General features: G+C 46.9%; 8 protein-coding genes and 1 long non-coding RNA gene across 10 annotated transcripts; 6 read left to right on the top strand and 3 right to left on the bottom strand.

Annotated features, from left to right (window-relative positions):
* Window positions 1-13558: 13558 nt before the first annotated feature.
* Window positions 13559-39739, bottom strand: LOC144134340 (uncharacterized). Its single transcript, XM_077667276.1, has 12 exons — window positions 39663-39739; window positions 36271-36407; window positions 31273-31376; window positions 30137-30393; window positions 28327-28534; window positions 25737-25956; window positions 23700-23859; window positions 22013-22134; window positions 20718-20835; window positions 19342-19515; window positions 17056-17166; window positions 13559-13774 (listed from the first exon to the last, which is right to left on the bottom strand). The coding sequence occupies exons 3-12, from the start codon at window positions 31316-31318 to the stop codon at window positions 13559-13561; spliced, it is 1632 nt and encodes a 543-aa protein (XP_077523402.1). The 5' UTR covers window positions 31319-31376; window positions 36271-36407; window positions 39663-39739.
* A 33086-nt stretch (window positions 39740-72825) lies between these two features.
* LOC144135292 (uncharacterized) lies at window positions 72826-80748 on the bottom strand. The gene is made up of 3 exons (XR_013315437.1): window positions 80612-80748; window positions 74110-74244; window positions 72826-73954 (listed from the first exon to the last, which is right to left on the bottom strand). It is a non-coding gene; the product is annotated as an uncharacterized LOC144135292 (long non-coding RNA).
* An 8517-nt stretch (window positions 80749-89265) lies between these two features.
* On the bottom strand, window positions 89266-169619 carry Dhc64C (dynein heavy chain, cytoplasmic). 2 transcript variants are annotated; one of them, XM_077665808.1, is made up of 77 exons: window positions 169216-169619; window positions 166080-166179; window positions 164767-164940; window positions 162623-162878; window positions 161777-162184; window positions 160749-160969; window positions 160248-160413; window positions 158828-158919; window positions 158253-158556; window positions 157818-158099; window positions 157468-157602; window positions 156489-156560; window positions 155155-155238; window positions 154179-154358; window positions 153668-153991; window positions 152784-153019; window positions 151445-151517; window positions 150541-150651; window positions 150069-150188; window positions 149337-149700; window positions 148554-148699; window positions 147990-148100; window positions 147337-147546; window positions 145559-145705; window positions 144542-144708; window positions 142551-142724; window positions 142110-142275; window positions 140924-141109; window positions 140204-140407; window positions 139291-139573; window positions 138132-138383; window positions 137106-137343; window positions 136201-136387; window positions 135583-135795; window positions 134448-134600; window positions 133683-133768; window positions 132333-132915; window positions 130289-130456; window positions 129351-129587; window positions 128705-128879; window positions 127626-127779; window positions 125693-125858; window positions 124781-124944; window positions 123976-124162; window positions 123564-123659; window positions 122913-123385; window positions 121659-121752; window positions 121079-121273; window positions 120526-120705; window positions 119523-119588; window positions 117170-117257; window positions 116768-116963; window positions 112863-112980; window positions 112158-112373; window positions 110587-110826; window positions 110221-110405; window positions 109982-110051; window positions 109416-109562; window positions 108910-108999; window positions 108706-108766; window positions 108331-108584; window positions 107342-107476; window positions 106830-106924; window positions 106151-106325; window positions 104259-104498; window positions 103537-103709; window positions 102760-102997; window positions 101442-101612; window positions 97826-97927; window positions 97448-97572; window positions 96937-97040; window positions 96553-96815; window positions 94367-94463; window positions 94043-94185; window positions 92666-92776; window positions 91520-91714; window positions 89266-89840 (listed from the first exon to the last, which is right to left on the bottom strand). In XM_077665808.1, the coding sequence occupies exons 1-77, from the start codon at window positions 169457-169459 to the stop codon at window positions 89703-89705; spliced, it is 13977 nt and encodes a 4658-aa protein (XP_077521934.1). In that variant the 5' UTR covers window positions 169460-169619; the 3' UTR covers window positions 89266-89702. The 2 variants fall into 2 exon arrangements, with proteins under 2 accessions (XP_077521934.1, XP_077521935.1); XM_077665809.1 differs by lacking the exon at window positions 116768-116963 and adding an exon at window positions 115243-115438 and having other exon boundaries at window positions 169216-169616.
* A 4479-nt stretch (window positions 169620-174098) lies between these two features.
* LOC144134338 (uncharacterized) lies at window positions 174099-191476 on the top strand. Its single transcript, XM_077667275.1, has 5 exons — window positions 174099-174225; window positions 182894-183174; window positions 186611-186880; window positions 188460-188763; window positions 191211-191476. Exons 1-5 carry the CDS (start codon window positions 174099-174101, stop codon window positions 191474-191476), a joined length of 1248 nt encoding a protein of 415 aa, XP_077523401.1.
* A 953-nt stretch (window positions 191477-192429) lies between these two features.
* LOC144134337 (uncharacterized) lies at window positions 192430-194590 on the top strand. Its single transcript, XM_077667274.1, has 2 exons — window positions 192430-192612; window positions 194337-194590. Exons 1-2 carry the CDS (start codon window positions 192447-192449, stop codon window positions 194588-194590), a joined length of 420 nt encoding a protein of 139 aa, XP_077523400.1. The 5' UTR covers window positions 192430-192446.
* A 372-nt stretch (window positions 194591-194962) lies between these two features.
* On the top strand, window positions 194963-209561 carry LOC144134336 (phospholipid-transporting ATPase ABCA3-like). The gene is made up of 8 exons (XM_077667273.1): window positions 194963-195082; window positions 196325-196442; window positions 197945-198099; window positions 199408-199563; window positions 200507-200679; window positions 203243-203453; window positions 207301-207523; window positions 209278-209561. The coding sequence occupies exons 1-8, from the start codon at window positions 194978-194980 to the stop codon at window positions 209559-209561; spliced, it is 1425 nt and encodes a 474-aa protein (XP_077523399.1). The 5' UTR covers window positions 194963-194977.
* On the top strand, window positions 209473-229663 carry LOC144135291 (phospholipid-transporting ATPase ABCA3-like). Its single transcript, XM_077668005.1, has 13 exons — window positions 209473-209537; window positions 211940-212139; window positions 212656-212983; window positions 215985-216132; window positions 217623-217748; window positions 219762-220019; window positions 221357-221613; window positions 222656-222808; window positions 223686-223844; window positions 224678-224859; window positions 226265-226438; window positions 227992-228214; window positions 229353-229663. Exons 2-13 carry the CDS (start codon window positions 211994-211996, stop codon window positions 229590-229592), a joined length of 2394 nt encoding a protein of 797 aa, XP_077524131.1. The 5' UTR covers window positions 209473-209537; window positions 211940-211993; the 3' UTR covers window positions 229593-229663.
* A 7729-nt stretch (window positions 229664-237392) lies between these two features.
* LOC144135290 (uncharacterized) lies at window positions 237393-242527 on the top strand. The gene is made up of 4 exons (XM_077668004.1): window positions 237393-237518; window positions 237839-237972; window positions 239666-239783; window positions 242179-242527. The coding sequence occupies exons 3-4, from the start codon at window positions 239689-239691 to the stop codon at window positions 242399-242401; spliced, it is 318 nt and encodes a 105-aa protein (XP_077524130.1). The 5' UTR covers window positions 237393-237518; window positions 237839-237972; window positions 239666-239688; the 3' UTR covers window positions 242402-242527.
* A 15903-nt stretch (window positions 242528-258430) lies between these two features.
* Window positions 258431-270772, top strand: LOC144133020 (uncharacterized). Its single transcript, XM_077665807.1, has 5 exons — window positions 258431-258589; window positions 264702-264831; window positions 265950-266083; window positions 267579-267690; window positions 270424-270772. Exons 1-5 carry the CDS (start codon window positions 258523-258525, stop codon window positions 270662-270664), a joined length of 684 nt encoding a protein of 227 aa, XP_077521933.1. The 5' UTR covers window positions 258431-258522; the 3' UTR covers window positions 270665-270772.
* Window positions 270773-288358: the final 17586 nt, after the last annotated feature.

Here is a 288358-nt window from a genome sequence, read left to right as displayed (position 1 = left end):
CTTTGTCCCGTACCCTTCATTGTGTCTGTGTGTGTTCGCGCGTAGTACCTAAGATGTCTTCAGAGTCAACCCACCCTCCACGCTGGCTCGGTGGTTAAGGCGCTCGTCTACTCAGCTGGGGTACCCGGGTTCGAGCCCGGCCGCTGCAGCCGCGTTTCGATGGAGGCGAAACGCAAAAGACGCCCCTGTCCAGTGCGTTATCAGCCTACGTCAAATATCCCCGGGTGGTCTAAATTATTCCGGAGACCTCCAGTACGGCTCCTCTTTCTTCATTTCTTATTTCACTATCTCCCTCCTTTCTCCTTTCACTTAGGGCGCGGTTCGGGTGTGCAACGAGTAATGTCACACAGCTACTGCGTCATTCCCTTTCCTTAAAAAGCAGTTTGGTCTCAAGATTCATTTTGTAGCACAAAACTCAATTTGCCTAGGCATTTCGAGCTTGAGCATGGTCGAAGAATCTTTACCGATGTTTGAATAGAAATAGTGCTGCGTAACCGGAGGAAGGAAATTAAATTCTGCCCAGTACACTGCTGCTTCGCGCTGGAAAAACGATTAAATTGAATTAGTTTGGATACTTCCGCGGTGCAACTTCGAGTGTTTCTGAAAGCAACGATGTGGACAAAGTGATGTCTGTCTGGTTTCTACAGCGTTTCCATTGTTCAGTTCGCAAGTTCACGAACTGAGTATAAAATGTTTTTCAGACTGATGATGTTCCCACTATATAATACTGAATATTTGTTTTTGAGGAAAAGTAACGGCGGAGTAACTCATCTCTCTTCTTTGTGGGGCTGTGTTCGTCACCCCCACCAAAGTCTCTCAATATCATTTCAAAGCAGCAGTGGGAGGCTGCCCTACGCAGCCCAGCGAATGGATTCGCGCGACGCGCTCCTCAGGTACCTTGATAAAACCATGCACTACCGGCTCTCTCGGCTCACTTTCCTCTTCCGCACACATGCTTTTAAAAACACCACACATACTTGCGGCGCCACCTCCCCGCCCACACCTTTCTTACTCCAGCACGTCTTGTACTCCACGCCGGAACGTACTCTCCGGCCTGCCGCTTATGTGACAACGCAAGAGCCGACTACGTTCTTATCTTATTATCCTGCCCAGCACACTTGCCCTCCGCCTCTTGGCACCTAACCGGTCCGCAACAGTGGGAGGCTGTTTTGTACAGCACCGAGCCGGATCTCCACCTTAGGCAGTTGACCTGGGCACAGGACATCGCGACTAGGCATCTCCTGGACGCCACAAAGTGCAGCCTGAAGGACGCCCGCAATGCTGCTGAGTAATTTTCGTCATTAGTCCTTCACTTCAATAAACTTTTTTCACCACCACCACAAGCATTTCGCAACAGATACCCCCGGTGACAGGGAGCCCTCGCCACATGTGCGAGAGCCCCTAGGTCCCAGCCCCGTGAGGCCAGGAAGCCACCGGCTCCCCGCCAAGGAGGCCTCTCGAAACGAACTGAGTGACGTTGCTGCTTGAATTGGCCTTTGTGCATCACCGTTGTGATTCTGATTTTTGAGGAAATTACTTTGATGAAAAACGCAGCCGCCACGCCCGGGTTCGAACCCGACCGCGGCGGCTGCGTTTTCATGGAGGCAAAACGCTAAGGCGCCCGTGTGATGTGCGATGTCAGTGCACGTTAAAGATCCCCACGTGGTCGAAATTATTTTGGAGCCCTCCACAACGGCACTTCTTTCATCTTTGCTGTTTTCACTCCCTTCTTTACCCCTCTCTTTACGGCGCGGCTTAGGTGTCCAACGATATTTGAGACAGATACTGCGCCATTCCCTTTCCCCAAAAACCAATTATTATTATTATTATTATTATTATTATTATTATTATTATTATTATTATTATTATTATTATTATTATTATTATTATTATTATTATTATTATTATTATTATTATGAAATGAAAAGTGCAGTAACAGTCTCACATATCGGTGTCCACCTCAACCACGCCGCGAAGAAATAGAGGTAGCTTGAAGTGAAAGAGAAAACAAAGAGATGCCGTTGTGGAGGTCTGTGTATCCGATGGCATCGCATTCATTGACCACGGCACACAGACGCGTACATCACAAGCACTCGGGCGGCACGGGTTCCATAGCATCGCATTGGCTGATACGAACACAAAACGATGCACACCTGTCCGTTCATCGCTGACTGCCCGTCTGAAAAAAATGTAAAATTGAAAATTGGTTTTTGGGGAAAGGAAATGGCGCAGCATCTGTCTCACATCTCGGCTAACACCTGAATTACGCCGTGATGGAAGAGATGACGGAGAGACTGATAGAAGAAAGGAAGAAAGAGGTGTCGTAGCGGAGGGCTCCGGAATAATTTCGACCACCTTGGGATCTTAAACGTGCACTGACATCGCACAGCACACGGGTGCCTTTGAGTGTCGCCTGCATCGAAACGCGGCCGCCGTGGTCGGGTTCGAACCATGGTACTCGAAGAGGTTATCCAGAGTCGTCCACTCCGTGACTTCTTCCTTTTTTCTTTCACTCCCTCTTATATCCCTTCTCTTACTGCGCGGTTCGGATGTACACCGAGATAAGTGAGACAGTTACTGCATGATTTGCTTTCCTAAAAACCAATTTTCTTTTTTTCGCGAAGGTTTGCATATATGCTGCCACTTGCGGGGGCTAAACCGTCGTGTTATCACCTCGGTCCGCGTTAGGACGAATTGAAGATTTGGAAGGTTTCGTCTGTCGATCTTGAGAATTCAAATCCACAACCCCTGTGCGAAGTCAGTGCACGTTATGGAATCCCAGGTCGCCGAAATTACTCAAGCCCTTCACTATGGCGTCCCTTATAGCCTTAGTCGCTTTAGTGCGCAGAACTCCATAAATCGAAACTTAACTGAACACGGTCATAACAGCACGTATCGTACCTCAGCACAAGATATTACCCTTAACTTTCATCACTACAATACAGTTGGCGCGGCATTGCCACAGAATGGCAGTCAATTGAAATGCTTTGTAGTCTACAGCGCGACTGTTATCGGGTCGATTCAAAATTCCCACACTTACTCATGTACGCATCATTCCAGAAAAATCTTCATGAATTCGTTGCCGCGGGGGCTAATTTGTATGCGTTCGGCTGCTGATCCCAAATGAAGCCGATTTGGTCCCGGCCGCGGCGGTCGAAATTCAATGCAGACGAAGCTCTAGAGGCCCATACTGTGCGATGTCAGTGCGCATTAAAAAACCCAAGGTGGTCGGAAATTCCGCAGCCTTTCACTACGGCGTTCCCATCAACCTTTGTCGCTTTGGTGCACTAAAACCCCCATTAACCACAAGCCATACCACTTCGCGAACTCAAAGACCACAATGCTTTCCCTGGGTCCACTTTTATTCAGTTAGAACCAAAGAGCTTTCGTAGCATGTTCTGCGCGTGCTCGCCTCGCAGTCTGCATACACCGGGGCCCGACTCCCCTTATCTCCAGAAGATTTTTCTTGTTTGCAGGTTCTCGTGTTACAACTCCAAACCTTTACGCCAAGCCCAACAACGTCCACACCGACTTTTTTAAGACACGAGCTCTTAAACGCTATGCCTTTGAAAGAGGTGCCCTATGGAGGGCTCCGGATAAGTTCCACCACCTGGGGATCTTTAACGTGCACCAACATCGCACAGCACACGGGCGCCTTAGCGTTTCGCCTCCATGGAAGCGCGGACGCCACAACGACTTGGCACATTGGCAGAGTAACGGTCTAATCGCAGGTGGTGCAATGCGGCATGCGGGCTTCGTTCCCGAAGCCGAGCTACTGGGCGTGAACACCAACGATTTCCACTCTGCTGCTTCCCGTCAATGCAATGAAGGCCCCTAGTCATCGCCTCTGGGACACGCAGTGACCTGCGTCTTCCGGACCGTGGTCGCAGTTGCGAGGGCTCCAGTAAGCCAGCTCCGAGTTACTGCCGATGTGGAGTATAGAGCTGCCGCCGTCATATGTTTTGGACATGTGAAAGAATGAGCGACCGTAAGTGACTCATGCCTACCTTACCCCAAAGACACACCATTTTTCGCATGGTTAACGTCTGGTCACTCGTCATCGACCACGCACTCCAGCTGCCCACGAAATTCGCTTGATACAACGAAGAGGAATTTCTAAATGACTTAATTTTTTTGGCTTAAAAGAAATTTGCTGTGCCTACACTAATGTTGGCTGGGTGCTGTCACAGTGTGCGGTCGAATCCCCTGCTCGTGCCATTTTGTTTACATCGCCTTTTGTGTCTGCAGGTGCGCTGGCTCGCTTTCCCGTACTACATCCGCCAAGTGGGCATGCTGTTTTGTGCACCGGGCGTGGCGTCTTCTGACCTCTGATCTCGCCATGCAGTGACAGCCGCGAGTCGTGCAAGATTTTTCTGTTCCTCACGAGCACTGTGACAGGCCAGAAGCATCGCGTTGTCCTCGTCCATCTGGAATGCGCACCGTTTCTGCCATGAGCATGCTTTTGCCATGAACGGCATACATAACCTTCGATGTGGCGTCAAGCTTGTTTTTAGAGCAACGTGCTTCATTGCCTTCATCTCCCATCATAATACCGAACCCTGAAAAACAAAATCTCTGCATCCTAACGCAAACTCTTTCATAAAAATTGCTGATAAAATACTTTGCACAGCTTCTTGTCGCCAATTGAGTGCTCGCTGGAACCAGACGGCTTGAGCGCGCTGTGATTGATGCGACTATCACACTTCTAAGTACTTCTTAGAGCTGCAGCCAAACCGCGAATACGCTCCACAATCTCGAGGTCCAAGAGATATAGACCCTCGCAGTTAGGAATCCGTGGGCGACGCCGCATTGTTCGCTGGACTCTTGCGTGCAATTGGCGCTGGAAGTGGCAGCGGAACCAATTTTCAACAACCCAAAGTGGAGGCGTTTCGACATCCTCCTCGCCTCTACATGTCCAGAAATAGTCCTTCAAAAATGGATTCAGCTGTTTTCAGTTCCTACCGCCGTGGTGGCGCAGTCGTTAGGGCGCTCGGCTACTGACCCGAAGTTCCCGGGTTTGAACCCGACCGCGGCGGCTGCGTTTTTATGAAGACAAAACGATAAGGCGCCCGTATGCTGTGCAATGTCAGTGCACGTTACATCACCAGGTGGTGGAAATTATTACGGCGCCCTCCACTACGGCACCTCTTTCTTCCTTTCTTCTTTCCCACTCTCCTTTATCCCTTCCCTTATGGTGGGGTTCAGGTGTTCAACGATATATGAGACAGATACTGCGCCATTTCCTTTCCCCCAAAACCAATTAATGTTATTATTAATATTATTATAACTTAACTTCCGCAGTGTTTCGTCCTAAAGCTAAGTATTAAAAACCAAAATGTGGGCACTTTTCACATGCTGAGCATTCCGTAAAAATAATAATTGATTTTTGAGGAAAAAAATGGCCAGGCTTAGCTTGGTTAAGCCAAGAATGCGTTGCATATCTCTATGGAGTTCCGTGCTGCTCCGTTGACTCGATAGGCTATTGACTCGATCGCCATTGAAACTGCCCGTGTAGCAGCGCTCGATCGCCTTTGAGTCGAAAGACTATCGGTTCAAGGGCCCTCGAAATGCCCGTGTGACAGGGGTATAAGGCTGTCCCGGCGAAGGAGCGCAGCTCTTTTATACATATGCCGTGACGTCAATCATAGCGCAGCGGCCCTAGCGGGAGGAGAGGGAGTCAGGTGGTGGCTGCGGCCGCGCGCGACCGCGCCATTTGGGGCCCAGCTTTCCTCCGTGACGTCACGCGCCGGCGCAGCGCCTCTAGCGGGAGGAGCGGGAGTCAGGTGGGGGCTGCGGCCGCGCGCGACCGCGCGAGTTGGGTCCCAGCTTTTCCTCCGGCGGTCGTGACGTCACGTCACGTGGTTGCGCTAAAGGTCAATGGTGGCTGCCCGGCCGCGCCCAATAGCTGAACTGAGTGATTGCAATATGCAGCGCATAAAAAACACAGCAGATATCTGTCTCATGCTTCGGCGGACACCTGAACCGCGCCGTAACCGAAGAGAGAACGGAGGCAGTGAAAGAAGTAAGGAAGAAAGGGGTGCCGTAGCGGAGGGCTCCTGAATAATTTCGACCACCTGGGGATCTTTAACGTGCACTGACATCGCACAGCACACGGGCGCCTTAGCGTTTTGCCTCAAAAAAAACGCAGCCACCGCGGTCGGGTTCGAACCCGGGAACTTCAGATCAGTAGCCTAGCGCTCTCACCACTGAGCCACCGCGGTGGGTACGAGCATTCGGTCAATAACTATCTGAAGTTGAAATCTTTTTGTGAACCTTTACAATTCTGCCCGTAGGTGAGTGCCAGAAAGATACCGCTGTTATGTACTTTTCTTATGTGGGTGGTGGTGGTAGTGGTTTTATTAAAAATAATAGTAAAAAGGAAGGAAAAGATTTTTGCTAGCCCTGGCATCTGCCATCGATACTGAAGCACCTGAGCTGGGGCAGCGGAAATAAAGGATAGCAGGCAGAATGGAGAAATGAAATGAAAGAGGTGACCTTCTTATGTGGGATATCGGTAAACTGAAAAATAGTTTTTGAGGAAAGGAAATGGCGCAGTAGCTGCCTCACATGTCAGAGGACACCTGAACCACACGGTAAGAGAAGGGATAAAGGAGGGACTAAGAAGAAAGGAAGAAGGAGATACCCTAGTAGAAGGATTTGGAATAATTTCGACCACCAGGGGATCTAAAACGTGTACTGATATCGCACAGCAGACGGGCGCCTTTTTGCGTTTCGCCCCTATCGAAACACGGCCGCCGCGGCCGGGTTCGAACGGGGGTGCATTTTGTGTTAAGGAAGTATGCACAAGGCTCCGGCAGAGTGCATGGGTATTGGCGCTTCTCATCTTTCATCTCGTGGATTCCCGAGTGCCTCGGTGGTGCTGGTGAAAAACCCCTATAAACCATTAACTGGTTGCAGAGAGCTGATTGGGTTTGCACCCTATTGGCCCCTTTCCCTCACAATACTAGCTGGTGCCTCAACTGTAGGGCCCCATTGGCAAGCAACGCCGCCCGCGTCCGTTGAACCAATGCCCTTTGGGTCTTGAGGTTTTGAGAGGTGAGCAGGACCACCTCCCAATCCTTTCTGGTGAGGTTGTGGTTGGGGGTGACGGATGGGTTTGTTTAACACCCCCAAACCATGTGGAAGGTGTCAGCCAAACCCATAGAACTGGCACGCGCCATCCAAGGATGGTTTCCTCCTCGTAGCAATCAGTGATGTGTTTCAATGTAAAGGCCAGATTGTTTAATTGGGAGTGGGCTTCCAAGAACAGAGAGATAGCCCGTTGAGAGAGTGCGCGGGCAGCCTGATCGGCCTGTTCGTTTTCCTAGAGTCCCTGGTTGCCAGTGGCCCAAATCAGGTGGCTCGCTGTGCAAGGGTGTGCTCCATATTGTCACGTAGTGGTGACGGCAGTCGAAGCAGCGATGAAGACGGACGAAAGGGGTCTTCTAAAAGAACTGTTTATTGGGCTGACTTGCACCCAAAATGGACTGAATCACTCGGCGGCGGCGAAGCGACAAGCGTGCTCGGTGGTCGTCGAACAGAATGCCCGCCGCCGTCGGCCGTGCTCAATTTAAAGCTGATAGCGAACATTCGAGATAAAGGGCGCAAAGTTACTAGAACATTCCGGAACAACGTAGAATCAGCTTTGCCTGGCTGCGATCAATCGAGATAAATCTAGTCGCGTCTTGCGTCGCAAACAAAGCGATAAGGTGGTGTCGCGGCAGATTTGAAAAACGAACGAACACTGCAAATATTGGCGGCATTACTCCCCTCTCAAAGAAGCATCGACCCGATGAATTAAAACAAATAATGCGACTAGTAAGGGAAAAAAACAGATCTTGCGAAAATAGAGCATGGAAATGCAGCGGCCTTTAGCGCGCATAATACGGCTTCAGACGGACTACATGGACAACTTCTGGTCGTACGCGGCGTCGCTGGGATGCAGTCATTGCGTCAGGGATGACTTCATAATCCAGTTCACCCAGCCGACGAAGAACCTTGTACGGGCCGAAATAGCGGCGCAAAAGCTTTTCACTCAATCCACGGCGGCGAATGGGCGTCCACACCCAGACTTGGTCTCCTGGCTTGTATTCAGCGTTGCGTCTTCGTAGGTTGTAGCGTCTGGCGTCGGACCGCTGCTGATCTTTGATCCGTAATCGGGCAAGCCTTCGAGCTTCCTCTGCGCGTTGAAGGTAGGCGGCAACGTCGACGTTCTCTTCTTCTGTAACGTTGGGCAGCATGGCGTCTAGCGTGGTCGTGGCCTCCCTGCCATGGACGAGCCTAAAAGGCGTCATCTGGGTGGTCTCCTGCACTGCGGTGTTGTAGGCGAAGACGACGTAAGGCAGGATGACATCCCAGGTTTTATGTTCGGCATCGACATACATAGCGAGCATATCGGCGATGGTTTTGTTCAGGCGCTCGGTCAGTCCGTTGGTTTGCGGATGGTATGCAGTTGTCCTCCGGTGGCTGGTTTGGCTGTAGCGCAGGATGGCTTGCGTGAGTTCCGCCGTAAATGCTGTTCCTCTGTCCGTGATGAGCACATCGGGGGCGCCGTGTCGAAGAAGAATGCACTCCACGAAAAATTTGGCCACTTCTGCTGCTGTTCCGTTCGGTATGGCTTTCGCCTCGGCGTAGCGGGTCAGGTAGTCGGTCGCTATGATGATCCACTTATTTCCAGATGTTGACGTTGGAAAAGGGCCAAGCAAGTCCATGCCAATCTGCTGAAAGGGTCTTGAGGGAGGTTCAATGGGGTTCAGAAATCCTGCTGGTCGTGTGGGAGGAGTCTTTCGTCGCTGACAATCTCGGCATGTTTTCACATAGTGTGCGACATCGGCAGACAGTCGGGGCCAGTAATACTTGTCTTGAATGCGGCGGAGGGTGCGAGTAAACCCGAGATGTCCAGCTGTCGGCTCGTCGTGTGAAGCCTGTAGAACTTCTTCGCGGAGACAAGTAGGTACAACAAGGAGGTAGGCTGTTTTGTTCGCTGTAAAGTTCTTCTTCACAAGGACCTCATTCTGCACACAGAAAGAAGACAGTCCTCGCTTGAATGAAGCGGGGGGTGAAGAAACCTTGCCTTCCAGGTACTCGATGAGGCCTTTTAGGTTGGGGTCCGAGCGTTGCTGCTGAGCAAAAGAGCTTGCGCTGATGGGTCCAAGGAAGGCGTCCTCATCGTCGTCCAGCGGCGGTGCATCTACAGGGGCTCGTGAGAGGCAATCGGCGTCAGTGTGCTTGCGTCCGGACTTGTAAACGACGGTGACGTCAAACTCCTGGAGACGCAGACTCCATCGAGCGAGTCGGCCAGAGGGATCCTTCAAATTGGCAAGCCAGCAGAGCGCGTGGTGGTCGCTGACCACCTTGAACGGCCGTCCGTAGAGGTAGGGGCGGAATTTCGACGTAGCCCAGATGATGGCAAGGCACTCCTTCTCAGTGGTCGAATAGTTAGCCTCGGCCTTGGAAAGGGAACGGCTAGCGTATGCGATGACCTTCTCCAGCCCGTCACTTTTTTGAACGAGAACGGCGCCTAGTCCCACGCTGCTTGCGTCGGTATGAACTTCAGGCCGGCATCACCGCAATGGAAGCACAACGGCCGGTTGTCGGAAGTCCTCCAGGCGTCGCATTTCCTGGGGCTTGAGCGTCGGTCATAGGCTGGGCGGGCGGGGGCTGGGAGGCGGCGTTGTGGAACGATTGGCTCATCTCGGGGAAGACGTGGGGGTGGTCGTTGGGGCTGGGCAGTCCTTACTGCAGCGGCGTAGGTCATGGCCTGGGGTTCTGTGGCCGTCGGGGTGCCAAGTGCCTGTTGCACTTCTTCCCGTACCACATCCATCAGAGTCGCTGCTTGTGGCTGTGGTGAGGATGGCAGTAATCGGCGTAGCTCCTCTCGGACGATTTCGCGGATAACTTCCCGCAAGCTGTCGCTGGCGGTGGCCGGCGTGTCCGAACGGATTGCACAGGCAGAGGAAGGGCGATTGTACTGCCGAGCTCGAACGTCGAGGGTCTTCTCAATCGTGCAGGCTTCTTGCATAAACTCCTCGACTGTTTTTGGCGGCTGGCGGACGAGGCTTGCAAAGAGTTGTTCTTTTACGCCACGCATTAAAAACTGAACTTTCTTTTCCTCGGTCATCCCGGGATCGGCGCGGCGAAATAGGCGCTTCATCTCCTCGACGTAACTGCGGACGGGATCATTCGGAAGCTGGATCCTGGACTCGAGGAGTCGTTCGGCTCTTTCTTTCCTCACGACACTGGTGAATACCTTCAATAGTTCTCTCTTGAATAGCTCCCATGTCGTAAGGGACGACTCGTAGTTTTCGTACCACGTGCGTGCGGAGCCATCCAATGAGAAAAAAACGTGTCCAATCTTTGCCGCATCATCCCACTTGTTGAATGCCGCCACGCGCTCAAATTGGTCTAACCATTCTTCAGGGTCTTCGCCTAGGGATCCATTGAAAGTTGGCGGCACCCGCGGCTGCTGCAGTATGATCGGTGTCGACATCTTTGGCGAGGTTGCAGTGCTGGTAGCAGCGTCTTTTCGCTGTCTGGTGCGGTCCGGCAGTTTCCCGAACTCAGGCTCCTCTCCCTGGAGACGTCGGCTGGCTCGCTGAGCTGCTGGTTCGTCCTCGGGTGTGAAGCGCTCAGGGCTGGGTTCACGACTTGAAGGGGGCGTCCGGAACATGGAAGTTACCCCGCACCTCCACCAGATGTCACGTAGTGGTGACGGCAGTCGAAGCAGCGATGAAGACGGACGAAAGGGGTCTTCTAAAAGAACTGTTTATTGGGCTGACTTGCACCCAAAATGGACTGAATCACTCGGCGGCGGCGAAGCGACAAGCGTGCTCGGTGGTCGTCGAACAGAATGCCCGCCGCTGTCGGCCGTGCTCAATTTAAAGCTGATAGCGAACATTCGAGATAAAGGGCGCAAAGTTACTAGAACATTCCGGAACAACGTAGAATCAGCTTTGCCTGGCTGCGATCAATCGAGATAAATCTAGTCGCGTCTTGCGTCGCAAACAAAGCGATAAGGTGGTGTCGCGGCAGATTTGAAAAACGAACGAACACTGCAAATATTGGCGGCAATATATTTGGGAGTGGTGTGAAAAAGAGCGTGAAAGATTACTAAGTTGGGTTTTGTTCCTTATAAAGCTGCGCCTGCAATATGATAATAATAATAATAATTGGTTTTGGGGGGAAAGGAAATGGCGCAGTATCTGTCTCATATATCGTTGGACACCTGAACCGCGCCGTAAGGGAAGAGATAAAGGAGGGAGTGAAAGAGTAAAGGAAGAAGAGGTGCCGTAGTGGAGGGCTCCGGTATAATTTCGGCCACCTGGGGATCTTTAACGTGCACTGACAACGCGCAGCACACGGGTGCCATAGCGTTTCGCCTCCATCGAAACGCGGCCGCCGCGGTCTGGTTCGAACCCGGGTACTCCGGATCAGTAGCCGAGCGCCCTAACCACTGAGCCACCACGGCGGGTATAGGTAAACTGCCATTCATGATCTGAGGGAACCGGCCAAATGTGCTCCAACCCACTTTTATAAAGGCGCAAGCCTTTAATTGCTCATGCTCCGTCCGTGCGTCCGTCCGTTACGCTCTTATGCCCATGGCCTCCGAGATAACCCACCGTGCTAGCACGAGCGGGAAATCTCGGAGGCCATGTGGCGCCAGTCGTAGTTCATTGCGCATGCGCGAGGTCACGCCACCGGCGCGTGCGCTGCGCCCGCGCAAGACGCCTTACAGCTGTCGACCGAGCCGGGTGCCCCGCAACCTCACTCCTAGTCCTTGCTTCAATGGAGTCTCAGAAAGCGCGCGCCGCGCCCGCGCCAAATGCATCCCATCTGCCGACCGAGTCGGGTGCCGCGCAACCTCCCTCCTAGCGCTTGCTTCAGTGGAGTCTCAAAATGCGGGCAAACACAAGTACTTAACATTTTAACCACACACCAGTGACACAAGCAGCAACACCGCGATAAAGGCTTTCGCCTCACCGCACCTTGGGTCAACAAAGTGCCCCCTTGAACTTTTTCTTCCAGCTATTTCCCTCTGTGTGATCCGGGTCTGTGGTTACCGCCGGCCCTAAGTAAACCTAATCCATTACCTCTTCCAGCGAATCGCTAGCAATTATAAACGGCTCTTACCATGGGAGGCTGTTGAACCTTACTTTGGTTTTCTGCATATTATGTTTAGAACCACCATTCTGCTCGGCTTGCATACGTTATCATTGATCAAGCTTTGCAATTCATCCCTCAAGAGAAAAGTACACAACAGTTGTATCGTACCGATATTCAACTGCGGGTAGAAACTTGAATGCTAAAGAAAAGGTTTCAGCTTAAATTAAGGACAATTCTGCCAACTATAGAAAATGATAGGAGGAACGCTACGAGACCGGAGGAGGGCTGAATGTGCAAGGGAACAAACGCGGGTTAATGACATCCTAGCCGAAATCAAGAGGAAGAAATGGGCTTGGGCAGGGCATGTAATGCGAAGGCAAGATAACCGCAGGTCCTTAAGGGTAACGGAGTGGGTTCCAAGAGAAGGCAAGCGTAGCAGGGGGCGGCAAAAAATTAGGTGGGCGGGTGAGATTAAGAAGTTTGCAGGCATACGGTGGGCACAGCTGGCAAAGGACAGGTTTATCAGAAGACATGGCATAGGCCTGCGGTGGGCGCAGTCATGCTGGTGATGTCGATGAGCTTTCTTCCAAGCTTCCGGTACGCTTGCTGTCATAAGGTATTGAGTATACAGGACGACCATTTTTTCTATCGCGATCTCCCCACCATCCTTCAAGAGATCTGTTGTTACCTGATGATCATCAGCTGCTTTCCGCCTTTTGCATTGCTCCTAAGGCTTTCTTCATCTTTCGTTACTGGCAGCTACTGCGTCCCATTACAGAATCAATACAGTCTGCGTATGGCAGGTTTAATTCATACTTTGTCTTTGGTAATGCAACATGCATACTTGGCCACTATGCGGTGTGAGTGCACATTGAAGAAACTCAAGGGCCGTATCCTATAAGCTTTCTTTTTTCCGCTGTCCATTTCGCGTCTATTCGGTCCTTTGTTAGTGGTCACTCAGATATACCCACGGCGTTCAAGAGTCTGGGGAAAGCCACCCGGCCATTGAGTGGCTAGCGACCAGACGTTACCATTCGCTGAAATTCGTTGCAATACGTAGCCAATGGTTATGCGCATCGCAGCGCTCTGCCAGCAGCAGGCGAACGTACAAGACCACTGGGTGGCCGGCCACCCAATGTCCGGGTCGCTTGCCACAGACGCTGGAAAGCCTCGGGTATATCTGAGTGACCACTGACAAAGGGCAGAATGGACGCGAAATGTAAATCGGAAAATGGACACCTTATAGCGTACGGCCTCAAATGGTCAAAATTATCCGACATCTCGCACTATAGCATATCCATAGCCTGAATCACTTTGGGACATTAAAAACCCCATACGCCATTAAACCATACATAGAAGCGGTCGATGGGGAAGGCGCATGTCATGCGTGGTAGTGGAACAACAATCCATGGCGAAATTGGTTCCCTTTAATATTGGAGCGCGGCTTAGCGCGGCTTCATTCCCCCCACTCCAACCCCCGTGGTGGGGGCGGGGGGGGGGGGGGGGGGTCGCTGGCCACCGGGCGTCGAAATCCGAAGGTGAGGAGGTGCTTTCGGAGCTGCTTCTCTCGCTCTCGGATCCCCGTGCACTCCCACGTGGAGTCCGACAGGTGCGTGTCGAACAGGAGCCAGGCAATCCTCTTCCGCACCGGGAGCTTCATCACGCCGTCCACCTGCACCAAAAGGGCATACCGAATTTCAGAGATGCGGTATGGTGTGGTATGTACGAAACGGTATGGAATGGTACTGCATGGTATAGTATGGCACGGTATGGTGTGGTATGGCATAATATGCAGAGTACGGTATGGTACGGTGCAGTATGCTATGTACGGCATGGTGTGGTACGGTATGCCATGTACGGGACGGTATGAGCGGACAGTATGGCCATGCAATACTGTATAGTATGTTGTGTTACAGTATGGTGAGAAACGTTGAACTCAGCACGCCAATCTACTTGACAATGTTGTCTTAGGAAAGGTAGGGTATGGTATGATATATTCTAGTATGGTGAGGAACGTTGAACTGAGCACGCCGCTCTACTCGACTTGATGTTGTCTTAGGAATGAAGAAATCTTTGTTGAAGAATTATTTTGTCTCCTGTGCCACGCGGACATGGGCATTCATGATTTCGACCCTTAAAGGGACACTGAGGAGAAATTGAAGTTGGCTTGTATCGTTAGAATACCAGCTCCTGATCACAAAAGCGCCGCTCTTACTGAAAGCAAAGCTCTTGTAACGTAGAAAATAGCAAGAACCAAAATACAGGTATCGCCGCCACAGGCCAATATCGCAAGTACAAGCGTGGTGGCGTCATAGGACAAGAGACGCCACCTTGGAGGAATTTTCCTTACTCCATGGAAACCCCGATTCTCTGAGGCTGACAAAGGAAGGTTGCGCAGTTCAGTATTGAAGTTTTGTTTTGATACCGATAGCGCACTTTTATCACATAAGGAAGACAGACAAAAGAGAACCTGAATGTTGGAAGCAAAGAAAATCGATGCTTGGTGGCGCCACAGGCGGCCAGGAGAGTTTCGGTTTTTTATGGCGCTTCGCGTCTATGAGCTTTGCATGCTCCGTGTATATGCGCCTCGATTTACAAGCGCCGAACAGCAGAGGAACTCCAAGTGCCGCTTTAAGTGCTAGTTAACCTTTGAAGGAACCTGTTAAGGCTGGTCGCCACGGTCGATTAAAGACTATGATGGCACGATGGTAGGTGATCGTACAAGGCAGTTAGCAGTATAAAGAGCACTTGTGTCCTCGTATGCTCGCCCGGCGAAACGTTCCCGGCTATGCCAGTCAACTTCGAACTACTTAACGGAAATCGTTTATTACGGACGGGAGACAAGATCCAAGGCAGTTAAAAAACGAGATTTGAAACCTGCAGAGACCGTGACTCCGCTCTCCTTCAACTCGTTTGTTTACGGCTCCATTCAATAGCTTCGACAGTTGGGCGGAGCTGTTCTCTTCGAGCACAGTACACATCTGAAGGTACATGCAAGTACCTTCATGTTTTTTTTTTGCAAAAGAGTCCTATCCAGTGGACCCCGTACCTCCGGAAACCCGCGGAACCCGCTGAAGCTTCGTGCGTCGGTTTTACTTTCAAGCCGCAAACTTTAAACGCGAGCGCCCTTGAGCACCCATCCGTTTTTTCTTTTGTGGCAAAAAAAACCTGGCCAAGCAACCGTGGGAAACCTCCTCGACGCCGCCTGCTGCACCTTGCTACAGCGCCGTTCAAGGAATTACAATCCATTGGCCCCAAAGCCTCGGCCAGCCTCCGATGGGTGCGACGCGCCGACCTTGTCCTAGCCCCTCGCGACTCCCCGCACTGGGGTTCTCAGATTTAATTTGCAACGGCTGCTAACTGAGGAATTGGGAAACGACCCCCCGGCGCCTAGCGTTACCGTGCTCCATCAAAAGCATGGCGCTTTCTGCGGGGCTGAGGTCGCTGAAATGGAGGCCGTTTTTTTTTTGCGAGAACTTGGTGTGCGGGTTCGGGAACGGGTTCCATCGTAACGCTGGCAAGGCGCCGGTGCAAACGTAAACGAAGCGCTGATATCGACCCCCGATAGATGCTTTCAACGTGCGGCGGCGGTAGCTTTCATTTCGGCTGCTGCTAGACCGCACCGCTACCCACAGAAATCACGGAGTCTGCGTTTACGTCACGTTTCGCGTCACTCCGTCCTGTGACGTCATAACAGTGCGCCGAGTTTGAATCAGAGGGCGGGAAAAAGTTTTTCAACTTCGAATCCAAATTTCTTTGAAATAAATGCATTTTTCGTTCCTGCACCGGCGGCAACAAAGCCATGAAATGCCAAACTATCATATTTTGCGAACAAAAAATTTATAGAGTTCTCATCACTGCCCTTTTAAATTTCCTAGGCAAGGTGCCTCCGGCCAACGCCCCCATTCAAAGACGATGTCGATAAACTGTTCAGTCAGGCACATTAGTATTCCTGAAAACAGGAACCAGTTTCGATGTAGTCGCCACGGTGCCGGCACTCAGCAGCAGTGTAACACTCTCACCCAAGAATACGGAAGTGAAGGCCCACGTCACTGGAGAAGCGCAACGGGTCATCACTGTGCAGTGACGTGTGTCACTGTGAAATAGTCCTCCTGGCACAAAACGCTTTTAGAAGCGCGGAGCATTGACCGTCTCACCTTATATATTTAAGCCAATTATGTAGGCAAAAGCATGCACTGAATAGCTCCCTGCGGCCCTGGCTTAACGTCATGAAGTACGTTGTGGCAGCAGTAATCTCAAAGACTGCGGACACGAGGCTGTCAGGCGAGGAAGGCTTTTAGGAGCTGACACGTTCGTGAAAGTGACAAACAGGGTGAGTTGGCAACAAAGGCCCTTATCACCATTATCAGCCTGACTACGCCCACTGCAGGGCAAAAGACTCCCCCATGTCTCTCCAATTAATCCTGTCGTCTGCCAGCTGCGCCCGCCGTATGCCCGCAAACTTCTTAATTAATCTCGTCCACCAACTTAACTTTCAGCCGCCCCCTGCTGGGCTTGCCTCCTCTCGGAATCCACTCCGTTACCCTTAAGGACCAGCGGTTATCCTGCCTTCGCATTACATGTCCTGCCCAAGCCCATTTGCTAGCGTAAAATAAACACGACAAACGATATAATTACTAAGAAATGTCGTGGGATCAAATTCTACCCGCAGCTGCGTTATTGTCATGAGTGCGAATTGGAAATATATCGGGCTGTGCACAGTCTCTGAACACCGTGATCAACCGCAGTTGGTAGCGATTAATCGGGAGCCGTTCCTGACGCTCTTTCTGACCTCACCTATCAGGGTTCTGGCATGTCAGACAATGAGAGGCTACAGGTTGCGTTTGCAGCTGCCACTTGTGACCAAATACCAGGCAGGGCTGTCTACTTTGGCATTGTCTGTAGACAAACACGAGAGCAACTTGTCTGCCATGTCCATGCTTTGAAGCGTACCTTCCTCTTCATAGTGTCCCAGCTGTCGTAGAAGAACACGGAGGACGAGGTGTTACCAAACTCCGCCGGCAGGCTGTCCATCCTGGACAGGGTAACATGCGGGTCGCACACCTGTTGCGCAGAGGAAACGCCACATGTGGTGAGATTGGAAAGTAGACTGGCATGATGAGAAAGTGCAGTAGAGGCACAGTCGTGAGCGTCGGCTTCCTACCCCAAGGGTACTGAGGTTATCTATAGGATAGCCTCGTGACGGACGATATCAAATGTCTTCGCCACACCAAGGACTACCCCTATTCTCGTGTCTATACATTTTTATTCTCGATTGTCTGATGTTTCAACTGTAGCACGACATCTGTTACAGATAGCCCAGGTCGAAACACTATCGTCGTCTCAGGATACAGCTCGTTCTCTTCTAGGAATCTGTTAAGCCTAGTTTGCACCACATGTTCTATGAACTTGCCCACACGTGATGCAAGCGAGATGGGGCGTAAATTTTCTAACCCCAACTTCCTCTCAGGCTTGGGTATAAAGACTACGTTAGCTAACATATCCATTCCTGTGGGACTGTGCCTTTTTTTTCTCAACACTCCTGCATGGAGTCATGGATATCATGGATGCCTCCATGGAGTCATGGGATGCTTTGCTGCACAGCCAGGACCTAGAAGAGCAGACGATCATCATTAGAAAAGCCTTCGAAGCCGCCAGGTTCCAAGGGATCTCGGCCGTCTTACAAGGATGGGAGGGCACGTCCGCCCTCCTGACACTTGATCTGAACTCAATAAAGTTTTTTATATGCTATGCTATGCTATGTGTGCGTCGGAATCCAACTGCATTTTTTCGCATAGAGAATGTTGACCTCAGATACCCGACCACATTAAGTGTGGTAACCCAGAATGGAAGTGCTTAAAGGCAATATTCTTAGATTAGTATATGAAGGTTCCCAAAGGCGAAACGAAGGGACAGGGATGAGCGCTGAACTGACAACTGAATTTCCTGTATGTATATATATCGCCTCCTTATATATTGTGCGCTCAATAAAAATCAGATGTCAGTTCAGCGCTCTTTCCTGTCCCTTCTTCGTGTCGCCTTCGGGAACCTTTTATCGCGCTACTTTACTTATGTCAGAATGTACCAACTAGCCCGGCAGAAAGTTTTACTTCAAAGCACTTTTCTTAAGTGCGTTTGATCATCTTAATCAGCAAAGGCAGACGTTCTCAATATATTCTCCTCTCTCTGTTACCTGCGGCTTGTGAAATAAAGCATAGCGTAAGCCCCCGCACATCATTTTTTCAAGTCTTATCTTATTTCTGCTCGGCAGTACAACAGCTTTGCTTCCGTGTTCTTCCCAGAACACTCGTTATTTTTTTCTTTTTGGATGATGATAAATACAATTCCATTGGAGAAGTAAAGATATCTGACTTTCTGCGGTCAACGGTCATTAGTAATGAATAGAGTAGAACGGATATTTGGGGGAGGTCCTTACGGTTCATTTTCTACAAAAAAAAGCAGCAGAACAAGCAACGATAGACCCACGGACCAGAGAAAAGCGATCGTCCTGTCTTTACCTTACGCTCAAAAGGAGTTTCTTTCCTGCGGTTTGTCGCCTAAAATGTTCATTGGCGAAATGAAAAGGAGTGGCTATTTCGGCTGTACCGTAATCCAACTGGAGCCGCTAGAGAGACCGCGATGAAAACGTCCGTAATAAAGGCCATCCAAAGTATTTCAGAAAGCTAACGCTGCCATGACATAATGTAGCCACTTTGCTAATGCTATCGTGTTTCAGGTGCCCTTTTAGTGCGCTAGCACTTACGGTGGCCATTACCCGCATTTAGCCATTGTGTGTCTGTCTGTCTGTCTGAAGCTGGTTTTGCGGCAGGCTGCTCGCCTGACCACCGAGTGGTGGGCACGGGAGCATGACCAGCCTGCCCACCGTGTGAGGCGGCAGCTCAATTAATCGCCGAGAGGCTGCTCTGGAAGAGGAACCTGGATCAAGCTGGATCAAGCAAGCTGCGCTAGGGGTACTAGGAAGACTACCAGGGATACAAGAATGAAGAGAATGACCAGTTCCGCATGCATGGGTATTAACCTATTATCGCTATCCGAACAACTGCCATCCGTGAACAATGGATCTGAGCACCGGAACCACAGTGAAAACTGAACTGCCAGCGCACCAAATTCGCATCTGGCCTAACTACGCAGTTTTTCGACCATCATTTTTTTCCTTCACAAATACATGCTATCTTAGCAACAACCGCGTGCCGAGCGCGAAAAGCTCCTTCCACGCACCTGTTCGTAGCCGACGAGTGTGAATTGGGTGCACGGCGCGTACGGAATGAGCTCCCGGGCTGTCCAGCGGTTCTGCAGCTGGTACACTGTGACGCCCATCTCGAAAGAGAGGCCCACGTACAGCTCTTGTCGGGTGTATTGCTCTGAGGCGAGCAGCAGCGTCGCGTGTTTCGCCTGCGGAAACGATCGATGGTCCGAGAGTTTTCTCTCGAAGGAACCACGCAGCACATTCTGGACGCGCTGCTCGCTGGTTGCAGTTCGTGGGAAAGGATTTTAACTGGTAGTGTTGTTAACGCTGGTTGTGATGCCTACATGGAGGTATTTATTCATTTATTTTTTCAGAAAAGTCACCTTGAGACAGTGACCATGTCACCACGCAGCGGCGGTTTTCAGGAGCGAATGTGACGTACATGGTAACGTTTTTTGCAGGCGCGCGATGATCAGTAATTAATGAATGTATAATGGTTTTGCTATTTTCGAGCATCTTAAATTTAGCTGAATATGACATAACTTGAACGAAGGCGTAGAGCAAAACAATGTGCTACCGCATTTTGCGTTTCGTCTCGACCTGTATGCAGAAGGCCGAATTTGGTCGACCAACTGGCCAAGTGCTCAGTTGATAATCAGAATGCAACATATATTAAATTCCTGGATACAAGTCCTTAGCGGAGCAGCTCATAACAGTCGTAATAATACCACAGGTAGACGTCGTCGTTGCACCTAATTCTGAGCCTTCACTAGTTTATCAAATCATTCACTTAGTCAAGCGCATTTTAGGATAGCAGTAGCTCTCACCGGCGACCACGGGGCCCTAACGACCTGTCGCACCAACAGAAACTGTTGTTCCAAGCATAGCGTTGTTATAATGACAGCAAAATGAACGCGGTGGTCATCATCTTATGCACAATCTCATGACAAGGCATGCCTCTCGAGCGAATGCCGCTTTAATGGGGAGCAAATTCGTGGTGTGCTACTCTTGAAAAAGTCGATCCTCTCAGATCGTAATTATAACTAGTACCGCGATGGCTGCTATCACTATAGCGCTGAAACACAGGAGATTACTATCAGCAGAGTTCTGTCAAGCGCAATAGTATTCTCCGTAAATAAATTTTAGCGCTTGTTCAAGTCGAGAAACTTTAACGCTGTGTTCACGTTTTGCCGCCATGATATTGGGAAACAAAGTGTGCAAGGCCTAAAACCAAAGGGCTGGTACGGCAATACCAAGCTGGCGCCGCTGGGGTTAGCAAAACCTTCTCTCTGTGTTTCTACACCTTTCTTTCAAAACACTTCAAACGCGCCGTGTACAGACAAGTACGTTCAGGACGTCAGCAGGATGTCCAAGGGAGCTCCAGTGCCCATTGGGAAGTTCCACTCACGAAACCAGCGAAGGCGGCGCTTGTCGCGTTCCAGACGGTCGGTGGAGCGGCGAAGCAGATTTTGTCGGTTTCCATGGTGCCGACGCTGCTAATACTGATCAGGATGTCCACGTCAAGCCTGCTCGAGCGACAGCGGAGATAACAAGGAAATGAAGAGCATGGAAATAGTTTCTGCATTTATATCACTGAACCAGGCTAATCGATAAAACAGCCTTACGCGCCGAAGCATACCACAAGGTTTAATGATGATGATGATGTATTTTTGTGGCGCAAGCATATCTGCGGCCAAAGATTATCATTTCAGAATATGTTTTTCGTCTACACAAGGTTGGTTCAAAGTACAGTTTCCCAAGCATTTCAGCCCAAAGAAGCCGAGCACCAGGCCAGGTTAAAGTTTGTACTGAGTGTGTCCCAGCTGGATGGCCGGCGGCACAGAGTATGATGATGATGATGACGTGGTTTTATCAATATAATAATAAAAAAGGACGGAAAAAGTTATTTGCTAGCCCCGGCATCTGCCATCGGTACTGAAGCGCCTCAGATGGGGTAGCGGAAATAAAGGATAGCAGGGAGAATGGAAAAATGACATGAAAGAGGTGAGGACACATGAAGAAAGGATAGGGGGAGAGGTAATATACACAAAAACTATTGACACAATAATAAATATGTACAGGTTGCCAGGGGATCGAACTCCGCACCTCCCGCCTGCACAGCGGATACTCAAGCTACTAGGCCACCACTGCATTTCAAGTGGGTTGGAGGCATGCCGCAGTCAACACCTAATCATTTTTGACAAGACAGAATGCTTAAATGGGCTAACTGGTAAACTAATTATTCATTAACATGTTTAGTTATTGCAGACATTGTTCGTCCATGCAAACGAGCATTTCACAGAAAAAAAAACGTACCCACACGCCCCACTATCAAACTGTGTAGTTATTTATTTCGTTATTTTTCAGTATTTCAGTTCAGTAGAGCGCGATGCCTAGCATACCATCAAAGATACCGCGAAATTTCAGTGCTTTGCCTGCCCCTCAGCCTCATCATTACCATGACGTTACTGATGAATCTGGCGTTTAGGAGGCAGCACTGGCAGAATTTTGGGTATTAAAGCGGGCCAACCACCACCACCAGGGTCAGCCTACTCCTGCTCTGTACCTCTACAAACTCCGAACGTCGTGAAACCAGAAAAAACCAGCGTTACATCTAACAATGCGATATTTGCGCCCGTGCAGCGGCTTGACGTAAGGAGACACTCAAGCAGTCTTCTGATCATGGATATGTGCGGCGCGTACCCGGCGAGGACCCTGAACTGGGCCTGGTATGTGGCCCAGGCATAAGCCTCGTTGTAGTTCCACAGACCGGCAGCCAGCACGATATGCCTGGACCGGTCGCCGCCCTGAACCTGGCGCATCTTCTGCAAGGTGAGGACGTGAGGCCCCGTGTGGGGGAGCTTATAGGTTCTCTACTGTGCGAGTGATCAGTCGGACGCTACTGCTTGAGAGCTCTTGCTCACACGCCCCTACCGTATACGAACTAGACAACAGGGGTCCTTGAGGAAGACTGCGGTGGCCAGAGCGAACAAGGCTAGGCCAGGGAGCAGCCAGAGATTCTTTTTAGATACGCAGTCACCATATCTAGCATTTTATTTTGTGCTCGTTGGAAGATTGCTGGTTCTTGTTCGTGTATAGTTATTAACGCGGATATGCCCGCCGCGGTGGCTCAGTGGTTAGGGCGCTCGGCTACTGATCCGGAGTTCCCGGGTTCGCGGCGGCTGCGTTTTCATGGTGGAAAAACGCTAAGGCGCCCGTGTGCTGTGCGATGTCAGTGCACGTCAAAGATCCCCAGGTGGTCGAAATTATTCCGGAGCCCTCCACTACGGCACCTCTCTCTTCCTTTCTTCTTTCACTCCCTCCTTTATCCCTTCCCTTACTGCGCGGTTCAGGTGTCCAACGATATATGAGACAAATACTGCGCCATTTCCTTTCCCCAAAAACCAATGTAAAAAATGCGGATATGTATTCTTCAGCTGACACGCTAGACGTTCGCGGAATCACTTTCGTGTCCTCACTGCCGAACTGATCAAGATAAGAGCCCAGGCAGATTAAAGGTAAACCGGACAACGCTAAGAACAGCGTAGCAGAAGCGAAAAAAAAGTTTCAGATTAAGCAGTTTGTTGGGATACGATGGCCGCAGCTGGCAAAGAACAGGGTTAATTGAAGCGACATAGAGGCCTTTGCACTGCGGTGGGCGTAGTCAGGCTGTTGCTGTAACAGTTGATGATGATGATGAAAAAAATGGTCGATATCATCTAGGTCTGCTTAGAAAAGAGCAGTACACGACCAAAATATGAGTCAGGGCATAAACATGGCAGTCTATGAAAGCTCTCTTGAAAGTAGTTAGAAGAGCAGACAGAGGAAAAACGAAGTTTATCCGCCTACAGTCGTAAGCGCTGGGGGAAATGCATTTCTGCAGTGGTACCAGTATTTGCTTCGTCAGTGTGTCTGTAAATTATTTTCTTTTCATTTCCGTATGACTGACAGGCACCTGTCATGTCAACCCTAGCTTGTCTACCTCGGGTACACATATATTCTTATGCCGCTTCCTGCTGTGTTGCCGGTGGGAATCACATCAAGTCGACCACAGCGTTGTGTCGCGCCTGCTGTCAAACATGCACCATTGTAAATCAAACACTCCCGACCGAGGAAACGCGCTAGAGACGGAGGCTTTGGATGTAAAGGCTGTGGCTGAGGATGTACAGAAAAACAACATAGTTTCAAGCACGGGTTACGTGGAGATTTAACAAGACTAAACCATATTTTTAAGCACCAGCTAGATACCGTGGAAAATTTTAGAGTATGGTGTAGGATATATCGCAACACTACAGAGGGACGCATCTCTTTTATGTTTTTTTATTTCTATGCACCTGGAATAAAGGTGTTTAAACACGAGTTCACACTTCACGGCTTTCTTCCTCCTCACCATAACTATGGGCGCAACCTGGGCGACGAGGTACACCATGTAGGCTGCGCGCGTGACGAAGTTGAGGATTCCGTAGTGCTTGATATTGTTGGCGGCCAGGTCCTCCAACTCTCGCCTCACCGCCGGTGCGTCCAGGGAGGTCAGTAAGTTGGCGTAGTACCTGTGCCAGAGAAAACCAATACGTTAATTTTTGCACTCCTGACGAAATAAGAGCGGAAGCTACACCTCACTATCTGCGATTGCGCCCGCTCGCATCCTTACTGCAGACTCGTACATGACATTTCCCCGCCGTACATGCCTTTGTACAGGGCGACCCCACCCGGCCGTTCCACTTCAGTGCATCTGGACCTGACGGCTTGCGTCCTCCAGGCCTTTAAATGACCAAGGTACACGTGGCTCATACGAACTTTGCTTCAGTTCGCCCTTATCTCTTGGGTAATAGTAATTCCTGGTCAAAGGTGCAGCGGGAGCTCAGGTCATAATGCATTTATGACTTGTGTCCACGTGGTTCTCATAGTTTTTGTTCACACGGCCCTCACTGATTGGGCCCGCTTGGTTCTCGTGACTTGGGCCCGAGTGGTCTCTGAGGCTAGAACTCCGTGAACAAACAGTTCACAGCTAACCAGGGTAATGCGAAATCTTGCAGCGAGGACATTCTACGGAAACGCCAACCCCACTTATCCCAAGGAAAAATGCCCGTGTAACTGTCATGGCACTGTAAAAAGCTGGAACGACGCCGACAAATGAAGTGTTTCGCTGACGTGGCGCTCAAAACGATATTTAGGAAAAATGAACCGCTTCGAAATTTGTGCGCTGAGATAACAGTGATAACTAAGCCTTAAGAGGGATGAAGTCAAGAAATGATAAAAAATAAAGTATTTTCGTTAATTAATAATAGGAACCTTTAGAAGTCCAGCATTCCGAGCATAAAGAATTGAAGTTTAGCATACATATATTTCGGCGGTTCCTTTACCTTCGATAATAAAGAAGCCAAAGTGTGGTTGCACTTCGGAGAATTAAGCGTCGGGAAACTTCGTTGCCAGCTTTTTTTTTAGCATTCAGAACAGAAGCCATGAGCCGGAAATGAAAACCTAAACCACGCATGACTGCTGCACGGTTCATTTAACGCATTCGCCTGCTGGACACGCACGGGGGGAGGGCGGTGCAAGTGAGCAAGAGAGCACTTAAAACTCAGAGTTCTGCCGTATTGTCCCATAGCCACACGCGACGCGAGGCTTGTTCAGTGAACTGTAGCAGTGTGTTACATTTGAACGAAAATTGATGATTTGAGGACACAATGGCGTAGATGGGTTCGGATTGAATGAATGAATGAATGAATGAATGAATGAATGAATGAATGAATGAATGAATGAATGAATGAATGAAGTGTTTTCTCATATATGCCGAACAGAGTTTCGAGAGATGAGACAAAGGCGTCCTGGCAGGCTTCACAGGAGTTTGGGAGGACGCAGTAGGCCTCACACGTCACATAACAAACTTATCTTTCAAGGCGACGCCTGGGTAGAGGTAGATAATGAAGGCTTGGTTAGAGGGTGGCCATTACTTCTCTCGAGCAAATTGAACGCGGGGCAGTGTGAGGTGCAAGGACAGAACGTGCGATGATTTTTTGACACAAGCACCAGTCCAGTGCATGTGCACTTAATAAGGATAATCACCACAGGCAAGAGAATCGCGAATACGATGTCTGGCGGTGTGCTGTTAGGACGCATCGTAGTAATAGGCACTTCTGCTCCCCGAATGTGGGTTCCTTCTCTGCATGCTAAGTTAACGTTAAGAGGTTCGGCAGACTCTTATCTTTGCCCCTGGCGAACGCTTGTGGCAAGGCCCTGGCTAACGCCATGGCGGGACTAAGAGAATACTAAAAAATAAGTGTCCCGGACCCTGCACTAAAGTATAACGGGCTTAATCAAATGGAAAGTTGCAAAGTAGCAAATAAAAATAATTTCGAACAGCAGAAGTTAAGAAATAATAATAAGAACGAGAAAGAAAGTAAAAGGAAAACGTATTCCATCTGACCGTGCGTCGAAGGAGATGCCTGCCGGGTAGTCAGCGAAGTCCTCCCCGCGCATCGCGCGCACGAAGTCCCGCCAGGCGTCGCCGTCGTCGGAGGCGTGAAGGGTGCCGTCCGACACCAGGACATGGGTGAAGAACACATGGCTGCACACGCCCGGCGGTGGGTACAAGCTGAAGGCGGTGCCCTTGCTGCCTACGGTGCACACCAGGGGCATGCGGGTCGCTGCATCGAGTGAGTGAGTGAGTGAAAACATTTATTGATTTCCAAAGGGATTCGCGGATCGAAGGCTCCGTCGTCTTCGTGCTTGCGCCGGCGACTAGAGTCTTCTTTCAGCAAGGGTGGGCCCCTATTCCAAGGCTCCACTGAATCGTGCTGCACCGGTCGCGTGCTCTATAAAGGCCCTCTGGGCCGTGAGCTCGCTGCTGGTGAGACGGCTCTCCCATTGCTCCGCACTCGGGTGTTTGTGAAATGCCTCGTTACGTTCGCATTCCCATGTGATGTGGTAGAGTGTGGGTATGGCTCCGCACCACGGACAGGTGTCCCTGTATTGCGATGGGTACATTTTGCTTAGTATATATAAATTGGGGAAGGAGTTCGTTTGCAATCTGCGCCAAGCAGTGGCCTCCTCCTTTGTCAGAGCTTTGTGTGGTGGCGGGTATCTAATCCTGACGCCTTTGCATAGGTTGAAAAGTTCTGTGCATCCCCCCTCCCAGGCTTGAAGGTGAAGACCCGGGGCGTGTGACTGCCCGGCTGCATCGAACAAACAGTGAGAACACAAGAGGACAACTGTGAAGCAATTACATCATGCCTCAAGTTTCGAGCCCTACGGTATACAGTTACCTGAGCATCTCCCAGTTGGGTTATGGGACCACGGCAGACGAAAAGAATGTCAGAAATAACAATTGTAACCGGGCCAACACTTGCACCATATCATTTTGACTCGAACACCATTTCCATACCTCGCCGTCTACAAGCTCCGTGCAAGCGACCGTCGCGCCTCTGGTGGCACGGTGGCTATGTACGCTCAGGAGGGGAGCCAGCTCTTCGCCATAGGTTTCTGCACACTTGTCTCAAAGTGAATTTCTTTTCCTGGGCGTGTGTACCACGCTGTAAGGATATTTTTCTGCACGCGCGCTGTGCCACAAAGTTCAAGGCTTGTCCAACAAGGATTTCATGATCGATAATCAAACACTTAAAAAAAAACAGTTTTACCAGCAATGCGACGTAACAATACACCAAAATGGTCACCTATCGCTTCACAACGTTGCTTTTACTGTCATATATAGTATATGGGATAAAACAAAGTGCAGAAGCAATCGTCGCTACATCGTAGGTCGTAAGACTCGCTGCCGCTTCCCGCGAAGGCAGATAAGTGAACAAGCTGATTGCAAAGCACCGATGTTAAGCTTTCACATGCCTACTTCAGCGCGAAATAACCTCGTAGCCAGTTTCAATATTTTCATGGGTCTTTTACTTGACTGCAAAGTAAGCATCAGCCTAAGTCTTGGGGTAGAGTGATCAACGAGCCGCAAGCGCACGGTAGATAAATGGCACTTCGCTGTACCGCTTGAATGCGTTTATCACTGGGCCGTCTACCAAAACATTCGGGCTGCATCAAGCATACTATAACCTACCCAAGACCAGGCACTCGCATTATCGCGTTTCAGCCTTAGACTAATGTATAGCCTTCCTGATTTTTAATGATACAGCTCGAGTGTCAACCATAGTGCTGGTCAGCGCCTTATAAGGGTGATAAGCGTGTAACACGGTAGGAGTTCGCGCATGTGCACGAAGGGAGAGCGTCGTCTGCTACGCTGTTCCGATCACGAGGATACACTCCCTGCCACAATATATCTGTTCACGAAAAACTGGCAGGCTGTAGAGCACGTGTGCATGACTAAGGTGTGGCACTAAGACGTGCTTTCCCTCTTTTTTTTCCTATTACGGGAGCCCGTGTTGGCGAAGCAGACTTAAGATAAGAAAAATAAACGGAAAGAAATACAGCAGCACGTGAAAACTATTCCCTGGAATGCGAACATTCTGATATGAGCAACCCTCTGCGAGGTGGGAACACGGTAAAAGGGTCCCCAACTCTTTAATCAGTCTTTCTGTGTCTAGACAGCGCAAAAAAAAAAGCATCGCAGCTTTCAAACGTCTCAGTGTCACATCTCAGTCGTGCACATGTGCCCGGCTGCCTGTCGGTTTTTTGCGTACAGATACTGTGGCAGGGCGTGTGACCTCGTGATTGGAACAGCGTAGCAGACGACGTTTTCCCTTCGTGCGCATGCGCGAACTCTTACCGTGTTCCATGCTTATCACCATTTTAAGGCACTGACCAGCAGTTTGGTCGACGCTCGCGGTATATTAAAAATCAGAAGGCTGTACAACACGTGGTACAAAATGGCTTCTATACTAGTGCAGTGTCATGGTATACAGAAGCCTGTGACGCCGCGGCGATTTCTAGAGAGAACTACTCGTTCCAGCTCTAGCCATTTCTGCGTATGAAGCGCTAATATATGGGAGCGGTCTATGAGGGTTGCTGTGTCGTACGGGTGGCACATTATTTTTGCATGAGGCAGCGTTTCTGCTTACCCTTGGTGGGACTCCTGGTCCCCTTGGTTTTTCCTTTGCCGTCGGTTGAGCTTGCGCCCGGTTGGGTCACCCTCGTCCTGGGCTCGATGGGGCTCGGCCGGGTAGGCTTTCCAGGCGTGGCCAACGTCGAAGAGGTGGTCGTAGTTGTCACCTCCGTAGTTGTCATTGTCGTCGTCACTCGGGATGTCGTGGTCGTAGTGCTCGCAACCTTGGCAATCCATGAATTACAGAAGGGCACCAGAAAGGGTTAAGACGGCGGAAAAAGCTGTTGCGCCGTACAGTCACTACCAAAAAAACCTGAGATAAGGTCGGCGTAAGGTGTTACGTTTCCACACCACAGTGCGCACAGCCGGCGGCTGTATTATCACTAGGCTCGCTAAAGGACAACTCCCGAGGAAGGGCTCGTATTCTGGTTCCTTACCTCTCATTATTTCCATCTTTTGCGTTATCCAGCGTCGAGTAACAGTCCACCGTCACTTACGAACGGCCGATTTTTTTAGTCTTTCTTAGAAGTAAACTTCTTTTACTCCCTTTTTTGTCCTGGTTGTATTTAACGTTCGTTGTCTTCGACCTTCGTCATTATCTCTGGCGAAGCCTTATGCCCGTGGTAACAGCTGCGACCTGCCATTCAACCCAGTGGACGATAAGCTCAGAATATAATAGAAGCGATCATCGATTACACCATCCAGGAGGCAAGCATACACGGAGCTGTCATTTCAAGGGCGTCTTTGTCTTGCATATCACGAAATGCTCTTTTCCGCCTAGAATAAGCAGGACGACTATAAACAAGTTGTTAAATACACCGGGGATTGTATGCGTACTTGTTTACTTTTGTCCTTTTAGCACATTGGCGCTGCTGTGTGCACACTTGCTGGGTCTTCAATTTTTTTCAGATAACGATATCTCATTCGTCTACTGCCACGGGAACGTATCCAGTCTTGCAGCACAAGCGGCCGCGAACACAACATGCAGTGCAAAATGGAGGCGGGTCCGCGTTTCGCCTTGGACAGCGCGCACAGCAATCCGCCGCCGCTGAGCGTCACAGATGGCGGCACGTGTTACTCTGGAACTAGGGTGACTCGATGCCACTGTCTCCACGGGTGGAGACAACTTAAGCGACGCCACCATATTGAATCACAACTGGCCTCTCCTATGACCGCGAAATGCTCGACTGGTAGCCCGGTGTAGCTCTCGCTGCAAAAGGCCGTTCAAGTTAAAGCACTTTGAAGCGCGCCGAGAGCATGAACGGAGCCGTTACACGGCCGTTACAAACGGTAGCGCCGCTTATCCCGTGTGCGATGCCAGTGCACGTTAAAGATTCCAAGGTGGTCGAAATTATTGCGAAGCCCTCCACTACGGCACCTCTTTCTTCTTTCACTCCCTCCTTTATTCCTTCCCTTACGGCGCGGTTCAGGTGTCCAACGATATATGAGACAGATACTGCGCCATTTCCTTCCCCCCCCCCCAAAAAAAAAAACAATTATCCCATGTGATTCAATATGGCGGCGTCGCTTAAGTTGTCTCCACCCGTGGAGACACTGGCATCGAGGTACCCTACTCTGGCACCGCGGGTTTCCGCCGCGAGGCCTGTTTTCGTGATATCGCGCCATACCCTCATCCCCCGCTATCATTTTCGCGTTCTTGGCTTTCGCCGTTATTCATCCTTCGCTGCGCTCTGCGTTCGCTCTCTTTCATCCTCTGCTGTACTCCTCGCTCACGCGGTAACACCGAGGAACAACGACGTGATGTTATTCAACGTAGAAACGGGAGGTTACGTGGGCTGCGCTCTAAAATGGCTTTGAGCTCTCACCGTCAGTGGCAGCGTGCTCTTCTTCCTGTCTCCTGCACGCTTGGTGCGGCAGCGCCTCCGGGTGGTCGAGCGTGGACGCACATCGTCGCACCAGGGTGGGGTGCCGGTCCTCTTGGGGCGCGTCGCGGTCAGCTTGCGGGGCGGCGTCCTAAGGCGGGGGGTTCTGCGCAAGGTGAGGGTGTCGGGGGGCCGCGTCGCGTTGGGGCACCCCGGTTCTTCGTCCTCTGATCCCGCTCCGAGCGCCCCGGAGGCCCGACCTGGAATGGAGGCGAGGGTTCGTAACATCAAGGGAGGAAAAGGCAAGAGTGGCACTTGCAGTGCAGTGGCTCAGGATAAAAGCCTGGAGGTAGACATGTTGTTTGGGGGGCCATTTTGGCCGGCGCTTTCAGCTAAAGCCTCAAACTGCATTACAGATGCTACGGCAGGGGAGAATGTAGCAACTTCTGGCGGTAGTTTCGAAAAGAAGTAAAGAAACCGAAAGGGGCGGTTATCTTGCAGTCACTCTCTTCGGCTGTACAAGGATAATAACTTGCCCCCCCCCCCTCCTCCCTTCTTTCTTCGGACGCAGTGCGTCACGGTTCTTACCCCGGCTGTCTTAGCAACGGTCAGAAACTGAGCTGTAGTTGTTGCGGTGCAGTAGTTGCCATTATGGTTCCAGAAAAAATTCGTGCCGTTTGCTTTCTTTTTGCTGTGGTAGCTGTTAGCGTTACATTCGGAGGATTAGCGTATGGGCCGCTACGAGTGCGCTGCTCTCACAACGATTTAGTGGTTCGGGTGGTCACCACACGGTGCGTTAGTGTCCTGCCCCCTCACTGCAGCGACGTTGCAGCTAACTATTCGGTTGCCGCATGGCTTGCGCAATTTCTTATCAACATCGTCTCCACAGGTGGTTTTTTATACGTGCAATATATTAAAAGGGGGTAAACAATTGTAGGGCCGAGGATGCTTCTTTTTAGATGTTTGCTTTGGCGGAAATAGGCAGAAATATGTCCGCCCATAATCAAGCGTCATATCAGACAGCGCTCGTTGTGTGTATGTCTTTGCGTCCTCGTTTTTTTTTCACGCAGTTTATATAACGAAACAAATCCAACTCCCTCAGCTTTCTCTTCTCTTCCGAACAGCTGGTGCTTACTCACCGCTGCGGCGGGTGATCAGAAGGACAACGATGATTCCCACCAACATGGCGATGATCAGGAGAGTAGTCAGCGTCCAAAAGTGGCTCTCCGGTTTCTGGGAAGCCCTGCGGGTTTACAGGCATGAAGCCGACAGTCATAAATTCTCATAATATTAAATGACTGGCAGGCAGGTGGCTTCTTGTCTAGAACGTGCTGACCGAATGTCTTAAGACCACGACGCACCTCAAATGGGAAACCGCTATGTTCTCAGCACGCCTTCATCTGTCTGCCTGGAGGTTGTCACTTATATAAACACACCGAGCCATCGCTGTGCAGATTACAAAAGCTGCCCTCGAAGATTCCAAGCGCCTTAGAAACTTTGTTGGCCCGAGGACAGTTTCGTAAACGAGGGAAATAAGTGCAGAAATTCAGTGTGCATTATTTATCACTTGTTTCTAAGGGCTCAAACACTCTGCTGAGACCTCGCTACCCCAGTTCAGGGCTGACACCGACTTCGGAGCTACCTTGAGAAGATCATGACCTACCCTCAGGTGGTAGGTCAAGGTCACACAATAGAGCAACTATATATATACAAGAAAGGAGGGGGACATGTTTTATACTGCGTATTAATTTTATGCTGCATATATGTAACAGCGCAGATGTTAACAGCGATGAGGTGTGCTCGCTTAAACTAATAATTCCCTAGGCTTGGTGGGGCTGATTTAAATTATCTTCAAGTCCTCTTTTAGGAGGCACTCCTTGAAATACTTGCAAATGCATAAATGTATCAACTTAGGCGAGAATTTGTGACGTGAGACAGTTGTCGCGGAAGGGGCGGTTATCTTGCAGTCACTGTCTTCGGCTGTATCGAAATTTGTGGTGGTCGCTAACAGCAACTACAGGATAGCCTGTCCGTTTTCGCCAATGTAACAGGCCCGTTGCAGTTTCACATCAGCGTTAACTTACACACGCGGTAACTAACACCCCAATAAGTTTGTATCAACAGCATATTAACCAAGACAGAAAGCTTGCCGCAATTTCAACGTATCTTAAGAATGATTTTCAAAGGCAAGTAGTTCAGGGAATATACGAGTCCGGTGCACTCCTGGTGTCGAGAACGTATTGCAAATTACTGATGGATATCTGAAACCAAAATAAAGAGAATCCCCTGAAGGGGCACGAAGCACGTTGAGAGAATCGTGGCATGCTTACCGGGCTGTAGACGCATCTATGTGAAAAATCAGTGATTCCACGAATCAAGCAAGCATTACAACGTGTTATATTGGAATGTTTTACACTTTACATTTGAGCTACTTAACCAAGGGGCTACAGGCGAAATATATTAAAGACCGCCCATTCTGCAATGCCGTTTACAGCATATAGTTCATGACACATAGATCAGAGGTGTGACTTATCAGTACTCGCGGATCGGGTAGAAAAGTGGAAGCTAACGAAAAGTGCTGAACTTAAATTGATACAACCAGCGAGCTATGTAAAAAAATTTTGCTGTAACGTGAGACGGGAAGAGCTCACAGTGTGTGAGGGAACAAACACAAGTTAATTATATTCTAGTCGAAATCAAAAAGAGGAAATAGGCATTGGCAAAGCATGTAAAGCGAAATCAAGATAACCGATGGACGTGGTAAAAAACAGCGCAAGCGACGACGGACACGTACGAAGAAAGAAGACGGACAAGCGCTGACTAACAATTGAGGTTTATTGGAAAAAAACAGCTATTAATACACTCCAAAAAACAACCAGGATACATGCTTCTCCAGAAACCCATCTACTCATGGGAATAGAGATAATTAATCTCACAGTCATGCAGAAGCACCGAAGCTGCTCTTACACACGTTTCACAACCCACGTGGATGGGATATGCCTCACACATTTCCCTTGTTAATTTTTCGCTATGGCTGCAAATAACTTTCGTCTCATGGAAAAGAGGAGTGCAGATTTTCTTATCGGGGAACCAGGGATATTATTCAGGGGGCAATCTCTGAAATGTAAAGCAAGGTTGGACAATGGGGGGGGGGGGGGGGGGGGCTTTTAACGAGGCATTATGCTGATGGAGACGGGTGTTAACACAATTTCCCGTTTGGCCGATGTATTTTTTGCCACAAGAAAAGTCAATATCGTAGACAACCCTTTCAGCCCATGGCGTGAATTTCATTTGATGGTTTATTTTGCATGCTCTACTCCCGTTTTTTTTTCGGTTTTTTAGCCTTTGCTTTCCTATCTACTATGGCACATATTTTTGCAAGTTTTTACGGGGCTGAGAACAGCACTTGAATGCCGTACCTGGCGCGTACATTTTTTTTTAATTTATGTGACAAACGATGAACATATGGTATAACCGCATGCCTCTTCATGTCTGACGGCTCTGATGGATGTCAATTCTTCAAAGATTTTAGTTTCCTCGGTATTTTATGGTACGCAAGCAAGATTACCTCTTCCGGAAAGGCGGCCGATTGTAATCTACTAACTTGCTGAATAAAACTATTTGCCATTCCATGCACACAAGATTTTGAAAGTGCTGATCCCAATCATGCAACGGCTATACCACATTTAACTAACTTAGAAAGGGCTGAGCGATAACTAAGCAAGGGCTTCTCTAAGCGCTGTTGAAAGGACCAGCAGACGCGATCACGGCTCAGGGCCAAACTAAAGTCTAGTATTTCTTCTACGTGGCCCTTGAAATTTGTAGGCTCAACAAAAATTAAATAATCATCAACGTACCTAAACACCTGTTTTATGCAATCTCCGTACATAGATTTTATTGTCTTGTCAACATGACTCAGAAACATATTACTTAGCACCGGTGCTACTTTTGAACCTATGCACACCCCAGCTTTTTGAGCAAACGGTTTACCCTAGCTCTCACTCAACAAAATTCGATTGCAGGTAAAACGTCAAAAGTTCCTAAAACGACACCACACATACCCCACAATCCACAACAAATCTCTCTTCGTCATTGTCAATAGTTATGCTTTTCTTAGCACACTGCAGGAGCTTATCTTGAGGTAGGGAGTAAAACAAAGTCTCCACATCGATGCTGAACATGCCACTCTAACCCGGGTTACAGCGTTGCAAATACTCAACAATGGCGACAGAATTCGAAACAAGAAACGGATCACCCATCACAAGACTGCTAAGGTGTTTTTGCAAAAAGCTTGGTATCTAATGTTGCCAGGTGTTACGCTCCGTAACTATACATCGGAAATGAATTTCGGGTTTATGCGTTTTCGCCGAGAAGAAAATATCCAGACAATTTTTTCTGCGAACTACTAACAAAGCGCTGAAGCCCTACCAAGAATCTTGAATCCCATGATCACAAGTGTTTGAGGAGAAGCATGCATCCTGGTTGTTTTTTTGGAGTGTATTAATAGCCGTGTTTTTCCAATAAACCTCAATTGTTAGTCAGCGCTTGTCCGTCTTCTTTTTTCGTACGTGTCCGTCGTCGATGCGCTGTATTTTACCACATCCATGATGCACCAACTCGCTCAGTGGTCGGTTCTTCTGATAACCGATGGTTGTTAAGGGTAACGAACTGGATTGCAAGAGATGGTAAGCGTAGCAGGGAGCAGCAGAAAGTGTGGTGCGCAAATGAGATAAGTAAGTTAGTGGGGATAGTGTGGCTGCAGCTGGCAAAGGACAGGGTCAATTGAAGCGACGTGGGAGATGTCTTTGTCCCGCTGCGGGCATAATTAGGGTCATGATGATTACATCAATCGCAGTAATATTGGTTAAACAGACCCGCTGCGGTGGCTCAGTGGTCAGGGCGCTCGACAATTGATCCGGAGTTTCCGAGTTCGAACCCCACAGCGGCGGCTGCGTTTTTATGGAGGAAAAACGCTAAGGCCCCCGTGTGCTGTGCCATGTCAGCGCACGTTAAAGATCCCCAGGTGGTAGAAATTATTCCGGAGCCGTCCACTACGGCACCTCTTTCTTTCTTTCACTCCCTCCTTTATCCCTTCCCTTACGGTGCGGTTCAGGTGTCCAACGATATATGAGACAGATACTGCGCCATTTCCTTTCCCCAAAAAACCAATTATTATTATTATTGATTAAATTGAAGAAGGAAAAGGGGCAAAGTACTGCACTGATCGCAGGAAGCTGACAGTAAGCCGCGAAATATTTCAACCATGAAAGTAAAATAAAATACTTGTTAAAGTGACAGGGAACTCACCACCAGCATCGCTCTTTCCTGTAAAGGAAGGTTACAAAGCAAGTCTTTATTATAAACAAAGTGCAGATAGAAAGTCTTCTCGGAGTGCGTTTATCTTCTCCTTAATTAAGTAGGCATATCTGCTAATTTTTCGCAAACATACCGAGTTCGGCATACGAAGAATCGCCAGCTGAGGCGACCGATTCCTCCACCGAAGACCCAATAGACGCACCAGACACTGCAGCTAATGAAAAGAAGAGGTTCGGCTTCCTGATTAGGCTATTTTCTCGGAAATCCGCACCTGCCTAAGATGACAATGTAGCCTGAAGTCCGAGTACGTGCAGAAGTCATCTCGTGAGCGTTATTGTCTGACGCAGGTAACGTGTGATGTCCATTTAACTTAAGTGTTGTGCCACTAAAAAGAGCTGCACCTCGGCGCACAACGAAAGAGGGCTATTATCTACATGAAACGAAGTATGCCCACTGTACCGTGTCAATCGAATATTGCTCTGACCTGATTATGATTTTTTTTGGCAGGTTAAAACATTCTGAGCGAGGCTGAAATTTCCTTTGCTGCTTGTCGCTTTTGTGAGGCATGCACTAGCTCGTCATAGGTTTGTGAATTCAGGGAATCGTCGTTGCATACGTCAGGACACGCTCAACACAGTGTCCATTTTATCTTCCTTCACGTGGCAAAGCACGTATAGATCGCACCATAACGTCTGTATTTTACATTACGAACTGAATACCCCAATGTTTTCGAAGCGAGTGCAAACTGGGGAAATCGAGCCGTAGCGCATGATCACATGATCTCGTCTGTTTCTCAAAAGACAGAAGGGAGGGATACTCACACGTCTGGCGGCGGCTTGATGTATTCGTCGACATGCCGCTGATTCCGGAGCTGTGGGTGGCGACGAGGTTTGAAGTATCCGAGTCTGCGGGATGGCAGACTACGCCGAAGTCGCAGTTTCACAGGACCGACGCCTTTCTGTTGGCAGGGTTGACGTTGGGGCAGCATCAAAATAAACATAACGGCATTTTTAACGCGCTAACATTTAGGGCGCCGTCATGCAGTTTACTGCTTCTCTCTAACGAAATTCTCCGACTGGCTAATTACCTGATAAGGTAATAAGGGTCACGCGAGTCGATTTCATCATTCGGAGAGCACCACCAAATTTGAAATTCTTCACGAAATTCACTCACTAGTCGAGAAGAGTCACATCACTTTGTGACGCAATCACAACCTGCCCACAGGATTGTGAGCTAACTGCCTACCGTTGCCAAATTCAATGCAGACGCCACCTGACCACCGTGACACAGCAGATGAGCCTTACGGGAGCTCGGTAACAGCAACCTGGGTCTCACAAGTCCCACCGATAGCTGTGTTTTAAACAGCCACATCCCGAGGCAGTGGCGCATTGCACCACTGCGCCAACAAGGGTGTGAGGACTCCTCGCGATCTATGAATGCGATGGAGAGGGTCGTGACGTCAACATCGCGTGAGCACCAACCATAGTAACCGCCAAAATTCGAAGTTGGCTCACCCTATGAAATGAATTAATGTGCATTAGTGGGTCGTACCGGTATAATCACATGTAATAATCCAATCCAAGGTACTGGAACATTCCAGAAGGTGATGACTCATGCATACAGTATTATGAAAATGGGAACCAGTTCCAACCAGAGTATTGGCGGGATAATTGCAACATTAGACGCTCATTGTAGACACCACAGCTGCAGCTTGAGCGATTTCTCATTTTCTTCTTTAAGAATGCGGTTAGAAATGCTCCCAGGTTTTCACTAAGGGGTATGCGGTACAGGGGAGTCCGCAGATGCACAGCCTTCACTCAATCTTTGTCTCCTCATGTTGCATGAGTGATGCATGTGAACAAAGTAACGGGATAATGATGAGGGTTCAGGCTGCACTATATGCTGCACGTCGTAGCGTGGAAGAAAAGGTGGCTTTTCCAGCTAAGCTTCTCATAAACAACGAACATACAAAGAGTTGAGCCCGTTGCGGATTAAAAGAAGCATCAGATATTCGAAGGTGTCCTAAAATTCCACCAGGTATTGTGTGGTCTACGCGCGACACTGTTACCGCGTTGGAGGCTGCCGGACCCGGCACAAGATTGCAGTAATGGAATTCGTTAAGATTCTCTAATTTTTACGTGCACAAGCAATACTGCAAGAAATTAGGCGTGCTGCAAGGAGGATTCCGGAATTATAGGGTTCTTTACCGTACGTTCACATTGCGAAGTGCGTGGACATTTTTCTATTTCACTTCCATTAAGATACAGCAGCGGTGATCTAGTCGATTGAACATCCACCTCGCATGCGGGAGGTGCGGGGTTTGATCCCCAGAGCCGCCGGGTACCCACCGGTGATACAATTGGTACAAGCTTCCCCTTACCTGGTGCTCTGCTTATTCAGGGAGAAATGCTTTGGAAATGGTGTCTTTGACCCCACCTTGAGTAGAACAAAAAACCTTGTGCCATGGCGCTCTTTCGCCACAGATGCCCTTGCGCCATAAAAATTTATCATCATTATTGTCACTTCCACTGAAATATGGCCGACGGGACCGCATTCGAACCTGCGACCTTGGGATCAACAGCTGAATGCCAATGCCCCTGAGCAACCAAGACGGGTACTTGTTACTGTCCTGCATCATTTGATCGTGTCCCAAGGAAGTAAGCTGCTCAGCAGTATCTCCGCTTCTGTGAGAAGCAAGCCGACCTCTCCTGGTTGACGCAAAGGCAGTTATTGTGGTACATCGGAACATAAGAAAAAATACATAGGAAGGAATGAATTCCATTTTGACATAACTGGCTCATTCGCATAGGTAAAGAAAACATGATGTTCGACTGAGGTAAAGGAGCGTGTGAAAAGTAGGGAACCGCTCAAATACTGTAATTTCAAACGCATTCAGTAGCATCGCATTCAACTGCGAACGTTGAACCACAGAGAATGCACTGTGGTTTCATCATAAAAACCACAATTAAACCATCCTTGCAATTGCTCGAAACAATTACTTCAACAACCGGTTGTGAGGCGTGCTAGTATTTACCTCAAATTATTAGGCTTATACTGATTATCTTTGCCGCAATCTCTGATCAGTGCTTTATTACATTGCCGAAAATTCCAGGAGACAGCAAAACGTTATCAATATACAGGCAAACCAAGGATCATCAACGTTGAGAAAAGGAAAATCTGGTGCAGCAAACAGTTAGCTCTGACTGGGCCGTCACGTGTCGATCAGTAGACTTTAAAAAAAAACTTTAATGACACTCCGGAAGTTGAAACGTTCCACAAAACGTTCCCTCAAATCGCATACATATTTCTCCCAACAGTTCTTCAAGATTAGTCAAATATTTAGGGGAATACCCCAATGTAGAGTAATTTTGCAATAAGGGAGCAATTAATCTTTGGCATCCCGCCTAACGCAGCCATAGGGCTACAAAGGAAAGCTATAAAGCTTTCTCAGAAACTTCGTAGTTACCTCCGTAGTTCCTAACTGCGTAGTTAGCTCCCCGGACCAGGACGAATTTTTCCTTAACTACGAAGTTTCTGAGAAAGCTGCATAGCTTTCCTTTGTAGCCCTATGGCTGCGTTCGGGTGGATGCCGAAGAGTAATTACTCCCTTATTAGTTCCTCAACATTCCTCAAGTCGCGGACAGTAAGTTCCCTCAAGTCGCGGACGCATTCCCGCTGCTCAGGGTCAGCACGTACACAGACACAAGAGATTAGCAACCATTAAGGCGGAACCAATAGTGCTACGTAAGAAAGGAGCATCAGCGTTGCTCAGAAGCTGTGTTCAGCATTGCTATCATGTATATGCACGGGTACAGGTGGAACTTAATAGTTAACAAGCCATAGCCTGTTAATCTGCCTAACGGTCAGCAGCAGGAACGCCGTTGTGGAGGGGCTCCGGCTCGTACTCGGCCACCTGGTTTTCTTTCATCTGCACCGACATCGCGCAGTACATGGCCGTGTTTTGCTTTTCGCCTCCATCGTAACACAGGCGCCGCCCTCGGGATTCGATCGCGGGACCTTCAGCTCAGTAGTTGAACGCCATAGCAACTGTACTAACAGCGGGTAGCCGCGTGGACACACAGGCCCGTGAAAGGTGACTTAAGAGCCGCCGCTACTGTGATCGCGCGTGGAAGGTGGAAAAATTAGGGGACCGTTGACAGTCTTCTTGCTGAAAATTAACGATTCAGGAAAGGAGTGGCTTACGTACACGCACCTGGAACTGAAAGTCGCTGAATGCCGTGGAAAGGCAGCCGTGCACGAATGCAGGGCGCGAGAAAGCTACGTGATGCACCTGCTCGCAGCGTTCGAATGAATTCTCGAGAGAATGGTTACAACGATGACGATGATTCTGATTCGCACAGCAATTGTTGTTGTTGTTGACCTTAACGAGTGGTCAAGACACAGGCGGCGACTGACAGATGGTCAAAAACGTTCTTTAAATAAGAAAAATGAAAAAAGAAAGAATAACAAAGGAATGGAGATTGGATGAGTAACATGATTGGTGACGGCTTTGTCATTTTGTAACGTAGAGCAATCACTCCAGGGAAATGATAGAAAAAGATGGTTGTAATTCGATTTCTCAGACACAGGAACAAAATCCATACCCTCGGTACGGCAACAGAAAAAGTTAGCTGCAATATTCCAAGCGTCAATATAAAAGAGATGCCCTCTAGGAGAGGGAATGGACACTGGCCGTATATTTTCAATCGCCATCCGTGTTGTTGGTTAGCAACAGTTTTATACCTGGCAACCGTGGAATTTTTTTAAGCAGGAGATCTCGCTGCACATCGAAGCTCTAAAACATCGCCCCCCCCCCCCCTCTTCCTAACAATAAAACTGAGGACGATCGCCAACCGCACCGATATGGGTTCTTTGAAAACGCACACAAATGGCATAATTCTCTCGCAATGCTCTAGGTTTATTCTGAGAGCGGTGAACTCCAGCCTTCGGAGGCAAATGGGGTGCTTATAACATCATCATCATCATAATCATCAGCCATTACGCCATTACGCATCAGCCATTACTACAGAACAAATCCTTCTCCGTTGATCTCCACTTAGCCACGCTCTTTGCCAGAAGTGGCCACAGCATCCCCGAAAATTGTCCGCGCTCATCTCTGCATCTTCCTCTGGATGCTGCGTTTCCTTCCCTACAATTCATTTCGGTTTTATTCGTCTTTATTCTCAAATATTCTCTGCTCTATTCATGCTTGGTGTGGAATCATAAATTTAATTTCAAGCCTTTTCACTGCAAGGATTCTTTACCATATTTAAGAACAGCCAAGATAGAGTGCATAGTTACATACCTTCCACTTGGCGAGAGGTATTTTTTTATGTTCCAGTTCGTGGTCTGGTGGTGCCTGCCAACCGCAGTACTCCATTTCTGTTCTCAATTTGCGATTACTACAGCTTGAAGCCTCTCACTGCATATTTCTTTCTGCCTGAAAATGACTGCGGGAAGCCAGCTCTTTATATAACGCTCTCGGTGGCGTGTCGCATTTAATGCTGCGTAACTCGGCTGCATTGATACGTCCAGTAGCTCCGTTTGTGTTCCGCCCCTGACTAATACAAGTTGATTACGGTGTCAGGAAGGCTGCATTGTTTGTTCTCGCGTCCAAAAATGCTTAAACCCAAACTGGATGCAATAAACCGGTTTACTTCACGAACAGCGGAATCTTTAATTTTATATCGTGTGCGTTCATTTTCCCGGGGACGGTTTCGTTGACGCCGAGAACTACGCACGACAAGTCACAAACTTCGCCACTACATTTACCTTGCGGCCGAAAACAAGTCCTTTTCACAAAAAGTCATTTCACGGGAGCGTTAACGCATTGTACGAAGCTGGGCGACGGCAAGTGCATCTGCTAAAGCATAGATTTGCTCCTAACAACGACCAGCCTGTTCGCGACGCCAACTAAATAGAAAGCGGTGCACATTCAATTCAATTCAATTTATTGAACATCTTGAGGATGCTGGGTGCGTCGACAAAAAGCCAGAGAAAAGGCTTGACAGGGGTCGACGCACCCTACAATGACTTGACAGCAGCATCAGGATGGTATACAGGGTGTCATATATGTTAATAACAGGATCATTACATGAATATGAAAATAAAATAAAACGGCAAGTAAGCATACAGGAAAGAAAATACAAATAAGTACAACTCTCAGTTGCTAATAAGTGCAACTCTCACGGTACCTAAGTGCACACAAATTTAGATGCCCTATTTAATGAGCACGGAAGAGTGTGTGAAAGCATTTGGCGACCATAATTCGTACGAGGTTTTGGCACGAACCATGTGAAACCAGTACGGGTGGCATACATCAGTTCTTTACATTTTAAGTTCGACAGGTGCACCATAAATAGATTATTTTTTCTAATACTTGTTGTATACCACCTCAGTAGTATAGATTCAAAGACTTGGGGAAGTGGGGTGATGCGAAGCGATGCAAAGATTGGTTCCGTATGTTCAAAACGTGAAGCGTTAACAATATTTCGAACAATTTTCTTTTGAAATAAATGCAACCGTTTGATATTCGTAAATGATGTTGTTCCCCAGACCAAAATACAACAGTTAGCAACAGAGGAGAACAGTGCGTTGTACAGCATCAGCTTAATATGCTTTGGAAAGAGGTATCGCAGGCGGAACACCATACCAGCAGCCTTGGACAACTTGTCCCTAACTTTTTCAACGTGTTCATCCCATGATAAATTTTCATTAAAAAGCACTCCTAGGGTTTTGACCGTAGGAACTATTTGAATGACTGAGGAACCCATTTTTAAATGAACATGTTGCACTGCAGTCTCATCCTTCCGAGATAACCTCGCTCTCTTGCGGGTAATCCGTGACTGCGCTTTCATGTCCGTCCATATGAAAAGTGCCAACGCCGCTGTAGTCAGCTTGGGTCAGTGTGATCCACTCATCCTGCTCGAAGCTTGGCTGAATAAGGGCCTCGGAGCGGTTGACGTCATTATAGTCGGGCTCGGTCATCACCGGAGCGAGAGTAATGGGCTGCCTGAGTTCAGTGTATCCCGTCAAGAAGGTGACAAGAAACAGGCCTGTGGTCAGTGCCCCAACCCCGGCGCACAGACACGCGGCACGTTTCAGCGCTACAGACTGCTCTCCGTCCATAAAGCTGGCAGCGCCTCGTCTAGGCGCTTCGTCAAGACGGGAAGGCGAGTCAAAATTGATCATCGACGAAGCGCCCTCCTTGTATAGACCGGCGTCTGGCACAGGGGCGACCGAGATGGATGCTCGTCTAAAAAGGTCGAACCGCTCGGGAGACCGGCCTTCGAACCGTCGGCGGTCGGCAGTCATGACGAGGTCCTCTGGTACTGGTAGGTCAGGCCCTCGCCCCAAATGCGTTCCTCCTTCGTCGGCGTTGAGAATGGACGTCCAACGTGGCGTCAAGGTTACCAGTTTCGCGATTTTTTCCGGGAAGAAGACTCTCCTGGAAAGGGAACTCTTAGAACCCGACTGCTGCGAGTCTGGCTGTGCGGGCAAGCTGGCTCGGGACGCAATAATAGGCTTCTTGGGTTGTCTCGAAAGACCAGGCACACCACCGGAGACAGCCAGAGAACCGACGAAATCCTCTGGTTTGTTTGAAGGCGATGCCTGTGTCTGCGGAAGGATTTGAGCTTTGGTCTCTTCCCTAACCGGTGGAGCCTGCAAATCAGCGCCTTGCAAATTAAGGCCTGGCGCGGCCTCACAGTGGTCGGACTTGCGTGTGCTGGGCTCGCGTTGAGAGACAACGGCAGGGACATTTATGTACTCCGGCGGTTTTGCTTTATAGTCTACCCGTTCCAGTGCCTTGAGAGCGAAGGCTCGTCCATCACCTTCCATAGACTCCTTCGCGGTTGGTTTCCCTTCGACATGTTGCGATGGCCTGAGGAGCGCCATCGGCGAGTTCTGCGGGCAGTGAACAGCAGTACCTTGTTCATCTTCCGGGGGTGTCGATGCGCCAAGCGTTGGAGTTGGTGGTCGGCAGTGCCTTGAAGCTTCCGTTCCATTCGTCGCCTTGAGTTGCCGGAGCTCCTGCAGTACCTCCGCATCATCGGCCTTGCTTGCACACACAAGGGAATCCTTTTCTACGTCGGCCAAAATAGGCTGGCGTGCTATCTGGAGCCCGGGGCTATTGATTGGCGTAGAGCACTTCCTGGGCTGTTCCTGTTCCTTCTTTTCGTTTGACTGCGCTTGCGACGACGGCCGCTTAGCCTCAGCAGCAAACGGACCAAAGTTGTTAGCGGGAACCTCAACTGTCTTCCGCTTCGGAGACTCATTTGTAGACGCAGTCGTCGTGGCCTGTCCCGGATCTTTCGCGGCTGACTGCCCCGGAGGTATTTGTTTAGCAGTGGAAACAGGTGGCTTACGATTTATTGGGTCCGGCTCCATGGTATTCCGCTGTAGATGTTGCGAGAGCCTTGCCGAACGGGCGGAAGCGAGCGAGCATCCAGGTCAGAACTTCTTCTTTGCGTCTCGCGTGCCCCGCCCACAGATGCACGAATGATGGCGTTGGTAGAGTGAATGCGAGCCTGACGAATTCTTTTATTGTGTTATTATTACCAGATTCCTCCGTCGTTGGGGGCATAAAGATCAACATTTCTGTATTATTAAAATATCCAGAAAGCTACTTGGTTGTTGGAATTTGCCTTTAAAATTATTGGACCTCCATCTTTAAGTAAGTGTACCCTGATCGTCGTGGAGAGAAAAAAAGAGGTGGAGGGAGGGCAGGGATGTCAGCTACCCTTCACTGAGGAAGAGGGATGATGGTATTAAGAAGATATAGAGAGATTGGGTGAGGGGCACAGTCATAATTGGACCCTCAAGCCAGTCGCTCTCAGGAAGCAAAGTAGTGTCTTGTAGGCCTTGAGGGCAGTTTATTGATGTTTCCACGGTCCCAGGACTTTACCTTCTCTTAAAGAGGCTCTGAAACACCTTCCGAGGAAAGCACAACTCGCTCAATCACTGCTCTTTGTTGTCATGAAAACCTGAGCCAAATATTCACTTCTACACGCAGCGCAGAGCCCACAAGCACGCGCAAAAGTTAGCGAGCCCTTCCCGGCGACTTTTTCCTGCTCGCACCTTCCTCCGTCGTTCGCATCTGCGTATGCAAGTTGAGAGGCGGCTATTGGTTAGATTTTTTTTTTCAGACGGCAGGCAGCTACCATAGCCGCCACCAATAAGCCGCGTAGCTAAGGCGGGTCAGGAAGCTCCAGGAGGTGCGACCGGAAAAGGAGTGCCGACGTTCCATTGCGCAAAAAGTGACGAGAGGAGAGGGAAAGGCGCGAAGACGCTGAAATTAAAATTTTGACTACCAATTATTGAGCTTCTACAAAGCGCGTTACCTAAAATTCTTGCTGGATAATATTCGTGAAGCGGGATGCTTTAACATCCCAGACATACCGCAACTTTATTACGGCCCCTTTCAGAGCCCCTCCAAAGAGCGAGGATCACACTAGCCCCACCGGTTGTCGCTCTAGCCCCACCGGTGGCAGCACCTGCCATCGCAGGGAAGTGGCGCATCACTTAACTGCTTCAGCGTGCACTGCGCCAGGAATTGTATGAAGATGCCCAGCGATCTATGAATGCAAAGTAGAGAATGCCCATTTTCTCATTTATGGACATTAACCCATTAACGCTATCGCGTCATAATCTTAAGGCGGAGCTTAAAATCATTTCTAAAATTATTTCTATGGGCTTAGTCTGTTGCAATAGGTCTGTAGAGGAAGTCTATGTGGGCATTTGATTCAAATTTGAAAGCTCTGTGTGAGCCCTGTAATTTAGAAATAATTATTTGAAAATCGCTGCTCGCAATAGCTCGCAACCGATTAGGGCGACACACCTCTCCGCGCATCCCTTACCCCGATGACGTCATTGGGCAGAAGGGCCAGCGTTCAAGCTCGCCCCGTCTGCCCACTGACATCATCGAGGTAGAGGACGCGCGGCGGTGGGGTCTCGCCCTAATCGGTTCCGATCTACTGCGAGCAGCGATTTTTAAAAATTATTTCTGAATAACAGTGTTCACGCGGAGCTTTCTAATTTGAATCGAATGCCCACAAAGACCATATCTACAGATTTGTTGCAATAGACTATGCACATCTAAATCATTTCATGGTCCTTGTAAGCCCAATTTCGTGGATCGTTGTCTGAATCCAGCTTGACCCTGAAAACCGAGCCTCGAACCGAAACCAAAGTGCTAGCGCACCCAATTCACATGCGGCCTAACCACGCTAAATCGTCCGCCATTTTTTGGCTGCTTGTTTGAGCGAAAACATTCCTGTTCTTCACTAGAGGCGGTATGAGCTGAAACACCGGGATTGTACGTGGGAGCCGTTGTTCGCTCTTTTGAAGCGTATATTAATTTTTATTCACACAGACAAGTTTTCAGGTGAATAATATGAGTCAAGCAATGATAACTGCTTCGGAATTTAACGCTTTGTAGCATATACGACCCATACGAAAATACGCTGCTCTCTGAATGGACATTTCGTTAAAGGGCAGAAGTTATTGAGGCGCACCAGTAAAAACGACGTTAGACAGTGACCAATATTTTTATATGATTTTTTATATGTAACATTCTTTCAGGCACAAACGGTCTAAAACTGTTCAACCTCATTGTTCAATCTGTTTTTACATATATTGTTATAGTCTTGAAAAAATGGTCGCGTCTTTAAAAACAGCGCCGGCATGCCGGCATCTCTAAGGGACCACGGCAACCGATGGAGGCCAGCGCGGATGAGGCTGCCATGGCATATAACAGGTTGTGGTGATGCCAAACCACGCGGACGACTGCCATGTCCAGCACTTATTCATCGCTTCATTCCGCCTTCTTTCGGCAAACAGCCTCAGCTATCGACCAGACTGTGCGTTCTCCTGACGTACGGGTGAAATGGCACCTGACCGCATTGGGAGCGACCATTGCCCAATTTTTGCGTTTGCGGCCGACTTCCGTCTGCGTGGTTTCAAAATGAGCCATATTTTCAAGAGGGACAAGTACGCACAAAGAGCACCTAGCGGCGTACGTGCCTTGGGGTATTATTGACAACATTCTTTCTAGTAAGATGGCAGAAAGCATGGCGGCCAAGATATATCCGACCATTTTCCGGCCATGGATTTAAAACTCCGCAAACATTGTACAGCGCGCAGGAGGGCGGAGCGGTAAGTCGTCAGAAACAAGGGCGACAGAGCTTTTAAGACGGCCTTCAATAGGCCGAAATCTTCCATTCGACAGCGCAAAAACGATTTCTGCAGGGGCGAGTGGACTTCCCTTTGTGTTACCATGTCTGTATTTTCTCCGATGACGAGATATATGGCAAGACACTGGGAAACTTGCTGGTGAATCTCGTCCTTCGAAGCCTTTTGACGCCCTCGCATTGTGCAGACAGAAACCTTCTGCGTGCTTGGCGGACGTATTTGCACATGCATTTGTGCGTGCAAACTCTGGTATTTACCCCCTTGTCTTCCTTCTGCATCGTTTACGTCTGTCATGTGCGCTAGGAAACTGCAGACAGAAATGACAGGCCCTCGCCGTCGATGCAGGTGGTGCCGACGGCATCACCAACCAAATGCTGCAGGACCTTTCTCTTGACCACGGGAAGGAGCTCCTCAGACAGGCGACAGACAGACAGGCGACGTTCCGCCGTCATGGCATGTGACTCGGGTTGTTCCCCTTCTGAAGCCTGGCAAAGGGATGACATACCTGGCCTCATATTGTCCCGTGACACACATCCTGTTTGGCAAAGCTGATGGAGAAGTGCTCGTATAACGTGATGGCTAGAGGAAAGCAAAGCACTTCCATCATGCAGAAAATAGAAAAATGATTGTGATTATGAACGTGGATTAGCTCAGCTAATCCACGATATATAAAGCGAAAGCTGTCGGCGTTCATTGTTCATTGGCGTTTGCGTTGAAAAAGCTCTGGCACCGAGGATTTTGAGGAATGGACGGGCGCATACGCTATGTTCTTGGCGGCTGCGCCACGGCGGAAGATACAAGCCGCGGAGCGGCCGCTCACCTTCGGAGAAGGCGCAATGGAAGAAGACGCAGCTGGTGGCCGCGTGTCACAGCAAGCGGCATCTTCAGATCCTGAAAGCAGCTTCTACCGATCTCGAAGCCATTGTCTGGTGTGAGGCTGCCCGTCTACAGAAAAATGAAGCGCGGAGAGCTAAGCGCGTGTCGCAGACGCCCGAGGAACATGAAGAACGTCTCGCCAAGAGTGTCCTTCTACCAGCCGCACCTTCTTCCAATGCGCATTCTCCCAAGGCGAGCGGCCGCTCCGCGGCTTATGTCCTCCGCCGCGGCGCTCCCGCGGCGAGCATAGCGCATGCGAAGTGAGGCGCATAGCTATGTGATGACGTAACGCGCGGCTCTGCGCGTTTGCCCGCGAGGCTACGGCGAACACCTGCGATTCGGCGCAGCTGGTTGCCATGGTTACGGCGCATGCTCAGAAGTGACTAGTGCGGAGCGCCTGAAATGCGCTGCTGACCAGCCTTGTGTAGCTTTCTTACAATGCAAGATTGTATACATAGTACCTCTCTCCACCGTATCCTTTCTGGCTGGCCCCTCACCTCTTTCATTTCATTTCTCCAGGCTGCCTGCTATCCCTTTATTTCTGCTGCCCCAGCTCAGGTGGTTTCCGTAGCGATACCAGATGGGGGGGCTAGCAAAAATCTGTTTCCTTCCTTTTTATTATTTTTAATAAACCACTGCTGCCATCATGCATGACTGGGTGAAAAATTAATAATAAGAATAATAATTAGTTTTTTTGGGAAAAGAAATGGCGCAGTAATATTAATTGGTTTTGAGGGAAAAGAAATCTCGTAGTAGTTGTCTCATATATCGTTGGACACCTGACCCGCGGCCGTAAGGGAAGGGATAAAGGAGGAAGTGAAAGAGCGGAAGAAGGAGGTGGCGTAGTGGAGGGCTCCGGAATAATTTCGACCACCTGGGGATCTTCAACGTGCACTGACATCGCACAGCACATGGGCGGCTTAGCGTTTTGCAGGACCCCGTAAATGTCCGGACAACGTAGAGCATCTATTACGGATCAAATTGGACTTATTTTTGGAAATGTGGCGGAGAGTTTGAAGGATGCTTCACTCCCGCCACCAGTTGGCCTGGTATTGCGCAGCCTCCGGGATCGGCCTCGTCTTTAGCGCGTCTTTACTATCCTGTCTTTCTATCCCATCTTTCAACTCTCCTACTATCTGCACGTGGTAGCGATTGTGGTTCGTCTTGAGCCAGTGAGCAGGCCTGTGCACTTTCCTTTTCATTCTTCTTGTCAACAACAGACAGACAAACATACATTAGAGTTTTGCCTCCAAAAAAAAACACAGCCAACGCGGTCGGGCTCGAACCAGGCAACTCCGTATCAGTAGCCGTGCGTCCTAGCCACTGAGCAACCGCGGCGGGCGACTGGATGCCGTCCAGGTTTCATTTCTCACGATATGTAGCGTCTTGGACCTGGTAGGCTGCATCGAACATCGGTGGGCTTTTGGCATTTCTACATTAGCAATTTTCATTGACTTAAAAAAAGTTTATGACGTCGTCCTTAAAGGCACGATACAAGATAGTTTGCAAGCCATAAGTGTACAGGGTCATCAAAGATTTATTCATTCGTTCATCATTGATCGTTCAATTCGAATGAGGTTCGGGACCAGTTCAAGCATGGAAAGGCCTGTATCGCGAGGTGTGCCTAAGAGAAGTTCGCTCTCGCCCATGCTCTTCTACGTGGCAATGGCCGGTCTTCCCGAGGCCTTGAAGAAAAATCACAGGCAGCACTACTGAAAGTTTCCATATGACGAGTCCTATCATGTCACGTATCCATAGGAATTTTAAGTCATGGCACTGTATGGAAATCGCATAGAAATTACATGGAATGCTTATGGACTCCGTACAGCAGACAAGAAATGGATTTCCTCATATATTTATATACCCTCATGGATTCAAAGTTTTCATAATTCCATACGAGCGGCTCATACAGAACGTTTCAGTAGGGAGGTCCGTATGTTTATATACTTACCGGCCACCGGCTTAAGCAATCAGCCTTTATAGCTCGACAGACGTTACTCTCAGTACATAATTATTTTCAAAATATTCAAATCCCCAGTAGTGAAGTGCGATAACTGCGGTCGCAAATAGCTTTGGTCAATTCAGTCATTGCTACCGTACGACAAATATTGCTATGCAAGCCTGGCGACAGTAGCAAGGGCAACGGGTTACCGTATTTGCCGCACGTCTGTACGATTACGCTAAAGCTATCTATCAACTTTGCTCAATGGTCAAGTGCCATTCGCTCCAGTCAGACAGTACCCATAAATGAAGTGTGCATAAGGTTGAAGTAAGCGTGCAGTCTTTGGACAAATTGATGATTTTGGTGTTACCTCTTCTGCTCCCTGATGTTGCTGTGCCTTTATGATGCATGCCCCTAACTTTAGAGCGCAGCTCTTCGGCACCCGTTCCTGCATTCTGTGTCATAGTCAGCTGCATAACATGCCACCTGTAACAAGCCACCTGACAGTTGTCTTGTGTAGCCAAGTGACAGGTAGCGTGAAAATGAAAATGATGATTGGTTTTTAGGGAAAGGAAATGGCACAATATTTGTCTCACACATCAGTAGACACCTGAACTGCCCCGCAAGGGAAGGTATAAAGGATGGAGTGAAGGAAGAAAGAAGTGCCGCAGTGGATGGCTCCGGAATAATTTTGACCACCTGGGAATCTTTACCATGCACTGAGATTGCACAGCAGGGCACCTTAGCGCTTCGCCTCCATCGAAACGCAGCCGTGCAGGTAGTTGCAGAGTGAAACGCCCCCTGCCGCGGCGAGTGCAGAGCAATGGACAAGCGGAAGGTGGCTGCCACGGGAACATCCCGGAAGCTGGCAATTAGATAAGCAAAATACTCTTCTGAAGAGCTGCGCTCAAATTTCGTATTACAGACTATCGTAACCGTCAGTCCACTTCTTTATAGCGAGTTTTGGCTTTGTAATAATGCAATAATGCGCAAGCATTAGTAAACATGGATCACCACTCTGATTTCACCTGCACTCAGCTAGTAACCAGTTTATAAATGAATTTCTACAATGCATTTCAAGTAAGTGAATGCCAGTTTTGACGTCACAAGCAGGCTAACTCTATTTAGTAATCCACGTTTAGTTCCCAAAGTCTCGCACATCATTCAAAAACAAACAGTACGAGAAATCTGGTCTCTTTACGTCGTTGTTGGACCAGACTTATATCAAAGCGCTTAATTCCCATTCTTGCGGCCCAATTAAAGTTGCTACCTGTCTCCAAATCTTTATAAAATTTTCAACTTCACTTTCAAATTGGGAGATAATGGTTAATCATACTTGATGCTTCACTGACCAGGTCATTTGAAATGAAAGTTCCAAATGAAGCTTCCAGCTGTTTCCCAATAAACATTTGGGAATTCCCCAACTACAGTCCAATTGGAAGGTAAAGGTTAACTAGGCGCATTTACCTTATGGCTAACTTCGAAATAGGCCGCACAAATCAGAGGCAACGAAGAATTAAGCACAAAAGAAATAACCACTGCATTCATAAACTGATAAGAAAGGCACTGTACTACAGGCAAGTGCTATAGCTTGTTAAAGTAAGCTTATAATGATATTCAAAAAATTTACAAGAGGTGGTTCATTTCTGCACATCGTTTCCATAATGCAGTATACTTGTGCAATTTGGGACGCGCACAACGAATATTTCACTGAAAGTTCAAAGTCGATGCTGAAGCAGAGCAGTAGAATTTGTCACAGATGTTTACAGTAACTGACTGTATAATGCTTCAAAAAAATGCAAAAATGAAGCATAGGCTGGAACCAATGAAAATTAGGCAGAAACTACGACTCAAGCTTAGATCGTCGATCTTACTATATATAACCAGATCATCATTGTCGGCCAAAACTATCTGCTGTTAATGGAATATGAATTATCATACTCAGAAAAGTGAAAAAAGCACCAAAACATTGATTAAAAGATATTTATTCGTGTCTCCTTTGAAAATGAAAACATTTCACACTGCGCATGCGATTATTATGATTGGCATGGCTTGCTTTCTTGCACACTATGAAACTGCCATTCAGATTTCCTAGTATTACTTTCAAATGCTTCATTAATCTTGTTTTCCTGGGTATGTTTTACACTTGTGTTGCACTATTCCTATGCAGTATCTTTATGGCAATGAATATGTCAGCAAGAACTTGGCTAGCTTAAGATTCTAACAGTTAAGAAATGTTGCTATGCAAATGAAATGTTATTCTCAATCAACTGAAACCTTTAACACCAAGTATGAAGAAACCGTGAATTACGGCTCCAATATGCTGTCATACCTCCCACCTTTTTCAACTGGCTTTACACTGTCTCTCTAGTGTGTCAAGGTAGCGAAATAACCACTCAACCTCTTCCAGTGGAGGAGGAGGAGGAAGAGGAGGAGGAGGGATTTTAATGGAGCTTCCAGTGGGTCTAGACATCAAGAAGTACTCAATGAAATTATCTCTCTCAACCAGTTCCAGTGGGTTTCGACATCAAGAAGTACTCAATGAAAGTATCTATCTGGCCTACCCTTGCAGCCTTGTTGATTCGTCCACATACGCCACAGGCGAAGTCTGAGCCTAAAAAGCAGCTCAACCCAACTTTGTCTAACTTATGCGAATAACCTCACAGAACTCTCTTCTTGCAGCTCAACCTTCAGCAGGCACTGCACCTGCAAATTTGCAACGGTGTCTCTTGATGTTTTCTAGTCTAGTAACTGTCCTCCCGCACAACTCGCACATAAACAGTTTTCCCTGTGACAACTCCAGCATCCTTTTGCAGATAACTTGGCCGTGCGAACGTCTGCGCAAAGTGGTCACACTTGAATGATTTCTCATTTGTTTGAATCAACATGTGAACTGAACGCTCTGAGGACGTATTAAAACATTTGTGGAAAACAATATTTTTACGGCTTCCCCTCAGTGTGCACCACCCTGAGATGCTTCTTGAGGCTTGCAAGCGAAACAACTTGCATGGGACATAGGTGGCACCTGTATGGCTTTGCACCAGTGTGGGAAAGCGAATGCCTACGGAGGTTACCACTCTGAGAGAAGGCCTTGTGGCAGATGGGACACTGAAATGGTTTTTCGCCCTTGTGCACACGCAAATGTCTAGTGAGGGAATGACCGTGGGAAAAAGTTTTTAAACAGATGGAACATGTATGGCGCTTTTCGCCAGAGTGTGATTGCAAATGCCTAATGAGTGAACCTTTGACAGCGAAGGCCACTGGGCAGAGCGAACAGCTGAAAGGTCTTTCACCAGTGTGTACGCGCAAGTGTTCATTGAGGCGACAAGGCCTCCCAAAGGTCTTTAGGCAGACACAACACATGTAGGGTGGTTCACCAGCATGCATGTGGGCATGAGCTTCTAGATCATCACTGGATGGTATCACATCTCCACACACACCGCACTCGAATGACTGTTTGGTGGCATGCATCCCAGTGTGCTCTGTGAGGCTTTCTGGACCAGCAGAAGACATCGGGCAATGGTTACACTGGGGCACATCATCAGCGGTCTCTTCCAAGACGCTCACTGCAGTTCCTGAAATCGGCAAGAAATGGATTCAAGAGGTCAGTATACTGTTATTTCCGCAACACGATCTATCAAGATGGAGCACACTATGGTGCCGCTGAAAGAAAAGGACCCACCTGTATGAATAGCATACAACCTACGAGGACATTGAGAAGCATCAGTACCTGGTGAGCTGCTTTCTGCCACCACAAAATTTGATGAGCTGGGCAAAGCATCCATGACAGGCTGAGGGTATTGTGTAGCAACAACAGTTGCACAGCAATTCATTAGCAGTTGTTTAGTGGTCTTCAACCATGTTCCTGTTGAGTAACAGCACATTTTATAATTAGTCAAAGCCTGAGGACTTTAGAGATGCGGTTTCCTTTCAAATCCAGTAAAACTTAATGTTCAGGAATATCTCTTCATCTCATACAATTGAATGTATGACATGTAAGGTAAGCATGACAACGAACTATTTTCTTTATTTACATTTGCGTGCCATGGCTGTACTCACCTTTCTCAGTGCGCTACTTTTAACTGCTGTTACTACATTTGTGGCCGCACACATATCGCAGAAGCTGCACTAGTGCAGCTTATCACATATCTGTGCAAGCAGATGCTAGGCATGAATCCAGGGCTCATGCGTCAGAAGAAGCAAAGTTGAAACCACTTTTTCACCAGGACAAATGTTCAGTGGTGAAGCCCAACATTCCATCATTCCGAACGGTAACCGAATTTGCATAACCTAAAACTGGCCGCAATATCCAAAAAAACACAAACAGTGGGTAATAATGCTGTACTGGTGTTCCTTTACTGACGAACTGCTTCATTTGTGGTGCGTGAGCATAACCTATATAAACAAGATGCAGTGCTTCACCACAGTGCTATGAACAGGGGCAACACTGAACTGTTAGATGACGATATCAAGTATGTTCTCAACTGACTTGACATTTAAGCACTCACAGCGCTTTCACTCCAGTACACTCACAGGAGCAACATGCTTGCTATAATTCTGGGGGACTTAGCAAGGTGTCCAAACACATTTAGTGTCACAGCTTCAAAGCAAGTTTATAAGAAAATCTTGCGAGCTCTCAGAGCAATAGCATGGCTACTGACAAGATAACTTTGCAAAAATACATGCGGACGGCGAAAGTGACCATGAAACCACACTGTGGGTGAAGTGCTTTCCACATTGGCGGTTAAACGGTGTGCTATGCCAAATTTCAGTTGTGCCTTGTGGTGCCAATAGACTTCCAAGGTATTTTCACAAAGTTTAGCATCGCGCGAACTAAAAAAGAGCCACGTGTAGTCAGTGTGAAAATCACTGTTAGTAACAGAAAATCTCCAGCAAGGCTCCGCAACCAAAATATACGTCCTGTATGTGCATTTTTAAGCTTCACGACAACATGATGAAATACATTCTTGTCTTAAATTTACCAGCTACTGAGGCTTATTTAGAACTGGTGAATTTTCTTAACGCTCTTCAACAATCGCCATTTCTTGAAGTGCTTCAATTGTGGAATGTCTGAAGACAGAACTTGAAGACCTTTTCTAAAGCTAAAAATTTAGCACAAAAATTGTGGACAGATTGACGAATACTCATGAAAAGTTTCAATTCCGAGCAAGTGAACCACCCCCGCAAGTCGACATTACTGGCAAAGTAGGAGGAGGGCGCTATCCCGGAACGGCACCGAATTTCAATATGGCGGCGACATTTTTCCCGCCAGAAAAATAACCGCAGTGCACGTGGTTTTGAAAACGTCCTGCTGTTCTTTCCCGATCGAAGTACTCGAACAACGAATCATCGACGCATTCACTAAACACCGGCGCGCCATTACTCAATAAAACAGAGATGAGCTAGGCGGTGCATACTGCTCGGAATAACAGCGCTGAGACGAAGGACAAATAAAGAAGAAGACAGCAGCGGTCCCGTTGCCTTCATCTTTCTTTCTCTCATCTCAGTGCTGTTATTTCCAACCATTAGTCAACTCTCTTCAAAGTTTTGCTGTGCAACTTCCCGAAATTCTTGTCCCATTCCCGTATCCGTTTGCGGTCGAACTTGAAGTCTCGAGACGATTGGCAAGCGTTCGTTCTGTTTTCCCAATGCAATTGTATGACCTGAGGTTTCTTCACCACTGTGTACGAATGCATGGCCGACTTGACAACGCCAAAAGAAGACAAATGGTGTGCGACGAACGGGCAGTGTTGCCAGATGGGGCGGAGTGGCATAGCTAAAATGTACGAAAATTGTAGCCCAAAAATAGCCAACCATAGAACTAGGCCAAGACAGTTAAGAGCCAAAAAATAGTCAACGTTGTGGTTACAAAATTTCCGTCACATGAGCCATTGGAAAGTGATACGAACACCTGTTTTCCAAATTTAAACTGCAAACACGATAAACCAAACAGATCACTTGACACAGCAGAAAGTGAAGCATATCACATATGCGCCAGCTGATATCCTTCAATAACATCACTACTCGAACCTGACAACGCTTTTCATTTTTTCCAAGAAGAACGTACCCGGCGCGGTGGCTCAGTGGTTAGCGCACTCGGCTACTGATCCGGAGTTCCCAGGTTCGAACCCGACCGCGGCGGCTGCGTTTTCATGGAGGCAAAACGCTAAGGCGCCCGTGCGCTGTGCGATGTCAGTGCACGTTAAAGATCCCCAGGTGGTCGAAATTATTCCGGAGCCCTCCACTACGGCACCTCTTTCTTCCTTTCTTCTTTCACTCCCTCCCTTATCCCTTCCCATACGCCGCGGTTCAGGTGTCCAACGATATATGAGACAGATGCTGGGCCATTTCCTTTTCCCAAAATCCAATTAATATTATTAGTAGTAGTAGGATTAAGAAGACCGTGCTTGCCTCAAAAATTTCTGCAGCACCGATCATGCTCCTTTAAACCGCATCGCGCGTGGTTCTAAATTACGCACGCTTAGTTTCTTGCGGTTATCTTCCCAGCGTTTCACATTGGCACCGACGACTAAGTGACCCGACAAGTGAAGGAGGAGCGTCGGTGCAGGGTTGGTGGGGGTGCAGCCTCGTCAGGTGGCCAGAAATGTAGGACAATTTGCGCTTCGCACCTCGCGGTCTCCCCTCTTGTGCTCAGAGCAGGGGTGCGAACGCGAGGAGCAAGTCGAGGCAAGTACTGGTGAAGGGAAGGCACCAATGTCTCCTTTCGACAACTGCGCGATCTCGAACGTTTATGGCAACTGCCCCAGGTTCATGTTCACGCACATTAAGAGGAATCATCCCACCCTCTCCTTCCCGGAAAATAATACAGTGGTGGGCTTATCTTCTACTATAATACGTTTGGTGGGCATAGCAGGAGGGGAAAACGCACTCTGCGAACGAGGGCTTTTGACTCGGAATCCTGCAGTTCGTATAGTTGTCATGTACGGAAGTAAAGAGAGCAAGAAAAACGAAAAAAAATAGCTGTGGTTTAAACTTTGGTTAACCCTGATGGGAGGCGAAAACTTCCTTCGCATGGCTACGTTCACAAACGCCACACAGACTGCCGAACGGATTGTCTGTAAAGCGTCGATGAAATGCCCGATGCCCGATGGGGCAGTTGCCACCTGCCAGGGTGGGCAGATTCTGATGAAATCAGTGGGTCACATGACTTGCCACGTGACACCTCTCACGAGACTGCATTGACGCTGCCCTCTTGAAAACGTAGCGTAGTGAAGCTTTCGCGTAAAAATACTGCATCAACCGCTATGCAAGCTTTGAACACTCCTTGAAACACGTTTCATTTACCAATCACATTTTCTGGGAGCGTGTAGCCCAATAATAGCCACAACGCTAAACCATCTAAAACCAGCCAGAAGAAAATTTTAGTAGCCCAGTTTGGTTACATATAGACCAATCTCGCAACACTGCAAACGGGCATGCGAATGGTTTGAAACGCAGGACTGGATTGGATTCTTGGACTGGATGGGGCAGGCCAGTTTTGTCTGGGCGCGGTGCGTGACAAGGGCGTGGAGGGGGGGGGGGGGGGGTGCTTTCCCGGAATGGCGCGGAAATGTGAAATTAACAGCGAAGTTAGGGGGGGGGGGGGGGGGGGGGGCTTGCATGGGTGGAAGCGCTTGTTCGAAATTTTACGGTAAACGACTACAGACATCTCATTTTAGTTGGCCGCTTTCTTCTCTGTAATTATGCATAATACATTAGAATACAACGGATCACCATCTGGTGTTCATCTTTGACAGCTGAAAAATTTCAAATTGATTTTTTTTTCTCATGCTGTTTCAGTTTCTGTTTCATCAACTGAACGATATGGCTGTGACATGTAAGAAATGTTTGTCACGTGAGGTATGAAAAAAATGAAACATAACCACTGATAAATTATTGTCATTCCAAATCTTGAAAAAGGCTCGCTGAAGTGTTGTTGTGAATTAAAACTACATATCAGGAATTATATCACTTTTCTTTCATGACACATGAACTAAACACTTCTTACACGTCACAGCTATCGTGCGGTTGATGAAACCGAAACCAAAGTAAGCATCAACAAATTCAGTTATCAGTTACTTAGCGGTCAGATACCAAGGGGGGATCCATGTATACCAAATGCATCATATGAAAGAAGAAAACAAGCTAGCAATAATTTGATCTTTCTATCCCTTAAGGTGTCACAAGTTGTTCGCAGTGGAGTAGAAGCTATGAGAGTGAGACGATGGCTTCCACAAGTGTGCAGTTTTCATGGACTCACGAGCCAACCACACAAGTCCAGAAGCCTGTTCATTAAACACTCGTAGCTTCCACTTCACTTCGAACAACTTGTGAGATGAAGTACAATCTCATGATGCTGCTCTATACTGGAATGCACATTTTTAGCAATGTTTTCAATTTTTATTTCAGCAATATTACAAGGGCAGGAAAATCTGGAAACTTTACCAAAGGTAAGTCTGCATATGTTGATTGGAAATCACAGGCTCGAAAAAGGCTCATATTTCGTTCACCTGACTTCAAACCTGAAAATCTGCACTAAAGCAAAATTGATGCTTTCAACCTCCTGCGGAGGGGTTGATTTTTTCTTCTTATCGTAGCGCGCAGTATTCCTATATAACCCAGGTTAATTCCTTTGTGCTGATAATTTGGCAAAAACTATAGAACTTTTACTGCAAAACCAATGGCGCAGGACCTTTATATGACTATTTGCCACTGAACATACATATATATAAACCCGCCAACTAGCAGTGCAAAGAAAGAATGTGTGAGTGGCGGTCACAGAATGTGTTCCTACTCATTTTCTTGACACACCTCTGGTACAGACATATCACTGTGACAAAAAAGGCAATAATAGTCGGCAGCACTGGTAACTGAAATGCAGAACACGAAGGTTCCTTCTGCAACGCTCACAAACACCATGTCGGAAATGTTCTGGGCTTAGGTAATCAACAGTGGCATCATCTTAATTTTGAGCACCTAAGGCATCACATATGACGTTAACTACCACGAGTCACATTCGAATGGCCAACAGGAGCGTTCATTCGACCTGAAGCATATATTCCCAAGGCATTCGAGTTTTGAAAGGCATTCCTGAGAAATCTGCGATATTCAGGCCGCGGTCGATAGCTTCCAAAACGCATCCCAGCGAAAAACACCGGCGGCTGGGTGACATGGCTTTCGGCTCTGAGCATGTGCGTTAGATACAGGCCATTGTAGCCGACATGAACGTAGATTTAATAATGCCCATGTGCTTAGATTTCTCTGAGTGTTAAAAAACTCCAGGCGGTCGAACATAATCCGGAATTCGTCACTACTTCGTGCTTCATTTGCTGTCAAAGGCGAAGCAGCTGCGTAGGGTGATTGCCAGGAATTACTTCCCCAGAGGGCTAGCGTACTCAGTGGAATGTTTAAGCCATCATTCTAATGCAAATCTCTGGAGCTGCGCGACAAAACAATAATGAAAATTGGTTTTCGGGGAAGGGAAATGGCGCAGTATCTGTCTCATATCTAGACGGACACCTGAAGCACGCCGTAAGGGAAGGGAAAGGAGGGAGTGAAAGAAGAAAAGAGGTGCCGTAGTGGGGGGCTATTTGCATTGCTTCCTTGTGGAAGCTCTCGCTGCCCCGACGGCTCTGCTCTGTTGGGAACGATCGGCTAAGTTTAGGGTGGCTGATTGTGGCATTTTCTCTCTGCGTCTTTGCGCGGTAAGGCAGTAAGCCCGGGCTATGTCCACCCAGTCTCCCGGCCAGGGGAGTTTCCTCTGGTCGGCTTCTCTGTCAACTGATCTCCCACCGTTGGAAGCTTTTTTGCGCAGTGGTGTCGGCAGTATCCCTGTCGCGCTGGTGCCTAAGGATGGTGGTGCTATCAGGATGAACAACCCTGGTGCTGTTCGGGCTGCTCTCCAGTCGACGACTTCTCATTATGAGTCAGCCAGTTTGGACGCGGTGGGATTCTGTGCAGATCGCCAGACCTCGCCTGTGTAAGAGATTTACTAAACTCCTCATCCTTTGCCTCCCTTCGGGTAAGTTCTTTCATCCCTTCTCATCTGGCGTGCACGAAAGGTATTGTACGAGGTGTAGACTCTTCCCTGTCTCCGGCAGAGACTCTTGAGCTTCTGTCGGCTGCAGGTGTTGTTGCTGTGCACCGCTGTAGCCGGGATGTAAACAACGTGCGGATGCCCACTGAATCAGTGATTGCTACCTTTGCCGGCACTTCCTGCCCCTCTGAAATCAAGGCATGGCCTCTAATTTTTCGGGTAGACACATTATCATCTCGGCCTCTGCAGTGTAACAACAGCTGGCTCTATGGACATAGCGCTGGCGGTTGCAAATCCAACTTGAGGTGTTGCAACTGTGGGGATGGTCATTCAACAAGCACCTGCACTGAGAAGAATGAGAAGTGTTGCCTTTGCGGTGGTGCGCACTCTGCAAACTACTCAAATTGTCCCTCTCGAGCTCAGGAAATTCAAATTCTGGAAATTATTGACAGGAAACGCTGTTCGCGCCGTGACGCTATTTCAGAGGTCAAAGAACGTGCCCACGGTTATGCCGGTGTGACCGCTCGGCAAGGTGTCATGTTGGACTCAACGCTGTCCCAGGCAATTGCGGCTGCTGTGGAGGCTTCGATGTCTAAAATGGTAGAAAAGATTGTAGCAAGTGTGTCGGAGTGCTTTACAAATGTTCTAGCGACTCAGATTACACATGCCGTGCAGGCTAGTTTGGCACCTCTTCCGACAGCAATTCCCTCTCCTCTTATCCGGTCTCAAATTCCAGTAGCATCACAACCCCAGGAACAAACTTCTGTCACTTCCGCTGTACCTACCTCGGGTACTTCGAGGGATGTTGATATAATGTATGATTCCGAGATGGTGGAGCCTGATGCGCGGCTTCTTAAGCGCAGTGGGTCCCCCATGTCTCATTCGTTGTCTTCTCAGGGCACCCAGCCCAAATCAAAGAAGAAGCAGATTGGCACTAAACCCAAGGATACCATTTTGGAGCAGGCAGTTGCTGCTGCTAGACTTTCGCAACCATAGCGTCGTTGCGAGTTCTGCAGTAGAACTGTCGCTCTATTCTTTCCGCTTCCACAGGTTTACACTGCCTTTCTACTCAGCTTAATCCGGATGTCATAATTCTGCAAGAAACGTGGCTTTCAACCGACAAACATTTTCATATCAAAAATTACCGGTCATTTCGCCTAAACCGCCAGTCAAGAGGCTGGGGTTTACTAACTTTAGTCTCTTCAAAATTTTGCCACAGGGCTGTGGTATCTTTTCAACAAATGTCTCCTGACTGTGAGATTTTGGCAATAGACTTTGTACTTCCTGGGTGCTCTCCATTTTCAATAGCAAATTGTTATTTCCCCAATGGAGTCCAGGATGTTAGACCTCTGGATTTTTTACTCGTAAACTGTAAAAACCCAGTTCTCGTGGCTGGGGACTTCAATTCTCACCATGTGTCTTGGGGTTTTAGGACTAATTCATGTGGCAAGCGCCTTTGGGACTGGGTTTCTGATCACAACCTGATGTGCGTAAATTCAGGATCGGCCACTTATCTTCGCTCACATACTCAATCTGTTTTAGATCTCACGTTCATTAGTCCTGGAATTGGCGTAACGAGTTGGTCGACAGTTGATAGCGGCACTTCAAGTGATCATATACCTATTCATTTTGATATCATATGTCGTGTTACTCCGGCGTCTTCTCAGTTGCGGTCACATGTAAATTATGACAGATTTCAGACGGCGTTGCGCTCTGCCCTTGCTCCAGTGTATAACATCGCCGAGGTCCACCAGTCAGCAAGCATATGTCTGGCTATTGAGGAAAGCCGTAAAAAGTCGGAGTTCCTGGTGAGGCCAACAAAAGGGAATTCTTCTAACTGGTTGAATGCGGACTGTACAGGAGATTACAGGCGGAGGAAGGCAGCATGGAAAAAGCTTCTTCATAACCAATGTCCGAATAACTGGAGTGATTATAAATTTATTGCAGCCACCTTTAAACGCACAGTTTCTCGCGCAAAGGAAAAATATGACTCAGAACACTTCGATTATCTTTCAAAGGCGGGCAACCGACGTGCACTATTCGGTTTTCTACGGTCTAGGAAACAGCTCATGTCCTCTCATAATTTTCAGTCATTAGTTATGTCACCTGTAGAAGCTATCCAGGCGGTTGAATTAATAGCCACAGGCCTGCAAAAGCGGTCCTCGTCTTTACTACCTATGCGACCTTTGCTGTTTGCACCAGTTGTACCAAATGATAATGCCTCACAAGTAAATCTATCAGAGCTTTCACAAGTTGTCCAGAGATTGCCAGCTGCTGCTCCTGGCCCTGATGGTGTTACCACAAAGATGCTCAAGATTCTATTTGAAGAGTCTCCCAACTCCTTATTGCACCTAATAAACTACTCTCTCAAACACGCTTGGATACCTTCTGAGTGGAAGCTGTCCAAGGTGATCCCTTTACTTAAAAATCAGGGTGGAGGCTATGAATTGGATAATATTAGGCCAATTTCTTTAACATCAAACGTGGTAAAGTTGATAGAAAGGTTGTTACTAATTCGGGTGTCAGCCATTGTGGACCGCAAAAGTATACTCAGCCCGTGCCAACTCGGTTTCCGGCCACGGTGTTTGATATGGAATGTACATGCTGATCTTGAGAGCAGAATTCTCCTTGCTCGTCGTCAACGCCTGGTCGCGGCTTTGGTTACGTTAGATGTCGCCAAAGCTTACGACAGTGTAGAACACTCCATCCTGATACATAGGCTACAGTCTCTTCAATTTCCAGATTATATAGTTGCATGGATATCTGCATCTCTTCATAACAGGGAATTCTTTTGCGTCCATAATGGTGTTCATTCAGCGAGGTATAGACAAACGCGAGGTGTACCGCAAGGAGCTGTTCTTTCTCCTGTGCTCTTTAATATTCTGTTAAGCTCAATTCCTCTCCACCGCCATGTACGCACTTACGTCTATGCGGACGACATTGCGTTTTTTTGCTGCTGCGCCGGATATACATTCTCTGTATGGTCTGTTGCAGTCATATTTGAATACACTTGAGCGCTGGTTGAGCGCATTACACCTGAAGTTAAATGTTGGCAAGTGCGCTACTCTTGTTTTCCCTCTATTCACTCCTGTAGTGGTCTTTCTCACTTGCCAGTTAAAAATAATACCGCAGGTTCAATCCCTAAAATACCTAGGGGTCATTTATGACAACAAACTCACCTGGCGACCTCACATTGAACATGTCGCGGCGAAAGGGGCTCGTGCCGTGGGCATGTTACGGAGATTATGTCATCACCGGTACGGCATGCGCAGAGATGCGCTATTAATGATCTACATAATGTATGTCAGGCCAATTTTAGAATTTGGATCAGTGTTGTTTTCAGGCTCGGCTACATATAAACTTCGCCCTCTCGTCCTTTTAGAGAGGGAAGCACTTCGCATGTGCCTCGGCCTTCCAAAATTTGTGGCTATCAATGTGCTGTACCTTGAAGCCCGCATTCCGCCTCTCTTATCACGACTTCAATTTTTAACTGTGCAAACTTACCTCAGGATCTATGAATCCCATTTCCACCGTTCCCAAAGCATTTTCTGTTCTCAGCCGACCTCCTTTTTTGGTGTCCCCTGGTCTCGTTTCAATTCCCCTCAGGTAGTGTTTGTGCAAAGATTACTTCAGCCTTTAGATGTAAACATTTATGATATCCTTCCTGCTCTTCGGAATGAGCCCACTATCCACATTGTTTTCGACGACATATTCCCAAAAAATGCAAAACTTTTGCCACCGAGTATTCTAAATGGTCTTCTAGAAGATCATCTGAGGACCCTACCTACAGATATAGCAATAGCCACTGATGCATCGCTATGCAATGAAAAAGCAGGTGTGGGAATATTTTGCTCGCATTTAGACTGGTCCTTTTCTCTGCGCCTTCCAGATTTCACCCCTATTTTTCAAGCAGAGTTTCTAGCAGTTGTATTTGCTCTACGCAAGCTAGACCCCTTTATTACAGCAGTTGCAGTAATTACTGATTCTTAATCTTTGTGTTCGTCCCTCGCTGCACAGGTTGACGGTCCCATTTTATCAACTTTCTTATCCCTACTTCTTCCGCATTTGAGCCTTGTTCATTTAGTATGGGTTCCCGGCCACAGCAGTGTGACAGTAAATGAGATTGCTGATAATCTCGCAAAGGCTTCCCTCAGCGGCCCCGTGTTGCCAATCATCCCGTCTACAGCCTACATTACAGCATCTAGATTTCGGCGACGTGCGTTTTTAAGCACGCAAGACACATCACTTTTAACATCGGCGGATTATGAGCACCTTAAATATTATTGGAACAGGAAAATTTGTTGCTCTCGGCAGCTTGAAGTATCACTGACGAGGCTGCGCTGCCGCATCCCCCCTCTAAATTTCTATTTACACAAGTCGGGTTTGGCGCTCTCTCCCCTTTGTGCATTTTGCCGTGAGCCAGAATCTATTGAACATTTTTGGCTGTATTGTCGCCGATTCAACTCACTGAGAAAAAGGTTGCTGGAGGAGCCCTTGCAGCATCTTGGCCTTAGTTTGAGCAGCCCGCTCTTGCTATCATTTGGCGCCACCACATTTGGGTTCAGCCATAGATCTGTTTGCACCGCTGTTCAAAATTTCCTGATAGAATCTCACCGACTGCCTTGCTAAGTGTTCCAACCTTTTCATTTCTATCAATTATTACATTTTGACTAAATCATTCATATTTAATCCCTCTTTATTATTCTTAAAATTTTAAAATCAAAACACTCATCTCTTTTCTGTTCATGAAAAATTCACCGGCGTTGCGCTCCCACGTGCTTTTCCTTTTTGTTAACTGCGTTCAGGTGAATAGCCACCCGATTCTTGGCCGATCCCCCAGTGTGGGTATGTGCCATCTTTTGATAGGCTAACAACAACAACAACAATATTTTCGACCACCTGGGAATTTTTAACGTGCACTGGCATCGCACAGCACACGGGCGCCTCGACGATCAATTGCGGTAATTCGCACCAAGAAGTCCCTTACCACAAATCACACTGCGTGAGAGCACGCAGCGCGCTACGTCACACAAGTAAAAACATGCTTTTAAATACGATATAAGTTTCTATAGGCTTTAGTACAAATTTCCGAGCATTAAGTAGACTTTGCGGCTTAATTGTAGAGTTTGTAGCCCACTGTTACCGAACGCTGTAAATGATCACAGGATGACGCTAGAAGCTGCGGTAATGAGTGTTCTCTCGGTGCCCACTTACCAACGTTGCTGATAAGGCGAAACGGTGCTCACATGGACATGAAGAGTTGAATTTCAACAGCTCTTTCGTGCGATTTGCACAAAGGTGAAACGGAACCAGCGGGCTTCCTTCGCTTGCTTGAGCTTCAACTGCAAGACCACAACTTCTCTCTCGAATAGAAGCACGAGCTCGCCTGTAGGCCACGTGCGCCTCTGAAAGAACGAATAAATTAAGACACAAAACAGTTGAAAATAACTTCTGCTATAATAAAATAAATGTAGACAGCATATACCACTTTTTAAATGTGAATTAGCGAATTATTTCCCAAAATACTGCTGGTGCGATTTACACGCGAGTGGAAACACCTTCACAAAAGATAACCCCCACTGTTCTCACTTCGTTTTCTTTTTCCTTGAAGAAAAAATATTGGATTTTGGGGAAATGATAAGGCGCAGTATATCTGTCTCACATATTGGCGGACACCTGAACCGCGCCGTAAGAGGATAAAGGGGTGGACTAAGAAAAGAAAGGAAGAAAGAGGTGCCGTAGGAATAACTTCGACCACCTTGAAATATTTAACGTGCACTGGCATCGCACAGCACACGGTAGTTTCGCCTCCATCGAAAGGCAACCGCCGCGGTCGGGTTCGAACCCGGGAACTCCGTATCATGATGAAAAAACAGCGCAAGGAACGAGACGAAAACACGAAGGAAGAAGACACAGACACGGGCGCTGTTTTCGTGTTTTTGTCTCGTTCCTTGCGCTGTTTTTTCATCATGGATTACCAACTAGCCCGGCATCTTGCACTTCTGAACTCCGTATCAGTAGCCGAGCGCCCTAACCACTGAGTCACCGCGGCGGGTGAATAATAATAATATTACTTTGTTTTGGGGGAAAAGGAATAACGCAGTATCTGTCTCATGATCGTTGGACACCTGAACCGCGCCGTAAGAGAAAGTATAAAGGAGGGAGTGAAAGAAGAAAGGATGAGAGAGGTGCCGTAGTGGTGGGCTCCGGAATAATTTCGAGCACCTGGGGATCTTTAACGTGCACTGACATCGCACAGCACACGGGCGCCTTAGCATTTTTCCTCCACAAAACCGCAGAAGCCGCGGTCGGGTTTGAACCCGGGAACTCCGGATCAGTAGTCGAGTGCTCTAACCACTGAGACACCGAGGCGGGTCGCGCAGTATCTGAAAGTTGGTTTTGGGGTAAAGATATTGCGCAGTATCTGCACATCTGGACACTGGAACCACGCCGTAAGGGAAAGGATAAATGAGGGGCTGAGAGAAGAAAGGAAGAGGTGCAGTAGTTGAGGGCTCCGGAATAATTTCGACCACCTGGGGATCTTTCACATCGTACAGCAGACCGGCGCCTTTGCGTTTCGCCTCCGTCGAAACGCGGACGCCGTGGTCGGGTTCGAACCCGGGTACTTGGGATCAGTAGCCGAGTGCCCTGACCACTGAGCCACCGCGGCGGTTGACTGGGTGCCGCCCAGGTTTCATTTCTCATGATATAAAGCCTCTAGGACCTGGTAGGCTACCTCGAACATCGGTGGGCTTTTGGCCTTTCTACATTAGCAATTATTATTGACCTAGAAAAAGTTACTGACGCCGTCCTGCAAGGCACAATACAAGATAGTTTGCAAGCCATAAGTGTACAGGGTCATCATAGATTTATTCATTCGTTCATCGGTGATCGTTCAATTCGAATGAGGTTCCGAACCAGTTCAAGCATGGAAAGGCTTGTATCGTGAGGTGTGCCTAAGGGAAGCTCTCTCTCGCCAACGCTCTTCTACATGGCAATGTCCGGTCTTCCCGAGGCCTTGAAGAAAAATCACAGGCAGCCCTGCTGAAAGTTTCCATATGACGAGTCCTATCATGCCATGTTTCCATAGGATTTTAAGAAGTTAGTATGCAGCATACGGAATTGGCACGGACTATTAGAAGCACCTTTGGAAGTTTACGGACTTCATATGACGTCATGTACACTGCATGGACTTGAACAAAAACAGTGCAGGAACAGGTACAAGAAAGAAGAAGACGGGACAAGCGTTTGTCCCGGCTTCTTGTCCCTGTTCCTGCGCTGTTTTTGTTCCAGTATGTACCAACTCGGTCAACTCGCCATGACACTGTATGGAAATCTCATAGAAATTAGTTTGAATGCTTTTGGACTACGTACAGCAGACAAGATATGAATTTCCTTATATATTTATATACCTTATGGACTCAGTTTCCACAATTCCATACAAGCGGCTCATACGGAACGTTTCAGTAGGGAGGTCCGTATGTTTATATACTTACCGGCCACCGACACAAGCAATTAGCCTTTATAGCTTGACAGACGTTACTGCGAGTACATGTTTATTTTCAAGGTAAGCGAATCACCAGAAGTGAATTGCGACTACTGCGGTCGCAAATAGCGTTGGTCAACTAAGTAATTCTTACCGTACGGCGAATATTGCTATGCAAGCCTGGCGACAGTAGCAAAGGCAACGGGTTACCGTATTTGCCCCACGTCTGTACGATTACTCTAAAGCTGTCTATTAACTTTGCTCAATGGTCAAATGTCATTGGCTCCGGTCAGAGAGTACCCATAAATGAAGTGTACAGAAGTTTCAAGAAAGCATGCAATCTGCGGACAAACTGATAATTTTGGTGTTAGCTCTTCTGCTCCCTGATGTTGCTTTGCCTTTATCATGCATGCACCTAACTTTAGAGGACAGCTCTTCGGCACCCGTTCCTGCATTCCGTGTCATTGTCATCGGCGTAACATGCCACATGTAACAAGCCACCTGACAGATGTCTTGTGTAGCCATGTGACAGGTAGCGTGAAAATGAAAATGATGATTGGTTTTTAGGGAAAGGAAATGGCACAATATTTGTCTCACATATCAGTAGACACCTGAACTGCCCCGTAAGGGAAGGGATAAAGGAGGGAGTGAAGGAAGAAAGAGGTACCGTAGTGGAGGGCTCCGGAATAATTTAGACCACCTGGGGATCTTTACCAGGCACTGACATTGCACAGCAGGGCGCCTTAGCGTTACGCCTCCATCGAAACGCAGCCGTGCAGGAAGTAGCAGAGCGAAACGCTACCTGACACAGCGAGAGCAGAGCAATGGACAAGCGGAAGGTGGCTGCCACGGGAACATGCCGGAGGCTGGCAATTAGATAAGCAAAATACTCTTTTTAAGAGCTGCGCTCAAATTTCGTATTACAGACTATCGTAACCGTCAGTCCACTTCTTTTCGTAGCCAGTTTTGGCTTAGGAATAATGCAATAATGCGCAAGCATTAATAGCCATGGATCACCACTCTGATTTTACCTGCACTCAGCTAGTAAGCAATATATAAATGAATTTCTACGATGTATTTCAACTAAGCGAATGCCAGTTGTGACGTCACAAGCAGGCAAACTCCATTTAGTGATCCACGTTTAGTTCCCAAAGTCTCGCACATCATTCCAAAGCACGCAGTACGAGAAATCTGGACTCTTTACCTCGTTTTTCGACCAGACTTACATCAAAGCGCTTAATTCCCATTCCTGCGGCCCAATTAAAGTTGCTACCTGTCACCAAATCTTTCGAAAATTTCCAACTTCACTTTCAAATTGGGAGATAACGGTTAATCATCCTTGATGCTTCACTGATCAGGGCATTTGAAATGAAAGTTCCAAATGAAGCTTCCAGCTGTTTCCCAATAAAGATTTGAGAATTCCCCAAATACAGTTTAATTTGAAGTTAAAGGTTAACTAGGCGCATTGACCTTATGGCTAACTTCGCAAATAGGCCGCAGAAACCAGAGGCAACGAAGAGTTAAACACAAAAGAAGGAACCACTGCATTCATAAACTGATAAGAAAGGCACTGTACTACAGACAAGTACTATAATGTATTAAAATAAGCTAATAATAATAATAATAATAATAATAATAATAATAATAATAATAATAATGTGTTTATTTGTGTCGTTGGGTACATGATCGACACTGGAGGCCGGCAGTAAAAGCTGCCAAAAACGACAGCTTGACAGAGCCGCAGGCCCCCATGCACTTGGCAGCGGTACAGCGGCAATACTTTTACGCAAGAAAAAAAGATGTAATACACAGTACAGCTAACAGTACACCCTCATATATAGATTCCATTTTCCTAGACTGAAATACAATATAAATTTTTTTTACATACGTCACAAATGAATAGATAGAACACAAAATAGAACATACAACCTGATGGATAGAACATAAAGTTATCTAGATTTAAGGCACGAAACAATGACAAATCCAATTCTATGAATTAAGAAGAACTAAAATGCATATGCGATTATAGTCTAGTAAAGCAAGAAAAGACAGTCATATTTATAGTTCACTCGTCAGGGGGAAATAGCATGGATACAATACAGTAAAAAACCGGTAGGCAAACATGGTCACTTGGGGTAAGGAGAAATGATTCATTCGAAAAAGATATAGGTGTAGAAACAGAGTCAAGTGTTAAGAAACAGAAAAAAAAAATAAGTGTAATTGCGGATTGTCAGTGACAATCAGACATGATCATTTGGACATGAAGTATTTTCTAATTTCTTTAAATGCATATATTTGTAACTGTACATTTTCTCTGTTCAATTTATTTAATAATGTCGGCAACTGATTTTGCAGTGTTTGATGACCGTATGTTGTGAGGTATGTTTTGACATTCCAGTATTCACTATAACGGGTGGCGTGACTCGGGGCGTTGCTTTGTAAGTTCGCTAACTGTTTTGGGAATGTTCCACCATTCTTTACTTCCTCTTTATAAAGCTTACTCAGTCGGTAGTCATACATTGTCATAATAGGCATCAGATTGAATTTTAAAAATAGCTCACGGGTATGAAAACGTCTATGTACATTTTCTACTCTACGAAGAAACCTTTTCTGCAGTATATGAAGCTTTTGTACATTTTCCTTTGTTGTAGGCGCCCAGACTAACTGACAGTCGTTCAACCTTGAGGAGAACAGGGTATTATAAATGGCCAGCATAACCTTTCGGGGCAGTATACAGCGGTTGCGATATATGAGGCCTATAACTTGAGAGAGTTTTGCTACTAGATGATTGATATGATAATCCCAGGATAAAGTTTCATGAAAAATAACTCCTAAAGTTTTAAATGTAGAAACATTTTCAATCGGAATAGAGTTTAAGCCTATATTTGCTTACTGCTATATTTCTCCCCTTAGAGCTGAACAAAATGCATTTAGTTTTGGACACATTGACCGTCAGGCAGTTTTTCTGAGTCCATTCTGAGCTTATAATGATATTCACAAAATGTACAATAGGTGCTTCATTTCTGCACATTATTTCTATAATGCACTATACTTGTGCATTTTGGGACGCGTACAAGGAATATTTTACTGAAAGTTCAAAGACGATGCTGAAGCAGAGCAGTTGAATTTTCCACAAATGTTTACAGTAATTGATTATACAATGCTTCAAAAATGATGCAGAAATGAAGCATGGGCAGTAACCAATGAAAATTAGCCAGAAACTACGACTGAAGCTTCAATCGTCGAGCTTACTGTAACCAGATCATCATTGTCGGCCACAAGGTTCAAGGTTCGTTTATTACATGTTTATGGTACAAGGTTAGAGAAAAACATTGGAATACAGAAGGAGGTCCCAAAGTCAGAGACTGTGGACGGGACCTCCTGTAAGAACAATTGTAAAAATGAATTACAGACAGCAGATGCAAAAAAAAATTTAGAGTTTTTGGCATCATAAATGAGCAGTGAGTGAAATACGAGAAATAATGCAAACCCTTATTTGAATGAAAAATGATTACACACCTAATATCATACAGACCAATACAAAAGACAACTCATTGAATAATGTAAATGACAAAACTAGTACCATATACCAAGTAAAATACTATTAGGGGGATTGTAAAAACCGACGGAGAGCGGATTTAAAGGCACAGATATTACGTGAATGCTTAATGCTAACTGGTAATGAGTTCCATAATGTGGTGGCAGTGAAACGAACTGTTTGCTTTCCATAAATAGTGTTCGGTTTAGGGAGTAAAAAGTTAATGTTATTAGCAAAACGCGTGTTGTTGCGACGCGGATTTTGATCAATGCTAGTTAAGGAAAAAGGAAGTAGATTTCTAACAGATTTGTACATAAGGGTACATAATTTGTAGTAGATTATTTTGGTCACTGAGAAAATATTGTATGATAGGAGCAGACGAGGGGCATTTGCAGAGTTGTGACTATAAGTGATAATTCGAATTGCTTGATTACGAATAGTTTGCAGAGAAGATAAATGCGAATGATACGTGCTTCCCCAAGATGAAATGCAATACTGAATATAGGAGTAGATGAACGAGTAATAGAGGGAAATGAGAATGGGAGCATGGAAATACGGGCGAACTTTAATTAATACTCTAATACCATACGCCATTTTTCGGGAAATAGATAAGATGTGGGTCTGAAATTTAAGATGTTTGTCCAGTACTACGCCTAAAAAGGATACGTGATCAGCTGAAAGGATTGAGTTTAAGCCTATGCTAACAGACGGGTTTTCACAAAGAATTTTTTGAGGTGACCTAAAAACTATAAAGCTGGGTTTGGGTGCATTAATAAACAGCAAATTATTTCTGCACCAATCGAATACATTCTGTGCATCAATGTTAAGTTTATCGACCACTTTATTTATATGTGAATCTGAGGTTAAGATTGTTGTGTCGTCAGCATAAAGAAAACAGTTGGAATTATAAAGACACCTAGGGAGGTCATCGATATATAATAAAAATAGAAGAGGGCCAAGAAGGGAACCTTGCGGAACTCCAACATTAGTAGTCTTTAATTTTGAGTATGTTCCCGAGATGAACACGGCTTGTTTTCTATTGAATAAATAGCTACTGATTAGCGAAAGTGCAGGCCCAGTTATCCCGACAGCGTCAAGCTTATTGAATAAAATAGCATGGTTGAGGGAATGAAAAGCTTTGGAAAGGTCAATAAATAATGCACCTGCAAAGTTACCTGCGTCGATGTAGGATTTAATTTTATCGGTGAGAGCGATCACAGCTAATTCGGTGGAAAATCCCATTCTGAAACCAAACTGGTTAGGTGAGAGAATGTCAAATTTTGTTAATTGTTTATTCGGATAACAATGGCTTTTTCAATAATTTTACTGAAAAACGATAAGATAGCGATTGGGCGGTAATTATAAATGATTTGTTTATCTCCCTTTTTGAAGACTGGAATTAGCTTTGCTTTTTAAATGCAGTATAGAAAGCGCCCGATTTCAAGACCAGATTGACAATATGGGCGAAGACATCGCAAATGAGATGCGCAATTAACTTAATATGGGATGATTGAATATTATCGAGACCTGGACTGGCGTCTTTCAGGTTGCGTATTATTTTGCCGATTTCATCAGGGGAGACAGGGAAAAGGAAAATGCTATGAGGAGATCGTTGTAATGTTTGATTAGCGGCAGTATTTAATACTCCTGAGGCTAGAGCAAATGAATCACTAAAGGCTTCAGCAATGTCTGAGGGATTGGTATATGTTACCTTACCAGAAGTAATTGTTGATATGGGAGCTTTCGAGTTGTTTCTGTTTAGGAAGGAATTAATAACTTTCCATTGCTTATGAACATCTGCTGCTGTGAATGGAAAATGAATTGTCACACTCAGAAAAGTGAAAAAAGCACCAAAACATTAACACAAAGATATTTGTTCATGTCTCCTTAAAAAAATGGAAACCTTTAACACTGCGCATACGATTACCATGGTTGGCATGGCTTGCTTTCTTGGACACTATGAAACTGCCAGATTTCCTAGTATTACTTTCAACTATTTCATTAATCTTGTTTTCCTGGGTATGTTTTACACTTGTACTATTCCTATGCAGCATCCTCATGGCAATGAATATGTGTGCAAGTACTTGGCTAGCTCAAGATGTCAACAGTTTTGAAATGCTGCCATGCAAATCAAATATTCTCAATCAACTGAAATTTTTAATACCAATGATGGAGAAACCGTGAATTACGGCTCCAATATGCTGTCACACCGCCCACCTTTTTTAACTGCCTTTACATTGTCTCTCTAGTGTGTCAAGGTAGCGAAATAACCACTCAACCACTTCCAGTGGAGGAGGAGGGACTTTAATGGAACTTCCAGTGGGTCTAGACATCAAGAAGTATACAATGAAAGTATCTATCTCAACCAGTTCCAGTGGGTTTCGACATCAAGAAGTACTCAATGAAAGCATCTATCTGGCCTGCCTTTGCTGCCTTGTTGATTCGTCCACATACGCCACAGGCGAAGTCCCAGCCTAAAAAATAGCTCAAGCCAACTTTGTCCAACTTATGCGAATAAGCTCACAGAACTCTCTTCTTGCAGCTCAACCTTCAGCAGGCAATGCACCTGCAAATTTACAACTGTGTCTGTTGATGTTTTCTAGTCTAGTAAATGTCGTCCGACACAACTCACACAAACAGTTTTCCCTGTGAGTGAACTCCTGCATGCTTTTTCAGATAACTTGGCCGTGCGAACGTCTGCGCACAATGGTCACACTTGAATGACTTCTCATTTTTGTGAATCAATATGTGAACTGAACGCTCTGAGGAAGTATTAAAACATTTGTGGAAAACAGAACATTTTTACGGCTTCTTCCCAGTGTGCATCACCCTGAGATGATTCTTCAGGCTTGCAAGTGAAACAAGTTGCATGGGACATAGGTGGCACCTGTATGGCTTCGCACCAGTGTGGGAAAGGGAATGCCTACGGAGGTTACAACTCTGAGAGAAGGCCTTGTCGCAGATGGAACACTGAAACGGTTTTTCGCCCTTGTGCACACGCAAATGTCTAGTGATGGAATGACCGGGGGGAAAAGTTTTTAAACAGATGGAACATGTATGGCCCTTTTCGCCAGAGTGTGCTTGCAAATGCCTAGTGAGTGAACCTTTGACAGCGAAGGCCACTGGGCAGAGCGGACAGCTGAAAGGTCTTTCACCAGTGTGTACACGCAAGTGTTCATTGAGGCGACAAGGCCTTCCAAAGGTCTTTAGACAGACACAGCACATGTAGGGTGGTTTACCAGCATGCATGTGGGCATGAGCTTCAAGATCATCACTGGATGGTATCACATCTCCACACACACCGCACTCGAATGACTGTTTGGTGGCATGCATCCCAGTGTGCTCTCTGAGGCTTTCTGGATCAGCAAAAGACATCGGGCACAGGTTACACTGGAGCACTTCATCATCGGTCTCTTCCAAGACGCTCACTGCAGTTCCTGAAATCGGCAAGAAATGCATTCAAGAGGTCACTGTACTGTTATTTCCGCAACCCGATCTATCAAGATGGAGCACACTATGGTGCAGCAGAAAGGAAAAGGCCTACCAGTATGAATAACATACAACCTACGAGAACATAGAGAAGCATCATTACCTGGCGAGCTGCTTTCTGCCACCACAGAATTTGATGAGCTGGGCAAAGCATCCATGAGAGGCTGAGAGTATTGTGTTGTCACAACAGCTGCACAGCAATTCATTAGCAGCTGTTTAGTAGTCTTCAACGATGTTCCTATTGAGTGTCAGCAAATTTTATAATTAGTCAATCCTCAGGAATTTAGAGATGCAGTTTTAAACCCAGTAAAACTTAATGTTCAGGAATAGCTCTTCATCTCATACAATTGAATGTATGACATGTAAGGTAACATGACAACAAATTATTCTCTTTTTTTACATTTGCATGTCATGGCTGTACTGATCTTTCTTAGTGCGCTACTTTTAACTGCTGTTACTACATTAGTGGACACACACATATTGCGGAATCTGCACTAGTACTGCTTATCACATATCTCTGCAAGCAGGTGCTAGGTAAGAATCCTGGGCTCATGCGTCAGAAGAAGCAAAGTTGAAACCACTTTTTCACCAGGACAAATTTTCAGTAGTGAAGATCAACATTTCGTCATTCTGAACGGTACCGGAAGTAGCACAACCCCAAACAGGCCGCAATAACAAAAAAAAAACACAAGCAGTGGGTAATAATGCTGCACTGGTGTTCCTTTAGTGATGAACTCCTTCATTTGTGGTGCGTGAGCATAAACTATATAAACAAGATGCAGTGCATCACCACAGTGCTACGAACAGGGGCAACACTGAACTGGTGGATGACAATGTCAAGTATGTTCTCAACTGACTTGACATTTAAGCACTCACAGCGCCTTCACTCCAGTATCCTCACAGGAGCAACAAGCTTGCTATAACTGTGGCGGAATTAAAAGGTGTCCAAACACATTTAGTATCACAGCTTCAAAGCAAGTTTATGAGGAAATCTTGTGAACTCTCGGAGCAATAGCATGGCTGCTCACAGTATAACTTTGCAAAAATACATGTGGACGGGGAAAGTGGCCATGATACCACATTGTGGGTGAAGTGCTTTCCACATTGGTGGTTAAACGGTGTGCTATGCCAAATTTCAGTTGTGCCTTGTGGTGCCGATAGACTTCCAAGGTATTTTCACAAAGTTTAGCATCGCGCGAACTAAAAAAGAGCCACATGTAGTCAGTGTGAAATCTAACTCTTGGCAATCAATCACTGTTAGTAACAGGAAATACCCAGCAAGACTCCGCAACCAAAATATACGTCCGGTAAGTGCATTTTTAAGCTTCACGACAACATGATGCAATACATTCTTGTCTTAAATTTACCAGCTACTGAGGCATATTTAGAACTGGTGAATTTTCTTAACGCCCTTCAAACAGTCGTCATTTCTTGAAGTGCTTCAATAGTTGAAGGTCTGAAAACAGAACTGGAAGACCTTTTCTAAAGCTAAAAATTTAGCCCGAAAGTTGTGGAAAGATTGACGAATACTCGTGAAAAGTTTCAGTCCCGAACGAGCGCCCCACCCCCGCCAGTCGAAATTACTGGCAAAGTAGAAGGAGGGTGCCATCTCGGAACGGCACCGAAATTCAAGATGGGGGCGACATTTTTCCGGCCAGAAAAAAAAAACGCAGTGCACGTGGTTTTGAAAACGTCCTGCTGTTTTTTCCCGATCGATGTACTCGAAGAACGAATCATCGACGCATTCACTAAACACCGGCGCGCCATTACTCAATAAAACAGAGATGAGCTAGGCGGTGCATACTGCTGGGAATAACAGCGTTGAGACGAGGGACACACAAAGAAGAAGACAGCGCCGGTCCTGTTGCCTTCATCTTTCTTTCTCTCATCTCAGTGCTGTTATTTCCAACCATTAGTCAACTCTCTTCAAAGTTTTGCTGTGCAACTTCCCGAAATTCTTGTCCCATTCCCGTATCCGTTTGCGGTCGAACTTGAAGTCTCGAGACGTTTGGCAAGCGTTCGTTCTGTTTTCCCAATGCAATTGTATGACCTGAGGTTGCTTCACCACTGTGTACGAATGCATGGCCGACTTGACAACGCCAAAAGAAGACAAATGGTGCGTGACGAACGGGCAGTGTTGCCAGATGGCGCGGAGTGCTATAGCCAAAAAGTACAAAAATTGTGGCCCAAACAAGCCAACCATCAAACTAGGCCAAGGCAGTTAAGAGCCAAAAACTAGCCAACGTTGTCGTTACAAAATTTCCGTCACATCAGCCATTGGAAAGTGATACGAACATTTATTTTTCCAATTTAAACTGCGAACACGATAAACCAAACAGATCACGTGACGCAGCAGAAAGTGAAGCATATCACATATGCGCCAGCTGATATCCTTCAATAACATCACTACTCGTACGTGACTGCGCTTTTCAATTTTTCCAAGAAGAACGTACCCGCTGCGGTGGCTCAGTGGTTAGGGCGCTCGGCTGCTGATCCGGAGTTCCCGGGTTCGAACCCAACCGCGGCGGCTGCGTTTTCATGGAGGCAAAACGCTAAGGCGCCCGTGCGCTGTGCGATGTCAGTGCACGTTAAAGATCCCCAGGTGGTCGAAATTATTCCGGAGCCCTCCACTACGGCACCTCTTTCTTCCTTTCTTCTTTCACTCCCTCCCTTATTCCTTCCCATACGGCGCGGTTCAGGTGTCCAACGATATATGAGACAGATGCTGGGCCATTTCCTTTTCCCAAAATCCAATTAATATTATTAGTAGTAGTAGGATTAAGAAGACCGTGCTTGCCTCAAAAATTTCTGCAGCACCGATCATGCTCCTTTAAACCGCATCGCGCGTGGTTCTAAATTACGCGCGCTTAGTTTCTTGCGGTTATCTGCCCAGCGTTTCACATTGGCACCGACGACCAAGTGACCCGACAAGTGAAGGAGGAGCGTCGGTGCAGCGTTGGTGGGGGTGCAGCCTCGTCAAGTGGCCAGAAATGTAGGACAATTTGCGCTTCGCACCTCGCGGTCTCCCCTCTTGTGCTCAGAGCAGTGGTGCGAACGCGAGGAGCAAGTCGAGGCAAGTACTGATGAAGGTAAGGAACCAATGTCTCCTTGCGACAACTGCGCTCTGTGCGCGATCTCGAAAGCTGGTGGCAACTGCCCCGGGCTCATGTTCACGCACATTAAGGGGAATCCCCCCCCCCCCTCTCCTTCCCGGAAAATAATACAGTGGTGGGCTTATCGTCTACTATAATACGTTTGGTGGGCAGAGCAGGAGGGGAAAACGCACTCTGCGAACGAGGGCTTTTGACTCGGAATCCTGCAGTTTGTATAGTTGTCATGTACGGAAGTAAAGAGAGCAAGCAAACCGAAAGAAATAGCGGTGGTTTAAACTTTGGTTAACCCTGATGGGAGGCGAAAGATTCCTTTGCATGGCTACGCTCACAAACGCCACACAGACTACCGAACTGATTGTCTGTAAAGCGTCGATGAAATGCCCAGTGGGGCAGTTGCCACCTGCCACGGCGGGCAGATTGTGATGACATCAGTAGGTCACATGACCTGCCACGTGACAATTGTGACGAGACTGCACTGACGCTGCCCTCTTGAAAACGTAGCGTAGTGAAGCTTCCGCATAAAAAAAAAACTGCATCAACAGCTAAGCAAACTTTGAACACTCCTTGAAACACGTTTCGTTTACCAATAAGATTTTCTGGGAGCGTGTAGCCCAATAATAGCTACAACGCTAAACCATATAAAAAGTAGCCAGAAAAAAGTTTTAGTAGCCCAGTTTTGTTACATATAGCCCAATCTGGCAACACTGCAAACGGGCATGCGAATGGCTTGAAACGCAGGACTGGATTGGATTCTTGGACTGGATGGGGCAGGCCAGTTTTGCCTAGGCGCGATGCGTGACAAGGGTGCGGAGGGGGGAGGGGGGCATTTTCCCGGAATGGCGCGGGAATGTGAAATTAACAGTGAAGTTAGGGGGGGGGGGGGGAGGCGGAGGCCCTTGCATGGGTGGGAGCGCTTGTTCGAAATTTTATGGTAAACGACTACAGAAATCTCATTTTAGTTGGCAACTTTCTTCTGCGTAATTATGCATAATACATTAGAATGCACAGATCACCATCTGGTGTTCATCTTCAACAACTAAAAAATTTCAAATTGATTTTCTTCTCTCATGCAGTTTCAGTTTCTGTTTCATCAACTGAACGATATGGCTGTGACATGTAAGAAATGTTTGTCACGTGAGGTATGGAAAAACTACAACATAACCACTGATAAATTATTTATTGTCATTCCAAATCTTGAAGGCTCGCTTAAGTGTTGTTGTGAATTAAAACTACATATCAGCAATTATATTGCTGTTCTTTCATGACACTAGAACTAAACACTTCTTACACGTCACAGCTATCGTTCGATTGATGAAACCGAAACCAAAATAAGCATCAACAAATTCAGTTATAAGTTATTTAGCGGTCAGATACCAAGGGGGGGATCCATGTATACCAAATGCATCATATGAAAGAGGAAAACAAGCGAACAATAATTTGATCTTTCTACTCCTTTAAGGTCTCACAAGTTGTTCGCAGTGGAGTAGAAACTATGAGAGTGAGACGATGGCTTCCACAAGTGTGCTGTTTTCATGGACTCACGAGCCAACCACACAGGTCCAGAAGCCTGTTCTTTAACCACTCGTAGCTTCCACTCCACTTCGAACAACTTGTGAGATGAAGTACAGTCTCATGATGATGCTCTATACTGGAATGCACATTTTTTTAGCAATGTTTGCAATTTTTTCAGCAACATTAAGAGGGCAGGAAAATCTGGAAACTTTTCCTAAAATAGGTCTGCATATGTTGATTGGAAAAAAACTGTTTCGAAAAAGGTTCATATTTTGTTCACCTGACTTCAAACCTGTAACTCTGCACGAAATGAACGCAAAATTGATGCTTTCAACCTCTTGCGGAGGGGTGATTTTTTTATCATAGCACGCAGTATTCCTATATAATCCAGGGTAATGTTTTGTGTTGACACTTTGGCAAAAACATTCAAAATTTTTCTGCAAAAAAAAAAATAGTCACAGCCTCTCTATATGACTATTTGCTACTGAACATACCGTTATATTAACCCATCAACTGGCACAGCAAAGCAAGAATGATGATGATTATGGATTTTTATGGCGCAAGGGCATCTACGGCCAAAGAGCGCCATGACACAAGGTATTTTTCTTTTTCTCAAGGTGGGGTCGAAGACTCGTTTCCCAAGCATTTCACCCTAAATAAGCCGAGCACCAGACCAGGGGAAAGCTTGTACCCATTGTATCACCGGTGGGTACCCGGCGGCACTGGGGATCGAACCCCGCACCTCCCGCATGCGAGGCGGATGCTCAACCACTTGGCCACCGCTGCGGTCTAGCAAAGCAAGAATGTGTGAGTGGCGGTCGCAGAATGTATTCCTACTCATTTTCTTGACACACCTCTGGTACAGACATATCACTGTGACAAAAAAGGCAATAATAGTCGGCAGCACTGGCAGCTGAAATGCAGAACACGAAGGTTCCTTCTGCAACGTTCACAAACACCATGTCGCAAATGTTCTGGGCTTATGTAATCAACAGTGGCATTATCTTAATTTTGAGCACCTAAGGAATCACACATGACGTTAACTACCACGACTCACGTTCGAATGGCCAACAGGAGCGTTCATTCGACCTGAAGCATATATTCCGAAGGCATTCGAGTTTTGAAAGGCATTCCTGAGAAATCTGCGATATTCAGGCCGCGGCCGATAGCTTCCAAAACGCATCCCAGCGAAAAACACCGGCGGCTGGGCGACATGGCTTTCGACTCATAGCATAAGGATGTGTGTTAGATACAGGCCATTGTGGCCGACATGAACATAGATTTAATAATGCCCATGTGCTTAGATTTCTCTGAGTGTTAAACAACTCCAGGCGGTCGAACTTAATCCGGAGCCCGTCACTACTCCGCGCTTCATTTGCTGCCAAATGCGAAGAAGCTGCGTAGGGTGATTACCACGAATTACTGCCCCAGAGGGCTAGCGTACTCAGCGGAATTTTTAAGCCATCATTCCGATGCAAAACTCTGGTGGTGCGCGAAAAAACAAAAATGAAAATTGGTTTTTGGGAAAGGAAATGGCGCAGTGTCTGTCTCATTTCTCGGCGGACGTACACCTGAAGCGCGCCACAAGGGAAGGGATAACGGAGGGAGTGAAAGAAGAAACGAAGAAAGAGGTGCCGTAGTGGAGGGCTCCGGAATATTTTCGACCACCTGGGGATTCCAGCTGGCATCGCACAGCACACGGGTGCCTCGATGATATTTTCCCGTAATTCGCACCAAGAAGTCCCTTACCGCAAATCATCACATCGCGTGAGAGCACGCAGCGCGCTACGTCACACAAGTAAAAAACATGCTTTTAAATACCATATACTTTTCTATAGGCTGTACTAGAAACTTCTGAGCATTAAGTCGACTTTGCGGCTTAAGTGTGTAGTCTGTAGCTGACTGTTACCGAACGCTGTAAATGAGCACAGGATCACGCTAGAAGCTGCGGTAATGAGTGTTCTCTCAGTGCCCACTTACCAACGTTGCTGATAAGGCGAAACGATGCTCACATGGACATGAAGAGTTGAATTTCAACAGCTCATTCGTGCGATTTGCACAAAGGTGAAACGGAACCAGCGGGCTTCCTTCGCTTGCTTGAGCTTCAACTGCAAGACCACAACTTCTCTCTCGAATAGAAGCACGAGCTCGCCTGTAGGCCACGTGCGCCTCTGAAAGAACGAATAAATTAAGACACAAAACAGTTGAAAATAACTTCTACTATAATAAAATAAATGTAGACAGCATATACCACTTTTTAAATGTGAATTAGCGAATTATTTCCCAAAATACTGCTGGTGCGATTTACACGCGAGTGGAAACACCTTCACAAAAGATAACCCCCACTGTTCTCACTTCGTTTTCTTTTTCCTTGAAGAAAAAATGTTGGATTTTAGGGTAAATGAAATGGAGCATGTATATCTGTCTCGCATATCGGCGGACACTTGAACCGCGCCGTAAGGGGATAAAGGGGAGACTAAGAGAAGGAAGGAAGAAAGTGGTGCCGTAGGAATGATTTCGACCACCTGGGGATGTTTAACGTGCACTGACATCGCACAGCACACGGGCGTTTCGCCTCCATCTAAATGCAGCGGCCGCGGTCGCGTTCGAACCCGGAAAAGCCGTATCAGTAGCCGAGCACTGAGCCACCGCGGCGGGTGATAATAATAATTGGTTTTTTGGGGGGAAAGGAAATGGCGCAGTATCTGTCTCATATATTGTTGGACACCTGAGCCGCGCCGTAAGGAAAGGGATAAAGGAGGGAGTGAAAGAAGAAAGGAAGTAATAGGCGCCGTAGTGGAGGGCTCCGGAATAATTTCGACCACCTGGGGATCTTTAACGTGCTCAGACATCGCACAGCACACGGGTGCCTTTGCGTCTCGCCACCATAAAAACGCGGCCGCCGCCATCGGGTTCGAAGCCGGGTACTCCGGATCAGTAGCCTAGCGCCTTAACCACCGAGCCACCAATCCTTCAAAGCAGGTTTTTCGAAGGGCGATTGCTTCACATTTCCTTCAATACGGTGTCCTAGGCATACTTAAAAATTAGCTGTGGTTCTACTGCTTAACAGCTAGTTAGAGAGTGAAAGCTGTGGTGTGTCGGGTAAGTAGAAGCGGCTGGCCGGAATTCCCGGGTACGAACCCGACAGCGGCGGCAGCGTTTTTATGAAGACAAAACGCTAAGGCGCCCGTGTACTGTGCGATGTCAGTGCACGTTAAAGATCCCCAGGTGGTCGAAATTATTCCGGAGCCCTCCACTACGGCACCTATTCTTCCTTTCTTCTTTCACTCCCTCCTTCATCCCTTTCCTTACGGCGCGGTTCAGGTGTCCGCCGATATATGAGACAGATACTGCGCCATTTCCTTTCCCCCCAAAACAATTATTATTATGACCTATAACGTTAAGTGCGTTCCGCACACTGGATAGGCCATGCTCCCACCCTGCCAGGTGGTGTTTAATGGTTGATCGTGACAGGTTGCTCACCCAATGAACGCTGCGGATTACTGCAGCAGTGGCGCATGTCTGCCACAACGTTGTCAGCGTTAATGCACGCCGCCCACATCTCTCTCTCCCCACCGCCACGTAGTAGTAGTATTAGGTGGTTTTATTAAAATGATAACAAGAAGAAAGGAAAATATTTTTGCTAGCCCCGGCATCTACCATCGATACTGAACATAGTTTCTTAATATTAAATAAAGGGAAAGCTGGCGCCCCGCCTATGAGAGTTTGCATGAAGCATCCTCGAGACCACCTCATCATGGGCGCTCTAAGCATCATGGGGCGGAGAGCTACCGTCTGCAGAACTACAACTTTTGGCCAAAACAATCAAAAACAAATATTGTTCGATAATTAAGAAATTCCTATCATTCAATATCCTGTCTAAAATCGTAACAAACGAGCAGAAAAGCACGTAAATGCAAATTTTGCTCAAAATAAGCAATGGCTTGCTCTCCTATTAGCCAAGCATTGCATACCACAAAAGCCAATAGTTCGTGCTTAACAGGCGCACTTTTAAAAAGAAATATGTTTTTAAAAGGTTTTTCCACAGAATTTCGGAAAACAAAAACCTTTTATTGCCATCATGTGCTGTTGCGTTTTCGCTACTATGACCTTTGCGCACTACTTTTACGCCGAAGTCGTCTGCGCGCGGAGCGCGCCATGGATACGGAATGGGACATCTCAGTAACGCCACACTATGTTCCTAAAAAAAACTACTATCCCGCACCAAGTAGCTCATGGCCCCATGATGCTTTGCGCGCCCACGGAGGTTCAGGTGCGGCGCCGCCAGCTTTCCCTCTAGTTAACAGTAAGAAACTGTATGATACCGAAGCACCTGAGCTGGGGCAGAGGAAATAAAAGGATAGCAGGCAGACTGAAGATATGAAATGAAAGAGGTAACGGGACAGGAAGAGAGGATAGGGGAGAGGTAATATACACAAACTATTTACACAATGAGAAATGCGTACAGGATGCGCGTGTGATTATAGTTGTTCTGTTAGCGGCGGATTTCGGTTTAATCCCACCCGGAGGTGCTTGGGTTGTAAAGCTTGTTTCTGCTTTATTTCATTCCCAAATGAAACTTTCGGCTGCAGTTTCGGCGTCAGCTTCGCTGCGGTTTCGCGATGACGATCATCTGATTTTGTAGCGGCAGCAACACTAGGCCACCCAGTCGAGCATTTCGCGGTACATGCGAGAGGAAAGTTGTGCGCATGCGCCGTTACCATGGCAACCGGAGAGGAGCAGTGGGTGCGCAGCACGCTTTTTGGTACATGGGAGAGGACAATTGTGCCCATGCGCCGTTACCATGGCAACCGGAGAGCAGCAGTGGGTGCGCAGCACGCTTTCGGTACATGGGAGAGGACAATTGTGCCCATGCGCCGTTACCATGGCAACCGGAGAGCAGCAGTGGGTGCGCAGCACGCTTTTCGGTACATGGGAGAGGACAATTGTGCCCATGCGCCGTTACCATGGCAACCGGAGAGCAGCAGTGGGTGCGCAGCACGCTTTTCGGTACATGGGAGAGGACAATTGTGCCCATGCGCCGTTACCATGGCAACCGGAGAGCAGCAGTGGGTGCGCAGCACGCTTTTCGGTACATGGGAGAGGACAATTGTGCCCATGCGCCGTTACCATGGCAACCGGAGAGCAGCAGTGGGTGCGCAGCACGCTTTTCGGTACATGGGAGAGGACAATTGGGCCCATGCGCCGTTACCATGGCAACCGGAGAGCAGCAGTGGGTGCGCAGCACGCTTTTCGGTACTTGGGAGAGGACAATTGTGCCCATGCGCCGTTACCATGGCAACCGGAGAGCAGCAGTGGGTGCGCAGCACGCTTTTCGGTACATGGGAGAGGACAATTGTGCCCATGCGCCGTTACCATGGCAACCGGAGAGCAGCAGTGGGTGCGCAGCACGCTTTTCGGTACATGGGAGAGGACAATTGTGCCCATGCGTCGTTACCATGGCAACCGGAGAGCAGCAGTGGGTGCGCCGCGCGCCCGCTCCACCGTCGAAGGTGAATGTGACGTCACGCGTATGAGCAGTTGTGCGCATGCGCCGGTACTATCGTAACCAGAGACCCCACTTCTCCCCCTATCATCTCTTCCTGTTCCCTCACCTCTTTCATTTCATTTCTCTATTCTGCCTGCTATCCTTTATTTCCGCTGCCCCAGCTCAGGTGCTTCAGTATCGATGGCAGATGCCGGGGCTAGCGAAAATCTTTTCCTTCCTTTTTACTATTATTTTAATAAAAACCACTACCACCACCCACACCTGCGCCGCGTTCGTCACCACCGCATCGCCGCACGCCGCTGTATCACCTTAACCGCGCGTCGTCGAATGCGCAGGATTGCGTATAAAAGGCGGAGATGTAATGGGCGTCTGTATCGCAACGCTTGATACGGATGCACAGAAGGAGAGTCCAGCCGCTGCTAAACGGCGGTATGGACAAGAGAACAATAAATCTTCCGATCCTGAGGTTGTCGCCTGGCAGTTGGCCACTCAACAAACAGAGAATGAGCGTCGGAAGGCGAAGAGAGCAGCGGAGACGCCCGAACAGAGAGAGCAACGCCTTGCCAAACGGAGACGCCACACTGCTGAGCGTAATAGACGCCGCATAGCCGCCGAGATGGAGCCTATGGAAGGAGTCAGTCAACGGGAACCAACCGAAGAGGATCGATGTGAAGGCCCGTCGCGTGTCTGATATCACGCCATTCGAGTTTCCGAAAGTGCATCTGCGACCCGGACATTTAAAGCAGACTTTGTGAACAATCCGCTTGGACACATTCGTATTGTGTGCGACAGACTGTGGCACCAAAATGACCTGACACCAGTGAGTAATCTAATGTATGACACTGCGTTTGGCATTACCAGAACAACAAGCTCAGCCAGGGAAACGTACATACCTCCCGCTACGTATATCGTGTCATGTGTGTTTCTGCTCTCTGTCCTTTGTGTTTATTAACGCTAGTAATATGTCGCCGTCTGTGAATCAAAAGCATCAACTAGCCCAACTTAATTCTTTAATAGCGGAGCTAAGCCACTGCCAATTTTTATGCGAACAAAGGAAGCTATAGCTTCAATAAAAGCGTTTCATGCTCAGAAACAGCGGACGTCAAGCACAGCGTTGGAAGAGAAAGAGTTCTTTGACTACGGCAACACTTAAAGTAAATATATCGGTGATTATTTACATGTACACAAGAAGAGGTAAACAAGTGGGTCTGTTCTCAAGCTGCTGCCTTCGACACAGGGCGCAGTGACGTCTTCTCAAGCAGTGCGGGATATCGGGGCTACGGTTTACGTTAGCAGTACAAAGGCCGTAACACAAATTTAAGCAGCCTCTCCCAGGCCTCGACCAGTGTCTCTACGTGCATCAAAGCGCGATAAATTGAGGCGTCCACTGCCCCAGGGAGCCAGTCATGCGCCTTCCTTTCCTCAAAATCGCCGGAGTCTAGAACGGCAATGAACACGACTGACTGGACTGATGTTTCTGAGAGGAAGAAGGAAAAGGAAAGTGCACGGGCCTGCCCATTGGCTCAAGAAGAGCCACGCTCGCTGCCGCGTGCTGAAAGTAGTGGGGGTAAAGGATAAGAGAGCGGAGTGATGTAAAAGACGCGCCGTGCTAATATGCCCCGGGCCGATCCCGGAGGCAGTGCAATACCGGGCCGACCCGGGCCATAGTGCTTCAAGCCAAGCACTCAGCCATATTCCAAAAATACGGTTAATATATTAGGCCCAGCGACCCGCTGCAAATATTAAATCAGTTATATTCAATGAACACGAAGAACGCCGACGGTCTATATATAAAATGGTTTTTGGGGAAAGGAAATGGCGCAGTATCTAACATATCGGCGGACGCCTGAACCGCGCCGTAAGAAAAGGGTTGAAGGGAGTGAAAGAAAGGAGGTGCCGTAGTGGAGGGCTCCGGAATAATTTCGACCACCCGGGGATCTTAAACGCGCAGACATCGTGCACAGCAGACGGGCGCCTTAGCGTTTTTCCTCCAGAAAAACGCAGCCGCCGCGGTCGGGTTCGAACCCGGGAACTCCGGATCAGTAGCCGAGCGCCGTAGCCACTGACCCACCGCGGCGGGTCTATATATAGCTTAATAATAATTAATAATTGGTTTTTGAGGAAAGGAAATGGCGCAGTATCTGTCTCATATATCGTTGGACACCTGAACCGCGCCGTATGGGAAGGGTAAGGGAGGGAGTGAAAGAAGAAAGGAAGAAATAGGTGCCGTAGTGGAGGGCTCCGGAATAATTTCGACCACCTGGGGATCTTTAACGTGCTCAGACATCGCACAGCACACGGGCGCCTTAGCGTTTTTCCTCCATAAAAACGCAGCCGCCGCGGTCGGGTTCGAACCCGGGATCTCCGGATCAGTAGCCGAGCGCCCTAACCACTGAGCCACCGCGGCGGGGCCGGTTGCTTAGCTCGAAAACACGAATTCATGTCGGACGAAAAATGGTTTTGAGGTAAAGAAGGAGCAGTATATGTCTCACTTCTCGCATGGATATTGCGTCTACAACACCCCCAGAAAACAGGAATGAAGAGTAGGTGATGGTCTTTGTGGAAGGGAAATGGCACAGTTCCGCGCGCCGTGATAGGAAGTGAGGAAGGTGGCGTTGAAAAAGTTACTGTAGTGGATGGCTCCGGGACAATTTTCACCACCTGGGGATTTTCGACGTGCACAGACATCGCACAGCTCACGGGCGCCTTTCGAATCCATCGAAACGCGGACGCAGCGGTCCAGTTCGAAATCGGGCACACCGGCTTACTAGCCGGGCGCCCTAACCACTCAGCCACCAAAGCGCGATCAACCGTGAACATGCCATCCTTTATCACCATCTGCCTGAATACACACACTGTAGGGCAAAGGCCTCTCCCATGTCTCTCCAATTAACCCTGTCCTTTGCCAGCTGCGCCCACCCTATGCCAGCAAATTTCTTAATCTAATCTCATCCGCCCACCTAACCTTCTGCGGTCCCCTGCTATGCTTGCCTTTTCTTGGAATTCACTCCGTTATCCTTAAGGACCAGCGGTTATCTTGCCTTCGCAGTACATGCCCTGCCAAACCTCATTTCTTGATTTCGACTAGGATGTCATTAACACGCATTTGTTCTCTCACCCACTCCGCCCGCTTTAGTGTGCAATATGTTCTCAGGAGATAAATGGATTTTGAAATAAGTTTGCCTGTTATAGAGGTGTTCTGCAGCTGGTATTTACATGGTGTTTGAAGTTCACTGGTAATTTTTTCAAACCAAATCGAATATGAAGCTTTGCTACCGAATTGAATATAAATAGTTCAGCTAAAAACTGAATCGTATACGAATCAAAAATGTTTACTAATATTCGCTGCTTGTGCAAATATTTGATCAGCATTCATGAGAAATAGCGAAGCTCTGCATTCACAGTTAATAGCCACAAAAAAACACAAAAGACAATTATTTACATTTGGGGGGTCGCAACTAACTCTGTGTACGCATATGAAAAGTACTTTTGTTGTTATCAGAAGGTAATCAGCTAGCACTACATCTCAGTGAATGAGACGGGCGAGAGCTACATATTAGCCATGGCCTCCGAGGTCAAGCATAAAGGCCGGGTTTGCAGAACCTGCTTGGGCCCTGCCATGTTGTCCAACACAAGGCCATGTGTGGGGATTATGAACACGTTCAGAATATTTTTGAACATACATTATTTGATTCGGTACTCGAAATTGAGAGCCACGAGACAATTTGTGGCTCTCAATTCAGCTAGCCGGACTTTGAAGTATCAGCCACAGCAATTTTCGCAACAAGCGTGACTGAAATTAATGCTCTGTAGCACAGCTCAGCTGAGCCCATGTCCCAACTTGAGACCCTTTTGAAAACCTGTTTCGGCGACACCACCGCATCGACTTCCATCGTCTCAGTAATCGGGTGACGGCGAAAGGGACGTTTTGGAAAGTGACGCCTGTTGGGATACAGGCCTTGGTGTTTTCGGTCAGCTGCTCTTTCAAAGAAAATTTCAATACTTAAACCTCACCTTAGCCACAGAATGGGCCTAGGACAACATTACTGGTCATGAAAATCGCCAGCTTCATATCTAGCAGCGGAACCAGTCACTACGAGGTGCCAGTGTGCACCCGAGGGCTGCAATTTCTCCCATTGGTATGCCCCTCAACTGACGCTGCATGAATAATCTCCACCTATCGGAAAACACTGCTACAAACTGAACAGAAAGACTTATGAAGGCAAGAGGGTCTTAGAAAAAAATTTTTATGAATGAAGTCACAATTATGAAATCCTTGGGGAACATGTATTTTGGCGTGCTGATTCCAAATATGGAATTTAATTTCATGTGCAACAATTTCTTGAGCACTTATGCAATATGTTATGTAACTTTTTGTGCAAAGCTTTCAAGAAATCCTGCTGCAGGGAACTTGCTAGATTGCATGCCATTGGTTTCTCTTGACATTAAGCTATGCAATAAAGCTAAAATTATCATCCTGCCTGTTACAGAAGTTGAGTTATAGAATTTTGAAGTTGTCACTTCAGAAACGGGAAGACAAATTTTTCTTCCCGTTTGTGAAGCACGAAGTTCAAAACCCTGTAACTGAGCTTCTGTGATAGGCAGGATAATTTTACCCTTATTGCATAGCTTGTTGTCAAGACAAGTGGACGGCATACATTCTAGCAAGTTCCCTGCAGCAAAATTTCGTTAAAGCTCTCCATAAAAAGTTACACAACATATTGCATCAAGTCCACAAGGACTTGTACATTAAATTAAATTCCATATTTGGAATCAGCATGCAAAAATACATGTTCCCTGAAGATTTCATAATTGTGACTTCATTAATAAAATTTTTTTTTCTAAGACCAGCTTCCCCCCCTTAACATGAGGAAACGTTAGCTGCAGGACAAAGGTCCCGTGCACTGATCTTTAATTAGGTATACCATCCACAGCATTCCAGCAAATTTCCTTTTCTCACTCCACGGTAGACAATCCTGCCACCAGTGGATACATGTCTGCTCTTATTCAACTTATATGCACACTCCATCAGTTGCCAGCTTTATACGTTACTTGTCTGGCCCAAGGCTGTGCACTCTTTATGAGCCCAAAGACTCGGGAGAGTGCACGACAAGAACTTCTGGGGTGAGTCGTGTGATAAACATTTTTATTTCACGAAAAAGCGACAGCAGAGTCTTCTTTAAAATCACAGGCGCGTATTACATGCCACATCCTCAACAAACAATAGTAAAAGAGAGAACAAGCTGCCAGAGGAGAAAGACCTGTCCCAAGCTTCCTATGCAGCCACAGTTGACTGGCAAGTGGACCTCAAAAAAAGCAGAGGTACCATTCATTCCCTTGCCTTCAAACAAAGTGCCCATCCAAAAGTCTTGTATAAAAGCTACCACCTTTACATGAACTAGGCAACGAACAGCATTAAGCTGTCACAGAACACAGGTAGGAGTGCGTTGCTGTGAGCGGTGCAAAGTAGTTGTGCGGCGCTTAGCTGGACACCCGAGTTTCAAGAAGCTGGTGTCACGCTGCAGAGGTGCACCAGCTAACTTGCAGATCCAAATAACACTCTCAGCCAAGCGTGGTAGAGCACAGCAAAGCCACACCCCGCTCATAGAAGCTGTGAGATTCCCGCGCGTCGGCGGCAGGAAGGTCAACGGTGAACAGCAACTCTGTGCGGCTGGAGTTGAGGTACACTGGAAGCGTCACCTGCGGAAGATGAGGGAAGCGATGCGGGTAAACGTGTCGGTGGTGTTCCGTGTGGACACTGAGCAGAGGTCGTGCTGCCCCTGCCACACTACTTTTTCTTCCACAGTTTCTAGTTCTTGTGCTAGTCGAACCAGTTTCATGACATCCACAAGTTGACCAGGACTTTTCTTGAGTAAAAAAAAAAAGATACAGCAGAATCTCGGTGATACGAACCCGGTTGATAAGAATTTCACGATGATACGAATTGGTGAAATTCCCCGACAAGAGTGCATTGTGTACTGTGTGCAGAATTTCGGATGTTCCAAACTCTCTCAATTGCCTCTACAGATGATACAAACGCGTGCGCAGTGAGCGGCGGTGCCCGGCCCGCATTGCCAAAGACGCGATCGCTAATCGCGCGGTACGCACTGCGTGCAGTGAGCAGCAGTGCCCAGTCCGCACATCGCCAATGTCGCGATCGCTAGTCGCGCGGTACGCACTGCGTGCAGTGAGCGGCGGTTCCCAGCCTGCACATTGCCAAAGCTGCGATCGCTAATCGCGTGGTACGCACTGCACGCAGCGAGCAACGGTGCCCGACCCGCACATCGCCAAAGTTGCAATCGCTAATCGCGCGGTACGCACCGCGAGTAGCGAGCTGTGACCGCACAGCAGTGAATAAATCCCATCAGCCGTAAACAGATCTGTGTGAATGCATTTTTCATGCTTTTGCATATAAATTTTGTTCATTTGGATGACACAAAATTTCGGATGATAAGAATTTTTCACGATCCCGTGAGATTCGTACCACCGAGATTCTACTCTAGTACTACCCCTTATGGGTATCCATGGGAATCAATTACTTAAACAGGTAAGTTTAGCCCCCAAGTGCATTGATCTCTTGACAGTGCGGCTACTACTGCCTAGCATGCTGTGTGGGAGATTACAACTAAACCCACTAATGCCTTTTTTCTTTACATGCGTTATCTGGATGCCGCACAGGTTCTCCACCTACAGTTGAATGCAACCACAATAACTGCTAAACACATCAACCAAACGCAAAGCACATGCAACCACACTTTTCCTTTGTTCACATTTTGCAATTTTGATGTCTAGCTTTAGTTACACCAGGTTTGATGTCTCAAAGCTGCACATCAACTTTGAGGGATGACATAGTGCTGTAGTGGAGGGCTCTGGATAAATTTCTGTCATATGACGTTCTTTATGTGTTTGTCTCACTGCAACCATCCCCGCTAGAAGATGGCAACCACAGCTGGAATTCAACGATGCAACCGTATACTTAAGTGGTCGAATGCTACTGTTACTGCCACTGCCAATCCACTGCCATTGTTAAACCTAGCTTAGTTAGAAACTCCTTACTGGAGAGCCAATCTGCTGTTTGTGTAATGCACTTTTTGCCACCATGCAGCCTCTGTCTCGCACTATAGCATCAGATGAAATACAAACAAGACAACTGAAATGTGAACAGCAAAACAAGATCTCCTCTAAAGGAGTCTGGATACCAAGCGCACTTCATTCCCACTTAAAAAATGCAACGACTGCTCAGCTGGTATTTTTGCGCTCTTGGCACCGTGTTTCAGTTGTCCCGTTCATGTTTCCTTTGACGCTGTTCATACATCGTGCTTTTTCGCTCTTTTGAAAACTGATCTCCCTAACAGTCTTTTTGAAGACATTGTTCTCACCATGGCCTGGCCGGCGGTGTCATCCTCGCGGTACTTGACCCACCGGATGGTGGTGAGGGGCAGTTCGGTGAATATGGTCGAGGTCAGGCTCAGCCGACTCTGGACACACTTCGCACCCTGCAGCTTCAGGCCGGCCAGGGCAAAGCTGTATTCATCCATGGGGCCGGGCTTCTCGTCCGCGTCAGACACCCGCACCTGTAAGCAGTGCACAGCAAAGTTAGAAACCGGCACTGCTAGTGAGCTTGCACAAGCGGTGGCAACCTCAGTGTTCAGAAACCAGTCGGCCTTAATCGCTTGGGAGTAGAGTCGACTCTCAATAATTGAAACTCGAAGAGGACTGAAATCTTTTTCATTATCTGTAGTCCGACTGAAAGTGCACAGGTTGGTTTGCATAAATGCCCTTTATGCAAATGAACTGCTCGTGAAAACTACACCACTACACAATACAGGTGGTTCATAAAGGCCTTACAGCCATACCATGTAAGTGCTGAAACACAATCTTTGAAACAAACCAGCAGTTCTAGAATGGTATACCAACTTTCAGCCACCCAAGAAAAGAAAAGACAACGCAAGGAGTCTCATCTCAAAGCATGATCATGAGAGCTGTTGACTACTTCAAGAAAAAGCCAGTGTCCACGCCAACTTGCCACAAAACATTTGCAGCAATTTCCTACACCTGAACTAGCAGCTCTCTGGAGCAGTTAGGACCAGAAGCTTTTATCAACAAACTCATGAACTTGTGGCCAGCAGATTCTTTTCATCTCAAAGCAGCTTTTTGGAGTACCTGAGAAGCAATTTCAGGATGATTCCTTGCAATCGCTGAACTCTAGTGGAGCACAAATACTCAATACCAAAGCAGCGAATGCCTCCTCCAACCAGTTTTATCAATCTATTAATTATGACGTCATGGTCAATCACCTTGTACCTGTCAGTCACTTGCGATGCCAAGCTAGCAGGTAAAAGGCTGTTCACCATGACATCATAATAGGTTGACGCCATATAGTGAAGGGCTTCTAGGCACCCGCTACATTCTCCTGCAGCTGAGCTGTATCCAATAAAACAATAAAGACACTTTGCCAGGCTGCAGGAAGGAAGGTGGCAAATTTATGCCAAAAAAGAGAGGAGAGTGGAGTGTAGGTCACTGACCTCAAGCGAGAGTTCTTCCAGGGACCACCCATTGGCCTGAGCCACATACTGGCGGGTGGCTGTGATGTAGGCCTCCGGGTTGAACAGGCCGCCCAGCCAGATGTGCAGGGACTGTGCCGAGAAAATTAGGTAGACATCAAAATAAGCACTACGGAAGGAAGGTTGTTTATATACAGTCAAACCTCATTATAGCAAACAGGTAAAAAATTGTAAAATAGTGCAATATAGCCCGAATTTGCAAAAATAAAATTTTGCCACACTCATCCAGGAGAAAAGCCAAAAAACTGTTTTGAGCACAGCGCAACTAAAAAAAACAGCCAGCAGTAGCCACGATGCCTGTATTTCATTCTGTAGCCTTTTCTAGCTTATAAAGAGAACACTGCAGTAGTGCATATACACAGGCCAACTTAAATTTGTCCTCAGTGATCCTTTATGGGGGGAAGAGTGTCTTAGAAAAAAATTTTTATTACTCTAGTCACAATTATGAAATCTTCGGGGAACATGTATTTTTGCTTTTGCATGCTGATTCCAAATATGGAATTTAATTTCACGTGCAACAATTTCTTGAGCACTTATGCAATATTTTATGCAACATTTTGTGGATAGCTTTCAAGAAATCCTGCTGCAGGGAACTTGCTAGGATGCATGCCATTGGTTTCTCTTGACATTAAGCTATGCAATAAAGCTAAAATTATCATCCTGCCTGTCATAGAAGTTGAGCCATATAATTTTGAAGTTGTCACTTCAGGAACAGGAAGACAAATTTTTCTTCTCGTTTGTGAAGTACAAAGTTCAAAACCATGTAACTCAACTTCTGTGATAGGAGGATAATTTTACACTTACTGCATAGCTTGTTGTCAAGACAAGCGGACAGCGTACATTCTAGCAAGTTTCCTGCAGCAAAATTTCGTTAAAAGCTCTCCACAAAAAGTTACATAACATATTGTATCAAGTCCACAAGGACTTGTTGTACATTAAATTAAATTCCATATTTAGAATCAGCATGCAAAAATACATGTTCCCTGAAGATTTCATAATTGTGACTTCATTAACAAAATTTTTTTTCTAAGACCAGCTTCCCTCCTTGTTGACGCTGCAGGTGCACTGGAGCAGCGCATTCATTCCATCATCGCCGCTAAGGCAGCGAGCGTGTGTCGTCGCTCAAGAGCGGAACCACGCAGGAACACTCGTCTCGCAGCAGCCATCGGACTGTTCCATTGCGCAGCGGCTGCTCGAGCCGTCGGGCCTGTGCGCTTTAAGCTGCTTCCACAGTACAGTCTGTATGGAGAGAATACCGCTCTGAACGGTTAATTTGCCGCGGAATGGCAGATCGGAAGGTGTGGCTGTCGTTTTCTGTCGCCACCCTGCACCACTGACCTTGAGGGCGGCTGCTCCGCCGGAGGTGCAGGCCTGGGAGACCCTCTGCAGCTGCTTGATGCGGTCCGAGAAATCTGTCACCCACTGGATGACAGTGCAACCGGGGGACACCGTGTACTTCCTCCAGTGGGATGGCAGCATGCCTGCCAGAAAATAAAGGAGGCACAGTGAGTGTGTTGCTGCTCTCAACTACAGACAAGTACGTCTGTAAAAAAACAGATGGTAAAAACTAGACAAATTCAATCTGGTCCGTCAAAGAAAAGCAAAGTGTCTCCTTGCCTGTTCGACAAGTGCTGGACACTTTGCAAGGAACCCACAACCTACCTTTGGCAAGATCGGCTATCATGGTCCTGTGGTAGTTGGTCTGGCGTCGCTCACCACGACAAATGCGCACCATGTCTTCCAGGTCCGAGCGCACCACCTGAATTGAATGCCAAAAAGATGGCAGTGGTGAGAACCAAGCCAACTAACCTTTTGCTCCCTGATACACAGCCGCAGTCATCAATATCCAGACCAGAAATTTTTGGCTCTGGGAAGTATGCCAACTTAACATAAGACGCCTCACATCCACTTCTCTCGTTCTCTTTCATGTGCGATATGTGATCGGTGCTGCTACGATAGAGGTGTGGCAAGAAAATGGGAAGGGGACACACATACCATATTTACCCAACCATAACGTGCACCTATTTTTCGGAAAAAATAGGTTTAAAATTTCATCCGCATTTGATTCAGGTACAAACCTGCTTGCAGCTCTTTTTTCTCGATCACATAAATTGGGTTCGTGTAAGAATCAGGGGTTTGTTAGACTCTGGTAAATACAGCATATTCGGGTGCTCCTGGAACCTGCAGATGTTGCACTTTGGTTATGCATTAACAGGTATCAAAGTATTTTGGAAGAAGCCCAAGATTCCCTTGCTTTCTCAATCATTCAGAAAGACCTGACATTAATGAAAATTCTAAAACAGTCGAGCCCGCTTATAACGAACATGAGCGTCACACGACATCCGTCCGTTATATCCAGAAGTTCGTAGTAAGTGGACCACAGCTTTAAAGACAGTTGCTTGTCCAAACAGTACATTTTTTCTTTGCGAAAAAGTCCATGATGGACGTCCGTTTTTGCAGCGCAGATCCGATGAGGGAGGTTTCCAGTTTATTTAAAACAGAAGAGTGCTCTTTACCGAGGCCCTTGGCATAGACAAGTTGTCTGAGGCTCTTTAGGTAGCCCATTGCTACAGGCGCGCTTATGGGTGCTGGCTCCGAAGTTTCACCCTCATCTGATTCCTCCGCGTCATTCCCTTCCCGCACTTCAGAAACGACGCCCTCGTCCGTGCACGTGCGGTTCCGCGGTGTCGGCGTCGTCATCGACAGAAATAATATCATTCCAACCAACGTCATGACCCCGCATGTCGGAGTCGGCGACGCGCTGCCACAAATCATCGCCGCTCTGGTCATCTTCCGAAGCATCGGGCTCGGCATCAGACACTCGACGAAGCCGGCCTTGCGGAAGTAGTTCCGCTCGCCAGTGGCCGTCACCTCTGCCCAGGCCGCTTTCATATCTCTACCGCTGTACAATGGAAATGGGCACGGTGTTCCCGTCTACCATCCTGAATTACAACCAGGGCCCCGAGATTTCAACGAAGCCAACGAATCGTCCGCACTGCAACAAGAGTGACAAAAGCGCACGATGGGGTAGATGTGCAATGTGCACAGGCGGCAATCAAGCCAATCAAGCTAAAGATACAGATGCACAGCGCTAACGGAGAGATCAATGAGGGGCGTCCGTGAGCATCAGTGCAGCCACCTCTTGGCTCCCGCGGAAGGCCTGCTTCGCAAAGCGTGGCCTCCGCGATCGGCACCGGCGGCGGCGCGGTTGATCGCGGAGGCCACGCGCGGATTTGCAAGACAGTGAGGAGAGGGAAGTGGAGTTGCGAGCAGGGGCGGGAGGGCGATCTTGGAAGACGCGTCGGCGGGGAAAGGGTAGCTCGCTTGAGAGCGGCACGAAACGGGGCAAACAGTTCGCCTGCGATAAGGCTCGACCCGAAAACATACCGCGCGGCGGGCGCACAAAGGGGTCAGAGGCAGGTTATCTCGCATTGCGGCTCCGAGTTTACGCCGTCCGTTCGCTGTAACCGATCAGCAGGGCTTAATGACGTTTCTTATACGTGTGATTTTGTGGCATTGAAACAATGTATATTTTGACGGTCGCGCAGGTCTCGCTCGTTATAAGTGAAAGTTCGTCTTAAGTGGGGCTGTTATATGTGTGCTCGACTGTATGCCACCACTGCAAGGATGCCTAGCTAGAGAGAGGATAGGAGGATGCATTTATGCTTTTTGCCATAGAAAAAAGAATATAAAAAAAGAATGGAAATAGTGCCACTGAACCGGCAAGCGGCCGGTTGCATTCCAGTATGTAAGCAGCCCTGTAGCAGAGCTGATGTTACCATTCCATTGGTGAGTAATAGAGAAATACAACAATTAAATGCTTGGTGTTATGTGCCAGCTGCGCTCACCTTGAGCAATTTGGCCCCCTGGTTGACCTCCCGCTCGAGGCACCGGTAGAGCGGGTCGCCGATGTTGTCTTTGGTGCGCCGCAGGCCATTGAGACTGGGCGGGAGAAGCCGTAGCCAGGTGGAGCCCGACTGCTGGAGCGTCGCCATCCAGGCGGGTCGGCCGTCGCCCGGCACAGCCCTCTCGCCCTCTTCCGCCGCGTACGCCGGCTCGTCGTCGTCCTCCAGCAGCTGCATCTTGAGCAGCTTGGCGATCAGGTCGCTGCCTGCAAGTGACAGCACATGACCGGTATGTGTCAGTCCAAGAAGATATGGATGCGGCCCTATCTCGTAGCTTTTTCTTATCACATTCTTTACGCAAATGAAGTATGATTATGTGTCCCTCACCTCTGTTTGTGAGCAGCACCTTTTCCGCATTGTTTGGCAGTCCAAGCCACGATGGCGTCTGGCGGTCACTCAGCGACTCGACCCAGTGCAGGAACTGGTCCCGCCTGCGATGAACGAGAACGCAGCAGTTTATGAGGGTACTGCGAGAAACGTCAGGTTACTACTGCTATGTTCCAGCCTTTCACCTTCATCACTACTTCGCAGGCATGTCAACCATTGTCCCCACCAGAACCAAAATATGTGCAATAACGTCCTCTGCATGCACCAACCTCTCGTGACAAATTTTACGCTCTAATACTTTCTTGCACGGCACTTCTTGAAAGATCGCCAGAAATGAAAAACCCCAAATGTTCACAGACAATCAGTGCAACAAATCAAAACGTTCGTCCTTAGTTAAAGAACCACATAAACAGAAGAAAATAAATGAAAGCACCAAAAAATTCACAGAGAGGCTGTGAGAAGGTCTGCAGGCAGAAAAGCAAAAAAAGTGAAATGCAGGAATCCAGCATACCTTATCCCTTCTGGACTGGCGATTCCCTTTTCCAGATTGTCTGACGAACTGGGTTCGATCAACATGAAGTCGGGCTCGAAGCTCTTGGCCGTGAACAGTTTGCTCAGGAACGAGTTCAGCAAACGCTGTCAAAGAAGAGTACAGACATAAAAAAAACAACAGTTACAAACAAGCAACAACAGCATTACCCGGCTATCTGAATTCCAGGTGAAGTTGTAGACAACTGAACACCGCATATATTTAATGCGGAATGTCACTACTTAAAGATATCCTACGGAGTACAAAGACACAGTTGCGCAAAGAGCACAAACACAAGCGAGCCACATGCCATAAAAAAGCATCTGGCAAAGCCAACACACAACTGCTGCTTCTGCCCACCTGATCAAACTCGTTGTCAATCTTGCCTCCATAGATGCACTGGCCAAAGAGGATACGCAGGGCATTCCAAGGAACCTTCTCCGGCGGCAGGTTGGTGCGTCCCTGCGTGCGGAAGGCAAAAGACAGACAAGTAAGAACAAACGAAGGCCTTCTACCCCGCATACCAAAGTATATGCAAACGGATGTAGAATTGCTTTGTTACTGCAACATCACCAGATCAAGCACCTTTCCACATCCTCATTTACATCCAGGTCCTTCCTACCACTACTACTGTCATATAATTGATTTCCGCCAGGCCTTCGACAGTGAAGCGCGCTGAAAAGCAAGCCAGGAGGATGCCATCTCACACTGATGGCCGCAGGTCGCACGCACGGCGCGCCGCTCAAAACCGTCAGCCAGTCTAGTGCGAGATCTTCGGGAGATCTTGATAGTAAAGACTCGCGTGACGTCCGCTTGTAAACTGATCTAGCAATCTAGTTTAGTTTATGTGGTTAATTCGTGCCGCTCGTCGGACATGCTAAAGTCTTATCGAGCATATTTTCAATGCATTATATATTTGAAGGATTTGCCGGAACTGCGTTAATGCGTGATAAAATGTGCACCGCAGCATAAAAAAAGGACGCATAATCAGGGCTCCGCTGTAATCTGAAAAAATTTATGGAAAAATGCCGGTCCCGTGTAGAAACAGACCCCTTCAAAACTGCGGAAAAAAATTGCAGCCCGTACACAAGTATATATGATAGGTTCCACGGAACAGTGGGTTTCCCTGGAATGTTTTTAGCTTCCTCAAGCACCCAAATCCATGCATAACTGAACCCCCCTCCCCATGTTTTCTTACACACTTTACTTTAGAATTATTCATACTACAATCACACTACAAGTGCTTATAGCAGACCACGCTTTTTTTATCCTTGCCAAGCAGGAAGAGACGGAAACTAAGACGCAGCAAATTCCTCAGTACAGTCGAACCTCGTTATAACGAAGTAGCATCGGGACCGTAAATCAGTTCGTTATATCCGATATTCGTTGTAACAGTAGACATAAATATCGTCTGTGACAAATTCGTAATTTGGCTCGCGCAAATATTCTAGACACTAAAATGCATTATATACTTGGCTTTGAACCCACTACAAACGTGGTAATCCTTACCTGTCTCCTTGTGGCATTCAATCAAAATAGGCCGGAATATGGGAAGGTTGACACGACTGTTCTTACGTCGCCGCGCACGTGAAAGTGCGTGGCGCGAAACGACTGCACCATGTGTCTGTGCGAGTGAGACACAGCGGGAACCATCGCGCCTGCGTGCTCTGCCGAAGCGCGATTGGTGGCCCCGAGAGGGACCGTTGAAAAAAAAAAGCTGCCAAAGCAGCTTTGAGAGAAGAGGAGGAGGAGGAGGAGAGGGGGCGTTGGGCGAGAAGAGAAGGAGGAGAGGCGGCGTTGGGCGAGGAGACATATGCAACGCCAGCCCGGGATCAGCCAAACAGGTTTGCATTCGTTCATTTGAAGAAAGATGTTATCTTCGTCTGGTGGCTTTTCACAGCGCTGCGCAGAATGAAGTTTTCTACATTGTCCATGCTCAAGAGGGCCTTTTCTACGTCAGCAGTTTTCGTCGTCGGGAGTTTTTCCAAATATCCTTTCAGCCTCCTGGTCCGCGGCATCCGCACTGCTCATCGTTGGTTCATCCCGTTCACTCTCACCGCTGTCGCTGCTGCTGTCATCCTCGGGCAACAAAACGCGATCCACAATTTCTTGATCCGTCAGCTCGGGCGCCACGGCCAAGTTCTCATCGGCCGAAACGAAATCGTCGAATTCGACGCCTGGGACTGCCAGCCGATCCCAAGTTCTGTCCAGCTCTGCCTGGTCTTCGGGCTGCACTTCTTCTTCGTCGGCAGGCAGAACAAAACTGGCATCCGCGAAACAGTTCCTTATTGTCGACTGCCTCACCTCATTCCACGACCCGTACAACATTTCGAGTGTCGTCTTGATGTTTATTGTTGTCGATCTATGTCGATCGATGTCAAACACCAGTTGCGTCACCAAACGCTTCCTATAATTGCACTTAAGCGAACGAATAATGCCTTTGTCTAAAGGCTGCAAAGCAGAAGTTGCGTTCGGTGGCAAAAACTGCAAGCGAACTGCCTTCAGCACGATCGAAACTTTATGCGCCGAACAGTTGTCCAAAAGCAACAGGACCTTCCTGTGCTGCCTCTCCATGTCCTGGTCGAACGCTCTCAGCCAGTCCTCGAAAAGCTTGGTCGTCATCCACGCTTTTTTGTTCGACGTGTATTGAACCTGCAAATTCCGGACGCCTTTCAGGCACCTCGGATGTGCCGACTTGCCGATGACGGTGAGCCGTCTTTTGTCGGAGCCGTCCATGTTCACGGCAACGACGACAGTCACCCGGTCTTTGTTTTTCTTGCCCCCATGGCAGGTCTCGTTCTTCATCGCCAGTGACCGCTCTGGCAACAACTTGAAAAACACGCCGGTTTCGTCGACGTTGTATACGTCGCACTCGTCGTACTCCTGGAGCAGAGGACGAAAATTCTCCAGCCACGTTTGACATGTCTCCATGTCGACAGCAGACCCTTCGCCAGACAAAGTGTGGCACGCGATCTCGTGCCTACTTTGAAACGTTGCAGCCAACCGCTGCTTGCACAGAAATCGTCATGCCCCAGTACGCAGGCCAGGCTGTGGGCCTTCCGTTGAAGAAGTGCTCCCGACACCGGCAAATTTCGCGCCCTCACATCTTTAAACCAAGAAAGCAAAGCCGCTTCCACGTCCGGGTGATGGCAAGGCCTAACTCGTTTACGGTCGGCTTTTATGGCGTCCTCGGTGTTGCCCTCAATCTTCTTTCTAGTGGCCAAAATGGTGGATAACGTACTTGGAGGAACGTCGAATTCCGAAGCAATATCCTTTTTCTTGCGGCCACTGCCCACAGCTCTCAGTATCTGCAGCTTTGTCTGGAGCGAGATCGCTTTCCTCTTCGATGCCATTTCGAGCGCTGCAACAACAAGACTGGCCGCTGTGCTGATGTCAGAACGCCGGCCTCAAAGTTGCCAATGTTGCTGCGCTTGCCTTTCTTTACCGCTGGACAAGTGGCGCCGCCTTTCGGCCCTCTGTCATGTCATGAGCTTTCAGAGTTTTCGCGCTCTGTTCACAGGTGGCGCGACCATCCAAACGCGATTTTTGTGCCAGACGGCAAAACTTTTTCAAACGATAAAAAAAAAAATTCAGCTGTGTATCGGCCTTCGATTTTCATTTTGGTTTTTGGTTTTTTTTATGCTACTTTCAAGTTCTGAGCCTCGTGTAAACCAAATATTTCTTCGTTACAGCCGATATCACGGCGGATCTCGCGTTTTCGGTTTCGTTATAAAAGAATAAATGTCACTGAAATGAAGCATGACCAACCAAAATTCGTAATTAGTTCGCTATAACCGATAATTCGCTATATCAGTGTTCGTTATAACGAGGTTCGACTGTATCTTACAAAAGCCACTCGGGTTCCCCACTAGGATAAGAACACTGAGAACTCCTGTCCAAGAGGCTTAGACATATCATGCCTTCCAATAGTGACGTGAGACATTACAACCGCAGCTTCCTTTGGTTGGACACCCACCATGGCGATGGTGTCAATCCAGGTGTCCAGGGTGTCACAGGCCACCCGCAGGTCTGACTCGTTGAACTCGTAGTGCTTGGCCCAGCCGAGCGGAGCGTACCGGAGGCGCTCCTGGACGATGGCATGGAACCAGGCCAGCAGAAAGTAGAGTCGTGCCCGCTCTCCCGGGGCCTGCAAGGACACGAGTGAGAAGACTGAAGGATGGCCATGGAAGACAGCTGGATGGACCAGGAACCGATTACAGGTTACACGAATGATCAGTCAGTTAGTCCCACAGGTTAGTAGCAACACGACAATGCAGAGTTTGTAAAAGAAAAGGGCTCAACAAGGTGGAAAAATCAAGACAGGACAAGCAGCACTGCTGAAGCTACAGTCACCCGCTTGCACACCAATAGATGCACTGGAGAAATAAGTGAAGCCTTCCAAACTATTCAAAAGAGTGATGCATTGAGTTGCTGCTCTGTCTCTATGGCTTTTCAACACTAAGAATTCATGAAACGAGATTCAAACGTGCAGTTGCTCACCCGAGCCTCAAAATGGCTTGCACATTAGAATCAGACAAAGAACCAAAACAAATTAAGAACAACTCCAGAGTCATTGCTACCACAAGACAACAGTTACGCTTTCTTTGCATTGGCACTTGGAATTTCTGTTACGACACACCATGACCAACATCCCTACATACATGCATTTTTTGATGTTTTCCCCTTGCCATCATTCATTGCCAGCCCATTAGACATCAGTGTTGCTGTTTAGAAACAAAATTGGCAACAACATCTACGCAGGGTTGCTGCTACAAAGGCAGGGTGACAATGTGTCGCACCGACCGTATGGAAAAGAAAAAAACTGTCCAAAAGCAACGAGCATTCACTTGAAAGCAGAAATTAATGATGAAACTTCGTTTTATCTGTTTTTGCGAACCAGGAGTACTCTGAAAGCAATTTAGACCCCGTAGGCACCATGCTTGCCAGCAATCGCACCATTTCACTACCACAGATTAAAGTATGCGAGCTTGACTTCCACCTCCACAAGTGTGCCTCCATCTGGCAACTAACAATAGTTAGCTATCAGCTTTGTCTGCAGCTCGCACATCCTTGAGACCCTTGTTTCCTACTCTACATAAGGCTCCATGCAACTTAATGTGACCATTTGTCACTACCGTGTTGTGTCCCTTCTCTGTCCCGCATAAATAGCATCCAGACTGCTCGTAACACCTAACCTAGGTAGTAGTTTTTCGGACCCGCATCAATGTCATAGCAAGAGTCTCACACAACAAAACGGTCCTGCGATTTGGCATGGATGGATGATGAGAACGAACCTTCATCATGCGCTGTGCGGGCACGGTGGAAAAGGTGCGCAGCAGGTTGGCCCTGATGCCCGGCGGGGGCTCAAAGAGGAAGACGCGGCCCGCACGGAGCAGGTTGACGGGCACCTTGGGGTGCACCTCGAGGGTGAGGAATAGACGGAAAGCCGGATGGGGCTGCAGGGCGTGCAGCTTCTTTTCCAGCTGCACCAGCCACTGCGGGGCCAGGTGCACGTTCTTCAGCATCACCCACCTGTTCAAGAACAACAGTCAACCAGGATAAAGAGCCCGATTGGCGTGATGACTCATTCCCATTTGTCTCTATACGAGTTAACTGCTTCACACGTTTACATCATTGCGAGTTACCCCCTACCATAGGCATAAACCTCATTTCCGCTTTGCTAAGTGAAAAGAATAAATGTATAAAGACTACCCAATATGCAGTTCAGGTGTGCAAATGCTGGACAAGACACTACTGCAGGAATGCACAGTTTGCATTTTGCAGAAAAGCAGCCGTACATTTCCTTTAGATGTAAACTCCTCCTCCTCGCAAAGTTACCTAGTTTGTGCTTTAATGCTGCTGTGCTTGTCCTCTCCTCATACCATCCTCACAAAATGACGCTCACAGCCGTTAAGTGCAGTTCTGCAATAAAAATATGCCTAATACAAGGTTCTCAATAACAAGTATCTTGTAATGAGTTATGCCTTTGTGATGCGCTCTGTTCTTTGATTGCTTCTCGTGCCCGTGTTGAATAACAGGCTTTGACAGGTAAAAAAGCATGGCACACGCACCGCCCATTCTTGGAGGCAGCGTTGATGGCCTTCTCGGCCTGGCTGAAGCCTTCTGCCGATCCCATGGCCAAGGAAGTGATGCTGCGGCTCAGCTCGGCCGCCAGGTCGTCCACCCGGCCACTGGCGTCGTAGCCGGGCACCGAGCACATCAGAATTGGGGTGCTGGCCTTCACCTGCATAGGGCAAGGAGCAGGTAAGTAAGCAGTGAGGTTCAGTGTGGAAGAAGCAAAGCAGCCGCAAGGTCGTCGTCGTCGTCATCATCATCATCATCATCAGCCTGATTACACCCACTGCAGGGCAAAGGCCTCTCCCATGTCTCTCCAATTAACCCTGTCCTTTGCCAGCTGCGCCCAACCTGTGCCTGCGAACTTCACCGCAAGGTAGATGGAGGGAAATACGTGTGGCAGCACACTACACTGTCCCTTTCACAAGGGCAATTTTGCATTTCGCTGTCATCCAAAGTGCAACTGCAACCAAGATTCAATCCTGTGACCTTGGACCCAACAGCCTGAAGCGCCACAGGCACAAGCTACAATGGTTGGTTGCCCCCAAAAGGAAGGTTTGAAAAAGATTGATGGTTTCTATGCGCAAAAATTCTTTACAGTTTTCAAGTAAAATTTCTAACTGCTCAAAGCTGCATGAGGCGATCACTGGCCAAACTCAAGCCAATGCCCTCCACTAAGCAGGCAAGCCAAGTGATTCAATCACTGCTTCACACCCACCTCATTGTCAACGACAGCAGCCAGGTCGAGCTCCGTCTCGGCGGCAGTGGTGAAGTCGTCTCCAAGCACTGCGGTCACCACCTGGTGACCCTGGGCGATCACCCGGTCAGGTCGGAAGGCCTGGACCACCAGCAGCTGGTGCATCGCTTGGCCGACAGCAGTGAGTGGCCGGGACCCTTCCTCCCACAGGACGGGCACTTCCCGTTCGGGCGCGTTGCTCTCCACCCAGCCTAGGAAGCCCTGAAACGAGGGGGGACAGATGCAACCACTGTGAACACAGTGGCACTCACCACCACATGAAAGCAAGGCTGCGTAAAGTACAGTGGCGGTCCAGCCATTTAAAGTTCTGGAGCAATTTCTGGAGCAGAAAAATATTCATTTCGGAGCACCTTTGTATCGGAACGATAATTCTGGAGCAACCCGGCAGCAGCCCAAACGAAATAAAGGAGTCAACCAGAAGAGTTTGTTACTAATGAGATCACGTTCGGCCATGTGTAATTAGGAAGAAAAAAAAACAAAGAAAGGTGCTAACAAGAAAACAGTGACAAAACATGTCTTGCAAGCAAGCTCAGCCAAGCATGCTTGGCTAAAAGCTAAAACTCCAAAGGGCACGTTCACTTGAACCATTCTTTTTTCATATTGGCACTATCTCAACGCTTCTTGGAATTGTTTACAAATTCATCAAGCTCGCAAAGTGAATCAGCAAGGCTGGAATTCTCTTGTTCCAACAAAGCTTGACCTCGTTGGACCCGCTCCAAGCTTTTGCTCTTCAACCCAAAAGATACGACTTCTTCAGGCCGCTTTAGAGTTGACTGACATGATGCAACGTTTTGATTCAACCGACATGATGCACGAACATGGAGGAAGGAAAACTCGGGAGAGGCCCTTGCTATCAGAGCTGCACGCCAAAAAGTGTGCCGGAAGTCACACGCTTTTGCAAGGACTACTGGGAGTCTTTGGCCGACAGCGCCGCCAATAGTAACGCTAGTTGCAGCGACGTCGTCTGGGGAGCCGGCTTCAAAAAATGGGAATTAACAGCCTCTCCCGAGTTCTTTCCTTTCTCCACGCACGCGAATGAACTGGCTGTTAAATTCTACTACAAGCCAGCCCATCAGCCCCCTGGATTGCCAACTGCGGAAACATTTCAGTAGGTTGCCAACTGAAAGCCTGAATGTTTCTAAAGATATTGTTTTCCAGTGACCACGTCTTCTTTTTGGCGCAGCTGAGGCACAATATTGATAAATTTTCCGCTTTTGGAGCAGACTGGCGCAGAAAAACATAAATGTATCAGAATGGTGCAAATGAAGCAGCAGGAGCACCACTGAAAGTAAACGCTGGCCATATATTTGTGCACAAAATTCATAAGTTACGCTTCTCAGGTGCATGACAAATGATAAGGTCCATCACAACTTAACGTTTCCACGCTTGTGCCTCTGCTGGCTACATTTGGTTTGCTTTTGAATCCACTGCGGTAACACAGCAGCCCACCAGTTATCTGCTCACCTTAGTACAAGACAGTGCATCATGTTGCGTGAGTTGAGTTGAGTTTAATGGCGCATAAGTTACTAAGGCTATTATGCGCCAAGCTCAAGGTATAAGAAATTGTTTTCTGTAGATTTTTACAAAGGTACATCGTGTTGCAATGATGCAGGATAGGTTTACGCATGGCAACAAAACTTGCACTCCTGCAAAAGGAGCTACATAAAATAACAAGGAGGTGAGGGAAACATGAAAAAGGACTGACAACAGTATCTCGGGGGCCCTTTCTGCAATGGCCATCAAGGTGTGTTTGCTGCCAATGGTAGTATGGCCATGGCATTAAATATCGAAGTCACTCGTCATTCCCACCTGTCACTGTGAAGAGAAACATGCATGACCAGAGGGGTGCTTACAGGGTGGTCGTCCAAACGCTGCTGGAGGTTGCGGAAGGCAGGGAGTCGAGAGAGTGCAGTGGCACCCTCAAGCTGATCTGGCGAGAGGCCAGCGACATGGATGGTCGGCTGGCCTGGCAAGATGCCTTCCTTGCCGCGCAGCAGGTGGTTCAGCTCGTGCTCAAAGTTGGTTTCCCTGGAAGCAGTACGCATGCGGTATATTTTCAGACAGCCAACCAGCCTAGTGCTGCCAGAGCAAATTTTGTAAATCCACTAACCTCGGATGCTGAAATAAGAAAGGCTACATCAAGAGCATCTGTTTACCTGAACTACTGTCAAATAGAATGTCTGCTCTATGAACCAATCTGATATAATTACTGGATCAGCACACTAAAAAGCGTGGAAGGCTTGCTCACTACCATGCAGACAACCTCAAGAAGCCTTATCCATAGAAAACAAAAAGTAACAATGTAACTGCTAGTGTTAAGATGGTCAGGGATGATCTGTTGTTTGCAACATCACCCTCATCAGTGCAGAAGTGTACATAAAGTAGGCTCATGTAATACACAAACAACTTTGATAGCTGCATTGGTCCATGGTCGATAATAGGTGTATGCACACACATGAGATAAACTTTGCACAAACCACTATTATACTTGCGCCACTCCATGCGAATTTTCCGGTAACAAGCAGCACTCACTGTGAGAATCCCCTCAGGTGGATTCGGCAGAGCAGCAGAGCAAAGGCCAGCTTGTCTTCATGAAGCATGCCTCTGGTCACCCTGGTGTACACGACCTATGCGAGACATGCATGGCATTGAAACTGCCGCGAAACTTGGACAGAGATGTCTTGCAAGAGAGAACAGTCGTGAGTGGTTTTCTGTGTAGTATCAGGCATAAAGCAAATGCAAAGGTGCATGGTGCATGACTGACATGCTTATAAACAGTTCTAGAGTTTCTTCTCGATTTAAGCCTGCCTCATCCACTAGTGAAGAAAAGTAAAAAGGAAAAAAGCATGCAGTAACCAATGGGTCTCGGGGATTCATGTCAAAAAACTGTCGATGCACTGCAGCTTAGCTGCTATCAGTGGCGACACCTACATTCCAGTTCTTTAGGCCTACAAAACGTTAGTTTTCGGTGAAAGTACCATCTTTGTCATTGGAATGCAGTCTTCAATACACGCCAACTTCAAACCCATGATGATCGACCTCACCTGGAACAGGTCCTTGGTGATGATGCTGAGGCGAGCGGTGTGGTCCACCACCCCAGTGAGGTGTGTGTTGTTCGTTAGCACATCGTTGTAGATCTCCAGGAAGAAGTGCAGCGAATACTGGTACAAGAAATGCGCCTGGAAGTGAACAAACGTGTGGGCACATTTTTAGAGCCTTTAGGGCACGCGCAGACTGGATACAGCATCCAACACCAGAGTCGCATTAGGCCAGATGTTAATGCAAGATGTTAGTGCAAAAGACAATGCGGCCAGCATGACTGCTACTGACCACACTTTGCTAATATTTTTTTAATATAAAGTTGGGTCACTGGGTAATGCTTTGCAATCTGAATCTTAAGTGAGTGTTGCTGCAGCTCAAAATTCTGCGTACATTACTGGTTACCCTGAAACAATTTTGCTGTACTTTATAGCTTCACTGTTACGCACTTCACTGCCCAGCACAGACAGCATGATGAATGTGCAAGCACTTGAAAATCAGCTGTGTTAGGTAATGCACACACTGTATGGGGCCAGTGTGGGTGGCACCATCATTTGGAAAGGCTGCAATGTTCAGCCACAAGTTCAGAAGAACAGGAAATTTCACAACTCTCGAATGTTTCGGAGGTTTGAATATTTTGAATCGTAAAAGTGCACTGCGAATTGAATTGAATAGCAAACAGCATTCACAAACTATTCATAATTTAGACTGTTCGCACAACCACCTCCGAACATTAGGCATCTGGAGTGTGCATAGATTATATATAGAGTTGAGACACCGTGGTCCCCAGCGCAAATCGGTTTGATTCAGATCCTAAGCCACGCAAGGCATGTATTACCGGCACTTGTTTCCCTCCCTCTCTTTCACATCCTTGACCCCCTTTCATCAAGACATGGTTTAGGTGTCCATCTAGAGATGAACATCCCCATCACATGGACACTACTCCTCACATTGAACGAAGCAGCAAGGACAAGACACAGCACACCCCCCTCACCTGGTGCAGCCCCTCGAGGGTGAAGAATATGGAGGAGCAGGCCTGTGCCAGGGGCTGGTACTGCAGGGACACCGTCTCTACCTCGGCCATCACCTTGTCAGTCTCTTCCACCTTGCGAGAGATCTCGGCCGCCTCGTTCTTCAGCTTCTCCAGCGTGCTGATCACGCTGTCGTCATCCAGAATCCTCCCTTTCGAGTCATTCAAGGCCTGGAGGAGAGATTTCTCCAGCTGCCGCAGCCGCACGTGGAACTCTCCTGCGGAGCAGAGAATAAAGAAACATGAGGAACTGTCACCACTGTCCCACACAGTCAATGCCGGTCACGTCCCCCACCATGCGACAAATCGCAAGGAACAACGGGGTGTCCACAAACTCACCCTGAAGCTTCAGGAGGTCCGAGCGCTTCTCGTCGATGTCCTCTCTCTCCGCCTTCAAGACCTGCACAATGCAAACAATGCATTGCGAGATTAGCCAAAGCATTTGTCGGCAGAATGATCATTTGGGCATTGCTTTCTGCGCTGAGAGAAATTTAAACGTGCAATTTTCACAGCTTTCGTATTGGAAACGACCGACTAACTGACCTGATTCAGGCACTGGCTCTGCAAGCTGCTTCGGGTCACCGTGAAGTTGACAAAGGTCACCCTTGAACAGAGGTCGGGCGGGAACTCAACCTGGCCAAAGAAAACATCATAGAAAAGAACACTGCAGGCACGCAGCTAAATGGCAACGTAAAAACTCAGCAAAGAAGGAAAGGCTCCAGCTACAGGATATCAGAAGGGCGACTGTGGAAAGACAGCAGCAGTCGCAATTTAGATTTTAAGAGTGGTGCGATGTCTCGCACCAGCAATGAGCATCGTGTGAAGAATGATAAGTTTTGTGCAACCAACAGAGAAGTGTCAAGCAATAACAAACGTTTGAGGAGCAGATGCTGACAACCATAACGCAACAATTACAGCTGGCTCCCGACACATCTGGCAAGCTAGCGGTTGCACCTATTTGATAAAATTTCAACTCCCAGTATGCAAGTAAAAGTTTGGTCTGAAAATCTCGGGAAGGCTGCTCAAAGCAATCTGAATACAGCACATACCGTTGGGTCCCGAGTGGAAAGGAAGATGCAGAATGTGGGTGACAAGTCAATGTCCTGGTCGCCCAGTGTGATGAGGACACGACCACCCGTCTTGCGCACTTCTCGGTTCAGCACTGGATTCAGGATCGGGTCGTAGCTCTCCACATCCTGAGAAGGCAGGGCAGCCACTACTCATCAAGAAAACACTCGAGTAGCTGGCAAACAAAGCAGATGTGCCTGTCGGTGTACGCTAGGCCTGTGAAATAAAGGAATTGTGTTCAATAATCCTATGCTCCATCCGTACAGCTTTATGGCCTTATCATCATGCAAAGCTAAATCTTCTTTAATCTAGCATCTAGGACCTTTGCTAAATTTACGAAAAGCCATCCCAAAGTCACTCCACCAATGTTCAGCGCATCAGATTACTATTTCCATCACGCAACGGCCTATGCAATTAGAGGGTTTCATCAAGAAACACATTCACAATTAATGTGAGAACAAGTGCAGCTTTTTGGGATGTTGAGACATGGCTTTCCTTCTATGGGTCCGCAAGTAAAGCATATGTTAATAAAGCCATGATGCCATACCTGGACTAGCAATGGGTTTCCGAAACGCAGAGCACTCTCCAGGTTCTTGCGGAACGAGTCATCAAGGAAGCTGCAAAAAAATTTAAAAAAAGCATGTACCTAGACATTTTTTCTGCATGTATAAAAACGTGTGCATAAAGCCCCACTACACAGAACAAGCACAGTGCAGTTGAAGTAAAAAAAAAAAAGCTTAGAGAGAATAAGGAGAGTTCTGGGTTACTGCAAACGCCATCCCTTACCTGGTCTTTGTGATCTTCCGCTCCCTAAACTCGTTGAGGATGTACTTGGTAGCTTGCCCAGATGGGTCAATGATGAGTGGGTACCGGTTGAACCGCTTGAGCATGATGGCATTCTCGGTGCACAGGTCATCTGTGGGCAGTGCGTTGGCTTGCCACCTGAGGCGCTCGTCCGCCGTCGACAGGTACTGCGACAAAACGAAAAACAGAAAAGGAAACACGCTAAAGCAAATACACTGGCCATGGTCAACTACAAACGTATGCAACTCCGTGAAGGGCTGGGCGACCTGGCACATGCTTGCACACGATATAACCAGCGGAAGGAAAGGAAGCACAGAGGAAGGAGAGAAAGCTTTCCAGAGCGCCCACCTCAGTGCGTGCCAGGTCGAGGCGGAAATGGATGCCTGCCTGCTGCAGGTGACTGCACCAGTTGTTGAACAGGTTCTGCCGGTACTGCTGGTCGAAGTAGCCGGCGTACGCCAGGAAGGCCGAGCCGAGCAGCACGTCGCCCGAGATGGTCGACATCTGGTTCTTGAAGGTCTCGCTCGTGTCCTCCCAACGCTGCTTCTCTGAGCTCAGGCTGCTCAGGAGTGCTATGCTGCGGTCCACCTGTGCAGGTGTGTTTGGAGCAGCAGATGAGAGAGCTAGCCACGCGACTATATTTGCATCAGCAGCCGCACTTGTTCAAACAAACGGAGAAAAAAAAGTGCCAGGGTTCTAACTCAGTTAAGCCGATTATGATGCGAAACCACTAGCACTATTAGTTCATTAAGAAGACTGATGCAATCCACAGCATGACAGTGGGTTGTGGAGTGTTCGGTTGTGGCAATAGCATAGTACCCTCATGCAGTGGTCTGCGAAACTGATCCGTTTGCGCTGCTGCGGGTTCGACTCCCAATAGTGGATATTGATTTTATTCCTTTTTTTAACCTAACGTGGCGTCGCTGTTGCTAGGTGATAGCACAAGATCCAAAGATGAAAAGATTTTCGGTTGATGTTGGTGAGCACTTGAGAGCTTTCGAACTTAAAAAACTCTGCTGCTGCGTTACCACATACACAATGCGAGCTGCTCAAGTCAGAGTTCATTGCAACTACGAAATAAAGGAGACGCTGTATCACTGAGGATAGACACAGCAATCGTTTTCCAACGCAGTACAATACCACAGCTTTTTACTACAGCACATTACACGTACAGATCTGGTGCACAGCCTACCGGCACTATGGAGAAAAGACAAAGAAATACAAGGAGGTTAACCAGGCCTGGTAGGCTACCCTACACGTGGGGAGGGGACCAACTTAGGTGGGCTTCTGAAGGGCACTGTGCGCATGCACGGCCTGCATGGCAAGTGATTATGCAAATATCCCTCCCAAGGCTTGAATTTCATGATACTACATCGTTGCCCATGCAAGCTGCAATATGCATGAAATGACAGCATGATTGACAACAGTCGGGCAGCCACTGGCACTACAATTTCGTTTTGTTAGCTTAAACACTGGCCCATGTCGATGGCAGCTATCAGTCATGCATCAACCAGCGAAGCCCAGCAGTGCGCTGTTTCACATGCTGAATGGCATGTTGCAGGTCTCTTTACATTTTAGAAAGCATCTCATTATTACGGCGCCAGTGCGCATTCCCATGGCTTCCATCTGCGTAGTTATAGCCGTGTTTAATGTGATTAAATGCCAACAGCTATGTTTTCACAAAGGAAAGGTTTCAAGATACCATTTGTATGCCCAGATATCCATAAAGCAAATCACAATTAGTCTGATCATATTCAGGTGAACTTCTGGTAATTCAAACAAAAATCTCTCTAGTCCCTCGAAGTCCCTTGCACACAGTGCGTTTATAGACTTGTGGAACTAAGTGATGACATCGAGCAGCACAGCATAAAACTTCACCAGAGACTAGAACGCAGACTCCTGCACGTGGTCTGCCTCACCTTCGCCTGGACGTTGGCCAAGTCTGTCTTGATGGCCTGCGCCTGTGAGACGAGGTTGGCGTACTCCTCCTTGTAGGAGGCGATACTTTTCTCCAGCTGGACGATGACTGAGTCAATCTCCTCAGCATTGTGCTTGTTGCTATCAGCCTCTGCCTCAAGGCTGGCCAGTTCGTTGCGCAGGGGCTCCACACGCTTCAACATGTCAGCAAAGTTGATCTGTGTGAAGGAAATGGCAAGTGAGGCAAGCGCAAACATTCCTCATTTATTATCGTCCTAGAAAATTTATGACACCGATTGCTCGAAGCCTTAAGTTCTGCAAAGTCGACGAACACTGAAGCCAACATGATGTGTCCCAAAATCAAACATCCCAATAATGTTAAGATTACCCAACAAATCATGAATTGTGGGCTTTAACATCCCGAAGCAACACATGGTCTACAAGGGATACCCTAGTTGGAGGGCTCCAGATTAATTTAGACAACCATGGGTTCTTTATCGTGTGCCGACATCACGCATCACACTGGTGTCTTGGCATGCAGCCGCGGTATGAGAGTTTAGATCACACAACCTTGGGGCCAGTAGCTGAATGCCATAGCCACTGAAACACCCCAGGGAGACCAATATGGGTGCATGTATCAATTGTAGGCCTTATATCGGTACAACAAGACAAAGTTTTAAAACCAGCAACAAAGTTGACAGACTGACCTGGGCAATGGCCCACTTGACCATGGGTCCACAGGCAACGCTGGCCCTGTTCACTTTCTCAAAGTTGAACTCGGGGTTGTTGAGGTACTTGGTCTTCATCTTGTTGCGGATCTCGTCACTGTGTTGACAGCAGCACAGAATTTAATTGGTCGATGATGAGCTTGTCCCAGGACTAAGACAAGTCAAAATTGCTAAAAACCAAGCAGTGCAATCCATGCTTCATTGTGCCAGAGCATGAGATTTGTAGTGAAAAGGAGTGTCCAGGCCATCAAAATTAAATGCTGGCAGCATACGGTCAAGCACACAAAGCAACTTTTTCACAGCACTTATGACCTGATTAGTGCGTATTTTGTTATAGCACCTAGTTAGGTATCCACCCAAATAGCTCAAGACAATACCATTGCTAAGTTGAGCTCAGAATGCTGTTCAAAATACGTATAACTCTCTTGTTACATGCTTTTATGCTAGTGAACAACTGAAGTACAAATGTGAAGGAGACAGTTATATGAAGTAGACAGAATACAGTGCAGGTAGAAACGATTACAATCTGAGGTTGAGAGATGCTTAAGAAGTATTCCTCAGAACTTTGATTAATGCTCAGCTGAACTCTGCAGCTGCATCATATATAAGGTGACGAAAGCAGTGGACCAATTAACAAATGAATGTCTTAAATTGCATGCGAAACTTTAACAAACTGCTTGCTCAATCATATTTTAAGCTCAACTTTGCCATGAAAATTAGTTGTACAGCACAACTGCACGTTAACTCCAAAAATCACCAGCTTAAATCTAGGCCTGTTGTTCTTTCAAGACATTTCTCATACACTCAGAATTCTGCATTACATGCGGCAATATTTTAACTGGCTTGCATATGACTTTCGCTTTCATGTGCACATACATAACTATCTGTTCTGCTCAATAGCATTAACATTGAAAAACAGCACATAATCACCCACTAAGTCTTTAATTAATCAACGACAACTACTAAATACTAACATGGCCGCTGATGCAGCAAACATCCTGGACTGGTGCCGCCATTTGACGTGCATTTCTTGACGGAGACAGCAGTCCAGCCAGACAGCTCGATGGGCAATTTTACACCCAGGTTGATGCACCTATGATAGCTGGTTTTACTCACCTAACAACTAGGGAAACCATGTTCCCTAGCAGCACCCAGCATCGGCCCAATATTGGAGATGTATTGGCAAAGGCTGGTCCTTTGTACGACCGGTCTTTACCACCACATTTCCAATATTGGGCCGATTATCTGTGCTGCTTGCGTTAGTATCAATGAAATATCAGGTCACTAAATATGTTTGACCCTAAGGCGCAAACAAGCCTGAGGATTTATATGCACGAACAAGGGCCCAGAAGTTCGTCAGGCCAAATGCTTAAGTGTTGATACAGCAACAAAGCACACTATTTAGCAACCCCCTGTATCATTTTGTAGTGCGAACCCCTGCATGCCAACCCTTAAAATTCACAGTCACACAGGCAAAAAGAGGAAACAGCAGCAGTGGAAAAAAAAAGTAACAACCAACCCCCATATCACAATACCAAGTGCGCCCCTTTGAATGACCCCAATGCCAGTCAGTGCCAAGAACAAAAAAAAAGGCAAAGCAGATGACTCCGAACAGAGCCCTCAAAAGACAAGAGTGTGGTAAAAAAAAAAAAAGTGGTGCATTGTGTATTCAAAAGATCCCTGTGCAGTGCAGCATATAAATCAGCCCATAGCAACCTCATTTATTAACTACATATATAATGTTCGAGCCTGGGCGAGCCTCTGGGCTCACAAAAACAGTGCACCGACGTCATCGGAGTGGGGTCCCGGTGCTGATGTGTCACTCGACTTGGTTGTGAGCTATTAGGAGGAGCAATTTTTAAAAATTATTTCAAAATTATAGGGCCTATGCAGAGCTTCCAAATTTGACCCAAATACCCGTAAAGACCACCTCTACAGGTCTGTTGCACTATAATATGCCGATCGAAATCATTTCAGAGTCCCTTTAGCTCTCAACAAGCCTGCTGCTGCATAAGCAGGCGAATTCCGCTACTGATCTACTCTACGTCTAAGTGCGTGTGCAGAGCTTGTTGTCTTTAGATGATCCAGAGAGAATTTATTTTGACTGATAAGAATTTATCTCTTAACTAATCTACCAGTTCTTTTACATTGCTCGCTGTAGGGGGCAGAGATAATAAAAAGTAAGCTCAGAATATTCCTTTCTAACCTTTAATTGCCTGAGCATTACGAGGTTAACAAGCAAGTTTTATTGGTTGCTACGGGCTGAATCGTCCATTCCTGACCTTGGCGATGTGCTGAAGCTCCCATGCAGAGAGGAGGGTGTGTGCTATCCCTGTCTTTGCAACCGCCCACAGCTTACGTGATGTTGTCCGTGCTGAAGTTGACAATAGTGTTGACAAACGTGTCGCCCAAGAGCACAGAGCGGATGGCCCGCCAGTCGTGTGCGGGCTCCCCGAGCAGGAGGCAGATGGCCTCCAGCGTTGTCTTAACCGGCAGCGGCGGATTTGCCATGCTCCGCACTTCCACCAGGTGCTGGCGCTTAATGCCCTGCACCGCTACGTGGCCGGACGCATGCGGTGAATCTCCCGCAATATGTGACATTTAATTAGTGTGGGCAGAGAAAAAAGAAAGAAAAATAATGTTGCAGAGGAAAAAATAGGCTAGGGACCCATTTTCCCCAGCAACACAGGCTAGGAAAAAAAAATATAACTCGTTCTTTTCTTCACCTAGGCTCGCCTTCTCTTCCGTGACTCTAACTTGGTAAACTCTGGCTATGATGGCACTAGTACCTTCAACATTTGTGTTTGGAGTGCTGTCCACTGTCATCACAGCTTTTTTCGTTCAACTATTAAGCAACTTTAACTAGCATCTTTTACAACATTCTTTTATTCAACAACAGTAGGATCGTAGCAAAAATATAAATCACCAAATCCGAAAACATCACTATTGTAGTAAACCTATTTTTCTCTTTTTCCCGAAAAACTTTTGCCAGGTTACAAGAACTTTTCATAGTTACCATTGCCTGTAAATGTAGGGCTCAAACTTGTTCAAGGTAAGGAATAGACTGCAGCATAAGCTTTGCCTTTTCGTTAACATTTCTCACACTAATTTCATCTGTGCGACTTATCATCTGTACCTGAAAAACTACCTACTTTGATGAAGAGGAAAACATCTTGCATTACAGGAACTCAGCCTTGTGGCTTGAAAGGCAACTTAAGTATCTGAGACTTTCATGTTGCAGCCTAACTTCCAAGAGGAAATCAACTTAACATAACAAACTCAAGGGCAGAATCATCCAGCGATGGCATCTCGTGGCAGAAAAACTTGCTCATGACTTTCTTCCTAAACGAAGGCCAAGGAGACAAACGTGCCGGAATTGAAGAGCTGACCAGTGTTCTGCACTGGGCTCTTTCTTGGAGTTTGCAAAAATACAGATACAAAAAAAAGGTCCCGATGTCAGGAGTCAGAGCAGACTTGAGATAAAACGCCAGAGGCTCTTAGACATCAAGACGGACTGCGCAGATGTTGAATCCAAACACCAAACTGTACGCGCAAAAAGAAAATGTGTCAGACTCCGGATATGGAAGCACTGGGTTTGTCACGGGGTTTCAGGTAGGTGGAGAAAAGTGTCAAGGAGGATGTCGATGGAAGACAGAGTTTCAATTAAATGGACAAGGGTGTCAAGGAGAATGCCGACAACAGACAGGGCGTGACAAGAGACAACAAACCACCAGACGTAGAGAAAAAGAAAAAAAATGCAGAAGAAAGCCTTCTACACATGTCCCCACCCTTCCACCCACAACAATGAGGATGGTTTTCTTCCCCTTCCCGTTTTCCTTTCCACTGCTGCCACTTCCACCTCTCCTGAACCGGCTTCGACGTACGTGATGTCGTCAGTGCTGAAGTTGACGATGGTGTTGATGAAGTTCTCGCGGATGATGACGGAGCGAATGGCCTTCCAGTCAGCGGCCGACTCTCCGAGCAGCAGGCAGATGGACTCGAGGGCCAGCTTCACCGCGAAGGGCGGGTTGCCCATCGACCGAACTTCCACCAGGTGCTGCTTCTTGATGGACTTCACCGCTGGGTGCACAGCACGTCACAGAACCTCGTCACGTACAGACCCTACTGCCTATGTCTGATGTAACACCTCTTGCCACTTTTATCCTCTACTGTTTGCATTCAATACAGTACAGAAATGTTAACCTGGTTCCTCGAAATCTGATCTAGCTGCAAGAAGACATCTATACATTTAAAAGCCATCTGGAGGACCGAAGATGTGAGCTCACCCTGCTGGGCTTCGATGACAGCTGGTTCGACTTGTGCCAGATCCGCCATGACACTGGAGCGCTTTTCAGCAATGATCTCTTCTTGTTTCTGCACGAGAAAATAGAGCAGTGCGATTAAAAGAACGAAATGCATGACACTAATGAAGCTACCCCCTGAAGAGCTCAAGCCATGTACTACAAGTTCCAAATGAAACACAAACAAGGAAACTCAAATGCTACCAGGAAAATGAGATCCTAGTTGAGGGAGATTGAATGACATTCTTTGAAGTGTAAATGGACTATGCTTGTACTTTTTCTCCAGCAGCTAATACAGTAAAACCTTGTTGATATGTTCCCGGTTCACACAATTTCCCGGTTCATGTGCTCTAAACTGTGAGTAATAAAAATGTCCCGCGGAGTTGCATTATTTTTCCTCCAGTTATCATGCCACTGGATAACACAATTTCACGGCTATTACAGTAGAATCACGATAAACGGAAGTCGGTTAAACGGAACCAACGCTTAAATGGAACAAAGGCCTCGCAGTTGGTTAGTTTTGTATTAATGCAATGTAAAAAAAAAGCTTGTTAATCGCAACAAACATTTTCCGACCACCGTATAAACGGAAGCGAAAATAGGCTTGAAACCGCAACTTGACGTGAACGCGCGGCCCCATTGCGGTATGCATCACAGCTCCCCCCCTCTCTTTCCGATTTCCATCTTTGGACGTTTCCGGTTTTCTCGCACACTGCAACCGCATCGCTTGCTTTCTGTCACGGTGTGCTTGCAGTTGTGTCTAGCTAGACTTAAGCCTTACATCTGCTGTTGAGCGTCGTCCGCGACATTTCGTTGCGAAGTCAGCATCCGATGGCAGCGCAGAAGCGACCTCACAATGCCCTTACGTTAGAAAGGAAGGTGGAGATAATCAACGACTTCGAGAGTGGTCGCTTCACAAAAACAGCGCTTGCGACGAACTACGCTGTCCCCAAGAGCAGCCTCACGAGGATACTTCAGGACAAGGATAGGCTGCGGCAGGCTTTCGGGACGTCATGCTTTGGCTCTCAAAGAAAACGACTGCAGGTGGCCAACCACGAAGATCTGGAGAAGTGCCTGGTGGTTTGGCTGCGGAGAGCCCGCAGTGAAAACATTCCGATCAGCGGGCCACTCATTCACGCGCAAGCGGAAGAATTTGTTCTGCAGCTCGGCATCGAAGGTTTCTCGTGCAGCGAAGGGTGGTTGATGAGATTTAAAGATCGGAATGGCATAGTGTGTCGTGCCGTTTCAGGGGAGGCTGCCGCTGCAGACACGACAGCATGTGGGGACTGGCGAGCAAGGCGGCTCCCGAGAATTCTGCAGAAGTGAGCAGCCTGTCTAGTATGGGTGGTGCCATGCAAAGAAAATGGTTGGGAAAGCTAAAACAAGCAAACATAAAGTCCTTTTTCACAAGCCAATAAATTGCAGTTCCTACTGATTTCCACAGAATAAGTGGACTATTGACATTTTAAAAAAAAAAATTTCAGTAGGGCTTTGAAAAAAAAAAGTTCACTGCTTACTGCTTTTGTGCTATAAAGTTTGCGCCCATAGTGTACCGTTCTCTTTATTATCTAGATTTTGCATTTGAGATCCGCTTCCGCGTAGACTGCCAACTGCACGCACACCTGCCTCGTCAGGACCAAGCAGCACAGAATGGATTGCGAAATCCTGAACTTTCTCTCTCTCTCTAAACGAAACTCCTGATATAAACGGAACATATTTTTCCGGTCCCTTGAGGTTCTGTTTAACGAGAGTCCACTGTATGTTAAATATTCCGATGAATTCTGGTCGTATAATGCATTTAGCAACCAACCACACATGTGCAGACATAAGAGTTCACTGAACCTGGGTGCAAGCGAAAGCAGAGCTGCAGTGTCAGTCCCCCGCCACGGAACATTCTCCGCAGTGCATAGGTGCATTGGGGACAAGCATCAAAAGATAAACTGTGCTAACATACGAGCTGGTCTTTCCTAAGCGGGGGGATGCCACGAAGAGGAGAAAAGCGTCTTCTGGGAAAGGGAACGCAGAATGACGAGTAAGAAGACTGCGACAGCCAGTCCTCCCGAGTTCTACCTCTCTCGTTATAATCGTGCAAATGAAGTAAAATCACCATTTTTCCCGTCATGCTGCCGTTCCCACTGATGTCCCCAACAAAAATAGCATCAAAAAAAGGGAATGTGGCTGCTAGCACGCAATTCCGTAAGGTGCTTAAATCCGGGATTTTTTGCGGAATCGCGAAAAACTAGGGGCCTTAGTGACGACCAATCCAACAAGCAATTTTTGACCAACGAACTGGCCCTTGTTGCACAATTACACAAAGTGACTATAAAACACCACTCACCCTTAGCTGTGCCTGGATCTCGTGAGACTGCATCTTCTTCTTTTCAGCCTCTTGCTGGTCTTTCAGCTGCATTACACGGTCAGAAGCGTTACTGACGAACACTAGAAATCACCTTGAAAACTAATTGTACATATCTAATCGCATGTCATCCATGCAAAAACACATATGCACACATGCTTTTTGATCTGAGCACATTTTTCTTCCCATCCTAACAGGCAACAAACATCGCAAACACGCTCACATCGGTTTAACGGGGACACTGGTCTTTGGGACCAAAAAATGACCCAAAAATCAATTTTTTTAAAATGACATTTTTGGAGCCAATAGCTATTATTCTTAAACTCTACCAGTTTTAACCTGCAGGAAATCGGTATTTTGACCATAATATTAAATTTAGATCACTGTGTGGGCTGAATTTGTTCAGGAGCAGGCGATTTAACACCATGAAAATTTTGGACACCTGGCTGTCTTAGTATGTCAATATCTCAACGCCTAGGACAGATAGACATGTCATACTGTTTGCTAAAGGAAGCTGAAGGCACAATGTATGCAATAATCAAAGCACAATTGTTCAATCACGCTTCAAGAATTAATAGTTTTGTAAGGTTTAGTGATGCATGGTTTACACTTTGACAGGCGTTATTCTAAGTGCTGTAAAATTACTAATGAGAGTAAAATAGAAAAACTGCTTTGATTATTGCACTCTTTACTCACTATACCATGTAGCCATGGGATAAAGATTACTTTTTATTGAGCCATTTTTTTTTAACTGAGGTACTAATAAATGACTAATTAAAATTAGCTATCTTAGGAACTAACGAGTTAATTAAAAAAGCAATTTCATATTTTAAATCAGTATAAAAAACTGAGCAAGGTGATACAAATTCATTAGGATTGGACTAAAAATAAGGAAAATAGGTCTAAGACCAATGTCCCCCCTAAAGTGACGATGCAAAAGTAATGTGCTTTGCATCACCAAAAGCGCAAGGCCCCATCTGCTCACCATCTCCTTGAGCTTGGCATTGGCAGCCTGGTTCTTGGCCTCCAGCTCACGCGACTTCAGCGCCAGAGACTTCTGCAGCTCCTCAACCTGCTCGACCGTCTCGCGGATCTTCTGCAGGCCCACGTTGAGGTGGAGCTGCTGCTCTTCGAGCTCGGAGCGCTTCTCATTGAACAACTTCACCTGGGAGAGAGGAGAGATCATTGGCACTGGGCTAATTGGCAAGATCATGACGGGAATAGGTAAACGGAAGCAGTGCACATTCTAAAGAGGCCAACAATCAGCACAGCCAGATAACAGAAGCTCGCTGGAAATTAAGCCCATGACTTCCACATGTTATATACAAAAGCTACCACGGTGGTAGTCCAGTGGCACCACACAAAGCACAGCGGAAGTCGAACAATGAGAAAGCGGAAATAAGTGACACATTTCTGCCACCCCCTCCGTAGTTCACAGAAAGAGGCAAGCTGCCAATTAGACAGGCTTGCACGCAGCTGGCTGGTGACATGTCACCATCCCGAAATGGCGCGAGCTAGCGCACATCGAGGCCACTTACATAGTGGTTGATGAAGTCGAGGTAGTGGCGGGGCGTGATGGTGATGGACCGGGCGCCACGCTTGGCGAGCCGGCTGCTCGCGCGGTGCAGCGTCTGGTGCACATACACAAACGCGTTGACAATGGCATTCCGGTGGTCGGGAGGCAGCCTCAGGCCTGGCACGGCTACCGGGAAGTGCTCCGCAGGCACAATGTACTGCGGAGACACCAACCGCGCGTAAACGCACAAACAATGACAGAAGAAGTCACCACGTACTAAGTTAAGCCAAGCAAAAGATCAATAGGAAATTACATTAATACTATAAAGTGCTCATCAGTACACATGCAAGGTTGATTTCCTGTCCTCTGTTCACACAAAGCCCGTCACGTGTAAAGCTACCATATATGAAACAGGCTTCAATGGAGCAATCCTTACTCCCACCCCACGCGTAACTGGTCCAAAATTGCACTGCTCTACTAGTCTGCACTATGAAATTCTGCTGATTTCTAGCTTCTAGAAGCCTGTCACACGATCCCTCCTGTACATACAGCTTTTAAATGCCAAACAAGCCTGAATACAGTAACTCATTTGAGGCACTCACGCTGGTGCGGTCAATGTCCAACTTGGAGGTGAACTCCTTGCCCACTTGGAAGAGGGCGTCGTCTGACCAGTCGCCAAACCAGTTCAGAACACACCTGCACAGGAAGACAATGAAAACTCGTCAGCTTTTATGCAAGCAGGGGGCTTGCATAAAAGGTGCAAGGTGCCACTGGCTGAATAACAAGTCAGGAGCCAAATTACGTCCCCAGGTAAACTATAAGTACCAGATCACCTGCATGGCAACAAACTAAGTAAACCCCCCCCACCTCCCCTCTCTCAAGAAAAAAGCAATGAAATAATTTGAATTAGCCCTTAGTGACGCTCAGCTATACTTGATGCAGGCATGTATTTTTGCACTCAGTTTTTGTCAGATGCTTCAGTCTCAGGAACCAATATTGCAGCTGTGAGCCACACAGAGACTTGCATCCACCAAGTAATGCAGTCTTCACAGGCTAGAACACAAAGCAAAACAAAAACAAGCTGACCACGAATGGTTAAAAAAACGAAGGTTACCACATTTGTGTAACTGACATTCAGCTAGCTATGGCAAACAGCTTGCTGTGCCTTGCATGCGAAGATTATCGACCTTTTCCAGCTGAAATCGAGAAGTTCAATAAATGCGAATAGTGCTCCTTGCATGGGGTTTTCAAGGCAGGAGGAGGTGGAGAAACTTAATGAATACAGGAGAGGTCTGCCTGGTTGTTAGCCTAGCATGCTACTCCAGGGGATTTCAAGGGGACATTTGACTTTCATACAAACAATAATATCTGGCATAGACTGTATTGCTGAAGACTTCTCTGGCTCCTTTCATTAAAAAGGACAAAAATTTGGGACGGTGAATGCACACTTATGGCACTTGAAACAGACTAAGGAGATAAAGAACATAAATAAAAGGCAGCAAACACCAGTGGAACATAAGGCAACGGTCTAAAACTTGGCACTTGTGTCACCTGCAGAAGCCTTAATTATGGGGTTTAGCATCCTCAAGCAACACGGGGTGCCATAGTAAAGGACCCTCGATTGGTTTCAACCACCTGGGGTTCCATAACATGCGTTGATGTTCCACAACACACTACTGTTTTTGCATTTCGCCTCCATTGAAACATGGCTGCTGCTGCTGCTGCTGCTGCTGGGATCGAACCTGCGATGATGAGATCAGCAGCTGAACACAAGAACTATTGAGCCACTACACCGGGTCATTTTCCTTTATGTGGTGGCATTACAAAACTCGAGAGCCTCCTCTGCGGACACCCACCTGTTGAAGAGTGCTGGAGATGTGGCCGCCCTGTCCTTGAGTCCCTCCGAGGATGGGTTCATGGTGAACACGACATGCAGGTTGCGCATCACCTGACCCGTGAACCACTTGTACAGCTCCTCGCTCGAGTCCAGCATGAGTCCCTCGCGCTGCGAGCCCTCCTTGCACTGGGTCATGAGGGCCGCGTACTCATCCCCCTCGAAGAGGCCCGGCACCTCGCCGTTGGCCAGCAGGGTGTTCATGCGCTCCAGGAAGGACGAGTCCAGCACGTTGCCCTCGTCCAGGATGAAGCAGATCTTCTCGCCCTTGCAGCCAGAGCGCCGCAGCACCGACCGCAGGTCTTCGTCAAAGTCCGCTGCGGTGTACTTGTTGTGGACCTTGATCTGGAAGACCTTGAGGCCGTTCATCCATGCCACAAAGCGGGAGAGGGTTGTCTTGCCAGCACCACTCACGCCAATCAACAGGAGGTGGCCCTGCGGAGAGGAGAGGTGGACAGGTCAACCAATCACGACCACGGGTAACTACCGAAGAATGGATGGCTCGATGAGTGGCTCGCTGGTTTACAGTAAGGTAACAGCACAGGGAACAGAAAACAGACCAGAAGAAACAAGCAGTGACAAGGAGGTCTACGCTATGTAATCCCTCCCTCACCTGTGGCTGCCGGAAGATTCGGTCAATGCGGAGTACATGATCGAGGACTTCGTTGAACAGGACCAGCTGCACATCCAGCTCCTCTTCGTAGAAAATCTGAAAAGTTTTTGAGTGGTAGTTGATGCAAAAATAACGAATGGAGGCAATGTGCACGTACACCAATGGCAATTCCAGTGGAATGGGGTTAATATGTGCACCAGCAGAATACTTGAGCAAAACTTGTAACTTGCTCCTAAATCAGTCTAAGAACAGCAACAGAAATGCTTACAAGATGCTGCAAATGCTTAGCTTATTCCTCCTTGTGGGGCTGTTACACTTTGTCTGTAAAATTCTTAGCCTGCCTTGTGCTTTCCCCAATCAAGCTAATGGTTGCCGTTGGGGAAAAGGACAAAGAGCGGAGAGGGGCACAGACCTTGAGCCTGGCCTTGACGTAGTTGCGGAGCTCATCCCGCTTGACCGGCACGTAGTCTTTGGAGAGCCAGTTGCTGTAAAGGATGGGCCGTCCCAGGGCCTCGTCCTGGTTGATGTTGGGGAAGTGCTTTAGTGCCACCACGTCTACGTTCTCGTCCGTCCAGGTGCGCTCTTCGTCCTCAACCAGCCTGCATGCAGAGGAGATCGTAGAAGGTAAAGAACTGACTCGATGACATATTCCAGCTTTTTAGAGATTTAACCTGACAGGCAAAGTACCAAGTTCTTCAAAAACTTTGAGTATCACAGGATACAGCAGATAATGAAAATTTGCCACTCATGCACTGTGGAAGCTTTGAGACGAACTGAATGACGGGAGAATAGGCAGCCGATCATTTTGAGAACAGCACTAAGAGTCACGTGCACGAACAAGAAAGCTGGCAGGCACAAAAAATTAGCGGTAGTTTAGCTTTGGTTAAACCTGGAGTGACACGATAGCTACAGCTGGCCGGGTCGAACTTGGTCACGTGACCAGCCACGTGATCAGCCACGGCGGCGCGCCGCCGGCAGCTGCTCCGCACCACGTGACCAACCACGTGACAGCGTGGTGGTGCAGCCACAGGGTGGCGGCGCCGCCACCGCTAAGGCGCCGCCACACTGAAGGCTCGAAATGCTACCGTAATGTAGCTATCGCTACAAAACATTATCTCAGATTCATCACTTCGTGTCGCTGCATTGTTGCACTATTTATAAAATAGCCATTTTATTCCACCCAGACCACAGCTTCCCTCTCCCGAACCCCTGCGCACCTGTCCTGGAAGAGTCTGAGCCCCTCGTGGGCCCAGATGCGCACAAGGCCCTCAACGGGAAGCGTTTCCAGTGGCCGCAATGCCTCGCAGATGCCCCGCACCCAGCGCGTCAGCTCCCGAGGGCTGTACACGTAGTGCGGCTGCATGTCTTGCGTGAAGCGCTCCTGCAAATGGCAAACGGGATGCACACAGACACACTTTAGGAACACTCACAGCACACACGCTGGGCTTTCACAATGCAAAGCTAGCAGCCTTTCTCAGAACTCGCAGTCATACTCACAATTGCCCCGTTTCTATAACGAAGTTCCCAGGAGTCTTTCCCACAAGAAACACTAAGTTCATATAATGCTGTCGAAAAGAAAACATTTTGCACTCTATACTATTGGGCAACGCATGTGCAGCCATTGTGAGACCTTTTTCTTGGCGTTTGTGCATTATGGGAGACAATACACGCTGCAATGAGCTGCAACAGTGATATTTTCATCATGCCACAAGCCTTCTTGACCTTTGTTTACCACTGCTGACGGCAGTCAAGATTTCGCACAAAGCACTGGGGCTCTACTTAGCTACATCAATTACCCCCAGTGTGCTGCTGCAGTTATGAATTTCCCGGCACCTTACTTCTTGGAATGAATATAGATGCTACTAGGCATTGTCTACAATTTATTTTTTTTAAAGCTGTGGAGGCTCTCATACGCTCCTTCACACATTTTTACATAACACTACGTCGCAGTGACTTGTGGCCAGAAATGCGAATGACAAACAAACGTATGTGCTTTTCCACCTGCAGCTCCCATGTGTCGCACGTCTGTGCCAACATCGAAACAGAGTAACATGTCGTGGATGTTTTAAGTTTGTTCAGTCACTACAGGCACAACAGTTCCACACAGGGCAAAGCAGCATGGCTCCCACCTGGGACATGAGGTAGAACTCCACCATGGCCGCAGTCAGCGGCTCGGCGTAGGCTCTCAATGAAGGCACCATCCTCAGCATGGCACGGTTGAAGGTGCCATAGATCTGCTTGAGGGACGTTTCACCCGGGTAGTCGACGTAGACCACTGGCACGTGTCTCAGGAACCTGGTTGCATAAAAAAAAAGATCAATTTGAGATCTGCACGACCATAGATCCAAGAGACACTCGTGGCAAAAAGCACCGTGACATTGCAAATGTACATGCAAAATAGTTGACCTGCCAGCTGTTGAATAAGAATGAGGATGAACTGCAGAAAAAGTGTGCTCTACACCAGTGAATAGCAACCATTGGATCGAAACGACTGACGCTTCACATCTCAAAGAGCGAACAGCCAGTTGCCTTCGACTTCATGTCCGCAAACTTGGAGCTTCATTCATATCACCAGGCAAAACACTGCTGCAATGGGCCAAGCCAATGTATGCACAGCACCAGCTTGTTCCATGTGTTCCCCTCCATTCATCAACCAACCTGCCAAGCAAAATGGTCGCCTAGAGCACAGGTCATGTTTGTGTGGGCCCCAATAAAGGAGTGCTCATGAAGCAAATGTGACCCACGAGAAAGCCAGTAAAATATAGTGAAGCCTCGTTATAGCAAACAGGTCAAATATTTTAAAATAATTCGATACAGTCAAATTTCATAAGGTAAACTTTCATCGAAAACTCAAGCTGAAGAAGTGCAATTTAGTCAGCCAAAGAACGGCAAATGGGAGAAACCTTTTCCGAAGTTTTGACGCCGTTCCGAAGCCACTGTCGGCGATTGTGGAGACTGCAAAAAACTGAGTGCCAAATGTTAGGTTGGCTTCCCCATACAACACCACAGCACGTGGCGGCGACAGGTCAAACGCCAGTTAGTGTGGCTTCCCCACATTACAGCGGTGTCACGTGGAAAATCGGACGCCAGAATGAAAGCCAGCGCCATTTTAACCACCTCGGAAACAGTCGACGTGAGCACAAGATGGCTACTAGAAGGTTACAACTGACGATACCATTTATTTTGGGGCGTTATCAACGGCAGTGAGAGGTGTAAATGTGTACCAACCACCCTGCCATCACCTGTTCATGCCGCTATTTCTTCTGCGGTGCTGTTGGCAAATGGAAGATGAACCGTAAACCATGGCACAAATGCTTGCCATACCACTACCAGTCGCCCATGTAGTGAGGCAAAGCCTGCCTCCTGCCATGTGAGTGGACACAGCTTGGCAATTCGCAGTTTGATGTATCCGTTTTATGATAAACAGAGGGGTGTGTGTGTGTGTCTGTGTGTGCGTGTGTGTGTGCATGCGTGCGTGTGTGTGTGTGTGTGTAAATAAATAAAAAGTAAGAAATACATACATTTGTCAAAAATATTCAGGAAGAATTCAATAGAGCCGATAATCCACTGTATTCCTGTTCGTTGTATCATTAGGTGTGAGAGAATTGGATGGATGCAGCCAACCAGCAATCATGCCTATGCAATGCCTTCAGTTAGAGAAATATAAGTAGCATTTACAATACACGAAGGAACTGACGACAACTTAATATAGTTGTTAGTGGCCCTCGTCAACGAGAATCCAAGCCCCGTCTGCTTCCCCAAAGTCAAAACTGCAGTTCACTGCATAACACCCTCCTCAGTAAAAAAACTGTGTTGCCTTCAGTAACCATTTTATGCCTCATCTTATACACAAGAATGTCACTTGTTTTTAACAGCATGTTAAAAAGGGGGAACAAGAAGACAGGAGCCCAAGGAGAAAGCAAAAGACAATGCACTGCTCTTAATATGCTTGAACAAAAGCTTGTCTCCAGATACTAATGTACGTATTCGCTCTCATAAAACTCTATTCGGCAAATATCTGAAGGCTAGGGGTGGTTATCTGTTCTCCCGGCCACTACCTACCTGTGTGAGAGTGGCTTTCGGCCAGGGTCCGTCGGTGGGTTGCAGGCCCCCACAAACTGAATGCGCTCCAGCCGGACCCAGGTGTGGTCTGTGGTCCGGTAGAAGCCTCCGTGCTCTACCAGCTGACGCAGGAAGGAGATCACTCGCTGCGTCCCTGAACAGACAAGGAAGAAAGACAAGTGAATCTCAGCATGACAGTGATAGCCAGCCACCTAGGCAGACCTGTACTACAACACGTGAAAGGAACCTGAAGCACTTCAAGACTGGGAAACATACACTTCCGCACACAGCCTTCGTCAAAAGACTTCGGGCCAAATGGTTCACTTTTACAGTGGCACCCTTGAGGCACCACTGAAGACCAAAGTGCCTTAAAAGATGAGGACTAAGATTTTCCTCACCCTCAAGATTTGGTTTGTTCAATAGGGTTTAACATACCAAAGCGACTCAGGCTATGAGGGGCACCGTAGTGGAGGGCTTCGGATAATTTCGACCACCTGGGGTTCTTCAACGTGCACTAACATTGTGCAGTACAAGGGTCTTCAGCACTTCACCTCCATTGAAATGTGACTGCCGAAGCTGGATCGAACCCGCATCTTTTGGGACAGCAGCAGAGCAGTATAACCACAGAACCACCACGGCTGCTCCCTGAAGGTTTTGAGCTTCACAGTATTACTAGGCTGAAAAGCAAAACCATGTGGGTTGAGACTTTGGACCAAGGCTGTACATCTCTGTCCGCACTTACAGCTGACACTCACGTTTTTTGTTTTTTTTTTCACTTCAAGCTGAACTCCAGATACAAGTGACAATTATGACGACAACTTAAATCTGGTGGCCAGGAAAGCCAATAAAACTGCCAACAAGTAAATTTAATGCACTTAGCCAATGATATATGTACTCATCAGTGCTGCACTGTCCAAGTAACAAGCACAAAACTTGATAAAGCAAGAAAAATCTGAAGAAAATATAGAATACAAAACAAAAGCGGGCCAGTATATCCACAGCTGCAAATGCTGTAAGCAAAGCCTTTGGCTCACCAAGACCATGGCTGAAATGAAAAAGTGAAAGACTGCAGCACGTACCGTACTTGTCCATGTCGGGCAGGTTGATCTCGTCGCAGAAGAGCACCAGCCACTTGCCCAACTGGATCGGGGAGAGCACCACGCCGTTGGGTGTGCGCCGGTACTCGCAGTAGTGGTCGAAGGTCTTCAGAAGCAGCTCGGGGGTGGTCGCGCTCGAGAAGTTCAGGCCCACCACCTGTTGGAACAACCATCATTAACCAGGTGGAAGGTAACAACAGAAAACAAAAAACGAAGGATGCAAGAGCATGCTGGCATGATTCGGTGCAGTTTCTCATTCTTACCCTAATTGGCTTGCTTAAACAAGAATGTCCGCACAAATTTCATCTACTACATTTACTTCTTGCCATTCGGACTTTTGATAGTGTCTGTAGTTGTGCTATTTTGCTTCTCCCCCAACAGCAATTACACTTTCTATCTGCTTCATCACAACACAGTAGTGCAAAACCTGCACAGAGGTGTCAATGCATGGCAAACAGGAGAGAGTTGCTCCATTCCATCTATGGCAAAGAAGACACCATCTTATCTAGGGGGCACACCCAGTAACCAGTCAAGAAAGCGGGCTACATATGCATTACAAAAAAAAATCAGGTGGTGTACCACTATAAACGCTATGTGTTTAGTGCAAGGGAGAGAGATGGGCACCCACCTCCATGTCTGGCAGGGAGCGCAGGGCTGAGAAGAGGGTCATGGTTTTTCCCGAGCCGGGTGGCCCGCACAGCACCAGGGGCCGATGCTCTGCCAGCCAGGTGTACAGCAGGGCCTCGTGGCGCACAGTGTCCACCGTGGGCACCACCACGTCCGGCGCGGCCACCTTGTGAGTCTCCACCTCCACCTGGGGCACCTTGCTCTGCCAGGGGACCCACTCGCCCGTCGACAGCGACACCTGAGGAAGAGGAGGGGGGACAAGTTGCAGGACGACTTATCGCGACGGACGAGCATTCCTCGCTGTTCTCTGGCGAGACTACTGAGAGTAATGCGAAGGCCAATGCCATTGTCCAATTCCCCTTTGCCGTCCTTCACAAGTTAAAAATATGAGTGCGAAACCAAAACCATTTGCGCCCTGCGAACCGAGACATTTGGATTTGAGACAAGCTGCGTACACTGGCGCTCACCAAAGCTATGGCGAGATTGTTCAATGACTGCTGCTCACAGTATGGCTGCTCACTGTTAACAGCAACCATTTGAGCTAAACCGAAAAGAAAGATGAACGCTGTCCTGCAACAACTGTGTTGCCATCCTGAAGTTAACAGCGCAGAACGTAGACGAAACACAAGAACGTTTTGCACTGTTAACTTCAGGATGGAAAACCAACAAGCCCAAGCTGCTGAACTGTGTTGCCGTTGACTAATGAAAAACTGTGAGGAGGTAAAAAGGCCTTGTATGCAGTGCACACTGCTCATGCTCATGAAACATCACTTTAGGTCAGCCTTGCTCCACGTGACTCAGAATCATCAGTGTACAAAATCAGTTAAAATAGTGGCATTAAATTACGAAAACTTTTTCCGTACTTCAAAGAAACAGTGAAAGACGGCCACAAAGTGCAAAGTGAGCAAAAAAGAAAGACAGAAATTAGGCCTTCCTTGCCTCGTAGTCAATGATGGGCAGCCCCATGTTGGCCGGCAGGGGCACCGTGGCCACACTGCGGATGAAGTCGCCCAGCTCAGAGCGCACCTTCAGCCGGCCGTCACCGGCAAACGACCACAGCAGGGCGTACACCAGGCACTTGGGAATGTACTTCTCCAGCTGGTCTTGCTGCAAGGTAAAGGCAGCTTTGTCAGTATGTCAGCTCCAGCCACTTCGAAGATCACGATAATGCCTTTGGTAAAGTGCAGACTTCTGTAACACAGTTCAGCTCAATCCATCAAGTCTGCCACCAGATTCCCATTAGGCGGACTTCCAGCTACAGTCTACTCTGTTGCACACAAGTTTGATGACACGTGTAGGTATGCTCGGCTTATTAGAAGTCCAACTTAAAGATGTGCCTTAAATATGTTGTTAAATGTGTCTTCACACTGTAGCACATGTACCACCAGGGATAGACACTCTGCAGTAAAAAGCCGAAAAGGTTTGTCAATACAAAGTTCAATTTCAAAGCACAAAGGCAGGCCTGTAAGTGAGTGTTCTTGACCTGCATCGTGATTAAAAAAACACGACTAACCGAGATTGAACTCTCAATACTGATCCCACCACCTCAAACACTGCAGAAGCTGATCTATGGAGAGCTGAAGGTAACATTGAAGCATTTATTTAAGCAAATACCGTATTTACACGATTGTAACAACCTATTTTTAAAAATTTGAAAATCTGAAGTGGGGGTTTACTTAAAATCGAAACCAAAGCATTGCACCAAAAATAATGGCGAGACAAACGAAATATCAGGCATGCTACAGCGTGGTTGCATTTTTGCTGCGTGGCTTCATCGCATCGCTCTTGGTGCTGGCCTTGAGCAGCTGCTATGTCAACGTGCAGAACCGGCATCCCCACCCCGCGCGAGGCGGCTGATGGTGGCTGTTGATAAACAGCAAACAGCACCAGCCCACTCCCCACAAGTGGTTGCAGATTGCATCTGCTGATAAGCGGTGGTGGCCTGATAGCGCATTTGTGTTCTACTCTTAAAAGGCGTCGTCCAAGTTTTTTTTGTTTGCTTTCAACAGTGCACTTGGCGCTCAAGGAAGCGTCGATAGTTGATGGTAGGGCCGCTGTTCCAATTGCGGCGGCACCCCCACTCGGAACCGCAGCGGCACCGCGGAGTGTTGGTAGCCGACGGAAGAGCCGATGCCACTCATGCCTAGTTTCTCTTTGGCTCTGATTCATTTGACTACTGCCGGCCGCATTTCACAAGTTTGTAATGCAGTGTTTCGTCATTCGTCATTTGTGCTCCAGGTACAGTAAGCGACCGGCGCTCGTTCACAGCTACATTCAAGATGGCTGTCATCCTCTATGTCGAAGAAACGAACTGTGCACCGGGCTGCAAGTTCGACATTCCCAACGGGTGATACAGGTGCGGCAGCTGTAGCGAGGCGAAATTTTCAGCTGTTCTACGCGATGTCGTGATGTGGCTGGTTGCAAAGTGCGGGATTTCGCTGCACGACGAGGCTAGAATGACGAGCTGTGGGACCGCAGCAGTGCGGTGGCAGCGCTAGTGAGGATGATGGCGCAAGTGTGGACGAGTAGTCCAGTGACTAATACATTTTCGTCTTGGTATGTGCAACAGCCAATAACAGCTGGAAATAAGCAGAGGCCGTAGTGCTATCGTGTTCTATTATTAAAGGCCAAGTGTAAACGATCTCCAAGTTTGTTTGTTTTTTTCAGAAATGTGATGTAGGGGGGGTCGATTTACATTCGAGTCAACTTAAAATCGTGTAAATACAGCACTAATCTTCATACTTTCACAGTTCCAAAAGCAGGAGTGACAAAAGAACTTACATCACTAAGCACGCAGGAACTCTCTCATGCAAGAGGAAAGAAGTTCGACTAGTGCAAAGACAGAGTGACCTAGCTGCACTTGTACGAGGCAGCTCACTTTTAGTTGAGGAAGAAACATGCAGTTTTGCAACCTCCACAGAACTTTGACCTTGGTACTAGAGAGCCAAGCCCCTGTCCGTCATCCACCAGCAGTAAGACCCACCTGCATCATAAAGTCAGGGTGCGAGTGGTTGTAGGCAAGCACGTTGTGCGTGGCCTGGTTGAGCATGGAGAAGAGGGAGCCCAGGGCCCGGAAGCGGGTGAAGTCCATCACGTGCTCCTGCCTTGAGGCCCACTCCAGCGCACGGACCACCAGGCCCTCACTGCCAAAGTACGGCTGCAGGATGAGCGCCACATCCCGCTGTGTCTGCAGGGTCGGGGACAGGGCGTCCTCCTTGGCGTCCTTCTTGCCGCGGTAGGCGTGCTCCTCCTCGGCCTCCTCGAGCGGGATGTGCCGCAGCCGCAGCAGGAAGTGCTCAAAGATCATCTCGGTGCTCAGCACGTCCTCGCTGAACCAGATCATGCCGCAGCGGGACACCGTGGCCAGCGTGGCGAAGCGCAGGTCCTGCACCTCAAACATCACCCGCACGTTGGGCGGCAGGCTCAGCCGCTCGCCGTTGGGCAGCGTCAGCAGCTTGTTGTCGTCCAGGACACTGTTGAGGTTCTCCACCCACTCGGGGTCCACGTCTCCGTCAAAGATGATCCACTGGCGCTTGTTGATCTCACCGCGCACGTTGTCAATGATCCTAAGAGGGAGTGGGAAGCATAGGGAATAGTGGTGATGGTGCATCTGGACAAAAGTACACCATTTCACTGCTCAATAGCGACTCAACCCCTTCTCTTCGACTTTAAAAATGTGGACAACTCTTGCTAGACAGCAAGTGTGTTATTTCTCATGGCTCCCTATGTGATGACTTCCACAAGGGTAAAAAAAAGTGCCTCTTTTGCAGGAAAGGTGGCTACGAAAAGGATGTTACTAACAAAAAAAAGTCATCTAATGGCTGCAATTGCATCCAGTAGGTCAAGGAAAGATCATCTCGATTCCTCAACATCAGATGTTAAATTATCCAAACTTAACATCCTATTTGTATTTGTGCAGGAAAATTCCATGGCCCAAGTCTCTTTGCATTTCTTTATTTAATCATGAAATCCTCGATGCCTGCAAGGTTTTAAATTTCGCTATCCTACACAGGCCATAAAGCTAGTGCACCAACTGAAGAACTACAGATTGGGTGAGTTCGTAACAATTCATGAAGGTTCAACAGCGAAAACTAACAGGACAGAGTAAGGGAAGGGACACACAGAATGGCACTGAATTTGCAACTAGTGATCCAAGTTGCCACTAAAGAGCCTACAGTGCCGTGAAGACTACGACAAAATTACCATATTCACTCACTGCCTGCACAAGACCAAGCAATTCCCATGATGTTAACTAAAAATTTCGTGGGCTTCACTCTGTGAACATGTTAGCTAGAACTGCAACTACAAGTTAAACAGGAGGACCACTGCTCACTTTCTCAGGATGTGGGTGAAGAGTCCGTCGGTCCACTCACGAGTGTTTGGGTCCAGCACTCCGTAGAGTGCCTCCTTGGAGATGGCCTGCAAGAATGAGCGTGCAGCTCTGAGCACCAGGCATAGGATAAGGCCTGTCAGCTCTAATTAACAAAGTCCATAACAAACTCCACTCAAAGGCCATGAAAAACAGCCTGTTAACCAATCTCAAAGCCACTACAATAGATTACTGGTAATCTAGAAGAAGTAATGGGAAAAATTTACAGGCAATCATTCCGATTGATAATTCAGGGTCTGCACTAGCAGTGCGCTTATGTACTAGCCCTATCTCCACTTTCCCCCCTCCATGTTGCATCTCTGCTTTCATCCACTTTTTCCTAGGCTTCATACTAGCACCGCCTACATTGGGTTTTGAGAAATGACACTACTATACAGCTAGCGCAGTAAAAGAATACAGCCACTACAATCAGACATGTGCACTGTCTTCTACAGCACTAACAGCATAACTATGTAAATTTAAGTCAGGTCATCCCTTGTATTTACACCTACATGCTTCCAATGACTGACAACAGGACAACAGATACAATAACCCAAACTGAAAGGTAGCCAGTCAGGTTGGTTCATGACTGCAGATAGAAAAAGAAAACCAAACAGCGGAAACGACAGACCAGCACTGTTGTCTGTCACTTCCTTTACCTTTAGTGCCCTTTTTTCAACCACAGCCTGCGTTTGAACAAGGTTAGGCACAGACAGGCGACCCACTCACCTTGGGGTCGATGACATGGGCCACACCCTCAATACCCTCAAGGCGCTCGAGTGCCTTCAGCAGCACCTTCCAGGCGGTCGACTTGCCACTGCCGCTGGGGCCTACCATCATGAGGCCGTGGTTGAGCTGAGAGATCTGGTACAGCTGCAGAACCTGCAACAAACGCGATGAGAAGGCCAGCTGACGAGACGCTTCCACGCTTGCCCATGACACAGTGCAAGTGGTACAGACCCACTCCTCAACAGGCAGAGACAATTAATGCCAATACATGGTAGGCTGGCAGCACCTGCTCACAATCACTGGTGTTTGTAACGGAAGATGCGCATATGCCACTTTTTTTTAAACATCTACTACTTTTTCTAGGGCAGCATGAAATGCCACCTTAGCCTGCAAAGATTGTAGTCTAGCTCAATGCCTGTTCTACATATTGTCATGAAGACTAAGCTGGCAGTGGTAAAGGAAAGAGCGATCGCGCTAGGCCAGCAGCCATTAAAATCAGCTCTTTGCCATCAGTCATCCCGTCTCATTCTTCAGCTGGCCGCCACGTAACATCATTTGTGCTAGGCAGTACCATTCTGATGATGATGACTGTGATTTTTTATGGCGTAGGGGCATCTGGGGCCAAGAAGTGCCATGGCACCAGGTATTTTTCTTCTTTTTTTTCAAGGTGGGGTCAGAGACCCATTTCCCAAGCATTTCACCCTAAAGAAGCCGAGCACCAGGACAGGGGAAGGCTTGCGCCCATTGTATCACCGGTGGATGCCCGGCGGCACTGGGGAACGAACGCCGCACCTCCCGCATGCGAGGCAGGTGCTCAAACCACTAGGTTACCGCTGCGGTTTTGGCAGTATCATTCTGCTTTTGGCATCAGGCAAAGGATACGAGACAAAACATTTCAAGATTTTCACAAAGCAAGTTTCAGCATTCTTGGTTCACATGCATTACTATGGGCTTTTTCATCAAGACAACTTCTCAACACCTCGAGGACAGCTATACAGAATTAGGCAACCATTTCCCAATAACGAAAGCCAGTCATTTATTCAAGTAATCGACCACTCCCTTACTTGTGTTTTCTTGCGAAAAGCTCGTGGTAGTTGTAATAGAAGAGAAAAGTAAAGGGGAAGAGAGGCCGCACCTTCTCCATCCAGGCTCCGCCCTGCTCCTCGCCCTCGCCAGCCACCAGGAACATCTCCTGGCAGACCTTGACGATGTGTTCCTTGAGGCTGCGCATCTCGGCCCTGGTGTAGGACACACCGGGGAACACATCCGACAGCAGCGAGAACAGCAGGGGGATGTCCTCGGCCACCAGCTTGGGTACCATGGTCTCGCACACGCTCTGGATCAAGATCTGAGGGATCGGGGGACAAGGGCGGCGTTAGTACATCCTGAACAAGGAAGACAAGTAACCTTCGTTTCTCACTCCTTAACGTATTTGCAACCAGGCACAGAGGTTATGAAAGTAGACTTTGGCAAATCCTTTGACAGTTCGGCCAGTCAGTTACTTATAAATTTGGATGATATTCCTGGTTCATAAGTTTCTTTCAAACAGCACTTTCAAAATGTAGCAATTAATAGAGCTCTAATATGCTAGCCCTTTTGTGATGCTCTTATGGTACTTCTAAGAACAATTCCACGACGCCGTGATATGGCAACATAGGACAGCGTCACGGTGTGCATCAAGGGTAAACATTTTTTTGCACCAGAAAAACACGAATATACACTCCGCCCCACAAGTACAACCGCTGGCACGCACCTCCTGTTCGGGCAGGTGCTCTGCAATGGAGTTCTCCTCGACGGCACTCTCGCCCTTCTCGCGCAGCTCATCTCGGATCCGCTGGATGCGGTCACGCTTGATGTTTCCGGCGCTCACGAGCACACTCTTCAGTGCACGCAGACCAAAGTCGTAGTGCGACTGGTTGGACAGCTGCTCATTGCACAGCCTGCAACAAGGGAGAAGAAGTCGCAAAGATTCAGTTTGCCATAAGCCCAAGCGCAGTATGTACAGTACGCATGACAACCTAGAGCAGAAAGGGCGAAATAACCACCTGTTATGAAGCTGAGGACAGAAAAAATAATAGAGTGTTTTTAAGTCGGTACAGCTCATTTGTGCAGGGTACCATGTCGATGTCAAGACATTGCTAATGGTGTGCGATTGGCTGATGGACACAAGTGCAGCCTCGCCTCCATTTTCAAAACCAACAGCTCAGCTACCCAAAACAAACAGAAACAGTGCAGTGCTGGGGTTCATGAACTTTCCCCTTGGGTCCCAGACAAACATAGACCAAACGACAGCGTCCCCAAGCATCAAAGTAACACAATAGGCAAGACCATAATGTTCAGTGTGACGTGTATGTTTTTTTCAGCAATTACAGGTGCCATCATCCTTCTCCGGAAACAAAATTTCAAATGGAGAAGTTTTTCAACAGAACTTTATTGTTTGCTTGTAAGCAGAAAAATAAAGCATGCAATATTGTATTCGCTCACTCAAAAGAAATTCTTCATTTCTGCACATGAAGACTGAAGAAACGAAGCGAATTTTGCGCGAAAAAAAGCACTTGTCACTTTCCTAACCGTAAGCTGTTACAACTCTTCCTTTGAATATGCGAAAAAGTCAAGAAAATGAATTTAGATAGAGACGGAGAGAAAGCTGGTGCTCACTTGAAGAAGGGGACAATCTTGGAGGCCAGCTTCTCGGCCGAGCGGAAGCCCTGTGAGAAGAGCATGACCTGGGCGATGAGCTGCCGGTCGGGGCTGGTCATGGCCAGCGAGCGGAACAGCTTCTTGAGGTTGTCGGGCAGGTTGGAGCGGCCCGCATAGCCCGGGTTCATCGTAATGAAGATGGCCATGTCCGGGTTAACCCGCACCTGCTTCCCAATCAGCTCTACGGAGAGTTGCTCTGCATTTTGAGAAAAGGGGGAGGGAGTGATGACAGAAAGATTACGATGATAATGATAATAGAGTATTAATAAATTGCTCTAATACTGATTGACCATGGCATGCTTCTTACGAATGGGAAATGCGAACAAGCTGTGTCTGTGTCCATTACCAAACAGTGAAATGAAAAGACAACAATTATGAGGAAAAAGGAAAAATGCAGGTTAGCTAATTTTCATATCCAGAATAAATTAAAAGCACAATCAAAAAGACTAGCCTTGCATTACGTGCCCATCATGTAACTGCATCCATCATCATCACCAACAACCTGACTACACCAACTGCGGGGTGAAGGCCTCTCCCATGTCTCTGCAATTCACCTTGTCCTTTGTCAGCTGCGCCTACCCTATGCCTGCAAACTTCTTAATCTCATACGCCCACCTAACCTTCTGCCGCCCCCTGCTATGCTTGCCTTCTCTTGGAATCCACTCCGTTACCCTTAAGGACCAGCGGTAACCTTGCCTTCGCACTACATGCCCTGCCCATTGAAGAAAAAAGCCTCTCCCACAATCCTATTACCCTTGCCCTGTGCCTGCTGCGGCTGCCCCATCCCAGGAGACTTCCTTCAAGTAATCTGCCCTCCGAGCTGTCTTCCATTTCCTGCTGGATTCACCTCCTCTTGGAATCTACTCCGCTGGACTGTCAGTACTGTTCCCTTTGCCTAAACAGGAATCCTGGTTAAATTGTCCAATTCTGAGCTGGCCACAGGCAACTAGTACTGCACCGTGCAGAAATGTGTTGGTCACCCACCCTTGCCACCTTCACGACTGCGCAGGGTCTCCTGGATCATCTGGATCTGCTGAGAGACGGCCGAGAGCATGCGCTCCTCCAGCCGGTTGAACTCGTCGAAGCAGCCCCACGCGCCCACCTGGCACAGACCCACAAAGATGCGGCCCATGGCCTGGAAGTCAAACGTCTCGTCACAGTTGAACACCAGCACGAAGCGGCCCAGCTGGTGTCCCAGGGCCTTCACAGACTCCGTCTTGCCCGTGCCGGCCGGTCCTGTACAGAGACAACGATGAAGTGCATGGGCTCTAGAAATAAAACAAAATGCACCTCTAGGCATGAAGCACTGCATGTTTCAGATCATCCTCGCGAGCCTCGTGCGGAAATGAGATTTAACAGATTATTGACTTTTGTCAATTTTGTTATGCCCAAGTTTAACAATTTTTCCCGAAAAGACTCTCCTAAGGGGGGACACTGGTCTTAGACTTATTTTCCTTATTTTTAGTCAAATCCTATTGAAACTGTGTCACCTTGCTCAGTTTTTTTTTTTACTGATTTCAAATATGAAATTGCTTTTTAAATTAATTTGTTAGTTCCTTAGAAAACTAATTTAAATTAATAATAATCACAGCAGTTTTTTTTTTCATTTTACCCTCATTAGCAATTTTACAGCACTTAGAATAGCAGCAATCAAAGTGTGAATATCATGCATAGATAAACTTTGCAAAATTATAAATTCTTGAAGCGGTGATTGAACAAATTGTGCTTCGATTATTGCATACATTGTGCCTTCAGCTTCCCTTAGCAAGCAATATGACATGTCTATCTGTCCTAGACGTTGAGATATTGACGTACTAAGACAGCCAGGTGTCCAAAATTTTCATGGTGTTAAATCACCTGCTCCTGCACAAATTGAGCCCACACAGTGATCTCAATTTAATGTTATGGTCAAAATACAAATTTCCTGGAGGAGAAAACTGGTAGAGTTGAATAATAGCTATAGGCTCCAAAAGTGTCATTTTTTTTTAAATTGATTTTTGGGTCATTTTTTGGTCCCAAAGACCAGTGTCCCCTTTTAATTTGTTATTTAAATTTCCATAGCGTGAACAAATTTTCGGTCTCCTTTCAGTTCAAACCGTCTGAGCATCAATTGCAGAGGCAAACAATGAGTCTTTCTCCTCACCGAAGGGTGACCCTCCGAGTCGTGCCTCCAGGGCCTGTGTCATGGTCAGGTAGCAGCGGTCGGTGAGCGGTGTCTGCACCAGCTTGTCCTGCACGCCCAGGTACTCGAAGCCGTAGCTGAACCGGGCATTGGCCATGTGGATGGACAGCTGGCGCAGCACCTCGGCCTGGCGCGGGTCAAAGTAGAAGCGCATCTGGCTCAGCCACTGGAAGTCCCGGGGTCCCCGGACGCCACTCTTGAGCAGTGACCGCGTCACGTCCCTCTTGTGCACAAACTCTGTGATCTGCGCAGGAGAGCCAGAAAGAACAGTGAGGATCCACATTACGAAACGGACAAGAGAGGTATGCAAGGTGTTACGGTAAACGCAACGCACAACTCCTGCAACCTGTAGCACACCAATGAAGAAACACGATGCACCCATGTTCTTGTGCAAACTGTCTACTGGGACTCTCTAAACACCACTTCGCACAGTGGAGCATGCAGGCTCCCAAGGGTTAAATTCGTTAGTGAAAGAACAAGGCGGGAGATTTGGCACTTTGCCTTAACAGTTTCTCAGTGAGCCAACTTGGAGAGGACTGTATGCAGCAGAAGCGCACTCCTTTCTGAGAAACAAGGCAATATTTCATTCATAAGGCCTTACGACAACAATTTCTTCCACTCAGGCTATACAGCTCTGAAGCATTACTGGAAACTAGTCACTCCCTGTTCGCAGAGTGCAACACATGATTACAGAAGCTGTGTAATTTGCCAACTGGACAGAGGTTAAAATGCGCCGTCCATGTGCACTATTCAAGTGTTCCTGCACACTTTAAATAGCAATGGCTGAAATTTCTGTGAGAGGACTTTAGAGTTATCCGTAGAACTGGGATAGCAAGCCACACATTTCACTCAAGTGCACCAACGAGCCGCCTACCAGGTGCTCGAGCTTCTTGCGTCGCAGAGGCGGCTGCTCCTGGAGCACAGAGTCGGCGAGCACGTTGAGAGTCTGCTCCACCGACTGGAGCACTTCCTCCAGGGGCTGGCTGCTGGCATCTGGGCCGGCCTTCTCCATTGCTTGCAGGGCGGCCTCCACATCCTCCGACCAGGAGATCTGGGCTGCCAGCACAACAATCTGGCTCTGCAACGAGAAAGATGAACAAAAAAAAATTGTACGCACCCATATCTTTGCTAGACTCAAGAGGGGTGCAGTGCTCACCTTTGAACAAACACATCTGCCATGCTGTTAACATACCAAGAGTGTCACATGAGCACGATTAGAGTGAGACTGCGCTACATTTATCAAATAGTGCACTCTTGCTGTAGCCAAACATGACAAATGAACGTATACAAGCATTGTTCTTTAATAGAAGTGATTGCAAAGAACAGGGAAGCCAAGGAACCAACTTCTACACTCCATATTTTTTCTGGCCTCCTTGTAAAAACTAACTGCAGCAAAATGCTTCAAGTACTAGGTTAAGCGTGAAGTTACCGCCATAATTCACGTTGATTCTGACTGAACACTTGTGCACTTCAGGTAGTGCCACACAGTTGCTGCTGAAGCTGATGTCTTGCTTCTCGCAATACTGACCCTGCTAAGCCTGCGGTGTGAGAGTGCGCAGTCTTAGACTGTCTGCACATCCCTTTGTGTACGCACCTGGTAGCGGTCAGTCCAGGCCATGTACTCCTGCTGGTCGATGGTGCCCCGCTTGAAGGGGGCGCTCTCTGCCACTGCCGAGGCCAGCCTCTTGGCCAGCGTCACTCGCATCTCCTTCTCGATCAGTGTCAGCCACTCGTTGATCTTGGGGTTCTCGGCAATGGAAACAGGAGTGCTGAACACCATCTGCAAGTGCACCGAACCACAAGATGGGGAGAGGAGGTTCTTGTCAACACCGCACATGTTCCGGCAGAAGCAGACATGACTATCGCAAACAGCTTTTGGCCACATGTTTTGGCTACAAATGTTGGTCGCTAAGTATATTTCTGGAGTGTTCTACAACTCTGAGATCAGACCCAACCTTTTACTCAGTCCAAAATTTTATCACTGCCTGCATTTTGCCACACTTAGTGTACAAGAGTATTCTTTGGTCGAAACACCACACAAGAAATGAATGGCTTGAATCAAGTGAAGCCACACAAAATAAATTCTTATTCACATACAGATCAACACCATAACACAGAACCTGCAATAACGTGGTATGCTTCCCTGTCTACCCACTTTCTTAAATGCAAAAGCAAAGGCAACTTCAGCTCCAGGACGATAGCTGGATGTTCAATCGCACAACATACTAGACTGTGCCCGTCTAGCAAGAAGTAAAATGATGGGGGCAACGACTTCAGCATGTTAGCACAGAGCAGGTTATTTAGGCACACTGCCATTGCAAGTTAGTTGAACAAAATCGTTTCTAATCATTCAACTGGTTGAAGAGCTCCAATTACAAGCAGGCATAAAGGCTTACAGTGCACTTTTAACATACAAGCTGCAGCGGAAATTGGCTGAAATCTAAACAGGAAACAAAGCAGGAGGACTGAAGGTTTCTTGAGCACAGAACTTGAATATACAGGAAGAGAAACCTCATATCTGAACAATGCAATGATGTCACGAACAAATCTAGCAAGTCGCCTTTCTTCAATCCTTGTGGCATCCAGTGGTCACTAAGGCAACTACCCCAACACATATCTCATCTTTGATGGTTCCAATATTAACCACACGAAAGTTTGTTCATCTTTTTAACCACACCTAAAGACTCGGTATGTTCTCGGTGGTTTGTACCAACTGCTGTTAGCTCAGTGCGAAGCACCTTGGCATAAAAGCCAAGGTGTGAATGCAAGCACGCACACACCTCTTCTCCTTCCTTGGAGGACAGCCCAGTGACCAGGGTGTTGTCCTCGTTGAGGATGATGGAGGACACACCGGCGAACATCTTCTTGAAGTGCTTCTGCAACCGGGGGATGTTCTTGCTGTTGCCGATTATCTCCAGCAAGTCTTCATCGCCCACAAAGTAGAACCTGCATGCGAGGGAATCCCGTGGCATGAAAGCGCCGGCTAAGCAGGCACAGAACATTCATACTGTGAACTTTAAAAATGCTAACACGCAGCTGCCAGCAGAACACCAACTCAACAGGGAATGTTGAGTGCCTAATACATGCCGGCTCGAAGCACTTTGTATTGATGTTTTTCTGCCATCCACTTCAATAAATTTGTGCGTGACGAATGACGAGGTGACCACCGTTTCTTGGCACTTTGATCTCTGCAGCCAATGCAATGCAAAATCCACCCTCACCTGGGGAACGATGAGCGCTCCCGCTCCAGGTACTCTCCGAGGGCCTTCTGGATCTTGCCCAGCAAGTCAGCAAGACGCTCCAGGGAGCGCTGCACCCCCTGGATGTTGAGCACGTCCAGCACCAGGGGACTCTTGCTCACCTTCTTCATCAGGGTGAGGAACTCCGAGCTGATGCTGCAAGGAGAACAATGAGCACGAGGAGGAATGCAGCACGAGAGGTCATCAATCAGAGCAACTCAAAAATGAAGAGATAAGTGAGCACCAAAGAAGGCCCCGTAGCCAATAGCCTTGACCTGCTGTCATGATGCTGTGATCAACCACCTTGCACCCGCAATACCCGCCAGCAGGTGCAAGTGCTTCAGTGAGACGTCTTGCCAATAAGTTAAAGCCAATGGCTGCAGGGCAATGCTCTAGGGCAGGGAGTTCTCAAACTGGATTCCATGAAACCCTTAGGCTCCTTGGAATGCCTTTTGGGTTCCCCAAGCATGTAAATCTATTCATGCTTCCACTGGCAAATTTCCATCACCCTCCTAATTATGGGACTGACCATACTACAGTTGCAGGCTGGATAGTGAAACATTCCATGAGCCATTATTAATTAAATTGGGGACTTTTTGAGGGGCCGCACACATGCATGCTCCTCTTATGCATGTCAGGCAGGAAGGGACGTAAGCCACGACACGTGGAGTTCTTCAGCACCGTTTGAAGCCCACTGGGATTCCCCGAGGTTTAGAAGATTGAGAACTGCCCGCTTCATTCTTCAGTCATTTCAGACTGGTAAAGAAACCTGAGCCTGACGATATTTCTCACTCTTTAGTTACAAGAACGACTCGCTCTGCACAGTCGACATGCGCAGCGATGTACTGTAAAATAGGATAACACACAAACAGTTTTGTCATTCACAAGGAAAGACCCGAAAAAAGTTGTGAGAATAATCAGCTGTGAGAACTATCTTGTCTTTCAAAAGAAGCAGATGTATAATTCAGATGAAAAGGTAGCCTTGACACAATTCAATGGCTAACTCCACGCCCTTCAATGTTGTGAAGAGAATTGCCTGTAATCGCGAAGGCATAAGTACAGGTTATGGTGTTGCAGTTGCAATAGGACCAGTGACCATTAATGGTGACTTCAAAGCTGCTTCTTTTTGCTCATAAATGGCTCTACTTAGAGAAATGTACAATCTTTTATTCATTAGGCTGTGCGTTTAGTCTGAAAAAAAAAAAAGCTCATAAAACTGCAGCATGCTTCTCTTTTCTATCACCTAAATCAAACTGACATAACTGCTCCCACTGTCCCGGCCATACTGTGCCCACTACTCATGGAATGATAGCTAAAAGAACATTGCGTATTCAAGCACAAGTTGCCAAGCTCTACTACTGCATTCACAGTTCACAATGCATAATCTATCAGCCACAATAAATCAAGACACCCAGCTATACAATAGTTCATCCTAAACTTGCAACCATACGTCCAAGGCATATGTTCATCTCATACATGCCTGAACTGAACATGGTCTAGTCCTGTGACAAACGATTATGAACAGAGCTGGAAGGTGATTTCACGGACCGTTCCATAGACTTGGTTGCTGCAAGCAACCAGGGTCATGTGATGCAGTCAGGAATCCCCATGACTGCAGCCCTATTGCCCGCATAGAACCACTCAACAGCTTTCAAGAGAAAGTCACAGCCCTAGAATATAGTTACGTGATGGCAAGTCGATGAATACAGTATGACATGACAGATGGCTATGGCATGATTCAATTGTGGACGGCCTGGCAAGAGCACTCCTGCCAGTGCCATTGCCTTTTTTGTTGTCCTCTAGTCTGTGACGACATGTAAAAAACATCTGCCCACTGTTCAGCAGACTGGCCATACTACATCCCCCATCACTTCACTGTGGAAGCCCGCATGCCTGAAAGGCAGGTTGAGTCTGGCACACATCTCTTTAATTCACTGATGCCAGCTGAAAACAGCATCCAGAGTAATGCGTACCTCGTGAAACGAGAGGTCTCCATGGGCAGCAGGGTCTGGATGTCAGCGCTGCCAGAGAAGATGCCCTCCAGATAGACCCAGCGCCGCTGCACATCGATCCACACATCGAACAGGGCGTTGATGCGGTTCAGCTTCTCTTCCCATGCCAGGGCATCCTCTTCAAACTCCTGTGGCAGTAACCAAAGCAAAATGCATCAGTCAGTGTCCAAAAAGAGAGATAGAGAAAAACTGAAAAAGGACTCTTGTAAACTCCAAGAAGTGGCAACAGTGGTAATTCAAGATCAAAGACCAACATGGAGAACTGCTGATAATTAGTCAACAGTCTAAGCTGCCCTATGAAGGTGCTAATCATTAACAGTGTCCTGAACAGAACTAGCAAAGGAAATTCAGCAAAATTACCTACTTTGGAATGTCTTTAAATGAGTTTAACGCTGCAATTCTAAACACTTTCGTCGCCGCCAGTAACTTCGCAGGCATGCTAGCATGCTAGCAACACTTTAAACAAGAACAGGTTAAAACAAAATGTTCATTTGTTACAGCAATATTAATCACTCCTGAAATGAACTTCGTCGTCTTGGACAAGCTGTAGTAGCATTCACGTACTTTTGGGAAGCTGGTGCCGATTGTTTCTGCCTCACTGGCAACATTGTGACAAGTCTTGCAGTGTTTTGTCACCTAACCTATCATTTTTTCTGCAAAATAAGTTGTACATTTTGAAGTTCCACATTTTTTAGAGATAACGCTGCTCTGATTTTATCCCCCAGCACGTTGCTGCGAGCGCTCCACATCCAAGCGTGCACGCAGCCACCATTCAAAGACCCTCGAAATATCAATAGAGTCCCGCGCTGTTCCACTAACTCGACAGACTACTATTGATTCGATGACCATTGGAGTGACTGGCCATTGAGTTGACAGACTAACGGCCTCAGGGCCTTCAAAATGACCTCATGACAGACACACGACATCAAGGGATTGAAAAGGCTTCTAACAACAATGGATGGCAATTGGAAGCCTTACCTTGTAGTAGGGAGAGAGCTTCATGGCGGCGACTGAGTTGATGTGCTCCTTGACCTTGTTGAAGAGGTCGTCCCAGCCACGGATGAGCCGGCACTTGTTCTGGTAGTTCACCAGGTCGAGCTCGTAGTTCTGCCAGGCCTCCCGCACCTGCGCAAGCCCAGGTAACATTGTGGCATGAACTACCAGTCTGCACCGTTCCCAAACCAGACCTCCCAGCGAGTGTAATTTCCCTCGATCAGAGTAACTTATAAAAATCTCAACTTCCATCACTGGGTACACAGCAAATCTAAGCATGTACCGTAAAAGCTCGTTGATTCAACCCTCGTTTATTCAGACATGTGGATAATTTAAACCGTCAGCTGGGCCGCAGTCTACGGCATAGGACGTTTGCTAATTCGGACGTTACTGGTCTCGCACCGATTATGTAATTCGAACGGGCTTCCGAAAGGAGGTCCCATCTAGTAATGACTAACACAGCAAATGGTCATCAAAATAGCTCTTCTCAAACCTGAATCGCACGCTGCAAAGTCACACACGCACCTGTGACATGTGCGCAGTGGCAAGCATGATGAAAAACGGATGGCCCCATCTCTGAAAATTGCCTGGCCGTATAGTTTCGGTTTCTCTTTTTTGAGTTTCATGCCAGCCCGTGGTGGCGATGGCTATTGGCCCTGCATCAGCCTGCCAATCAAGCCCAGCTGCAGACAGCTTTGGACGATGATTGGCGCTGCCACATGTTTTCCTCACTTTCCATCCGTGCGGTTCTTCCATTGCGCTGAAACTGCGTGCTAGTCACACGCCATTCGCTGTTTGTACAGTGAAGCATGGCCCCACGTCCGATACAGGTGGCCATAAACACTCGTAACGGTGGAGGCCCTTCATAAGTAAGCGTCACACTGTGAGGGATGTCGGGGAGGCCCTTGCCATGTTGGAGCTGTTGTGCTTAAACACCACCAACAGTATGCACGCAATAAGGCGTTGATGGAAGTGTGAAAAATATTCACTGTCACGCTGTTTTCGTTTCATGCCAAAAGTGGACTTTCATTGCAAAATCTTTCACCGAATTAATTTTCTGTGATGCAAGCAGTCCTTGCAGGTTTTTGTCGAGGTCACTTGATGATTTGAACATCTTTTCCAGTCCTTTGCTATTCAAATTAATGAGCTTTTACTGTAACAGGTTAACAGCATGTTGGAAGTTTGTAGTGAATGCATGAAATCCAGAAGAAACTGCGCGTGCTGCTACCACGACCAACACATTAGCAATGAACACAGTTATAGTATGGAAAGGCTGCCTTGTCAGTACAGCTCACAAGACCAGAGACTACAGAACTATGGGCCTCAAAGTGAGGCCACATTGTCAACATTTTCAAATGCAGTCCTCTATTTTTTTATCCTCGAAGGGCCTTCTAAGTGAGCCTGGCCATGATTGAGGTGTGCAATTTTTTTCCTTTTTAAGGAGCGCTCTGGAAGCTATGCCTCATTATTGTGCCTGCTTTCAACAGTAAGTTGCTCTGCACCTCAGATGTCACCAAATGAAGTTAAAGCTTTCTTCGAGTATGCTGGTACACCCAGTCACTTTAAATGTTCCAGGATTTCCTCTTGCAAACGTCAAGAGCTGCCACAGCAAAGAAGGCTCGAGTCCTTCCGTTGACACAAGTAAAAGCACGCAGTCTTTTCAATTAACTCCTAAGTGCAGAAATGCTCGAAGCACAATGTGGACACCAAAGGAATGAAAAAGAGGCAGGCATGTGGTCAGCGGGAAAGCAAAGCCAACCAACCTGCTTGAGGAACTCCTCGAGGGCCATCTCACCCTGGGCGACCAGGATGACGTCCTTGACGATGGCCTCGTTGCGCTGCAGGTCAATGTCCCACACCAGGCCCAGGGTGAGCTCAGACAGGACCCAGTTGACACGCAGCTGTCGCATCAGCTGCTTCCAGTGGCGCTCCTTCAGGGCGTCTGACTTGAGCTCCACAATCATCACGTTCACCTGCACATGTCACAGAGTTCTTTTAACTAGGCTTCCCATGAGGTTCATCAGGAAAAAGGCTACTCTTAGCGCATGCCATGCAATTTCCACATGGCTGCTTCAAAGGCCTTTCAAACTGAGCCCCTTTCATTTAAAAGCTGCATCACATGCAGCTGCGAGACTAATGGGGCCGGTCTGTGCCTAAAACAGACTTGGAGGTGGCAAGATAAAGGAGCAACTATGGAGAGAGTACAATTAAAGGTCGGTACAAAAGCAGACACACTGGTTCTAGTTCCAATCCTCCACCGTTCACAACAACCGAGGTCCAACCGAAGCACAATGTTTGTAGCTTCTGAGCTCAAACCACAAGTTCTTACTTGGCAAATCCATCACGAGTACACACAGGAGCTAAGAATCAGCAGTTACAAGAGAAGCTGAGATCAGCTTAGAGCAATACCACTAACCTTTGTGTAGCCCATGAGCACCTTCTTGACGTACTCGTACGAGGCGTACTGCCGCAGACGTGCTGGCAGCTCCTTCAGCTGGTTCAGCAGGCCATCCAGTTGTTGGCGCAGCTGAGGAAAGAAAATGCAGGTTCAAAATGCTTACTCAAAGCAAGCCATCTCTGAACGCTGCCCCAATTGTGCCAACAACCCGGGTAATGGTGATATTCAAGAATGTATAATCACAAGCAGGGGTTCACAATCTGAAAGGCTAACCTACAAGTGTGCTTGGCTAGCAGTAGTAGTCCAGATGCAACCTGATGACGCTGGAAGTTGAAAATAGCTTCTACTGGCACTTTGCTCCCCATTTTTACTCTTTCCGTTTCCTCCACAAATAAGGCGACACGAGATTTTGCACAGCAGCGCAGAGCAGCAGCCAGCACATGGTGCAGTACTACTCTCAAAAGTACCCAGCCCAAAGGAGCCCTATGAGCCCCGCTCGAGCCGAGCTCTTTCTACACAGAAAGGACACAGCACACACTGCTAAACCTGCAACTAAGTTAAAAGTCTGAAAAAGTTACCCACCTTGCGAGCCTGCACTGACAGCCAGGGCTGCTCCTTCATCTGGTCGATCTGGTCCCAGATCTTGGCCAGTTCTGACCAGACACCTTTGAGGTCTTGCAGTTCTTCCAGGGCCACGTGCAGCCGCTCGTCACCCGCTGAGATGACACCTGAGAGAGAAGGGACAGAGGGCATTAACCACTGCTAAGGCAGAAAAAGCGCAGCCGAGAACAGGAGGCCTGCATCAAGCTACCTCTTAGTATGACCCAATGAGTGAATGCTTACATACTGCACAAGTAGCGGAATGTACGCAAGTTCAGCATGAACGTTTTCACAACAGCACCTTTGAAACTGTTCCTAAACTGGAATCAGCACTGTCTTCCTACGACACCTCTCCTCAGGTCCAAACACATGCTTCTACTCCGCCTTTCCTAACAGAACTGCCCCTCCATTCAGTATGCCTCAAAAGAGCTTGCCTCTGCGTAAGCACTGATTGGCTACCTTGTTCATAGTACTCGTGCATAGCTTGGAAGCACCCGAAGAACTTAGCTATACTACACACGAAGCGATCACTGCATCCTCACTGCGGCTCCTGCCATTCTGTTCTTTAATGGCTTGGTAATATGAGATGCGGAGTTTCAACTCTGCATGTAGTTGGTCAAACAGAGCCACTTGGGATGCTCTTGAGCGCAACTCTGACAACGGCAGCCAAGGATGAACTTCTGAGCTACACTGCGAGGTTTGCTCTTCGAAACTAGCAGAACACCACCTTGAGGCAACTTGCATGCATTTCGAGCACAAACGTACCTGGCTCCTGCAGCTCGAGGGCCTCCTTGGCCTTGACAAGGTTCTCGCGGTCCTCCTTCAGGCGGCTGAACTTGGACTCGAAGATGGCCAGCTGGCTGGTGGCCTCGCTGGGGCGCAGAGAGCCCTGGACGGGCTTGCTCTTCTCCCAGTCGGCCAGGAAGTCTGCCGTGCGGGCCTCGACCGCCCGGTCCTCGGCCACCACCTTCATCTGGAGGGAGGCCACCTGGGACGAGATGGCTGTGTCCTTGCGGCGCATCATCTCTGTGAAGGCCGACCACTCGCCCTCCACGTTGTCCACGTGCAGCCACCAGTGGGGGAACTGGAAGCGCTGCCGCTCCAGGATGCGCTGGCCCTCCTTGTACAGCTGCAGCATCACGGTGGGTGCAGGGCAGCAGGGGCGAGGCAAAGGGAGTGGAAGAAGACGGTTAAGAATGTTTCGACCGTGCCTCAAAGTAGTTTCTGCTAGTGCCACACAGACAGTATTAATGGTCCCTGAAGAAGGTAGCAACTGAACCAACATTAAGCTGAGTTAGATTGGCATCACTAAAATTCACGAAAATGAGGCTTTACTGCTTAAACATTTTGACTGCCTGTAACCTGCAAATATACTGTTTATGACCTTTGGTACTCTTTGCACCGCCTTTGGTGCTGTGCCGTACTAGCGGCAGGCATAACTACACGAGCAGCAACATAAGCATGGCCAACGAGTTTCAACTCTGGCTGCTGACTCACCTCCACCTGCTGCTCCCAGGTCTTCATCTTGCGCTTCAGCGACTGGACGTAGGTGATGAAGGACACTGCGTCCGATGTGCTTGCAGTGTCGATGGACTGCTGCTCCAGCTCGCTTCGAGACTACAGGGAGTCGGAGAGAATGCAACGTAAGCACCCCATTCCACAAGGGTTCTTATCAGAGCACTGAATGACTCTGAACATCCCAACCAGTACTCAGACAACACAGTGAAATGGGTTCAGGCAATTAAATAATGGTACATCTCTTTACCACTGAAACTTTGGCAAATGACAAGATTTTTTTACACATGGCTCAAGACAACTCAGCGCTGAGCTGAAGTTCAAGGAAGCTAAAATAAATTGACTGAGAAAGACGAAAGGGGCAAACTCGGGATTAGCAATGACGACATAGAGAGAAAACGAACTTAAAACAGGCCCTGCAGTATGACAGAAGAGGGCTGTACAGATTTCTCACCTTGGAGACGGTGGTGTGGAACTGGGCCATGTCATTGCCCAGGAGCTGGCCAAACTTGCCCAGCACCTCCTTGTGCCACGAGTCGTACTTAAGGGTCACCTTTGACTGGACCTGGAGCGACAGCCAAGCCAGAATTGTGGTCAGACACTACAAAAGCATTGGCAACATGGGGAGGCATGCACAATACACTACATTTGGAAGGAAAGCACGGAAAGCAAGAATTGCACGCTTATTTAAGACAGGCGCCAAGATCTATGCCAACACTTGGAAACTCAAGATGTACAAATGGCCAATTATTTCACAGCATCAACAGAATGTCTGCTTGTGACAAAGCAAGATCGCGGAACGGCTGAGAATACACACATGCGTGCCAAGTGCTTGCAGTTTTCAGCCTGTACTGACGCTCCGCTCTGTCACAGAGTGCTTGTTCGGCCTTCGGGTGATACCGCTTAAGAATAGGCTGAATGCACACTGCAAAAGCATGCAATTATGTGTTCCTCGCATATTTTCCACTACAAAGCACCAATGCTTCCCAGTCTTATGCATAGCAATTAATGTTAGGCCCAGAATAAAACTTTTCAGTGTTGGTGTTTTCGAACAGTGGAGAGCGCATGTCAGTGTGCTGTTGCAACCATGCTCAAACTCCTGGTGTTTTGAGAAGTGCCCGAGTTTGGCTTCATTGCATCATAGTAACAAAACTTAACATATGGTAGAAGCGGGATGAACAAGTGTTGTTCGCCTCTTTCGAACCTACGTGAAGTTTCACAGTGTATAGTAAAGCTTTCAACCCTCACACTTTCTTCACAGTGGCTTCAAAGCCACATAAGTGAAAAAGCCCTCTTTAGAGACTCTTTTTGGCAGCTGGAAGAGTATGGTAGGAAATCCACAGCAAACAATGACATACCTTAGCATAGTCAATGATGATCGGGCCAATCTTCTTCCGGACATCGGTTGTGTCAAAGGTGGTACGAGACTTCCTGCAATGCACGCGAAGGCACTAATTTAATCGATGTTCCTGACAAATCGAAACTGCCAAGTATGTAAACTTTGTGCACGGACATGCTCAAAGAAAAAAAAAGAGAACATCGTGAAGTTGCGAACTCGAACCGACAGCTGAGTGAACAAAAAGCACCAAGAGGCAAACTTCTTTCGACCTCCTTGCAAGCGTTGCCTTGAGCTCTGGTGAAAGTGCTCACTGAGGCATTTCCTAAAGCTATTGGCGAAACTTGCATCTCAATTCTAATATCGCAAGTAAGAACCAATTCCATCTCTTAAAACAAATGCTTCTGAAGACTTCATCTAGATGCACTCCCGATGTGGTATGTTGGCAAAACAACTCCTTGCAGTTTACCTATTATGAGTTCCCAGGTTCGAACCCGACTGCAGCGGCAGCGTTTAGACGGAGGCGAAAGCAAAGGCGCCCATGTGCTGTGCAATGTCAGTGCATGTTCCCCAGGTGGTCCAAACTACATGGTCCAAACTACGGCACCTCTTCCTTCCTTTCTCCTTTCACTCTCTACATTATCCCTTCCCTTACAGCCCCCTTCAGGTGTCCTCCATATGTGAGACAGATACTGTGCCATTTCCTTTCCCCAAAAGACCAGTTTTCCAATTTTCTTTTTACCTATTAAACACCAATTTTTCAATTGGCACTGAAAGAACTGCTGGGAAACTTTCCATATGAAAGCAGTGATTAAAGTTATTATTATTCTCATTTTGTTTTACAATGCGAAGACAGAGCCACAAAATTGGAAAGGACTGAAGGAACTGGCTGGCAACTACTCCCAGAATAGGAACACTTCCCTACTCCAGACAGGAGACGGAAAATGAAAGAATGGGGAAATAGGATTTCCAGTGAAACAGCGCAACGGCACAAGGCCAGAGGACAAGAAAGGACGATACACAGCGCTCTGTATCGTCCTTTCTTGTCCTCTGGCCTTGTGCCGTTGCGCTGTTTCACTGGAAATCATGTCAGACCAACGTGCCCATCAGTTATTGTTGGGGAAATAGGGAAGCACTAGTGTACTACGCAACAACAACAGAAAGGTAAAAAACAAGGCGCATACCGCAGTGGTAAAAGGAAAAAAATCGGTAATTGAAGCGATGTGTCATGCATGACAGCCTATACGCTGTTCTGCCTAAAGGCCTTTTCTTTTCCACACTCCACTCCTGGTACAATCATTCAATTTCCCTTTCCTGCTGTTTACCCCTCCCAAAGAAAAGGAAGCCAAACGGCTGCTCACTTGATCTCGACGAGGGTGTTCATCCAGAGGCCAATGTCGTCGCCCAGCCGGGCGTACAGCATGTCCTGCTGCAGGTCCCACAGGGCCTGGTAACGGAGCCACTCGCTCACATACGTGTCCACCTGCTTCATGAAGGTCTCTATGCAACCGTAGCACTTCTCCAGCACGTTGGTGCCGTCCAGCATCACCCGCAGCAGGCTGCGGTAAGTCTGCGCCGCAGGCCTCTCCAGCCCCACCTGGGAGAAGAGGACAGGTGACACAAATGCATTGAAAAGTAGCCCAGTGTACAGTGCGCAGCACTCTTAATGGAAACAAGAAAAATAGTTCTGCTCCTCAAAGCGCTAGCTCACCTGCATTTAAATTTCACAAACATGCAGTGTTCAATGGTCAACGTCATATGGCAGCAAATATTCAGTCATCAGTAATAAGGTGAGTAAGGCGAATGTAGGGAGTAAAAGATAAGCTATCAACCAGAGGTAAGCTTGTCCCTGGATAGAAGTCGGCTGAAGATTGCCAATGCGTTACGCTAGGCAAAAAACCAGACCCTGTACACGTTGCCTTTAAGCAATCTTCGGTCAGTCACACCAAGCCATTTGCATATGTAGGCATTCCTTTATTGATTGGCATTCCACAAACCATAAAGCCCCTCCTCACTTGGCTGGCTTGGCACAAACAAATGGGCTTAAAAAGACTTTCAGTGCAGCATTTCATGGAAGTCTTAAAGAAACTTTTGTATATTAAAGTCAAACTGCACCAGCAACCAGAGCACAAAATATGCCAACTTTAAAAAGGTAAAAAAAAATTACCCGCCACTTGTTTGTCGCACAAGAGACAAGAAGAAATGTTAAGGAAAAAGGGATCCCCTGCATCCCACCACATCTCACCTGGTACCGGGTGCTCTGGATGCGTGTCTGGGAGAGCACGATGTTCTGCCAGGCAAAGAGCTGCTGGAGCAGGCTGAAGCGCGACTCCTCCAGGCTGGGGCTCAGGTACATCACCTGGTTGGTGATGCGCACCTCGTGCACCAGTGTCTGCACCTGGGGCTCGCCACCCGGCGGGTGGTGGACTGTGCCGGCAGCACCCTCTTTCTCACCAGGCGTGGTGGTTGAGGCGTCCGCCTCCGACTCTGCGGCACCCTTCTTCCCTTCCAGGGCCAGAGTCCAGGCCCGGATTCCGGCCTCCAGGCGACCTGCCAGCTTGGCCTCCACCTACGTTTTAATGAAAAGTGCTGCCTGAACACACCTCTGTGGCTGTGATCTCACACATACATATTACGTCTCATTGCAGGAATCAGAAAGAGCATGCACTGAAAGAAAATGCCAAATGACATTTCATTAAAAAACAAAAATAGGTGAAAGGAAAGATTTGTTGACTGCAAGCGACTGCAACACCCACCTGCTCGTCGAGCTTGCTGACCCAGAGATGCAGGTTGGAGTACTGGTGCAGGCTGAGGTCGTCGACGGCACGCTGGATCTTGTTGAGGATTTCGGCAAACGTGGAGGCGCTGTAGGCACACGTCTCCAGCGAGCGCACGTCAATGTCAATCTGCTCCTCGATTGCCATCAAGTCATCAACCTGCACATCAATCAGGAGACCGACATCATTAGAAGCAGGGCAACACCAAAATAAACAAGGAAAACAAAAATAAGCACGAGGCCTACATCACTAAGGGTTATTCCCCATACTTCCATAAGTAACACTTCCAGGAAGAAAAACTGTTCTGCTGCCTCAACAAATTCTCTTGCCTTCTCCAATTCTCTTCTGTTCTGTTTCCCCTTCCGCTGGTTGCTAGGGGGCAACCACATAAGAGATCAATGATCATGCGTGGCAGTTATGCGACTAGACCGTGACACCGTTTTTGTGTGCTTGCATCTGCATGTGGAATTGTGCACAGGCACTAGATTCGAAAATGAAACAAGCTTGCCAATGAGACCTAATATAGCGGCACGGCACAGATACTAGGGTTAAAAAATGAAGAGTTAAAGATGTCCAGCACCAAGTAGTTGAATAAAACCGGTTCATTCTGGAGTGCCTCCTGGTAGCTTCCAGCAAAGGAACTTCGGAACAGCATGAATACGAGTCATACAAATGGATATCAAACCGAATTTGCAGGCAATTCTTGCAATTTGAAAGCTGCGGCCCCTTGAAGATAGCACGACGACTAGAAGCAACTGACACTAAGAGAGCCGCCGCTTTGTGTCAGCCTCTTCCTACATCTTGACTGCACAACATTTTTCTTAGCACGATCTCAGCCCCTCTCTATGGATAGCTTAACTTCCCAGCAGCTTTTTTTCAATATCAAAATAGACTCACATGCTTGATTCTGCCATAATGCAACATGAAAAAACACAGGGAATTTTCTTTTTCTTACCTTCTCTTGGAAGTTGAAGACTGTCTCTGCGAGCTTCTGGACATAGGGGTCCAGTTTGTAGGACTCCCAGACAAGTCCAATGCCCTAGATTGTGGGCAAAAGAAAACAAAAAGTGAAATGCACATCCAGGAAGACACGGCAGTACTGATAATCACAGCTGTTCTACCCTTTAGCAAAATTGCTACAACTTACACGTTTTCCCCAGAATGCCTGAAATGCAAACAGATGTACGAATTCTAGTCTGTCTGCCCCCTGTGTTTGATCTTCAGAGAAGTAAAGACAAAAGCAAAACTAAATGTGACAGAATGCTCCTACATAAAGACAAATCTCGCATCAGTTCAGCACATTTTGTTTTAAAGAATGCATAATAAATTACACATTACTAATAAAATTCATGTCTGTAACTAAAATCACGCAATACATGTTCTGACACATGGCACAAGGTTTTGGCACAATGTTTTGGCAGAAGGTTTTTCTGGTCTACTCAAGGCGGTGTCAAAGACCTTTTTCCCAAGTCTCTTTCACCCAACATAAGCCGAGCACCAGGTCACAGCAAAGCTTGTACCCACAGTATCACTAGTGGGTACCCGGCGGCACTGGGGATCAAACCCCGCACCTCTTGCATGCGAGGTGGATACTCAAACCATTAAGCCACCGCTGTGGTGGTACCAGTCCAAAAAGCCCATGCAATGAAATACTGTATTTACACATGAATAAAGCTACCGCATTATTAACGTATAATGATAGGGGGCAGTTTAAGACCTGAGAAAGATTCTTTAAAATGTACATATAACGATTATAATGCTAGCTCGAGTCTGTTTATGCCAACTACACCCAAGGGCATGGGAAAAAAAATGAGGACGGCACACAAAAAGTACAGAAACAAATGGATACGTTGATATTATTTTAAAGGCCACGCTCAGAAATGCATGAGGCATCGAGCAGATGTTATAAGGGAGAAAATTGCTCATTGGCATCCACCCAAGCACAGCCATACGGCTACAAAGGAAAGAGCTTCCACAGAAACTTCGTAATTAAAGAAAAATTCCTCCCGGTCCAGGGTACAAATTTACTCCACACTGGGGGATCCCCTAAACATTTGATCGACCACATGCTAATGGACACGGTCACCCAAGCAGCAGCTGCTGCACCCCCCCCCCCAAGTGCCACCGTTACTTCGCGTTTCGCGGCGCCCAGTCCTGCGGCCCTTCACCCTTCTTTCCTTTCCTACTCCTAACGGACACGGTCACCCAAGCAGCAGGATAGGCTGACAGGCTCATTAACTGATTGAGCAGATGCTGCAAAATTTAGCCAATCAATTCCGAGTCACTCACCTCGGCGATGAGGTTCTGCACTTCTCGCTTCTGGCCGGCAATCAGCAGAGTGATGGAGGGACGTTCCTCCACCTGACAAACAGCAGAGACGGAGAACAATGCGAAGAGACGTTACTACAACATGCACGAAAACAAAATGCCACACGGTGACTGAGGACCTGCACAAAGGCAATGTTTACTTACGAGAGAGAGTGCTATCTGCAAGAGGAGATGATGGCAAGCAAGCAATAATGACTAAATACAAACAGGCACAAAAATATGTTGCTACAGAAGAATCTATATGCTATGATCGTAGTTAATACAAACTTCAGGATTCTGCAAACGTGCAAGCTGCAACCACACCCTCAAGGTCGCACACCTAATTCTCAAACTTGTAGAAGACAAGAGAACTAGCCAAGCAAAACATGTCACTAATCTGTAAGGTTTAGACCAAAAATATGCCATCCAAAACTAGGCATTTAATAATGCTTTCCACTTCATGCTAAGAGAAAAGATTCAATGGTTAAACAACATGAGTACTTGACAGCACGCGTTGACAGCAGCCCAGTTTTTCAGACAGACAACTTGAGCAGATAAAAGATTGGCCTTCCAAGAGCCCAGAGGCCTCCGTTCTACGAAGTGAACTACATCTCCACGTTTCCACCATCAACAAAATCAATACTGCCACTGCCACTAGGACTAAAATGACAATTGCAGCACTGTTGCTGCAGACCACAGGAAGGTTCTGCGGTTCCGCAAAACCTTCCTGTACCAAAATGTTCCGTAATACAGAGAATTACATGTCCTGGGTTGCAGAACATTTACTGTCAACCAGTCTTTGTCGACCCCTATGTGATGAACCCAAAGCCACTGTAAAGTTCCACTAAACTATGAACTTTTGCCCGCTGAACACCTAAATGAACAGCTTGAACAGTAAATGCCCAAAGTGCAGAACAAAGAACTGGAGGGAGGTAAAGCACAAGGGGGTCATTTCCCTCACCTTCTCGCAGGTGCGCTCGTAAGTCCGGACACTCTCGATGAGCGAGATGGCAAACGGGTAGAGCTGGTTTGCCTGATGGGCCTTGTTGACAATGGCCAGTGGCACGCGGAAGCCCATCCATTTGAGGTTGCGCACCTAGCGAGGAACAGCAAGAGAGGCACATGACATGTGAAGTATCAACTTGAATTTCAGCAGCCATTTGGGAAGTTAATTCGTAAGAAAATTTTTTGCCAGCTAAAGTCTAAGGTAAAAATTGCACTCCACTTCTCTTTGTCAACGTGTAAGATTATAAATTAAAAAGAAAAAAAAAGCAACAAGCAGCTGAAGCGCTGAAGGTTCATCTATCTCACCTCCTTAGCCAGGGTGATGATCTCAGGCAGGAAGTTGACCTTGAGGCGGAGCAGGTTGCCCGTGCGCGAGCGCTGGTTGTCGATGGCGAAGATGCGGCCCGTGACGCCCAGCTGCCGCTGCTGCACCAGGCGCGACCACTCGTCGAAGATGGGCTGCGTCGACAGCTTGGCTCGGAAGCTGTCCGCGTCGCTCTTCAGCTTCTGCCCTTCCACGTGGTTCTCCCAGCCCTTGCCCAGCACGTCCTCCACCCGCTTCATGTACACCGACAGCTGCCGGTCAATCTGCAGGAGGAAGAGGCAACGCGGGGACACACATGGCATAAGCATGATGGCCACCTCCTCAAGTGAAGTAATTAAGTTCTTTAAAATAAAGCAACTCCACTCAAATATATAAAGCCCCTAACATGTTTTAACACTCCAACATGAAACACTGACCTGCTTGGCCCAGATAATGGAGCCCGCAACGGGAGGCAGGTCGCGTTCCTTGCTCATGACGCAGGCCTTGCTCTGGGTGTACTGCACCTTGAACTTCTCGTGCAAGGCCTCGATGTCGTCCTTGACACGTTGCATGAGCTGCGTCTGGTACTCTCTGATGGCGCCCCGGATGTGCGGCCGCACGAACAGGGCGTTGAAGCGCGAGAAGATGCGGAACATCTCGTTGGCGTTCTTGGCCGTACCCAATTGGTCCCGCAGGCGGCCCGTGATGCGGGCCTCCACCCGATCGATGCGCTCCTCGTACCTGATGACAAGCACGACACAGAATAAGACATGTGCATCCTAAACAAAATGTGCAGCTAAGATAGAGCACATCTCTGAAACCAGTACAAGTGTACGGCATCATTAAAACTAACTGGAGGAAGGGATGGCGTCTAACCATCTTTAGAAACAGTGCAGTGAAGACAAAGACAAGATGGGATGACAAGATGGTGCTGTCTTGTATTGCCTTGTCTTTGTTGCACTATTTCATGTGTGATAGCAAAGAAATACAGCATGACCGCTGAAACTGGCACCTTTTGACAGCTGCATCCCAAGCTTCGGTGCCCTCCTTGGAGATGTCCAGGCCATCAACTTCTTTGACGTTCTCATAGGCCAAGTTGACCTCCTGCATGAGAAAAAAAAAAAGGAAGACATCTTTCAAGGAAATGAACGACATGGACACCCGCCATAGTGGCTCAGTAGTTAGGGCGCTCGGCTATTGAGCCAGAGCACCCTGGTTCATTAGCCCATGTGTTGTTCTGGAAGTTAAAACCCCATAATTTACAACACATCTTTAGGAACAAAAATTAGTTACAAACAAGAGGAAAAACCACAACTTGTGCTCTGTCGTTAACAAGAAGCCCCATGCAATCAAAGCTTGCAATCAAATTCTGCAACTGAGTTGCAACGGCCAACCTACCTGCTCACTAGTGCAATCTACAATGTGCTTACACAGTTCAACAGAAAGAAGAACTGCACCACTACGCCCAAATTGATAGTTACCAGACTGAAACAGCCACTCTGCCAATGAATGTCACAATGACGGCTTCATACAGTACCATGGCTTAGTCTTGATATTTTGGCTGAGGCTAAGCTATAGTGCTTGCTCAGACTCTGCAATACTCGGGCTCAGCAAGACTTGATGAATTAGCACATTCACTCACAATCTGAGATCTCTCAGACTGGGATCACTAAGGCTTGCAGTGACATGTAGATTGAAACAATCCTTTATGCTAAAGCCCAAATGAAGTGACCTTTTCAGGATTACCTGAATATGACTCGTAACCATAACTTTCTTGTGAATGCCAGAAATAAGATTGAGGAGTTACCCGCCGCGGTGGCTCAGTGGTTAGGGCGCTCGACTACTGATCCGGAGTTCCCGGGTTCGAACCCGACCGCGCCGGCTGCGTTTTTATGGAGGAAAAACGCTAAGGCGCCCGTGTGCTGTGTGATGTCAGTGCACGTTAAAGATCCCCAGGTGGTCGAAATTATTCCGGAGCCATCCACTACGGCACCTCTTCTTCCTTTCTTCTTTCACTTCCTCCTTTATCCCTTCCCTTACAGTGTGGTTCAGGTGTCCAACGATATATGAGACAGATACTGCGCCATTTCCTTTCCCCAAAAAACCAATTATTATTATTATTAAGATTAAGGAGTTAAAACTCTTGGAACAGTCCATTGTACTTTGGTTGCACCATTTCTTAAAAAATGCTCTGAACTGTATCTGGGCCTCTGGACCTTCCATGTGCAGCCCAGTCAAATTTGGCTGAAGACAGTATCTGACCAATGGCAAATAGGCCAACTGGAAGCCCCAACCACACTTACCGTTCCTTGTTGAGCAGCCTTCTTCCTGTTCAGGACTAGGCCTCAACATAAAAAAATAGGAACATTTCTGGCTCCTTTATGCAACTGCATACCTATTCCATGTCTCATGAGATCCGATTGCCCCCTTACCTCGATGGCGTTGCTGTCGGCAGAGTCCAGCACAGCTGCCTCGGGCAGCTCCGGCTGGTCAGTGTCAGGTGTGGTGGTGGCACTGCCTTGCACTGTGCGTGGTGCAGCCACTGGTCGGAGCACACGCACAATGACCGTACGCAGCTGCTCATGCTGCCGACGGAACCTGCGCGAGAGACGCAGCTGCTCCAGCAACAAGCTCTCCTCGACAAACTTTGCAACGCAAGCCAAGATTCACATTTCTCAAACAAACAAAGCTGACTCGGTCCCCAACCTTTAGATACTGCGAGAACACAGCAAATCTGAAAGCCTCACTGCCATGTAAAACTAGAGGGACTGCTCCATAGTGTTTTGTAACACGTCTTCTAACGGACAAGTTTATGCCTAGCCCGGCTCAGTAAAAGGTGGATTCCTGCGTGTGCAATGCCTTGTAAATTTACACGTCCCCCGAGAAGGAAAAAGAACAGAGTGAAGAGAAAATGAAACGAGAGGCCCACATACTTGCGCATCTGCTCCATGCGTGCTTGGAGGCGCTTGTGAGCGGGCGTGACGCGCCACACCGTCTTGATGTGCTCGTCGCGCTTCTTCTTGACAATGTCACGCAGCAACGACTGCAGCTTGTCGTACTCCTCGTCCCAGGCGTTGAACACCTCCAAGCAGGCACCCATCACCGACTCGAAGTGGTCGAAGGGCGCGTGCATTAGGCGCCGGGTGCCGAGAACCTGCGGAAGAAAGAACATGAAAACTCTGCCTACTGTCTCGCCAGGCAGGTAGGAAGCATAGCTTTTGAACACACCTGTATCCCATGGCACACGGTGTGGACCGATTGTTCAGCACAACGGTTCCACATATTAGGGCTAATCGAAGCTGAGGGAGCGGACATGTCTCCTATGGCACCAATCTCTTAACCCCTTTCAACGAATGCCTCAAATGCAGAGTACGTATAATGATTTTCAATAAAGTGTTTTCACTCTACAGCCTTTGCAAAAGCTTCTGTGAATATGCATGTCACAAAGCCGCCACGTCAGTGTCTGCTGTTGCCAAATAGAGCTTCATACTATTAGTACTACTAGTATTAATAATCTGGGCAAGTGAGAGAATAATAAAAAGTGCCCTCTGAAACAGAAAACAGCAAAAGAAAAGTTAATCCTAATTGCCTGGGAAATTTTTATATCAGCAGTTACTGCAAGACTATTCTATGCTGCATACAGTTCTGCACAGTTTCCACTCCTCTGCAAGCTTTTAGCAGTCCTGCAATTCAGACGGCACCACAGTGAAAACTGCAACAAAAAGACAGGAGGACGCAGCCCGTCACATTGTGATTTTCCATTGCCTACTAAATTGTATCTGAGTTTTTCTGAGCTGCAACTGGCGACTTTTATGGCTAAGGCACAACCGCATTGACTAAAAGCAGGGCAGAACCATAAACATCCACCGCAAAGACCTTAGCTAGATATTTATAATGAAAAGTCAGGAGCCTCAAAGTGACTGTTATCTTTGCAAATGGCCACAAGGAGGCAAGGAGGCACCTTGAGCATCTGTGCCATGAGGTCTCGGGAGATGGCCTCGACAAGCCGCAGCGCCCGCTGGATGGGGTACTTGGTGGAGCGGATCTTGCGCAGGTGCGAGAAGATGCCGTGCAATGCGAGCCGGATGCGATCCAGCTCAGTAGCCGACAGCAAGTCATTCAGGGGGAAGTCCTTCATGAGGGGGTTGTAGTCATTGACGGTGGCCAGTGCCTGCTTGAGGCCCGTGTCTGTGTCAAAGCTGACTGTGGCGTGGAAACGCTTGCCCTTCTTGAGCAGGTCTAGCGTCAGGGCCACCTCCAGGCTTTCACGCTTCTCCTGGATGCGCAGCAGGGCCCGCTCCAGGTTCAGCCAGAAGCTGATCTCTTGCAGGGCCGTACCGGATGATGGATCCCGGTCCAGCTTGGTCACCTGCCACAAGGTGCAGAGGAAGGCCAAGGAGGTCCATTAAATATCTGTTGCATTTCACCAGTCACACAACAAACTCCACCACGCGTGGCTCTCCCCCCTACAACAACCTTTATTGCACTGCCCTACAAGTGGCATAGGCAGTGGTACAAAGCTGCTCAACACAAGTGTGTCAGATTCCCAAGAAAATAATGCGTTAAGCTCTGAACAGCAGCACCAATTCATCAGCACTCAATGGACAGTTTTGTTCATGATGCACATGGAAAGCAGTACATCAGGGCTGGACTAAAAGCCAGCATGGTATAGACAAGAATTCCAAAGCAGGTTGTGACGAAAAGCTAGAGTTTCAATGCAAAGCTGAAATTAAAATGAGCACGAAAGAAGTGATAAGTTTTCACGGCCATTTTCAACCACCAGCAAGAACATCGTTCCTCTGCGCACCTTCTGGATCTCTCGTATCCAGCGGTTGACGCCATTCTGCAGCTGGTTGAGAAAGCTGGAGTCCTCTGTGCGGTCCCCAAAGTCGGCAGCAGTGGCACGCCGTCCCTCCTCGGCACAGCGCTTGATGGTGGATGCCACGACTGGGTGCACGGCCAACGTGATCTCGGGGATGTCAATGTTTTGTTGCAAGTGGAGCAGGCCCATCTCCAGCTCTGCTATTTTCTTCTCCACTGTGGGAGCCATCTTGTCTCCATCCCTATCACAAAGAAATGCGGAAATTTTAAAGTATTTCTGTGCAAGGTATGCTGTATACGACAATTTGAGAATTTTTCTTATACATTTAGGCTGTGCAAGGTTTTAAACTTAACTGCCAACCATCCTAACAAAAGTTGCTACTTGAATTCCTCCTATTACGAAGAGGTTTTTGCATACTGTTCACCTCAATGAAGCTTTCATGAACCTGAATATCTCAGCTTCTTACGCAACTACAGTCGAAGAGAACTTAGCATTGCAGTGAAGTCCCGCCCACATTGAGGATTGACACAAAGAATACATTACGACGTGACAAAAAAGTAGGCCATTGTTAAAGCTTTCCTTACTCCATAACAAAAGGAGCTAACCATGAGATGGAATTAGAAGGTCAATAATTTTGATGGCTTGGGGTTGTTTTATACAGTTTAATATTAAAAAGCTGATTTCGTTTACTGCTGTGATTGGTCAGCAGTGTAGTAAAGGACGCCCCAGACCATGGCCCATTGTTACCAACTCCTGCTTTAAGTTGTACCCTACTAGTAGAACCCCGCTATATTAAACTTGGTTATATTAGAAACTCTGATATAGTAAAGTGAAGCTGTGGTCCAATTTCGCCTTCCATGGACTGTACATTTTTTTTTCTCAGTTACATTAAAGATTTTTTTTTTTCAAAAAAAACGGCTATAGTAAAGAGCGTCTGGCCATGGCAATGTACTTCCCGCGGAGTGATGACATTGCAGCACGCGCTAAGTCTACGGTTGCTAGGCAAATAAATACTGAATGCGCTCCTTGAGGTGGCTTCACCCAAAGTTCCCTAGCCGCGAGGAGGAGTCAATTTTTTGAAGACCTTGAGGTAGTGAGGCAAAGAGTGCGGCATGCAGGGAGATAGTAAAGCTGGCTATGAACATAGAAAGAAGGGGACACGGGTCGCTGAGAAATGAAAGCCAGTAAAAGCGCTGCGAGGAGTAAAAAAGGAAACGAAAGGGCGTGCGTTCGTAGCACGGCTGCGCGAAGCACACGGAAGCGGTGGCAAGAAGCATAGCCGCGGCAGAACTGCATAGGCGGTTTTGCCACGCTTGCTTTTGTTGTGCATTTTGTTAACTACTGCCTCTTTAATGATGCTGAAGCCACAAAAGACGACAGTGTGATCATGGAAAGCTTTGGTTTACACATGAAATCAAACTTGCTTTATTTTTGTAGCCACGCTGTATTCGTGTAAATGCCGTACTTCCACAAGACATAAATGATGTCTAAAACGTGATAACTGATAAAAAATAATTATCACACGAAGGGGTGATAAGAGCAGGATGTAAGGCATTTCTGAGTGTTTTTTTATAAACCAACACTTCATGCTTAGTAAGAAGCCAGAAAGCATAGTCGGAGCCATGCCATCACCAACAACTCATATAGTAAAGATTTCTGCTGGTCCCAGCTACTTTACTATAGAGGGGTTTTACTGTATAAACATCAATAAAGCTGTGTCCAGGCCTGTTAGGGCAAGATGTCCAACACAGTGGTAACAGTGCTGCTTGTTGCAACATAAAGAGCTCTTCAATGCATTTTTTTTTCATGCTTTCACGGCAAACAAAACGTGCACTGCCGCATTTTTTTTTTTGCATCATGCATGAAATTCCCTCGCAGCAGAGGTATAACCCGCAGTACCCCAACAAGGCAGTGAAGTATTCATCTCCCTTCTAGGATACAACGCTGCTAAAAACAAGTAGCAGCCACAGACATTTCCAGGAACAGCTTCAACATGCTTGCACTGACTCAAAAAACACGTGTTTTCATTCCCACGAAAAACAATCAAACCCTGCAGATAAGTAGAGTGAAGCAAACCCTACATATAGCAGCTGACGTGCCCCCACAGAATATGCAGAGTGGGCACGCACCTTTCAGCTCGTCCCGTCTCCTTGACGTACGATTTGAAGTAGGGCGCAACAGCGCTGCTGACGTAAGAGTGGAGTGTCTCATAAGGCGAGGCATCATTTAGGTTCATAACCCGCAGCTGAGCGGGAACCTTCTTGTCAGCCTCGATGACCGCATACTTCTTGATGACGACCAGGCTGCATAAGGACAGGTAAAAAGTCACTTAAAATTTGAGACCACCATCTTTCACAATAAAGCATTCTTCCCTAGGGCATGCTGGACACCTGCTACATAGAATGCCTGTCAAGCTTTCAGTCCATATCTGTCGTCTGGTTTAATCGACATTATAGATCAGCTAAAGACAGCATAAGGAAACATATAAACTAAATATCCCAACTTGATCCGTTACCGTTTTCAGCAATGCACACTGCTTTCAACTGCTCAAAGCTGTAAAACTATTTATCCACTATGTCAACAATTACTATAACACTCAAATGTGACCCATTTACACCTGTCTCTCAGCCTGCAATGCCCACCAACAACACTGTGGTGATTATATAATCAAAGTTTAAATGACATTACCATCACTGATATTATCTCAATGGCAGCACATGCTATGTCCCATGTTATAGAGGGCCTAAACAATAGTTTGCACCTGCACTTGCTGCTATGCTCAAGGTGGCTGTTTGCCACTTTAAAGGTCAGATTACAAATACATGGCAACCATGCAACCTCTAGTGACAATAGCGATTACAATTTAGTTTCAGGTCGCAGAGAGGTACCCTTGCTCTGCTGTTACCTTGAAACTCTACGAATGTAGTTTGTGCATTTTAATTTTATATCGCACATATAAAAACAAAACATTTAGCAGAACTGCTCTTAATGCTAGCGTGCTTAACTTATTCATTCAGTTAACAAGTTCCTCACAAAGCTAATTATGTAAAACCAAAGCTACAGATATGTCAGGAAAAGAAAAACAAAGGCTGAAGTCAGTTCATGGGAGCAAAAGGCACATTTAAGGCCAGGTTTAGTCGGTAAGGAGTTGCACCATTCACTGGCTATTCAATGTCCTTTCACATATGTCCCGACGATATGCTGCCGCTGAAAAGCCAATCTGTGCTACATTATAACAGAACCACAGAATGGTTAATCTGCCGAAGGCAAAGACACAAGGTAGAGAAATCAAGTACTCAATAAACAACCCACTTTTTCGAAAATTATGGCATGAATTTGTGGCACCTGATGTACATTAGAGACAGCATTCACACATATGGATGCTTAAGAAATCCAACTTGAAGAGTCGAAGTGAAAACACCGAATATCCAGATCCACTCACCTGTTAATCTTGGGATTTGTGAAGTGAACTTCACTGGAAATTGTGTAGGTGACGATCTCCTCTTCCACATCACCACCACCTTCACCAACGAGTTCTTCATCTGGACAGAGTGCAAAAAGTAAATAAGATGTTGGGTGAAAGTGTTGGGCGAATGTGGCGGGCAAAAATGGTGGGCAAAAGTGCTGGGCGAGTGCTGGGCAGAGTGATGTGCAAAAGTGTTAGGTGTTCATGCCACCATGAACTGGTGGTTGACTTTTTCCCCCACCCACCCACAAATCACGCAAACTAACAAGCAGGGCTCCAAAACAATTGCAATCATCCTGGACCCTTCCAGTGCAACCAAAAGTTTAATATGCAGCCGCCTTTCAACTTTTGTCTCCATAGAAATGCAGCGACTCCTGCAGCCATGACTCAAACATACGACTTCATGCTCAGCAGCTGTACACTATAGCTGCTGAGCAAACCTGGCAGGTAGTCTGTATATGCTGAGTACTGTGGAAGCCAATGACATGCAACCATTCAAGCTGCAAGACTATGGTGTGAACGTGTGCAGTAACTGCATACAAGACGCAAAGGTGATTGCATGACACACATAATACATATTGCTAAAGTAATTTAAGTGGGAGTGTTCAAATGACGATTCCAGCACAATACATGCACATGAACACAAAAAAAGCAAGAAACATGCCGGAATGAACAAACATTAACAGACATATGTATCTTTCTTGGTATGCGCACACTTAGTAATGAATTAAAGACACTGTTTCAAAGGCTTGAAGGAGAGATACAGCTACAAATTTGTTCAGGCAATGAATTCTGGTCTCAGATAAAGCATGAAGCAAAGAGTTCTGAAGGCACACTGAAAACTATGCATTTCGGGACTTTTGCGATTTTGGATGTGTTTGCTCATAAAAATCTCGCGCCGCTTGTTAAGGTGTGACTAAAGAGCAACCCGAACATTTGAGCTCCAAGAATTAAGATCTCAATTGAGCTTAAACTGTACAGTTCAGTTACCAGCAACTCGATAACCACACACAGCTTTCACATAATTTAGTTTACCAGTATCAAACACTGAAAACAGTAACGCAAATGTTAAGGTACAAGAAAATATGCCAAAACGATACGAGATGTTTGTTTAGTTTGTGCGCTTTTAACGTCCCTGAGTGATTCAGGCTATGAAGGACACATGTCGAAAACTGGGGCTCTTCAATGCTCACTGACATTGCACAGTACATGGGCCTTCACCATTTCGCCTCCATTGAAATGCGACCACCGTGGCCGGGATCGAACCTGCGTCTTTCGGTTCGGCAGCCGCGTACTATAACCACTAGGTCACCGCAGCAGCTACGAGATGTTTGTAGTCAACAGGGAGCACAAAGCTAGCTCCGTTTTACTAAGTATAAATTATACAAACCTAATGGCAAACCATACAGGAAAAATTACTTTTGCATGTAATGCAATGGCTAAGCTTCAACCAGAGCTATTTCACAATAATGAGAAAACATTTATAACTGCGTAATGCGTTCAAGGACTAGACACCTAATTTTATTTTAGTTTACTATTTAGTTAATGGGGTACCTAATGTGCACTGACATCACGCAATATATGGGCCGCTGGCAATTCGCCTCCATCGAAATGCAACAGCTGTGGCCTGGATCAAACCCGCGTTTTTCGAGTCAGCAGCCGAGTACCATAACCACCGAGCCACCATGGCGGCTCAAAACCTAATTTTAGTTTTGTTTTCTTCCCTGTAATGATGCATAAGACATAATACATTTTTCATCCAGTTGTATGCGCCTACGACCATTAAATAATTAACTGAATTTCTTGTCTCATGTTGTTTTAGTTTCAGTTTCATGAACCGAACGATGCCTGTGATGTGCAAGGTGCGTTTAGATCAAGTCAAGCATAAAAAAAGCTGCACTATAACCATTGATACGTCGTTGGTCGTCATTCCAACTATTGAAGTAGACTGGCTTAAGCGTTAAAGAGAATTAAAACTATGTATCAGTGATTATACTGGAGTTTTTTTTTTTATGCCACACGTGACCTAAACACACCTTGCATGTCACAGCCATCATTCAGTTGTTTAAGCTGAGACCGAAACAGCGTCAAGAAGAAATTCAGTTATAAACAAATTAGTGGTCGTAGGGGCATACCACGGGATGATCCATATATATTAATGTCCCATATTTGAAAGAATAAAACATGCAACAAAAAATTGGCGTTGTACTCTTAACACACGTCATACAAATTTGTACAAGCTGTTCACTAGGCACCTGTTTATGAGCAAGAACACTGCTGGGACAATTACATAGTAAGAGAGACGTCATATTCCTCAAGCTTTTACAAACAGCCACGATCGGTCAAGTAAATTTATAAATAAAAAACGAAGACACTTTGAGCCTTTTAATTCTCAGCTGCTGTTCACTGCTGACACCCACATGTCAAAACTTGCGCTTTGAAGAGAACGTGGCCTGCTCAGCTAGCTTTGTGCCCTCTGAGGGTCTTCACTGCAATGCACCATATGGGCGCTGGGCGCGCGCGCACACACACACTTCAGCACAGGCGGATTTGAAAAGGGCGGGGGGGGGGGGGGGGGGGGAAGGGGTGTCCTAAGAGAGATACTTTCTATGGAAACCATGAAAAACGAAATTTTTTTCGACGCAGAAAACAGTCAAAAAATTGCACCGATCCCCTTTCCTTCAAGAGTACCCCCCGCCCCTGAACATGGCCTGACGCATCTACGTAGGCCGCCTTCACACCGACGACCCTCCGAGACGGCAGGCAAAGCTAAAGAAAGCATCCGATCGGCGAGACGTGAAGATTCTCATTCATTCGTCTCGCAGCAACCGGTTCTGGAAAGAAGGATCCCGGCATCTTGACAGGCACGCCTACCGCAACCAGAGGTCTTGGCACCGAAATAAACGAAAACGAACCAAAGACAATGAATGAAAAGTGGAGGCGACAGGTGGTGGAACTTGAGTCCCACAACACCTGATATCTCTGAACACCGATTCCTAAACCTGTCGCCGGGAAAATGAATGGGACGTGAACAATCGCCGGTAATGATTGCGGCGGTGGCAGATCTCTTAGGCTTAGCCCAGCCACGGTAGTAAGGGAGCGGTCGGCGCACCTTTGCTGGACGACCGCTGCACCAGCAACGTCTTGACCTGGGAATCGGCGATGAACTTGCGCAGTACTTCCAGGTTAGCCTTGTCGCTGAGAGCAGTCTCGAGCGACGGCTGGACGATTTCATCCTCTTCCAGAAGCACTGGCACCACGCGACGGAGGTACTTCACGAGCAAGCCAACATCGGCAAGCTCGACGTCCTCGGTGGCGACGGGCGGCGCCGCTCCTTCGGCGGTCTCGGCCGCCATGGTTCTCGTTCAGTCGCTGACGGTCTCACGGCGACCTTGCAAGCATGGTGTCAGGCTAAAGACAGGCGCGACTACCGCCGATCATTGAGCGGCAGTCGGCAGTCATATGAGAGCTGACGCGTACCGCCAAGTATCGCCACGATGCGCGCATGCGCCCATCATTACTTTATGCGTCTCTCTAGAGAGATAGTACGAACGGCGAAAGCCGAAGCGCCGAAGGAAGGCATTCGCAGCATCTGCAGCGCCACCGTTTGTTACCTCACAGTGGGTGGCTGCGGGCGGGGAGTTCGTACATGCCGGTTTGAAATAATTGCAGAGCATGCGGCAGAGAGAGCGAAAACTTCGTTTTATACCCCGTGTGTCCAGGTCCCATTTCTGGATAAAGTGGCTGGATTAAGGCTGCTGATTGGTGCCGTTTACGTGGTTTTTAATTGCATTTATGATGCATAAGCGACACATGTAAGGCACCCTGCGGTCATACGGGATGAAAATGGTCTTGCAGCCTTGGATTGCTGATGAGTTGGGCGTTTGGGTATAGAAGCAAATTCCGAGAAGCTTCGCCATGTCTAACGGCGAATTAAATGCGCCACGGATGGTCTGCAACTGCATCATATCGCTCGAAAGCTGTGCAACCTGATGCCAATTAACTATTCGACGTCCGTGTGGTTTCAACTTGCCTAATGCCTCTTTCCGATACACTCGATAAGATAGAGCGAGCGTTCGCTCTCGTCATTTCTTTAGTACTGTGAGCCCAATAGTGGGGGCGCAGTCGTTATCTGGCTTTGGAGATGCCCAGGTGAAAATTGGCTGCTGGTTTTCTGCTGGGATCCTACTGGTTCCAGTAGTACTGGTTTATTAGCACATTCCCAGCAGCTACTGGAACCAGCATCTGATGGAACCAGCAGCTGATGGAACCAGTACGTGCTGGGGCCGTTAGCTTCCATACAGCACCGAAACATTACATTTAATTCTGTGTAGATAAATCATTCATGCAATATATCCTTTAATTTTCAAAATTTTCTGAAACTTTAAAACAAATAGTAACTTCCTAAACGTTAAGCATGCACAAAAAGAAAGAGCAAAAAACGCTCAAAACCGTTGTAAACTCACCCTGCAGGGCCATGCAAATCTACCCATAGTAGGAACACAAGTACAGCTTTAAACCCCACTTGAAAAGCAGCTATAGCAACAGCCTTATAATACATACAACTTCCAAGTGTAACTCGTACTCACATTCTAATACCATATGGCCTGCCTCACGCTTATATACCCCTCAAGATGGGTCTCCCACAGGTGTTAGTGGGGAATGGTTAATAAACAAAGCTCTCATTAAATTTTGACACTATTTATTCAATTTTTAGCGCTCACAGTTGAATAGATTAGCTGCAAAATTCTGTTAGCTGAAGGATATTGCTACCATGCAAACAAAGGAAAAAGGCCTCCGAAAAGAACAGCAAAAAGTCCTGATGCTGGAATTAGTGAAACCAACAGAAAACCAGTAAGCACCTTGCTGGAACCAGTACAACCAGCAGTAAACCAGTAAGCATGCCCTGCTGGAACCAGTACATCAGCAGTAAACCAGCAAGCACCCTGCTGGAACCAGTACAACCAGCAGTAAACCAGTAAGCACCCTGCTGGAACCCGTACATCAGCAGTAAACCAGCAAGCACCCTGCTGGAACCAGTACAACCAGCAGAAAACCAGTAAGCACCCTGCTGGAACCAGTACAACCAACAGAAAACCAGTAAGCACCTTGCTGGAACCAGTACAACCAGCAGTAAACCAGTAAGCACCCTGCTGGAACCAGTACATCAGCAGTGAACCAGCAAGCACCCTGCTGGAACCAGTACAACCAGCAGAAAACCAGTAAGCACCCTGCTGGAACCAGTACAACCAGCAGGAAACCAACAGGAAACCTGCTGGTTCCAGCCGAACCAGTACAAACCAGTAGGTTCCCATCAACAAATTTTCACCTGGGTGGAGTGATTGAGGATTGGAAAAGTAAATTAACGGATGTCTTAGCGGGCGTAGTTCATGGTCAGTGCTTGATAGCCTCGAAATAAAAGATAATTGTGATAAAGGAACCGCGTATTTGCTGGCTTCACAGCGAGCAACTAAGCAAGCAGCTGCATGTTGCACATAAGTGCTGTCTGTTTTGTTGAGCATAGAATCTGTGAAGAACCGAGTCTGAAGAACCGAGCAGATGGTGCGTTGCCTCGCTGTGCTTACGTCGCGCGCCGATGGTTTACATCACTAATGTTCTAGTTGAGGAGGCGTTGTCAGAACCGATCGTTGTGATTTCCTCGATTGGCGGCGACATCGACGTGGGAGATACGAGAGAGATATATAAGTTAATTGATTAGAAGGGAAAAGTGGCTGGCCGGAAAGAGGGATATCTAGTCTGCTGCTCTGCACTGGGGAAGAAGAGATGAAAAAGGGTCTTGATGAGTGACGATGTGAAGGGAAGAGAGATGAGAAAAAATTGGAGGACGCTTAAGCTTCGTCTTTAAGAGTGAGACGCGACAACGTGTCGCAGCGTTGCCGAGGAGCACACGGAACGCCATCGCCCGTTCGGCTCGAAGCGTGGCCCGTTGGACAATTTAAGGAAAGGACGCTTGTCTCACATATCTCGGCGGACGCCCGAACCGTGCCCTAAGGGAAGGAAAATGAAATGAACAATTGCTTTGAAGGAAAGGAAACGACGCCTGTCTCACATTTCTTGCTGGACACCCGGATCGCGCCGTAAGGGAAGGAAATATCGATCAATCAATTCATCGATCAATCAATCGATCGATCAATCCATCAATCAATCAACCCATCCTTAACGCTGTCTCGTTAAAATTCCTTCTCTTACGGCGCGGTTCAGGTGTCCACCGAGATGCGCCATTTTCCGCTCACGGCCAAAGACGCCGACGACACCGGCTTTTCTGCGACACGAGCTCCTTAACGCTGTCGCGTTAATATGTACAGGCACATTTGATGCCATCACAACCGCGAGTCAGGGCCTGTGTCGCTAAATAAACGCAAAAATGCCCGCGTTGCCTGGGCTGCTTCACAACTCTGCGTCCTAGCGCCTATAGCAGTAAGTCTTCCGAGAATGTCCTGATGTCTAAACGCTTCAAGCAAGCGACCAACCTTAGTCTTTCACGCACATGTACTGGACATGCTCCACAGTCTCGGTAATGCCACAAGTGGAACAGTCCGGGGAATCCACCATATAGTTCAATTAAATATAAGTTCTTTCGCGTGAAACCACTGTCTAAACGGAGTCTATGCATTAAGCATACATGAGGGCGCGGAATTCCACGCGGAACGAAAAAATTCATTGTCGGATCTAGTCGGTCCGGCGGATGTGCCGAGTGTCTGGCTGGGCTCATTATCTCGCCGTCGCACTTTTCATAATGTTCGAAAGAAGGCAAGTGGCTTCCGGTCTTGAGAAAGATACAGCCATATATGGAGACCATTGCTGAGAGCGCCCTTTTCTTCAGCATCGACCCTCTCATTTTCATTGAGCCCGCAGTGTCCAGGGACCCTCTGAAATACTATGGGGTAACCTTTTTTTTTGAGCAAATGAAAGGAGCTCAGTGATCTCTTGTGCCAGATGCTGGTAGGCGGTGTGGCGCAGAAACTGTCTTCAAATTTGTAGCGCAGGTTATGGGTCTGAATATACACGTCTTGAGGTGGTTTCCCACATATATGCCAAATCTCTTCCCGAAGACCCTCAAGCTCAGTAGCGGTTGAAGATGAAATATGTCCTAGAAGGAATGGGAGTCATCTGGCGGGTACGTATCACCGCAGCTGCTGTCGATGTCATTGGAGGCACATATCCATGATCCTATACGTGAACATATAGTTCTGATATTCTGTCCTCATGTACGCCAGAGCAAGTTGCTTCAGTACGCTGAATGGTGCCGTGGATTTCTTGAGTATTCCGGGAACATGCAGGTATAGCGAAGGCAGCGCCAACACCCATGATGGCTTGACGGGATGTTATGGTAGGGCATAGCCTGATGGTATTTGAGGCCGATGACTGCGGAGTGCACTTGAAAAACTGCTGTCCAGCCGCTCATTCAGAATCATCGTCAGTGGGTGACAACGTGCCAGCCGCCAGCACTCAGCAGGCCAATCAGCGCAACGTTAAATAAGCTTGGGCTGAGGACTCCTGCCTGTGGAACTCCACGGCAGACCTGATGACGAGTAACCCCTCATTAGGCGCAGACATGTAAACTAAGCAGCCGATGAGGTAGCTTACAATCCACAGGTACAGCCGGCCGCGAACACCCAAGTCAAGTTCAGGAAGAATGGCGTCATGAAGGACGTCGTACGCCCCTTTGATGTCATAGAAGACAGCCGCTGTGAATCTGCGGCGATGTTTTTCATGTTCCACTGTTGCAACGAGGTTGATGACGCTGTCGATTGAAGACCGTCTCCGCCGAAACCCAGTCATAATAGAGGAGGTATGCACATTAAACTTGGTTCGTTCATCGCTCGCGACACGGGTGATTGTGTCGTAGATTTTTGTTTTAAACTGCACTGATATCCAGAATTTCGGTAAATGTATCATTGCAAGTGGCGCGAAAGCGACTTTTCAAACTTGCGCCCTCCTTCACGTCACGCGTGTACGTACTTAGGTCTAGGAATGGCCATTGGTCAGAACCCTTCAGACGCAACTGCCGTGGCCAAGGCAGACTCGGGCGCGTCAGGAGGCTCCACCTCCCGCGGAATTCTCGCGCGCGTCAGCAGCCTGGAGGAGCGTCGACTTTTGAGTCTGCAGAAAGCGACGAAAGGCGACAGAAAAGCGTGAAGACGTTGGAATTCAAATTTAAACAGCAGATAACTACGCTTCTATGAAACGCATTAAATAAATCCTTACTGGAGGATATTCGCATAGTGGCGCCGTTTAACATCCCAGACGTATACCATAACTTTGTTTAACAGTGCTGCAGGACACCCATTAAAGCTAAGGCGGATGTCGCTGTAGGCCATGGCCAAGAGTCACGCTCGACGTACGCCAATCCCGCCGCTTGCTACGCGCTCTTCCCCGAAAAGCGTATACAAGATATGCGTTACATTAGCGACTTTCGAGCAGCTGCAGAGAGAAGCTCGCCCAATGTTCTGTCTCCGCACTCCCACATATGGCAAAGATCGGCGTCGTCGTGCATACCATGTCTTCACGCCCTCTTGCGGTTGTGGGCGACGACCATCGCTGTCACTCGCACCGTAGCCTCCGCGATCAAGCGCGTCGTTGTCGGAGCTGATCGCGGAGGCCACGATTGAGCCAGGTGGCCGCTCTGTATCATACGCCACACGTTTCGCTGTAACGCTGCTTGTCGCCGAGCTGTATCAGCCGGATCGTTAGCCCCGAGGGCACGCAAAGGGACGCTGTTCAGCCACGATGCCGTCTATAGTAGGATACAACTTAAAAAAAAACAGCAGTCGACGATACTGGGCAGTGGTCCACGGCACACTGTGTTATATTTCCGCTGGCTAATGAAAATAGTAAACGAAATCAACTTTCTAATGTTTAGCTACGTTAGACAAGCGATGTATCACAATTCTATAGCTGGCATGTTTTTTCTCGTGATTAGCTTCTTTTTTTGGTAAAAACAAAGTTTAATCAACGGACTACTTTTTTGTCGGGAAGGAATTGTATGCGGTGGTCTTAAATGGGGGCGGAGCTTCACTGCAGACTTAACTTGTATCCAACTATAGCGACGCTTTGCCAGACAGCCACTTTTTATTATGCGTTGCATATTGCAATCACTCAGTTCAGCCCTTGGGCGCGGCCGGGCAGCCACCAAACCACGTGACGTGACGTCACGACAGCCGGAGGAAAAGCTGGGCCCCAACTCGCGCGGTCGCGCGCGGCCGCAGCCACCACCTGACTCCCGCTCCTCCCGCTAGGGGCGCTGCGCCGGCGCGTGATACTTGATACTTTTCTGTAAAGGGCTTCACCCTATAGTGGAAGGCAGCGGGGCTGACTTACCCAAGGCATTGGGGTTTAGGGATAGTGAAGGGAAAGTGGATTTTAAGAGGTTAGAAGTAACCAAGCGAAGGTTATATGATTGGTGGCTAAAAGCAAGACAGGAGTAAAATTTCACAAGACATGGCTAGGTGGCTTGAGCCACCGCCCGATGTAAAGGGTTCAGCCGTATCCATCCATCCATCCATCCATCCATCCATCCATCCATCCATCCATCCATCCATCCATCCATCCATCCATCCATCCATCCATCCATCCATCCATCCATCCATCCATCCATCCACGTCACGGAGGAAAAGCTGGGCCCCAACTCGCGCGGTCGCGCGCGGCCGCAGCCACCACCTGACTCCCGCTCCTCCCGCTAGGGGCGCTGCCCTATGATTGACGTCACGGCATATGTATAAAAGAGCTGCGCTCCTTCGCCGGGACAGTCTCATACTCCTGTCACACGGGCATTTCGAGGGCCCTCGAACCGATAGTCTATCGACTCAAAGGCGATCGAGCGCTGCTACACGGGCAGTTTCAATGGCGATCGAGTCAATAGCCTATCGAGTCAACGGAGCAGCACGGAACTCCATCGAGATATGCAACGCATTCTTGGCTTAACCAAGCTAAGCCTGGCCATTTTTTTTGTCCCCGCGTCTGAAAAACCGCGAAAAGCACTCGACGGTTAGTAGCTGGCAGGTTGGAAAGAAACGCTGGAAGTCGTGGAGGGGCCCGAGGTAGCTGTCTTCGGGTTAGGTTCTTCTGTCTCCGCAGAGGCCGGAACCCGTTGCGTTTGGTGGGTGGTCGGGACTCCCGTGAGCGGGACCGAACCTTTGGGATGGGGAAATCTTGACGCCCTCCCTGTCCTGGCCAGCAATGGAGTCAAGACATTCGAATGATCAGAGCAAAAAACTCGCTGTCCCCCACCCCTATGCCCATAAACCCTTCCCGACAAGCATACAACCTATCCATTTCACCCATCATCACCGCAACGTCCCAGGGGAGATGAGTGGAGTCTCCCGGGCCCGCTCCTCCGGTTGTGGGTCGCTTTGTGACATTTTCTCCCACCGTCATTTTTTTTTCCATTTTTCCCACCCACGGGTGTAAAATTACCATCGCCTTTGGGCCTTTACTTTTATCTTCAAATTGGATTAAGCCTGTTATACGGCAGTTGTGCAGGCAGGGGATTATTTTTTTTTCAATCTTTTTAGGTTGCTCCTACCTAATATTTGTTCCTGCCCACTCTGAGCACGTGTTTCGGCGAGCGGGGGCACAGGTGTTACACAAGGCGAGGGAGGCAGCGCCGAGGAGCGACTCAGCTGCGGCGCGGCCATTCCATTCCAAAAACCTTTATTTCCATCAGAAGGGAGGCCCCCTACTCCCTACCCCCGGCACGCAGGCCTAGGGGGTAGGGGCCGGGACCCCCGCGATTAAAGGCAGGCAAAGAGTTGCTGGCTCTTCGCGGCCTCCACCGCCAGATGAATGGCTTGCTTCTGCTTGCCGGGGTCCGTGCTCCACAGAAGGGTCTCCCAGGCTTCTATACTATCAGTTCCTTCGTTAGCCCCTGGGGAGTATACACATTCCCAAATTACGTGATCGAGGGTCCCCCTCTCTCCACATTTTTGCACTTATCATCTATGTCTTCGTCTTTGAGGACGTGCGATGCCCAGACCGGATTAATGTAATTTCCTGCCTGTAATCTGCGCCAGATCATCGTCTCTGTTTCCGAGCTCTCTGTCCGGTGGAGGGACTAGTCTCCTTTGTAATCTGTAGTTTTCAGTTATTTCCGTGTAATTCTGCAGTCTCTCGTCTAGTTCTTTGCAGTCGGGTGGTTCTGCTCCGGCTCGGAAATAGAGATCTCGAGCCAGAGCGTGTGCCACCTCAGTTACATCTCCTACGTTTGTTTGTATGATTCCCTCCATCGAATCCTCGTCTGACCCATCATATACGTGTCGCGCTTTGGCTAGCCTGATTTCTGCCTGAGATTTTGATTTGGTTGGATCTAGCAAGTGTCGCAGAATGTTCCACGTCTTTGCTATGCTCATACCTTTTTCCATGTCGTCGCACCTGCTACACCAGTTTTGCTCGCAAAGTTGCATCGCATACTTTTCGATCTCCCGGTTGTGTCTGGCTATCCTTCTTTTGAGGTTTCGATTCCACCTTTGCTTTTTAAGTCTACGTTCTAGGCCACATTTTGCCTCCCACATGTGGAGGAGCCTGCTGTCGGCTATTATTGGAGCGTCTGAACCCTCTAAAGATATCGTCGCCTCGGCGACGTGTCTCTTTAGTGTATCTGTCCAATCCCCAGTGTCCGTGATGGTTTCGATTCCGATCGAGATTTCCCCCCGTCGTTTTCTAAATCTTTCCCATTCCGTGACTTTCGGCTGTTTTAGCCGGTTTTCCCTCACCCCTTTCGTTAATGTTGTGGCTATTATATAATGGTCACTGCGGCGTGGCGCTGAGTGAGGCACGTGATCTGACGTCACAGCCACACCTTTGGCCCTGCTCCCCGTTCAAGGTCATTGCAAAGTGGTTTTCAACTTGAGCTTTTCATGCGGAGAGTAGAGATCTCTCGCTCTAAAAATTGTACCGGGTCAATACGACGTACCTTTGGCAGTTAAAAAAAAACGCGCGTCGCCCGCACGGGAGAGGAAAGTTATGAAGACGGGTAGGGCGGGCCCGCTGCCTTAATCGCTCCCTCTTGTCCTCCTCAACCGTGCCGCTTTATCTTGTGGGAAGTTCCTCTGGCAACGTAATAAAAAAATTGTAGGGGGTTTAAGCTTCGCCTTTTAGAGTGGAACACGACAGCGTGTTGCAGCACTGCCAGGGAGTCCACGGAACGCAATCGCCTGTCTGTCTGTCTGTTGTTGCCAGAAAGAAAGAAAAGGAAAGTGCTCAGGCCTGCACACTGGCTCAAGCCGAGCCACAATCGGTACCACGTGCAGATAGTAGGAGAGGTAAAAGATGTGATAGAAATACGGGATAGTGCAGACGCGCTAAAGACAAGGCCGATCCCGGAGGTAGTGCAATACCGGGCCAACCGGAGGCAGGAGTGAAGCATCCTTCAAACTCTCCGCCACATTTCTCAAAATAAGTCCATTGGACCCGTAACAGATACTCTACGGGGTCCGGATATTCGCATCCTGCGGTTCGGCACGACGCCTTGCCCGTTAGACAAATCACTCTGCTACGTACGGTGAAACGGACGCGCGGAGCGGCAAACCGTGTAGAAGCACTGCCAGGCGCCTTGCCGGAATGCGCGGGACTCAGTTGCAGTCTTAGTTCGTCGGCACATCGTTCCCGACAAACCCGATGCCACGAACGCCGGCATAGCTTCCGCGCCGAACGAACGGGCAGCAAGCCGCAAGCTTCGTGGTGAGCGCGCTTTAGATGTACGCTGCGTTGTTCGCCGCTCACCACGTGATTCTTGCGTGCCCGCACGGCCCCACTGCGCCCGAACGAGAGATATGCCAGCCGCGTCACTTCCTTTCCTTAAAATCAATTTCCATTTCATTTTCCTTTCCTTACGGCGCGGTTCGGGTGTCCACATATATATGTGAGACAGGCCTAATTTTCTTTCGGTAAAACCAATTTTCATTTCATTTTCCTTCCATTGCGGCGTGGTCCGAGTTGTCCACCGAAATATGTCACAGGCGTTCCTCCCTTCCTTTCCTTGCGCTGCAGTCGCGCGCAATCTGTTGCGGCAGGGGCGTACATTGCGAGGAGAGATTTTTCGCTCACGGCCGACGCCGACGACGCCGGCTTTTCTGCGACACGAGCTCCTTAACGCTGTCGCGTTAACAAAGTGCGCTCAATTTTTTCCCTCTCGCTAAAAAAACTAAGGACTATAGCAACTCCTCACAACTTGTTTTATCCAAACAGAACAACAGTAAGTCTTCGGTGTCATACATGAATGCCGTTAGCGCCATGAGTCCATCGCCTAAATATCGAACAAGAGCACGTCTATATACGTGAAATGTGAAATTATCTCACTGGTGAACCGACCACTAATGCATGAAACACACAGCACAACATATTCATGAGCGCTCCTGATCTAACCAGGATATACGAGTTTTAGCCAGGAGGCGATTATAAGCCAACTGGTGCTTTATTTTTCAAAGCGGACCGTGGCTAGAATACGCGCGCTATTATTGAAATCGAGTTTGCTGAAATTTTCAGTAATCACAAATATAATCAGTAAACCGGGCAATGCCAACTATAAACACAACGCAGGTGTGACGGCAAAGAACCCCGTGACAGTGAGAACTGCACTGGACATAGCATGTTATGTAGGAGTTTCGTTAGCAAAACGACTCATAGTTCGCACCTGTAGACAGTTCCACAGCCTAAAATTTTAACATTTAAACATGTATAGCACACGTACCGCACACCGGAATATGCGCTGTATGCGTATGCTCCATGGAACAACTGTAGAAGAGAACTCGTGCTTCTCTGGACTGCGGACATAACAATAATTGTTTTTTTTTGGGGGGGGGAGGAAATGGCGCAGTATCTGTCTCATATATCGTTGGACACCTGAACCGCGCCTAAGGGAAGGGATAAGAGAGGGAGTGAAAGAAGAAAGGAAGAATTAGGTGCCGTAGTGGAGGGCTCCGGAATAATTTCGACCATCTGGGGATCTTTAACGTGCACTGACATTGCACAGCACACGGGCGCCTTAGCGTTTTTCCTCCATAAAAACACAGCCCCGACCGCGCGGCTGTGTTTTTATGGAGGAAAAACGCTAAGGCGCCCGTGTGCTGTGCAATGTCAGTGCACGTTAAAGATCCCCACGTCATGCTCAAATTTAAATTGGTTTTGAGGAAAGGAAATGGCACAGTATATGTCTCACATCTCGGCCGACACCTGAACCGCACCGTAAGGGAAGGGATAAAGGAGGGACTGAGAGAAGAAAGGAAGAAAGAGGTGTCGTAGTGGAGGGCTCCGGAATAATTTCGACCACCTGGGGATCTTTAACGTGCACTGACATCGCACAGAACACGGGAGCCTTAGCGTTTCGCCTCCATCGAAATGCGGCCGCGGCGGTCGGGTTCGAACCCGGTAACTACGGGTCAGTAGCCGAGCGCTCTAACCACTGAGCCATTGCGGCGGGTCCGACATGCTTCACAAATTTCATAGAAGCACGCAGCACGCAGAGAGAGAGAGAGAGAGAGAGAGAGAGAGAGAGAGAGAGAGAGAGAGAGAGAGAGAGAAAACGTTTATGCACTGCTCAAGGCGTCTTGGGAGCCTTCATCGGTGGAGTCCCTAGTCCAGGACTCCTGCGGTGGCTGTGGCATTGGGCCTGTTCGACCTAGAGTTATATAGTAACCCGATCTATACAGTTCGAGCAGCAAAAGCTTATCTCCTTGTTCCCAGCTTGACGGCGCTCTGCTCCGGCGTGGCATTGCGTATCACTGGGACTCCAGGGTTGTGTTGGCATCCCCATGTGGTGGTATAAGCAGAGAGGAAAAAGAAGAACCCGTCCCGCTCCTTGTCGCGAGCCTGAGATACCTTGGCCAATCCCCCACGTGGGTATGTGCCATATTACTTGAGGAGAAGAAGAAGAAGGAGATGCAGCGCGCTCATTGAGCACGCGGTGGGCCGACCGAGAAGAAGCCGTAAGCGCGCACTGCCTTTCTCGGACGTTCTTCGCCAGGCCTTCTGCCCTATTGAGCAGCCACTTCTCCAGCTCTTCTAATAATGGACCCTGGCAAGTGACTCGACTACTCCATGCATTGGCGTAGCCCGCCTGGCTACTCTGGGGCTTAACGTTCGAGACGTTAGCGTGATCTTTAGGCCCCGACGTTGTCAGGCGAATATCTGTGGCGTTGCACTAGCGAAATTAATGGAAATTGGCTTTTGGGGAAAGGAAATGGCGGAGTATCTGTCTAGCCTATCGGCGGACACTTGAACCGCGCCGTAAGGGAATAGATAAAGGAGAGAGTGAAAGAAGGAAGGAAGAAATAGGTGCCGTAGTGGAGGGCTCCGGAATAATTTCGACTACTTGGGGATCTTTAAAGGCTAAGGCGCCCGTGTGCTGTGCGATGTCAGTGCACGTTAAAGATCTCCAGGTGGTCGAAATTATTCCGGAGCCCTCCACTACGGCACCTCCTCCTTCCTTTCTTCTTTCACTCCCTCCCTTATCCCTTCCCTTACGGCGCGGTTCAGGTGTCCAACTATATATGAGGCAGATACTCCGCCATTTCCTTTCCCCCAAAACCAATTATTATTATTAATCTTTAACGTGCACTGACATCGCACAGCACACGGGCGCCAAAGCGTTTTGCCTGCACCGAAACGCGGTTGCCGCGGTCGGGTTCGATGCAAGCGAAACGCAGTAAGTCTACGATGTGAATCTGAGTAGTCAATAGAATTAATTCGTGATAGCTCGAGCTGCGTAGCGTTATAAGATTGCTAGACCTAATGCTTGTCCATCGGCTTCCCGTCCATCTGCTTCAGCAGCCAGAGAAAATATATGCGTGTTCAATCCCAATGTTCCTTTGTGAGCTTCAACTGTTATTCGCTGTAAGTAGTGCTATTTACTTGTGTATTGCACCCGTAGCGTTTGTGTGCTTTATCGGCAACTAAGAAATTTATATAAGTGCTGCACAGCTTTGCTAAGCCCCTCACTTCCGCAAATGAGTTGTGGGCGAGACTAATCTCGAAAGCCCGTTTGCGGTTCTGTGCTTCAATCACTGCTTCGTTTTTCTGCTGGAACAATTTTTGTTTACAGTACTTTACAGTCCGACCTGCTCATGTTCTATTTCACCGGTGGTCTTTCGACAACGCCAATGATATCCGGCCTGCATCACAAACACTGGCTTCCACTTAGACGCTTACCGTGCTGTCTAAACGTCGCGATCCAATTTTTGATTTATCAGTTCTTCGGCCACAACTCTTTCACATCGTTTTTTAGCACTATCCGCAAGAATAATCAGCGAAGTCTTGCTGATCGTCTCCAGTTCATTTGGGGTATCTCTGATCAAACTTTGCTCTCAGATGTAACATGTTCCATACGCTTTCCCGCTTCTCACCGGAAAGATCCGCGCGCTCGGAATTAAGTTGAAATTCATGGTTCCTTAACTTGCGACCTAAGTGGTTGTAATGTGCACATCGCTTTGCATCACAGCGTGTGTAAACACTTCTGTTTGAAGGTGACATCATGTTGCTGCAATGCTGACTGCCCGTGCTCTGGCCTCTTCCATGGATCCGGCCGACGCGGCGACTCAGTGGTTATGGCGGTTAGCTGCTGACCCGAAAGACGCGGGTTCGATCCCGGCCTTTCGATGGAGGCGAAATTCTAGAGGCCCGCGTGCTTTGCATGCGATGCCAGTGCACGTTAAAGAAACACAGGTGGTCGAAATTTCCGGAGTCCTTCACTGCGGCGTCCCTCATAGTCATAGAGTTATTGCTGTGGGACGTTAAACCCTACAACTTATAACCTTAGCCAACCTAAACTCTTCCAGCATCCGATGCCGTGGACGTAGCCCGCGCACGCGTCAGCGACGCGTTCCTTTCGGCCAAGCAGCTGTACATCATGTTGTGGAAGAACGTGTACGTAAAAAGGCTGTGCCGCCACTACTTCAGCACGCTGCTCGAGATCGCCCTCATCACGGCGCTGCTGCTGGGCATCCAAGAAGACTCGGTGGTCAGGGAGCCCCTGATACGCCGGGGGGACACCGTCTTCCTGCCCATCCACACAAACGCCTTCTGGAACAGCCAGCCGGATATGGCCACCATCCGACAGGTACGCGTTTAGCCACGGACATTGTCCCAGTCCTGCTCATGCGCCAAGCCTCCTCGTCCACATGCAATTTTAGAGCGAGAGCTCTACTGGCTGCTAATCTCTAGTGTCAGTTCGGCAGTTCATCTGATATTAAAATGACCTTCGGAATTGGCGATTTCGTAGTATCAGACGCCGAAGCAGGCTTTTGACTACGGCCAAGGCGATGGTGTCCTCAGATTTGGGCCTGGTAGTATACCAACAATCGCCAACCCCACTCCCTAAATGTGACCCAATTAGCCCACCCCCGAAATTTGGCGTTCATCGATTTGGACCAATACCGATATGCAGCTAATTTGACCACGGCGCACACGGTGGAGACCTCCAATTTGGCTCACCCCACCCCAGAATTTTCACCTCGGGTTTGGATAAAAATCGATATCCAGGCTAATTTAACTATGTCCAACACGACGGCGACCTCCAGATTTGACCTGGGCTAATCCGACCCAGGCTTTTGGTTAAAACTTACATCTGAGCCCTTAAACTGAGTACATATAGCAGCCGCAAACAAGTCAAGCCAAGAGAGAAGAAAGAGCAAAATCGTAGTAAAGCAAGAAAAAAGCTATCGCTCGACCATAGGTGTAACGGATTTAAACCACTGTCGTTTTTTTTTGCTGACCTCGCCAGGCGAAAATGGGGGACGAGTTCACTGCACACGTTCTTCTACGAATGTCGTTTCCGCGATCAACGGCGCGACGAACTGCGGGACAATAATAAGGTGCAATGCTAGCCTCTTCTATCCCCTTGCAAATGCTCGCGTCGTCCTTGCATGCACCGGCCTCAGTCAATAAAAGGCGGTGTGGTCCGTAAGTTTCCTTTTTGCATGAATTTTTTCATGGATGGATTAAAAAGATCAAGTGCAGTGCAGTGATTATTAACGCATCTCGGCTCTGGCTAAGCGAAAGCAGCACTTCGCTTAACTACTGGGAATAAGCCAATCCCACCCGTAAGCGAATTTTCGCAGAAAAGATGGGAGGGAGCTTAGGCGACCCGACCCGGCAAAAGTAATTTTCGCCTCGTAAGTATAGGACAGCACTTGGACCTCCCTTAGAGCATAAAGGAGCTTGTCTGGCCATCTGGCGGTGTCACCGTCTTGTGTCACACCTGATGATGTCGTATAAGATGACGTCATCAATGACCGTGATGCGTGGTCATGACAAACATGCCGTGCCATGAATGAGCGAGCATGACGTCACCAAACAGGAAGGGAGTAGGATGACGTGACCTGGCGTCCGAAAAAAAAGAACAAGGGGGTGGGAAGGCATCGCCCCCCCCCCCCCCCCCCCCCCTGGAATTATGAATATTGTTATGCACTACCATAAATAGCGGCTTTTTGGTGCTAACCTGCCGCCTCCCCATCCCCTGTCATCAAGTGTCCCCTCCTCCCCTTGCAAAAAGTTCTGCAAGTGCTCCTACAACGCCTCGAAGGGCTTATTGTGCTATTGCAAACCAAGCTGGGCATTGTCCGCGAATTTATTTTTTGATATTTATGATGGTGTCGTTCGATGAAAAAAAAGAAAAATGATATGCTAAATTTTCTTAGTTTGGTCACAGATACAACTTAAAAAAAAGCATTTGGTAACAATGGGCCATCGTGCGCGGCGTCCTGTGTTAACTCCGCTGAGCAATCCCAACAGTGAACGAATTTTTTTACTGGATCAAAAAGAAGCCAGAGGCATCAACATTTCAGAGGTTAAAATTTTTGCTTCGTGATTAGCTTTTTGTTTAGACAAGAGAAGCTCGCTCCAGAATGTGTGTGGAGCTTCACTGCAGACTTAAGTTGTATCCGACTGTAGTTGTTTCCTTGTTGATCACCTTTCGTCACGTGTGACCAACATGCAACCGTCGCGTTCTCATTCATCTGTCCGTGGTTGTGGTATATGAGGATGAACTAGAATCGCAGAAAGGACATTTTAACGGCATAGTGATAAGGGTCCCATTCAGCGGAGAAATCGTCGTGGTTGTTGGGGTTGGCATGGCGCAAAATCGGGATTGGTCGAAAGTGTAGTGACGTCACAACGGCAAGACATCGCGCGGGCAACTCAAACTCCCCAGAACTATCACACATCAAAACAATAATGGAGACACTACACCATTCCTCATTGGTCTACAGGGTCGTGATGTGTTTGTGGTGGTAAATAAAAACAACACAAATAGGAATAAAGAAAAACAAGACAAGATAAAGAAATAAAAAACAGATCAAACGAAAAGAATAGATAAACAACAAAATAAAATGAAGAACAGTGTTTAAGGCGGTATGCGAAGGTGACCCCAGGCCACTGAAGTGACCCATCAATGCTACCATGTCATACCTTTGAGGCGGGGCCTAAGTGCCCCCGAATTACTACACCGATCCTAATAGTCTCCCATCTCGAGGAATACTACGTATAAATTGAGCGATTCTTGCCGAGTCGTAAGAAGAAACGTGTCCGCTGCCATTCATGCCTGTGCTAGTTCCTTCTTTTCTGCACTGTACAGCTTGGATGGATTCTAGCAACGTGCCAAGCAACACACAATGAGCACGAATGTTACGCGTGTGACTAACCGCATCACAAGCCAGGTAAAAACGACGTATAAAGGAAATGCCAGCGAGCAGCGGAACCAACAGTGCAATGGCATTTCGATACGCGGCTTTATTGCAGCAAGACTGGTCCAAACAATAAATTGCAATCGGTTCAAAATTTTAAATATTTCCGTACAAGATCACAAGCTTCAGCGAACTTAAGTGCCGCTTATTATTTCAACTTGTACAGAAATATACTTTTTTAGGAAGTTCTAAGGTGAAAGGCAAAGTGACAATTTCCGGAGCCCTCCACTACGGCGTCCCTCATAGCCCGTGTAGCTTTGGGACGCTAAACCCTCATAAACGATAAACCATAAACATTCCACATAAAAACCAAAATTGACAGTGGCTTAACTTGGCTAACCCCGGAATTCAGCGAAAACGAGTACGTTTGCTAAGCGTCTGAGGCTCGTCCATGGCAGCTCAGCAACACGATCGCGAAAGCCGTTCTAAAGATATACCCACACGACGTCGTGGCTATGACGTGGTATCACATTGTCTTACAACACCACCATCGGATGTCAAGACGTGGCTTCACATCCCCCTATCAGATGTTCTAAAGTCAAAGGTCAGCCCGAAGGTCACCCAATGTCGAAGGTCAACTAAAGGTCAGAGATCTACGGCTAGACACCATGACTGTACCACATATGGTCATGCACGGCTGCCTTCGGTTGGACTGAAGGTCGTTTAAGGTCGTTGTGCTGCCTACTCGAAGACTGCTTTACCTAGCGTAGTGAGGCTTTTCGCTTCAAAAGTTTCCGCACAGTGCGTCACCTACGTTTTGCAGTGGTGGACAGCCTGACACGCCGCAGCCTTTTGCTCATCGCATATGCGCAGGTGTTCTACTATCCGGCGAGCAACCGATACCTGAGCCGGCTGACGCACGACGCCTTGAAGACACTGCGCGTGGCGAAAGTTGTGGAGGTGCCCACGCTGCAGCAGCTGTCCCAGATCCAGGGCAAGATCATTCGCCACTCCGCCAACGGCACGAAACCGACGCACGCAGTGGCCATGCTCTACAAGAACATGGGCGCCAACGACACCGACACGCAGCCTGTCAGCCTTCACGTCTCGTTCTTCGCGGGAAGCCTCCCCTTCGATGTACAGGTAAGATGCGCTGTCTGGCCAGGCTTCTACGGCCGTTGCTTCTAGTGGCCCTGGAGCTTTGAGAAATTACCGTCATTTGGCTTGCCACTGCTTTTTAGCGCGATAACATCAGAATCATTATCAGAGAAAAACCTGATGGCGAGCGACATCGTCCGGCGTCGTCTGTAAAATTCTCTGATTGGCGAGAGGGTGTGTGATGTTATGAGACCATGTGAAACGAGCCATAGCTGATTGGTCGACGGGTATGTGACGTCATGATAGCAGGCGAAATGACCCAGAGCTGATTGGTCGACTGGTGCGTGACGCAGTGCTGCAGCACTGCGATGCGCCAATATGAGAGTCAGAAGGGAGTAATGTGTCCTCAAGCGCACACCCTTTCATAAAGGGGACAGCTTACTTCTTTCCGTTTAGTGTGCGAGCTCTCCTCTACGCACAGACCTGTGGCAGCAGCACACAGTTTGGCGTGCCTTATTCGAACTTCGTGCCAATTAATCGAAGCCTATTTGAAAATTTGAGGATGAATTCGATTCGTTTCGAAAACTTTTTAAACATGCATTATCTGATTAGTATTAGAAAATCACGGGTATTCAATTCGCTGTTCAAAGATATTCGAATATTCGCACACCGTTACTTAGTTTTACCTCCTCCTCCGTGTTCATATTTCGTTGGAGCTCATCAATTTCCGTGGGCTGTAAACACCAGGGGAACTTCCCACCTGCTTCCTACTTTCTTCAAAGCATGGAAAAGGCAAACAGTAAGAGACTCTCCCTGTGTTCTGTACCTTGCACGGTGGCGTCCCCATTCAGAGCGGCGAGGTTAGAAAGTTGAGGGAAGGGGGCGGGGGGGGGGGGGGGGGTCGTTTTTGTCCACAACACTACGTACATACGGCATTGCGACCAGTCGAGTTGCATTCGCTGAAATCTTTCTTTGCTGCTTTTTCTTGCTTTTACGCGATATTGTGTACAGCTCGTTTGGTCGAAAAGCCGCCGGTGTAGTAGTAGTCGGCACCGCGTGTCGGAAATAATCGGGGGGCTGCGTAAAAAAATTGTGTCCTGTTAATTTTTTGTTCTAGTGATTGATGATTGGTTGGTGTGTGATAGGCGATGACGAGTTAATGAAAGCATTGTATTTAATTGATTAAAAAATCAAAAAGGGTGGGTTAACAATGTTGTCAAAATGCTCAGAATGAAAAGCCAATGCTTGATGATGCTAAGCAAATTTAGAGTGCGCAGTTGATCACTTAAATAATAGAAACTGTTGAAAAAAAAGTGAAAAAAAGCGTTCAAATGTACCAAACTGCTCAGAATGTAAAGCCTAACCCGCTACGCTATCGTGCAGTACCCTTAAGGCCGAGATTTATTGTCCTCTCCCATTTTTTTTAGTTCCGTATGTCTTAAGGAAGGTAGTAAGTAGGTGTGAAGGCTCTTCTGGTGTTCACCCCCCCCCCCCCCCCCAACGGAATTTTGGCTTTTCAAGCTCCCTGAAAGAGGAAAATTTCCTCCCATAGAACATCACTGCTGACCGCTGCTGTTCCTGTAAAGACACTCCGAGCTACTAACCCCACCTGTGCTATCCTCAGGTGAAGTTCCGGCGGCGCCTGATCTCTCAGCCCGAGGGACCCGTGGCGGAGGAGCGCTTCCCGGAGATGCACACCCTGCTGCCCATCATGGGGGCGCTTCAGCAGCGACATCTGGAGCTGCAGGCCGAGCGCTTCCGGTACCCGCACCCGCTGGAAAAAGTCCGCCTGCAGAGGTTCCCCTTTCCCTCGCACATCCAGCAGCGCGACCAGAAGAACTATGCCCTCGTCCTTAGCCGCTTCTGCATTGGCATGCTCATCCCCTTCTCCCTGTTCGTCGCCAGGCTTACGGACGAGAAGGCTACTGGTGAGAACGACTGAGCTTTGGTTACAAATGTGCACTGTTTGCCTCTGTGTGTTACCCATGTGACAGTAATGTTTTCTTGATTTTAAGGCGATAGCCTTTAATGGCTCATACTCGCGGTGACCGTCCGTCCGTTACATCGCCACCTTGGTCACGTGATCTTGTGATGTCACGTGAACTTGTGATGTCACGTGAACTTGTGATGTCACGTGTACTTGTGATGTCACGTGATCTTGTGATGCCACGTGATCTTAAGATCACCGAAAGATCTATAATTTGGGTAAAAATTGCTCAAAACGAGGAAACGGGGATGATGACGTCACATCAGACGAAAGGACGTCGAAGCAGTGTGATCCACAGCCAAGCAACAACTGCCGTCGCGCTGCGCATGCGCAGAGTGACGTCACCGCTTCCTTTGCCACGCTCGTGCCAGCTGTTCTTCTGCACTGTTGTGAAATGAATTCAAGAGCAGCAAATTCAAATCAGTGCAGTGAGCCGCAAACGGCTTTCTCCTTCCCGCAGTTATTACTTAGTGCTAGCTCATGAGACTATTTTTGCAATAATTAAACGGCTCCAGGAGCTCATTTGCGTTCTAAACAAAAAATTCTGTTCCGATTACATTTTTTTTTGCTATAGCATAGGAGCCTCGTCTATAACGACCGTGCAGCTACCATAGCCCTCCATAAAGTGAGCAATAAAATCCCAATAAGGAGGAGTGTCAGGCAGGGAGGCATGATCTCGCCAATGCTATTGAGAGCCTGTTTGCAGAAGGAATTCAGAGGCCTGCATTCGGAACAGCCGGGGATAAAAGTTAGAGGAATACCAAAGTAATCTGCGATTCGCTGATGAGATTGTTTTGCTAAGTCACTCAGGAGATGAACTGCAATGCTTGATCAATGAGTTAGACAGAGCAGAACGGTGGGTCTAAAATTAACATGCAGAAAAATAATGTTCAACAGTCTAGTAAGGGTACAGCACAGACTAGTAAGGGTACAGCACCGATAAGATACAGCACAAGTTGTATCTTATCGGTACTCACCTATGGGTCAGAAACGTGGAGGCTAAGGAAAAGAGTTCAGTCTAAGATAAGGACAACTCAGCGACCAATGGAAACAAAAAATGAAAGATGTAACATTAAGAGACCGGAAGCATGCAGAGTGGGTGAGGGAACAAACGCGTGTTAATGACATCCTAGTCGAAGTCAAGAGGAAGAAATGGGCTTCAGGAGGGCGTGTAATGTGAAGGGAAGATAACCGCTGGTCCCTAAGGATAACGGAGTGGATTCCAAGAGAAGGCAAGCGTAGCAGGAGGCTGAAAAAAAGTTAGGTGGGCGGATGAAGTTTGCGAGGATACGGTGGCCGCAGCTGGGAAAGTACAGGGTTAATTGGATAGACATGGGAGAGGCCTTTGCCCTGCACTGGGCGTAGTCAAGCTGCTGCTGATGATAGAAGCGTCGTTGGAGAAATAACCCGACGTCTGCCATCGTCACATATTAGGGACTGCCACGGGCTTCACCTGACAAGGTGTGAAATAAAATGATAGTTATAATACAATTAGAATTGAAAATGAAATTAGTATGAAAAGTTTTCAAACTGGTGTATACATATATACCACCTGGGCATGCGGGGCGCGTGGCGCGCTACAGCAGTGTTGCTCAGAGCTGCAGACTTGCCATACTTAGTAGTAAGAAAACACCGGGACACCTAATTATATTACGTTATGGCATTCCAAGCTGTTTCGATGGAGGCGAAATTCTAGAGCCCCGCCGCGGTGGCTCAGTGGATAGGGCGCTCGGCTACTGATCCGGAGTTTTCGAACCCGACCGCGGCGGCTGCGTTTGTATGGAGGCAAAACGCTAAGGCGCCCGTGTGCTGTGCGATGTCAGTGCACGTTAAAGATCCCCAGGTGGTCGAAATTATTCCGGAGCCCTCCACTACAGCACCTCTTTCTTCCTTTCTTTCACTCCCTCCTTTATCCCTTCCCTTAAGGCGCAGTTCAGGTGTCCAACGATATGTGAGACAGATACTGCGCCATTTCCTTTCCCCAAAAAACTAATTATTATTATTATTACTTCGCCGGAAGTTAGTGGAGGGACATGTGTGACCCAGGTTACTCTTCCCGAGCTCTGCCCGTACACCACCCGCTACCTGCCACGGTTGGCAGGGGGCGGCTTTACAACATACGAACGTTGCCTCGTGACGTCACTTCCAGTATGGTGATGAGATTTTACTCCAGCTAATTGGCATTGTCTGGTCTGCTGACGTCAGATCTTTCCAGCCAATGTGATTTCTCTAATCTGGCAACGTTACTGCCAGCCAATCGGGGTTTTTGCACCGGTGTGGATTCTATGCCATCGCATAAAACTGGGGATAGTGCTTCAGATAAATTTATTTTGTGTTTTAGGCGTGCTTGCTCTTCCTCGACGTGCTGCCACCGTGCGGTCTGTGCAGGCATAAAAGAGATGCTGCGAGTGGCCGGAGTCAACGACTGGGTGTACTGGGTCAGCCACTACCTGAGCGCCTTCTTCATGCACCTGATCATCGTGACGCTCATGCTTCTCTTCCTGTGCGTCAAGCGCAACGAAGAGGGCCGGGCCTTCATCCAGTTCAGCGACCCCGCGCTCCTCTTCGTCATACTCATGTTCTTCTGCAGCCAGTGCATGGTGCACGGCATGTGCCTCTCGCTGTTCTTTGCGAACCGTGAGTTCCTCATCTGAGGTGCATGGGCGCACTGCCAATTGAGGGATCTAGAGCAGCAGATGTAGGCTGCCTCTGCAGCTTTCAGGGGCTATGTTTGCTATCTATTTCTATTTACAATACCTGCAGCGCTCGGACGGATATTGTTGTAGGGGGAAGGATATATTTGGGGATGGTAGTGGTTTTTATTAAAATAATAGCAAAAAGGAAGGAAAAGATTTTTGCTAGCCCCGGCTTCTGCCATCGATACTGAAGCACCTGAGCTGGGGCAGCGGAAATAAATGATAGCAGACAGAATAGAGAAATGAAGTGAAAGAGCTGAGGGGACAGGAAGAGAGGATAGGGGGAGAAGTAATATGTACAAACTATTTACACAATAGGAGGGATATACATAGGAATGGGAATCAGCAAGAGCAACCCGTACAATGAAAACATAAACAATATGTTTACATACACTGCGGATACTGATAGTTTAACAACACTCAACATTGCTTTACACAAGTGTTGTCGGACGGAGCTGCTGTTCTCGGTGTATAGTGAGACGTGTTGGCACGAGTAATGAGCTCTGATGAAGCTAAGCGACCGTAATGAATTCTTTTCCTAAAGAGAACATTAATATGTCGTTAACTGTACAATAGAATAGGGTTTAACTGCCAGGTTCTCCCAAGTCCTACAAATCATCACGGAAATCTTTGTATGAAAACGGAAGCTACAACAGTTCGAGACGACGGCTAGACTTGCGTCCAATACTCACGTGCTCCTGAGCTGAGATCACAGTATGACGCTTTTCTGTGATGTGTAACTTCCACTCAACATGAGCGTTTCTAGAGATTGTGTCACTTCGATCTTCTCATGTTAGTTATTCTCCTGGCCTATGCCTTCTGCGCGTGTGCTGTAAAGGATACCCGTGACTGATACGATACAGCTGGCCTCTTGTGAAATTAGTGCTGCCGTAACGATTATGCAGCGCACTCCGCCGTGGCCGGGGCCATGCTGTACTGGACCTTCAGCTGCGTGATGCCGTTCCTGTTTCTGGAGCACGCCGGCGGGCAGGGCTACTACTACATTGCCCGCGGTGACAAGCTGCTCACCGCCATATTTCCGGGCATGAGTCTGCACTGGAGCTTCCGGGTGCTGGAGCGCTTCGAGAAATTCGGTGAGGCTTCCAGAAGAGTATACAAGCGCGAATCTTGTCACTGTGCACTGCCGTTCGGTTATTTATGAGCGATGGCTCTGTCGCTCCTATACCGGATTCGAAGCACGATTTAAAGAGCGCCGAAGAGGATCGTGCGCAAACTGGTAACGTAACGGTAGTTTTTCTGAAAGCGTGCGTGGTATATGGTTGTCCTCATGCTTTAAAATTATTCCAGCTCACACAGAAAGAATTGATCGTTATTCGTCAATGCTTTTGTGCAAGTAAGCATGTTTTGCTGTGCAGAGTTTTTGGAGTTTAGCCGTAGCCCTTGTTCGCCCAGCTTCCAAGGGGAATCGTGGTGCCTTCGTTATATCCATTATTTTGTTATAAACCGGTTCGTTATAACGAGGTTCGACTGCAGCACAACCGCATAACCTTGAATGTGACGGCAAATTAGGTCTATGCATCTACATTAGTCGTAGGCACCCGCGGCGATGATGCCTTTGAGATCCTCTGTCCAGTGTTCAAAAGGCAATGCTCTCAACCAGGTGCTTAACTGGCTGGAGCATAACTATTAGCTGGTGTACGCTTGGGATGCCTGCCTTCGTCCTGTAGGCAATTATAGAGACGGTCATTTTTCTGAACATTGTCATGATTGCGCTGAAAAGATTAAGAAACCAAGCAAACCTTTGTTCAGCGCATGCAAGATAGTGGCCAAGCATAGATGTCAGGATGTTAGAGAGATAATAGAGGCAGATTTGATTACAAAAGCGGGTCCATCCTGCGTCAGCGCACCATTTGTCTCACTGACTAAAAAAAAGAACAATGTTTTTGTGTGCGGCCACTTGATGTCGGCAGTGCTGTCCGTTTTACGTCATGCAGCAGCGTGTATTTAATGTGCTTGTTTGTGAATAAATCTTTAGTTGAAAGTAAGCGCTCGTGTTGTCCAGTCCTCCTTTGTCCCTGTTTTTTGCGCTTGGACATGATTGCAATGCACCAACTCGCACAAGGGTCTTTGCTCTTTATCCCCAGGTAGTCGAAATTATTCCGGAACCTTCCACTACGGCACCTCTTTCTTCCTTTCTTCTTTCACTCCCTCCTTTATTCCTTCCCTTACAGAACGGTTAAGGTGTCCGCCGATATGTGAGACAGATACTTGCGCCATTTCCTTTCCCCCAAAACCAATTTTCATTTTCATTGTTCAAAGTTGAGCTTTTGAGATCTATTGCCGGGTTCGATGCTGATCCGGAGTTCCCGGGTTCGAACCTGACCGCGGCGGCTGCGTTTTTATGGAGGAAAAACGCTAAGGCGCCCGTGTGCTGTTTGATGTCAGTGCACCTCAAAGATCCCCAGGTGGTCGAAATTACTCCGGAGCCCACCACTACGGTACATCTTTCTTCCTTTCTTCTTTCACTCTCCCCTTTATCCCTTCCCATACGGTGCGGTTCAGGTGTCCGCCGATATATGAGATAGACACTGCGCTGTTTCCTTTCCACAAAAAGCGATTAATATATATATATATATATATATATATATATATATATATATATATATATATATATATATTCCCCTCACTTTGCAAAATCTTAAAGCACTAAAATTGCATCACCAACACTTATCCAAGGTGTTTGGGCATCCATTGAGGCCTGGGTACTTTAAGAACTGTAACCTATATGCGCAAAAACAAATTCTTTGTTTGATATTTTGTATATAACCTTACTCCGCACACGTCTCTCGGACTACAGTCCAGCACGGAGCAAACTGGGCCAACTTCTACGACCGTGCCGCCACACCGGATAATGTGACGCTGGCTGAGATCGTCTTCATCGGCTTCACGTTCGACTGCTTCTTGGCCGTCGTCATTTGGTACCTCGACAATGTACTTTCCATGGGACCAGGGATACCCAAGTCCTTCCTTTATCCCTTCAAAGTGAGCCCCCAACAAGATTTCGCCGTACGCGCGGGTCAGACAACATCCGCGGTAAACATAGCGTCCTAACTTTAATGAATATTAATGTGACTGTATTAAAAGCTTCATCGAAAAAAAAATGTGGCATCGGTCATGAAATCCGACCATTGGCTGGAGAGGTGACGTCACCAGAACCGAAGTGACGTCCCTTCCTGTAAAGACATCAATAGCTTCTGATGCTATTGATTGCCAAAACCTAAATCAGGTGTCCCTCTAAATTTTTCTGTGCAAGCATACATGATATGTCTAAACATTGCGGAGATCTTCCTGGAATAGCGATTTGCGAAGAAAAAAAAATTGTATACTTTTATTACTAAACGCTCTTACTAAAACAAGATCTGAGGCCTGTTTGTTTATATTTTACAGAATGTTTTCGCGTTTTGCATTTCTCATTAGGCCGACTATTGGGTTCCAAGCATGACGTTTTCCCGTGCGCCGACGCGGGGGCCAAATGAAATGTTCAACTTTGAAGAGGAGCCCAGCGATCAACCCGTCACTATCGACCTTGTTCATGCCAGCAAGGTACAGTTATCAGGCTACTTAGGCAGGAAGGCTGACACTCATGGCTCACCGCGTAATATTCGCCTCCAAACGCTAAATAATTTATAACTGAATTTCTTCTTGATGCTTTTCTGGTTTCATTTACCGAAGGTTGGCTGTGACGTGTAGTTGAATTTCGGGTCACGTGAGGTTTGAAAAAAAAAAACTGTAGTATAACTGCTGATACGTCGTTTGATGCAATTCCGGCGCTTAAAGCATTTTGTTTCAAGTGTTCCAGTGATTTAGAACTATGTAACAGCGCTTATATTGCAGGTTGTTTCGTGCGTCACGTGAACTAAAGATCAACTACATGTTAGACGTCGTTCGGTTGATAAAAATGAAGCCGAATCAACATGAGAATTGCAACTGCAAATTATTTAGTGGAATAGGCGAATACCACGTGGTTGTCCATGTATTCTAACGTCTAACGCACATCATCTGAAAAAAAAAACGCAACTAATGTGAAGTGTAAGTCTTCAAAAAAAAAATTCTTGGGTAGTGACAGGAACGTAGGAACGTTTGTACTGACAGCGACTTGTGCAAAATGTAAATGGCAAATACAAATGGCGGAATTGGTCGGCGTTTTAATATATAGTAACATGGATTTTCCCGCTTTCACATGTAACGGAAAAAAGAATACTCCAATAGAGTACGTGTGCGACATGAGCACGCAAAACCACATCACTCCACTGTCGTCACGGATAGAGGCCATGGACAAAGATGGAAGGAAAACATAAGGTATCGCAAGTAATGCAAGACGTTGCAAGCCAAGAAAGATGCACACTGTCACTACGAAAGACAGTTGTTTTGCCAAAGTAGGCATGCTTACATGATGATTGCTGCCTCTGAATCAACACGCTTTTGTCTTCGCTAATGGCAATGATGACGACCTAGTTTTCTGGGCCTAAACTAAGCGAGGTAAAATAAGCACGCTGACTTTGTTATCCTTGCGCGCTAAGTTTGAAACACGCTTTAGTAGCCTCCTCAGTGAAGCATGAAAATAAACTTAAGGACTGCAAGCTCTGCATTCCGGTATAAGTTCTACATGGTCTAGTTGGCGTTGTCTTCTTTCAAGTGTGAAAAGAAAAGTCAGACTATAGCAGGAACTCCAAATCAATGTTTCGTAAATGGGCTAGGAAATCTAAATTACTTTCATAATCACGTGATGTAGAACGGCGCTTGAAATCGTTGACCTCTGAGTGCCAAGCGCGAATCGTTCCGCAGGACTATGATGGCGTGGTGGCTGTGAATGACGTCAGTCTGCGCATATTCGACAACCAGATCACGGTGCTCTTGGGACACAACGGAGCGGGGAAAACGACGCTTCTCAACATGATCACAGGTGAGCTGACGAGAAGCACTGAACACGGATGTGTTCAGTGTTTTGGGGCACGTGGGTGGTAGATCCCACGAATTTGAACTGGTTGCCAGTTGAACCTTTAGCAAGTCAAATATAAAATTCTATGGGAGAAATATTTTTTGTTGTTGTCTTCCAAACCCCCGTACGTTCCATGAAGGCAGACCGCTAGGAGCATCTAGGGGCCTCCAGGAAGATCTAGGGGCGTATAAGAGTACGTGCTTAGGCCTAGGCTTCTGATGATTGACCACTGTCTGCTGAATTCTCGGGTTAGGTGCTTACCCTTGCTATAGCTAAGAATATAGACATTATTCGTTGGTGATGTTTCGTTTGAAACCATTTGCTTGCTTTACATTATCGTCGTTCCTTTATGGATAGATACACTGTCTGCATTGAAAGTTGGAAGTTTATTAAGGAATACAAGCAAAGTTACAAGCGTATACAGCGAGAAGTCCCATGGTACATGACCACGGGTGGGACCTCCTATCACAATAAATTTCAATAAGCAACAAAATAGGAAATACACAACACAATAATTAGCGACGCAGAGAATAAATATATACATGTAATATGAGTTACCGAAACATTTAAATACAAACAATATAATGAAGGAGAATGCACAATAAAACACTCACAGATGCCGCGATACATAGGATCAATAACAAAGAAAAAATCCAGACATTAAGAAGGAAAAGCTTTAATTTGACCTTGAACAAAGCGTATTAGCTTGTTCATACTGCTAAGATCTTTTCCTGTACATCTGAATGTCCATGTCAGTAGCTTTACGTATGCGTTCGGAACATTGAGAGTTGGCTAAACGAAAAAGCACTTCGCTTGGGAAGAAGCGCTATGTTTCGAATCCAAGAGTAATTAGTAGTGGATTTCTTTATATGACAGCAGTTAACGTGTTCACGCAGGTTAACAACAGCGCATTTCCATGAATTTGTACATACATCGATTTAGTGACCAGCTCTGTTAAATTTTGATTGCAGAAGCTGGATTCACAAAAGTAGCTGTACCTGGGGGTTACTGGTGACCAACTTCACCTCCCGCTGCAGCCGAAACGGGAACTAGTTATAAAAACCTTTGGGCACGTATTATACAAAATTTAAGCCAAGTTACTGTTGTTTACTCATCAGCATCTCCATCATAAATCAGGCTATGTCCGATGAAGGCAAAAGGTCTGTCTGTAATCTTCAATTAGCCCTCTCCCCTCTTCTCCAGTAACCAGCCTCTGCCAACCTATGCGAGAAAATTCATCCAGCTACATCTTAACGAATATATTTTCGTGTCCAGGTCCGTATCTCCTACGATATTCCGCGGAAATCACCGCCTCTCTCCGCTTTGTTGCCTACACATTCTTGTCTTTCGTCTTACAACAAAAGGAAAAGACAACACTTAAGGGACTTAATCTAGGTTTTCAAACCTTGTCAAATGCCAGTTAATGCTGTGAGCCTCAGCTGCCCGTAACACCTCTTTCCACCCAGGTTTCGTGCCTGCCAGCTCGGGACGCGTGCTCGTTGGCGGCTACAGCATCGACACGTGCACCCGTGACGCCCGGCGCAGCATGGGTTATTGCGCCCAGTACAACGTGTTCTTTGAGGACCTCACCGTCGAAGAGCACCTCATGTTTTTCGCCATCGTACGCACTTGCATCCGTTCTAATTACGTTTATTCCCTTTTAGGGCGACGTGGTATCAAATTAGGTATAGCTACCGCACAAGGTTAAGCAATGCAGGGAGAGAGGGATGATCAAAGTACAAACGGCTGCATGCATTCCTTTGGTTAGCTTTAATAAAGCACGAATAGCGCCATGGAAGTCTCGCTCTGGTTTGCTAATGCCGGCAATAGCCCTGAAGAGAAACACACTTGTAGCATACTCTGAAGATAGTATCTCAGTATGGCAGTGCATGAACGAGTAGGAAGGTACTTAAATGGGCGAGCTGGAGTGGATTCATATTTAGAATTCACATTTAGCTTCATATTTAGAACAGAGGGGAGGGGGGGGGGGGGATATAGGCGCTCGTGTGCATGTTGCCTTAATTTAACTTTCGTCAGCTTGCGCTTAATTCTGTGATGCAATGCGTGAGACAGGCGGGTGCTGGCGTAATTGGCGATCAAGTTAATCTAAGCGCTTCGAAATAAACGTCTCGAAATCTCTCCTCATTGGAACTCTGATACGTTCAGCTGGCAGAATAAAGTGGATGTAAAATTCGGTGTTTGTGTCACTATTACTGCTACGGAAAGCAGTGCATTATCTTTTGTGGCATCCTTTTGCGTTAAAGGTTGTTTACTGTACACACACGCATTTTAGTGAAGGCGGGCAGTAATAAAGATCAATATAAAAGAATGGTGCGGTACAGAGGAGTACACTCCAGGGAACATACTAACGAAAGTCGTTGAACAATACAGCAGGGAGCTAGGCTACTTGGAAGGCTTGTACCAACGTGATCAGGATTATGGGGAAACAATCTTTTAAGTTCTCCAACACCGTTAACTTCTTTAGTTTGTTGTGCCCGATGTTTCCCTTTGAAACGACAGTGCAAAACAGCCTAAACTGAAGTGTTTACTTTCAGGCCAAACAGAAAATAAATTCTATTAATAACAGATTTAGTGTAACGTAGTTTTATTAATAAAGGGTCAAGGCAAAGAGATCTGGGTATCCTGCCTTCGTTTCTTCTGGCGCACTCAAACTTCAGATTGCGTCCCTAAGAATTGGACAGCAGGAGAGGAAAATGCGCAGAATGATGTACTTGCAGCAACAGTCAGTACCGCACAGTGCAGCTGCTACATCAACCTTTAGGCTAAAACTTCGTCCGTAAGCAATCCTACGTCTTGGGTATTCGAGACTGAGGCTTTCGCAGAGGGTGGTGTACCGTTGACCGCTGCTTTCGGCAATCTTCGAGGCAATGGGACTCGAAGCGCCTTCATAGGGGACGCACCTTTGCAGCTCAAGGGCGTGCGCTGGGACAAGGCGAGGGACGAAGTCTGGACTCTCTTGAACGATGCCAGTCTGACGGAGTGCCGCACGATGCTGGCCGTTGACCTTTCGCCTGGCCTCCAGCGCCGACTCTGCACTGTCCTTGCTATCGTGGGCACACCCAAGGTGGGACATCGGCCAACTGACTTCCAACTCTCTCCACAGCATGAGCGAGAAAGGGGGAATTTTCGCACAAACCAGGCACTTGGTTTGAAGCTGCATTCAGGAAACAGCGCAGTTGCAGCCTAGCGAGCGAGCCCCAAGTAGCTTTCAGCAGGAGTTCCAGTAATGGCCATTCATTCCATTTCACTCCAGTAGCGCGAAAAATCATAGTCATTCGTTCCGACGGGCATCCACTGGATTTAAAGATTCAAATGCAGAAATACTTTGTGGTCCTTTTGGTTTAGAAGTGATGCTGGTAAGCCTAGGTAAGCCTATATGTCATTTTTATCACGCGTCAGTGCATTCAGTCAGTCGTTTCCAGGCCGCCGCGGTGGCTCACTGGTTATGGCGCTCGTCTGATGACCCGAAAGACGCGGGTTCAATCCTGGCCGCGGCGGTCGAATTTCGACGGAGGTCAAATTCTAGTGGACCGTGTACTGTGCGATGCCAGTGCACGCTGAAGAACCCCAGGTGGTGTAAATTTCCGGCGCCCTTCACTACGGCGTTCGTCATAGCCTGAGCCGCTTTGGGACGTTAAACCCCCATAAACCAAACCAATCAGTCGTTTTTAGCAAGATTCGCTACACATTGGGGTTCTTACGGGGTCTTTTTTTTCTAGTGCGATCGCAGATGGCGTGTCTATTTACTTATAGCACGAAGAATGAAAAGATAAAAAAGACGAACGAAGGCTCCTACTTGAGTATGTGAGCCCAGTGGTGTACCGCGCAAGCGACTTGGCTGCCATGCGAAAATCTCCAAGTAAACGGCTCCGAGTAGTATGACCGTTATTCCATCTTCGGGCCCCCTGTTATTACCTCCGTAGGATATTTTGTTATCGCCTAAATAGTAGCCTCGGGCAAAGAAAAATATGGCCTGGTGTGCGGTGCCGTGCGTTTCGGGTGTGCAGGTGGTGATCCTGGACGAGCCGACCACCAGCATGGACACCGATGGTCGCCACGAGCTGTGGGAGCTGCTGCTCAAGCTGCGCCGTACCACGTGCGTCTTCCTCACCACCCAACACCTGGACGAAGCGGACGTGCTGGGCGACCGGATCGCCATCCTGGCCAATGGAGGCATACGGTACAAACTGGGGGATGGTTACGCCTATGTGGTAGAGGTAAAGTAACTTGGGGGCGGAACACTGCACTCAGAAGCAGAGCATCTAACGCGATAGCGTTAAGGAGCTCATGTCACAGAAAATCCGTCGGCGTCGTCGGCCGTGAGCGAAAAATCCACGAAATATCCCAAGAGATGCAACCTAGGAGGCAGGTGGGCCACCTGCGTCACATGGCCTTCCAGCGTCATCGCAACCTGCTCACCGGATTGTAAGCACACTGCTCACCGTGGCAGGTGGCAGTTAAATTATTGATTAGTCACTCGGGGAGAGCAACCTGGGCAGTACAAGAGAGAGGGAGAAAGACGGAAAGGCAGGGAGGTTAACTAGGAAGCGCCCGGTATGCTACCCTACAAGGCCCACCTCTGGGAGCAGCTGCTATCGCAGGTCAGTGGCGCATCTCTTAACCTCTGCACCACTGCGCCAGGAGTGGTTTGAGGATTCCCACGGATCTGTGAATGTGAAGTAGATAATGACCAATTACGCATATATGGGAATTAACCCATTAACGCTATCGCGTCATACTCTTAAGGCGGAGCTTAAGTGTACCCTCCAAGTTTTGTTTTCCCATCCTGTAATTGTCGCCGTCAATGAGCAAAGACTGCTATGTATTGAATATGCTTCACTGAGCCCTAAATTAAAGGAGCTTATAATTTGAGTGGAACAGTTCAGTTTCGCATCTTGGTTTCTACCTCGTAAAGGACATTAAGGGGAACTATTAGACTACAGAGGATGAACAGCTGAGCGAGTTGTCGATAGTTAACTATGGATGGTACAGGGCGAAACAGACGCGAAAAATAAAAGTAGAAGACGACACAAACGCTTTTCGCAGCGTAATTTTTTTATTGAGGAAAACACATCTTATACACCAACCATGTGGCACTGAAGTGCCTAGAGCGCTTGCCCGAAGCACCTTCAAGGCGTATAACTTAACATTTCATTAGCCATGCGGACACTGTGCCAAAAGCCGAGCCCCCCCCCCTCTCCCCCTTTGTTTAACCCCAGATATAGTCATGAACTAACAAGAACCGAAGCCTCTTTATCAAAGAGCAAAAAGAAGCTTGGTTTACACATTGTAGAGATCTGTTTCTTTCGAATGAAATATGCTTCCACTATTTCTCTTGTTTTCTCCCGGTGGCGGAACAAAATCTGTGCTAATAACCAAAGGACGGCACCTTTTCTTTTTCTTCTTTCCCGCAATCGCGGCACTGATCATTCAGATTGGAATACCTATAATCCGAGATGGAATTTAGGTGTTAATACATCGGCTGGTTTGGCCTATATACACTTTCTTGCTGACAGTGGGAGCTCATATACTGCTAAGCAGGCACAATTCACTAGCCTTGACCTGTTTGGAATTGGGAATTAGAGTGAGCTAAAGTTTGTCACCTTCTCATGACTTCCTATTGTGGCACGGCAGAGCCCGCTCAACTTTTAGGGCGCAGAAGAAACGACGCTAACCTCATATCATCCCGATAGATTTTTCAAACTGTCTTGAACGTATAGAATAACAGCCTCTTTTATATGTATTATGCCTTATCTACTTTTTGGTTTACAAATCCCGTCCTTGCCAATCACAGAAGCTTCTCGCAAGTTGCTGAGATAACACAATGTGGAAATCCTGCAATTTTTGTGCACTCTCAAACTGTATAACTTCAGCAACTTGCGAGCCTTACAGAATTTGAGACAATATGATCGTCTTGTGAATTTTTGAAAAATGGGGACCACATTTAGTCCGCAGAAAGGGGCTGATTCGATAGCAAGACCGTGGTCGAAGCTTCCTGACCGGCCGGCCAAAGAAGTTCAACATAGCAGGGTGGTGGTGGTGGTAATAACTTTATTGATAGAAATATATGGGCGGGTCGCTGTGTCGAGCCACTCTTCACATATTTTGACGTCGTCAGTGGCTCTTGTGGCAGTGTTGGAGCCCCTAGTCCAGGGCACCACTGAGACTTGCCGCCAGGTAGGCTTTCCGGACCAGTCCTGCCTGGACCGCCGGATCCTCACCGGAAAGCATCCTCTCCCACTGCTCCGCACTCGGGATTCGGTTTATTGCAGCCGCATTTGTTCTCTTTTCACACCACGTTGAATGAACGTCGTTGAGAGGGTTCGGTTCAGAGTTTGCTTTGTACAACTTCTGAGTAGGCAAAATTCGCGGTAGCAGTCATCACTCTGCTTCCTCCCATTTAGACGGTGCGTGTTAATTTCTGTCTAAACAGAGTGGCACGTGACAGGTCAGTTACAGGAATCCGTGAGGGGAGTCGCTGCATCTACTAAGCTCTAGCGGATTTATGGCTTCTGAAAGTCCTGTTCTCGGCAAAAATTACAGATTTGCCATCACGGGACGCAACTGCATTATTTAGCTTGTCTTAATAATAGCTTTAACGTGTCTTCTGCGTCCCATTAACTGAAAATGGTATTCCTTATTTTTGATTTTCAAGCGCCGAAAGTAATTATGACCGGAATTCTGTGACTCGCCGTCACTTAAGTGAGCTATTATATTTATGGCGCGGGAAACGCTGCTTCCAGGTGCTGCGGGTCGCCGACGTTCCTCAAACAGCGCTTCAGCACCGGCTACCGCATGCAGATCAACAAGATGCCGAACTGCAACGTGCAGGCCATCGAGACGCTGCTGCGCAAGTACGCCTCGAAAGCGCGCGTACAAAGCGACTCGGTGAACGAGGCGGTCTTCCTCCTTGGCCAGATCATCGCGACCAAGGTCATCATAGACATGTTCAAGGTACACACTCAATAGAGATAACAAGGCGAAGAGCTAGTTGTTATCTATATTTGAAAACAATTGAAAATGACGTTTCGGGTCCCGTATGGGACCGTTGATCACAGTAAGACTTGTTTTAAAAAATGAATTAGGGGGGGGGGGGGGTATTTGTACTGCCTACACGATCCTCCGCAATCTTTTCCCACAGATATTATGAACCTCACCTTAACTCCTGTTCACTGTGTCGGACGCCGTCTGAATGGTGTTGATGCTGGTGATATGATCAATTTGTATGGCGCAAGAGCACCCGTGGACAAAAAGCACCAAGCGTAAAATATTTTAACGTGACAGCGTCAAGGAGCTCGTATCGCAGAAAAGCCGGTGTCGTCGATGGCGTTGACCGTGAGCGAAAATCTCGGTGGACACCTGAACCGCACCGTAAGGGAAGTGATTTTCCTTCCTTTACTGCGCGGTACGGGTGTCCAGCGAGAATTGCGACAGGCGTCATTTCCTTTATTAAAACCAATTTTCATTTCATTTTTCTTACGGCCTGATTCAAGTGTCTACCGAGATATGTGAGACAGGCGTCCTATCCTTAAATTGTCCAAACGGGCCACGCGTCGCGCCGAACGGGCGATGGCGTTCCGTGCACCCCTTGGCAACGCTGCAACACACTGTCGCGTCTCACTCTTAAAGACGAAGCTTAAGCGTTCTCCAAATTTTTGTGTACTCAAGATGAGGTCAGATACCCGTTTTCTAATCATATCATCCCATTTCACGCTCCAGGCTAAATGAAAGCTTGTACCCGTAGCATCGCCGGTGAGTAGCCGGCGGCACAAGGGATCGAACCCCACACCCCTACTCTACCGCATGCGGGGCGTATCCTTATAATAAACTGCACATCTCCAACCAAAAACTTTAAATTTAACCCAACGTTTCGAAGCCGACAAGGCTCCATCAGGGGTGACTGAGAGACGTAGCTAGCGTCTTTAAGTATGGAGGGGAGGAGGGTGTCAAAGAAATGAAAGTTGTGATGCGAAAGGCATGGGGGCTGCTCAAACTACTAGGCCACCGCTGCAGTTGGCCCGTCTTTGTTGCCAAGATTGCCACGGATGTCCAAACTACTAGGCCACTGCTGCAGTTGGCCTGTCTTTGTTGCCAAGATTGCCACGGATGCTCGAACTACTAGGCCACCGCGGAGGTTGGCCTGTCTCTGTTGCCAAGATTGCCACGGATGCTCAAACCACTTGGCCACCGCTGCAGTTGGCCCGTCTTTGTTGCCAAAATTGCCACGGATGCTGAACCTAATAGGCCACCGCTGAGGTTGGCCTGTCTCTGTTGCCAAGATTGCCACGGATTCTCAAACTACTAGGCCACCGCTGCAGTTGGCCGTCTTTGTTGCCAAGATTGCCACGGATGCTCAAACTACTAGGCCACCGCTGCAGTTGGCCTGTCTTTGTTGCCAAGATTGCCAAGGATGCTCAAACTACTGGGCCACCGCTTCGGTTGGCCTGTCTCTGTTGCCAAGATTGCCACGGATGCTCAAACTACTAGGCCACCACAGCGGTTGGCCTGTCTCTGTTTCCAAGATCTCCAGGGATGGTCAAGTTACTAGGACACCGCTGTAGTTGGCCTGTCTCTGTTGCCAAAATTGCCACGGATGCTCAAACTACTAGGCCACCACTGCAGATGGCCCGTCTTTGTTGCCGAGATTCCCACAGATGCTCAAACTACTAGGCGACCGCTGCAGTTGGCCTGTCTCTGTTGCCAAGATTGCCACGGATGCTCGAACTACTAGGCCACCGCTGCAGTTGGCCGTCTTTGTTGCCAAGATTGCCACGGATGCCCAAACTACTAGTCCACTGCTGCAGTTGGCCTGTCTTTATTGCCAAGTTTGCCACGGATGCTCAAACTACTAGGCCACTGCTGCAGTTGGCCTGTCTTTGTTGCCAAGATTGTCACGGATGCTCAAACTACTACACCACCGCTGAGGTTGGCCTGTCTCTGTTGCCAAGATTGCCACGAATGCTCAAACCACTTGGCCACCGCTGCAGTTGGCCCGTCTTTGTTGCCAATATTGCCACGGATGCTCAAACTACTAGGCCACCGCTGAGGTTGGCCTGTCTCTGTTTCCAAGATTGCCACGGATTCTCAAACTGCTATTCCACCGCTGCAGTTGGCCCGTCTTTGTTGCAGATTGCCACGGATGCTCAAACTACTAGGCCACCGCTGCAGTTGGCCTGTCTTTGTTGCCAAGATTGCCACGGATGCTCAAACCACTAGGCCACCGCTTCGGTTGGCCTGTCTCTGTTGCCAAGATTGCCACGGATGCTCAAACTACTAGGCCACCACTGCAGTTGGCCTGTCTTTGTTGCCAAAGTTGCCAAGGATGCTCAAACTACTGGGCCACCGCTTCGGTTGGCCTGTCTCTGTTGCCAAGATTGCCACGGATGCTCAAACTACTAGGCCACCACTGCGGTTGGCCTGTCTCTGTTGCCAAGATTTCCAGGGATGCTCAAGTTACTAGGACACCACTGCAGTTGGCCTGTCTCTGTTGCCAAGATTGCCACGGATGCTCAAACTACTAGGCCACCACTGCAGATGGCCCGTCTTTGTGGCCGAGATTGCCACGGATGCTCAAACTACTAGGCGACCGCTGCAGTTGGCCTGTCTCTGTTGCCAAGATTGTCACGGATGCTCAAACTACTAGGCCACCGCTGCAGTTGGCCTGTCTTTGTTGCCAAGATTGCCACGGATGCTCAAACCACTAGGCCACCGCTTCGGTTGGCCTGTCTCTGTTGCCAAGATTGCCACAGATGCTCAAACTACTAGGCCACCACTGCAGTTGGCCTGTCTTTGTTGCCAAAGTTGCCAAGGATGCTCAAACTACTGGGCCACCGCTTCGGTTGGCCTGTCTCTGTTGCCAAGATTGCCACGGATGCTCAAACTACTAGGCGACCGCTGCAGTTGGCCTGTCTCTGTTGCCAAGATTGCCACGGATGCTCGAACTACTAGGCCACTGCTGCAGTTGGCCTGTCTGTTGCCAAGATTGTCACGGATGCTCAAACTACTACACCACCGCTGAGGTTGGCCTGTCTCTGTTGCCAAGATTGCCACGGATTCTCAAACTACTAGGCCACCGCTGCGATTGGCCTGTCTCTGTTGCCAAGATGGCCACGGATGCTCAAACTACTAGGCCACCGCTGAAGTTGCCATGATTGCCAAATCATCCTTCGTGGCCGGTGGTCTTCAAATTTTCCGCAGTCGTATTTGATGCCCGGTTGCTCATAACGTCGCTTTGGTGCTCTTGCATGCGTCGCTGGAAGTTCCCAGTTTCCCTGACATAGACGAAGTAGTAGCAGAGAATTAGATAAACCGCACTTGGCAGGAGGTCCTTCGCAATGACAACTTCGGCTTGTAGCATGCTTGTTGGCACTTCTGTGATGTTTCACTGACTTGGGCACGTAAGAAATCGCAGCACAATTAGTTCCCAGTTTTGCCTGGTGTGCTGCCCGCGTGTGGTTTCTGACATTTCTTATTCCACAATTGTTATTGTCAACAATAGTTGCGTATGAGACCCGAATGTCATTTTCTTTAGCTTCTGAGTTGGTTCCCAGTTCCCAGTGGTTGTTGGTTCTCATTACTGCCTTTATGAAGGCAAATTGTGGGCAGCTCAAACGAGCCACTACCTTCACACTCTCCTCCCCCCCTGAAGGAATATTCAGTGGGTCTCATTACTACTGTTTTGTTATAGGCTACGAGCTGTTGACGGTGCTTCCCTCCTCCAGTACTTAACTTCTCGATATATCAAATGAATTATACGAGCAAAACTGAGTACTCGCTTTTTTTCCGGCCTTGCGACACGCAGGACATCGAAAAGCGCACCGAAGAACTGGGCATCGAGTCGGTGGGCGTGACGGTCACCTCGCTGGAGGACGTCCTGATCCGCGTGGGTGAAGACCAGCACGTGCACCGCCAACAGCGCAAGGCACCGGAGGAGGTGCAGGACGACGCCACCTTTATGGAGGCAAAGGGTGGGCGGCTCCAACTGACCACTCCTTCCCCCTCTCCTTCCTCCCTGGCGGCGAGAAGTGAGAGTGTCTGGTGTCAAAAAAATTAGGCAGGGCTCAACCATGGTCGAGCCATAACACTGAGACGGCTAGACAGATGGTCCCGATTGCTCTTCTTCCGTGGTTAAAGAGGCAAGCGCATCCAATTTGCCAAGGTCAAAATTTGGCAAAGGCCCAGTCAAAATTTGGAGGTTACCATCGCGTCGGGCACGCTCAATTATGTTTGGACATCGATTTTCGTCCAAATCGGCGAAGGTCAAATTTCGTGGGTAGCCTGGGAGAAATTTTTGGAAATGACCCGGAACAAATTTGGAGGTCACCGTCGTGTTGGGCACGGTCAAAGTTATGTACATCTCTAAGATGGACTCCTGTATCTAATAGAGCTATCGCTCCAAAAGCATTTTTCGGTCCAATCTTCATGGAGGAATCCCGAAGGTGGAGTATTTTTGTAATTAAGGAGACGCTACACTTTGGCATCCACCAAAGCGCAGCCATACGAATACAAAGGCAAACTACACAGCTTCCGCAGAAACTTTGTAGTTTAAGAAATAATCGTAATGGGTTCAGGGTTTGAACCACCGGAACATCAATTCACCGGGAAATCGCTGTATTAGCTAACAAGGCTGGCCAGCTAGATTGGAAACGGTGTTGTAATGTTTTGGGGAATACTGCAAGGTGGAGAAGATTTTCAATAAAGATGCAATTACTCATTATCATCCGCCAAAGCTCAACCGTTCTTTCTTTTGTAGCCGTTGGCTGCACTTGCGCGGATGATAATAAGTAATTACTTCGTTATTGGAACACTTTTCACATTACCGGGATCCTTTTCCACGCTTTGTGGCTTCGCAAGCAGAATGCCTCCTGTCGACCGATGTTGCCAGCACAGCAGGCACCAAACGCTCAGTTACTATTTCGAAGGTTTCAGGAGAAGCGGCGTGTTTTAATTGCTTCCGTGCTCGCCCCCGGAGCACGAACAGTTGGGCGTTTAAACGGTCTACAGAAATACTCCTTACACTTCCTTCATAATTATGACTCACGACGTTAAAGGGTCAACGTAGACAAATGGACGTTGGTCAGTATCTACAGTGCACTGCGTTTTAATAACAAACAGACCCCTCTCCCAGAAAAGGATCGCTTCTATAAGCTACAAAATAACAAAAAAATGAAATCACGCGTCGCAATCAACGGCTGATTTTGCAAATGAATTGCGTACGTCCAAACAATTTATGGCGCACATCCCAGAGGCTACGCTATACCGCCGTTCATCGTTTTTCATTTGCTTATTCTCAAAATTAATAACTCATTTTTCTTATTTACACTATTAATTTCTTAATTTGGCCGCCTCAATGGCTCAGTGATTATAGCGCTCGGCTGACGAACCGAAAGACGCGGATTCGATTCCGGCCGCGGCGGTCGCATTTCGATGGAGGCGAAATTCTAGAGGCCCGTGTACTGGGCGTTGTCAGTGCACGTGAAAGAACCCCAGATGGTCGATAATTCCAGAGCACTTCACCACGGCACCCCTCACAGCCTGGGTCGCTTTGGGACGTTAAACTCCCATAAACCAAACCAAACCATGAACCAAACCAATTTCTTAACTGCTTTTACTAGTTAATGGTGTGACGATATTCTTCATCGCGGCATATAACGCCAATATTTTATTACTTATTACTATTCAACTTTTAAATATTCATTCATCTGGAGTGACGTCATCGTGTGGACATATTTTGCGGACAAAACTGAGCCATCATATGCTTTCGCATTAAAATGCGCAGCGCCCTTGGTGAAGATGGTAGCAACCACCACGGTCTCGGAGGCGTCGCTCGCTGATCGCGCGCGCGCCGTCTTCATCAAGCGCACCATCCACGCGTACCGCGAGCGGCGGATGCCGCTGTTCAGCTGGATACTGCCGCCCTGCCTTCTGTCGCTGCTCTTCATTCTCGAGTTCTGGGGCCTGCGTGGCAGCAGCCGGGAGGTGCAGAACGTCGGCGACAGGCTCCTGTACACCTTCCCCGAAGTGCTGGAGTACGCCGTGGTGAGTTCCAAAAGAACGTTGTGACGTCAGGTCTACATGTCTCGAACAAGCAAAGAAGTTCGTAATGAATATGTGTTGGCAGCCGGGAGAGAGATGACGCCAGGCTGTGCGAGATTCCCCGCTGAAACGTTCCATTTGAGTCGCTCGTTTGGATTTATCGGAATATGGAGTTTATATGATATAGAAAACTATGCGGACCTCCATACGTTTTCTTTACGATGTCCGCAAACCTTTTATAAATTTCTATAAAGTTTCTATAAAATGTGCATGAAGTCTTATCGGGTCCGTAAGTTTTTATACGCGCTTTCCATAATGTCCACACCGACTCCATAAATTCCATACTAAATCCATATAGTTTATATAGAAATATATGGAATTATAGGACTCGCTTTATGGAAACTTTCAGTAGCACATGACCAGTCACAGAAAATGACAAAATGTTTTATCGTTTTGTCATAACGACAGATTTTTCCTTCGGTTTGTAGGATTTTGCAGTTGTGCCATAGTTTTTTCTGTAGAAACTATCCGTAGTTTATGTTGGGGAAAGCCTCAGCATACTTCCCAACGTTTCGACGAGAAGACTAGTCTTGTCGAGGATTTGTCGACAAGTCCTCTTATTGAAACGTTGGCAAGCACCCTGATGCTTTCCGTTCCCTTATTCACTTTTTGAGTCAAGAAGCCATCTTCTTTTTCTGTAGTAACTAAACAAAATTCTGTTGTTACTACAAAAAAGTTTCTGTTGTAACGTTACCGTACAAAGTGGTGGACAAAAACATTACAGAAAATCTATTGTAACGACAGAAATTTTTTTTGCTCTGTCTTTCGACTGGCTGATACAATGATGGCAACGTTTCTTATGGCGGCACGTCTTTGTTATTGCTCGACTGTGTTTGAAGTAATACTCAATAACAGAGTAGAGGAATGAGAAACACAAAATGAACGTGGAGCGGGTGGAAAGCCAGAGTCCGGCAGTAAATGTCTTTGCCTGGGCGACAAATCATGCGGTCGAAACGTTGGTTAAGGGACTGTCGCTTCCCTTGCACCCGTCGTTTATTTTCTGTTGTCAAGAAAGCCATCTTAACAATTACTAAAGTCTACTAGAAAGTATGAGAGAACACCGTCTTTTGGTGCGCGGATGTCTGTCAGTAACGCGGAGAAAAAAAATTGGGACACGATTATCCTCCTTGGGGATATGACGCGATAGCATCAATGAGTTAATGCCCATATATGCGGAATTGGTTATTCTCAACTTTACTGTCATGTGTCCCTGGGAATCCTCGTACCACTCCTTGCGCAATGGTGCAGCGGTTAAGGGATGTGCGACTGCCTTGCGATGGCAGGTGCTCCCAGCGGTGGGCCTTGTGCGACCCAAGTTTCTTTTCCCGAGCAACCTCTCGCGACCAACCATTCATTTAACTGCCACCTGCCAGGGTGTTTAGTTTGCTCACAATCCAGTGGGTAAGCTCTCTATCGAAAAAACACAATAGAAAACTTTATGTTGTGACAACAAATTTTCTTGTTTTACTTTGGGAGTTCACAACAGAAATTCTTGTAGTACCAACAGGATTTTCTGTAGTATTGAGCTGTCTCCTGTCATTACGACCGAGGCAGTTTTGTCGGAATAACTACAGAAATACTATAGAAAAATCTGTTGTAACTACAGGACGGCGAAAATTCCTGTTGTATTTTGTGATCGGCTCTGTCGTATTTTTCGACGGGGTTGTGTGAAGACCCCCCAAAGTCACGTGACCTAGCTTACCCAACTATGGGTTTTTTCTTCGGGGGTGGCTGCCTGAGCCACCCTACACCACCCTATTTATCGCTCACAACGCCGACAACGCTGACACCAGATTTTCTGCTTAACGGGGCCTTTAACGCTGTCGCGTTTAAAGTGATTGGTACAAGCGGCATCCTTTGTCAGATCCCATTCAAGGCTTCGGACGATGACATCAGCTGCACTCCTTATATCCGGCTTTGACCAACAAGATGGTGCAGCTTGTGTTTCCAGGGAAGTAATGCTTTGTTGCTGTTCACGAATATCAACGTCAATGGCACACCTTTCAATCGGCGCTGCCCTGATTTGCGGCCACTCATACAGTAAAATAAAATTGGCGGTGGTTTAGCTCTGGTTAAACCTAGAGTGACGCGATAGCTACAGCTGGTCGAGTGGAACTTGGTCCCGTGACCAACCACGTGACGAACAACGTAATCAGAAACGGCGCCGCGCCGCCGGCTGCTGCTCCGCACAACGTGACTAACCACGTGACAGCGTGGCAGCGCAGCCACAGAGTAGCGGCGCCGCCATCGCCACGGCGCCGCCACGCTGAAGGCTCGAAGTGCTACCGTAATGTAGCTATCGCTACAAAAATAAGTGGGCACCTGCGTTCCATTTATTTCTGCAGGGCTTCGAGCAGAGTGACACCGAAGAAGCGTTCCGGGAACGCTACCTGTTCCCGATGTTCAACAATGACCGCCAATACTACTTCAAGCCCATCTGGGTGGCAGAGAGCGTTGGAGAAGCTCTTCTGGAATATGCCAAACGAGACCTCTTCAAATATGTCTTCAACTCCCACTTCGGTTTCCAGATGACAAAGGAAGCCGGGTACATCGCTTTTTCTTAGTGCATGTGTCTTGCCATGGCGAGCTATGTATTACCCATTGGTTGCAGTAACGAATATTCGTTTGGTGATGAGTTTCCGTGGCCCAGTGGCAACAACTGCTGTTTCTTTAAGTTGTTTCCTGCAGTCTGTTTTTTTTCCTTGACTTTCATGCATTGAAACTTGACAGTTTTCTTAAAGGTGTGTCTTAAGTAACGAATATTGGCTATATACTATCTTTTAACAGATTATTAGTGTGCCAAGGGGTCTATATTTCCCTGTGTAGCAGAGAGCGTATTTCGGCTGTACAGCTTTGGCTCTATTTAAAGTATAGGCATCTACGGTGCTATGCTGGCAGGACGAAGGTGGTCGATTGCGACGTTGTTACACTACGTCGATTCCATCAGTTGCAGGACTTTTTCTGGCAGGAATTTGTCGCTTAGTTATTGATCTGTATCGAAATATAGCAGGCACTAGCGGTTAGCAACAAACTGAACACAGTGACCCGCCCTGTGTCGCAGCAATCTGCTGTGGTACAACGGCCAGATCCAGCATACTGCGCTGCTCACAATGAGCGTGTACAACGACGCCCGGTTGCGCAATGTCACCGGAGTGGGGGACGCGAAGTTCACCTTCGACGTGGTGGCGCCACCGAGGGTCAAAGTTCACCGCGCTCGTGCTCGTGCAACCGGGGCTGCAGAGTCCGTGGACGAGAGCGAGCACATCAGCAGCCAGAACACGTATCGGGTGCTCCTGCCCAAGGTGCTGCGCTCCGTGTTCTTCCCGCTCGTCTCGAGCTTCATGTGCAGCAACTTTGTCCTCTTCCCCATCGCCGAGAGGGCGCTGCAGGTGAGCGAATGTTGCAGTTAATTGTGTTCACATGTGTGGAGCAGCATGCGATATGTCACCTCCGCATTTTAACACGTTTTTCTAAAGGATTGAAAGGCGACCCTGGGGATGCGTGATGTAAATTTTCATTTCGTTTTAGTTTCATTTGTTACTCTGCCATTCATCGCTGACCCCGCAGACGTATGGCCACTGAAGAAGCAAAACTCAGTAGAGGCAACCGCTATCCGAGCTGCACGCCAGAAAGCGTGGTGGACGTTACGCGCTTTCGCAAAGACTTCTGGGAGTCTTTGGCCGACGGCGCAGCCAATAGTAACGCTGGGTGCAGCGGCGACGTCTGCTGCAATGCCTGCTGCGCATGCGCAAACGCACTGAGACGGCTGCCAAGTGGGGGTGGGGGGTGAGGGAGGGGCGCATAGAGGAGCCGGCTTCAAAAAATGTAGCGTAACCATCTCTCCTTCCTTCATGTATAGGACGTACGGGATGACATCACGCTGGTCTGTGCACCAGTTGGGAAACTGCGCTTCAGAAAGCGACTAGTCGCTGTAGCCACTTTCCGAAGGCGCCACCATCGGGAAGCAGAGTGTAGTTACCGTGTAAAGAGTTTCGCGAGAGCAGAGGAATCACTAACTATATGGTGGTTACCATGATCGTTGCCATCAAGAGGGGCTTTGCCTTGGGATCAGGGAGGGTATGACTAGAGCAGGTGAAGGAAGCTCAGTTCATCTGCGGCGCCACTGCTGCCAAACGCGTCGCCTGCGGAGAGGGTTATCGCAGCATGAGTAATGAGCACTGAATACACGCGGCATCATGGAGTCCTTAACATGGGAGTTAAACTTCACTATCTTCAACTACAGCCCTGCACTAGATAGAGTGCTGCGCAGACGGCTTAAAAAGAAGTGTAGCCTACCGGGACCTTTTCATAGTCTAAATGCCTTAAGTAGAACTTGATAGCAAGTGAAAGGCAGTTTTTCATGTATGGACACGTTTAAAACCTTACAAATTTACGGTATGCCAACTTACGCTGATCTTTGTTGCGATGCAGTCAGCTCTTCCCCGTTCCAGTGACCTCGAAGTACCGATTTTCTTCTCTCTTCGGTATCACGCACACACTATTCACTCTCTAGCCTCTTCTGACTTGTTGACCGGTGATCCATAGCAGCGACACAGACGGGACAGAGAAGAAGGGATACAACACAGAGCGCTTACCCACAACTAAAACGTTTATTGGCCTCCAGCCAGTATATATACTGCCCTGGTGACCGGAAAATGTACAAGCACGATTGACTTGCGTGAAATTCAAAATCGCCAGTTCTTTAAGCACGTGTCAACAGGCAAGTGTCATACGTGGGAAATAATGTCACAGCTATACCAGACAAAAGTTAACATTCACAATCAAGGTAACGATGTTCCTTATCGGACAGCGACACAGGGGGTGCACTGATACATTCTTCTGAGGTCCCAGCTATCAGGTGGGCTTCTATTAGTTCCCTTGCTAGCCAGTCGCGGTTCTTGGCTATCACAGAGCGTTACTTATGCAGTGAAAAACAGACTTTGGTGGTGTCATCGTCTTCGTCGTCTTTGCAGTGTCTGCAGTGTTTTGCTACGTGACCTTTGATGGCGACTCGAGAGACATTATATTCGTGCTCCTTTAATCTTTCTTCGACACATCGGCCAGTCCGACCGATGTAACACTTGCCACATGACCGAGGCAGAGAATACATTGCTCCTTCCTGGCAAGGCCCGAATTGTTTCGCTTGCCTTATCAAGCAGCTGCGTGGTTCTCTTTCCACTGAATTACTTTCTTGACCAGGCTACACTGTCGCTTAGGCGCCGAGAATACAACTTCGAACCCAGCATGTTTCCCAATTATTTTCAAGTTTGAGAGACTTGGTGCAGATGCTGTACCACGGCAATCTTTCTTTGCTTTTCCTCATGTCTCGCTTCACCTATCCTATCGAATCTGAACTTCTTATGCAGTTTTTTGGCAGCGGGACCTAAAACCTCTGCAGGGTAGGCAGCCTTCGTCAGGCGGTTTAGTTGGTTGTAGAAGCTGCACTCCAACCTGTGCACACAGAATTTCTTTACAGTGTTGTAAAACACAGAATAAACAATTTATCTCTTCGCCAGCTTTGAATAAGCTGATGAAAAAGGCAAGATTGGCTTTGCATCACGGGGCCGAAAAGCCCAACAAACGTGAGATGAAGTGAAATGAAGCAAAATATCTAAAAACCCAGTAAAATCATTCACTGGTACTTCGTGTGTTAAAATCAATGAATTAAGGCAATCTGAGAATACCGAAAGGATGTCATGCAATTCCTGCTCGAAATCGAGGTTGTCACAGTCTAAAAACACGAAGTAGTCGTAAACAAATCTAAAAATGCGACAAACACTGCACCTGTCAAAACGCCCTTTCAACATTCTGTCGCGTGGGCTAGGATCTCGGAAGAATATATCAGTACTCCCTCTATAACGCTCTCGGATAAGGAACATCGTTACCTTGATTGCAAATATTAACTTGTGCCCGCTGTAGCAGTGACATTATTTCCCAGGTATGACACTTGCCTGTTGAAACGTGCTCGATGAACTGACGATTTCGAATTTCACGCAAGTCAAGCGTGCTTGAATGTTTTCCGGCCACCAGGGCAGTTTTATACTGCCTGGTGGCCAATAAACGTTTTAGTTGTGGGTCAGCGCTCTGTGTTGTGTCCCTTCGTCTCTTTATCGTCTGTTGCGCTGTTATGGATCACCGTGAACACCAACTCGCCCAACAACTGTTTTTGTTTTTTGTGACTTGTTGCAAGCCATGGGAAATACCTTGTAATGCTTTGTAGAATGCCTAAAAGCATCAACCGTTATTTTCTCAGAAATAAACACCGGAAAGTTCACGGCCTAAGGACAAACCATAGGCTATAGCTACATAGGAATCTAAAATATTCTGCTCCAGTTTTGAAATGTCTAACGCCTGGCGTAACCTTACCGAAGCTGTTCTGTGTTCACGCAGGTGAAACACTTGCACCTGCTGACAGGCATGAGTATTGCGCTCTACTGGACGCTCAACTTCATCTTTGACTTCCTCTTCTACATGGGCACAGCGCTGATGGTGTTGCCCCCATTGACATATTTCGAGGCGCTTTCGGGCACCGACTTCCGTGAGTCCCTCTACTCCCCTGTCTGCCGTGTTCCACTCAGGACGTGTTCCACTCATGACGTGTGCCGTGTTCCACTATGTCACCTACGCGGAAAATAATGGTTGAGCAGGGCTTAATGCGGGCGAAATGTCAGTTACTTTGTGCTGTGATCACAAATAAAGAGCTGCGTCCCTCGCAGGATTCGCTCTTAAAACTAACGACTACATAAATGACATTATCTTGTTAATGATCGCCTGGACGTATGCTGTCTATTTCTTGATCCGTTCTTCTTGTTTTATGCGTATTATTGCGAACCTGGTTGGAGAGCGAAAGCTGTGATTTATCGGGCAACTATCGCGGCTTGGGGTCTGTAACGTTGAGTGCGTTCCGCACACTGGATAGGCACCGCGTTCAGCCTGCCACCCTGGCAGTTGAATTATTTGTTGATCGCGAGAGGTTCGTCCCCCAGTGAAAGCTGCGGCCTATATAGTCCCCTCAGACTGACGTCAAAACGTCAGTTTCTATCGCGCGACATCACGTGATTGTCACGGAACTATTCTACCGTTCTCTACCGGCGAATCGAAAGGTCAAAGGTCAACTGGTGCGACACCATGGTGGACCACATATGGCAAGGCCTATTGCCACATTTGACCTTTGGCTCACTTGAAGGTCAACCGGCAACGCCTGGGGAAATCGGCTTTACCTAGCGTAGCGAAGCTTTCGCCTCAAAATTTGGCAGCCATTCTCCGTCACTTAATTCCTATTGGCTGCGCTCGACCATGTGCGGTCGTGCCAAGTTCTCCGTTGGCATGGAGCCAGAAGCAGAGTCGTAGCATGCGCTACGGAGAATCCCTTTAAGCGGAGAGGGCGGCCATATAAGTGCATTGCCTTCATGTATCGTGTAGTAATTAGACAGTGCAGTGATATTCGCATGGAGCCGCTATGCTGACTCACTATTACAGGTAATGATAATTGTCCCAATAGCTTCGTTTACCTATAATCCGTACCTACTCATCCCAACTGTACACATTTATCGTCAACAGGCGATCGAAACGGTGTTCTCGGCCACGAACAAGTCTGATCCAACCAAGCACGTCGTGAGGATGTCCTATCGTAATACAAGGACTGAGGAAATTCGCCTCAACTGAGGTTTGAGCTGCTTCGTTTTTGCAAGGCCTCCGTAAGCAACAACCCAAGGTTGACACACGACAGAAACCAGCAGAGGAGTCGGGCTGTGCAATGTTAGCTGCTTTCATTCGTTGCTCGAGCGTACTCGCCTTGAAGAAAACAAAACCTTCCGGGGTGTTTTGAGTTGAATAGTTCTGCCGTTCCGGAAAGCTTCGTCGCAGGAGCATTTATTATTTTTTTAGAAGGACTATTAGCAATTGAGCATTCCCCAAAATAGATAACTCATGAAACGTGAAGCAAAAACACTTCATGAGTAATTGGCAACCTTGTCCGCAACCTGTTCTCAGCAACTTAGTTATTCTTACATTTCCTTCTCAACACAGGCCTCATATTCGTGCTCAACCTTCTCCATGGATATGCGGCGCTGCCCTTCATTTACATCGCCTCATTTCTCTTCGACAATCCCGGATATGGCTTCACGGCGCTCTCCATATTGATGTTCGTTATATGTAAGTGGTGCCTCACAATGTACAGTCGTAAGCTTTATGAAAGTGAACGCGCGAGCGCGTTGGAGATTGGTTTGTTGGTTTTTGGGGGAAAGGAAATGGCTCAGTATCTGTCTCATATATCGTTGGACACCTGAACCGCGCCGTAAGGGAAGGGATAAAGGAAGGAGTGAAAGAAGAAAGGAAGAATAGGTGCCGTAGTGGAGGTCTCCGGTATAATTTCGACCACTTGGGGATCTTTAACGTGCACTGACATCGCACAGCACACGGGCGCCTTAGCGTTTTGCCTCCATAGAAACGCAGCCGCCGCGGTCGGGTTCGAACCCGGGAACTCCGGATCAGTAGTCGAGCGCCCTAACCACTGAGCCACCGCGGCGGGGTCGTGGGAGATAACCTCGAACCCTGCTTGCGGCGATACGCGGTGGCCACTTTCAGAAACTTAGTGGAAAGAAAGATGCGATCCTGGAGCTTCCAGAAGCGGGCAATGCCGCTGAACCCATTCCACCACGCTGCGGAAGATAGCCGCCTTGTGACACCACAAGCAGGGTTCGATACTTTCTACCACGCCCTCGCGCGTTCCCTTTCATAAAATTGGTGACTGCACTAATGCGGGCAGCTTAAATTTTGCATAAGTGGGCCGATAGGCCTCGTTGCTATTTCTCCTCTTCTCTCGTCCTCAGTATCTCGCGCTGTTACAGCAATATGTGTTCTTCTTTGCCGGAGGGATAAACAGTACGCTACCGAGACGGTAATAAAACATTCTAATACTTCAACAAAATAGGTGTAAAAGTTTGAAAAATGAGCCCTAGGTAAGGACTGAGTGTTATGAGGTTGTTGAAGCGTTTGAAATCCATATAGACACACATGACCTCGTCAGACTGACTGCTGAGCTCTTTTTGACATCTTTTCCGACATGATTTCTGAGGGACTCCCGCCAATCCGTATATTATACAAGCCGCGCTGAATTATATTTACCTTCTGTGCTCTTGAACAGGTTGAGCAAAATTCCTTGGGATCCCAGCGCATGTTCCTTCAGTAAAAGGGAAATAGAGATACAGTCGAAGCTCGTAATATCAAAACGGTTTATAACGAAGTATTGGATATAACGAAGGAATAAAGATTAACCTTGGAAGCTCGCCGAACACGGGCTATAACGAATCTACGGCTATAACGAAGTAATCGCCAAGCCCATTAACTTTGTTGTGACTTGTACAACTGTTAGTCTGTTTTGCAGGCCCGGATTTTAGGCGGCTTAGGCAGAGCAGCCAGTGTCTATAATTTACGCGTAATGCCGAAAAGATTAATAGCTACTATTTGGGGTTACGTAGAAAAGATGCGCAAAGGACTGAAACTCTGAGTGAAGGAAAAGCAAAATTTTGTGGAAGTCGGCCTCGAGGCCATGTAGATGTGTACTGTTTTCTGAGCGTTGCATAGCAATGCATTTCAAATCAGACGACAACGACCGAACGGCTTAACTACGTAAGGAAATATCGATTTTATGTAGAGCAAATTTGTTGTTCAAATTAGCAATAACTTAGAAACACACGGGAGAGAAAGTACATGAAACTCGATTACGGAGAAAGCTTCCCATGGCGCCCGTGTAACCCCTCGAATCGGGTAACGTTGCCGTGAAAGGCGTGGTTTCGTTGTGCGATAAGTGGCAACAACATATAGGGCCCTTCATCAATTTCTCCTTTTCACGGTCATCTGAAACATGTATAATAAAATTTAGAAAGGCCGCCAAATTTCCCACCATAATTTGTCGTCGGTTTAGAGACTCTAGCCATAAGCTTAAATATCTTCTCTTTGGAACTGCTTTTCGCTGTTCGGTTTCGGTTAATCGCAGTCAGTGCTTGTCAGCTTGCTCATTTTGTTATAGGTCATCACAGAATTTGATGCATACATGGAGGCCGGTACTGCGGGTACAGTTAATTGAGACGAAATAAAACATATTATCGAACAGTTGTGGGAGTATGTTTAACCGCGGTGACGCGCTTCCGGTGCGTTCCCTCGCAGCCTCCATCGGGTGCCTGGGCGAGGTGTTCATGGAGCACTACGCCAGCGAGGTGAACAGCGCCTTCGTCTCGGCGGTCATCGGCACTGCGAGGCAGGTGGTGCGACTGCTGCCCTCGTGCTCCTACGCGCGAGGCATGACCAAGATCCTGCAGCTGGCCTCCGAGAACCGCGTCTGCGAGATCGGGGGCGCCGAACTCGAGAGCCAGTGCACCAGCAAGGTCGCCGAGGCGAAGCTGTCTCTGCAGCGCTGCTGTGACCGTGAGTCGGGATCGCGTTCACAGACCGATGCGCACTGGACTACACGCGAATTCACAAAAATGCAGGCTGAAAAAGGTTACCCTATTGGGCACCTGCCCCGACAAATATGTGAACCATTGGAGAGCCATTTGTGGCCATGGTGTTTAGGTGTGATTGAAAGTGTGCGAACTTGTGTGTTTCAAAGGCGACGCGATAATATTAACGTTGTCTTTGCCCTGCCAGCCAGGTCGAGGAGTCTGGGTGTTTTTTCATGGGGTGAATATGTGATAGTAATGGGAAAACTCAGGGCACATAAGCCAGGTGTTTCATACGACGCGTATAACTCAAGGAGGTTTGAACACGAGTGACTGAGGCAAAATATTTAATAATAAGGTGAGATTAATGAACCGAAGAGTGTTTAAAAAATTGAGGCTGTGGTTAAATCAAAGTGTACGATTTCTACAGATTCCTGCAGGTTTTAATATACGGCCTCCAAGCAAACAATTTATAGTGTGTGTCTCTGAAAGTGGTGAACTTACCAATAAGGATTAGAGTACTCACGACAAGAAAATAAGTGAATTTTATGGACAGTAGTTGGGGCTTTTATTCCTACCAAGCCATAAGTTTTGCGAGAAACCTATCGTTTTGTTACTAGCGATGTAACTTTCTCATTAGCGGCTGCCCTTTCATAGACACCAATATACAAATTATTTTGGGGTCGCTAATTAACAAACAATTGTCTATAGCATACTAATGAGGCGAAGATGCACATTCACCAGAAAATTAAGCGCAGCTGAAATACGCTGGCTCTCACAGTTAAGGCAGATAACGCCTGGGTTCAAAGCAGGTTTCAGTATCGAGAAAACAAGGCGTTACTTTGGATAGTTTCATCCACTTCTGTCCATTGTTCCGTGGTTGGAAAACCTGGTGATGTTACTAGACTTGAGCCTGGAATGAATTACGACTATGCATATATGAACTCCCACTTCGTGTGTGTAGGCGGACCGGCCCATCTGATTGAGGGCGCTACCTTGGCACGCCTTCTCCACATGCTAATGTCGGTTTTAATGTTCAATAATATTATTTGCAATAATTTGTAAAAAAAATGTTTATTTCTTTGAGGTCTTGACGTGCATGTGCCTATGCTGCTAGCCCACAGAAAGAAAAACGTAAGTTTGTAGGCCTGCTTGATTCAATTCTTTTTCAGCGTTCAATTAGCAGAGAAAAGTGGTGAAGATGCAAATTGTAATTACTGAGCATCGGCCACTTAATCTGGGTCGAAATCTATAGGCTGGAGGCGTCTTTTCCCAGCGGCTGTGCTCACGTAATCGTTCATGGATATTTACTACAATTTGCAGACATTGGCAGCCCGGACCGGATGGACTACGTCATCGATCCGTTCGAGGTGCACCCGTACTCTGCGTTCTACGAGGTGGTCACCCTTTCCGTCGAAGGCGCCGTGCTGTTCGCAGTGCTGCTGTTCATCGAGCGATGGATCCGCAAGGTCGACCAGGCACTCACCTCGCTCGAGCCGGAGGCCTACGGAGAAGACATGGCGCAGGTGTTCGCAAAACCGGTTCCTGTCTTGCTGCGAGACATCCGAGGCGCCAAAAAGGTGCACTTCGGTGAAGATGCTCTTTTTCTTCCTTTATCAGTGAAAGCTGTCTATGGGAGGCCTTCAGCTGGTGATCACGCGTGTTCCTGTGGTCCTGTATAGACAGGGCACACCAGGAATGCTACGCGCACCAAGGGTTTAAGGCGGGTTCACACTGGCGAGTCGCGGAGGTAGCGCGACAGGTTTAAATACATTTGTTACACTCCCTCCCCGCTTTCCTAGTGCTTCGGAAACCGTAACTAATTGTCCGAAATCGGTCGCGCGACGTTTGCTACTCGCCAGTGTGAATCTGCCTTTAGAGTCACTAGAGTGTACGTGAGTTAGCAGCGCGGGATATGGATGGCGCTGCAGACACTCGCATCGGATTTGGATCGTAGGAGCGCGCACACGCGCGGGCTGAGATAAGGGGAAAGGACGCGAAGGATGCAACAGACGAGGCAGGTTTCACTGAATGCATAAATAGAATAATCATTATTGTACTCGTAAGAGGTGACATCTTGTGCTCATTAATTTCATCAGATACTACAAGTGTGGGATATAGTGTTAATTTCAAAACAGATTTCGCAGTACGTGCTTGGGTAAGTTTTTGTCTGCATAAGCAACGTACCAGCGAGTTTCTCATTTTGTCAGGCCTAGTTGTGTAAACGCTTGCAGGTTTTGACTGGCCCGCAATAATTTGTATGTATATTTTCTGTTTGTAATAATCACTATTTTATTTACGCCCGTGTTTCTTTGTCACGGTGCTGAAAAATGAATTCTGCCCTCAAAATACGTCGGCGTTCCTCGCTGCATTCCGAAAAAAAAAACACCTGAAGATGCGCACTGATTAGTCGACGTTTATTTACTCAGTAATTGACATGTTTTCTAGTGTGACGTACTCCAGAAGGGGCGTAGCACAGGCATAATTAGGATACAAACTCCGCTTACATTTACTTTGTTTCCTTGTTTTACTCTTTATTCATTACCTTCCTGTCTAAGCGTATGCAAGCAAAACGTATGGCAGCCCCTTCATTTACTTAAAAATTGACCTTTCTTTCTGCAGGCCAGCAAGCCTGAGGACACGGAAGTTATGATGGAAGACGAGCTGGTGGCAGCCTTGGTGCGCGGGCAGTTGGCCCCACAGACGCGGCCTTTCATGCTGGTCCGCAGCTTGCACAAGACATACGGCTACATGGAGCCAAACCTCGTTCTACAGGCGAGTGGACGCGCTGTAATATGCGCAGCAAACTGCGAAATGCAATATTTTACAAGTATTCATTCAATCTCTAATGTTTGCAGTCTTAGCGCTGGCTTTAGGTGATAAGGCACTTGACTCAATTTCAGGCGCCAGCGGCAAGAGAACTTTCCCCTCGGATGCCCTCAAAAGCATTCCTTGCCCAAGTACCATGCTCTAAGTTTGCATAGTTTGACACGTGACCGGTGGAATAAAAGCTATTTCGTCAGTTATTTTAGGAGAATCAAACAAGCTGGAGTAGGTTAAAGAGAAAGATGATGATAGTGAATTTTTATGGTGCAATTGGGCATCTGCGGCCAAACAGCGCCATGGCGCAGGGTATTTTCGTTTGCTCAAGGTGGGGACAAAGACCCATTTACCACCCATTGTATCACCCATTGTATCACCGGTGGGTGCCCGGCGGCACTAGGGATCGAACCCCGCACCTCCGGCATGCGAGGCGGGTTCTCAGCCCCTAGGCCACCGCTGCGGTTTAAAAAAGAAAGAGTAATTGCGCTCGAAAGACTGACTACAAAGTGACAAAATAATGCTAGATAGGTTTCTAAGTAACATTCGTAGTATAACAGTTCTTCTTAGTCCGGGGCTCGAACGAGGAATCTCTGCTTGTCCGGGACCGTCCCTCAATTACCTGACCTAGCCAGGATGACTTGCAGAGGGGAGATCATCTCGGTATTAATACCTAAGCCCGGGAGCATTTATGAACGCCTACGTTTTTGAAAATATTGTAATTACTCCCTTATTGCGAATGTTACTTCTGTTCGGCAGGTATAGACGATGTATGGTTTATATCTGCTTCTGCTTAACATCAATCGTGTTCCCTTTTATCCTGTCATAACAGGGCCTAACATTCACGGTGCGCAAAGGCGAGTGCTTTGGTCTGTTGGGCGCCAACGGGGCCGGCAAGACGACAACATTCCGGATCCTCAACGGTGAAATGCTGCCGCACGCAGGGGACGCCTACATTGGGCCCTCCTCGCTCGTCAATGATACCGAAGAGGTGAGCCCGCAAGTCACCTGGACGGTTAACATATATCATGTTTTTGGCTAGCTACAAACAACTCTAATTATTAGAATAACTTTAATTTAAACGACTGGACTCGTATATGTTAATGCCTGTTGCTTAATGTCAGGACACAAAATTTTCTGTCATGAAATCGAATGTTTTCGGTAGAAAGATGAGTACATATAACTCATATATGTACTTGAAGCAAGCACTGCTAAATTCTCAATAAGAAAGAGTTCATTACCAAAAATAATATTTTTCTTTCATTGTTCAAAATGCGGGAAACAGAGAGCGATGATTACTTGCTCACTTTCAAAATCCTCTTCGAAACATTTACCCCCCCCCCCCCCCCCTTTTTTTTTCTAAAGCACACTGCCCAGTACTCTTTGAATTGCACACCAGATGCCGTGTCACACTCTGTACCTCGCTTTTCAAATGTGCTTGGTGCGTTAGGAACTAACATTATTCTCACAGTAGCCAAATCAGAGACTACCGAGTCTCAGCCTATAAATCTCTGTATCACAGTCCCAGAAATGATGGAATGAAGTCGGGGCAGGCTTGGGTAGCGTTTTGCTTGGAGTAAACCTTCGTGATACGTAATAAGCGAATAGGTGCATCAGATGTGAATCATTCTAACTGGCGCACGTGATCATTGAATCATCCTCTTTATCGAAGTACCAATAACGTCACTGTAGCTCAATTATCAGAGCTAATTTAGCTACAGTTCCAGTCCTAAATTCCAAATCTTATGTTAAAGCGTTAGATTTACGGGTAGTAGTTGTGGACTTTACAACGGACCAAGAAATTCATTTTTATTTACCATTCAGTTCCAGCGGAACCTTGGCTACTGCCCACAGCGGGACGGCCTGCTAGATATGCTGACGGGCGTTGAGACGCTCACTCTGTTCACCCGCCTCCGTGGCATTGAGATGACGCCGGAGTATATGGCGGCGGTCCTCGAAATCTTCCGCCTTGAGGAGATAGCAGAGCAGCAGGTGGGAAAGTACAGGTACGGTCGCCTCTTCCCTAAGCGCGAAAGCCATAAATAGGATCTATAGAGGATTGATGTATTTTTACAGTCAAGACACCCTAAGATACGCTTGGTGAGCGAAAAAGGAGACGCCGCGAGTACTAATGATTTTGTCATGGACTACAACGCCCCATGCATAACACATGAAACCGGTAGGATTCGCTGCCTGCTTGAAAAAAAAAAAATGGGCAGCAGGTTTGCAAAGGAATCAATTTTATGAGCGGCACCTGACGTCTCCGCCTCGAGAAATCAGGCTTTGCGCGTCATGATTCCGTGAATTTTAGAGTAGGAACCATGCTGCAGTCCTCGAAGCAATGCAAATTGATTTTGAGATAATTTTGCTGTAAGAAAAGTTAGCCTCGTTTTGGCTTATAGCCCTGTTTTGTCATTGGAAACAAAATAATTAACGGCGAGTTAGGGGCCTATTCGGAAGCAATAAAATAAATCCGAAGACACCGCTATGTGGTCCGAAACAGGAAGCGCCTACATCGCTTCAGTTTCATTATAGGTAGTATTGTTTTCGGCGTTTATTCTGTACAACACCGAATGCCATGTATTGTACCTAAAGCTAGCCGAGCTTCTACAAAAAGAATATCCTAGCCCAGAAAAACCAACACAGTGCTATTGAGTTGCGTGACCTAGTCTGCGCTATATTTCCTGTTCTTCAAAGTTAATTAACTAGTCCAGACTAATTCGACAACTGTTTTAATATTGGCTTTAGGAATAAAGTGCCAACACAGAAGTGGTAGATCGTGTTGAAACACAGCTTGCTGAAATCTTTGCATCAAGGTACCATTTACGCGGCTTTATTTGCCGGCCTTAAAGTAAAGCTACCATGTGGCAGCTGCATGTGCATATTGTGCGAGTTACCTTTTAAGGCTGGTAAAAATTGGTACAACACGTAAATGGTACCTTAGTGCAAGCATTTCAGCCAGCTGTCTGTCGAGACGATCAACTTCCGATTTGACGATTTGTTCCAAACGTGAATATTTAATAGTTAACTAATTATTCTTAATTAAATAAACAATGATAACGAAAAAATACTGAAGTCTAGGCCACGAGAGTCTCAACAGCCCTCAGTCGATTTCTCTGGGCTAGGATACTCTGTGCGTTTTAAAGCTCGGTTACCTCTAGCTGGGAGACTTGATGCAGATGGCGTTCAAATACGAAAGATCGCAAATACCGGTTATTCAGAAGTCACCGTTTTCGTGACGAGCCACAAACTTTAATCGAGTGTCAGCAGGAGCAGTCTGAAACACAGACCAACTCAGAGGGATATGGATGACGCTGATTGTTAGTGAGAAGCAACTGCTCGTCGACAATAGTTTGTTTTGCTTGTTTTGCATTGCAGCCAGTATGTGTGTACTATTTATTTGATCTACAGCGCCGGCAACCGTCGGAAGCTTTCCCTATGCGTGTCCATGCTGGGAATGCCGAACGTGATTCTCCTGGACGAACCCTATGCTGGCGTCGGCTCCACGGCTCGCAAACGCATCGTCAACTACGTCAGCGAACTGCAGCGCATCTCCAAGATATCTATCATTCTCACCTCACATAGGTGCGTCTCTGTTATAGAAGAATCATGTGTAGCTCAAAGCTCAGAAGGTTCGCAGCTCCCTATCACGGATAGAGAAGCGTAATTTATCGACAGCGCAATTCGTGTGCTAAAACAGACACGTAATTGCTTCCCAAGTATGAAAGTTCTCCTGAAGGAATTGCTGTAGTCCCGCGCAGCTGTTTATCGTACGCGTGCCTAAATATTTTTTTCACTGCGTAGTCTTTTACTAGGTGACTTTGTCGACTTTTTCAAATATTGTCGAAAACGTACATACAGGCTGAAACGCTTGAACGAGAAGGGCAGGTACAGAAAATAAGGTAATGAATAATAAATCGCCTAAGCATAACGTATACACAAAAGAGCACTCAGTATTGCGGACGCAAAATGAAATACAGTGCCATTAATAAATCAGGTAATGGAAATCAATATATTTTATGTCCCATATTTAACACGCTGCAGTTAGAGCTACAAGAACGTTTTAATGATCAGTTAAAAGAAAAAGAGACTGCAGTTATGTGCAGTATATCGATAATTAATTTTTTTTTTCGTAGGGCTAGCAAGAGCTACTAGACAGTTTCTTCAGAAAGACTGTTGTCCATGATTCTATCATGAGCATTCTGTGGATTATTTTATCAAAGTGTTTTTAAATTGATGCAATCATGGACACGTTATAGGTAATATTACATTTATTTCGCGCACCACAAAAATGTCTGGAGGTGCCATGGAAAACCCGGCTCAATGGTTAGGGCGCTCGGCTACTGATCCGAAGTACCCGGGTTCGAACCCGTCCGCTGCGGTAGCGTTTCGGCGGAGGCGAAACGCAAAGGCGCCCGTGTGCTGTGCGATGTCAGTGCACGTTAAAGATCCCCAGGTTGTCGGAATTATTCCGGAGCCCTCCACGGCGCAACCTCTTTCTTCCTTTCTTCTCTCAGTCCCTTCTTCAACCCTTCCCTCCCGGCGCGGTTCAGGTGTCCGCCGACATGCGAGACAGATACTGCCCTATTTCCGTTCCCGAAAAACCAATCCTCATATTTTTTGCCATGGAAATAGTGCTGAGTGGAATACCATTCGGTCGTGCATTCGTCAGGAAGCTTTAAAGCCCGCTGTGAAACTATGGAACTTGCTTTTCCGTACCCAACAATTCTGGTCAAGAGCTTTTTCAACGCGAAATAGTTTAGGAACGCAATCTTTTTATGTACTGTAAAATTTTGCTGTAACAATCAATATATCCGCAGATCTCCCCTCAGCAGGCTTGCATTTTTTGCTATTCTTGGTATTGCTATCGTCAAACGCGTTCCCCATTAGTTTTCTCTGGCACTCTTACCTACTCGATGCGATCAATGAAAAAAACTTCAAAAGAAAGATTTTGTGACTCATCCCAAAGAATAGACTATTACCTTCGTAATTTCCATAACAATACCTCACAATATTTCAGAAGTTCAATACACTGTCCAACAATTCAAGATTTGCAATTATTTCTTGGTCTTTTTGGACTTAAGCTTCAACTGAAGGTTTCAGTAGACAAGAACCTAAAGCTGCACCTCATTTGGCAGCCTCTCGGACGTCGAGTTTCTCTGCAACCGCATCGCCATCCTGAACGAGGGCAGGCTGCAGTGCCTCGGGACGCTGATGCAGCTGAAGGAGAAGTTTGGCAAGGGTTACGCCATCACGGTGAAAACCTTCCCGGACCGGAAGCAGGACATGCTCTACCAGCGTGATGTGGCTCGCGACGTCGTCAAGCACTTCAAGCAGGCTGAGCTGGTGTACACTTACGAGGTGGGTGCGGGTCGACGATGGTGTCCCAACGAATGCTTGATACTGCCCTTACAAAAAATGTCTTTATACAGTATATAGAGTGTGCATAGACTTCATAGACTTTCTATGGACAAATCCTATAGGGTAGTTTATAGACAATAAAACTTATATACTTTTGTCTAAAAACAGGCTGTAGACTATGAATAGACAAAACCGAATATCTATAGCATGGCAATAAAGTTTATAAGAAGTCTGTAGATTGTAGACAGTCTATAAAGAATTTTTACATGGCTGATATCAAGCGTAAAATGCAAGCAGAAAACGTGTATGCAAAAGTTTAATGGCACTTACTTTTGCACGCTTGCCTAGCATCGGGCTAGCATAGCACTTGATTATCATGTAGTTGTGAAATTTTTTTATTGCCCGCTTTTATATATTTTATTCAGGCCGTTTCGTTGCATGATTTGAATCAGAGTGCTCCTATTCTTTTGTGGAAATACATTTATACTACGATATGTTGATTGGACTGTACCGCTTTAGGGTATTCCGTAACTTTTTGCACAGTACGAAAAGACGGTGGAGTTGGTGTGATGAACAACTGCAGAAAAGCGCAAATATTTTCACAGCAAGAGAAGAAAGTATCAGGAAGCGTAGAACTTGCACAAAATTCTTTACTGGCAAAATCGAAATAAGCCATTTTTGGGAACTAATGGCAGAAAAAAACCATTTAAATAGGCATCCGCTTTAACTTGTTGCACAATTTCAGTCCTAGGTTTCCCATACTGAAGCAATAAATGATCGTTCTCAGCGCACTATTCTTCCATATGTGAAGTGCTTCTGCGACTGCTTTTGAGTTGATTGCATGGTAAAACGACATCCTTAAAAAACTCAGGCTGCACGGGCATGGGTTGCACCTGGACCGAATATTGATAGCATTACCGTGCCTTCAAGAATGCTGCCACATGAGACGAATTTAAATAATGCCTTGATACCATAAATTAAACCACTGGGTGACCGAGGTGGCACATAGTTTTTTGGCGCGTTCACATCAAACCACGTTCAGTGCGGCGCCCAACTCCGTGTTAATAAGCTTGTTGGATTGATTATCCAAGCCTATCGCCTCTGCTCCTAGTTTCTTCATGCCATTCGTTGTTTTCAGGGAGTGCTCGAGTTTCGCATGGCCCGTGTGCGGATGCCATGGAGCGAGATGTTCACCAAGATGGCAAAGATCAAGAAGCGTTTCAAGCTCCTGGACTTCTTCATCTCGGACACATCACTGGAGCAGATCTTTCGGAGCGTCACGCGGAAGGAGGCCATCGAGTCTGCTGCCGCAGCGGCGGCGCAAGCGCCGCAGGTCCCCGTCGCTGGTCACACCATCGCCACCACTCTGGGCATCTAGAGTCCACACGTCGTATAATTTCTGGGCATCTAGAGCCCCTATATAGTTTCATCAATACACGCTTATTCTTCAGGAAATCCATGGGATATGCTTCGAATTCTATTGAGTTGCGCTCCAAACGCAGCGGTGGCCAAGTGGGTGAGCAATCCCCTCGCATGCGGGAGGTGCGGGGTTCGATCCCCAATGCAGCCGGGTACCCACCGGTGATACAGTGGGTACAAGCTTTCCCCTGGTCTGGTTCGCGGCTTATTTAAGGTGAAATTCTTGGGAAATAGGCCTTTGATCCCACCTTGAACAAAATGAAAAAGCCTTGTGCCGTGGCGCTCTTTGGCCATAGATGGCCTTGCGCCATAAAAATGCATAATCATCATCAGAGTTACGCTCTAAATTCGTGCAATACTATCGGACCGAATCTGCAATGCATGTGAATTAGTCCGGCGCTTTGGCAAGCCACTGCAATTAACGTCTATCAATGCCTGCGTCCTGAAGCGTGAACAGGAAGCCTTCAAACCTAATGTTCAAAACGTTCGTGGAGCTCAGACAGACTTTCAACACTAGTGATAGCGAAGCACGTGAGACACAAAACACGTGGTTATTGTATTTCAGAAGTTACATTACACAAAGTTTTACATACTGGTAGCAATATTTCGCAGTTCATACGTGAGTCAGCGTCAATGCACTCCGCTTAGTAGCGATGAATTTCGTGGAGAAACGCGGACTGGACGCTCTCGCGTTACATCTTGCGGATGACAGCTGTGATGTCGGCTAATCGTGCATACCCCGACACTTTTTCTCCTACATGTCTCCAAACAATAAAGTTTGCAAAAGGTTTTGAATAAAGACGATGATAACATTCTTGAGTGTTATCATTTGAACGCGCTTCCTTCAAATCAAAGATAACAGCGATTAATTTGAAGGTAGTGAATTTATGACTAAAATCATGTATAATCTAAGCATAGTCTGACCAATTAGTCGCACATTTATTGCCGAGACACTAAGGCATCACGTCGGACAAAGCACGTGCACAAGTAACATATGTTTCGTGTGAAAGGTAAAGTTTGCAAAAGTTTTTGAATAAAGACGATGAGAACATTCTTGAGTGTTATCATTTGAACGCGCTTCCTTCAAATCAAAGATAACAGCGATTAATTTGAAGGTAGTGAATTTATGCCAAAAATCATGTATAATCTAAGCATAGTCTGACCAATTAGTCGCAAATTTATTGCCGAGACACTAAGGCATCACGTCGGACAAAGCACGTGCACAAGTTACATATGTTTCGTGTGAAAGGTAAAGTTGATACCACTCTCACCAGCAAATATGCTCCACCCTCATCAGCAAATATCCTCCAAACGCTTCCTTCTGCAGTACATCCGGTTAATATCTTTGGTGCTGCCATGAGTACATTCCCGGAAATGCGCGCGTTACCCAGGAGTCCGGACGCGGGCTGGTGACTCACCCTCCTTTGTCACATTGGGCTACAAAAGAATTGCTGGCCACTGAAGAACATCAAAATATAAATCTCGGGAATTCCCGGCACCTCATCCCCTTTTGAACTGATCCGCCGCCGCTCACTGGCAACTACTACATACGCAGCCACTTCCTTTTACTGAAATGGCCCATATCTTTCACCCAACACACTACCCTTCTTACTACTCCGAATGTGGGGAAACTCCTAAAACTGACCCTCCCCGTTAATCGTAAATTCAATGCCCTTCCAAACATTTACCAGCTAGGAAGCCACTTTTTTGCTAACAGGTGCCCCCGAACAGGTAAGCTCGTCGAGAGGCCTGGGCTGGAAGGATAGCCAGAGAGGTGGGCATAGGACTCGTCCACGGAGAGGAAAAAAAAGCTTTTAATAAAGTTTACACAAGCGGATTGTACCAGAATCATCGACTGTGTCTGTCTTGAATGGCAGCGTTTGTTTATTATAAACAAGATTTCTTTTGCATGGAGAGAATGAAAAAGCCAATGGGAGCAATTCTAACAGAGTACGAACTCGCCAAAGCGGTTTATTTTCTGAAAAAAGTGCACCAAAACTTGCGAAAGGATTGTGAAACAGCATGTTTGCACAAATGAACCTTAATGTTTGTTGCGAACGAACGCATCTTTTACAAAATAAAAAAAACGATGTACAGTGTTTTCGTTCTGAAAGCCACTGCAGTAGTGAATATGTTCGTTAATGTTTTCAGCCCCGAGTGCTAATTTTAAGAAAAAGGTGCTCTGAAAAAAAAAGAAGCATCCGACGGCATAATATGTCTACTATCTTTCTAATTGGTTGTGTGTGTTTGGTTTTGAGCAAAGCGAATTCCATAAAACGAAAAGTCAGTGAAGGCTGACTTGGGAGGTATTGTCACTGTAAGCGACGAAATGCAGCGTTCATTAACTCAGCTATTACTGTTGATGATATGAGCGGTAATAACTGATAAAGATATGACATTGACGTGTCGAAAAGGAGCTATGTGAGAATGATCACTGGATGTTTGCGGCTTTGATGCTATGCCCAGCCTTGTGAATGGGATTTATGTTTAGAAATATAGTCAATGGTTTGATACTGCGCCCAATCGTTCTACGATCTTAGAGCTTCCTTTGCTAGGAGTAATATAGTAAAAAAATAACCGGTAAGTAAGAGAAAGAAAATTTAGGTTCGGAGAAAAATGTAGTTACATATATGCCGCCTTATAGGAAGCATATTTCTGTATAACGCTGGTCCTAAACGTCGCGAGACCTTTTTTCATACGAGAAATCGCACTCCGCTTTTGAGGCCCAGCGTTACCACGGGTCGGGTTCTCAGTCGTGCAGGTGAGCTGTTATCAACAGGTGTTGCCTACCACCATACATACATGGGCAAAGGTCAGGGGCGACAGAGAGCAGGACGGGACAATGATAACGCTAGCGCTGTTATCAGTTACATTTTGTCACCACACATCCGTAAAATAGTAACTTATCTGGGGTTTCATAATCCTCTGATGTCACACATATCGACGATTTAAGCGTGGCGTCAGACTGAGCTCCTTCACCCGTGGAATAGCAGTGCTAATATTCCGCTGGAGATGGCCGGAAGAACCACTGTAATGACGCTAATACTTGGCGCATTTCTTTTTGCTGCATCTGAACAAGGTCAGTATATGTACAGGGTATTTGAAATTATTCAATACAGATTGATTTAAAAAAATATGTGCAATATATATGTCCATGCGGTCTGTGAAGGTTGATTATGCGGCAATGGCGGAGATTCATTATGTAACAGAATTCAACTAAAATACCAGTAATTAAAGAAAAAAATCTGATCAACTTTCTAATTTTTTTGTTTCAAGGCCCAAGGCTATCTTGAGAAGTTGAATACATTCAACATAGAATGCGATTTCAGAATATGGAATTTTTGAATCGGCATCGTGTTTCCAGATATCAAGCATATAAAATACGTGTTACGCAGCTCGCTAAGTTGGCTTCGCGAAGTCATGCGCTAATAAAATGGTGCCGCTGCACATGGCACCGTCACGGCAGTCACGTCAGCATCGTCTATTTCCTAAAAGACGTAAACTGCGTCTACATATGATTTAAGGGACGCCCATTTTATGAATACACAGTGAGGAAAAGCCAACTTGAAGGGACCTCGAAAACGTTTTTTTTTTTTCCACGTTCGCAATCTCGAAGCATTATGCCGGATCTGAAATTAACAAAAAAAATTGAGCTCGCTTTCGATTTTGACGGCCTTCAATCTAGCAATATAATCTTGCACCTTAAAACAAAAAATAAAAAAGATAATGAGTTAATTTTAGTTAGTTATTAGTAAGTTCAAAGCATTCTATCACATAATAATCTTCCACCGTCGCATAAAAACAAATTATAGACACCGCACCGAAGAATCCTTCACGGCTTTTTAAACATAATCTGCATTGTATAATCTGAAACACCGCGTATAAGAAAACCGATCTAGCTAAGAAGAATATAATTTTTTTTAATGAAAAGTTAAGATTAGCCTACCGTATCCCTTACCCAAGGGCTTAAAAGCGATGGAGAGACTTGTAACGAGCCCATCCAACGCCGCCAGATTGAGTGCACAGATTGAGTCACTGCGCCCGATTGTAGCATGCACAATTTACTTTAGTTGCAACAAGCTACAAGAAAAGTGAGTGCTACCTGCGTGCCGTATTGAGTTTTGTATGTACAATATATACCCCTTATGTGTACCTTGTATATGCTCTCTTATATACCCGGTGTTTTTTTTCAGCTGTTTACAGCTCGTTATTTGAAACCCTGTATGAGATACGTCGGTGCGGTCTGTGCAGGTGGATTGCACGCAAGGCGGACATTATGTACTACTGGCAACAAAAGTTTCAGGGAAGCGACTACTAGGGCAGATGTTTATTGTAGCTACATTTCGCTACCCTGTCGCCTGATATTGTATGACATCATTAAAGCCCTAATTGCTCCTTCCTCTCTCCACAATATCAGGCGACTGTATAGCGAGTTGGAGCTGCAGTAAATTTTTTCCCTAGATCTCGCGTCCCGGAAAATTCTGTCCGCAGTAGTAGGTGAGAGAGCTCAGTGAATAAACGATTATTTAACTAAAATTAACTAATTAGCTTTTACTTTTGATTTCAGGGGTCAATTTTATATTCAGAAATTCAAGGCGGTCGACATAAAAGCTCAGTTAACTTTTCAAATGTTCTTTATCGGCAATGCAGCTAGAAATAGTCAACGTCAAAAGTACGCCTTTTTTAGCTGGTGAAGTTGGCTTCCCGCAAGGCTAATTTTTAAAATGGTGTCGCTCGCATCTTTAATGCGGCAAGTACGGAAGCAATTTGTCTATTTTATGCCGTAGAAGCCTTTAACGCGATTTCCGCGACAATACAAGGCCAAGCGACGCCTTTTTAAAATGGTGCATTGCGGGAAGCCCACTTTACGAGTTTAAAAATGCATATTTTTGACGTTAAATATTTCGCAATGCATAGCCAATAAAAACACTTAAAAAGTAGACTCGGCTTCTTTGTATGTTCCACTTTTTAGGTGTTCTTTATTGGCTATGCATTGCGAAATTTTTAACGTAAAAAATATGCATTTTTAAACACGTAAAGTTTGCCTCCCGCAAAAGTGTGGACTCGGCTTCTTTGTATGTTACCCGCCGTGGTGGCTCAGTGGTTAGGGCGCTCGGCTACTGATCAGGAGTACCCGGGTTCGAACCCGACCGCGGCGGCTGCGTTTTTATGGACGCAAAGCGCTAAGGCGCCCGTGTGCTGTGCGATGTCAGTGCACGTTAAAGATCCCAAGGTGGTCGAAATTATTCCGGAGCCCTCCACTACGGCACCTCTTTCTTCTTTCACTCCCTCCTTTATCCCTTCCTTTACGGCGCGGTTCAGGTGTCCAACGATGTATGAGACAGATACTGCGCTATTTCCTTTCCCCCAAAACCAATTAATATTATTATTATTATTATTATTTTATGTTATGTTGGCCTTGAAATCAAAAGTGAAAAGTTCATTAGTTAGCTTTAGTTAATTAATCGCTCCAACACTGAACTGTATCACGTATATAATGTCCGCCTTGCTGTAGAATCCACCTCCACGGACCGCACCGACGTATTTGTCTCATCGTTGAAAATAACGATCTCTAAACAATTAATACAAACACCCGGTATACCTTTTCCGCCAAGCGAAGAGCCAACTGGTGTATGCATGTGAGTTAATTGAGATTCTCAGGCACCTTAGCGTTTTTCCTCCATAAAAACGCAGCCGCCGAGGTCGGGTTTGAACCCGGGAACTCCGGATCATGAGCGCTCGACAACTGATCCTTAGTTCCCGGTTTCGAACCCGACCGCGGCGGCTGCGTATTTATGGAGGAAAAACGCTAAGGCGCCCGTGTGCTGTGCGATGTCAGTGCACATTAAAGATCCCCAGGTGGTCGAAATTATTCCGGAGCCCTCCACTACGGCACCTATTTCTTCCTCTATTCTTTAACTCCCTCCCTTATCCCTTCCCATATGGCGCGGTTCAGGTGTCCAAGGATATATGAGACAGATACTGCGCCATTTCCTTTCCCCCCCAAAAAACCAATTATTATTATTATTAGATTCGTACGTCGCACTGGAGGGGGGTAGGGGAGAGAAATTAATGGGAATGCTCAGCCCTATAACTCTCTCCATAAGTAGGGACCACCAGAACGGGGCTGAGCGAAGGAGAGGGATTAAAGAGAAATGTGAGAGGATGTGAGTAAGGAGCTGGAGGAAGGGGGGTGTATGTGGGTTGATGAGGTCGGCCATGGCTGCCACAGGGGTGGAGGGAGGGGAGTTGAGGGAGCCGAAGAGCGGAGTTCTTACACGTGGGGCTGTATGCAAGGGACCGACTGCTTCTCCAAAGCAATCGACCCTGCTTGCGAGATACCTCAGTTTTGGTAAACAACGCTTGTATAATAATCTGCATCAGTCCTAAATTATGCACAGCTGCTCTTATCCTGACATTAAACTAATGCAGTCCTGAATGAGTGGCAAGCAGCCTACAAATTTATTGTTTATTTATTTTTCATCTATTTTTCACGCCAGCCTGTGAGTAATTATTCTATGTACTATCTTCAGTGCTGTCAGAACAACTGGGTTAGCTGGCCAGTAGGAGAAATAAATTTTACATTTCTATCTTTGTGTCTTTTCCTCACTTACATTGATTCGTTTCCAAACAAATTCTTCCTTCGTTCGCTTTTCGCACAAAATGGGTACTGCCTGCCTTATGGGGTCTCCTAAATTTTGTTTGAATTTCTTTCTCTGGACGTTATGAACTGTTCGTGCTTAGTACGGTGCCCAAGCTATTATGTGTACTCTCGTGAGTTGCTTTTTTCGTCCCACTGCGTAGCTTTGTGTCTAGTACCTTCTGGTCAAAGCTAAACTTCTTACTGGCCTCCTTATGCTTTTTTGAGGTATTTGTTGCCCAGACGCTGCTTGTAGCCGTCGTTACTTGTTCGTTGATTGCGTCTTCATTTTCCCATCCCAGTTTATCGGATAATCGCTCGCTCCTCAACGCGGTCAGCACATATTTACACTTATTTTGTATGACAATTCGTATATACAGGGACGGCGTCATTTTTTTCCTTGGCATCCACTGTCAAAGCGAAGGAATACTCCAAGTTTGGTTTACACCCCTACGAAACAGGTGAGAAGAAGTCGTTGCCGCCGCTGTTGGGAAATGAGGAATTCTCGTGAACATCTCAGTGGCTTGTTAGTGAATTTGGTTCCTAAAGAGTCAAGACAAACATTACATTGACTCTGAATGCCATCGAACTGACACTGATGAGAAGTGGTACCTTGTTGAAGTAGCATGCACAAAGTCAATAATATCGGATTCGCTTTAATTACTTGAGCTTTAAGATCTCTCAGGTCAATATGTGGCGACATCGAGCATCTAGCAGGATATTATTACGACAACCTCTCACAAATATGCCTACTTGTCGAATGGTGGCTGTAGTGCCGATCCTTTAACAGGGGTAGTTACTTCTGAACGATCAGATACTGTTGTTGCTACAGATCTGCTCCTAGAGTTAGCTCGGTTATGGCTGAGAAGTTCTCGTTAATGACGTAGTACGGCACTGACAAAGTGGAATTTACCATGGCGAAAATATTTCGCTCAGATATTGCTGTAAACATAAAATATGCTAGAAACTGTAGTAATGTTCAAACTAGCGTAGTCTGATATTTCACAAACAATCTGTTATATTGTGAGACTTCGTAGGATTGTGTCGAAGACTACACAGACGCCCTGAGAATGCTTTCTTTTCTTTGTAAGCTGAGCTCTTGTTTTATTTTATAGATCTGCACCACTGCACACCGCGAGATGTGGACCACTGCTACGACCTCTACGTTAACTTTCTATGGAATCCGGAGTTTAATCCAAATCCTTGGGGCAAATTTAATGAACAGGCATTTAACAAAGCTTGCAGGTAAGGACGCCTTTGTAAGCAAAAAATTTATTCATAAAGAATATATTACTATAGAGCGTGCAATGTACTTAAAAAAATAAATGAGCCCGAAATACCCTTTTCTCAATTTGTACTGCAATTTACCAGTAATACTGCTCACTACCAAAAGGAGTGTCTTTGTTTAATGAGGCGAATTTGGCGTGTTGGTACATAATTGCAGGCGCAGCAGCGCGCAAGAGACGGGGATATAGTACACAGGCAAGGAAGAGCGCTGAACTTCCAACAATTATTTATTGTTAGAAATGTCTAACGGTCTTTTTAACTCCGTTTTTTTCACTTAGCGAGGTAAAGGAAAAGGCTCCGTGTCACCTGCAACTCGCAAACTGCTCCGACGAAGTAAGATCCGGATTGCGCCACCGTGAAAAAGGCTATGAAGCGGTGCGGGACATCGTGTGTGAGGGGACTCCCTTGAAAGGTGAGGAGCGTGAACATTAACAAGGGTAATTAAACTGTTTAAGAAATGTGAGCGAAAAAAAAACATCAAATAAATTTTTTCCTCATGTTTTTGTTTCCTTTTAAGACGATTTGAAAGGATAGTTTGAACAACTTAAATTTTGATTTGCCTCAGCGATGGTTAGTTCCCGGGTTCGAACCCGACCTCGGTGGCTGCGTTTTGATGGAGGGAGAACGCTAAGGCGCCCGTGTGCTGTGCGATGTCAGTGCACGTTAAAGATCCCCAGGCGGTCGAAATTATCCCGGAGCCCTCCACTACGGCACCTCTCTCATCCATTCTTCTTTCACTCTCTCCTTTATCCCTTCCCTTACAGCGCGGTTCAGGTGTCCACCGATATATGAGACAGATATTGCGCCATTTCCTTTCCCCAAAAACCATTTATTATTATTATTATCAGCGATGGTTAAACATGGTTCAATGCGTATCTTGAAAAAGCGAGGAATGATTGCAACTGAAATAGGCGTCGGCGGTAGAGAACAGGGAAGCTCGCGGAGCAAGAACTGTTTGTTGCCTTCAGAATCAGGAGCACGGTTTTCACTCCTAAAGATATAACTTTTTTTTTCACACACTGCTGCTTTACACGAGACTATGCTGCCACTGCGACCGATTTTAGGTCCACGATGTAAAAATTTTAAATCTTTCAATACTGAATGAATGTGAGAGGTGAGCTTAGCTTGCCCCGGAAACTGCGACTGCAAATCGTCTTCAGTGTCAAATTTTTCTGCACACCAGTGCGGTGTCGTTCGTCTACGGACTCTTAACAATTAATTTTTGTTTCCATGTCCAAGCAGGTTAACTTTCCTTTTTTACGAATACATACCGTGTTTTTTTTTTGTGCGTGCTTTAGAATGCTCACGAGAGTTTTTTTCAGTAAAGCACAGCCAAAACTATCCATGGCTACACCCGATAAAAAAAAATATTCGCTTTATGTAAACACTAATGCTGCTACCCCTTATGCTTTGTATCGTACTAATTTTTAACATAATTTGGTTTTGTCTTATTAAAGTAAAAGAGATTTTCAAATTTGTTTCATTCAGAAAGCAACTAATTATATATTGCCGGCTATTAAAAGCAAAAAATTATCCAGTCGCTGCCTCGGACCGTTAGCAATGCTGCTTATGTATTTATATGGCAATATTCGTCATTTTCTTTTAAAGAGTTCCTGTTACGCGGCTGATGCAAAAACAAAGATCGCGCATGCACGCATCAAGTCCTAATCTACGGCACTTAATGAGAAACAAAGCCCCGGCATCTTATATCTTAAAACACATGTCCAACGGGGTTTTATTCAAAATTTGCGTTTTCGGATTCAGATCCGCCCCTGTGGCACGTGAACATGAATTGAGATACACATAACTGAAGCGATCTCCCGCATAGCTTTTGTATTTTTAACTGCCTGTTGACTTAGCAGCGCCAGGCCATTTATCTGGAGCTGTGTGAGGGGTTCGCAGGATTGTTAGCCAGCAAGCAAAAAACAATGAAAGGTGAATTAGTGCACTCTCTTGAAAGGGATGCTTGTGTAATAAAGCACGTACCCGCCTCGCCGTGCAAGCTTTCGTCAGCTAGCGTAATGCTTTTTGATGTGGCTATCGCGTAGGACTGCTCGGCATATAAGCATTTCAGTTTCGTGCTAAAATGGCCATGCTGCACGCAGATTTCGCAACGGCCTTCCTGTGCATGAACCCAGAAAAGTTCGGTCGTTGTATGGAACAACACCTGCCACCAGTTCAACCAGGAGAGCAGCGACTCTTTCTGATCTACCCCTTCTGCGAGTAAGTTTTACTTCCATGCATTCGCTAGGCTTTGCAGCTTCTTTTACTTAAACCAAAGAAAGTAAAAAGAGCTTACCAAACATTATTCATTTTGGTTAATTTTGTGCACTTCTAAAATATACTTAGCAACTTATTTCAATGTTCATTATCCACAACGCTTGCGTAAGGAAGACGTATGCAAAGCTGTCATTGCCAGAATAGTCCTGAAATACCTGCAAAACGTTTAAGGTCACCAGTTGACCACTATTTCGATTTGAACTCGTTGTGCAAGCTATCAACAAGTGTAGTGTTTTTGATGTAGGAACACGTGGGAACTACGGAAGTGCAAAGAGCATTTTTTAAAAACCGAGTGATATACCAGGAGTGCAGCTTTCTTTCCGAATAGAATGAGAATAGTGTAGGCAACAACGGAATCGGATACGAATGGAATATTCTCATGAAAATCCGAAACCCCTCCAGGCGCACGGAGGAAAACGGCAAACGATAGCAGCAGTGCTGGAGTACGGTGTTTTATCTCATGGAGTTACTGGTGTATCCGTGAAAAGTCACTCCACTAATCTTCACCAGGGGGATGCAATATAGAGTCAGTATGGGAGCTTAATGGTCAGTATATGATTCGAAAGCGAATGAACTAGCACCTTAAACGTCGAAGTGAATCGAAGGACTCCACTACGGCGTCCCCCACAGCCTATGCACAGCTTTCGGACTGTAAACGCTCCTTACCGTACCGTACCGCACCATACCGTACCATACCATACCACACCATACCATATCATACCATGCCATACCATACCGTACTGTACTGTACCGTACCGTACCGTATCGTATCGTATCATATCGTATTGTAGCATAGCATAGCATAGCATAGCATACCATACCGTACCGTACGTCTTACCATACTATGCCGTACCGTGCCGTACCATACCATACCGTATCGTACCGTACCGTACCGTATCGTATCGTATTGTAGCATAGCATAGCATTGCATAGCATAGCATACAATAGCATAGCATAGCATACCATACCATACCATACCCTACCCTACCGTACCGTACGTCTTACCATGCCATGCCGTACCGTGCCGTACCATACGATATCATACCGTATCGTACCGTACCGTATCGTATCGTATCGTATCGTATTGTAGCATAGCAGAGCATATCATAGCATTGCATACCACCGCATAGCATAGCATAGCATTGCATACCATACCATAGCATAGCATAGCATAGCATAACATAGCATAGCATAGAATAGCATAGCATAGCATACCATACCCTACCGTACCGTACGTCTTACCATACCATGCCGTACCGTACCGTACCATACCCTACCGTACCGTACGTCTTACCATACCATACCGTACCATACCATACCATGCCGTACCGTACCGTATCGTATCGTATTGTAGCATAGCATAACATAGCATAGAATAGCATAGCATACCATACCATACCATACCGTACGTCTTACCATACCATGCCGTACCGTACCATACCATACCATACCAACTAGCACCACACCTTAGTAGTTAGACCAGCACGAACTGAGACATGCCCTCGGAGATCAGGCATAGCTGCATAGTTATGGAAGCCTAGTTGAGCCCTACTGCCTCAGCCAATCTTTGAGGTCGTGCATGAGCATTATGAACTCGACCACAAGAACGGACCGCATCGTTGCGCTGAACTTTCCTGTTCGCATAGAGTGAACGTGGCTGCATCATGAGTGGCGTCGTAGTTGAGCGTTTTGTCCACTGTGACGACTGCTTAGTTTCCGTTTTTGAAAACTATTCGAATAGTTGTAAATAATTTAAAGAAGGAAACTCTAATTTGCTGAGGGATCAGAATAGAAAGGTATTCAATTCAACATTAAAAAAAATTGAATATTCTCATAAGTCTAGAGGAAACACAACCAAAACGAAGTAGCGAGAGAGAAAGAGAAGCCCTTTAACTGAAGGAAAGGAGAATTGCGCCGGCGTTTAAATCCGCTGACTTGCTACTCTGCGTAGGAAAGCGATTTGGGGAGAGAAAGCGGAAATGAGAGATGTGTAGGAAATGGGATGACAAAGTTCCGTGCATGGAGAATGCGCAGCGCTGAGCGGTGGACAAAATAGTCCATCGTTTCCACCCTTCATCTCCTGGCCTACTTCCAAAAAGAAGTGAAATATACTAGAAGGATCTAAAGTACAGGAGAGGGACGTCGGAAGTGTTTGAAGTCAAACTCAGGCACACGTTCTCGTTTATGAACTTCCTTTCATCGTGACTTTGCTACATTGACATCCGTAAGTAACTCGCCACTTTTGCAACCAGGTACATTTTCTGTCTATTTTCGCAGAGAAAAACACGGGAATCTTGCATTCGTGATGTTTGCTGCTCCACTGTTCTCGTCGTTTCAGAGAATACCAAGGAGATATCGAGTGCTACGAGCCAGCCTTCGAGTCGTCGTGCCAAATATCCCTAGAACGCGCCAAGGCTGCTTTCATCAGGGCCTACGACGCCATGGCACTGCTGAGGGGTTGCAAGGAGTCGCCTAACTCTGCCGGGGCTTTTCTGCAGCTAGAGTTTGCACTGGGAGTCCTTGCACTGCTGGTGCTGCTGCAGCGGTTTACGTCATGGTGATGGGTGCCTGGCGTGACAACGCATGAAGGACTAAGTCGGGAGTGCGACCGCTTTCACAGAATTATACTCCAACTCCACCACACCCCACATCTCGACGCAAAGTTTTCTGCTATCTTAACAACGGAAAGATATCTGCTTAAGGACTTGCGGATATTTTTTCCTACGGTGTAGAGATGATCGACATGCTTCTGTGTTTGTTTTGAAGAAAAGATTCCGCTCCATAAAAACTCATGCAATATATTTGTCACAAAATGAGAAAAGAGATGGAGTAAAAAATAGGCATGATGCCAGCAACTTTTCACACTTCAGCATTCGGCATGGCGAGGCAAATGGTATAAAGATTTGACAAAGGTCTTCAATAGGAAACATGCAAACAAGATTTGCTTGCAATTTTCATTCGATAATTTAAAAAATCTATCTCCCTCCTACCTGCCTAACAGGTGAGTCTTTCTGCTCTGTTGTATGCTGTGGCAGCGGTCCATATACCCCTGCCCCTGTCCTTCACTGCCGCTGCCCTCTCCCTTTCCCCCTCCTTGTCCTTTCTGTCCCATTTTTTACGCTAGCCTCATTTCAAGTGCTTCAAGCTTCGATGGCACATATCCTGCGATGAGCAGCATCTTTGCCTTCCGCGTTTATTTTTTCAATAAATCGCTAAACATAATGAATAATGGATAATATACTGCTCCTCATCTCATAGACTTGGCGTACCTGGTAGCCTCTGCTTTACTTTTTCCTGAGAAGACAAATGGAACAAAGTAGGGCTTTTGGCGATGTCTTTCAAGCGCTCCGCCAGGTATTCTGGACGCAGCTGCTGTAGTCGCATAATCCACGTGAAGAAAAAACTAAAAAAAATATTGCAATTTGTAAGGCGTCTGGTTCAGCTGTGACGGCTGGCAGCACGATTCCGCAGGTCTCGAAGATTGTCACCACTTAGAAATCTACGCGAAGGTGTGCCAGGAGAAACGACGCTCTTGTCACCGTCCGGGAGCAACACTCTCTACATTTTGTTTCGCCGTACTGAAAGCTTCTTTCGGAAGGTACCCCGCTGAATGGTGGAGAGTTAGACAAAACAAGTATACAGGTAAGTACACCCTGTTGACCAGGTGTGTATGGAGATTTGAATCGCGGAAGCAGCAGAAGTATTGTGACGTCACATCTACAGCTTCGAGAGGTGGCCGCCAGTTGCGGCGGTGATATGATACAACATAAGAAAAAAAGTCTTTTTCGGCTTTTTTTGCAAAAGCTGCGCATTCATTATTTTTAGCAGTTCAAATTTAGTTTGCATACGCGAAAGTTGCACGTGTGCTGTGCGATATCACTGCGCGTTAGAGAACCCCAGGTGGTCGATATTGTTCCGGAGCCCTTCACAGCCGCCCCCCCCCCCTTCTCTCTTTCTTCTTTCCCTCCCACCTTCCTTCCTTCCCTTACGGCATGGTTCCGGCGTCCACCGAGATATGTGAGACAATTACTGTGCCATTTAATTCCCCCCAAAGACCACTAATATTGAGAACTGCAGCGGCAAAACTTTGTTTCGGTATTCCATTTCCGCCAGTACATAAAACTCTCATTTAGCTTTTATCTGCACACTGAAGCTCGGTCGGTTAAACGCGGCTCCACAGGAAAAATACTTTTGTCTCCTATTTTAAACAGCCATTTGTGCGATGTGCCGGAAACAAGGAAGCTCTGTTTAATAACTGAAAAGATTCTTTTTTAGGACGCGTTACAAAAACCTATAAATTTCATCGACTCCACTGTAATCTTCATGATAATCAGTGAGTTCTTTTAGCATGTCATATTGGTTTTTCTTTTTGAGTAAGAGGATCTTTGCATCTTTCGTGTATTCAGTCGGCTCTTCGATCACATTTAACTTCGATGCAGTATTATTCTTGCGGCAACTACAACCTGATTTTTCGTCTTTCGGGTGGAAGGAAAGAAGATATCTTTTATTCCTTCGAAAGAAAATATTTTTTTCATTTATTTGAAAAAATATAGTAAATGAAGAAAAAAAAAACAATCGTTCTTTGTATCGGCCTTAGTAACGCTCCTTGCTTCGTCGTGCCATTGTATTCCAGAATTTACTGCCGTATCATAAGCACAAGAAATACGGGAAATTTGGAGTACGATACAAGCTAAGTGTCGCTGCTGTAGCTGCAAAAAAAGAGAAGTCCACCTTATTTCATTGTCGCTGTGAAATTCTTGATTTCAGGCTATGAGAGACGCCGCTGTGAAGGGCTCCGGAAATTTCGACCACCTGGGGTTCTTCAACGTGCACTGACATCGCACAGCACACGGGATTCTAGGATTTCACCTCCATCAATATTCGACCGCCAAGCCCGGACCGACCCGCGTCTTTCGGGTCAGCAGCCGAGCGCCATAACCACTGAGCCACCGCGGCGGCTCTTGCTTTCTTTTAACCATTTATTTCTCAAATACACCATTAAGGTGTATTACGTTAGCACTGGGCGTGAATTAAGCCGGTTGGCTATTTTTGACGATTTTCCACTGTGACCGTGAATTTTTCACGGTTTGCCATTAAGGTGACGTGGGAGGAGAGGTCTTTCCAGTTAAGAGCTGTGGGTTGAAAAAATCACTTCTTGGACGTGCTGGGCATAGACGCATTTAGAATGGCTACGGTGTTGAGAGTATTTTTCGCGGCAACCAGATTTATTCTATATAATTATTTTATGAGATATATGTACGATATACACTCAAGAGAGAGAAAATAAATGAGTAGGGTAGAGAGCCCCGACAGAGTGAGGTACAGCACTGAAAGAAGGCCCATCTCTGGAGTAAGCTACATTGCCGTTGCTCTGTGGGAATTATAGCATGGGAATCAAAGTACGACAAACAAGATATGTAGCTTTCAAGCGCTCATGCGGCCTATACGAGTACCTGAGCCACAAGGGATAGATCGGTGGCTGATTAAGAGCGACAGAAAATATGTGACCTGTGATAATGTGTGAGAGGTTGTACTGGGAGTAGAAATGCTTATTGGGGGAAAGGGGGGGGAGAGTTGAAATGGGCGGAGCCATCGCCGTCACTTGTTTGATTAGGAACGGCACAAAACGGGAGCGGCCAAAGTAAGCTGCACATCGCGGAGCTAGTCTTCAGTAAATTATCATAGCGAACAATTCGTCATTTTTGAACTGCAATGTTTTCCAAGTCTGCTTCAACTCAGTGGAAGCGTGGATAAGCTAGGATAATAGTTTTATTTCACACTGTGATGTTGCTATGAAATCTAGGGTTCGACGGAAACCCGTCTGGTCGGGTATGTTCATGGCGGAAAATCTTCAAGCGCCGACCAATCGTTAAAAAGGATGACGTTTCGGCAACGGCTTACGGGGGCCTATTTCACAATGACTGTGAACATTGTGAACTAGGTCCCCGTAAGCCGGGGTCGAAACGTCATCTTTTTAACGATTGGTAGGCGCTTGAAGATTTTCCGCTGTGATGCTACTAACGACATTACAAGATATAATGCTTTGAATAATAAAGAAATAATCACGTTTTATTGCCATTTATAATTGGAATAAACAAACTTAGTGGGCCTCTGCATACGGTAGGTGTGTATTCTTATTTGTGCCTCGGCGTTTTCATGCCGTACAAGAAATAAACAAAATATGCTGCGAGCCTGCATTCCACTGCCCACTGATTCATCGGCCAAGCCGCCTTTGGCCAGAGCTTACGGCTCACTTGCACCTCTCAAGGGATGCAAGGAACCACCAGATGATCCAAGTATGCAACTTCAGCCACGTCTTCGTTGCAAGCAAGCGGTCCTTAGCAGCTATTCTGCTGCTGTTGCAACTGCGAACAAGAATTTGATGGAGGGCTTATGCGAAAAGAAAAAATGCTGATTGACGTCGAGATATTTAGCCATAGTCCATCAAAGTGGAACGTGTAGGCTCGTACGAATTTATTCGGAGGAGATGAAGGATGATCAGAGCGCATAGCAGAAGTGGTAGTACTCTGTCTGGCCGCATAACTCACTGCATGTTGGAAAAAGGTTAGCTGACACCATGTGAACGCTCGTCTAGCAGCGAAACTCCGCGCTGCTCTGCAGCAGGATCAATAAGTTTGTGCCCCCCCCCCCCACACACAAACACCTTGTTTATATGGGCGTTAAACTTCGCATAAAGTGGCACCGTGGTCAGAGAGCGAAGAAAAAAGGAGTAGACAATGAGTGTAGAGGTCGGCACCGGAGTCCTCGCGTACGTGGTATCAGAGAAGGAAGTGAGCGTGCTTGAAATTGAAACATCTTCGAGGGCCCCAGCTCACATCAAAGTGGAGAGTGCTACTAAAGCATAGCTTATACCCATTCCACATCAGCCTGCACCCCGAATTGCACGGCAGTGATTTCGAACGACGCCTGGACTTCTGCAGTTGGCTTTTGATTCAAACAGACCTTGACCCTGAGCCCCTGAAGAAAAATTACTCAATTAATTAAAATTAAAAAAATCTTTTTTGAAGTATTATTTGCACTGGTGAAGCTCAGTTATGCAGAAGTTGAGCCTTCAATCTACACAGTGACCATTACTGGTTCAGCGTCAATCCTATTGGATCAGTCAACAGAAACATCGGGTAGAATGGTGTGTTAATATTTACTGCGGAATTTTTTAATTACAGGATCACTCGTTCATGCTTCTCTGAAGAAAACTTACAGGGATGCTCTAGACAGAAAAAAACACTTCAGGGAGTTTTTGGCGACTATTACCTCCGGCCTGCCGCACGGTAACTGAACTGTACAGTCACTGTTAACTCGAACTGTAAAGTGCATCGATAAAAAGTTAAATATAATTTTCAATTATCTGCCTCAGTGTAGAAGCACCCGTGCTTCAAGTGGCCCCCACGCTATCGAGGTTAACTGCAAAGTAAAAATTTGCTAATGAGAGCTGTCTCTTTTATGACAATGTGGTGCAGCTGAAAAAAAAAATACTGCCACTTAGTCTAGGTAAATGACAGGAGCTGTTCTCTCTGGAGCCTTCAGCAGCCGTGCTTCTCCAGTTGACAACGGGCGCCTCTTCAAAGAGCCATAATAAAAAAAAAAACGAAGCAAGCGAAATTGCTTTTTCCAAAGTACAAAACCGCCAATGTCGCTCGGAAAGAAACTGATTTTGAAAGAAATTCTTTTGGAATCAAAAGGCAGGATATTCGTGAAAGATTGTGACGAAAGCTGCAATGCTGGAATGGGAATTTTAGCCGCCGCGGGGGCTCACTGGTTGTGACGCTCGGCTGCTGGCCCGAAGGACGCGGGTTCGATCCCGGCCGCGGCGGTCCAGCTTCGATGAAGGCGAAATTCTTGAGGCCCGTGTACTGTGCGATGTCAGTGCACATTAAAGAACCCCAGGTGGTCGAAATTTCCTGAGCCCCTCACTATGGCGCACCTCATATCCAGAGTCGCTTTGAGAAGTTAAACCCCCATACACAAAAACGGAAAGGCAATTTCACAGAAAAATAGTTTGCATGTGGCAAAAGTGAGGCCCGAAGTTTGTCGTGTACGAACGCATCACAAATAAACTAAAATACAATGTTTTCGTTCAGAAAAGCACAACAGAAAAAGTTTCGTTACCCTTCCAAGCATTGAGTGCTAGCCTCAGGAAGAAACTGCTGACAAAAAAGGACAAGCACCTAATGTAATGTTGTGCGGTCATCTACCTTTTCTCACTTTGTGAGTCTTTTATTCTGAGCAACGTAATTCATTCCGTGAATCGTTAATTGGTGAGAGAAGCCAAAGGTTGAATTGCGACGGTATTGCATTTCATAAGCGAAACGTAATGCAAATTCCTTATCTCATAGTGAGCGTCCATCAAGCTTTGTACGGCGAAACAACGGCAGGGCACTGAGGCATTAAGTGATTAGATCATGACAGTGGCGAATCGAAGACAAGCTATGTGAGACTGCCAACTGGGCCCTGGCGGTGGTTGATGGTATGCCTGGAATTGTGAACATGATTAATTTTTAGAAGTCTCATTGACCTGAGAGATAATTAATTAAGCGTAACAGAGTACGGGGGGGGGGGGGGGGCGATAAGAGTCCAAGACCATGGTCAGGCTTATGGTTTCTGTTGAGCACTAGTAGGCAGTTGCAACATGGACACTATAAATCGTTTGTGCGCCAGTCAAAGGTATCAGTCATCTGGGTGCGAGTACCGAATAGAACAGAACAAAAAAGATGTTATTTTATGCCCAGTAATATAATAATAATAATAATTGGTTTTTGGGGAAAGGAAATGGCGCAGTATCTGTCTCATATCTTTGGACACCTGAACCGCGCCGTAAGGGAAGGGATAAAGGAGGGAGTGAAAGAAGAAAGGATGAATAGGTGCCGTAGTGGAGGACTCCGGAATAATTTCGACCACCTGGGGATCTTTAACGTGCACTGACAACGCACAGCAGACGGGCGCCTTAGCGTTTTTCCTCCATAAAAACGCAGCCGCCGCGGTCGGGTTCGAACCCGGGAACTCCGGATCAGTAGTCGAGCGCCCTAACCATTGAGCCACCGCGGCGGGGCACCCCCCAGTAATCTCCGAAAGCAAAGATGCTGTGCGATAAAGTGGGCTTGACTGATTTCACAGCACAATTTTAACAACACTATTGCATCCTCACATACACGTAGTTCCTTTGCGACAGAAGCATCGGCTGAAAGAAATGAGGAACACGGTATCCTTGTTCCTACGGCAGAACTTAATCCGTTGTATGTACAGGAGGAATATAAGCCGACTGGATCAAGTTAAGTTATGTGTGTAAGATTTTCTACCGTTGCTTATAGTTGTCAGACATGCTCATTCCTTCGACCTAATAATTAGTTCGTCTTTGCATGCGCTTCTGCGCAGCTGATAGTGAATGTTACTGATGGAAAGAGGAATGCGTGCTATCGGTGATAGTGCGCATTCCCTCTTTAAAGACGATGATGGAGCAATGGTTCTAAGCAAGCCGGCAAGTTCGCTTTATTGGGTTTCAATCAGTAGTTTAAAATGAACAAACAAATATTTTTCAAGAGCATTCCCTCTTACTCATCACGTTTCTCGATTTCTTGGGGTCTGCTACCACCTCCCTTCGGCGTGAAATTTTCTAGTCCCAGCAATTTAAGTTGGCGGTCGCCATAGTAAATAGGCATAGCAACCCAATTGCTGATTGATTGGTGACGTCATTAGTATATCGAATTTGTGATTGATTGGTGACGTCACCGGTATATTCGATTGGTGTACAAATTCGTAATTCCATTAGTGGAGCTCACTTTAATCTCATTCATATCAGTTCTAGTAAACCAAACAGCTAACGCTCGTTACTTCAGCGTCTTCCAGACGGTGGCGGCCTTTCTTTTTTTCGATGCGGGATCTCAATCTCATGAAAATAGAATAATCACATTAGACGTTCATGTGCTGAATGTTTCGTTTCTGAAAAGCGGCCTTGCTTAAAGAGTCCAACGGCCATTGGAAAATCGGCCTTCTTTCGACAGTAGTGGGACTTACCGCTGCTTGTGGTTTTCTGGTTGAAAGTGAGAAATTTGAATACAAAACTGAATAAATTCGTTGTTTTACACAAAAAATCACCGCGCGGTAGAGATCCCCTGTCAACGACGGAATACGCTTAAATGATTGTATGGATACATAACGGAAATAATGATTTGCTACCGTCTATCATCATGAGTGTCTAAATAAACAGTCTGTTATTCCAGCCCCTATTGATTAATCTGTTCTTAAGGTTAGTGGGGAGTCTCATGTAAAAACAAGCAAAGAAATTGCAAAATTTTAAATGAACGCCACTGAGATAAATATGTCAATTTGCATGGCATAACCTACGAGCACTATCGTTACGTAACTGTTATCTCGATAACTTTTGTATGGGCTGCATGCTTTTACACAGGCTGACACTGAAATAGGTCACGTAGAGATTAAGTACTGGTGGGCAGTGTTTTCCACTAGTACTTATGGAATCTGCTGCGATGATATTTCACATTTTACCTCTCTGCCATCAGCATTCCCTGAACCGTGACTTGTTATCGAATAATATGTCGTAGGCAACGCTCAAAGCCCTAATTGCGCTCACGAGAAGATAGGTGGCATTCCATGCTCATGACCTGTATTTCGTGCAAAACGACAACTGCTTTGAAATGCGCTTGACAGCATTGATCCGCACCAGCTAATGGAGATAGGGATTATTGGAGGACAGCCGTCGGCTTCGAAGCTGTCAGTCAGGCACTGCTCCGTTCCCGGCGCCGATGTCTCTGCACGACTGGTTATATTATGGCGAACTCGAAATCCACTCTTCTGTTTAGTTCGAAAGCATTATATCACGCGGTAAAAGCCACCCCAGACTCTTGTGGTGTCCATGACCTTGAGGGTCGAGAAATAAAATGAATATTGGCACGACTTGTTTTTCGAAACCGCAGTGACGCAAACAGATAATCTTAGCAGGCAATTAACTGCACGAGATTACTATGCTGTCCCCGCAGCCGACCGCACCACGTGTTCAACTGCAACCCTCACTCACTCTGTGTATTGCACATCGTCGTCTTCATCAACTTCCATCTGCAGCGCGATCAGATCAGCTTAAACCCGATCAGAGCTTAATCCTAGTCTAATATCGCATCGCAGTACAGTATCGTTAAAACTGGCAGCAGTACTAAGACGTCTGTTTGCTGATATAAGGTGCCCGTCTCACCCTGGATGACGAAGCAGATTTTAGCAGTATTGCAGCAGAAGGACTTTTGGTATCATAAATGGAAGCAGCATAAGGATAACAGCTATTACTTGGGTCAGTGCAAAAAGATACGCAATAAATCCGTGGAAGTTATGCGTAGACGAAAAAAGGAATACTATACATGTTTAACCGAACAGAGCTCCGTTAAGTCTAAAAAACTCTGGGAAATCGTGAATAGTGTTATAGGCAAGCCACAGAAACAGACATTTCCGGAAGTGGTTGATCAGAATGTTGTAAACAGCTTTAATTCATATTTTACTACCATTGGAATTTCTTCAGGTACCACTGTAAATAACACAGATATAAGCTCTTTGTTACCAAGCCCACTCTCAAACTCCTTTCATATGGATGACATTGAACTTAACTAAATACACTCAACATTAGCAACTATGGATAGCAATAGATAGCAGTAAAGCTGCAGGTACAGATGAAATTACAGTACGTAGGTTAAAAGAAAATATTGATATTCTGGGTACAATAATATGCTACATATTCAATCACTCACTTCAAACCACCACGTACCCAACGCCGCTAAAATAGCCTGAGTTGTCCCAGTATACAAGGACGGTGATCTCTCAAGCCCTTCTATTTATCGACCAATGTCCGTGCTCAGTGACATTAATATATTTTTCAAGAAAATCCTTGCGAATTGAATCAATAGCTTTATACAGAAATACAACATAATTTGCCCACAACAACATGGTTTTCGGCGAAACCCTTCACCTCATCAGCGGTGCAGTCTTTAACCCACATTATAAATTGTGCTTTAAATGACAACAAACTTGTAGCTGTAGTAGTCTTTCTCGATTTAAAAAGGCTGTCGATACGGTCGATTATTCCATCCTCTTGTACAAGTTAAAGCACTACGGTTTTAGGGAACGAATTTTTTATTTGTTTTCTACTTGCTTATATGAACGTCATCAGATAGTTGTCATAAATTATGTCTCATCGTCACGACAACGTATTCATACCGGTGTGCCCGAAGGGTCTGTTCTGGGACCCATGCGTTTTTCTATATACGTTTCAGACTTTTCATGTGTCTTCAAACTCGGAGAAATGCTGATGTCTGCAGATGACACCGCTATAATAATTACAGGCAATAGCATCGAGGAAATACAGCTCAAAGAAAAGGTAGATTTGGAAAACGGTTGTAAATGGTTTTCAGCCAACAAGCTTACTGTAAATGTCAAGAAAACATAATATACTATATTTCACTCCCGTAGAAAACAAGTAGATGCTGACTCTGTAAACATTAGTATTGACAACTCTCTACTAGAATATACTCCTTGTTTTAAATATCTTGGCGTAATCTTTGTTAGATACCAGCACTGGCATAACCATTTAATAGCAAGGGGTGGGGGTGGGGGGGGGGGGGCGAAGGGGGCATCGGGGTGCTATAAACTGATTCAAGCACGCGAGTTTTTTTGACACAAGTAAATTACGTATATTTCTCTTTTATCCACAGTAATCTCTCATACTGTCTGGAATCAAGTTAATGGACCTACAATAATTATCTCCAGCCAATCAGAAATTTGCAGAAACGATCATTGCGAATTATAACGCATTCAAAGAAGGATCACCCCAACGACCCATTATTCCACGACCTACGGATATTACCCTTCGATTCACTACGCCTCCTAAAAACAGCGACTGTCGTAAGCAGTATCGTAAGAAACAACCACTCCTTCCATATGTCCCTCTTCTATACATCATCGCGTACTACCAGAAATGTGCCAATGGGCAGCTTTAATCTACCGCCCACGCACAACGTTTATGGAGAACGAGGGCTCTCTTTCATTGGTTTTCAGATATGGAATACAATTTCACAAGAAATAAAATGCGCTCAAAATTCTGCCCTTACAGCAAAAAAGATTCTTCCAGCGCATGCATTAGATATGTTAAGGGACATCTATCTGATGTTCGCATCCAAATTTATTATTGTAATTTTACATGTGCGATGTTTTTGAATTGAAGTGAATGTTCCTTGTTATGCTTTCTTTTTGTGATTTGTATTATGTATACATCCCTCCTTCCGCTCTTCTAAGTTTTTATTGTGCATGTGACGAAGTGTCTGCATTATAGAATTTCATTTTTTTGGACCCTTAACTAACCTACGGCTACGGGTCGAAGCAGTGCTGGACACACTTATATCGTGTTTTCATTGATAAATACAGAATTTGAATTTGAGAAAAGCAAAACCATGAGCGAACAAGGCTAAACAAATGTTTTTCGCACGTCGGTTTAAATACGGTATTAACACCCTACCCAAGCAGCACAGGTAATTGGTCCAAATTGGAAATGTATTGGCAAAGGCCATAGATAACAGCAGGCCTCGCTTCTATGTTGATAGTTATGAATTTTCACAGTAAAATGGCAGCCTTGGCCAACGAGGGACATATGGAAGGGGTGGTTGTTTCTTACGATACTGTTTACGACAGTTGCTGTTTTTAGGAGGCCTACTGAATCGAAGGGTAATATCTGTAGGTCGTGGAATAATGGGTTTCTGGGGTGATCCTGCTTAGAATGCGTTATAATTCGCAATGATCGTTTCTGCAATTTTCTGATTGGCTGGAGATAACTATTGTAGGTCCATCCCCTTTCATAATTTTTTGGACCCATAACTAACCTACGGCTACGGGTCCAAACAGTGCTGGACACACTTATATTGTGTTTTCATTGATAAATAAAGAACTTGAATTTGAAATAAAGCAAAACCATGAGTCAATCAGGCTAAACACATGTTTTTTGAACGTCGGTTGACTACCTTAATAACACCCTATTCAAGCAGCACAGGTAATTGGTCCAAATTGGAAATGTATTGGCAAAGGCCTGTTCAGCAAAGGCGCAGAATGATGCGATCGTTTCTAATATTAGGCAAATTACCTGTGCTTCTAGGGTACCACTTCTTTATACTGTGTGCAGGGGAGCAAACCCGTATTTACTACGGTTAGCTTCCTCCTCTTCTTTCCATCTTACCACTCGAGTGTGAGCCTCTAGATGCTTGAATATAAAAAAAGGCTCACCCTCTGCGATGGAACAGTGTTTCCCTTACATATATTTAAGCTTGTTAGGCCCCCTTACCACCCTCAATCACCGCTGTCACGGAAACTGAGTTGCCCAAAGTTTTGAGATCCTCCCATTTTTTTCGTCCCAGGACCCAGATGCGAAGCTCCGGCTTCCATTCGGCCTACTACGATGCGAAGCAACTTTGCTGTGTCACCAGTGGCTTGGTTCAGCTTTCACCAACCATTACCCCTTTGTAATCGGTATGACTGATAGCCCTGTATGTGTCATCTGCGGGTGTGATGAGACTATAACCCACATTCTATGTGAATGCTATGCTTACAGTGCTGAAAGGCAGTCGCTCGGCCGTGCGCTGGAGCGTCTAGATCCGCGCCCACTGACGGAAACGAAGATTCTCGGCCACTGGCCACTGCGATCGTCGGTGATGAAGGCCTCCAAGGCACTGCTCCACTTTTTGCGAACTTCTGGCCTGCAGGAAGACTGTGACTTTACCGAACGCTTGCTGACTTTGGATAGTGACTTAAATTTCCTGCTGCTATCTTTTTTCCTTCACCTTTTCATTCCCTCTTCCGTTTTACCCCGTGCAGGGTAGCAAACCGGCTGTTCTTCCGGTTAACCTCCCTGCCTTTCCTCTTCTTCCTCCTCCTCCTCATGCTTACCATATGCAATTTGCAATACAGGTAGTCAGAACGTGCACTGACATCGCACAGCACACGGGCGCCTTAGCGTTCTTATGGAGGAAAAACGCTAAGGCGCCCGTGTGCTGTGCGATGTCAGTGCACGTTAAAGATCCCCAGGTGGTCGAAATTATTCCGGAGCCCTCCACTACGGCACCTCTTCTTTCCTTTCTGCTTTCACTCCCTCCTTTATCCCTCCCCTTACAGATACTGCTCCATTTCCTTTCCCCCAAAACCAATTATTATTATTATTATTATTAGTCAGCGCCTGGTTATAGCCAATCCCTCTTGTGGGTATGTGCCATTTCATGAGAAAGACCATCTTCCTCGCAGGTGAAAAGTGCGAGGTTCAGTCCCCAGTGCCGTCGGGTACCCAGCGGTGATACAACTGCTACAAGCTGTTGCCTGGACTTATAGTAAGCTTATCTGAGGTTAACTGCTTACCAAAAGGATCCTTGACCCCACCTTGAATCGAGAGAAACACCTTTTGGCATAGCGCTTTTTGGCTAAGGCTGCCATTTTACTGTGAGAATTCATAACTATCATAACAGAAGAGGGGCCCGCTGTTGTCTTTGAGCCAACTCACAGCCGGGATCTCTCGTCATCGGATCTTCATAAGCTTTAGGAGCATCTCAAAGGTACGCGATTCATGTCGGTCAGAAAGATCTCGAAAAGCGTGAGCTGCTGGTGTTATGAACCGTCATGGTAGTTCTTCGACAATGGCTCATAGAAACTAGCGCGCACCGCTGCGCAGAGCTCGTCGCCACTTGTCGGTTCTGCATGAAAAGGAGTACACATGTCCTTCAGGAGAACACGGGAAGCAGTCTCGGCAGACAGAAGGCTAATTGATGTAGTTATTTTTTAAGAGTAAGTGTTCCGGCCTAAAGACAGACAGTGAAGACATTCATAAAACACACACATTCGACATCCAAAGCGCTACATAGCGCTCTTTGTATCATTTAAATTATGTTCGCGTGTTTTATGGCGTCCTTCTCTTTGTGCGAGCCTGTACACTTGTTCCGACCTCACAAAGCAACTAGCCCACATTGATTGTTATTTTTCGATTTAAAATGCTGGCTGTGTTCACGTCATCAAGGTCCCCGAAGAACAATTGTTGAATCCTTACCAGGCATTCGGAGAGCGGTCTAGTCCTCTTACTTTGCCACCGCGCGAAAAGTGACAAGAAAACTGACTGCTTTATTTCTTTTCCCGCAAAAAGAAAACTAGATGGCGGTAGTGAAGCTGTGACCTGAGAACCTCTATCACTGCGATGTAGACTTAGAGCAATCTGCTACGGCAAGACTTTGTGCTGTTTTGAACATTGTATGTATTACAATTTTGTAATGTTCTACATACATGAGCTATTTACAAAGCCTTTCGCTACAATTCAAAATAATCTCAAAACAAAACATTTCTAGGCAGAAAATCTCTAGAAGGGAGACAAGGCTGTGCATGCCGCAAATAGGGAGCGCCACACTGGCTTGAAGTCCGTCTGGTCATATTTGTCTTGAGGATCAACAATCAATCTGCTTAAATGAGATTTTGTGGACCAGCATTAATTGTGAATCGCCTGTGGCGAGATGGATACACAACTGTGGATGCATTGACGTATAGTCCTTCAGCGAGAGATGGATTAACCACGGTGAGGAAACGTTCATTTTGGGCAACTTTCGTGTTTGCTTGACAAACGCCGCGCTTAACCAAAACAAATCCAGTCATTGTTCCAATTAAAGCTAGTTAAAAAAATAATAAAACGCGATTTCAAGAGTGTAGTTCTCAAGAATCATGCTTTGGGCGGCCTGAAAGGATTAAATTATCGATCTTTTATGGCGATCATAAACTTCAAAAGGGTTTGTAACAAATGTAACGTGAGGCATCACGATGCTGCTGCCTTTTGCCTGGTGGTAGAACAGCGCAAGGCCCGATACACATGAAGAAACAGAGAAAGACACACACGGGAGCACACACAGCACCCGTCTGTGTCTTCCAATGTATCGTGCCTTGCGCTGTTTCGCCAACACGCAAAAGTTCCAACTAGCCCAGCAACTCGCTCTTCTGCCTTTTGCCGTTGGCGGGAAATCACAAAGAACCTAAATCATGCGCGAAAATTCGGTCCGTTATCTGTAGCCTTAGGTATACCAAAACAGGCGGCTTCTTCTATCGAATCCTTACAGCCCGCAAGGCTTACAGGCGTTGGCTAGGAGCTGTCCCAAAATATTTATAACCAAGGACAAACGGGACAGAGTTTCTTTAAAGGGCGATAGCTGAAAGAGGATCTTTCTCCGGAGTAAGCCGCGTCCCCGCTGACGCCAGAGTCAGCGTGTCGCGATCAAATAATCCAGCTTCCAAGTACTTTGCGGCCTGTGAGTCTTAGCCGCAAGGAACAAATGGATTGATGAGCAGATGATATCGAGAATGCCAATAAGACTAGTTCATTGAGGATAGCCTGAGAGAAGGAACACTCATGAGGGAGCGGAGTTGTGTGAAGTGCAGCCATCGGCATTACTTGTTGGCTCGGGATCGGCGCAAACAGGAAGAGCGTGAATTAAGGTGCACGTCACGGCGCTCGTATTCTTGAAACTAAGGTGATGGAAAATCGAAATTTAAAGACGTTATCTCTCCTTAGCTCCTTGCTCAGCTTTTTCTTTCCACCCCGTTATTTTTATCTAATTATTTCAGTCTCGTGATCCGCAACTGCCATCACTAGCTGCCCTAAGTAGACGTATTCCCTTACCACTCACAGCACCTCGCTGCCAATAGTGAACTGCTGTTTCCTTGCTAGAATGCTAAGTAATAATAATTGTTTTTCTTTGGGGGGGGGGGGAAGGAAATGACGCATTATCTGTCTCGTATATCGTTGGACACCTGAACCGCGCCGTAAGGGAAGGTATAAAGGAGGGAGTGAAAGAAGAAAGGAAGAGAGAGGTGCCGTAGTGGTGGGCTCCAGAATAATTTCGACCACCTGGGGATCTTTAACGTGCACTGACATCGCACAGCACACGGACGCCTTAGCGTTTTTCCTCCTTAAAAACGCAGCCGCCGCGGTCGGGTTCGAACCCGGGAACTCCGGATCAGTAGCCGAGCGCCCTAACCACTGAGCCACCGTGGTGGACTGTTAAACACTAATTTGGTTTTCTGCATGTTCTATTTAGACCCACCGTTCGGCTCTTCTTGTTTAAGGGTTTTACCATGCTTTGCAGTTGATGTCCTGAGTGACGTAGCAAGGCAATGTAATTAGCAGATCACAGATTACTTAGGTATTCTCGATTAACTCTTATCCCCAACTGTTCATAAACCAGGCCTCCGAATGCCGAATGTGGCGTTATCTGTACTAGAAAGTTTGTGTTCGTGCGTGTCGGTGTCATAAAGAAATACCACAAAGTGGAAAACGGGTTTTGGGATAAAGATTGGTGCAGACTTCGTGTGAAGTTTTTTAAGGGAATAACGACTCTCTACTCTCCTGAGGCCCTCGGTAGTCGTCGATCGCTTTCTGAGCCGAATAGGAACGCTGTTATTCCTAGAGTGAGCAGGCGGAAGAGCGATAACATTCAAGAGCTGTTATCAATAACGTTTCCTGCGTAACGCCAATACGTACGTCACTTATCAAGGATTCCGTAAGGCTCTTAAGTGATGCTCACGCGCGCGAATCGCTGCTTTGTCCAGATTGAGCCTCTCCATAAGTGGAACCGCTGTGGTGTGGGGAGTATTTCTTTTTCTGAAGATGCCTGCCAAGACCACGATGATGGTGTTACTGCTTGGCGGCATGCTAGTGGCTGCATCCGAACAAGGTCAGTACGTTTAAGGGAACCTAGATGTGACCAAGAAGAATGCAGTTTTTTGCGTGACAGAACAAGAAAACTATTGAGCAGTTTTTTCTTGTGCTCTGGGCGTACAAGCGAGAGAGAGCATTGTAAATCGCCCATTAAAGCCAGTGGGCATGAGTGAACTCGGTAACATACCCTAGACTAGCATTCGCATTCACGTTTTGTTGCTACAAGCTACTGGTAAATCGATTTGTTTTGTTGGGGGTTTAAGGTCCCAAAGAGACTCAGGCTATGAGAGACGCCTACTGGAAAATCGACATCTTACGTGGACGCGTATACGATAATAATAATAATAATAATAATAATAATAATAATAATAATAATAATAATAATAATAATAATAATAATAATAATAATAATAATAATAATAATAATAATAATAATAATAATAATAATAATAATAATAATAATAATAATAATAATAATAATAATAATAATAATAATAATAATATTAATAATAATAATAATAATAATAATAATAATAATAATAATAATAATAATAATAATAATAATAATAATAATAATTGGTTTTGGGGGATGGAAATGGTGCAGTATGTCTCACATACCGTTGGACACCTGAACCGCGCCGTAAGAGAAGATATAAAGGAGAGAGTGAAAGAAGAAAAGAGGAAAGAGGTGTCGTAGTGGAGGGCTCAGGAATAATTTCGACCACCTGGGGATATATAACGTGCACTGAAAACGCACAGCACAAGGGTGCCTTAGCGTTTTGCCTCCATAAAACGCTAAGGCGCCCGTGTGCTGTGCGATGTCAGTGCACGTTAAACAATCGGTCAACTCTGTTTCTTTCTGTCATCTTAGAGCAACTTTTTATGGGTCGAACCGGTTAGGGGCGTGTTTCTACTACTCCTTCAGTTACTTTTGTCTAATACTCTTACATTTTTCATATGTGTTATGTTTCCTCATTGTTTTATGTGACTCAATTTTTCATATTTATTATGTTTTTTCATTCTTTCCTACAATTATAGGAAGTGGTCGCTCCTGGATTATTTATTTCTGTAACGAACAGACATTCACAATTGCGGAAAAAGGCTACCAACTTCCAGTATGTTGTTTTAAAATAACTCCTAATTTCAGAAATGAAGAAAAAACAGAGCATTCTTAAGGAAGAGATAATTACAGCATTATTAAATTTGGCTTAATAGGCGACTGCTGAATGTTCATAGGACGAAGAGGTCACCTCATTCTCTAACTCACCTGATCCTTCAAAGGACGAAAGTAGGATGTTCAGTGGGTGAAAAATTGATAATACCTTTAAACAGCGCTTAATTTCGGATAATTTTATTTGTATACGAGGATTCCTGTACCTTCGACAGTATTGTTAGAAGATGGGCAGCTTTGGGCATGATGAATGAAGCAGTGTTCAGCGGCACTAAGATGTCATGTTGAAATACAGCAATTAGTTTCATTTCCATTTTGTTTGCACCTGCAGCTGTAAGAAGATGGATCTATTTTTTGGTGCTTTCCTGTGAGACATGGATTTACGTTTGCACTAAATTGTCTCCTTAGTAGCTGGTTGTAGAGAAAAGATACGGCTATCTTTCCCGGATCGCTTACAAGTGTCCGGTAATTGCTTGGTAAGACACATTGCGGTCGGTTTGCTTTTCTGTAACTGTGCTCGCCCTCATGTGCACCCTGGTGGGTAGATTTTTTTTTCTATTGCCCAGTTCCTGACTTTGCACCCGTCAGGTCAAAACGAAACTTTCTGCTAGTCTTCATATCCGCACCAGAAGTATCTGTCTGATGTCAATTGCTTGTAGCCTTTGCGTCTGGCGGCCACCGCGATGGCTGAGTGGTTATGGCGCTCGGCTGCTGGCCCGAAAGACGCGGGCTCGATCCCGGCCGCGGCGGTCGAATTTCGATGGAGGGGAAATTCTAGAGGCCCGTGTACTGTGCGATGTCAGTGCACGTTAAAGAACCCCAGGTGGTCGAAATTTCTGGAGCCCTTCACTATGGTGTCCCTCATTGCCTGAGTAGCTTTGGGACGTTAAACCCTCATAAACCAACCTTGGCGTCTGGCCTATTGGTTACTTGGACCGATTTAGCATTTGTCTTTAATATAAAATTTGTTTGCGCTTCAGCAGAGACAGCATGCAAGCACGTGCACTGGCTTATATGAGCACTCGTACTGCACAGCCAGGAGCGATTTTTTTTTGGCTTCCGCTACTGAAACGCCGGAATACGCGAAGTTTGGTTTACAAATCTTCCAAAAGGCAGGAATTAATGATTTCCGTACTGAATGAGAGATGATAAAATGACGTCACTTTGCTACTGGCTCGCTTGCGAACTTGGCTAATCTTAAAGGTCGAAATAAGCAGTAAACAAAATTAAATATCGTGTCAAGAGGGCACTGATAATATGCCGCACATAGTTATGTCATCGCGGTCAGTAGTACATGCCTCTGTTTAATTGTTTTAGTTTGAGGCCCACTGCGGTTTGTACGGAGCAACGTAAATGCAGTTTGCAAGACGTTCTTGTGTACTCCGTGTCGAGCAGTTCAGTACACGCTATTAACGAAACTACGCTACGGACGAAGGAGATGAATTTAAAATCACTATAAAAGATAGATTTTGAACAATTTCTTGAATATGAAAAGAACACCATAAGAACGATTATAGACATGCGTATTTTTTCGCATGGTGATGGCTGTTCCTTTCTATTAACAAATTTAGTGACTCCTCAAGAGGCAGATACTGCTGTCATGGTATTTATGCTGTTATAATTACGTCGGTAATTAAATGGGATGTGATAGGGCTTAGCGAAGTTAGGAGGACAGGTGAGGCGTATACAGTACTAAAGGACGGACACATACTGTGCTATCGCGGGTTAGAGGGTAGACGAGAACTAGGTGTGGGTTTCCTCATTAATAAGGATATAGCTGGCAACGTAGAGGAGTTCTACAGTATTAACGAGAGGGTAGCAGCTATAGTAATTAGGCTGAATAGGAGGTACAAGCTGAAAGTGGTGCAGGCCTACGCACCCACATCCAGCCATGATGACCAGACCGTTGAAAGCTTCTATGAGGACGTAGAATCAGCAATGAATAGAGTAAAATCGCAGTACACTGTACTGATGGGCGACTTCAATGCGAAGGTGGGCAAGAAGCAGGCTGACGACCACGCGGTAGGTGACTATGGGATAGGCTCTAGAAATAGCAGGGGAGAGTTATTAGTCGAATTCGCGGATAGAAATAATTTACGGATCATGAATACCTTCTTCCGCAAACGAGAAAACAGGAAGTGGACCTGGAAGAGCCCCAATGGTGAGATTAAAAATGAAATAGACTTCATACTATGCGCTAAACCTGGCATCATTCAGGATGTGGCCGTCCTCGGAAGGGTGCGTTGCAGCGACCATAGAATGGTAAGGTCTAGAATTAGCCTAGACTTGAAGAGGGAGCGGAAGAAGCTAGCGAAGAAGAAGACCATTAACGAGTTAGCCGTAAGAGGGAAAGCACAGGAGTTTAGGATAGCGCTGAAAAACAGATACTCGGCTTTAACTGAGGAAGATGATCTTGATGTTCATTCAATGCACGATAACCTGACATCAATAATTACGGAGTGCGCAGTAGAAGTAGGCGGTAGGACAGTTCGAAAAGATACCGGGAAGCTATCTCAGGTGACGAAAGATCTGATTAAGAAGCGCCAAAACATGAAGGCATCTAACACTACCGATAGAATAGAACTAACGGAGCTATCAAAGTTAATAAATAAGCGCAAGGTAGCCGACATAAGGAAGTTTAATATGGAGAGAATCGAGCGTGCTCTAAAGAACGGAGGTAGCCTAAAAACAGTGAAGAGGAAACTAGGCATAAGTAAAAACCAGATGTATGCATTAAGAGACAAGCAGGGCAATGTCATTAGCAATATGGATAAGATAGTTAACGTAGCCGAAGAGTTCTACACCGACCTGTACAGTAGCCAATGTAATCAGAACGCTAATGAGAAAGACAGCAGTGCACAGCAATGCGTCATCCCGCCAGTAACGAAAGATGAAGGAAAGAAAGCCTTAGAAGCAATGAAAAGGGGAAAAGCAGCTGGGGAGGATCAGGTAACAGCAGATCTGTTGAAGGATGGAGGGGACATCGTGCTAGAAAAACTAGCCACCCTGTATACGCAATGCCTTATGACCTCGACTGTACCAGAAGCTTGGAAGAATGCAAACATTATCTTAATTCATAAGAAGGGAGACGCCAAGGACTTGAAAAATTACAGGCCGATCAGCTTACTATCCGTTGCCTACAAAGTATTTACTAAGGTAATCGCTAATAGAGTCAGGGCAACGTTAGACTTTAATCAACCAAATGATCAGGCAGGCTTTCGTAAAGGATATTCTACAATAGATCATATTCACACCATCAATCAGGTGATAGAGAAATGCGCAGAATATAACCAACCTCTATATATAGCTTTCATTGATTACGAGAAAGCATTCGACTCAGTGGAAACATCAGCAGTCATACAGGCATTGCGTAATCAGGGGGTAGAAGAGCTTTATGTCAAAGTACTGGAAGATATATATAGCAACTGCACAGCTACTATAGTCCTCCATAAAGTCAGCAATAAAATTCCAATAAGGAAGGGCGTCAGACAAGGAGACACGATCTCGCCAATGCTGTTCACCGCATGTTTGCAGGAGGTATTTCGAGGCCTGAATTGGGAACAGTTGGGAATAAGAATAAATGGAGAATACCTAAATAATCTGAGATTTGCTGATGACATTGCCTTGCTGAGTCACTCAGGAGGTGAACTGCAAATCATGATCAACGAGTTAGGCAGAGCAGATCGATGGGTCTAAAAATTAACATGCAGAAAACCAAGGTAATGTTCAACAGCCTAGCAAGGGAACAACAGTTCACAATTGGCAGCGAGAGCCTAGAAATTGTGCCGGAATACGTCTACTTAGGGCAGGTAGTGACAGCTGATCCGGATCATGAGAGGGAGATAACTAGAAGGATAAGAATGGGGTGGAGCGCATATGGCAAATTCTCGCAGATCATGAGTGGCAGTTTACCAATTTCCCTCAAGAGGAAAGTGTACAACAGCATAATCTTACCGGTACTCACCTATGGGGCAGAAACGTGGAGGCTAACGAAAAGAGTTCAGCTTAAGTTAAGGACAACGCAGCGAGCCATGGAAAGAAAAATGATAGGTGTAACGTTAAGAGATCGGAAGCGGGCAGAGTGGGTGAGGGAACAAACACGGGTTAATGACATCCTAGTCGAAATCAAGAGAAAGAAATGGGCTTGGGCAGGGCATGTAATGCGAAGACAAGATAACCGCTGGTCTTTAAGGGTAACGGAGTGGTTTCCAAGAGAAAGTAAGCGTAGCAGGGGGCGGCAGAAGGTTAGATGGGCGGATGAGATTAAGAAGTTTGCAGGCAAAGGGTGGATGCAGCTGGCAAAGGATAGGGTTAATTGGAGAGACATGGGAGAGGCCTTTGCCCTGCAGTGGGTGTAGTAGGGCTGATGATGATGATGATGATGAATTACGTCGGTTACAGCCGAGGAGATTCCGGTCGTGGCATATTACGACGACGACGCTGCAAATTTTATAATGGCAACGATTTCCTCATTCAGATGTCATAAAGGTAAATTGCTGTACAAGCTCTGGCAATGTAGTGCAGAAAAAAAAAGAGTAACGACAACTGAATGATATCTGAAAAATAATGTATTGTCTGGTAATGTTGACGGCATTCGAAGGAGCGATGAAGATGGACAGAAGGGCCTTCTAAAAGAAAACTGCTTATTGGGCTGACTTGCGCCCGCAAAGGACTGAATCACTCGGCGGCGGCGTAGCAACAAGCGTGCTCAGCGGTCGTCGAACAGAATGCCCGCCGCTGTCGGCCGTGCTCAATTTAAAGGTGATAGCGAACTTTCGAGATAAAGCGTGCAAAGATACTAGAACATTCCTGTACAATCCACAATCAGCTCTGCCTAGATGCGATCAATCGAGATAAATGATGCTACTCCACATGGCGTCAAAGAGTGCAGATGCACCCTGGGAACGCTTATCTTTTTTCGTGGTTTCTATTACTAACTTTTGCGAATGTTTTCTAGATTTTTACGCCTGTACACCGTATGACGTGGATGAATGCTACGACCGCTACAGTGAACCACTACTGAATTCGCATTTTACTCCGGACCCCGTGGACAAATTTAATGAGCACGCATTTGAGCCTGTTTGCAGGTAAGGGCGTTTTTGTCAGCAATATTTCCAAGTATAAACAAAATATCAGTTCTCTAACATGACCATTAATTAAAGACAGTAGATGCATCTGAAATACTGATACCTGTACTCAGGAGCATGTTTCAAAAGAAACATTGTCTGCTTGGAAAGAAGTTTCTAGTTTCTATGTTATCAATGCTACCTTTGCACAGCTAAAAAAAAAATCAGAGACTCGGCAGCACAACACATGTTCTGAGCGCAAAACTACAATTACACCCTATGTCAGAAGTTTAGAGCCCCGGGGGTCTGCTTCTGATCCACACCGCGTGGCCTGTAGTGCATTATTAGTGATTAATACCTCCTGACGACAGGAAGATTTTCGGTCCTGCCCCCTCCGAAGGTTAGGTCTTCCACGAAAACTACGGCTGCTCCTCTACACGGTCTATAAGCAAACCGCCTGGTCTCTTAACTTCTGACAAAGGCTGTACCAGCGAGAAGAAACACAACACGGGCACAACCACTGAATACCAAAATGTTATTGTTCGAAGAGGCGTATTTATACGGCAAAGCAATATAAAACATGAAGGATAATGTTTAAATTATTGCTCGTGCAGACGCACATAGGAATTGACAGAGCCACGTGCACTTCGAAATCCTCAGAAGTGCGCGTGCAAGAACATTGATTCCCTGTCTTGCGCGCAGTGACAACGAAGGTTTAGCCGCGTACGTTTCCTTATCTTCTCTTATCAGTAAAGCTTCCAGGAGCTCGCGGCACGTTTAATCGCGATGCCTGAAAAGGACTTTTGCTCGGTCAAGCATAGGAGAACTATCTTTGCAATTTCTACAATCTAGCGCGAGATTAGAAGACGGCGCATACGTCAGCGATCTGAAGTGTTATCTGAGGCATGTGTTGAGGCATATTTTGGTCTATCCGAAGTAATAGCCGAAAGCGGTGCAAAGATTGCTTCGTTTTTGCTTTGTAATTAAATTTGTTCTTTCAACAAAGCGATGGATTCTAAGCAGTAGCGCCTTTGATGCCATTCTTCCCACAGCCTTTGTCGTTTTCGCTCAGAACATGTACGGCCAGTACCAACTTTCGTTTTACAAAGGTTAACAGGTTCTTTTGGCTTTTCATCTAGAATGATCAAGGCGAAGGAGCGCTGTCACCGCGAACTCGTCAACTGTCCCGACGAAGTGAGGTCTAGCTTCAGACACCGCGAAAAAGGCTACGAAGCGGTGCGGGACATAATTTGTGAGGGGACTCCCTTGAAAGGTGAGGAACACATGAGCTTCAATGTCGAACCTCCAATGATGAAGCATACGGGCTGTAATTGTCTCCTGTCTCTCTATAAAACCCACCATTCGTTTTCAAGACCGTTGGGGGGCGGGGGGGAGGGGAAGGGGTGCGAATGAATGCGCTCTTGCGATGCTCGGCAGCGGTGACTGAATTTCAAATCCTTCTGACCGAAACGAACTTACCAATCACAAGTTAAGTATTACCACGACGTTTCTTTTTTCAATGCTATTTGAAAACATAATTTTAATGTCTTGAAATATTATTTCCTGCAGAATGGCTGAAATGCTTTGAATGTGGATTTTTAGAAAAGAATATTTGGGGGAGAGTTAGACTTGAAAAGGGAATGGGGAGAGATGACTTGTGTGCTAAGAACTTCTGGATGTTGTGTTCAAAGTGGGAACCCCACTTTTTCACTTTCAAATAATTCCAAATAAATAAATTAACCTTATGGTATTATTTAACTCCCGGCCGACACTTCAGTAAACAGACACAAGAGAGACAACCTTAGAATGTCTAAAACTGTAATTCCGAATGCCATTCACTGCCAAAAGCACTTACTTCGAATGCTCTTGCTGCGTTCTATACGTATCCCTAATAATATCTGTTCGTCTTTCTACCCAGCTTACATTTTACTTGCTTCCAACGCGCGCAGTGTGCACTTTTGTGCTTGAGGGTGCGCATGCATGCCTTGTTTCAGTCAAGCACTAGCAACGGTCTGCAATGCTGCACAAAAAAAAATATGCTGCTTCCTTTCAGTAAACATCAATTCTACGACTGCATCAGGCTGCTCATGGTAGCAATTTGTAACACCAGTTCCTTTCATCTGTGTACACCTAAGAAAAGAAATAGATGAAGATAGGTAGAAAGACAAAAAATATATAGACGTTTGATATACGGAAAAAGATAGATAAAGATATAAACAATCTACTGTGATAACCGAGAGAGTGCATTGGTGGTCGAGTCGTTCAATCATTATCCACATTATCCACTGTTTGTGCGCAGTACTTGTTGTTGTTAACTGTATGCAAATTAGCGGTGATTAAAAAGCAAAGAAAGATCCTAGCAACGCCAAGCGACCGTTAGTAAAGCTGTGTCTATATGTTTCGCACGGTAGTCAGAGTTACTTTCAAAGCCGTTGCTTCATTTACCTCATTCATGATGCATACTCCAACGAGAAGAACCGCGCATGAAGCCATAATCATGATGACGATCATCATCATCAACCTGACTTGTACTCCAATGAACGCATACATGCACCCATGCAGTCTCAATTTTGCGGGCGGTTAGATAGCAATCTTTTGCTTTCCGCAACAGGAGCAGGAATAAGTGCTTTGCGTTGTAGAATGCACATACGCAATGAAGCGTGAACTCGCATCGCAGCGAACTCGGTCAGCGACAGACATATTGGCGAATTACGTGTGGCACGTCAGTCTGTCAGTTTGCGCGTTCTAAACGATCATTCTTCACATAGATTTCAGAGTAGCAATCGGGTGTATGAAGACTGAAGATTTTTTACACTGCATGATTCAACGCCAAATACCAGTTCATCAAGAACAGCACCCTCTATGGCATGCATTCTGCGAGTAAGTTTTACTTTCATGTTTCCGCAAACTTCTGCTGCTTCTTTTTCTTATACCACCAAACATCAAATAGCGCAGATCGCACATTAAAGGGACATTTAGAACAGCCCTATTCAATTTTCGTTGATAGCAACATTTGTTAGTTGGACATTTCTGGCGTGTGTTATCACTTGAATGGCATAAAAAGTCGCTTTAATTGCTGAAAAACTTGGATTCGAAGTCGAAACATTTTTGTGCGGCGCTCTGATTCAATCGCTTGGTGCTCCGAAAATGTCGTTAAGGGTGGGCTACTGGGTAAGGGTAATGAAAGCAACTGTACACCGGGCTTTGCGGGCATCTCCTGTAGTCGCACCATTCGTATCGCACCGGCATTAGTACAAATCCCGTTCCCGATACCGAAAACAAAATCCTTGTGAAGAACTTTGAACAGTAATTTAGTGAGCTGAGCCGCACAGAGCGCATGATACTTTTGACAGCTGAGGCGGCATGATTAGCAGAGTACCATAATGTTCCGAGTGTCGGTGAGCTGTCAGAAAGTGGTGCGGCAGCAAATGACAGCGGCTGCGAACCTGTCACAGCTGATTTACCGCCACGGGTGATGAGTCCACTCTGCACGCACATTTTCAAATTTTATTCCGATATTCCTTATAGCACCGGCCATACCAACAATCCGAGAGTCGTGTTTGCTAATGTGGAGGCCCGTGAAACAGATTTTCACAGGCATTTCCTTCCCCCGTATGCGAAGCTTCACCACATGGTGCACGAAAGCAGAGTTCAATACCTCGCAGAGGTTGTCGCTTACCCCTACGTGGTGTTTTTTTGATCACTAGTAGTAAAGGTAAATTCATGTACGCATTTACGATGTGGACGCTCCCCCCCCCCCCCCCCCCCCCACCCCCGATTGATCAGATTAGCGTACTCTATGATACACTATCTTACCTCAGTGCTGCTACCCTGCTGTAGCATGTTACGGCTGCTTGAACCACCCACGACATCAAGCTGTCCGACCCTTTTCCGTGCGAGAACCTCCAACTTTAACATTGGCGTTACGGCTCTGATCTGTTATATCTCAAAAGAATCGACGCTGTAAGACTGCGCACCATGGCTGTGGGCGGCAACACAGACTCGGAGTTGCAAGCAGGGCTCTAGTGCAGGGTCAGCTGTGGTTAAACCCAACAAACGAAATGTCGCAAATTTTGTGTTGTGGCATGACGTTTTTTTTAAATCGAAATTTATCGCCCCAGACCATCAATGATGGGTGAAGGTGTGATGAATGATGTAGTAGAGATTAAATGAATGGAAAAAAGGTTAGCTGATTTTATGAAGTCCAGTAGAGAAAGATGGTGCGCTCCTTGCGTCCAGGCAATGTATGAAGAAGGGTTGCTTGGTGAAAGACCTGCTACCTTCAGGTGCCGGATCCTTGTAGGCTTTAGAGCTGGGCAGTCCACAGTAAGTGATGAATGTCGGCCTCAAAGCCCTCGTGTTTACATATCGGACACCCTGGCCGAGGAAACAATTCTCGGTACTGAGGCCACTTCCGTGCGACAACCTCCAACTACATTGGCGTTACGGCTCTGCTCTGGTATATATAAATAGGATGGACGGATGACGTTTGCCTGAGGAGCACTTCGAGGCACACTTCGAGGCACACTTCGACCTCCGAGGTTGAAGCTCGATGCACGTCAAAAACGAAACTACGCGAGCACCCATAGCTCTAGCGGTAGCACCCACACTGACGAGCTGCCTCTGGCTAGGCCAAGCGTAACAATTTATTTTCATATTTTTTATTTCTTTCCTGTCATCTTCCTTGAGTGAAAAAAAAAACGCACAAGCAGTTGCGAAAGAAAGCGTATTGTAATATCGAGCTTCGCAACCATTCTGCACTTTGTAAATCTCATAGATACGTGCAAAATTGGGAAAGATGTCTTTTGCACTGTATACCTGCGAAATTGGCTGCCAGCGGCGATACTTTTACTTTTAGTTCCCGCTCTTTTTAACTTATAAAGACTGTCTTTTTAGTCAAAGTTGAGTTTTTGGTGCTCGAAAGGAAGAGTCTGTCGACACAGGGCAACTTCAAATTCTGGTTCGTGTCCCTGTATCGTCAATTTTGAACTCCTCTGATGTTTCCTCTACAACTATAATAATCTTTCTTGTCCACAAGTAGCGTGCTCTCAAAGCCCTAAAGACCACATAAAAATTTCTTTTGCCCTAACTTGTTCACACATCGAACATCCAGGTGGGACCTTTAGAGTGACCCACGGCCAGCATGAGTTAGCCCTGGATAAATCCCGCTCGTATAGTTCTACCTTAATTATGGTTCTACCTTTATTATTCAGATAAGAAAAATGGCAAAGTTGGAAAAAATATTGTGCGTGAGAAACGGTTCAAGTCAAAATTAGGTACACAATTTTCGTTCACGACTCTCGTATTTTTTAAATCGCTTTCAACGAAGCTTCAGTTGCGTTTGCCGCGTTCTAACAGTTTTTTCCACCACAGCATTTTTGTTACTAATGCCACAGCATAACAGTTAAAGTCATACCAGAACCCCACTGACGTCTGAGACAGAAATCGCTGATTGGTACGCAAACATCTCGTGTCCTTGCGGCGTCATCCCAACCCACCCACAGTGGCAAGTGGAAATTAATGATTTGATTATGAATTTTTTATCACTCATTAGAAATATTAAATAATTTCACGTCCCTGAAGTTGATTGCTGTGCTTCTCTCATCGTTTCAGTGAATACGAAGCAGAAATCGAGTGCTACGAACGAACATTCAACTCGTCGTGCCAGCTGTCCCTGGAAAGCGCTAAGGCTGCTTTTGCCAGGGCCTACGACGCCTTGGCAGTTCTCAGAGGCTGCAAGGAATCGCCAGAGGATCCGAAGAATGCACCTTCGGCCGCGGGTTTCCTGAAACCACAGATGGCAACAGGAGCTGTTTTGCTGCTGGTGCTACTGCGACGTTTAAGGACAGCTTGAGAGTCGTCTTGAGCGAACACACCCTTTGGTTTCGGTACCACAATAATACCGTTAGGCTCTGTCTGTAATCTTTATAGAATTCAGATAATAAAAAGATACGCGCATCGGTCCCTGTGTTAAATGGCGGAGTTTTATTCGCATTGTCTGTTGGCCACAACGATTTCTCTTATCATGGCTATAAAAAAGTTCTTAGTGTGTGCGGATATTTTTGCACCAATTAAAATGTAATGCTAACCTCATTTGGAGTAAGACCTTGCGACAGAATGGGGACAAAATTAAAAAAAACAATTGCATAAAAATAAATATGGCTATAGCGCTTTCCAGAGCTCAAATATTCGCGCGTTTGCGCAAACTGGACTAAGGTTTGCAAGCTGCGTTGAGAAGAACAGTTCATTGCAATCAATGGAGCAACAATATGATCGACACAAAAGTATGGAGACGAGCCCTGTTTGGTGTTACATAACAGCCCATAAATAGTAATATACTCAGCCGGGTTTCCACCTTACATCACTGTAAATAGAAATTGCAACGCTTATTATAGGAAGGACAGGATTAAAGGCCCGAAATACTTTGTGTGCATTCTGGGCTATAGATACTTGCCTCTCAAAAGAAATACCCTCGAATACATACACGGCAAAAATTGTGGACAAGCACATTTTTCAGCGAGAATTTGTTTAGGAACGCAATTTTTTCTCCTGTGAGCAGACCGCGCCATAATAATGCATATAACTGCACATACCTTTTCGGGACACTGGTAGTGTCCTGTTAGTGATTGTCAAGAACGCACCCCGTTGGTTTTCTAGGCAAAATTAACTAGTCGGCGCGAGCACAGGGCAAACTTTAAAAGTGAGATAGCAACGGTAGATCAGACCATTCATGTCAATATATTCATAACAGCATCTTACAGTATTCCACAGTTACCTCATAGTAAACGAGATGTGAAAAAAAAAGCTGGACTTGGTCTTCGATCTTTACTTTTGTTGTCGGTGTCTTGTGTTTGAAGTTCCAGTGGTTAATTCGTAACTTCACATAGCTGGTGAGGGAAGGAAAAAAGATTGCCTGGGGCAGCCAATGCCCACTGGAAAACAAAACTTATTTGTCGGTGGTAATGGAGTTCGAACCCGGTACCTTAGCTTAACAGGCCACTGTGTCGCAGCCTTTCTGGCAAAAGTGTAAGCGCAGGAACATCATACAGTCAATGATTACATTTTTGGTTAATAAAATACAACTTAACGTTCCTTTTTTTAACAACAACTAGGCACTTATTACCCGTCCTCTAAAATTCATCTACAGCGTTCAGATCCCAAACCGTTTACAGAGGTTGCGTGTTTTTTAAGTGAAATGATAAGGCATTTTACTGAATGATAATCGAAAAAAGGCTTGTGCGACTGGAAATTGTTACGGACGGTAAATAAAATGCTTTTATGACACATCACACTGGCTATTATGAATTATGGTCATTATCGTCACAGTGATTATTATTGGTTCTTTGTGTATGCGGGTCACACGCACTAAAATGTTTGTCATTATCTCCGTCAAACGTAAGTGTAAGCACGAAATGAATCGCTGGAAAGGCGCAGCACATTCGAGGAAGGCTCTTAGATGGCTGTAATCTCGCTCAAGTATCGAACCAGAGCCATTGGCGGCCGGGCGTGTCGCCATCATCGCACCCTTGCGTTAGTCATGCTGGGCAGAGTGCTTTGTCATCCTGGCTGCTATACCGGCTTGAGGAGGCGCCACCATCAGCCGTTTTGCTTCCAGCTGTACAGCACTCAGAGCGTCCCCACGCTGCTTTCGCAGCTTTATGTGAAGCGCGTCCTGCCTCTTCACCTTTTCGTGCTGGGCAGGTCGGCGCCACAGGTCGCTTGACGCGCAGTAGTAGTCGCCAGCTTTTTTCTGGATACGATTAAGACATAAATGTAATGTTCACGATACAGGCAAGCCTTTTTGTTTCTTCACCAACTTGGGTCCTTTACACACAGCCACGACAGCAGCAGTACTATTCATCGAGCATTTCGAACCACTGAACGAGAGTATAAAAGCGGGCGATAGCGGCGACGAATTATACGCTATTAAACGCTTAAGAACAATTAGAACACATAGCGCGAAACCCTGAGATGTAAGAAAGGTGCAGCGTGTTGGAAGCGAATCTGCTATAGTTGGCAGACAAGGGAAGGGAACTAGGTGGCTCACCTGACATACATATGAAAAAAGCCAACAGCCACCGAAACCGAGGTGCATCGGTAAATGTTTTTATTTTTTTAATTTCTGCTGTTGATCGATGGGAGAATATCACTCTGATGCATCTGTCGCTTAAAGACAATTATACCGCAGTTGAGATCCGAACCCACGACCTCCGAATTTTGCGTCTGGTGCTCTACAAACTGAGCTATGGCGACGGCTGTCCTATCTTCTGCCTTCGGGGGTATTTATGGGCCATGTAACCCAGCATCGAGTGTGTTCACCAGCGCCACCCTGGTCTAAAGCGGCGGACGTAGTACGTCCTGTATTACCGCGAGTACCCCGTAGGCACGCGGTCAAACGGCGAGGGCGGAAGCTGTGTGAAAACTCTATCATGCTACCTATAGCATCAAGGTTTCATATTCGAGACCTTCAATAGATCATTCAGCTGACACGGGAATGCAAAGAGGGGCTAGTTTTGACATACATGACGAAGCGTCATACATGTCATAACGGGTTCCTCTTTTCTCTTCCTTTGATCAATACCTAGCGAGGTTCTCGTTTTTGGTAGTCCTGATGCCATAGGCAGCATAGGAGGGTTCTCGCACAGCTTACACGCTCGCCGTTCGACCGCTTTCTTACGTGGCACTCGCGGTAACACAGAACGTACTACGTCCGCCACTATGGACCAGGGTGGCGCTGGTGAACACACCCAGGACTCGGTTACATTACACATAAATACCCCCAAGGCAGAAGATAGGACGGCCGTCGCCATAGTTGAGGTGGTAGAGCACTAGACTCGAAATTAAGAGTTCGTGGGCTCGGATCCCACCGGTAGCTTGCGGTTGTATGGCAGAAAGCCCCTTAGCATCAGTGGATATTTTGGAGTGCGGCACATTCTTTCCATGCCGCCCGCTTTGTTCTGCAGCCCCGGTGGCAACGTTTTTGTCGAGGCAAAATGCAGTCATAATACACATTTGTCGCCACATCGCGAAACACTAAAAAATAACTCGGTGGAGCTTCACGAGCATAGGCTGCTACACATGCCAATATTTAAGACGAGAGCAGCCAGAGCAGCAGTAAGAAAATAAAACAAAAATGTGTGGTCTGATTAGCACCCTATCAATCTGTCTGTCGCTGAATGCACATCTATGAGGTGAACCGCTTGCAATAAAGTTATTTCTGGCACTGATGCTATGGTGAATGAGGTGCTATAGTGATTAGGAATCGCCACTTTTATTTTGCATTAAGTAGGCATCTCCTTATCACCCACTTGAGCAAAATATCGCCACCTGTAACAATAATGTAATTGGCGGCATGCAATTTCGGTCCAGAGATAATGACCGTGTTTAGCTGCACGAGATATATATTTCGGCTCTTAAAGTGCATTTCTTCGATTTATTAATACGAATAAGGTACGCATAGGCCACCCTTTAGAAAATTCCTTCTAGAAAACTGTAGGACCAAGAAGAAAAATGACACATAAGAGGAATCAATGGATGGCTTTTTCTTGATACGATGGCTTATTTGGGAAGAATATAGGCATTTATCGATGAGGCCATTTCATTTCAAGTTTACCCTCAGTTCTAGTAAAAATCCTAGCTACTACACCCACAAGGACTCAGTCACCCCAGTTTTGAGGTGAAATGCTGTGTAGTCTAGACTCTGGGATCCATGCTCCAAAAAATTCTCCGTGCTCCGAAGTATACATGGGAGAGTGCCATGTGGTTACCACACCCGTATTCAATTTTCGGCCTGGTCTTAGCTTACAAAAACTTCAATTTTTATTGAAACTATCAGTTCATGTAACTATTTACTATTACAAAGCAGTCATAGATCGATAAAGGCTAACTTGGGTTTCCTCCCAATGTCCCTTTAAATGCTTTCCTCACTAAAACTTTACGAGGAGGATAAAAAGCAGCAGCTAAAGAAGAGAGTGAGAGAGGCCTCTGTCCATTGATGGGCGTAGCTGGACCATACTCCACACTGTATACCTAACGTTTTGTCGGCACGGTAACAATAGAACCGCCACTTCTGTGCGATATATCATACCGGTTCCATCAAGGAATTAAAATGACTTGCACGGTCAAGCACGCGATGGTCAACGCTAAAGAGGTATATGGATGTCTCAAGCTGTCATCCAGAACACAGGAGGAATGAGCTTGACATTGTATAGTTAAGGATAGCCAATATAACGGAAATTAATATAAAACAATTGGAACCATGGGCTGCGCTCCAATTATGTGTGCCATGTCTATGCAGCAACGTGCGGGGTAGGATAGAGGATCACGTCTCTTTGGTTGGAAAATACTACACAATAATTTGGCGCCAAATTCCAGCCAAAGTAAGGCGAAAAGTCCACTATGCGTTGTCGACGAAGCGCGCGTAATCGTCACAAGAGCAAGGGTGGGCCTACACGCAGAATTTGCGCTACATTGCATGCACTTCGCAGAGGACGCACACGCAGCATGCGGGCTTTTAGTGGGGTTTTCCGACGCAAGTGAGCCCACAGTTTAGCGGATCCTTCGAAGCGCTTGCAGGTGTTCTCCAGCGTCTTTGTCTGAGGGAAGCTTTTGTTGCATTGGACAGTATTACCGAACTGGCCTGGTATTAGTGAACTGGTCTGAATGATGTCCTACAAGAAACCAAGGGAAGAAAATAACTTCAGCGCGGATGCCTCACGAAGAAATGCTAAGCGGTGGGGATGTAAGGTCCCGGAGTGGATGGCAATGAAAACAGAGGAAACTCTTCTGTCTTTGGCGCATAATAATTGGGAAGGTTAAAAAAGGCGATATGCTGGGAAGCGGGAGCAGGACGTCAGTGACAGGAACAGGGAAGAGTTATGCGCTGTTTTTCTGCCAAGAATATTCTCCAAGAAGCCCGAACTTCTGCTTCGCTTTCATGCGCAACCTGCCGACAGTCAGAGACCTCTCCTGCGAGCGTACCATATTACCGTGTTTACGTATTTCACAGTGATCCTCACCAAATGGCCTAGCAGATATTTTTACTCTGTCCGGAATTTTCGTTATCAATAACACCGTCAGTAGCCTGGCTGGCTCTGAAAGCTATTCCCATCCGGTGCATTGCTACCGTAAACATTCTCGTTGCTTCAGTCCTTTCTGGCGGGGAAATTTTTTCGTGGCTGAGTAAACACTTACTCTGCTTCCGAGGCTGAAATGCAGAGAGAAGAGTGTGAGGGTTTCTAACGTTGCACAGGCGGGTTTGTGGCAAGCGGGAAAAACTGTCCATGTAAGTGAAGTGGCACAGTTTATTTAGAAAATCGGAATGACGGTGTGTTGGCGCGAGGAACAAAGTGAGATGGGCTCCAACCGTAAGATAATAATAATAATAATAATAATAATAATAATAATAATAATAATAATAATAATAATAATAATAATAATAATAATAATAATAATAATAATAATAATAAATAATAATTGGTTTTTTGTGGAAAGGAAATGGCGAAGTATCTGTCTCATATATCGTTGGACACCTGAACCGCGCCGTAAGGGAAGGGATAAAGGAGGGAGTGGAAGAAGAAAGGAAGAAAGGAAAAAAAAAATGGCATTCAACTAAAGGACGCGGACTGAACGCCATCTGGCGTAATGCTTTAGCATTGGTTATTCGACTTTGAAGTGATAAAATAAACAGGACCGCAAACATTCGCTGTAAGACCTGCGTTGCCTATAGATTCTTGATACTGTAATGTATGCGGATGTACTTACTGTACTCTTCGTCATAATTCCAGGACCGGAAAAAAAAAGGGAACCTTCTGGAAAATCTCCAAGGATGCGCATGAACAATGTTCGACGCAGCCCACAGCAACCCTATCCACAACGGACACATGCACAAAACTCCAACGCCACAGCAGTACGCTGAGGATTTCACTACAGAATTCTTAAACACGTTATGATTGGCATAGATACCTACCTTCCGGATCCTTATTACTGCCTCTCCGCCCCCACAGGTTACGTGGGCGATACTCATACCGTTCGCGGACAACGACGGCAATGAGTGTTGTGTCTGTTTGGGCTGTGCTCTCTGAGCTTGGTATTAGTCAACTCCGTGCGCTAATAGAACACATTGCCCGCGTGCCCAATGCTTACCGCATTGCTTGACCACACAGTGCACATCGTAAATAGCGCGCGATAGCCTTGCCTTAGCGCGATGATGTTGATGTGGTGATTCCTCCTCAGTCGAGCAAGCTTCTACACTATTGCGCTCTAGCCCATCACGAATGACCGTAGGCAACGAGTTGCTGCGCCACCAGTCGACCGTCAGAGGCAGTTATTGGCTTATTGCAGAAGACGCTCTCCCGGGGAATGTCTCCGTCTATTGAAATCCAAGCACATCAGAAAGTTTTCCTTTGTACGTGCCTTCCCGAGCCCAATAATTCATCAGTTGCCCGGCTGGCTAGAGAGGTGTTAAAAACTTTTACTGTGTTCTAGACGTGAAAAAAATGGTGTTCATATCTTCGAAACTAAGACATGACAACAAACAGTTTCCAATTTAATGGCGAATGAATAGTTGACTGACGTTCATGCAGTCAAATACACGTGAGAGCAAAGGGCGCCATGATGCCGACCCTGTCAATTCCGCACACTGCGAAGACACTGCAATGATACTTACTGATTAATTCGCTTGATTCTATGACTGAAAAAAGGAATGAAATAATTCTTAATAAGATCGCCAGAGACCTATCTCCTTGCGGAATGTACATCGAAATATCCACTAGTGTTGCACTTGAAGGGCACGCTTAACAAGTCAGCAGTGAAATTTATTCAGAGCTTAACATTTACAAAGGTAAAACCTTTCCCGCCCCTCTCCTATCCAATCCCATCGGAGGAATGCTTTCTGCAATGCCAAAGGCATTACGCAAGAGATGAGGGGATATAAAGAGATCGTATGCTCGGCCCGCTCCTTCTGAACGTCATGTTAGCCCTCTCCTAGACCTCTTCAGTCTACGAGTGGCTCAACTCCTTATAAGCCCACATGTGAAAATCTGGGTTAGCTTAGGTACCCATGGTTGGAACTCTACAATATGTTTGAGAAATCGAGGCTAGATAAGTGCCCCATGACATGTCCCACGTTCAGGTTAAATGTCTAAGGGTGGCCATTATATGAGAGCAGTGGAGAAAGAGATATCTAGGGCGTCACCAATACTTGACTGCCCAGCTCACAGGCGGCGCCACGCTAAGGTCAGCTTTTCAGCTGATACTAACACAGGTACATGATACATAGACGGCACAGGAAAGACGCAGACAGAACTCCTTTTTTCCACCTCTCCGAAATTCGTGATAAACCTAACGAAGCAAATATACTGCGTAATAATCCATGAAATACGACATTTATGGGATAGCATCAAGCTGTAGTACACGTATAGTTTAGCAGGAGGTGGTAGAAAGTTAGGTGGTTGGAAGAGATTAAGAAGCTTGCTGGGATAGGGTGGCTAGAGCTGGCACAGGAGAGCGTTAAATGGAGAGATAGGGGAGAGGCCTTTGCCCTGGAATGGCGCAGTCAGGCTGATAATGATTATGATCACAGCACTATCGTGACACCAAGTCAGCACCTGATGCTAGAAAATTCTCTGATAAGTCGATATAGTGATGACGTCTAAAGTTCCCACCAAAAGCCAATGGCAGCGTATTGCCAAATTTCGAAATCCATCCCCATAGGATGAGCTGGGAGGCTACGACATCGCTGTAGTGTAGACATCGCTGCTGGAAAGGGCAAGAGTTGCAGGAGAGTCACTATTATTGGGTGGATGACATAATAAATACGTAAAAACAGCATGGTCGCGAGCGGGATTCGAGCCCGCGACAGCAAGGATAGATAACTTTCACAGGCGACAGCACTGCTTACAACACCATCACCGAAGCCGATCATCGCGCGTGTTTAACTGCCAGTCCCTCGCGCTCTGCTTTGGATGTCTTGTCTTCATCAACCTCCATTCGTGCGCAGTGCATCCGGAACGCACCGCTATCGCATCGCCCTCTTAAGGTGAGTTAAGGGGTCCTATTATATTTAATATATTTTATGATAACCAGTACCATAGTGAAAGCCGCGCGCAAAAATTCAGGAGTGCTTTTAACAATAGTTTTCTCGGATGTAGAAACACAGAAGAACCGATGTAAATGCTCTTTGAAGCAGTGAGTCGTTTGTTTTGTGCCTGCTTTTGTTAAAGAAAGAGCAAGTAGCACCAAGATGACGTCAAAGAGGGACCACAACCCCTTCTCCACGCTTTATCTTTCACAAACGTTCAGAAACTGATCAATAGATACGCCTGAATTTTGCTTCAAAGTTCCATAACCACTTTAAAACCCAATTCGCTTCACTCCTCCCAACAACTCTCAAACCTAGCCTAGCATGTGTTGCTGAGCGAGAAATCGGCAACGTTGCTGACGTAGACGTCTCCTCTATACCCTCATCTAACATTTTGAAATGTGCCAATTTCAATTCATTATCAATCGTCATATGGAGACACTTACCCCGCCGCCCTCGCTCCATGAGGGGCAAGATGGGCTGGAACCACCCGCTGCGTCTCCTATAGGAGAAAAAGCGAGTACGAAGTGTGAGTTCAGCTGGCCAATTAAGACTGCAACACTGGCGGTTTAGGGAAAATGGCACCTTCGGAAGTACTTTGTCAAATCATTGTGAAACCACTAATATTCATTAAACAGTTAGTGATTAAATTTTCAGAGGCTAAATAATTTGCATTACCATCTAATCCTACGCTTTTATGAATGCGCTGAAGCCAACATAAATGTGTGCTGCTCTATTTCGTTGAAGTAGTCTGCATGCTGGTCCTAGTTATAAGAGCAATATGTGCAAAACAAGCAATGCAAACTAGGACATATAATTAACATAAACAATGTACTTGCCTATGATTCCGCTGAGACTGGAGCGCGTTGTAGGAACAACGATAGGCTTTCGAGACCTTCCTTTTGGAGCACAAGCTTGTGACTACAGCCGGCAGCCGCTTAGAGACACGCCGATGAATCAGCACCACGGAAGACCCTAAAGGAATGCATCAGAGGTTACAAACCGAGATAGTTATATAAGGTATTTCAGAGAAAGTTTTAAGTAACTTTCAGAAATAGCCTTTTGGTGTAGAAGCTTGGGTTTTGCGGCAGAGTATTACCAGTGTTACAGTGCACATAAAAAAACCCCGTGAAGCATGCTAAATAATATGCTGGTAGTCATCATCAGCCTCCCTACGCCCACGGCGGGACAAATTAAGATCTCTCCCATGTCTCTCCAATTAACCCTGTCCTTTGCCAGCTGCGCCCACACTATGCCTGCCAACTTCCTAATCTCATCCGCGCACCTAGCCTTCTGCCGCCCCCTGCTACGCTTGCCTTCATTCTGAATACACTCTATCACCCTTAAGGACCAGGGGCTATCTTATCTGCGAATTACATGCCCTGCCCAAGCCCATTTATTCCTCTTGATTCCGACTAGAATGTCATTAATCCGCGTTTGTTCCCACACCCATTCTGCCCGTTTTCGGCCTCAACGTCACACCTATCGTTTTTATTTCCATGGCTCGCTGCGTCGTCCTTAACATAAGCTGAACCCTTTTCGTTAGCCTCCACGTTTCTGCCCCATAGGTGAGTGCTGATAAGATACAGCTGTTGTGTACTTTTCTCATGAGTGATATTGGTAAACTGCCATTCACGATCTCAGATGCCATACGCGCTCTACCCGTATGCTGGTAACCAGTTTCTAATAACTGACGTTTTATCTACAAGGGTTAGACGCCTGGTTTTCAATTAGAGCTTTGTAGTCGGTCATTAGCAATAGCGATATAAGTTTTGAGAATTTAAAAAAAACGCGATAACCTTCGGTGCTGTGGCTCGACAAATTTTGGACTACTTCGACTACTTACGTGCGCCGGAGAGGTTGTGTTGCCTGCATGCTTTTCGAAAGCGCATGCATTTCGGGAAGATGTAGCCAAAATTTGATCGGCCACAGCGCCGAGGGTAATCACGTTTTCGAAATTTTCAGGACTGATATAGTTAGTACCGATGACCGCAAGCTAAATATTAATAACTAGTTAAGCAGCTTAGTAGTTAAGACGATTGAGCGGTTTTCCGTTTTCTGCAATCACTGGTATTACTATGCCACAGAAGCTATATTTTTTCCTCAGACAACTTATTTTTGGAAGTTACTTCACCTGGTAGTTCCTGCGACTGCACTTGATTTCGGCAGTGATTGTTTAGTGCATGTTACTGAGACATTGGCACAGTCACAGTGCAGAACGCTGGGACTGCCCCGCTGTAATAGGAAACAAGGGCAAAACACACGAAGCATGAAAAAGAACCGATGCACACACAGCATGTATTGATATAAAATGTATCAAAACAGACTAGACCAATTTTCTACTGGATACCGGTCTACCGAGCGGTGTTCAGCTTTTCATGAATTTCCGGAACGTTGAAAGGGTGACGCCATGTACCCAAGATTGTAGAAGCTGGTCGAGCTGGAAGCAGTTTATTGTGGATGGTACGGCGCGAAACAGACTGAAGAAAAAAAAGAGAAAACACAGACGAGAGCTGTTCTCTTATGCACTTAGCTCCATCTACCGCCAATTAGCACGCTCATTTTTCTGCTGCGTGGTCGATCAGAAAACCTTAGGTGCGACATCTGTGGTTTAGGTACACCTACTTGCGACTGAGCGCTCCCACACCTATTGTATTCAGTGCACTAATTGAGAGCTTGTGTAATCCCGATTCAACGAGATGTGATGACAAAAGAGGCAATGCTAAAAATTAGACCAACGTTTCTTTCTTTGAAACGTTGTCCTGCTACATCTTTTTGCTTCTGGTTGGTGGCTTATGGGCATTTCGTCGCAGCCCCATGGTAGGATGCATGGAGATGATTTTTGACATTACTAACAGGGCTTTGTCTCAACGAGGTCAGAATTTCAGTAGCTGGATAATTAGTAGAGCGGGCACGCGAGGTCAGTGTTCTTTGTTGCATTTTGCCCATTAAAAACAGACTGGAAGTTCACACTACATCGATGCCGCTTTGGTGATGCCTGCTCTGTGAGGGTCAGCACCACGCCGCATCGTCGTGAATTCCGTGAAAAATTCATAATCCAGGAGCACGTTTCGTTCTTTTTGCCAGTAAAAAGCAGAACCGTCGCCTCTAAGCACTCTCCAGAGATTTCCAGATGCCGAAACAAATATCCAAATCTGCTCTAGAAGACGCTTCAGGAGCCGTTAGAAGCGGAGACTGGGGCTTGCGCTGTCTCACCCTATGATTGATGAACGTACCTGATAGCCCGAAGTATAGAATGCATAAATCGCGTTCTCCTCACCTGCGGTGCAGCCTGGAGAGGCGGCGGGGCGATGTCGGAGGACCAAAAGGTGAAGGGCTAGGGCCAAGTTGTCTGAGCTTATGAATCCTTCTGAAAAGAGCAAGAAACCAGCGCTGGGGCGAAAGGACAAAAGGAGAGAAGTTGAGGAAAGAGTTCGGGGAGATGCGGAGCAAATGTTACCTAGGTTCATTGTTGTTGTTGTTGTTGACCTCACACAATGGCACATACCCACAAGGGGGTTCATTGGTTGTCTTTGAAGAAAAGGAGCTAGCTGGACCTTCTTCTTCTTCTCCTTCTTCTTCACCCCAGGTATATGGCACATACCCACGCGGGGGGATTGGCCAAGGTGTAGTTGAATAAACAAAGAGGTTTCCATAAAAGATGATGACAAAAATGTAGCACCAATCGTGAATTTTGAAAAATCAATGAATAAAGACAAGAGAACAATATTGACAGTTAAATAACAGACAGCATTTTGGTGAAAAAGAAGAGCTCGTAGAACTTTAAAAGAATTAGCACATCAACCTACCAGTTGCAATTATGTAATCGTGGAGAAACCCACAAATAGAACCCAATGCAAATCCCCTGGCGTTCGCACCAAATGATAATATTAGTGGCAAAGATAAAGGGAGCCCTAACCTGGAGAGAGGGACCTCCAGGTAAATCTTTCTCTGAAGTGCGAACTTTGGGCAGTAGAGGAGAAAATGGTCTAAAGATTCAACTTTCCCACATGCGTCACATAGGTTCGTCGGTGTCAACCCACACCTGCATAGATATAAATTCAAACTTGGAATCCTGCACCGCAACCGTGTCATTGTTACCTCACACAGCCTGGATTTACACGCACGGACGTTCGCCTCGTCTCGTCCTCGTCTCCGCTTCTTGTTCTCTTCTTCCTCGTAGAAGATTCTGCGTGCGTGGGTGCATTGGCTGCGATTGAATCTCGAATAATATCGGGCAGAAAAAGCGCCGAGAAGCTCAGCACAACCAAAACGATTCGAGGTTAGTGACACCAAAATTATTTGTGGAAAATTTGAAAGGTTTAACCGTGTTGTGCTGTAGCACTATTAATTGATTTCGCTAAAGGGATTCAAAATTCCTTTTCTCGTCGACTTACCAGATTCCCAGGCTTCGTTCTCACCATTTCCATCTTCGTGTGTGGAAGGTTTATTTGTGCTGATATATGCATTTTTATGTTGATATCATTATACCGCCCTCAGGAGGTTCAGTGCGAACATATAGCACCACCACACCTAGGGTTTCAGGCTGTACCGCATCCATTATGGCCCCTCGTGCCCGAACTTCCCCACACTGCACACCAATTTTGAGACATCGTGCCTTGTCGCTCTTCCAGCCGTCGCGGTGGCTTAGTGCTTATGGCGCTCGGCTTCTTGCCCGAATGACGCGGGTTCGATCCCAGCCGCGGCGGTCAAATTAAGTTGGTGGCTAAATTCTGGAGGCTCATGTGCTGTGCGATGTCAGTGCACAGTAAAGAACCCCAGGTAGTCGAAATTTCCGGAGCCCTTCACTCTGCCGCGTCCCTCATAGCCTGAGTCACTTTGGGACGTTAAACCCCATAAACGAAACCAAACCGAACCAAACCTTGTCGCTCTTTCCTGTAGGGTACAATTTAAAACACTCCTTTAATTGGCGCTCCCACCCGCTCTGGAATATATTTTATAATTGGCCAGGTGTCGCTGCTCAGTTTTTATTGGGGCACGTTCCACCACCATGGACAGTCATGAACTCTTTTATCGCCTCGTCCGTAACCAAAAAAGAAACTACGAAGGCGTTCAAGTAGTCTAAGAAGTGTAAAGTGAGAGCATTAGATTAGGTTGCTGTCTAGAAACTAGGCTGCTCACAACCCTGAGAGCAGGTTATGACCATACAAGGTCACGTCACCTCTCTAAACCTATCAGGATGCGTCAGCTGGGCAGGGCTTGATGATGCCACAAGGTCACGTGACTTCTAAAAACGTAGAATCAATTATCGATTTATATCTCCTTTTGAATTTGCCCGGTGGCAGCGCCAGACCAGAAGCAACCCAGGCAGGGAGCCGGTGCAAAAAGACGACGTTTATTCAGTGCACGGAATTTTATAGCCTAAAAACCGGGAGGAAAGAAAGAAAATTGCCCAGAGGCGGGTGAGGCGTTTGGCGAAAAGCGATCAGTAGAGCATAGAGGGCACACAGGATCCTGACGGAGCAGCTCAGCATAGTTAGTAGCGGCCTCTCACGGGTAGTGATCAAATTTATTGGGGTCACGTGATTCTGTGACGTGATAGCTCTCAACAAAACAGCGAATTTCGTCACTAAGGACGGCCCCGTGAAGGATATCTAGGTTGCTGTCTAGAAACTAGGCTGCTCACAACCCTGAAGGCAGGTTATGACGATACAAGGTCACGTCACCTCTCTAAAGCAATGAGGATGATGTCAGCTGGGCAGGGCTTGATGACGCCACAAGGTCGCGTGACTTCTCTATGAATCGGCGAATTTTGTCGCAGCGGACGGCGGATTTTCGTCAAATCTAATGATATCGTATTAATAATAGTGGCGGACAGGTGAAGCGCGTGTGAGTTCGTTTGCCACAGCGTTTAATGCGTTAGGCAGTGCGAGACGTCGGGTGCGTAATAGCTGCAGCTAATGTCTCGCCCCGTAGCTGGAAGAAACTTAACCAGTCGAGTCTTACACACAGGTACCTGGTGGCCAGTCTCTACGCTCTTCTGAGAAGCTGGAAAGATAGGCTTGATGTGAATGCTATACGGAGGAGATCAGCTCTAAGCGCGTCTAGATACGCTTACGTGAATCGCTGCGGATTTATATGAAATTGATCGCTTTTTTGTTATTTTTCTTGCTTTGAATGTCACAGAGCCGAAAATGCACGCTCCAAAACAAAGATTTTATTCAGCAAACTGGTGCCACGTACAGGCTTTTTAGTGTGGCCAGTCACGAACACTCCTCTTCTCGAGGGTAATGAGGCACGAATGTGACACTGGAAAACGACCCACAAGCATGCCCCATGGTGACAACAGAACGCAAGCACAGCTGAGCGTGGCATAGATTATGATGGGAATATGGTATAATGAAGTTTGTGGCGCTAGAGTGATCGCGACTGGCGATAGAAAAAAAGAAAACTGATTACAGAAATCAGCGTGAGTGGTCTTCGTATTGTAGAGGACGTAGCTTTGATAGTAGCATAACTCGCACAGCACACTTACCCGTTTTTCTGTAGCCTAAAATTTAACTGACTGATGACACGTGGGCTGATTGAGTGCCCACGTGTTATGCTCGACACCGGGGCTTTCAAGAAATGCAGCTGCAACGTGCACGTTTTAAGCAAACCTATGAAAAAGACCAGTGATAATAATCACCACCTCCGAATGATGAATGCACTTGCTATTGTATTAATAATGATAACCAAAATAACAGGAACTAATGACGCGCTCTAATTCTAGCCGCGGTCTATGGTCCAGCGATATGTGCCTTATCTCCGGCAGCGACCTCGGTGACAGCAGCGCAAGCACTCACCGTTATGGTCATAACAGGGTACACAAATTGTGCCGCGAAACAGGAAACAAATCAAGTAGAAGCGTCAATAAAATACAGAGTCCACAAAGCGGCAATAAGAGTCACAAGAAAAGGTACTGGTTCACACCCACAACTTGCCCTACGTAGTACGCTGTTCTCTATGTGTACCAACACGCCATCACCACAACTTGGGCGGGTAGCACCGTATACGGAGACGCGTGTTGATTGCACAGTCATTTGTGGCGGGGCTGTGTGAGGCCTCGGAGAACGCACAGGTTTCCGAACCATTGAGGCCGACGTCTTAGCCCTTGAGAAGCATTTGCTGACGTGGTCATCCATATGGACGTCCAACACCAGCTGCGCCTTTTGGTGTCACAAGGTAGTCTTCCTCGAGGCTTCGTTAAAAATCTGCGTAGAAGGGCACGAAGGACGAGGACGGTCAAAACAAATCCAGCCGTGCCTCGGCTTGTGAGCGCACGTACATATATTTGCCCAGTTTTTGACGACGCCCAAAGTCTCGAATGTAAACCCTCGTCTTAAGTTTTCAGGCCACAGCGTTGACTTGTAGGGAAATGTATGTCCTTGTAATGTTCCGTGTAGAGGAGTATTCAAAATAAGTCTCCATACCGAGAAAAAACGTTCTGCTACCATTTCAAGCTCTTTGGTCTTCAATGGGGCAGTAATAAGTACTTTATGTGGCTCAGAGAAAAAGCATTTGGCCTGAGGTCTTTTGAAAAAGACTGTACACATGAGGCCATTTGCATTTACACGCAAACAAAGCCTCTTGACACAGGGGTCACTACGCAGTCCAGGATCACATTTCTGCATAAGACCTTAAGTACACTTTTTCGACTGAAGGCGACAGAGGGATATTTCACAATCATCTTCGAAATCGCGTCGAATTATAATAGTTTCTGTTAACCTCTACACCCGTATTTTGTATTGGAGCACACCGCGACATCCTGGATTAGACAATTTATAAAGCGTCGATCCGCCACAGGTTCAATTAGTGAGGAGCAAGGGCTTCACATTCCCTCTTCCCTCCCCTACAGAATTGATACCCAAGTGTTAATCTGTACATGCTGCAAAACAAACACATTTGTCTCTCGCTGTCCACTAGAAGGCAGGCCATGTATATCTTGAGCGCACGTTTAAGTTATTAGAGCGTTCCGATGCAGAGTTTTCGGCAAAAGACGTTTTAAGCTCAAGGTAGCTTTAGTGATCCTGAAATATCTTTTTTTTTCTCCTGGACACTCGCCAGTCACCTAGGATTTTCTTCGTGTGTTTTCTATCGATATTGTCTGCTGCAAAAGGTTTGATTACTGAACGGTATAAAAAAAAAACGCGATTCGCGCAGTTAATTTTTCGCCTGTTAGAAGCGAAAAACGGTGTTTTTCTTTTTTGTCCATCGATATTACTAAAAAAATTTGGAGGACTATTAAGCATCGCCTTGAAGGTTGCAGCATTGCCAAGGAATCCACAGAATGCCATCGTCCTTCGGTGACACCCCTTGCCCAGACAATTTAAGGAAAGGAAACATATCTTGGAGGACAGTCGAAAAGCCGCCGTAAGGCAATCAAAATGAAAATAATTTTTTTTAAGGAAACGACGCCTGTCTCAGAATTCTCGCTGGATACCCGTACCGCAGCTTGAGGGACAAAAATCTTTTTCCTTACGGAGCGGTTCAAGTGTCCACCGAGATGCGCCATTTTTCGCTTACGGCCAAAGACGCCGACGACACATGCTTTTCTGCGATACGAGCTCCTTAACGTTGTCGCGCTAAAATTTGTACTTCGGATGACATGGTTTTCTATCGATATTGTCTGCTGCAAAAGGTTTGATTACTGAACGGTATAAAAAAAAAACGCGATTCGCGCAGTTAATTTTTCGCCTGTTAGAAGCGAAAAACGGTGTTTTTCTTTTTTGTCCATCGATATTACTAAAAAAATTTGGAGGACTATTAAGCATCGCCTTGAAGGTTGCAGCATTGCCAAGGAATCCACAGAATGCCATCGTCCTTCGGTGACACCCCTTGCCCAGACAATTTAAGGAAAGGAAACATATCTTGGAGGACAGTCGAAAAGCCGCCGTAAGGCAATCAAAATGAAAATAATTTTTTTTAAGGAAAGGACGCCTGTCTCAGAATTCTCGCTGGATACCCGTACCGCACCTTGAGGGACAAAAATCTTTTTCCTTACGGAGCGGTTCAAGTGTCCACCGAGATGCGCCATTTTTCGCTTACGGCCAAAGACGCCGACGACACATGCTTTTCTGCGATACGAGCTCCTTAACGTTGTCGCGCTAAAATTTGTACTTCGGATGACATGGTTTTATGTTACATGAAGCCAGGCGTCACAGTACAACTAGAAATGATTCGACAAATTAGTATGAATAGTAAAAAATAAATAAAAATAATATTGCCTGTCTCGGACAACCTAAAGCCCAACAGCCTCCTTGACATTGAAATAAAATATTGTGAGCAGACAAAAAAAAAAGGAATGTGAATAATTCTGTCCAGCCCGCACGGCCATGCCTTTAACATGAGGTGGTGCGGGCCGAAGAAAAAGGAATAAAAATTGAAGCCTGCACCGCTTAAAGCACAACGGGCTCCAAGACTTTCACCAAAATTATTTTGGGACTAAGAAAAACATTGAGAAAAAGA

This window comes from Amblyomma americanum, chromosome 5 (genome assembly GCF_052857255.1).
Source record: "Amblyomma americanum isolate KBUSLIRL-KWMA chromosome 5, ASM5285725v1, whole genome shotgun sequence".
In the NCBI taxonomy this organism is placed as follows: domain Eukaryota; kingdom Metazoa; phylum Arthropoda; class Arachnida; order Ixodida; family Ixodidae; genus Amblyomma; species Amblyomma americanum.
This window is presented reverse-complemented; position numbering and strand designations above follow the sequence as displayed.

What these genes read in the sequence shown, in the direction of transcription:
- LOC144134340 (XM_077667276.1), bottom strand. Translation starts at nt 31,318, where the DNA reads ATGTTGGTGGGAATCATCGTTGTCCTTCTGATCACCCGCCGCAGCG. An exon ending in GACCAGGAGTCCCACCAAGG is followed by an intron (nt 25,957 to 28,326) that starts GTAAGCAGAAAC and finishes CACTCGATGCAG; the next exon opens with CGACCCGCATGCCCCTGGTG. An exon ending in GGCATCTCCTTCGACGCACG is followed by an intron (nt 23,860 to 25,736) that starts GTCAGATGGAAT and finishes TCTCTGGCACAG; the next exon opens with GTACTACGCCAACTTACTGA.
- Dhc64C (XM_077665808.1), bottom strand. Translation starts at nt 169,459, where the DNA reads ATGGCGGCCGAGACCGCCGAAGGAGCGGCGCCGCCCGTCGCCACCGAG. An exon ending in TCATCACCCTGGCTAAGGAG is followed by an intron (nt 157,603 to 157,817) that starts GTGAGATAGATG and finishes GTTCCTCGCTAG; the next exon opens with GTGCGCAACCTCAAATGGAT. An exon ending in AGCACCTGCCCGAACAGGAG is followed by an intron (nt 135,796 to 136,200) that starts GTGCGTGCCAGC and finishes CCGATCCCTCAG; the next exon opens with ATCTTGATCCAGAGCGTGTG.
- LOC144134338 (XM_077667275.1), top strand. Translation starts at nt 174,099, where the DNA reads ATGGCCATTGGTCAGAACCCTTCAGACGCAACTGCCGTGGCCAAGGCA. An exon ending in GCCTCCCCTTCGATGTACAG is followed by an intron (nt 186,881 to 188,459) that starts GTAAGATGCGCT and finishes TGCTATCCTCAG; the next exon opens with GTGAAGTTCCGGCGGCGCCT. An exon ending in TACGGACGAGAAGGCTACTG is followed by an intron (nt 188,764 to 191,210) that starts GTGAGAACGACT and finishes CGGTCTGTGCAG; the next exon opens with GCATAAAAGAGATGCTGCGA.
- LOC144134337 (XM_077667274.1), top strand. Translation starts at nt 192,447, where the DNA reads ATGCTGTACTGGACCTTCAGCTGCGTGATGCCGTTCCTGTTTCTGGAG. An exon ending in GGAGCGCTTCGAGAAATTCG is followed by an intron (nt 192,613 to 194,336) that starts GTGAGGCTTCCA and finishes CTCGGACTACAG; the next exon opens with TCCAGCACGGAGCAAACTGG.
- LOC144134336 (XM_077667273.1), top strand. Translation starts at nt 194,978, where the DNA reads ATGACGTTTTCCCGTGCGCCGACGCGGGGGCCAAATGAAATGTTCAAC. An exon ending in GCTTCTCAACATGATCACAG is followed by an intron (nt 196,443 to 197,944) that starts GTGAGCTGACGA and finishes CTTTCCACCCAG; the next exon opens with GTTTCGTGCCTGCCAGCTCG. An exon ending in CTATCGTGGGCACACCCAAG is followed by an intron (nt 199,564 to 200,506) that starts GTGGGACATCGG and finishes TCGGGTGTGCAG; the next exon opens with GTGGTGATCCTGGACGAGCC.
- LOC144135291 (XM_077668005.1), top strand. Translation starts at nt 211,994, where the DNA reads ATGTTCAACAATGACCGCCAATACTACTTCAAGCCCATCTGGGTGGCA. An exon ending in TCGCCGAGAGGGCGCTGCAG is followed by an intron (nt 212,984 to 215,984) that starts GTGAGCGAATGT and finishes GTGTTCACGCAG; the next exon opens with GTGAAACACTTGCACCTGCT. An exon ending in TCGTCAATGATACCGAAGAG is followed by an intron (nt 223,845 to 224,677) that starts GTGAGCCCGCAA and finishes TTTACCATTCAG; the next exon opens with TTCCAGCGGAACCTTGGCTA.
- LOC144135290 (XM_077668004.1), top strand. Translation starts at nt 239,689, where the DNA reads ATGAACCCAGAAAAGTTCGGTCGTTGTATGGAACAACACCTGCCACCA. An exon ending in CTGATCTACCCCTTCTGCGA is followed by an intron (nt 239,784 to 242,178) that starts GTAAGTTTTACT and finishes TCGTCGTTTCAG; the next exon opens with AGAATACCAAGGAGATATCG.
- LOC144133020 (XM_077665807.1), top strand. Translation starts at nt 258,523, where the DNA reads ATGCCTGCCAAGACCACGATGATGGTGTTACTGCTTGGCGGCATGCTA. An exon ending in GCATTTGAGCCTGTTTGCAG is followed by an intron (nt 264,832 to 265,949) that starts GTAAGGGCGTTT and finishes CTTTTCATCTAG; the next exon opens with AATGATCAAGGCGAAGGAGC. An exon ending in CTATGGCATGCATTCTGCGA is followed by an intron (nt 267,691 to 270,423) that starts GTAAGTTTTACT and finishes TCATCGTTTCAG; the next exon opens with TGAATACGAAGCAGAAATCG.